Below are 288,358 nucleotides of genomic sequence, written 5' to 3'. Positions count from 1 at the left end.
TGGAATGGTTCAAAAATAAACATATCCAGGTGTTAGAATGGCCAAGTCAAAGTCCAGACCTGAATCCAATCGAGAATCTGTGGAAAGAACTGAAAACTGCTGTTCACAAATGCTCTCCATCCAACCTCACTGAGCTTGAGCTGTTTTGCAAGGAGGAATGGGAAAAAAATTCAGTCTCTCGATGTGCAAAACTGATAGTGACATACCCCAAGCGACTTACAGCTGTAATCGCAGCAAAAGGTGGCGCAACAAAGTATTAACTTAAGGGGGCTGAATAATTTTGCACGCCCAATTTTTCAGTTTTTGATTTGTTAAAAAAGTTTGAAATATCCAATAAATGTCGTTCCACTTCATGATTGTGTCCCACTTGTTGTTGATTCTTCACAAAAAATACAGTTTTATATCTTTATGTTTGAAGACTGAAATGTGGCAAAAGGTCGCAAAGTTCAAGGGGGCCGAATACTTTCGCAAGGCACTGTATATACACTGCTCAAAAAATAAAGGGAACACTTAAACAACACAATGTAACTCCTAGTCAATTACACTTCTGTGAATTCAAACTGTCCACTTACGAAGCAACACTGATTGACAATAAATGTCACATGCTGTTGTGCAAATGGAATAGACAACAGGTGGAAATTATAGGCAATTAGCAAGACAGGAGTGGTTCTGCAGGTGGTGACCACAGGCCACTTCTCAGTTCCCATGCCTCCTGGCTGATGTTTTGGTCACTTTTGAATGCAGGCGGTGCTTTCACTCTAGTGGTAGCATGAAATGGAGTCTACAACCCACACAAGTGGCTCAGGTAGTGCAGCTCATCCAGGATGGTACATCAATGCGAGCTGTGGCAAGAAGGTTTGCTGTGTCTGTCAGCGTAGTGTCCAGAGCATGGAGGCGCTACCAGGAGACAGGCCAGTACATCAGGAGACGTGGAGGAGGCCGTAGGAGGGCAACAACCCAGCAGCAGGACCGCTACCTCCGCCTTTGTGGAAGGAGGAGCAGGAGGAGCACTGCCAGAGCCCTGCAAAATTACCTCCAGCAGGCCACAAATGTGCATGTGTCTGCTCAAACGAAAACAGACTCCATGAGGGTGGTATGAGGGCCCGACGTCCACAGGTGGGGGTTGTGCTTACAGCCCAACACCGTGCAGGACGTTTGGCATTTGCCAGAGAACACCAAGATTCGCAAATTCGCCACTGGTGCCCTGTGCTCTTCACAGATGAAAGCAGGTTCACACTGAGCACATGTGACAGACGTGACAGAGTCTGGAGACGCCGTGGAGAACGTTCTGCTGCCTGCAACATCCTCCAGCATGACCGGTTTTGCGGTGGGTCAGTCATGGAGTGGGGTGGCATTTCTTTGGGGGGCCGCACAGCACTCCATGTGCTCGCCAGAGGTAGCCTGACTGCCATTAGGTGCCGTGATGAGATCCTCAGACCTCTTGTGAGTCCATATGCTGGTGTGGTTGGCCCTGGGTTCCTCCTAATGCAAGACAATGCTAGACCTCATGTGGCTGGAGTGTGTCAGCAGTTCCTGCAAGAGGAAGGCATTGATGCTATGGACTGGCCCGCCCGTTCCCCAGGCCTGAATCCAATTGAGCACATCTGGGACATTATGTCTCGCTCCATCCACCAATGCCACGTTGCACCACAGACTGTCCAGGAGTTGGCGGATGATTTATTCCAGGTCAGGGAGGAGATCCCCCAGGAGACCATCCGCCACCTCATCAGGAGCATGCCCAGGCATTGTAGGGAGGTCATATAGGCACGTGGAGGCCACAGACACTACTGAGCCTCATTTTGACTTGTTTTAAGGACATTACATCAAAGTTGGATAAGCCTGTAGTGTGGTTTTCCACTTTAATTTTGAGTGTGACTCCAAATCCAGACCTCCATGGGTTGATAAATTTGATTTCCATTGGTCATTTTTGTGTGATTTTGTTGTCAGCACATTCAACTATGTAAAGAAAAAAGTAGTTAATAAGAATATTTCATTCATTCAGATCTAGTATGTTATTTTAGTGTTCCCTATATTTTTTTGCGCAGTGTATATATATACAACATCTTAAATTGTATTTATTTAATTTTTTTAATCTTAAAAAGGAAAAAATATATATATTTTTTTTTCATTTCTTTTTTGATTGGAGGTTTAATTTAGCAAATTAAGCAAAATCCTTGTTCCGATTTCCTGACCCACAATATGTAAAGGTACTGCTGTCTATGTCGGTTGCGGATGGTTTATGTTTAGACCGGCATTGCTTAGCAATATAATCTTGTGATGCTATATCTTGCTTATCTCAGGGATTGACCCAGGAAGACGCTTTAGTGCGCAATATGTTTAAGTTGCAACTTATTATGTTTAGGTTTATTAGATGCTAATTGAACACTTTATTCGCTGGAGTCTCCTCAGTTCATACCTGTATGTTAATAGAAGTTCTAGGATAGTGAGAGGTGAACGTATAGTTGGGATTTTATTTTTGTTTTACCTCTTGTTCGAGGTCGCCCCGTGCTTTTTTGACATCGGCCAGACAATGTGTTTATTATTTTCATTTTTTTTCTCCTATTTGTGCATGCCTGTTAAATGGGGGTTGATGGGGGGGGAGTAAAGTGTTGGGGAAATTAGGGGAACAGGGTGGGAAGTAAAGGTGCTTGCAGGGGGAGGGGTGTGTTGGATACTGCTCGGGTGTAGGTGCTACATATGCTGATCGTGATGGTTTGGTGCGCTTTCTTATCCTTTTTATCAAGTTACATGTTATGCAGGCCACCATAGGAACTACAAACGAAAGGAGGGCGGGGCTTACATTGACTTCCTGGAATGTCAAGGGTTTAAACGAACCAATTAAGAGAGGCAAGGTCCTAGCCCACTTGAAAGCACTCGCTTCGGATATTATATTTTTTGCAAGAAACCCATCTGAAAAATAACTCTCATAGCAGACTTAATTGTAGGTGTGTGGGGGAAGTGTATCACTCTAACTTATCTGCTAAAACGAGAGGCACAGCGATTCTGGTACGGAAAGGAATTCCCTTTCTACATAAAACCACTATTGCGGATAAAGAGGGTCATTATATGATCGTAATGAGAGAAATCCACTCTACTTCAGTAACTCTACTAAATATCTATGGGCCAAACTTTGATAACCCCTCTTTTTTCAAGAGTCCTTGCCCTGATTCCAGATATCTCCCATACTAACCTGGTCATTGGAGGGGACCTTAACTGTGTGCTAGACCAATATTTGGATATGTCCTATACCCGCCAAACCCCTACCTCCTATTCAAGCGAATTCTTGAATACCTACATAAAAAATAAAAACTTATTTGATATATGGAGGCTCGCTAAACCTATGGGTAGGGAATACTCCTTTTACTCTTATGTTCACAATGTTTACACTCGAAATGAATACTTTTTGGTTGATGCTAAACTACTCCCCTATACCTGTAATGTGAGGTATCATGATATTATAATCTCGGACCACAGTCCACTCACCTTCTCCCTGAGATTGGGTGACATTGTACCAAACGAGAGGGTCAGCTCCTCACAGAACCAACATTCTGTGAATATCTTAAAGACCAAATTACTTTTTTTTATACCAACGACAACACAGAGACTTCCTCAGCATTATTGTGGGAAACACTGAAGGCTTATCTGAGAGGCTGTATCATCTCCTTTCAGGCTGCCAGGAGTAGGCAAAACAGAGGAAAACTGGAAGAACTGGAGGGACAAATTAACCTACTGGATAGGGAGAATGCTAGCCATCGATCTATGGAGAAACATAAAAAACTACCTCTTTGAAATGTTAATATCATCCGTTTATTTTAGCTAAAATTGCTCAATCTTTTCTCTATGCCAAGCAAAAATATTTTGGGTAGGGTGACAAACCACACAAATTACTCGCCAGACAACTTCGACAAAATGTGAGTGACCGAATGATTCACAAAGTTAAATCTGCATCTGGGGAATTACTCTCTTCCCTCAAAGACATCAATGACAGATTCCGTCAGTTTTATGAGACTCTATATACATCTAAAGCGGATCCTAACCCCTTAATTATGCAAAACGTAGAATGTATGCACACATGACTGTAAGTCGCTTTGGATAAAAGCGTCTGCTAAATGGCATATATTATTATTATTATTATTATTATTATAAAACTTTTTGGAGGACTGTAATATTCCTGCCCTGAACCAGGAAGATTCTAACTTCCTGAATAAGGAAATATCTCTTGAAGAAATTCGAGAAACAATGAAATCTCTAAAGAGTGGCAAGACCCCGGGCCCAGATGGATACCCTGGTGAATTCTATAAAATATTCAGCAACATGCTCTCTCCCTACCTGCACAAAATGTTGGTTCAGGCCAATGAGGATGGAGCTCTCCCATCTATTTTGGATGAAGCGTTCATTACAGTTATACATAAGAAGGGTAAAGATCCGGAAGAGGTAGGGTCATACAGACCAATATCTCTCCTTAATACAGACCAAAAGATTTTAGCAAAAACTCTGGCTAACAGGCTTAGCACTTTAATTGGCAAATTGGTCCATTCGGACCAGACCGGCTTTATCCCTAACAGAAACTCTTTCTTCAATCTCAGGCGCCTCTTCAACATTATGTATTCTCAGAGGTTACCCAACGTGGACCTTGCCGTTATATCTCTTGATGCCGAAAAAGGCCTTTAACCAAGTTGAGTGGCCCTATCTATTCAAGGTCCTACAGAAATTTAATATTGGAGATGGGTTCATAAATTGGAACCAGCTTTTATATAGGAACCCCTGTGCGAGAATACTCACTAACCAATCATTGTCGCCCCGATTTAACCTTTACAGGGGGACAAGGCAAGGTAGTGCGCTGTTGCCTATGCTCTTCGCCCTAATTATCAAACCTCTCGCCCAGGCGATTAGATCTCATGCAGCAATACACGGCTATAATACTAAAGATACTCTAAATAAGATTTCCCTATACGCAGATGACATCCACTTCTATGTAACAGAACCCCAGGCTAGTATTCCAGAAATTCTTGATCAATTTGTTTGGTACCTTCTCAGGATACAGAATAAATTGGAACAAGATACGGTTGCAAAACACCTCCTGGCTCGAACATCTCCCAGTTAAGTTATCTTCAGAAAAATGTACCTGCCTAGGAATTGTAGTTACCAAACAATACTCCTTACTATTTAAAGAGAATTTCCCCTCTCTGTGTCATGTTTGTCATTTATTATCATGTCTTGTCCCTGTGCTCCCCATTCTATTCGTTTCCCTCTGCTGGTCTTATTTGGTTCTTTCCCTCCTTCTATCCCTCTCTCTCCCCCTCCCTCTCTCACTCTCTCGCTCTCTCTTCTCTCTATCGTTCCGTTCCTGCTCCCAGCTGTTCCTATTCCCCTAATCATCATTTAGTCTTCCCACACCTGTTCCCGATCCTTTCCCCTGATTAGAGTCCCTATTTATTCCTTTGTGTTCCGTTCCTGTCCCGTCGGTTCCTTGTTTAGTATTCACCATGCTGTGATTGCGTTTCGCCCTGTCCTGTCGTGTTTTTGCTGTGATTGTGTATCGCCCTGTCCTGTCGTGTTTTTGCCTTCATCAGATGCTGCGTGTGAGCAGGTGTCTCTGTCAACTACGGCCTGCGCCTACCCGGCGACCTGCAGTCTGTGGCCGCTTCTCCAGTTATTCCCCTCTACAGACTAGAGGATTTCTGTTATTCCCTGTTTGGACTTAAATAAACTCTGTTTCTGTTAAGTCGCTTTTGGGTCCTCTTTCACCTGCATGACAGAAGGAACCGACCAAGGAATGGACCCAGCGACTTCAGACGCTCGTTACACTGCCGTCGAGATCCAAGGAGCCATGCTCGGCAGACACGAGCAGGAATTGTCTGCTGCTCGCCATGCCGTGGAGAACCTGGCCGCTCAGGTTTCCGACCTCTCTGGACAGTTCCAGAGTCTACGTCTCGTGCCACCTGTTACTTCCTGGCCTGCCGAGCCTCCAGAACCTAGGGTTAATAACCCACCTTGCTACTCCGGGCAGCCCACTGAGTGCCGCTCCTTTCTCACGCAGTGTGAGATTGTGTTCTCTCTCAACCCAACACATACTCTAGAGAGAGAGCTCGGGTTGCTTACGTCATTTCACTCCTTACTGGCCGGGCTCGAGAATGGGGCACAGCTATCTGGGAGGCAAGGGCTGATTGCTCTAACAAATTCCAGAACTTTAAAGAGGAGATGATTCGGGTTTTTGACCGTTCAGTTTTTGGTGGGGAGGCTTCTAGGGCCCTGGCTTCCTTATGCCAAGGTGAACGGTCCATAACGGATTATTCTATTGAGTTTCGCACTCTTGCTGCCTCTAGTGAGTGGAACGAGCCGGCGCTGCTCGCTCGTTTTCTGGAGGGACTCCACGCAGTGGTTAAGGATGAGATTCTCTCCCGGGAGGTTCCTTCAGATGTGGACTCTTTGATTGCTCTCGCCATCCGCATAGAACGACGGGTAGATCTTCGTCACCGGGCTCGTGGAAGAGAGCTCGCATCAACGGTGTTTCCCTGCTCCGCATCGCAACCATCTCCCTCCTCTGGCTTTGAGACTGAGCCCATGCAGCTGGGAGGGATTCGCATCTCTCGAATAAGGAGAGGGAACGGAGGATCACCAACCGCCTGTGCCTCTATTGCGGAGTTGCTGGACATTTTGTTAATTCATGTCCAGTAAAAGCCAGAGCTCATCTGTAAGCGGAGGGCTACAGGTGAGCGCAACTACTCAAGTCTCTCCATCAAAGTCCTGTACTACTTTGTCGGTCCACCTACGCTGGACCGGTTCGGGTGCTACATGTAGTGCCTTGATAGACTCTGGGGCTGAGGGTTGTTTCATGGACGAAGCATGGGTTCGGAAACATGACATTCCTTTCAGAGAGTTAGAGAAGCCTACGCCCATGTTCGCCTTAGATGGTAGTCATCTTCCCAGTATCAGATTTGAGACACTACCTTTAACCCTCACAGTATCTGGTAACCACAGTGAGACTATTTCTTTTTTGATTTTCCGTTCACCGTTTACACCTGTTGTTTTGGGTCATCCCTGGCTAGTATGTCATAATCCTTCTATTAATTGGTCTAGTAATTCTATCCTATCCTGGAACGTTTCTTGTCATGTGAAGTGTTTAATGTCTGCCATCCCTCCCGTTTCTTCTGTCCCTACTTCTCAGGAGGAACCTGGCGATTTGACAGGAGTGCCGGAGGAATATCATGATCTGCGCACGGTCTTCAGTCGGTCCCGAGCCAACTCTCTTCCTCCTCACCGGTCGTATGATTGTAGTATTGATCTCCTTCCGGGGACCACTCCTCCTCGAGGTAGACTATACTCTCTGTCGGCTCCCGAACGTAAGGCTCTCGAGGATTATTTGTCTGTGTCTCTTGACGCCGGTACCATAGTGCCTTCTTCTTCTCCGGCCGGGCGGGGTTCTTTTTGTTAAGAAGAAGGACGGTACTCTGCGCCCCTGCGTGGATTATCGAGGGCTGAATGACATAACGGTTAAGAATCGTTATCCGCTTCCCCTTATGTCATCAGCCTTCGAGATTCTGCAGGGAGCCAGGTGCTTTACTAAGTTGGACCTTCGTAACGCTTACCATCTCGTGCGCATCAGAGAGGGGGGACGAGTGGAAAACGGCGTTTAACACTCCGTTAGGGCATTTTGAGTACCGGGTTCTGCCGTTCGGTCTCGCCAATGCGCCAGCTGTTTTTCAGGCATTAGTTAATGATGTTCTGAGAGACATGCTGAACATTTTTGTTTTTGTCTATCTTGACGATATCCTGATTTTTTCTCCGTCACTCGAGATTCATGTTCAGCACGTTCGACGTGTTCTACAGCGCCTTTTAGAGAATTGTCTCTACGTAAAGGCTGAGAAGTGCTCTTTTCATGTCTCCTCCGTTACTTTTCTCGGTTCCGTTATTTCCGCTGAAGGCATTCAGATGGATTCCGCTAAGGTCCAAGCTGTCAGTGATTGGCCCGTTCCAAGGTCACGTGTCGAGTTGCAGCGCTTTTTAGGTTTCGCTAATTTCTATCGGCGTTTCATTCGTAATTTCGGTCAAGTTGCTGCCCCTCTCACAGCTCTTACTTCTGTCAAGACGTGTTTTAAGTGGTCCGGTTCCGCCCAGGAGCTTTTGATCTTCTAAAAGAACGTTTTACGTCCGCTCCTATCCTCGTTACTCCTGACGTCACTAGACAATTCATTGTCGAGGTTGACGCTTCAGAGGTAGGCGTGGGAGCCATTCTATCCCAGCGCTTCCAGTCTGACGATAAGGTTCATCCTTGCGCTTATTTTTCTCATCGCCTGTCGCCATCTGAGCGCAACTATGATGTGGGTAACCGTGAACTGCTCGCCATCCGCTTAGCCCTAGGCGAATGGCGACAGTGGTTGGAGGGGGCGACCGTTCCTTTTGTCGTTTGGACAGACCATAAGAACCTTGAGTACATCCGTTCTGCCAAACGACTTAATGCCCGTCAAGCTCGTTGGGCGTTGTTTTTCGCTCGTTTCGAGTTTGTGATTTCTTACCGTCCGGGTAGCAAGAACACCAAGCCTGATGCCTTATCCCGTCTGTTTAGTTCTTCTGTGGCTTCTACTGATCCCGAGGGATTCTTCCTTATGGGCGTGTTGTCGGGTTAACAGTCTGGGGAATTGAAAGACAGGTTAAGCAAGCACTCACGCACACTGCGTCGCCGCGCGCTTGTCCTAGTAACCTCCTTTTCGTTCCTGTTTCCACTCGTCTGGCTGTTCTTCAGTGGGCTCACTCTGCCAAGTTAGCTGGTCATCCCGGTGTTCGAGGCACTCTTGCGTCTATTCGCCAGCGCTTTTGGTGGCCGACTCAGGAGCGTGACACGCGCCGTTTCGTGGCTGCTTGTTCGGACTGCGCGCAGACTAAGTCGGGTAACTCTCCTCCTGCTGGTCGTCTCAGACCGCTCCCCATTCCTTCTCGACCATGGTCTCACATTGCCTTAGACTTCATTACCGGTCTGCCTTTGTCTGCGGGGAAGACTGTGATTCTGACGGTTGTCGATAGGTTCTCTAAGGCGGCACATTTCATTCCCCTCGCTAAACTTCCTTCCGCTAAGGAGACGGCACAAATCATTATTGAGAATGTATTCAGAATTCATGGCCTCCCGTTAGACGCCGTTTCAGACAGAGGCCCGCAATTCACGTCACAGTTTTGGAGGGAGTTCTGTCGTTTGATTGGTGCGTCCGTCAGTCTCTCTTCCGGGTTTCATCCCCAGTCTAACGGTCAAGCAGAGAGGGCCAATCAGACGATTGGTCGCATACTACGCAGCCTTTCTTTCAGAAACCCTGCGTCTTGGGCAGAACAGCTCCCCTGGGCAGAATACGCTCACAATTCGCTTCCTTCGTCTGCTACCGGGTTATCTCCGTTTCAGAGTAGTCTGGGTTACCAGCCTCCTCTGTTCTCATCCCAGCTTGCCGAGTCCAGCGTTCCCTCCGCTCAAGCGTTTGTCCAACGTTGTGAGCGCACCTGGAGGAGGGTGAGGTCTGCACTTTGCCGTTACAGGGCACAGACGGTGAGAGCCGCCAATAAACGCAGGATTAAGAGTCCAAGGTATTGTTGCGGCCAGAGAGTGTGGCTTTCCACTCGCAACCTTCCTCTTACGACAGCTTCTCGTAAGTTGACTCCGCGGTTCATTGGTCCGTTCCGCGTCTCCCAGGTCGTCAATCCTGTCGCTGTGCGACTGCTTCTTCCGCGACATCTTCGTCGCGTCCATCCTGTCTTCCATGTCTCCTGTGTTAAGCCCTTTCTTCGCACCCCCGTTCGTCTTCCCTCCCCCCTCCCGTCCTTGTCGAGAGCGCACCTATTTACAAGGTACATAAGATCATGGACATGCGTTCTCGGGGACGGGGTCACCAATACTTAGTGGATTGGGAGGGTTACGGTCCTGAGGAGAGGAGTTGGGTTCCGTCTCGGGACGTGCTGGACCGTTCACTCATCGATGATTTCCTCCGTTGCCGCCAGGATTCCTCCTCGAGTGCGCCAGGAGGCGCTCGGTGAGTGGGGGGTACTGTCATGTTTGTCATTTATTATCATGTCTTGTCCCTGTGCTCCCCATTCTATTCGTTTCCCTCTGCTGGTCTTATTTGGTTCTTTCCCTCCTTCTATCCCTCTCTCTCCCCCTCCCTCTCTCACTCTCTCGCTCTCTCTTCTCTCTATCGTTCCGTTCCTGCTCCCAGCTGTTCCTATTCCCCTAATCATCATTTAGTCTTCCCACACCTGTTCCCGATCCTTTCCCCTGATTAGAGTCCCTATTTATTCCTTTGTGTTCCGTTCCTGTCCCGTCGGTTCCTTGTTTAGTATTCACCATGCTGTGATTGCGTTTCGCCCTGTCCTGTCGTGTTTTTGCTGTGATTGTGTATCGCCCTGTCCTGTCGTGTTTTTTTGCCTTCATCAGATGCTGCGTGTGAGCAGGTGTCTCTGTCAACTACGGCCTGCGCCTACCCGAAGCGACCTGCAGTCTGTGGCCGCTTCTCCAGTTATTCCCCTCTACAGACTAGAGGATTTCTGTTATTCCCTGTTTGGACTTAAATAAACTCTGTTTCTGTTAAGTCGCTTTTGGGTCCTCTTTCACCTGCATGACACTCTGATGCAAAAACTCAAAGGCAAACATACAATTTTGGAGAACTCTCCCAATTTCTCTGCTCGGAAGAATTAATGCCATTAAAATGGTCTTCCTCCCACAACTGCTCTACCTATACCAGAACATCCCAGTATTCATACCTAAATCCTTTCATAAACAACTGGACTCAATTATCAATTCTTTCATCTGGGATTATAAAACACACAGGATAGGTAAAAAACACCTCTGTAAATCCAAGATGGAAGGAGGACTGTCTCTCCCAAATTTTATATTTTATAACTGGGCCGCTAACCTCCGTGCTGTTACGTTTCTGCTGGATGACGCACCTACATCATGCAGCTGGCTTCGTATAGAGCGTGAGAAGTGTCACCCCTTCTCTAATGGGGCTGTCAATCTGGAGATGTCAATTTATTGTAACAATCCTATTATACATAGCACAGTCCGAATCGGGAAGCAAATTAAAGTCCACTTTGAGCTTAGACCAATGTCATTCATGTTCCCTGTCGCCAGGAATCCCTCCTTTGCCCCCTCTAACCTTGATTAACACCTTTGAGCGATGGGGAGAGTTGGGGATAAGTACCATAGGGGATTTATATATAGAAGGGACCTTTGCTTCCTTTGTGTTGCTGAGGGAAATTTATAATCTTCCCAGAAGTCATTTTTTTAGATACCTACAAATTAGAGACTATGTTATAAAACACCTCCCAACATTTGGGAATGCTAAACCTTCCATGTCTGATGGATGCATAAAAATATGCCCCACCTCAGACAAATTGATATCGCTTCTATATGATGCTTTTCAATCTGTTAGCACACCTTCTACAGATGCCATTAAGGAAAAATGGGAGGAAGAACTAGGAACTGACATTTCAGTGGCAGACTGGGAAGAGAGCTTGGAGTATATCCACACATGCTCCATTAATTCCAGACATCGTCTCATACAATTCAAGGTATTACACAGATGACACTATTCCAAAACTAAACTGCATAGAATATTTCCTGATACATCCCCTATGTGTGATAAATGTCAGGCTGCGCGGGGTACACTACTCCACTGCTTTGCCCTATGCTCTAGCTTGCATGGTTATTGGTGTGGAATTTTTGGGATCCTCTCTGAAGTTTTGGAGACTTCAATAGATCCAGACCCGCTTCTAATAATCCTGGGAGTATCTGAGTCCCTAAACGGATTAACCAACTCTCCAAAACAACTAATCTCTTACGGTCTCATTTCGGCAAAATAAATAATCTTGTTGTTTTGGAAAAGGAGGGAAGCGCCCTCTAGCAAATTAAGGCTCAGTGAATTGGCAAACACTGTACACTTAGAAAGAATTAGATATATTCTGAACAATAAATGATCAACATTTGATCCAAACTGGCAGCCTCTCTTCTCCTTCTCCTACCTGGACGAGTCAGCGCTGTGAATTTGTACTTATTAACGCACTCTCAATTGTAATATTTTAATCTACCTTTGGGCAGCATGTGCTGGCCCCACCACCCGAGCAGTTGGGGGGGGGGGGGGGTGACATCTACCCTCTTTCTTTCAACATGTTCTTGTTTTGTAATATTTGTTTTGTACCCAAAACTCTGGGTCTTGTTGTTCCTGTCTGCTCTTTTATGTTTAGATAATAATTGTATACCTGTCTTTTATACCTATACATCATTCTTGTGTGTCTTCAATAAAAATATTTGAAACAAAGACAGATACTCAAATTGCTTAGGTTTAGTAACAGAAGTCAGAACGACCACCGATAACTTGTCTTTTACGCATACAGCAACACCATCACCCATAGATTTACGATCTGTACGAAAAACATTGTAACCATTTATGCCAATATTTTTGTGTATGAAAGATTTTTTTAAACCAGGTTTCAGAAAGCATAAATACATCAGCGTTGGCAGTTTTTATCCATATATTCACACTTTCATATTTCAAACACTTTTGATAAACAGGGCAAAATAGAAAGGCCTATAACAGTTAGGATCAGCTTGATCTCTCCTTTAAATAAAGGTTGAACCATGGCTGCCTTCCAAGCAATGGGAACCTCCCCCTTAAGGAGAGACAGGTTAAAAAGGTAGGTGATAGGCTTGGCGATGATAGGGGCAGCATCCTTAAAGAAGAAAGGGTCTAAAACATCTGATCCAGATGTTTTTTGGTTGTCAAGTATCAGGAGCTCCTTTAGCACCTCGGACTCAGTTACTGCCTGCAGGGAGAAACTTTGTAGAGGGGCAGGGGAAAAAGAGGGAGAAGCATCGGGGATAGTCAAATTAGAAGGGGTGGGAGATAAGGAAATGTTGGATGGGCAAAGAGGCATGGCTGAGTTAAATAGGAATCCTGACTTAATGAAGTGGTGATTAAATAGCTCAGCCATGTGCTTCTTGTCAGTAACAGCCACATCATCAACTTTAAGGGACATGGGCAGCTATGAAGAGGAGGGTTTATTCTCCAGGTCTTTAACCATTTTCCAGAACTTCTTGGGGTTAGAGCCACAGAGAGAGTGGTCCTTAAAGTAACTAACTTTGGCCTTCCGGATAGCCTGAGTGCACTTATTTCTCATTTGCCTGAACGAGAGCCAGTCAGCCTGAGTATGCTTGTGCCGAGCCTTTCGCCAAATGCAATTCTTGAGTTGGAGTAACTCTGCAAGATCATGGTCGAAACCAGGGGCTGAACCTGTTTTTAATTCTCATTTTCTATATGCGGGCGTGTTTGTTTACAATACCTTTGAAAACCTCAAAAAATAAGTTCCAACTGTCTTCGACAGAGGGGATTCCATACCATTTTACAGAATGATGGAGGTCACTGTGTTCTTGGGAACCTTCAATGTTGCAGAAGGTTTTTGGTAGCCTTCTCCAGATCTGTGCCATGACACAATCCTGTCTCTGAGCTCTACGGGTAATTATTTCGACCTCATGGCTTGGTTTTTTTATTTGACATGCACTGTCAACTGTGGGACGTTATATAGACAGGTGTGTATCTTTCCAAATCATGTCCAATCAATTGAATTTACCACAGCTGGACTCCAATCAAGTTGTAGAAACATCTCAAGGGTGATCAATGGAAATAGTATGCAACTGAGCTCAATTTTTCATAGCAAAGAGTCTGAATACTTATGTAAATAAGATACTTATGTTTTTGATTTGTAATAAATTGGCTATAATTTATAAATACTTGTTTTCGCTTTGTAATTATGGGCTATTGTGTGTAGATTAATGAGTAACAAAAACTATTCTATCAATTTTAGAATAAGGCTGTAACTTAACAAAAATGTGGATAAAGTCAAGAGGTCTGAATACTTTACAAATTCACTATAAATACTGTGGCATTCACTTTAGTGTTTTTGCTGACTTTACTGTAGTATTTACTGTAGTATTTACAGTTAACTATAGTATAATACTGTAGTAAAATACAATTTTGTTATATTCTATCATTTTTAATGTAGGGTTTTTGCAGATTGTAGTATATGGTAATATTTACTGTAGTGTTTTTTGCGGAATTTACTGTAGTATTTACTCAAATGTTTTTTTTTATTTTTTACATACAATAGAAGTAGAGGCATTCTCCTTCAGAAATACGAAAAGATAACATTTTCCATTACCTGTAGGTAGGACTGGGGTATGAACGGACAGTTCAGAGCTTCTGCTCTTTTCTATAACCTGTAGGGAACACAATATATGCTGTATACTGGGCATGTAGGTTTCTCACTTATGGGTGGCACAAATTCCGATATGGGGGAGATGAATGGGCAGGGTATATGCTAATTAAATACTGTAGTTTTTACTATAGTCAAAGAAGTTTACTGTTTTTGCGAACTGTAGTGTTTTTGCGGACTTTGCTGTAGTATGTATTACAGTGTTTTTTGGGGGATAATACTGTAGCACACTCTATAGTAATTACTACACATGATCGAGGGATACTACAGTGTGTAGTATAGTATTCTACAGTATGCTACAGTTTACTACAGAATTCTATAGTAAGTACTGTAGTATTCTATAGTAAACTGTATTATTTTTTCATGTGTGTGTGTCCATATAGTGGTATGCCTGTGGTATGCCAGAGAGATACTGAATTTGTCCTTTTTCACTAAGCTAACACGATCCAGGAAATGTTGTTATTGAACCCTCTGGTCCAATGTATGACGTGGTATTTCCAAAGTATTTCTTCTCCTGCCAAATATTCCCTGACTGTGTTTTTTCAAGCTTTCAATATTCCTTGCCCAAGCCAACCTGAGCAAATATAGGGAGCACAGTATACACTCAAAGCCAAATTGAGAAAGTATAAGGACTAGCAGCATGGCCTGCCTGAATCTTAACTATAGGAAGCATGGTACATATCAATGAATAAGAACCCAGAGAAAGTTAACACATTCCAATGGAGTGTCATAATCTCCCAGAATACATAGCTAGGTATTCTAATTAGCCATGAAAGTACAAACAGCATTCTTCTTAGAACCGTTCTGAGAAACCGCCTCACCGTTTTGTCTTTTTACAGGATTAATAAAACGAGATAACAAGCATGTTAAAATACTCTCCAGCTCTGGTATCTAATGCAATAAAGCAGGGATCATCAACTAGATTCAGCCGCAGGCCGTCTTTTTTCTTGAGCGATTGGTCGGGGGGCCAGAACATAATTAAGCAATCAGGCCCGAGGGGGTGGGATATTTAGTCAATATTACACGACTAAGGGCTGTTCTCTGTACGACGCAATGCAGAGTGCCTGGATACAGCCCTTAGCCGTGGTATATTGGCCATATACCACAAACCCCCAAGGTGCCTTATTGCTATTATAAACTGGTTACCGACGTAATTACAGCAGTAAAAATACATGTTTTGTCATACCTGTGATATACAGACTGATATACCACAGTGGTCAGCCAATCAGCATTCAGAGTTCAAACCACCCAGTTTATAATTACAAATCATTTGTAGACTGCATATTGACTGTAAGAAGCCCAAACAGATATACTGTAATGTTTGACTAAAACATAATTTTAAACCTTGCTTACCTTGCTTTTAAACAATCACATCTCTCTATTATGTGTTGGAATACTTGGGAAGAGATTTATTAAACTAAAATCACTTGGAGCTCGTTTTGGTGTTTTTACAGTCTTTTATGTCCCCCCAAAATATATATTATAATACTTTTAAAAATAATAATAATAAATGTTTTATCATTTTATTTGCTCAGAAATCTTGGCGGGCCTGTCACGTTCTGACCTTTATTTCCTTTGTTTTGTATTTATTTAGTATGGTCAGGGCGTGAGTTGGGTGGGCAGTCTGTTTGATTTTCTATGATTTGGGATTTCTATGTTTCGGCCTAGTATGGTTCTCAATCAGAGGCAGGTGTCATTAGTTGTCTCTGATTGAGAATCATACTTAGGTAGCCTGGGTTGCACTGTTTGTTTGTGGGTGATTGTCTATGTTAGTGGCTTGTGTCAGCACAGTTCTCATTTGTAGCTTCACGGTCGTCATTGGTTTATTGTTTTTGTTACTCTTTTGTATAGTGTTGCAATGTTCAGTGTTCTCTTTATTAAAATTCACTATGAACACATACCACGCCGCATTTTGGTCCTCTGATCCTTCTCGCCTCTCCTCTTCAGATGAAGAGGAGGAAGACCATGACAGGGCCAAATAAAACCACTGCAGGCCAAATACGGCCCATTTAGGCCGCCAGTTGGGGAGTCCTGCACTAAAGGCTAAATATAAGCCAGAATAATAAAGGAGGTCATGCCACGGCTTGTCACGTAAAGGTAGCAGGTGAGCATAATAGAGAAGCAGGCATTCCCTTAGGCCACCCACTCTGCTTTTAAATGCAAGTAAAACTAAATGCATGCTCTTCAACCGATCACTGCCCGCACCTGCCTGCCGTCCAGCATCACTACTCTGGACGGTTCTGACTTAGAATATGTGGACAACTACATATACCTAGGTGTCTGGTAAGACTGTAAACTCTCCTTCCAGACTCACATTAAGCATCTCCAATCCAAAAGCATCTCCAATCTAGAATCGGCTTCCTATTTCGCAACAAAGCCTCCTTCACTCATGCTGCCAAACATACCCTCGTAAAACTGACCATCCTACCAATCCTCGACTTCGGCGATGTCATTTATAAAATAGACTCCAACACTCTCCTCAACAAATTGGATGCAGTCTATCACAGTGCCATGCGTTTTGTCACCAAAGCCCCATATACTACCCACCACTGCGACCTGTATGCTCTCGTTGGCTGGCCCTCGCTTCATACTCGTCGCCAAACCCACTGGCTCCAGGTCATCTACAAGTCTCTGCTAGGTAAAGCCCCGCCATATCTAAGCTCACTGGTCACCATAGCAGCACCCGCCCATAGCACGTGCTCGAGCAGGTATATCTCACTGGTCACTCCCAAAGCCAATTGCTTCTTTGGCCACCTTTCCTTCCAGTTCTCTGCTGCCAATGACTGGAATGAACTGCAAAAATCACTGAAGCTGGAGACTCATATCTCCCTCACTAGCTTTAAGCACCAGCTGTCAGAGCAGCTCACAGATCACTGCACCTGTACATAGCTCATCTGTAAGCAGCCCATCCAACTATCTCATCCCCATACTGTATGTATTTATTTATTTTGCTCCTTTGCACCCCAGTATCTCTACATGCACATTCATCTTCTGCACATCTACCGTGTTTAATTACTATATTCTAATTACTTCGCCAATGTATTCTACTGTTTTATTGACTGTATGTTTGTTTATTCCATGTGTAACTCTGTTGTTGTATGTGTCAAACTGCTGTGTTTTATCTTGGCCAGGTCGCAGTTGTAAATGAGAACTTGTTCTCAACTGGCCTACCTGGTTACATAAAGGTGAAATAAAATGTAAAAATCCTTAGACCTCATGGCTTGTTTTTTTTCTCTGACATGCTCTCTCAGCTCTGGGACCTTATATAGACAGGTGTGTGCCTTTCCAAATCATGTCCAATCAATGGAATTTCCCACAGGTGGACTCTAATCAAGTTGTAGAAACATCTCAAGGATGATCAATGGAAAAAGGATGCACCTGAGCTCAATTTCGAGTCACATAGCAAAGGGTTTGAATACTTACATAAATAAGGTATTTATTTGTATATTTATATATACTGTATACATTAGCAAAAATTTCTAAAAACCCGTTTTTGCTTTGTCATTATGGGGTATTGTGTGTAGATTGTCATTTTAGTTTAGCCTGCAACGTAACAAAATGTGTAAAAAGTCAAGGGGTCTGAATACTTCCCGAAGGCACTGTAGGTGACAATAAAGAAAAACAGTACATGTATAGCAAACATCTCTTTGGTCATGCTATGAATACATCTTGCAAGAATGTTGCCTGTTACCCTATAGATCAGAGTCGTCCTTTTCACAACCAGGGGCAATAATAGTGTGCAAACACAGGATATATATATTTTTATATACCCTGAAGTATATTTTGTAACTTTCTTGTTCACTTTCAGATGTACTTTGTATTTTAGCCAACATCATCATCCTGTCAAGCCAACTTTGAATCTACTTGATGTTATTTGGGTGGTACACACACGCACACCAAGCCATCCAGAGTAATTTAATGTAAGTAGTACTCAATGTCACTTTACACAATTGGTCTCCAAACACACACTATATAAGGCTTACCTTGTCCGTGAGGTTATGTAAGCCAAGTACGGAGCCAGTCTGACAAAATCACCCCAGTCTCCTCTATATGACATGTTATTACAGTACCCCAGAACAGCAAGCTTTTCATGTGGATGTTATGTATGTGGATCATTTGACTACATTATGTTTGCTCTCCCGCAATAATTCACTGGTTCCCTATGACGTTAATCGATCAATATTATTACTGCTGTCTGCCAGTATTATTACCATTACTCTGCATGTTTCCCAACACAAATCTAATGAAAACATTTGGAAAGAATAACAGACATCCCACCACAGCCAAGATGGAGGTATACACTCCCCTGCGCTTTCCCTCATAGGGCAGAAAAAAACATATTTTTTTCTTCTTATTTTTCTTATTTCTTATTTATTATTTTTTCTTCTTTTCTTCCTTACTGTTTTGTGGGGGGGGGCAATACAGATGTAGGATCTTAATTTGAGCCAGTTTTTTACAGCAGGAAAATAATCCTGCAGCCACAGGAAATGTGAAATATTATGTGGATTATAATTAATGGAAACTTTTTGTATGCGTGGATACTTTTTTCGTTAGGGCTAATCAAGTCCGACATTTGAAAGTGAAAATTACAAACTTTAGAAGCCTTTTTAAACCTTGAATACACCACAAGTTTATATTTTCCAAAGTTCTCAGCAACAGAAGTGATCAAATTAAGATCCTACATCTATATTCTATGCTCTCACCCCAGTTCTAAAGGGGACGGGGCGTTCCAAAGAGCATGGCGGCCATCTTGTGTCAAGCCTGACATGACAGTTTCTTCTTTCGCCTTAATAAACATCAGACCGGCGTGCTTGGCTCGGCCCCACAGGATCCACATAGCGCTGTAAAACAACAGAGCAGGAGGAGATGAAAAGAGCAACACCACCACGGGCACAGGCAGTTGGAAGAGGATCTGAGGGCCATCCATTCCAAACCCCATTCTCTACGATATTTCCCAATAATTAGCGCTGCGCCACAGATGTGCATTTCCCCCCTCTTTCCTCCCTCTCTCCCCCCCTGTTTGTTTTGTGAAGTGAGCATCGTGGAGTATTAGGCCGAGGAGTAAAGGGGAGCATCATGTGCTTTTAATTGCATAAAGTCATTAAAAAGAGGACAAAGATAAAAGCGGAAAGGCCTACGTGAAAAATAAAAAATCTGTAAATAATTACACGAGAACCTACAGTATCGCTGCAAAGAAGGAATTCAGAACGGAGCGGTTGGATGTTGGGTGAACCCAAATGTGGATGTCACCCAGAACGCAGAGTTCCTTTTGAATTTGGAAATTGTCCCTCTGTTATTCTGACTCAATAAACCTGAGGGGAAAGGGATAAATGAGTCAACTAAGGATAAACATTTCAAAAGACACCTGACATCTTTACTTGATGGAATTATGGGAACGACCCATTGATAATTGTCTTAGGTTGAAACCCATGATATTTACATATATGACTAGTATACTGCACCACTGAAGCATCTCCTCCCTAAGCTAAAAAAATATTCACATAAAACTTGCACAAAAGATGAATCCTAGTCTGAACACACGCTGGGTTAATGGTGATGTAATGACAGCTCTATACGGGGGAATGTTTCTGTCACAGGAGGTTTGTGGCACCTTAATTGGGGAGGACGGGCTCGTGATAATGGCTAGTGTTTGATGCCATTCCATTTGCTCCGTTCCAGACGTTATGAGCCGTCCTCCTCTCAGCAGCCACCACTGGTTTCTGTTGACAAGTCTCTCTCTTCCAGCATTCCGATCCATCTTCAGAGTATCTGATTCCCTAATACAGCAAAAGGAATGAGGAATGAGTCCACTGGGCACACTAGTTGAAACAACATTGTTTCCACGTCACTTCAACGTGAACCGACGTGGAATAAATATTGAATGGACATCCGTGGCAAGTCATACATCCAGTGAAATATCGGTCTCATTGTTCTATCTGTGGTACCACTAGCAAATAGCTGAACTGAATGACACTCGATTATTGATGAGATTCCGGATACAGCCATCCTGGATTTACACTGAGCCGCAAAGATCCATTAACTGCTACATCCAACACATAATCCTTCCACTTTACTCCTGCTACTCACTGACCTCCGCTCTCCCTCCTGGACTCTTTCCCCGCCTGTTTCTTTCAGCAGGGGCCCTGGATATGGGGCCCCCTGGGGACTGTTACAGCTGGGGTGCAGTAATTGCAGAGTGCAAGCAGCCGCAGTGAGAGCGGGGAGTCTCTGCAGAATCAAAATCAGGCCAATTGACTTGAGTCTTTTCAATAGTCCTGGTGGACACATGCTGTTTGAGAGGCTCCATCACCGGGTGTGTGCTGCTTCAATGTTGTTAAACCTAAAAGAGCATTTAGATCAAATCAGGGCTGCTGTCTCGCTGTGTGAAAAGGCTTCACAACTTATTTTGAACCTTTATTTAACTAGGCAAGTCAGTTAAGAACAAATTATTATTTACAATGACAGCCTACCCCGGCCAAACCCGCCCCTAACCCGGACGACGCTGGGACAATTGTGCTCCACCCTATAGGACTCCAGATCACAGCCAGTTGTGATGCAGCCCGGAATGGACCCCGGGTCTGTAGTGACGCCTCTAGCACGGCGATGAAGTGCCTTAAACCGCTGCGCCACTCAGGATCCCAGGGAGGGAGGGAGAGAGAGAGATGTGGAGGCTTTTTTTGGTTTCAACAAGGCTACATCTAAGTTTGTCTCCATCTAATGGTCAGGTGATACAATGTCATTCAGGAAGTAGAATCCTGTAGTTAGGCTGTGTTTAGACTGGCAACCCAATACTGATCTTATACTGATTTTTTTCTTTTCACTAATTAGTCTGTGACCAATCAGATCAGCTCTGAATAGAGCTGATGTGATTGGTCAAAAGACAAACACAGACCAATTAGTGAAAGAGAGATCAGAATTGAAGAGAGGAAGTCACATTGGGCCAGTGTCACCTCACCAACGTGGCAAGCTGTGCTGGTTCTTCATAGTGCCAACACTGGATTGACAGGTTTATCACAAAGAACTCCCCAGTAGAAATGTGTATCACAGCTGTTGCACTGGAGAAACACAGCAGTGTGTTCATTGTTGTCCAAAGTTCATTTAGCTGAAGCGTGGAACAGACTGAGCTAGTAAAATAATGCACTAGGGTAGTGTGCTATATTGCTCCCGTCTAACGTGTCAGCGATACAGGGCTGACAACTATGACTACTTTATTGCCGAGCTAGAAGGGTTTTAGAGTGAGGAATGTAGTCTATTTTCCATGGCTAAAAACACCAAAGCCCGATCATAAAATATTCCAAAGTAGCTCTCAAGTAAGCACTTCTTAGGGCCTTTGAAAATGCGTATTCGGTTTGATCAGCATTTTCATTTGGCCACCAAATTGTTTTTTACTTGGTTTGATCCAGTCTCGGCCCAGGTCATATCACGTGGATGGTCGTGGTGTTGTCTCTGCTGCGTATACTCTAGTGCAGGGTTATTCAACTCTAACCCTACGAGGTCCTGAGCCTGCTGATTCTCTGTTCTACCTGATAATTAATTGCACCCACCTGGTGTCCCAGATCTAAAAATCGATCCCTGGTTAGAGGGGAATAGTAAAAGCATTGGAACTGGCTTCAAGGTCCAGAGTTGAATTTGAGGCCTCAAGTGATTTGGAGCTATTGTGTTCTCTGTTTTCCTAAATGCATTCTTCTCTGCTTTGGTAATCAAGGGCCCATCAAGGCAAAGGATGGGATAGCTTACAGCAGCATATGATGGAAAATGCTCCAGTAAATAGGGTATTGTCATGCAAGCCACACCAAAATGAGTCGTTCTCATGCATGCATCTACTTGAATCCGCTCTACCAGGAAAACATGAAATTATGAGTTATATAGTATTTTGCAATGATGGCCATAAAATACAGTATATTTTAGCATGTTTACAAGGTAATTGATTTGACTGAAATCACGGAGAAAATAGCAAAGACATGAAATGGAGACATAGAATATCTTTAGATATTCTATCTTGATATAGTTCAACTGGGGTTTCTTTGTGGAGAGAAAAAAATATATACTGTGTATCATTATACAGCAACCTATAAAAATGAGCCATGAACCAAAACAAGGTTAACATCTTAGCCATTTATTGTTTAACACAAGAAAGAGTCGACTTTTCAAGGTAAGAAAAAATAACATTACAATTTAAAACCAAGTGCACTTCAACAAACAGCGTCATCTCCGTCTGCAAGGGAGCCGTCCTTCCATACTGTGTGAAGTAAGTACACAGAACTAAAATATAGAGGTTGATTCTATCTTCAGTGTAAGGCTTTTGGGTGGGATTCTGTGTCATTAATGTCATAATGCATTTCCTGTGATGCGTATCCTGTTCCATCTCCAGGCAGTGCCCACTACTGTTCGTATGAAAAGGGACAGATCGGAATGAACCCAACACAAAACAACCAAATATTGTTGATAGTGGAAATCCTCAGTGACATTAATAAAACATGAATGCAACATTGTGAGAACGTGCGAGGATAACTGGGCTGTGGAAGCCAGGCAGTGTGGGGTAATTTGTGCTAAATCTCATGCTACTCTTTAACGCCTGTAGGGAACGTAATGGAGGGGGCCACAGTGGCAACGAAGTAGGAAAAATATATCAGTGACCTTTAACCTTAAGATATCAATCACTTTTATGTCTATCTGAAGGTAAATCAGATGGGGCTGGAAACATGGAAGACATTTCAGTGAAAGTGAAGGGAGACTTGGGGAAGGCGGCGTCGGCATATTAACTGTTGAGTGTTTATAACAATAATAAAAAGAGCAGCATTTATTAGTACAGCAAAAGAATCAAGGTATGAGACAAGAAACTACCCACTGGGCAAAAACTGGTTGGATAAATTCTCCCAAAATCTGTGATGACGTGGAAAACTGATTGGATTTTAAAATAAATAAATAAACCTAAGGGAATTTAATTTTGTTTCCACTCGACTTTTAACCTAAATCCAATGACATGGTGACATTTGTTGTTGAATTCACGTTCGTTGACAACTCAACCAAATGGAAATCAAAACTAGACGTTAAACTGACGTCTGTGCCCAGTGGGTAACACCACACACACACACACACACACACACACACACACACACACACACACACACACACACACACACACACACACACACACACACACACACACACACACACACACACACACACACACACACACACACACAGATCATTGAAATGCACATTAACAATAAAATCATACCCATTATTTCATTTTCTCTTTACAAACAGCATACTTGAACACACAAGGATATTACATTACTATAGGGCTGATTAAATACCTTTCGTTATGGTAAAATACAGTGACTCACAATGGCCAGAGTGCCGTTACTGTAACACACCTCCAAACTTATTAGCACCAGTGATAAAGATGAGCAACAAAAAAAAAGATATCAAATACTGATATTTATTGTATGCTCAAAACATCAGGGAAATTATATTATACTAACAATTGGTCAGAGAAAGAGATTTTGTTTATTAACAAGTAATCTAAAAGATATGTCAAAATGATTAGCGCCCCGGTTTTCAGTACTCCAGCACCCTCCCCTTGCGAGGATTACAACACTTAAGTTTTTTTCTAACATGTTTTATGACATTGGAGAACACATGTTGGGAGGGATCTGAGACCATTCCTCCATACAGAGTCTTTCCAGATCCTTGATATCCTTCCCCTGCTCTTATGGACGGCCCTCCTCAATTCAAACCACAGGTTTCAATGGGGTTCAAGTCTGGAGACAGATGGCCATTGCAGAATGTTGATATTGTGGTCAATTAACTATTTTGATGTGTGCTTGGGGTTATTGTCTTGGGGTTATTGTCTTGCTGGAAGATCCACAGCCTTCTGATAGAAGCAACAATATTGTGGGCTAAAATGTCCTGGTAATGGGTAAGGTTCATGATGACCCAGGACCAGTGGAAGCAAAATAGCCCCATAACATCAAAGATCCACCACCATATTTTACACTAGGTACAGTATAAGCTTGCTAAACGGAATTGGCATGTAGATTAAAACCGGTTCTATGGTCAGATGGCTCTTTTAAAAAAAATACTTTTTGTTGTAATTATTTTTGTTAAAAATTACTCTTACTTACTCAGATCATACAATCATTTCAAAATGTTTGAGCATCTTTATCAAGGGTGCCAATCATTTGAGGTGACTGGAAATATCCCTCATATAGATGAGGAATATCACATTTCCCATTCCTGACATTACAACACATAGCAAAACCATAAGCACAGAAATGTTGTAACATTAATACATTGACAATTCAATAGTATATTATATTCAAGAGTGAATATACAGTACATCAGGGTTAGGCAACCCTGATCTTGGAGGGCCGCAGGTACTGCAGGATTTTGTTCCAACAAGGCACCACACCTGGCCAACAGGCCTAATTGATCAGTTCAGTGATTACCTAAATTCAACACACCTGGTCTCTCAGGTTGGTAAATCCAACACATAACGTGCCTGCAGCACTCGAGGACCAGGGCTGCCTCCCCCTGCAGTACATCAATGACATATCATTCAAAAATAGACAAGAAAAATTGTCCCACTTCAGTCCATGTTTTACAATAATCTCAACTGTATAATAGGCACAGCAGAAACTAGGAGTAACGATAATTGGCAAATAAAGTGTCAGCTTAACGGCATTACCATTATTTAATAAATTGTGCAAAAACATTTGAAACAGCAGGGGACACTGTTTCCCCTATCCTTCAACACATTAACAGATGGGTGTGTTTGATGCTGATCTATGGATCTGGTTCAATGTATTTTACAACCCCTTATGCATGTTATAAAGTTAACCCTTTAACCTAATTTGTGGTAAAGCAAATACAAAAAAAGGACTATCGCTAAGCTGTAGGCAGTTAAAATGTTGAAACAAATAAATAACCCTCATCTTAGAACAATACACCAAAATTCTCCAAATGGGTTAAATAGCTGAACCTTTCATTTGTAATCAATGAATGACCCCCTCCCATTTAAAAAAAAAATGCCACCAACAGTGTCTTGTTGTCTATTGTTGGGCAGTAGGAAAACAGCCTCATGGTATATTGGCCTGATAGAACGACAGAGAAAACAAAGCCAGTCATGAACAGCTACTATAGGCTGCTTGGCGCAGGAAATCTAGGAAATACGTCCGCGTTGACAGCACTAAAGGTTCTCAGTAACTACAGTGGGTTAGGTTGGTCTCCAGATCATACAGGAATGTTATAGAGATCCTACCGGAATATCGTTCTGTTTTTAAAATGGATTAACTAGGGGGGGGATGCTCGTGATGGTGCTTATAAATAGTAGTGTGACAGAGGAGGCTGGTGCTATAAGAGGGCGGGCTCATTGTAGTGGCTGGAATGGAACCAATGGACCTCCATATGTTTGATACCATTCCATTCCAGCCATTACAATGAGCCCGTGCTCGTAGTGCTCCTCCCACCAGCCTCCTCGTTGACTTGTCAATAATAAGTTAAGTTGGGGTCAGAGCATAGAGCATCCGAGTCAGAGAGAACATCCCATCAGTCATCAGCATGAGTCACAGAATCAATAGATTTGAATAAAAATAGATCTACAATCCCTCCATTGATCTCCATGTATATCCCCAACAGAACGCAGAGGGAAAAGCATGAAGGCATCTTTAAATACAGATATTGGAATATAGGAGGAATGTAGAAGAGTTAGTAGAGGACTGAGTGATCTAATGTTGACATAAGAACTACAGTATAAGTGCTACAGTGATATACACATGTACTAACGATACTTACATATTATAGACACATTGCTCTACATTCATATATGTCAATGCTTAAATATGTATATACATGTATAATATTTCTATGTATATAGATGTATAAAATGAGGAATAGATGGTGCCGTATGACATAACGTAACCTCGTTTTCAGAGTTCAATTTCTCAGACAGAGATAACTATTTCCACTTCTATTCATTCCACCCATGGATGCACCAATAAGCCCGTAGGCCTCTATGCTGAGCGACTGAGCTCTATCGGATTTGACACATGGGAAGAACCGGGTGAACTAACCGTGGCTGTGCTAGACCCCTCTTTAGTACATCGTTTCCAAAATGGAGTGATGATGGTTCGTTAGGACTCGCTGTCCCTGCTAGTGGGGCTGGATCCAGTGACTGTCTATCACACTTGACCATGAAGTTAAGTCAAAGACAACTCCGGATGCAACAGGGACATTTGAGGGGTTAAACCCCCCCCCCCCACCAGGGTTAGATGTCTTGTGAGCTTGCCTGGAGCCTTTGGTCTTTCCATTGATTCGAATGTCATTTAAAGACAGAAATTGTTTCAGAAAGCTGTAGAGCCTTCCACAATTCATCTCAATTCATGTGCAACTGTATGTGCAACACCGGTTATAATCATTTCTGAGACGTTTCTCTCTTGGTTGTGATCATATATTATAAACTGGCTGGTTTGATCCCTGAATGCTGATTGGCTGAAATATGTGGTATATTAGACCATATACCACATTTATTTTGACTGATCTAATTATGTTTGTAACCAGTTTATAATAGCAATAAAGCACCTAGGGGGTTTGTGTTATATGGCCAATATACCACGGCTAAGGGCTTTATCCAGGCACTCTGGGTTGCGTTGTGCGAAAGAACATCCCGTAGCCGTGGTATATTGGCCATATACCACACCCCCTCATGCATTATTGCTTAAATATCTACTTCAATAGGATGGCAGGGCATTGAGACATACAGTATCCTGCAATGTACTAATACAGACAAACAGAAAAGCCTTAGGTGTTCACCTCCAAATTGGCATAACATTAGTATGCACATATTGGTTCAAGGCAGTTGACATAACGGCCAATTCTGGCATTGATTGACAGTGGAGCTGTATATCTATGGGATGGACACAACGACGGATGTACGACGGATGTGCACTTTGGAATTGGCAGTGGGTACCTGTCTGGCATGGTAAGTGCGTTTTCCTTTGTAAATAGGTTCCATCCCTGTAAATGCACATAAAGTGTGCTGCTGCTTGCTTCTACATAGACATGATGTGTGTGTGTTGCTGCTTGCTTCTACTTAGACATGAGGTGTGTGTGTGTGTGTGTTGCTGCTTGCTTCTACCTAGACATGATGTGTGTGTGTTGCTTGCTTCTACTTAGACATGATGGGTGTGTGTGTGTGTGTGAGTATGACATCTTGGGGAGCCAGTCTCTATGGAATGTTTTTTAAATTTTTTTTATACACCAAATTAGCCCACCCAACACTACCCACAACACTTCCTTGTGTGATGTCAGGGTGCTTCATTGTCACACCCAATCAGGAATAGTCTAAATGTCCCAAAACATTCCAGACTGGTCAGAGATCATTTTGTTGGGGTCATGACATCATTGTAGTCCGACAGTCCCGGCAGTGGGATTCTGTTTAATGATTGTGCTATAATATATTATTTGTACTCTTCCGACTCTCTTCCGACCTCAGAGCTCCAAGTGGAACACGGAGAGAAATGTTCAGTGTTTTAAACATATGATCTACGGAATGCTTCATTGGTCAAGTCAAAACTTTGGGGCTGTGTGTGCCAGCAGTGGGACGTATGCTTATGGAATCTACAGAGAGAAGATGGGTGACAGAGTAAACTGGAAAGCACTAAGCCATGGTTAGATGGATGCCTGCATGCCCCAGGTACCCTCTTTTCCACACCCCTTGGCCTAACATACTTCCCCCACTATCGGAACAGGCTGGGGTTTAGACAAATGTACCCAAGGAGACCAGCAGAGCGAGAGACAGAGAGCGAGAGACAGAGAGAAGGTGAGAAAGAGGACGGCAGCATGACAGATAGGAGAGTTTGTGTGAGAGAGTTATTGTGTGACTGTCACTATGTATGTACAGTGCATGCATGTTACATGTATGTGCATGTGTGTGAGACGTTTGGCGGTCAGGGTGGATTGAGTCAGGTTGTCTCCTATGGAACGCAGAATAGGAGGGTTTGGGTCTCTCTCCCTCTCTTACTTTGTCTTTAACCTGGCAGCCACGACTGGCATCACCCCATTCAACTTGCCCTCTTTTGCCAGCTTCTCGTTGAGTTGGCACAGCTGGCGCAGAAAGCCGTCATTGGGGCCGATCTCTCTCTTCAGCCTCACCGTGGCAACCGCCACCCGGGCGTCCAGGTTGTGGCGCAGCATGAGGTAAGCGATGACAATGGTGGGCGAGCGGCTGTAGCCCTCTCGGCAGTGGACGTACACCTTCCCTGATGGACACAGACAGACACTTAGGGCCACATCCCAATTCTCCTCAATGGCCCCCTTGACTCAACTCCTTCATGAACACTAATAGTTGAGAGGACTGGATAGTGTTCCACTATACTGCTTCCACTAAACCCATCAAATGCTTTCAGATCAGTGGTCTTGAAGGAATGGACACAATGGATATGTAAACTACGCATGCATTTGTGTGTGCATAAATACACTCAACATCCCACTCCTCAACTCATGTATTTATTATCGACCTCCCTACTCCCCAGGAGGAATACAGTGCCAACTTCACTGAGAAGCCAATCTGCTCGTGCTCAATTCCGATATGCCGACTCTGCAGTGTTTGAAACCTGACATCGCTCCCAGCTCTTACCATTTAAGTGACCTCTGTCCAATCCCCAATCACCCTGCCTCCCGCCAATCAATCCAGGGCTGACTGTAGACGCTCAGAACATACACACGGAATCAGCTGCTCATCACTTCACACACACACACACACACACACACACACACACACACACACACACACACACACACACACACACACACACACACACACACACACACACACACACACACACACACACACACACACACACACACACACACTCCGTCCCTGACCTTTCCACAGCTCGGCAGGGGGTCACAAAATGTCACTGATCAAGGTTACAGCAAGACACTATATCCACCAGAGTGAGCTGGTGTTCCGGCTTGTTGTAAAGATAAGTGTCCTCCTCCTCTCCTACTGTAGCCACTGTGATTGACTGGGGTGTAGACGCTGCTGCTGCCAAATTGCTCGGGAATTAAGACGCTTTATAATTGTTCCGCTGTGTCAAAGATTACATTAAATCAATGCCATAAAACACAGGGTTCAGGGCTCCAATTAAATAGGCCCTGAGGGTATGTCAACACCCCAGTAATGTTTTGGGAGAGAGGAGCCAGAGTTGTAGTCAGAGATAGATGGCTGTTCTTGTTCTTTCGGTCTACAGAGGCTGGTATGAGTTAGAGGGGTTTGGTTGAAGTGAATGGCACTCCCTTTATCTTTTGTTGTTTGGCTTCCCTGCTAGATTTCCCTTTGTTTTGTCTTGGTTGGTGCTCTGTTACAAATCTCCGACACATATTTTAAATAGTACTGTCAAACGCATTCAATGTGCTGTTCAATGCAAGGTTTCAAACAGTGTCATGGTAATTTATCACATCAAAATGGCCCTCTTGAAGTGACATCTTCTAAGCATATTTTACTGGAACACAGCGCAAAGGAAAAATGATGTGTGCCAAACCGGTGTCTGTGCTTGCTCTCTCTGGAAAAATGTGGAGTGTCTGGTTTGGTACAATAGATCCATCTATGATCACCGCAAATGTTCTCACCACATTTAGCCAATCGAAACATCCGATGATATAGCAATGTGCAATAGGACTAGCCTGAGAAACCGTTTACAGCAATCTCTCTTACCGGGTGACAGAGAATGCATCATTAAACATGTTATACCCTGAAGGACCGTTTCTGTTACTCCTCTTCTCATAACAGACTTGGAGCAACAAGCGGTTTAACCAGGGGAACAAATATTTTGAAATGAGAAAAAATAAATAAACTGAGGGGAAACACCATACTGCTCTTTGACCAATAAGGGGCGATTGGCGCTCTATTTTACAGTACAGAAATAAATCAGGTATTTGGCTTCTAAATTACATGGTGAAATAGTAAATACACAATAACGTATACAAAGTATATACCTGTAGAAACAGTACCATAAAATAAAGCTCCCCCAATTCTTTACATCAGACAACCTACTGTAGAAGAGAGACAGAGCCCGTAATGGAGACCAATGCTAAAGGCATATCAATTCACCTCAGTCAACCATGTCCTGAAGTCAATTGAACTGGGCCTCTTCAATGTACATCACTATGGAATGCCAAACGGATTATCACTTAGTCGAACAAACAGCTCAGTAACAGCAGGCGGTAATGGCTGGAACGGAACATGGTTTCCATCCGTTTGATACCCTTCCATTCCATCATTTACTATGAGCCATCCTCCCCTCGCCAGCCTCCTGTGGTAAAAGAGAACCCAGAGTAATCAGTCTCACCTTTGCCATTGTTGTGTGCCAGAGCCTTCTCAATGAAGTCTGCCCCCTCCTCAAAAAATGTACTGAGGTTGAACTGAGGCTTGTCGTTGGCCTGGATGCCGTGGTAGGTGATGCCCGAGCCAGCATAGAACTCTGCGTTGGTGTTGACGTGCATGAAGGAGTTGCCCTCCGCCGCGTTCAGGATGTGGGTCACGCCCAGCTTCTGCAGACGCATTAGATTCTGGCCCACAAACCTGGGGAGGTAGACCATAGAAATAGATATTTCTATGAGGTAGACATCAGACATTGATTACGAATGGGCCACATCTGAGAACAGTGGCTTCCAGAGTCACTATTATCAGCTTTGTAGAGTAGCTACTCAAGACAAGTTAGAGTAAATAAGCAATGGCTGTCAAACTAAACATCACAATGTACAAGGTTCCACAAAACCAAGTTTTAGCAGCTGACTGTTTTAAAACTACAGTCCAAAGTTGTCCCAAACCTGCTATTCAAGCCATTGTCCTAACACCATCTCAACGCCTCTCCAGCTCGTCACCCTAAATGTTCAGAGCTGCCACAGCACTCTTAGCTCATTGTTGTGAAAATTGTGTTGAATGGGTTTTACTGCATGTCGATTTTCGCACCCAACACAGGCCACCCCATCTAGCCCGGTCTCAGACCTAGCTGTCGACGTGGCCTTGCTCTGCCATGGCTGGTTGGAGCTTGAACGGAATAAATGGTGGAGCCGCTTTTAGACAGTGGAGATGTCTGCCTATGTTAGTGCCCCCCCAGGGGACAGGGGAATGTCCGGAGCAATGGAGACATGCCAAGGAAAAGGATATCTTGGGTGCTGCCCAGGGGAAGACAGAAAGCCATGGGCATCCTGAGCACTGGCCGAAATAGGGCTACGCAAACCCAGGGAGGTGGAAAGAAAAGAGAGAGAAAGAAAAAAAGAAAGAAAAGATAAATGAAAAAAAGATCAAAGAAGAAGAAAGAAAAAAGAAAAATAAATTGTAAAAATTTAAATAAAATAAAAAATAAATAAAAGATGAAAAGATAAATAAAAAGAAAACGAAAGAAAAGAAAGAAAGGAAATAAAATAAAAACTATATGGGGAGAGGAATGCAGAGGGGGAGAGGAGAGAGAAAGAGATACAGATAGGGCCAGAGAGACAGAATGAAGGATAGAGGGGTCGTGTCCAAAATGCCAGGATGTCATACTCATTTCGGCTTTTCATCAAGTAGAATTCACAGCACACTATTAAGGAAGACAATCGTCTTTTTACACTCCAGTGTGTTTGACAACAGCTGATAATCAGAATAGGGGACGTGCTCTACAAAAAGAAACAAAATTGTGGGGAATTGCACATTAGATGACGTCTTCTCAGCATGTTTGAGTAGCATGTTTGTTGCTTACTACATACGTTTTTACTAAACAGTACATTCTAAATAGAATGTAGTATGAATAGTACACAGCATGTCATTTTAGTAAGTAATAGGAAAGACAGATTTCAGACAAGGCCAGGAAGAGAAGAGGGGCTAGAGCACTCCATACTCAGCCAGCTCCACTCCAGTGACTGCATCTCCATCTACTCAACTTCCAGACAACTATACATCTCTTTCTGCTCTCCTCCATCTCTGCTCCCTTCCTTCTCCAGTTTTATTCATGCGTTTCCCTATTGCAGTTTAGTTTCAACTCATGGCCACTATGGGGCACAGATTTATCACATGATCAAGGGTACAAATTCAACCCTGACAGAAAATACCCCCCCCCCCCCCCCCCCCCAAACAAAACAAAAAATATTGGGTAGGACAGGATGGTAGCTATAACCTGAAACCATTCTCTCTCCAGTTGCCAGTTCAGACACCCTACCTGGTTTTAAACTAGCCACCTTCCAGATACTCATATCACTGGGTATATACAGTGCCTTCAGAAAGTATTCTCACCTCAATACTTTTTCCACACTTTGTTGTGTAAAAGCTGGAATTTAAAATTGAGTGTTTTTGGTCTCTGGTCTACACACACAATACTCCATAATGTCAAAGTGGAATTATGTTTTATTACATTTTTTTACAAATTAATAAAAATGAAAAGCTGAAATGTCTTGAGTCAATAAGTATTCTAAGCCCTTTGTAATGGCAAGCCTAAATAAGTTCAGGAGTAAACATGTGCTTAACAAGTCACATAATAAGTTGCATAGACTCTGTGTGCCATAAATAATGTTACTTCATCTCTGTACCCAACACGTACAGATAAGGTCCCTTAGTCGAGCAATGAATTTCAAAAACAGATTGAACTACAAAGACCAGAGTTTTTCCCAATGCCTTGCAAAGATGAGCGCCTATTGGCAGATGGGTTTTAAAAAAAGCAGACATTGAATATCCCTTTGAGCATGGTGTAGTTATTAATTACACTTTGGATGGTGTATCAGTATACCCAGTCACCGCTAAGATATTGGTGTCCTTCCTAACTCAGTTGCCAAAGAGGAAGGAAACCACTCAGGGATTTCACCATGAGGTCAATGATTACTTCAAAACAGTTACAGAGCTTAATAGCTACAATAGGACAAAACTGAGGATGGATCAACAACACCAGCCTAATTAACAGAGTGAAAATAAGGAAGCTTGTATAGAAATTCATAGAGGAAAATCTGGTTCGGTCTGTTTTCCTCTAAGACACTGGGAGATTAATTTACCTTCAGTAGGACAATAACCGAAGATAGTGAGAAGATAGTGAATGTTCCTAAGTGGCCGAGTGACCGTTTTTTTATCCATATATATTTTTGATATTGCCGATAGATTGTGGCTACCCTCAATGTAATTGTCAGCATCATTTCCAATCCCCCATATATTTGTAGGTATACAGTGCCTTATTAGACACACACACACACACACACACACACACACACACACACACACACACAACGGTTTTTCTTTATTTTTTTTACATTGTAGAATAATATTGAAGATATAAAAACTATGAAATAACACATATGGAAGTAGTAACCAAAAATGGGTTATAAAATATATTTGGATTTGTGTATTTGAGATTCCTCAAAGGAGTCCCCCTTTGCTTTGATGACAGCTTTGCAGACTCTTGGCATTCTCTGAACCAGCTTCATGAGGTAGTCACCTGGAATGCATTTAAATTAAACAGATGTGCCTTTAAAAAAAGTTAATTTGTGGAATTTATTTTCTTCTTAATACATTTGAGCCAATCAGTTGTGTTGTGACAAAGTAGGGGTGTATTACAGAAGATCATATTAGGATAAGAACAGCTCAGATAATTCTTAGAGACATGAAGGTCAGTCAATCTGGAAAATGTCAAGAACTTTGAATGTTTCTTCAAGTGCAGTCGGAAAAACCATCAAGCGCTATGATGTAACTGGTTCTTATGAGGAGCACCACATGAAAGGAAGACCCAGTTACCTCTGCTGCAGAGGATAAGTTCATTAGTTACCAGCCTCAGAAATTGAAGCCCAAATAAATGCTTCAGAGTTAAAGTAACAGACATCTCAACATCAATTGTTCAGAGGAGACTGTGTGAATCAGGCCTTGCGTCGAATTGCTGAAAAGAAACCACTCCTAAAGAACACCAATAATAAGAAGAGCCTTGCTTGGTCCAAGAAATACAAGCAATTGATATTAGACCGGTTGAAATCTGTCCTTAGGTCTGATGAGTCCAAATTTGAGATTTTTGGTTTCAACCGGTGTCTTTGTGAGATGCAGAGTAGGTGAACGGAGGACCTCAGCATGTGTGGCTCCCACTGTGAAGCATGGAGGAGGTGTGATGGTGCTTTGCTGGTGACACAGTCTGTGATTTATTTAGAATTCAAGGCACACTTAATCAGCATGGCTACCACAGCATTCTGCAGCGATACACCATCCCACCTGAGTGGCACTTAGTGGGACTATCATTTGTTTTTCAACAGGACAATGACCCAACACACCTTCAGGCTGTGTAAGGACTATTTGACCAAGAAGGAGAGTTTTTTTTATTTTACCTTTATTTAACCAGGTAGGCTAGTTGAGAACAAGTTCTCATTTACAACTGCGACCTGGCCAAGATAAAGCAAAGCAGTGCGACACAAACGACAAACATAAACAGTCAATAATACAATAGAGAAAGTCTATATACAGTGTGTGCAAATAAGGTAGGATAAGGGGGGGTGAGGCAATAAATAGGCCAGAGTGGCAAAATTATTACAGTATGGCAAATTAAACACTGGGTGATAGATGTGCAGAAGATGAGTGTGCAAGTAGCAGTACCGGGGAGCAAAGGCACAAAAATAAATAATATGTTGATGAGGTAGTTGGGTGGGCTATTTACAGATTGGCTACGTACAGGTGCAGTGATCTGTGAGCTGCTCTGAGAGCTGATGCTTAAAGAGTGATGGAGTGCTGCATCAGATAACCTGGCAATCCACAAATCACCCAACCTCAATCCAATTGAGATGGTTTGGGATGAGTTGGACTGCAGGAAATGCAGCCAACAAGTGCTCAGCATATGTGGGAACTCCTTCAAGACTGTTGGAAAAGCATTCCAGGTGAAGCTGGTTGAGAGAATGCCAAGCATGTGCAAAGCTGTCATCAAGGCCAGGGGTGGCTATTTGAAGAATCTCAAATATATTTTGATTTGTTTAACACTTTTTTGGTTACTACATGATTCCATATGTGGTATTTCATAGTTTTGATGTCTTCACTATTATTCTACAATGTAGAAAATTGTAAAAAATAAAGAAAAACCCTTGAATGAGTAGGTGTGTCCAAACTTTTGACTGGTACTGTATATGTATATTTTTTACCAACGTTCACATTTTTCTTACACTTTCAGAGTATTTTGTGTAGATCGCTGACAAAAAAATGACAAATAAATCAATTTTAATCCCACTTTGTAACACAACAAAATGTAGAAAAAGTCAAGGGCTGTGAATACTCTCTGAAGGCACTGTACCTACCTACCTACCTACCTACCTACCTACCTACCTACCTACCTACCTACCTACCTAATTGAATACAGTTTCTGTTAATTGTACTTACTCTGCTCTACATCATCTCGCCCCCGAGTGCTCTACAGTTGGATAAGCATATCATCCGGCTCCAGGCAGGGGTGTGGAGAGGCTGAGTGACCCTGGATGGGTCCCCTGAGGCAGGGGGTCAACACACCCACGCTGCCTCACGCTGCCGGGCTGACTAATAAAGATCCAGTCTGCCACCATCTTTCTTTATGACTGGGGATGAGGCAGCCCATCTGTCTGCCTGCCTGTAGGCCAAGGCTCCTCCGAGGTGCTGGAGCGATGGCTTCTGTACATGGGGCTCAGCCGCTCAGATCTGCCCACAGAGACCCATAACTCACACACACACCCTCTCGCTCTCCCCCTTGCGCTCTCTCGCTTTCTCTCTCCCCACTGTGTCTATCCATCTCTCTCCCTACTGTGTCTACCCTTTTTTCTTCTCTCTCTCGCTCTTCCTGCTGTGAGGCTTTGTCTATCTTGGTGGAGCCATGGAAGATTGCGGTCATATTTCTCCTGTAATGACGATGACTGTGTGAGAGGAAGGTGTGTGTGTGTCACATTGAGCATGTGTAAAGTGCATGTATGCGTTTCAGAGTATGTACATATAAGCTCCTGAGTCTACAGATATAGCCAATATTACTTGAGCATCTATGCGTACGTGCGTCTGAATGTGAGTGTGTACACCAGTGCCTGCCCGCATGTGTGCATACCTGCTTGTGTGTGTGTGTATGTGTATATGTCCTCCACTCATACTCCTCCTCTCTGCAGTCCCAGTCTATCCATTATTAATAGAAGCCTTTACAAAGAGCCAAAGTGTGCCATCAACCAGGGGCTGCCCAGCGCTTTTATATTAAAGCCTGAGTGGGCGTCGACGAAAGCATTTTAGCACACCTTACATCATGGCTCCCGTCGACGTCCGGGTTCCATGGATGGTGGTTTTTTTTCAGAGAGCAACTCACTACTCAAGTTTGTGTTACAAGCCTACTAGACTTTTCAAGCAGGGAGTGTTTTAACATGATAGTTTTAGAAGCTAACAGAGATCTGTTGGCAAATATTACGAGCATTTGTGTCAAGATCCCACATGTACAATGAAACTTAACTCATAATTAAATCATGACAATTATAGGTTAAACATCAACTCATAATTAAATAATGACAATTATAGGTTAAAATAAACAATATCTTCTATAATATATATATATATTGTTTTTTTTGTGTGAAAATTGATCAATCTGCCCCCTCAGACTTAATGGGCATGACAGTGTGTGTGTGTGTGTGTGTGTGTGTGTGTGTTGTCTGTTCATTGTTATAAATTAACAGCAGCCAGCTACTTATTAGCTTGAGCTATGTGGCAACAGTGGTCTAATCATCACACAGATTCTGTTGCAAAATGTGTAGTCTGTTTCCATTGGACAAATTCAGTTTCGTTACATTATGTTTGCCCTGTTTGATTCCGCTTGGTTCTTAGAAACGGTAAACGGTTTCTGTAATGAATACACCCCTTCTCTGGCTGACCTTCAACATAGAACATGTGAGAAGCCACTGGTTCCTGTGGAACAGACAGTGGTGTGAGTGGTCAGTGTGTCGACCCTAATCAATAGGCAATCCATACATCTTCCTGGTACCTCTGCCATAAACCCTTTACTCTACTTTGGACGATGATGCACTTCAAGACATGAGGTCTATTTTAAACATCGGTTGTTCTCTCACAAATACAATGAATATGGCAGTGAAATATCTTGTCATGAAATGTACTGTAAGCAGAAAGGATATACAGTGCCTTGCGAAAGTATTCGGCCCCCTTGAACTTTGCGAACTTTTGCCACATTTCAGGCTTCAAACATAAAGATATAAAACTATATGTTTTTGTGAAGAATTAACAACAAGTGGGACACAATAATGAAGTGGAACGACATTTATTGGATATTTCAAACTTTTTTAACAAATCAAAAACTGAAAAATTGGGCGTGCAAAATTATTCAGCCCCTTTACTTTCAGTGCAGCAAACTCTCTCCAGAAGTTCAGTGAGGATCTCTGAATGATCCAATGTTGACCTAAATGACTAATGATGATAAATACAATCCACCTGTGTGTAATCAAGTCTCCGTATAAATGCACCTGCACTGTGATAGTCTCTGAGGTCCGTTAAAAGCGCAGAGAGCATCATGAAGAACAAGGAACACACCAGGCAGGTCCGAGATACTGTTGTGAAGAAGTTTAAAGCCGGATTTGGATACAAAAAGATTTCCCAAGCTTTAAACATCCCAAAGAGCACTGTGCAAGCGATAATATTGAAATGGAAGGAGTATCAGACCACTGCAAATCTACCAAGACCTGGCCGTCCCTCTAAACCTTTAGCTCATACAAGGAGAAGACTGATCAGAGATGCAGCCAAGAGGCCCATGATCACTCTGGATGAACTGCAGAGATCTACAGCTGAGGTGGGAGACTCTGTCCATAGGACAACAATCAGTCGTATATTGCACAAATCTGGCCTTTATGGAAGAGTGGCAAGAAGAAAGCCATTTCTTAAAGATATCCATAAAAAGTTTTGTTTAAAGTTTGCCACAAGCCACCTGGGAGACACACCAAACATGTGGAAGAAGGTGCTCTGGTCAGATGAAACCAAAATTGAACTTTTTGGCAACAATGCAAAACGTTATGTTTGGCGTAAAAGCAACACAGCTCATCACCCTGAACACACCATCCCCACTGACAAACATGGTGGTGGCAGCATCATGGTTTGGGCCTGCTTTTCTTCAGCAGGGACAGGGAAGATGGATGGAGCCAAATACAGGACCATTCTGGAAGAACCTGATGGAGTCTGCAAAAGACCTGAGACTGGGACGGAGATTTGTCTTCCAACAAGACAATGATCCAAAACATAAAGCAAAATCTACAATGGAATGGTTCAAAAATAAACATATCCAGGTGTTAGAATGGCCAAGTCAAAGTCCAGACATGAATCCAATCGAGAATCTGTGGAAAGAACTGAAAACCTCTGTTCACAAATGCTCTCCATCCAACCTCACTGAGCTCAAGCTGTTTTGCAAGGAGGAATGGGAAAAAAATTCAGTCTCTCGATGTGCAAAACTGATAGTGACATACCCCAAGCGACTTACAGCTGTAATCGCAGCAAAAGGTGGCGCTACAAAGTATTAACTTAAGGGGGCTGAATAATTTTGCACGCCCAATTTTCCAGTTTTTGATTTGTTAAAAAGGTTTGAAATATCCAATAAATGTCGTTCCACTTCATGGTTGTGTCCCACTTGTTGTTGATTCTTCACAAAAAAAATACAGTTTTATATCTTTGTTTGAAGCCTGAAATGTGGCAAAAGGTCGCAAAGTTCAAGGGGGCCGAATACTTTCGCAAGGCACTGTACACATTCTATTTACTGTGCGGTCTCCAATATCTAAGGGTCTTCTTCACGCGTATCAAAATAAAGGTAAAAAACCCAGACGACATTTAACCACTTAGAACATGACCATTGTGTAAACTTTAGTCGAAGACAAGAAGGTCTTGTCAATGTGTCAGTTGTCTCTTGGCCCGAGAGAGTGGCACATTCAAATTGATTTTGTTGTAACACTGAGATAATGTGCTTGCTTTCTGTCCAAGCTCACCCTCTTAATGCTCTCTTAGCAATGACTGCAGCCAAGTGATGGATATCATTAGACAAGAGGGAGAGACTTAGGAGTTTCCTGTACATGGGTAAAGGAAAACTATACAATCTATTATTGATTGTCAAATTCTGTATATTAAAGTTGCACTATTCAGAAATTGCTCCTCCATGTCCTGGTTACTAAAACTCAAATAGTTTGCCTAATTTCAGTTTATGTGGCAAAATAAGCTGGTATAGTGTAGAGAATCATTGTACAATCTAAAACGCAGTGAAATATATTTTCCATAAGCAAATATATTGTTGTTTCAGCTGTTTGAAGCTGGTGTACATTTTGGTCAGGTCACCCAAAAAGTGACATATTGCCACTAAGACCGAGCTATTTCACGTTACTGTGCATGTCCTCAATGTGGATTTCTTTCACCCAAGTACATGTAAAACACACGCCATGCATGGACTTCATTCATGACATCTTATTCATAGTGTGTGTGCTGGACTTTACATATACATTGGGGCTGACACATCTCCTACATGCGCACAGCATAAGGGATTACTAGGAACTGACCTCACTGGAATGGTGGGCTGTAAATTGTGGGGAAGACACGGCACCCTCCTTACATAGTACACAGTCAACCAACCACACAGTCAACCAACCACATAGCATTTATAGCTGGGTCGTTCCACAAAATGAGTGCATTTTGCCTGCCTTGGATATTGTAGCCCTTTACACTCGTACCTGTATAAGGGTCGAAAATGGCAGAGTAGTGGCTGTACAGTAACATGCTATTCATGATGTCAGAGCTCTGGCTCTGCGCTTCAAAGCGCTGTATGGGTTTTGACTGACAGCCATTCTGAATTTGAGCACCGCACGCAACAAGAATTTGTCCCCATCCCCCTGAGGGAAATTCTGTACATTAAGAGGACTATGTATTTTTAAAGATGAAACTTTGGGGATTATAATATATACCGCTTTGACGTCATACAAGCAAGCCAAACACAGAGAGTCCAAAATGTGCACTTCACATTTCCAAATCATAAAACTCATGGCATAATGTGTCAACATTTTTGATCACTATGCTTGATGTACAGTTACAAGATGACATGGCGTCACACCCTGGGTTGTTCGGAACAGAATGAGCCTGTTCGTTTATTGGGAAGAAAAGTCAACCCGGCATAATGCACCTGAATGCACTCATGACTTTCTATGCGCACCAAAATTACGATCTGTTTCTCTGATTTGCGTTGTGAAAGCCTAACACTGTAAGATCGTATACAGTGCATTCGGAAAGTATTCAGACCCCTTGACTTTTTCCACATTTTGTTACATCCTCATTCTAAAATGGATTAACTTGTTTTTCCCCCCTCATCAATCTACACACAATAACCCATAATGAGAAATAAACAGGTTCAGCATTGTATTATAAAGGCCTGATTGGTGGAGTGCTGCAGAGATGGTTGTCCTTCTGGAAGGTTCTACCATCTCCACAGAGGAACACCAGAGCTCTGTCAGAGTGACCATCAGGTTCTTGGTCACCTCCCTGACCAAGGCCCTTATCGCCCAATTGCTAAGTTTGGGCGGGTGGCCAGCTCTAGGAAGAGCCTTGGTTGTTCCAAACTTCTTCTATTTAAGGATGATGGAGGCCACTGTGTTCTTGGGGACCTTCAGTGCTGCAGAAACGTTTTGGTACCCTTTCCTAGATCTGTGCCTTGACACAATCCTGTCTCGGCGCTCCACGGACAACTCCTTCGACCTCATGGCTTGGTTTTTGCTCTGACATGCACGGTCAACTGTGGGACCTTATATAGACAGGTGTGTGCCTTTCCAAATCATGTCCAATCAATTGAATTTACAACAGGTGAACTCAAACCAAGATGTAGAAACATCTCAATAATGATCAATGGGAAACCGGATGCACCTGAGCTCAATTTCGAGTCACATAGCAAAGGGTCTGAATACTTGTGTAAATGTCATATTTCAGTTTTTCCATTTTAGAATAAGGCTGAAAAAGACAAGGGTTCTGAATACCTTATGCACTGTAGAACACTTTGAAAATTCTATATTTTCAATCAGATTTTTATTTTAAAAAAGACTTTCTGCAAAAATTCTGCATTTTGACAAATCCCTCTATGCACCCTCTGACTTCTAAGAAGATTTTAACCCACTTAACCCCAACATTTCTCCAAATGTTTAACATTATTTTAAATACCAAGCCATTTTGTTACTTTGACAAAGTTATTCCTGAAAGTTATTATTTATTTCATGTGATTAGCAATTCATTTTATGGTCAACCCTGTTACGTGATGATTTTTTTTTATAAAAAAATATAAAACAATTCAGTCAAATCATAATGTAAAAGCAGGGGGGGCTGGTTCTACTCTTTTTGGCAATTTTCTGTGGTTTGTGGTGGAAATCTTAGCAGGTTGAGCTTAACACATCAACCCTGTTACCCATACTGTAGATAGACAGACTAGAATTGTTTTAACAAATGCAATTTTCTTGTTAAGCTTGCATTACATTGCCCCTCCCTGTTGCACACAAGCTTCCTGTCCCAAGAGAAGTGATGGCTGATTATGCATGATTCTGACACTACTCAAAAGACACCTAATGGGTGGTACTACCAGTTAAGGGAATAGCATGAGAGACTGGTCTAGCCCTCCACTCCCCTTTGAGAGTGAGTGAGTGAGTGAGTGAGTGAGTGAGTGAGTGAGTGAGTGAGTGAGTGAGTGAGTGAGTGAGTGAGTGAGTGAGTGAGTGAGTGAGTGAGTGAGTGACGAAGGTGTGTAGAGGGGTGTTATCAATTAAAAGGTGTTTCAATATCGGAAACAATATTGAAAACCCAATTAGAGCCTTGGGGACCCGTGTGCATACATAAGCATTATTTACACAGGTGGAACTAAACTGATTGAAGAGCGAGTGCATTCGTTAAAAAAATATATAATAATTAAAATGTTTTTGTCTCGTCTGCTTCATTCATTTAGGCTGCACAATGTCTAGTTCCCTCATCAATATAGCCTACATTGACAGTCACAATCCAACAGTTTGAGAAAATTGTGTGTATGAATTCCATATCCGATTATTTGTTTCGTACGAACATTTAAACCCAGATTATTTCAGCACTGCTGTATATGTAAATGTCTAATAGAATGGGGGCGTTGAATGAAACCGCGGGAGATCATCCACGGACTAGATGGTACCGATAATATAATGGAGTCGTTTCAAATAAAATCGGGCGTTTTGTACCGCCCTTCAAATACGAACGTTCGAGAGGGAACATGTGCCTCTAGAATATTCACTTTTTCCGTTATCTACTCAGAGCAATGTGCCTCTAGAAAATGCACTATTTCCTTAATCTATTCTGAGCGAGAGAACAGCCTCCTTCCATGCTCGTGACAAATATTATGAATGAAGATATTGCATATCAACACCAATCCCCTTCATACTGTTAGTTGTCAAATCCATTTGAATCCTAAAACACTTTTTATTGATGGTAGGTTGCTATAGCCTTTGTTTCTGGAATTTTGCAATTTGTTAAATTGGAAAATATTCGTTTACAATAGGGTTTTAATTAATGGGTGTCAACAATGACATTCTATAGCCTGCAAATATTGATATACATTATTCTGACATTTTCTGTGCTCAATATTGCCATGAACGTGTATGTCTGAACAGATAGGGATGCGTTGCTAGGGACGATGAAGCAATAGGCTACCTGTCGGTGTCATCTGATAAATATAGTAGGTTACGGTTTGTTTAAAGGGGGAAAAAATAAACTATCGTGCATAGATTCCTCAGAATTTTGGTCAAATAAAAATGACTTACGCGTTACCAACGTATATTCTAGGGAAGACCTCGTTGAAATGCTGTGTTGGTAAACTGTAAAATCCGCTGCTGTTTGACAACAGCTCGTTCAGTTGTTGCACAGTAACCTCGTTATCTGGCACTGTGACTTCAGCCGGAGGTGGTGGTTGTTGCTTTGCCGGGCTCGATTTCTTCATGGTTCCAGGCAGTCTCTCCCCGAACTGGCGAACAAAAAAAGTGTCAGATTGCTGCTAGACTCTGAGTCGTGTCAATTTCAGATTTTGCAGCATTTTATTCTCACTCGAGTCGTGTTGTGTACAAGGAGTCTGAATCGCACGCTCTCTCCGCTTGCAGACACACCCCACTCGCCCACCCGCGGTCAGACACTCCAGACAGGAATTGGTTGACGACAGCGGCACGCGCGCGCAAGGGTGGTAAACGAAGACGCTATAAACAAGGCAGAGAGGGCGCCATTGGAGAGACCACTCAATTACATTTGTTTTGCTTTTCGAATGGCATCTCTTATGCTCTTGCTGAAGCTGGGAAGAGGGAACGCCGGAGAAACTACTGGAAAATACTGGTGACCATAATGAATGAAGATGATATTAAAGCATCCCACCACAGCATCACCGTCATTCAGTTACAGTAGACTCATCCACGATGCAGTTTTAAAAAATCATCTTGATTGAGTCAATTAGCTAATTAGGGCTGCTACTGATGTCTAAGGGATATTTCTGCATGCATACATTTTGATAAGCCTAGTAACATTTGGTCAGTATTCAGCAGTTATATAGGCCTAATGCAAAAGCTATCTATAGATTATATTGGTTGTTAGTGGAGAGGTCCATTGTATTTCCATTGCTTATCCAACAAGTAGCAATAACCAACAGGATAATGAACATAGCATATTCTCTCTAAAACAATATTTGACATCTTTGGAATATAGCCCTTTGTCTACTTTTTTCAAATAATATAATTTTCTTATGATTCCACGGAAAGGTTGCGGTTGATCATTGACTTTGCAGAAGAAGTATATTAAGACTTAAATAGCACCTTCATAAGCAATGAATAACCCAACAGTCGACACAGTAACACTGTTGCAAAATGTGCAGACCTGCTGCTGTTGTAACTTTTAATGAATCATTGCACCTATAGCCTGTCGTGCATTCACCTATTCAGTCATGATAACCCATGTCCATGCATTTTTACTTAAAGGTCCAATGCAGCCATTTTTTTTTGTTATTTAACTAAATACCCCACTGTGATTGTTTTCAATTAACATGGTCAAAAACAAACAAAAATAGCTTCTCAGCTAAGTTCAATTTCACAAAGCAATAATTTAGCTTGGACTGTCTGCGAGTGGTCTGAGTGGGGAGTGGAAAACTGGAAATGAGCTGGTGTTGGCAGAGAAATTTGGAACTCTTTCTTATTGGTCTATTAACTAATTTACCACCTGGTGATGTCACCATGGAGCGCCAAATCTGTCCCACCAAAACAGGCAGTCTTTTCAAACAGCTCTTACACTAAAAGGGCATTATCATAATTTTCACAATTTCAGAGCATAATTCCAACCTCAGTGTGCAAATATATACGTGGAAATATGTACCCCCCACAAAACACAGGCAAATCTAGTTTGACTGCACTGGGCCTTAAAGTTGGGACATTGGGTCTTATGGGTCTTTAAGTAAGACATTAGGTCTTATGACTACAGTATAATGTAATTGGTGCCCTGAAGATTTTGCCAAGTTACACAACCCTATTGCATCACAGCCAGTCTTGCATGTCTAGGTCTTATGGGCTTGTCAGTCTCCACGAATAGTGACCAAAACTACATTGATCGCACCCGACACAGTGAGGTCACACTAGAGCTATAGTTATAGTTATATAGACATATTGGCCTTTCTATGGCTCTGCATCACACAGCGTGGATAAGCACGCTGCCAATGGATGGGGAAAACAGAATGTGATTGATATTTCCAGATTATGTAAATGCCAAGATAGATACAAGGAATTGCAAAAATAAAGGAAACACCAACATAAAGTGTCTTAATAGGACGTTGGGCCACCACGAGCCGTCTGAACAGCTTCAATGCGCCTTGTCATAGATTCTACAAGTGTCTGGCACACTATTAGAGGGATGGATGTGTTTTGTTGATGGTGGTTGAAAACGTCGTCTCAGGCGCCGCTACAGAGTCTCCCATAAGCGTTCAGTTGGGTTGAGAGCCCAGTTTTTCACAAGTTATCTGGATTTTGCCTGTCGGATAGGATTAAATACATAAAAATAGAATGAATAGAACGGACAGGTCACTGACTTGAATGGGGAGTCAAGTTCTATTCATTCAATTTCTATCCATTTAATCTTATCCGATAGCCAGAATCCAGATAACTTTTGAAAAGCTGGACTGAGACAGCTCTCTGATTTTTGAGTCCATATTCTTCCCCACAAGGGGTCAGTGTACCCCATCCTTTGCATACTGAAACCTCCAGAAATGTAATTTACCCCTACAACAAGATATTGCATCTAAATATTGCGTCTATTACATCATAACTTTCTCTTTCCACTTTGGCCCATCAATTTGCTTTAGTGATATTTCAACTTAATTAACATAGTAGACTGTAACGAAGTACTTTCGATAAATAAATTATTAGTGACGATATAGTATACAGTAGGTCAAAATATATATATATATATATTTTTTTTTTTTTTTGTGGTCGGTATCATGGCTTCCAGTCTTTTCTGGATCTGGCTGTTGTCATGACTTTTGGCCAGTCTATGCATCTTCCCATATCACCACTAGATGGAGTTGCAACATCATTTTTCCATGAAATGCTATCATCTCTCTCTCTCTCACTCCAACACTAACATACAGGGCTCATACTGATTAAGCTCTAGCTGTATCAGCTGTTTACCATACATCCGAAACACCAGTAAGATAAGCTTTCAATCTTATTGTGTAATAATGGTCCATTTACACTGAGTGTACAAAACATTAGGAACTTCCTAATATTGAGTTGCACTCCCACCCAGAAAGCATTCCACAGGGCTGCTGGCCCACATTGACTCCAATGCTTCCCACAGTTATGTCAAGTTAGCTGGATGTCCTTTGGGTGGTGGACCATTCTTGATACACATGGGAAACTGTTGAGAGTGAAAAACCCAGCAGCATTGTAATCCTTGACACAAACTGGTGCACCTTGCACCTACTACCATACCCTGTTCAAAGACATTTAAATAGTTTGGCTTGCCCATTCCCCTCTGAATGGCACATATACAGAATCCATGTCTCAATTGTCTCAAGGCTTAAAAATCCTTATTTAACCTGTCTCCTCTCCTTCATCTACACTGATTGAAGTGGACTTAACAAGTGACATCAATAAGGGATCGTAGCTTTCACCTGGATTTACCTGGTCAGTTTATGTCATGGAATGAGCCGGTGTTCCTAATGTTTTGTACACTCAGTGTATGCTATTGGGCATAAGCTATCAGGTAAATTAATCTTTGACTTCGTTCTTTAAGTGAGTTCATCTAATATGACATTTCTAGATGAGTGATATTTCTAGCTGAGAGGGAAGGGTCCATAGAATAATGAATTAGAATACTCAATACTCATTTAATAGGATCTATATGGAAGAGCCCATCTGGCTGATAGGATACTGGCAGGGCATTGATTTAATAGCATCTCTATTGACAGTTTCCTCCGGGTCATTCCTCATACTGACCAGCTGATTGGAACGTTCACCACCTGGGTCCAAGCTGTAAATCTGAGAGCCCATCCAAATTCTATTCAGGGTAAATCATGTTAGCTGCTGCATGAGTTTGATAAGTTGACATGAAATGTGAACAGTACATTTACAGGTGCCATCCATTAGATTCCCCAATCATGTCACATAGGCCTTTGTCTCTCCACCTTGCCCTCTGATCGGCTGGATGGAATATGCGCATACCAGTCCAATCCTTTCAGAGCTGCAGTACACAGGTGCCTAGGGGATCGGTAGGGGCTAGGGATAGTTTCTGTTCCGGGGCATACTCTTGCCCTTCATTGTCCTTGACTTGGTCCCAGGCAGGGGCAGTACATGTCAGTTAACCATGAATAAAGACCTTTCCCACAGAGGGATATAATCTCAGCACACACCAGCAGGGTCTCTGCCTGACTTTGGAGGAGGGGTTGGGCTTGATTGATAGGAAACGTTTTAGTGACAGCAAAAGGAGTATCTCTTGTAATGTTCATACTGCTTTATTCAACAATACCATTCAAGGATATAGTAAATGTGGCATAGTTGTGTCTGTCTTATACTGTTTTTGCCTTTGAATGCATGTGCATTCCGGACTAAATTCTCAACACTTCAGCACCTGACATTGACTAACCAGTAGGGGTCTCTCTTACTTATGAAGAAAATTACTCATTCAAGGGTTTTTCTTTATTTTTTATTTTTATTTTCTACATTGTAGTATACTAGCAAATACATGAAAACACTCATATGGAATCATGTAGTAACCAAAAAAGTGTTTTATATTTCAGAATCTTCAAAGTAGCCACCTATTGCCTTGATGATAGCTTTGCACACTCTTGGCATTCTCTCAACCAACTTCACGAGGAATGCTTTTCCAACAGTCTTGAAAAAGTACCCACATATGCTCAGCACTTGTTGGCTGTTTTTCCTTCACTCTCCGGTCCAACTCATCCCAAACCATCTCAATTGGGTTGAGGTTTTAAGTTCCTCGGCGTACACATCACGGACAAAATGAATTGGTCCACCCACACAGACAGCGTGGTGAAGAAGGCGCAGCAGCGCCTCTTCAACCTCAGGAGGCTGAAGAAATTTGTCTTGTCACCAAAAGCACTCACAAACTTTTACAGATGCACAATCGAGAGCATCCTGTCGGGCTGTATCACCGCCTGGTACGGCAACTGCTCCGTCCAGAACAGTAAGGCTCCCAAAACATCACTGCTCTAGAGGAGATCTGCATGGAGGAATGGGCCAAAATACCAGCAGCAGTGTGTGAAAACCTTGTAAAAACTTACAGAAAACGTTTGACCTCTGTCATTGCCAACAAAGGGTATATAACAAAGTATTGAGAATCTTTTGTTATTGACCAAATACTTATTTTCCACCACAATTTGCAAATAAATTCATGAAAAATCCTACAATGTGATTTTCTGGATTTTTTTTCTCATTTTGTTTGTCATAGTTGAAGTGTACCTATGATGAAAATTACAGGCCTCTCATATTTCTAAGTGGGAGAACTTGCACAATTGGTGGCTGACTAAATACCTTTTTGCCCCACTGTATGTCTGTAGTCTATCAGTTCATTCCTCTTTTTTTATCTCTGAGAGAAAGGGTCCCCAATGGCCCAAAAGGCTATCAAATTTACCATTAATATTACAAGTCAATCTTTCATATGAAACTGTTTCTGCCAGGGCTATGTACCATTCCTTTATATGAGGGAGGGTCCTTCTCCCTCCAGTATCTCAATGTGAATAATTTGGCTGTAGTTAGAGCAACTTGGAGCCGGTTTAAACATGAGCTTCTCAGTCTATCACAATCCTTAGTGATATTCAGTAATAGACAAGCAGGATTTGGGGTATCCCCAATCTTTTCCATTACCCTCTGCCAAAAGGTACCCAAATTTGGACAGTTACCAAACATATGGATCATGTCACCTGTACTCTCCAGCATGGATTGGATTCTATCAAACCTATTCTGTTCAGCCTCAGAGGAGTCCAATAAATCCTATTGAACACTTTAAATTGAATCAGCTTGGATCGGGCATCTCTCATAGAGGAGCATCTGTTGTACTATTTTGTTCCATTCCTCCTCTCTCCTCAGTGTTGTCAATAGCAGTGAGGCATGTGTGCAGCCACTGGACCTGCTCGTACCTTGCTTTGCCCAGTGGCTCATACCAGTTCACCACAAGTGGCTGCTAGATGCATAGGGGGTAATCAATGTTGTCTTGTACTACAGACGCAGGAAGGATTGGACTCCAGTTAATGGCTTTTGATTCTATGAGAGAGGAATTATTCCGGCTGTATATAGCCACCCACACGACTCGGTTGACTGAGAATAATATTATTCCTTGCCTTATTCCCCGCAATAAAGCGAAATTAATTAAAACCATTATTAGTCATACACAGCATATTCTTTTGTCTGCCTCTCTTTTTTATAGGCTAGATTTTTATAATTGTATAATACGGAACAAGGTTTTTGTGTCATATGAGCTAATATCTAGCTAGTGCCTAAAAGGAAAAGATGACTCATTTTGGGCTTTTGACATTGACATTTGTGTGGAATTACAGTGTTCGCTAGGCAACCAAGCGAATAAATGGCATCAGCAAACGGGCTTGTTTGTGGAAAGGATGTCTAGCACTATCTGCAATCTAATTTACAACCCCTGTGTCAACGTGGCTGAACAAAGGCCCTGTTTTCAACCCGATTCATTCTAATCCTATTTCAACTATCAGGTGATTTTCAAAGCAACCCAGTGTTGAGCCAAGTCATATCTGTGTTTGTGGGTAATCAAATATTGACCGCAGCAAAAGTGTTTGTGGGAGTGTGGGTAGTAACAAGGCAGGCCGTCATTGTAAATAAGAATTTGTTCTTAACTGACTTGGCTAGTTAAATAAAAGTTCAATAAAACAGGCCGACAATGGGATGCTGTCAGATCATAGTGGAGTCAGTGCTCGACTCGGGCAGAAGTAAACCGCAGCTGAATACAGGCACCTCAAATGTTCTACTGCTTGAGCTCCTGTTCCTCTTATAGAATATTAGCTCAAAACTATTGTGGAGCTCCAGCACCTAAATATAAACAGTACCCCCACCCAAAATGAGTCCTGGAACCTTTTTCAGTCCAGGTCAAGCACTGCATGGAGTAGACTTAACTAACATCATGCAGGCATGTATTTTTCCACATTATCAATCCACTGTACGGACTGGTCAATATGTACAATTTTGCCTCCTACACATGCTAATAGCCTCTTGTTGTTTTCCAGAATTGTATAATGTATGTAACTGGATTTTTACATAGAATGGATGAGTGCATTGTTTTCACTCAACATCTACTGGGTAATTTATTTTCTATGTTTAGACATCCTAATCTACAGCTGAGCATGAACATTTGTCATTGCTTTTATAAGAGCCTAATGCTGTATTTGCGTGTTGTTCTATTTGTTGCATGGCTTTAAATAAAAAAGGCATTGCATGGTGTCCCAATAGCTTTTCTAACTTCCATAGCATTTTATCTTGGACTGGCTGATTACGTCCCAGCCCAATATTTAATTGGATTCAGTTATATTTTTCTCTTTCCGTACGGGTTTCTTGATTGTCAGTCATTATGAAAATGAGCCGGCCATGTTCCAATGTTCTGTGATCCACTCTACGTAAAGATAAATGTATTTATTTTTAACACTGGACCGACTTTGAGCAAATCACTGTGGAGCCATTTGCAAGGGTAGCTGGAATACATTGTGTTAGTTTATTTTTTCATTTGTGACCTCTATGCATCTATTTCACGGTACCTCTAGTCTATGCAATAGGATCCCATTTGTTTAAATATAGGCCATCCCACCAGAGCCGGTCCTGACCTCCCTGGGGCCCTAAGCAAAATTCTGCTAAGGGGCCCTCCTACCTGACCCGTGAGCCATGTAAACCATTTGCAATTGCCCCACACTCACACCTGACACCCCAGTGCTCCCACTACAATCCTCCCTTCTTTAAAACAGTTTGCTCCAGCTGTCGGTCTAAGAATAAGTAGACCAGTACAGAACAGACTGAGGTATAAACAAATTATTTATTTAATAGAATATTTTATATCAAATCTTAAGATAAGTGAGTATTAACATTAACATAAATAAGAAATTGTAGAAAATATAAAATGTAGAAAATAAAAAATATAACACTGAGCTTTGGCTCTGCTGCCTGGTAATTAGTCCAGTCCTCACAATAGTATACAATTAGCTTTGTCTATACAATGTAAACATAAGCCAGTACAGAACTGCTATGGGTGTAGCTATATGTCTTAAAATAGTCAAATGAAACCTATACAGCTGTGTGTTTAACTTTGGTTCCCTCTACAGCCTGGGCATTTTCAGCATCAGCCTGGACACCTGTCTATCTGAACAGTCTGGAAGAAATTAAGAAAGTATGTCACATAGTTAGTTAAGCAGTCATTTACACAAATGCACTTCTGTCATACAATCTTAAATTTATTCTAAACATTTGATTGTTTGAATTAAAATCTTATCAAAATGTTCCTCTTCTGCACTTTCTTGAGGCAAAATCATCAATGATGTCATCATAGGACATGTGTTTCCCTACATCATGATTTATGCTCATGATGGCCGGACCACTCAAACCTTCCTGTGACATGGAAGACCCCAGGCAGCTTTTGATTAACTTTCATTTTGAAAAGCTCCTCTCTGACAATGCTACTGTTACTGGTAGGGGGACTGCATTTCTTACGGCTATCCAAAAGGTTAGGAGAGAGTTCCTCCAGGTTGTTCTCACAGAGATAGGAAAGCAGCTCAAAGGCAGTCATCTTATCTGATGGCAGATCAGGTCAATTCTGAATGTCGTGTGCCAGATCCATTCCACTGATGGCACGGTCATCTCTGAAGGTTAGAGTGTTTTCAACTTCCATGCAGTGAGTCTTTAAAGATTCACTGGACATCTGAGAGGACGTGCTGACGTTCAGCAGCACTCCATATTTGGTTTTCACCTGGTTGAGTGTTTCAAATCTCTCATCCGTGGATGTCACAGCAGAGTCGACCACACTGTTGAAGTAGTTGACTTCATGGTTTTTCTGTGCATCAGTCACTGGTTCATCAGGAGACTCATAGCTGCAATGCCTTTCGCTGTTGCTCAGTCTCTTCTCTTTCAGAACAGCCTCCACATTCATTTCTTCACAATTCCTTTTGGCTGTTGTCTGGGCCACAGAGAATCCACTTTTCCGGAATGTAGTGAGGGAGGCCTTTGCATTTGAGATTAAATTCACTGCATTGAGGCAGATTGGAGGAGCTTGTTCACCTTGTTTGTCATTGCCAGTATCTCACACCATACGACACAGCAAATCAAGAAGCGGTAGGACCCAACTTCCTCTGCAAGTGCTTGTGCCTCCACTTTGGCCACAGGATCGTTGATCATCTGTCTAGCTTCCAGTAATACCTCCCGAACCTCAGAAGCCTGATACCTGATTGCACGAACACTTTGGAACCTACTCTCCCATCTTGTGTCACTCCATGACTTCACAGTTATGTTCACGTGTTGAAAAGCTGAAAAGAAGGTGAAGAGCTTTGGCACATGCCCAAAAAACCCAACTGCATCTTTTGAAGATTTGGCAGCATCTGCAATGACAAGGTTTAGAGTATGTGCTCCACATGGGACGAACACGGCTCAGGGATTTTTTTGGGAGCAGTCTGCCTTGTACTCCTTGGTGCTTGCCCTCGGCAATATTCAAATGGAATCTTCAGCTCGTTCAGCTTATCTAAGATGACAGTGGACAGATTCAAGCCTGTTGTAACCTCAACATTCACAAAGCTGAGGAAGTGCTCCTTGATCTCTGGCTATCCCTTTAAAGCCACGCTTCTCAGAATAATGAACATTTGCTCCTGGCGACTAATGTCAGACTTTGAGTCTCTTACTTGAGTCACTATTGCGTCCAGAATCTTGTCATTCACAATCTGTATCAGCTCATGCTGTGTGCGCCTCCCAAGGTAATGAGCAGGTGTCTCTCCATCTTTCATTTTGCTGAGATGATTTTCCATAACGGGGTCAAATTTTGCCCTTAATTCAACCTCTTTTAGGAAGTTTCCATTATCTGGTTGGAAGAGTTTGTCTGCTGAACCCCTGAATGCTGCGTTTCTTTCAGCCAGGGACTGGGTGATACTTATTAAACGTGCAAGGACATCCCGCCATCTCTTTCTTTCAGCTTCCAAAATTGTCATATGAAACCTGGTCAAGAGTCTGTCCCCGACTTTGGCGCAGATCGAGTTCTCTCCGCTTAATCATATTGTTTGTGTGTTCAGGACGACCCTCATGGTGTTTCAGAATGGCATTGATATTTGACTAGTCATTGACACCTTTATTCTTTTGTAGTCTTTTGTAGAAAAGAGCTTACAGCAAAAACAATGCACAGCGTTGTTTTTTAGTTGAGTATGAAAGCCAGCTCCTGGTAATCTTTTCCCCATTTGACAGCTGTCTCTGTAATAAGCCTGAATGGAAACCTCTTCCAGTGTCACGGATCCCTCTGGAACTTTCATTGTGCACACCTGGCCACTATTCCCACTGATTGTATTTGTATATATGTGCCCTTTGTTCACCGTGGTGCTGGCGATTATTGTTACAATGTCCGTTGGTGCGTGTGAGTACCTGTGCTGTGTGTTTTGGGCTTTGGTGCCCTTGTGGACTGCGCAGATGATTACGGGACTCGTCCCCTGTGATAATCATTGTACGCGTGTGTTATTCATTCGAGGTACTCCTCACTCTTTTGTTTGGGTTTCAACCCTGTGTTTTGTTAAGTGTTTGTTTGGTCTTCGTCCCCGTGCCTTTACACGGCACGCCGTCATTTGGGTGAAATAAAAAATTATTACGCATTCCTGCATCTGTCTCCCCATTTATTCATACCAACGTGACATCTAGACTTGTCTTTAGGGTAAGAAAAATCCAGTCCTGGTTTGAATGGACCTCTGCGCACTAACTCAGTCCTCATAAAGTCTGTTAAGACTGGGGGCCGGTCTGCTGGGTCATTTGGTGGAGCAGCAACTGCTCTATTTGGGTCTGAGCTGCTTGTATCTGATGCTGGCTGTACACCTCTGGTTGTGCTAGTTCTGGCTGAGGCTGCCTGTACTTTACCTGGGTCTGTGTTAGTACCTGCTGAAGATGGCTGCATTGTGTCTGTGTTAGTATTTGCTGAAGCCAGCTGTACTGAGTCTGTGTTAGTACTGGCTGATTATAGATAACAATACTATTATTAATTTTATTAGCTGCATCAGGCACATTCAATCTGGCTCCCCCAGATTTCCTTTTCTACATTTTCAAATCTAAAATATTATTTATACTATGGTTTGTCTGAATACTTGATGGTTATTATGTACTGAGAGATGTGCATCCATATTGCCCAGTATGCCCAGCTAATAAATATTTGAAATTCAATATATAAATCAATAGTCAATGTCAATCCATTGCTTTCCATCTTGCATTAGTCCAGAGTTGTAAGGTAACCTTGACTGGGAGACTTGATCATCATTGTGTTGTTTAAAAATTATGTGCGCCTATGTGGAGTGTCACCACGCCCATATATTGTCTGGACTGGTCCCCACAGAGGTTGCTGCTGGAAAGCGCGAGTTTCATTTCGTGCACGCGCTTATGAACGCATGTTCACGCGTGACGCGGTTATCCTTTCCGAGCTGCAGTTTACAAACACCGTTGCCTGTTGATCAAACGTAATAAATAGTTTAATTTCACTCTCACTTTTGTCAGGCACAAAGTCACAGAACACAGCCCTGGAAGTGGCTGGCAAGCAAGGAAGACACAGACTGACCAAGAGATGCACTGCCCAGCTAGGTTAGCCAGACAGCACATCAACTTAACGTTACTGTTATTTGCTGAGAGGAGATAACTTGGAGAGGAGATAACACAAGTTTACCTGATTGCTGTTCCCGCAATTAACTATCATGGTGTTTTTTTCTTCTCTCTTTAGTGACCAGAAGGATAGTTCCGCTTCATCCTCTCATCGAAGTTGTAAACATTGGCACCCGCTTTGACACGAGGGGGAGGCGGGGCCTTTGCGTAATTTGTGGGGCCCTACGCAACTGGCGTTGTGAGCGGATTGGGCCGCCCGGCTCTGGCGGTAACTGATAATAAGCCTGGAGTGGGTCAAAGGTGAGGAGCGACTGCTAGACGGCTAGCTAAAACAAGGTGTCTGAGGGGTCTTAAATAAATATTAGACTACCCAGCCAACACATTACACCACCATGCACCTCAGAGGTACCCACATTATCAACAGCAGCCACAGGGCCAGACATGTGTCTCAGGCCGATTATCAAAGGTTTACTACCATAGCTCTATTTTGGAGTTGTTCAGTGCTAGTTCAGTTCTATAGCTCCACCAGATAATCAGAAAAAAGATTTCGTAATATTCCTCACAGCCAGTATCAGTCAACCATGTATCCAGTACATTCCTGAATTTTATACTGTAAGCCCACCATTAATTCTGTGAAGCCTACTCTCCGACCTGCAGTAGTTCTACATCAGCAATTCAATGAGGGCCCTCAATGTAGAAACCGTGTGTGCGTGTGTGTGCTGTAACCTTGAGAGAGCCTATGGTCAGAGTGACTGGGAGCGCATGTGCTATCTTTAGCTTTTGTAGATTGTTTTTCTACCGGCCTCTTCCTCCTCTACTCCTCCTCCATCTCTTTCCACTTTAGCCTACATCACTCACTCGCTGCGAACAAGACTGAACTGTTATTAGCAGAAAGAAACACACTATGCGGGAAACACGTGCCACATTATTATTATTTTCTTCAGAGTGAATGACTCAGCACTTGCACTCACTGGCCTTGATTCCTGCCAGCAGGCATCTGTCAGGCCTGGCCAGAAGATCCTCCTATATACAGTAGGGTCCAAAATTATTGACACCTTTGATAGAGATGAGCAAAAATGTTTTTCATATACTGACATATATTGTATAAAAAAACTGAAATTAGATTATTTTATACTAATACAATTGTTCAGAGAAAGTCATCTTTTTTTCTGAAAAAGGTAGGGTTAAAAAATATTGACACCCCTGTTTTCAATACCTTTCAATACCTTACCTTGATCTTAGGCCATTCCTCCATACAGAATCCTTCCAGATCCTTGATATTCGTAGTCTGCACTTATGGACTGCCCTCTTCAATTCAAACCACAGGTTTTCAAAGGGTTTTAGATCCTGGAGACTGAGATGGCCATTGCAAAATGTTGATTTTGATGTGTGCTTGGGGTTATTGTCTTGCTGGAAGATCCACTTGCGGCCAAAATGTATGCACACATGACTGTAAGTCGCTTTGGATAAAAGCGTCTGCTAAATGGCATATATTATTATTATTATTATTAAGTGTCGGCCTCCTGGCAGAAGCAACCAGGTTTTTGGCTAAAATGTCCTGGTTCTGGGTATAGTGAATGATGCCGTTGACCTTAGCAAGATCCCAGGACCAGTGGAAGCAAAATAGCCCCATAACATCAAAGATCATGAATTATTGTGCATTTTCATTTCAATGCTAAACCCACCACCGGTGTGTGGCCACAGATCTCTATTTTAATGTCATCTGACCGAACGCACGGGTTCCAGTCCAAGTGCCAATGCATTTTTACAAACTCAGTGGTTTGGATGACATGAAAATACAGCTCTTTGGCCACGTACACCGGTAGTGGGTTTGGCATCGAAATGAGAATGCATGAACAGAAAACCACATACCTACTGTGAAATATGGTGATGTATTTTTAATGAATGAGAAAGGGAGACATGGGGAAATGTCCAGCATCTCAAGGGGTACACATTTTTTTTTACACTAGCACAACACAGCTGTTCCAAATATTTAAAGCTTGATGAGTTGATCATTTAAATCAGCTGTCTAGTTCTTGGGCAAAAAAAACAAATTGTGTACCCCTTGGGGTCCACAGGACCGAGTTTAGAAAATGCTGGGCTAGAGACTGATTCATTTCCCATGCCCCCTTTTCTCTTTTCAGACCTGCCTGTCTGATATAAGTACTGCATTTCAAATGGTTATCAGAATGTGTGTTACGAGAGCTTGACATTCCCCTGAGCTACATAACTTTTTTTCATGTAATGTCAATCTGACTTTGACATCCTTTCGGATATACAGTGCATTCAGAAAGTATTTAGACCCCTTGACTTTTTCCACATTTTGTTTCGTTACAGCCATGTTTTTTTCCTCATCAATATACACACACAAAACCCCATAATGACAAAGCAAAAACAGGTTTTTAGAAATGTATTTTTTTTTTAAAGTATGACATTTATATAAGTATTCAGACTCTTTACTCAGTACTTTATTGAAGCACCTATGGCAGCGATTACAGCCTTGAGTCTTCTTGGGTATGACACTACAAGCTTGGCACACCTGTATTTGGAGAGATTCTCCCATTATTCTCTGCAGATCCTATCAAGCTCTCTCAGGTTGGATGGGGAGCATTGCTGCACAGCTATTTTCAGGTCTCTCCAGAGATGTTTGATCGGGTTCAAGTCCGGGCTCTGGCTGAGTTACTCAAGGAAATTCAGAGACTTGTCCCTAAGCCACAACTGCGTTATCTTGGTTGTGAGCTTAGGGTTGTTGTTCTGTTGGAAGGTGAACCTTCGCACCACTTGGAGGTCCTGAGCGCTCTGGAGCAGGTTTTCATCAAGGATCTCATTTGACTTTGCTCCGTTCATCTTTCCCTCGATCCTGACTAGGCTCCAAGTCCCTGTTGTTGAAAAACATCCCCACAGCATGATGCTGCCACCACCATGCAGCACTATAGGGATGTTGTCAGGTTTCCTCCAGAAGTGATTATTAGCATTCAGGCCAAAGACTTCAATCTTGGTTTCATCAGACCAGAGAATCGTGTTTCTCGTGGTCTGAGTTCTTTAGGTGCCTTTTGGCAAACTCCAAGCTGGCCGTCTTGCCTTTCACTGAGGAGTGGCTTCCGTCTGGCCCCTCTACCATACAGGCCTGATTGGTGGAGTGCTGCAGAGATGGTTGTCCTTCTGGAAGGTTCTCCCATCTCCACAAAGGAAGGTGTGCCTTTCCAAATCATGTCCAATCAATTTAATTTACCACAGGTGGACTCCAATCAAGTTGTAGAAAGATTTCAAGGATAATAAATAAATGGAAACAGGATGCACCTGAGCTCAATTTCGAGTCTCATAGTAAAAGGTCTGAATACTTATGCAAATAAGGTATTTCTGTTTTTATTTTTAATAAATGAGCAAAAATATATGTTTTAACTTTGTCATTATGTGGTATTGTGTGAAGATTGATGAGGGGAAAAATTATTCAATCCATTTTAGAATAAGGCTGTAACGTATCCAAATGTGTAAAAAGTCAAGGGGTCTGAATACTTTCCGAATGCACTGTAACTCGTCGCAAACAGCTGAGCACGATATCCATTCCTGACCTAGAAATGACCCAAGCTCTATTTCAAGCACCTTGGTTAAGTGTCAATCATGTCTGTGTAGAATTGCATATCAGAGTTCACAGAACAGAATAAGACCCTGTAGGTGTTCCGTATCAATTGGTAATACCTGTGATAATGTGTTCCACTTCCTGTCTCTCTTATCTCTCCTCTGCACTGCAGTAGAGTGTGGAGCTGTCAAGAGAGCATATGCGCCGGCTGTATCTGTGGCCTCTGCCTGTCATCTCTGCCCTAGCCACAGACAGCACATCAGTAATATGATACACAGACTCTTTCCTTTGTCCTTTCGCTTCACCTTTTGAGCAGTGCTCCCCTGGCACGTATCTGAACTGAATTGTGAGCAGTACTACTTGCCGCAGTAGAGAAGAGAAAAGAGAGAGAGTCTTGTTTTGTTGTTTAGCCAATCAAATCAAATCAAATGAATGGTACAGTGTAGACCAGCTATTATTTGAGCTATTATCACAGTGATATTATTCATGTTATGTTGAATGTCACGAAAATGAGTTTGTGTCAGGGCAAAGCAGGTCATGTATTTCAGAGCACTCCACACCAGTCATTTACAGAGCTGTAGTCTGCCATTGACAGTGTCTCTGGGTACTAACTGACTTTCAATGGTTGCTAAGGGGGACTATTTTATATCCTTTCCACTTTCCACTCAGGCTTATAATGAGAAAGAGAAGGGAAAAGTTCAGACTGACCATGTCACTAACAATTACAGCTCATTGGGCCTTACATGTGAGTGTGCAGGAGGACACGCTCAGGACATTCACTCAGAATAACTTTCTGTTCTGTTACAGTAATAGGGAAATGGCTGCAATAGACAACATGGTGGTGCATTTTGTCTCAGGAAATGGCATATTGTAGTGATCTTAACCCAACACCTAGCAACACTATTGACAATCGCTGGTTTGGGCTTTGAGTCCAAGGAGGGGCTACCTCTTTTTTTATTTACAATATGATCAGTGTCTACAAATGGCTGTCCCAGCATCATTCCCTACCACTAACAAATACTGTGGATCCATGACATTTCTCACATTTTCCTTGTACTACGATATCTTTCTGATGTTTGCCAGAGCTTTGGACTGCCTTGCATAGAGTCTCGGAGAGTTCACAATCCATTGGTTCCCCGGTCTGATTCATGGTCATTTTTTGACCCCTGGCCCCTGACTCCCTGCTCTGAAATCAGTGATGCCTGGCAACACTCATCTATGTAATATAATAGGATTAAAGGAGGATGGGAGTGCTCTGTACATGTCACACATGGACACAGAGGTCAAATACCAGCCATACCCAGAATGCTAATGTATAGTATAACCGTGTAAAGACAAGATGGATGAGGCCATAGTACTAGCCTAATGAGTGCTTTTATAATATCTCTTGATGCTCTGATGAAGGCGTAACTGCCAAAACGCATCAGCCTGCCCAGCGGAAAATAAAAAGGTGAAATGAGGTGACGTCTTGTCTTTAAAAAAATAAATAATCTTGGAGTTTCATTCGAAATCTTTTATAATACATTTAGCCCATTATACCTTTACCTCGGCAATGTCTCCTTTGGCCCATTATAATACTGTGCGTACTTATACGATACCTTTGGCCTGTGTTCTTATGGGCCAACTGTATATTATACGTTTAGCTCATGTACTTATGTGCTTACATGTAGAGGAATATGTTGTTAGCCAACCACAGCCAAAGCCCTTTTCTTTGTTAGAATAACTTCTCTCTGTTGTACCATAGGGCTGGGAATTGCCAGGGACCTCACGATACGATTTTATCACGATACTCTTGTCATGATACGATATGTATTGCGATTCTCACGATTCTATATGTATTGTAATTCGATACCCGGGATTTGATTGTGTTTTGATGTTCCAAACACATTGTTCACTTCTGCAGAGAGCGAGAGAGAGCACATGGAAAACTAGTTTTAATCAGTCATGGAAATAGAAGAGCTGAGAACAAATTGGCTCCCTAATTAAAAGAAGATGGAGAACAAGCTAGGAAGGAGTTTTACAGCTAACTCGTGCAAAAATAATATGGCGATATTGTCAAAACGATACGATTATCCTAAAAAAATCATATCTCGATATGTAACTGTAGTGTCCCCGTCTAGCCTCTCACTGTCACGTCCTGACCACAGAGAGCTTTTATTTTCTATGGTGGAGTAGGTCAGGGCGTGACTGGGGGGTTAGTCTAGTTTATATTTTCTATGTGGAGTTAGTTCTAGGTTGTTTTTTCTATGTTGGGGTTTTAGTATGATTCCCAATTAGAGGCAGCTGGGTATCGTTGTCTCTAATTGGGGATTCATACTGAAGTAGCATTTTTTCCACCTGTGGGTTATGGGATATTGTTTTGTTTTGAGTGAGTTGCCAGTCACGGTTCGTTGTTTGTTAGTTTATTGTTTATTGTTTTGTCTTTGGCTAAATTTTAACTTCTTTATTAAACATGTGGAACTCTACGCACGCTGAACCTTGGTACGTTAATTCTACAAACGATTGTGACAGAATATCCCATCATAACAGGACCAAGCAGCGTGCCCAGGTGGAGAAAGTATCCTGGACTTGGGAAGAAATCCTGGCAGGACAGGATCGCCTTCCTCGGTGGGAGAAGCAAGGAGAGAAGGGAGAACAGCGAGGACGCGGCCACAGAGTAAGCTCAAAAGACAGCCCAAACCTTTTTTGGGGGGGCACACGGGGTGGTTGGCGGAGCCGAGGTGTGAACCGGTGACAACATGGGAGGAGGTAGAAAGGTGGTCGGTCGATCCAGGGAGAGTGCAACAGTGCGAGGAGTGATACCGGAGAATGGAGTTGGCGAGGAGTATGCGGCAACGCAGGCAGTTGGAGGAGCGTGTTAACAGTCCAGTGCAATCTGTGCTGGTCCCACACATCAGGCCTCCAGTGTGCCTCCCCAGTCCAGTACGTCCTGTGCCTGCTCCTCGCACTCGCCTTGATGTACGCCTTCACAGCCAAGTACGTTCTGTGCTAGCTCCTCGCACTCGCCATGCGAAGTGTGTCATCGAATTGGTACCATTGATGCAAGCTATACGCACCAGCTCTCCGGTGCGCCTTCACATCCCAGTTCGTCCTGTTCCTTCTCCCCGCACTCACCCTGAAGTGCATGTCACCAGTCCGGTGCCACCTGTACCGGCCCCACGGACGATCTCCAGTCCAGAGCTTCCAGCGACAGTTCCCAGTCCAGAGCTTCCAACGACTGTCCACAGTCCCGAACCTCCTGAGACGGTCCGGAACCTCCTGAGACGGTCCACGGTCCGGAACCTCCTGAGACGGTCCACGGTCCGGAACCTCCTGAGACGGTCCACGGTCCGGAACCTCCTGCGACGGTCAATGGTCTGGAACCACCAGCTCCGTGGCCGTAGCCTTCTCCTGCGCCGATGCCAAGGCCAGGCACACGGGGGAGTCGGCAGAGCCGAGGTGCGATCCAGTGACAACATGGCAGGAGGTAGAAAGGTGGTAGTCTAGTTTATACTGTATTTTTTTTCTCTCCTGCCTTTATTTTCTATGGTGGAGTAGGTCAGGGCGTGGCAGCTTGCTATCATTGTCTCTAATTGGGGATCATACTTAATTAAGTTATGGCATATTGTTTTGAGTTAGTGTTGTAGTTACGGTTCGTTGTTTGTTAGTTTATTGTTTTGTCTTTGGATAAAGTTTCACTTTTTATTTTTTTTTATTTTACCCCCCTTTTTTCTCCCCAATTTCGTGGTATCCAATTGTTAGTAATTACTATCTTGTTTCATCGCTACAACTCCTGTACGGGCTCAGGAGAGACGACGGTCGAAACACAACCCAACCAAGCTGCACTGCTTCTTAACACAGTGTGCATCCAACCCCAATGTGGCGACCTTGGTTAGTGCACACTGCGCCCGGCCCGCCACAGGAGTAGCTGGTGCGCGATGAGACAAGGATATCCCTACCGGTCAAACCCTCCCTAACCCGGATGACGCTAGGCCAATTGTGCGTCACCCCACTGACCTCCCGGTCATCGACCGGCTTTGACAGAGCCTAGGCGCGAACCCAGACTCTCTGGTGGCACAGCTAGACCACTGCGCCATCCGGGAGGCCCTTAAAGTTTCACTTTTTTTAAAGTGAAACTTTATGTGGAACTCTACGCACGCTGCGCCTTGGTCCGTTAATTCTACAAACGATCGTGACACTCACGCGTTCTGTCACTAACACTAAAACTAGAACTGAAACTAAATAATGTAAAAACCAAACAGAAACTTTGGCTATTAGACCGGTGGAAAACTGTCCTTTGGTCTGATGAGTGCAAATTTGAGATTTTTGATTCCAACCGCTGTGTCTTTGTAAGACGCAGAGTAGGTGAACGGATGATGTCTGCATGTATGGTTACCAACCAGCGTGGCAACCACAGCATTCTGCAGCGATACGCCATCCCATCTGGTTTTCACTTAGTGGGATTATCATTTGTTTTTCAACAGGACAATGACCCAAAACACACATCCAGGCTGTCTAAGGGCTATTTCACTAAGGAGAGTGATGGAGTGCTGTATAATATGACCTGGCCTCCGCAATCACCTGACCTCAACCCAATTGAGATGGCTTGGGATGAGCTGGACCGCAGGAAAAGCAGCCAACAAGTGCTCAGCATATGTGGGAACTCCTTCAAGACTGTTGGAAAAGCATTCCAGGTGAAGCTGGTTGAGAGAATGCCAAGCATGTGCAAAGCTATCATCAAGGCCTGGGGTGGCTATTTGAAGAATCTCAAATATAAAATATATTTTGATTTGTTTAACACTTTTTTGGTTTCTACATGATTCCATATGTGTTATTTCATAGTTTTGATGTCTTCACTATTTTTCTACAATGTGGAAAATAGTCCAAATAAAGAAAAACCCTTGAATGAGTAGGTGTGTCAAACCTTTTGATTGGTACTGTAGATCACAGTCAACAGGAGCCCAAAAAACAGTAGAGTGTGGTCCTTATCCAGTCTAGGGTAAAACGTGATGTCCAGTCTCTGAACCGAACCAGCTGGCAGTCTGTTCCAAAACCCTCCAACAGTAAAATAATTGACTGAACAATCAAAAAGGAGACCAAAACAGAGCTTAATGGCCTCTAAAAGACTGGAACGCAACTGTGATGAACAAAGGAAGCACTATTAATGTCTCCTTTGAGAGACAAGGGGAGACAAGGGCCCAAATACCAGATCTTCTCCGCATGGATTCCCCTTCACAGTCCGGGCCAGAAACCCTGGGTCTCGCCACAAAGTCTAATCCAGTCCTGACACGCTACACTCACAGGATGTAGAGCTACTGTACCTGAACGGTTGGTTTGTCACTTGACTCAAACACTCAGTTACTCAAGGATGTGAAGGAGCAGGACTATTGTCAAATGATGAAAAGCTCATTCCAAAGAGGATCAAACAGGACAGCATTATTCTTTGCTTATCAGCTTAAGTTAAAATGTGGTAAGAATTCTAACGTGCTTTTACTAGAAGTTCTGAATGATCTCCTAGCGTGTTTGCACTTGGAGCTACAGTATTTGTTTATATCGCAACAGATCCATAAGGCTGGTTTCCCCCATGTCAGGGCCCAAATATTACCAATAGTACATGTAAAAGCTGCTAGTTTACAAAACACCCCGATCGCTACTGCTACCATCCTCTGCATTTAGCTTTCATCTACAGAACACAGTGGGAGGAGAGTTAAGGTCAGAAATAGATCTAGTCCTGGGCAATGGGAGATGTTTAAGTAACAGCGAGGCGGTATTTCTAATCTAACCAGGAAAGGGTGAGAGGTTCCCTCCAAAGTTGCTGACAGCCAGAGTTGTCCTGTGAGCTCCTCGGCTCACGTGGGCGCTCCTTCACACGTGCACTCCCTTTTTCAACAAGGTCTCGCTCACCCACCAGTATTCACGGCTGACGGAGCATGCAGCGGCGGAGTGTGCACTTTGTACTACAGTGTGCATGGCTAGCAAGGCTGTAGCACTAATTGAAGTGACAGGATCCTGGGGGAAATGAGAGAGGTCACATATTTCTTCAGTCGGGGACGGTCGACACAGTACTGGAGGGATGGAGGGATCACACACGGGAGGCTGCGGTGAGCCTGATCTCTGTGAAAAGTGGAGAGGCACTGGATAGAGCCCAATGCAGGTGCATTAATTTGGATTACATTCATTTGTCTCTGTGCAAGTTATTATGTGACTTCATTCATCGTTGTTATGCACATACAGTGCTTACCAGTATATTATATGAGTAAAATATGTGTATGTATATTCTACATTCATTTCAGTACAAATCCATGAAGTGGATTAAAAGTGATTACAGTAATGCATACTTTCCCCACATATTCAGCAGATTTCCAAACCTGCCTGTTCCAATAACACAATAACAACCAGATGAAAATACCAACAGATCACATCCAGTCCAGAGCAATCCTCTTGTGAATCAGCCCCTACAGTTCCTCCGGTCTGCATATAATTAATAGCAGAGATTAACAGTTGTGGTGTCTCTGCCAGGCAGCAGCAGTCCCACACACACCACTGTGGTAGCCAGGCAGGGTGGCCATGCTCCAGATGGGTTGTCTGTAGCCCAGTCGTGGGGAGATGAGAACTCTGGGGGGCTGGCTGGGTCTCAGCTGAATTTGGATTCATCAAAAAATATAATTTCATAAACCTCCCCAAAACCATTATTCTAGGTAGCCTCAACCAGACAAAGATACATGTAAGTCCCAGGCTAACAGTGTCTGAGTAAGAAAGCCTCCCCTGAGCGATGAATCACACCCAGCCAACAGTACGCAGAGGTACAAGTTGTGATTATGAATATGAATGTCTGTGCCTTGACTTCCCGTAGCAATATCAATTATTCACGTGAAAATATTTTGTGTCAGTTACCTGTGGCCAAAGACATGGAGAAGGAGACAGCTGAATCCATGTGTTGTGGCTCTGGGTAACCTATTTTCTTCTGCCACAGGCAAAGGCCATGGGTTGACGCAAACATTCAATCTCTCGTGGAACATTGAAGTACCAACATTGTGTTAAAGCTCGTTTTTCAAGACCAATAAATATAGGCTTGGGTGCTTTCTCTTGCCTTCCTCAATAGACACTGAGGCAAAACAAGTCATACGGAACCTATAGTGAATACGCTCATGGTGAATGTATGACCCAAGCACCTTTGGGACTCTTTTTTTCCCCCATCACTCCTTCCCGTACTGGCTATAGTCCCTACACTCTTAGAAAAAAGTCCCCGTAGTAGAACCCTTTTTTTGGTTCCAGGTAGAACTCTTTTGGGTTCCATGTACAGTAGAACCCTTGTGGAGAGGGTTCTATATGGAACCCAAAACGATTTTACCTGGAACCAGAAGGGGTTCTTCAAAGGGTTATCCTATGGGGACAGCTTGAATAACCCTTTTTAGGTTCTAGGTAGCACCTTTTTTTACATGGGTGTACTCTCATTGAGCCCAGAGTGGCACTTTTATGGGCCTTTGGGGAAAGAAAATAGGATTAATCCAACCTTCTAACATCAGCCAATGAGTGATGTACCTCAGTGTCCCCCTCTCACCCTAAAAACCCTTCACTACACACAAGCTGTCATACAAGACCACTTTCACCACCAGCTCTATGTCAGCATGCTTTCTTCAATTCAAATATCAGTGAAATCCAAGATATTTTCGCATAGATTTAGACCAATATTACCACAAGATGGAGGAGTAGGGGTTTGCGTATTGATTGGAGCTCCTTTGATATTCTGGCGGTCCCTTGGTAACCCTGCTGAAATGGACCATTTTGAAATCCAACCACAAAATCAATTCAACTCTTGCCTCTGCCACGCAGATCACCGATTGGTGAGTGACTCACGGTTGCCGTGGTAAATTAGAATGATGTCTAGGCCAGTTGTAGTTTTTTTGCCGTTCCAAAGAGGGGTTCCTCTGAAACTTAGCAGTCTTTGTGTGATAAAACACTCTGGATAAAACACGGCATACCATTGAGGTGCTCAAGTTTACATGGTATTGTCTCCAAATGCACACTGCTGTCTGGAAACTTAGAAGCTGGACTTGCTGCACTGAGTAACTGTATATCCTTATAGAGCTTTTGTGCCAGAAAATGTATTTAATCTTAATTATTTTCTATTCGTTATTTATCCAGGTGAGTCCCATTTCAGATTCTGATACTGCATCTTGGACAGGCTTGTAGAAGACAGCATCACAACACAATGCAGTGAACTAAACCTGAGGAGAGAATACAGTCAGACAGAGGTAGGCGATAGATGGGGAATACCAAGGTGAACCCTTTGGATATTGGATAAGCCGGTCTTCAAAGAGTACAAAATTATGTTAGGGATCCACCTGTCAGCTCGTGATTCCTCTGCTTAATCTCCCATAATCCCGCAAACACTTGTGTTTGTTCTAGCAAATGAGCCAGCATTGGAAAATGAAGGAGGTTGAAGGAGAGAGAACATATTTACATCCGCCGCAGGATCCCTTTCTCATTAGAGGCATTAACTAAGCCAGCCATGCGTATAATATTGAAATGATGCTACCTTTTTGAAGAGGCATTCACTTCTCCTGGTTTTATATTAAAACGAGTCATATCCATACATTCAAAATGCTAATATTTGCCATTTGAAGTCATTGAAGTTTCCATAGTCGAGAAATACTCTGTGTCAGTTTAGCAACTTCCTTTCTGAGGTTAGGCTAATGAATTCCAGTAACCAGCTGTTGTGTCAGGATGACTCCACAAATACCGCTCAGAAGTTTTAATGAACAGATTGTTGTGAATAACTTGGTGTGTAAGATCATGCAGGTCACAGTCATGGTTTGTGTCAATGTGCAGAGGCCCAGACTCTAGAGAATGTTGTTTGGCAGCCAACAGACTTTTGCGTTGCAAATCAGCGTCAGCTAAGGTTGTTATAAGGTTGTGGTACGGTTGAAATAAGGTTGTGGTACGGTTGAAATAAGGTTGTGGTAAGGTTGTTATAAGGTTGGGGTAAGGTTGCTGTAGCTTACTGCATATCAACGGGTGCTACATACTCTAACTCCTTATCAGTCGTTATCAGAGACAAATGTACAGTGTTCTATAGAAGCTGGAACACTTAGTTGGCAGAATGCACATTATCATTGCATGGGAATGTAGATTGTAGATTGGTTCATTGTTCACTGCATAACTTCATATCTGGAAATTGGCCAATGGGCTTGCAGTACATTATGGAATCTGGGACAGACCCAAATGGATTTAAAAAAAGAAACCCTTTAGGAGAAAACAGTGATAGAAAAGTTCAAAAATAGCAAACATTTTCAATTGGGAGTATTGTTGAGTTTGCTGAATTTCCCTCTAGAATCTCTATCTTCAGAAAACCTTCTTTAATTTTATCAGGAAATCAACAGCTTCAACCAATGTTCCATCTGCCAAATATTTCTCTATAGTTGAGTGCACTCAAACAAAACAACATCTTCGCCAATAATTTGGACTGAATAATATGAAATATTATTGTTGTTTCTTCATTAAGGACTATTTCCAAAATTGTAGTTGGATTTAGAATAAAACATATCTATTTGGCAGCCAGTATGTCTCTATATCTAGCATGGAAGGGGAGGGAGAGTGCACGTTTGTTTGCTCCAGGCCTTAGAGACAGTAGTGTCTCTTCTTAATTGGACTTTCTCAGCATGTGGCTTGTGTCTTATCCGCTATAAGATAACATTCAATTAGCTGGTCAATTTAATTTTACCCCTAGTTTTAAAGGTAATTATCTGCTATTCCACACATTCTGCCATGAGGCTGAGAGAACATTTAGCTGTTTTAAAACTAATTTCCTGCAATTCTACACATTTTGCCATGGGGCTGAGAGAACATTTAGCCGTTTTAAAACGAATTTCCTGCAATTCTACACATTTTGCCATGAGGCTGAGAGAACATTTAGCCGTTTTAAAACTAATTTCCTGCAATTCTACACATTTTGCCATGAGGCTGAGAGAATATTTAGCCATTTTAAAACTAATTTCCTGCAATTCTACACATTTTGCCATGAGGCTGAGAGGACATTTAACTGTTTTAAAGCTAATTTCCTGCAATTCTACACATTTTGCCATGAGGCTGAGAGAACATGTATCTGTTTTAAAGCTAATCTACAATTATACACATTTTGCCAGGAGGCTGAGAGAACATTTAGACTTTTCAAAGCAAAGTTCTTGCTATTCTACAAAAAAAATTATGAGGCTGAGAGAATATTTAGCCTTTGTAAAACTAATTTCTTGCAATTATACACATTTTGCCATGAGTCTGAGAGAATATGTAGCTGTTTTAAAGCTAATTTCCTGCAATTATACACATGTGCCCTGTGTGCCCCTTTCAGTAATCTGCCCCTGTCCTTAAAGTCCTCCTTTAATTAATTTTCACTATTGTATTTATAATTAAGTATACACAAGATCTAAAGTGTACACTTTCGTCTGATTAAATCCAAAGCCTCTACTTGAAATATGCAATCTTGCATTCTATGCATATTGGTGAGTCAGATTTATAGAATGACCAATCACATTCATTACTGACTCAAGAGGTTCCCTATTTGTCACGACTTCCGCCGAGGTCGGTCCCTCTCCTAGTCCGGGCGGCGTTCGGCGGTCGACGTCACCGGTCTTCTAGCCATCGCTGATCCATCTTTCATTTTCCATTGGTTTTGTCTTTATTTTCTACACACCTGGTTTTCATTATCCAATTACATGTTCATGTATTTAACCCTCTGTTTCCCCCATGTTTGTTGTGCGTGATTATTTCTATGTCCAGTTCGGTTCACGATGGCTGGTTTTTTTTTTCGAAGGGTGCTGTGTTCACCCGTTCGTAATATTTACCGTGGGTTATTGGTCAAGTGTATTTGTTTAACTTGTGCCTTTATTTTTTGAGTAAAGTACGTTGCTCGCTCATTTTGCTCTCCTGCGCCTGACTTCATGCACCAGCTACACTCACCTTCTGACACTATTGTAGCTCTGCCATAGTCACCAAAGCCCACTGCTATCCATCTTTATTATTCCCCGAAGCTGTTTGATTCTGCCCACAAGTTTCCACAACCACACTCCTAAATGATTTAATTACAATGTAAGCAGCTGTCAGCCTAGCTGAGTGGAAATCAAAGTAAATGGATTTGGACTGGGGGTGGGTGCTGCTCTCCATAGCCCACTTTCTGACTCAGCCATTAATAGAGGAGAAGAGATACTTGAGGTAAAGAGCCCTTCATATCATTATTACCGGTGTCTTTATGCCAAGGAATATAATGCAAATAGTGGAGAACATACTGGAGAGCAGTAGGAATGCATATGTAACAGTAAACAACAGTAGCGCTTGTTATTTTATGCAATATTACTTATTCTTTCTGTGGGATTATGGTGAACTTTGCTCTTTCAGTGCTGGCTGATTTGCAGTAGGACATTCCCTTTGCTCAGGCACTGGCAGTGAGACTATCATAAAGAGAAGCTATATGATGATTACCTGTAGTACAGAAGTGAAAACTAGTCAAGTTCTGTACATCACCTCAGGGCAGGATTTGAGTTTTGAATAACCTTTCCATCATACAGCTCTCAGCACTGTGCATAAACCAAAGTACAATCATACACAACATAGAAAAAAGAACATAGACTACCCACCACAACTCACGCCCTGACCAAACTAAAACAAAGACATAACAAAGGAACTAAGGTCAGAACATTTTCAGTTAGGATAAATCCAGTCTGACAATAAATGTGGCAATTACAAACTTCCAAAGCATTCTACACCTCAAAAACACTACAATTCGCATTTCCTAATGCGTGATCAAATGAAGATAACTAAATGTCTTCTATGCTCTCTTCGAGGCAAGTGACACTGAACCATGCGTGAGAGCACAAGCTGTTCCAGACGTGCAATCACGCTCTCCGGAGCCGATGTGACCAAGACCTTTAAACAGGTTCACCTTCAACAGACGGATTACCAGGAGGCGTACTCAGAGCATGCACTGACCAGTTGGCAGTGTCTTCACTGACATTTCATTTTTAACCACTCCCTGACCCAATCTGTATTACCTACATATTTCAAGCAGACCACCATAGTCCCTGTGTCCAAGAACGCCAAGGTAACATTTCTGAATGACTATCGCACTCACATCATTTGCATTGAAAGGCCTTGAAAGGCTGGTCATGGCTCACATCAACACCATCATCCCAGAAACAATTATCCCAGACACAACTCCAATTCACATACCGCCCAAACAGATCCACAGATGACAAAATCTCTATTGCATTCCACACTGCTCTTTCCCATTTGGACAAAAGGAACACCTACGTAAGAACGCTTTTCATCGACAACAGCAAAGCGTTCAACACCAGTGCCCTCCAAGTTCATCACTAAGCTTAGGACTGAACACCTCCCTCTGCAACGTGATCCTGGATTTCCTGACGGAACACCTCCAGGTGGTGAGGGTGGGCAACAATGCATCCGCCACGCTGGCCCTCAACACGGGGGCCCCTCAGGGGTGTGTAGTTAGTCCCCTCCTGTACTCCCTGTTCACCCACGACTGCATGGCTGTACACGACTCCAACACCATAATTAAGTTTGTTGACCACACGACGGTGGTAGGCCTGATCACCGACGATGATGAAACAGCCTATAGGGAGCAGGTCAGAGACCTCCCTCAACTTAAGCAAGACAAAGGAGCTGATGGTGGACTACAGGAAAGGGAGGGCAGAGCACACACACACACATTTACATCTACAGGGCTGTAGTGGAGCTTTGTGTTCCTTTGTGTCACATCACTAAGGATCTGTCATGGTCCAAACACACCAACACATTTGTGAAGAGGGCTCGACAATGCCTCTTCCCCCTCAGGAGGCTGAAAATATTTGGCATGGGTCCTCAAAAATATCTACTGCTGCACCATTGAAAGCATCTTGACTGGTTGCATCATCGCCTGGTATGGCAACTGCTTGGCATCTGACAGCAAGGCGCTAAAGAGTGTAGTGCTTACAGCCCAGCACATCAGTAGGGCCGAGCGCTCTGCCATCCAGGACCTCTATACCAGGCAGTGTCAGAGGAAGCCCTAAAAATGGTCAAAGACTCCAGCCATAGACTGTTAGCCATAGCCATAGACCGCACAGCATGTGGTACAGATTAACCAAGTCTGGAACCAACAGGACCATGAACAGCTTTTATCCCCAAGCCATAAGAGTGCTACATACTTACATACCAGTCAAAAGTTTGGGCACACCTACTCATTACAGGGGTTTTCTATATTTTTCTATATTTTTACAATTTTCTACATTATAGAACAATAGTGAAGACATCAAAACGATGTAATAACACATATGGAATCATCTAGTAACCAAAAAAGTGTTACACAAATCAAAATATATTTTATATTTGAGATTCTTCAATTTGCCTTTGTACACTCTTGGCATTCTCTCAACCAGCTTCATGAGGTATTCACCTGGAATGTTTTTCAATTAACAGGTGTGCCTTGTCAAAAGTTAATTGGTGGAATTTCTTTCCTTCTTAATTCGTTTGAGCCAATCAGTTGTGTTGTGACAAGGTACGGTTGGAATACAGAAGATATCCCTATTCGGTAAAAGACCAAGTCCATATTACAGCAAGAACAGCTCATATAAGAAACTAGAGGGCACGTTACTTCATTACGTTAAGACATGAAGGTCAGTCAATCCGTAAAATGTCAAGAATTTGAAAAACCATCAAGCGCTATGATGAAACTGGCTCTCATGAGGACCGCCACGGGAAGGAAGACCCAGAGTTACCTCTGCTGCAGAGGATAGATTAATTTAGAGTTAACGGCATCTCAGATTGCAGCCCAAATAAATTCCTCACAGAGTTCAAGTAATAGACACATCTCAACATCAACTGTTCAGATGAGACTGCGTGAATCAGGCCTTCATGGTCAAATTTCTGCAAAGAAACGACTACTAAAGGGCACCAATAATAAGAATAGACTCGCTTCAGCCAAGGATCATGAGCAATGGACATTAGACCGGTGGACATGATGAGTCCAAATTTGAGATTTTTGGTTCCAACCGCCGAGTCTTTGTGAGACAGAGTAGATTAACAGATGTTCTCTGCATGTGTAGTTCCAACGTGAAGCATAGAGGAGGAGGTGTGATGGTGTGGGGGCTCTTTGCTGGTGACACTGTCAGTGATTGATTTAGAATTCAAGGCACACTTAACCAGCAAGGCTACAACAGCATTCTGCAGTGATATGCTATCCCATCTGGTCAACTGTTTTTCAACAGGACAATAACACAAAGCTCACCTCCAGGGTGTGTAAGGGCTATTTGACCAATAGGAGAGTGATGGAGAGCTGCATCAGTTGACCTGTCCTCCACAATCACCCGACCTCAACTCAATTGAGATGGTTTGGGATGAGCTGGACTGCAGAGTGAAGGAAAAGATCGAACAAGTGCTCAGCATATGTGGGAACTCCTTTAAGACTGTTGGAAAAGCATTCCAGGTGAAGCTGGTTGAAAGAATGCTAAGAGTGTGCAAAGCTGTCATCAAGGAAATGGGTGGCTATTTTGAAGAATCTAATATCTAAAATATATCTTGTTTGTTTAACACTTTGTTGGTTAATACATGATTCCATATGTGTTATTTCATAGGTTTGATGTCTTCACTATTATTCTGTAGAAAATAGTCCAAATAAAGAAACACCATTGAATGAGTAGGTTTTCTCCAAACTTTTGACTGGTACTGTATGTAGTTAAATAGTTAACCAAATAGCTACCTGGACTATGTGAATTGAGCCTTTTTGCACTAACTTTTTTTGACTCATCACATACGCTGCTGCTACTGTTATATGTGCACATCTACCTCAAATACCTTCTACGCCTGCACATCAACTCGACACTGGTACCCCTTGTAGATAACCAAGTTATTGTTACTCATTGTATATCTATTATTACTTTCATTATCACGTATTATTACTTTGCTATTATTTATTTATTTTCTCTCTGCCTTGTAAGTAAGCATTTCACTGTTAGTCATCATCTGTTGTTTACAAAGCATTTGACGAATACAATTTGATTTGAAGATGGCTTCCTTTTGCCATCCTTTAACAACATACAGCTAAATGCATTTAGTCCCAAGCCCCATTAACATGCATGCTGTGTTAGCTTTACACTATGATATTGTCTCAATAGATATCAACATATATTTAACACAGTGTGCTGATTTATTGATTAATCAGTGTTACAAACAGTTTACAACTTCTGAAAACAGTGTGAATCCAACTGAAACTTAACCTCTGTGGCATAAGTGCAATGCACTTGGAATAAAAAATAATTAATAATAATAATAATAATAATAATAATGTAATAGCCTTAGTGTCCCATTTGATATCTATACCATTTAGCTTCATATCATGTAAATGTGTCATGTAAATCCAGAGTACAGAGTTCAAAGTTCAGTATCATATTCATAATGTGTTGTGGTGCAAACAAGTAAGTCTAACTTTGTGTGATAAAATATGTCATAGGCAGCTACATCCTGTTGTGGCTATTACATATTTCTTGCATCCAAATGGCAGCTGCGTGGCTAATACAAGGTATGAAAGACACAGTGTATCAATACTGCATGTCACATAAAGGCCAAATCCATTTCTCCTGTCCCCTGGGCCATCTTTGTTGGCCAAAAAGCCCTCCTTTTTATTTAAAGGGGCAGGACTTCTGCTCAAAGAGTCACATAGTCAGTACATAAATATCCCTGTAACTCAGGACAACCAAAGGCTTATCTCTTTCTATGTTTGTTGTGTTTCACCATCTTCTTCCTCATCAGGATCATCTCGTAGAGTTTCTCTAGGCCTGGTTGTAAGCCCTGTCCATCCACGGCGCTGCAGCTCTGTACATGGTGCAGTGTGGAGGCATTCAGTTCATGGACAGCCAGGGCCTTCTCCACCTCATTCACAGACAGAGCCGAGGCCAGGTCCTGCTTGTTGGCCAGCACCAGCACGGGCACCCCCTGGTTCTCCGAGGTACGGGTGATCTTGTGAAGCTCCACCTTGGCCTCCTCCATACGTTCGGTCTCGGTGGAGTCCACCACGAACACCATGCCATCGGTCCGCCTCGTGTACGACTTCCAGAGGGGCCGTAGCTTCTCCTGGCCCCCTACGTCCCAGACCTGGAAGGTGATGGCCCGCGAGCTGCCCACCGCTACCTTGATCTTCTCCGTGTTAAAGCCCTTGGTCGGGATGGTCTTGACAAACTCCTTGAGTTTCAGTCTGTAGAGCAGAGAGGTTTTGCCAGCCGCATCCAGGCCAATCACCACAACATGTAAGGACTGGAAGTTTTGCAGGAAAGGGGTGTTGGGGGCTATCTCGGTCAGCTGGTTCCCCATGGCAATGGGATGTTCTCACCTCTTTATGTGAGGTGGCAAATTCTGGTTAATCCTTTCTAATATGTTGGCATTGGCACCGTCTTCAAAGGTGAAGGTGGCAGACTGGATGGCCGCAGGACTGTGGACCTTATCAAAACACAAACACAAAAATGAGTTACTATTTAAAGACTAGACAATGAGATTGACAGGTATCACAACAATTGATGTGTGCGATTACACAATAATAAACAATGACACAGACAGGAAATGTCATTAGACACTGTAATGCAACACATTAATGATTGCTTCTATGGTTAGTTGATATGTCTGCAAATAATGAGACTGATCAATGACTAATGCCATTGGTATTCAATTGAATTGCAACTAGCCAAGCAACAATTGAGACCAATTGTGTATCCTTTGTTGGAAGAAAACCACAACCATAACAGCCATAGCCCAAGACAAGGTCAATTTTATTGTTGGTCATAGGAAATGTCCAGATAGCACAATTTCATTCTGAATTGATCAGGATAAATTATGGTTTGGGTTTAAAATTGTAAGGAGCGGTAAGGGCTGACAATATTTAATTGGTGGCTGGTTGTTATAGTTGTATTTTTTGCCACTATTCTAATCCTCATAATACAGTCAAATCCCAATGGCTCTCTTGGGGCACATTGCTTACAAGTTTCATATGAATGAGGGAATATCTATGCATTTGCACACTGAATGCAGTTAATGCTGGGATATGATTGCGATTATAATCCAATTGTTTTTATGAGGATTTGGTTTCTAAAAAGAAACACACAACTTCAATAAATACAACCCATATTTTCTCCATAGGCTTCCATCCCAACTCCTTAATTGTGAGAAAATAGCCTGACTGTAATTCTGGCACCAATCTGAGGAATGAAATATGTGATAAAACTGCAGATTTGCCTTCTATGAGTGAGACATTTTATTGGAATGAAACCGCTCTCACCAACCATGTGCATAGCATTACAACTCAGACGGCATTGCAGTAAGATACCCTATCTCTATCTGTACACAATCGTATAATAAATAACCTGATAAAAACTATTGTCAAATATATTTACCTTCTAGACCTCTTGAATGTACAAATATGGCATAATCCTAGCGCAGCGACCACATCCATATATTCATACATCCAAATATAGTTTATCTCTGCGCGCTCATATTTGTCCGTCTGCTCCCTGCACTGGTGGAGCAATAAACAGTGGAGTGGAATAGCGCGCACAACTGCTAGAACGACAACCCGAGGTGACGTCACTCAATAATATATTCCCCTGCTGAGTGTATGGACCACAGAGATCCTATCAATTTGTCTAATTCCTAATTCTATGGTATGGACAGACTTTGGCGCCACCTTGTGTCAAACATAACCACTACCCACACACTGGGTAAAAATGGGATAGAATTCATTGAACAAAACAGTTTTGTTTTATCTTGCATTGTCATTATCATGTCATGATGCCACAACCAGAAGCACAGTCAGATCTGTCTTCAGTAAGGGCAGTTGATGTTGTCCTGTTGTTGCTGTCTGGAGAGCTCATCGGCAAGTGCATTTTTGTCTATTTAGGAAAGTAATCAATTATAATTTATGTTTTAGTATAAACATAATCAATGCAGTTTGTGAATTGATCGTATGTATTATTGCGCAAACAGTAATTCTATTATATTCAACTCGATTCTGTGATTAGATGTAGCTAGTCGGTGCATGCAGTTTTTATGCCTCTTCAAAGGATTGCATCATAGGGGGCGCGTTCGAGTGGATCACCTGTGTGAAGTTCACGGCCTTTCAAAGTGTATTACATTACTAGGATAAAAAATTGCCTGACTTGCACCTACATGTTGACTGCTGATCAAAGGTCATTAAGTATTTTTACCATAAAAACTGTGAATGGAAACGTGGTTACTGGCAACACTGCCATGTTGCACTAAGCCTTGCTGCTGGAAAACCACATCAGTAACTAGGTTTGCGTTCCATTGGCGACAGATGTTTATGTGAATATTCGAAAATCTGCATAAAAACAGTATGTGCATTTTCCTACCAGAGATGTGTTTCCATCAAATTGATTTGTTGCAGAAAAAAGGCTGTGCATGATGACGTAGCGCACAGAAACATAACTTTTGCAGTAAAATGTCAATGTAACGGATAAAAAAATACAAGTTAAATGGCCATTTCTCACATAATTAATTTTACAGGCGAAAACTGATCCCACCATGTTAAAGGAACAAATTATCTGTAGGCATTGCCCATAGCTTCTACATCATTTGAACCAACGTGTTGAATTGAGGTCTGTGTCCAGTGGGTAGTGTCCGACTTTTGACAGTCGGTTACGTTCGCCTTACCACTCAAACGAGCCCAGGTTCTTGAGTGCTCATCAATCAGGGTAATTACAAGGCGCAGATTACGCTGTGGTCCAACACTGTAAACGTCCTCCTTCTTCACAGCGTGGGAAGCACGGCGCAGGCAGAACGCCGCGTGACTATCACTCATAAGGCAGGGAGGGCCATTGTTCCTATAATTAGCGATGACATTAAAGTAGGAGACATATAGGACAGTAGGACATTGTTGATACCGTAGCTATTTCAGTCAAGGTCACAATGTTATTCCAGTGGTAGACTAAATCTCAGAGCCTTAGCAATGTGTATAAAGAGATGATTTCTCTCTTGGATGTATAGGATGTGAAGTGACCTGTTCTGATGGTAGAGAGCCAGCCTGAGGCGCCAAACATGCCAGTCCTACCCATTGTGCTGGATGTGCCGCTGGGTTAAGGTATTCTCATCCCTTGCTAGAGGTTATACATGTCTATGCAATTAACTGAATCTAACTTCTTTATAACCCTCTCTCTATATGCTTTTCTCTTTACAGCAGGTGAAACTGTGCACTGCACGTGTACACACTAACAAAGACAGCTACAGTGCCCAGATTGACGACAGATAGTGAGTTCCGTTCTTGCATCACACACTGTTGAGTTATGGGGACAACCTTAGCCAAACATGTCCATTATACTACCATAGGACCTCTAGTTACCAGGGGTGCAGGTTTCATGGTTTCAATCTAAGAAATTGAGAGTAGAATATGGCCTATTTATGTTACTAATCATGTTGTGACGATAGACAGGGAAATTCAATAATATTCTAGAAATTTGATTTAACCTCAAATTAGGATTCTTTCTAAAAGGACAAATCCGAAACTCTGCATTGATGACATCAGATTCATGAAGATTGTTGTTTGAGGTGTTTCAGTCCAGTGTTTCAGTCCATCCAGTACTCACAGCAGTGGTTGCTAGGGACAGCACCACCTTATTGTTAGAGGCTCTCAACGGCAACAATAACCGCTCCTACAGTACATCAACGTCTGTAGCTGTAGCTGTAACCACCATGCACTACTTTTTAAAGTATTTCTTTGAAGACACTGACATGGGGAGGGGGGGGGGGGGCATGTCAGTGTCTTCAAATAAATCTTTTTAAAAGTGGTAAAGGTGCTAGGTATTTCAGCCAAGTCCCTCAAAAGTTCCAAGTGTGCAAATAGTCAGAGTCCACACCCTGTCCAGGAAAGTTGTTGTCACTTCACTGCACCATTCCTCTCACAGTCAAATCATGGCAACACTTAGGAAACGTTATTTACCTTGTTATATTGTTATATACTGTAAGGTTAATGGAGGTTAGTGGAATTACAAGCATGCTGAATATCAATGCAGTAAACTTTAAAGTACACATCACATGTCTTGTGGAATGTAATTTGTATTCTGAATCATTATCACACATCTCATGTGAATATAGAATATGTTCTAAATCCCTACAATTATGTTAAAACAACCAACGTGTACTTTCACAGTTCATAAATCATTCAGAAAACTACTTTAGAAGAATATTGCACAGCAAATAATGTGGGCAGAGCAGAGGACAATACTAGAATTATTAATATTGTCTACTACAATACGTATACATTTCCCTTTGATGAGTCTATCTTGTTTATAATACATATTTTCACTTTGGGAATCCCTCGTTGCCAGGCTTTCATCGTTCAAAAATCATTTGCCCCGATAGGGTGGGGAATGGTGGTGTTGGCTCCACAGTCAATGTACTCAAATGTGTCTTTGGACAACTGCTCTGAGTGAGCCAGATAGGACACATTCATTGTCATTCTGTGAAAGACAAAGAGGGAATATTAAGGTGGACATTTTGAAATCTTCAACTGCAAGTGCCCAGTCTCCTGTTTCAAAATGTGAGAAATGGTCAAAGTTCAAACATTTGTTATTCCCAACTACCTTTTTCGGTAATAACAAATGCAATGACTGAACATTGGATTGGTTTATGAGCTAAAAGGAATGGCAATAGTTACACTGTTACTAGTTTTTACAGACGGATTAATCCCAAGCGGACATGAAACAAATGTGTGGCTTAAAAAGGGGAATTCATCCACGTTTTGAAAAGCCTGAAAGCATTCCTATTTTGGCTCCCGTAGTATTAGTGTTGGGTCTTGAAAAGCAATATTCAGATTTTGTCTAGGTGAAAAGAAGTTGGTCAAAACATGTTTACTTCGCCGAAGGTCTTCAAGGCCACTGACAAGAATAGTCAGCAAAATGACTTTGTAAATCATTCTTAGAAGTACAGGATATGTATGTTTGAGTGTCTGGGCAGTTCCAGTCGAGATGTGCTACATGACCAAAAGTATGTGGACACCTGCTCATCAAATATCTCATTGCAAAATCATGGGCATTAAAACGGAGTCGTCCCCCCTTTCTTGCTATAACAGCCTCCACTCATCTGGGAAGGCTTTCCACTAGATGTTGGAACATTTCTGTGGGGACTTACATCCTTTCAGCCACAAGAGCATTTTTGAGGCAGGGAACTGATGTTGGACAATTAGGCCTGGATCGCAGTCGGCGTTCCAATTCATCCCACAGGTATTTGATGGGAGTTCAGGTCAGGGCTCTGTGCAGGCCAGTCAAGTTCTTCCACACCGATCTCGACAAACCATTTCTGAATGTACCTCGCTTTGTGCACGGGGGCATTGTAATGCTGAAACAGGAAAGGGCCTTCCTCAAACTGTTGCCACAAAGTTTAAGCACAGAATTGTCTAGAATGTCATTGTATGCTGTAGCACTAAGATTTCCCTTCACTGGAACTAATGGGCCTAGCCCGAACCATGAAAAACAGCCCCAGACCATTATTCTTCCTCCACCAAACTTTACAGTTGGCACTATGCATTCAGGCAGGTTGCTTTCTCCTGGCATCCGTCGGACTGTCAGAGGGGGAAGCGTGATTCATCACTCCAGAAAACGTTTCCACTGCTCCAGAGTCCAATGGCGGCGAGCTTTACACCACTCCAGCCGACGCTTGGCATTGTGCATAGTGATCTTAGCCATGTGTGCGGCTGCTCGGCCACGGAAACCCATTTCATGAAGTTCCCGACAAACAGTTCCTGTGCGGACGTTGCTTCCAGAGGCAGTTTGGAACTTGTAGTAAGTGTTGCAACTGAGGAAAGACCGTTTTTACCCGGTACGTGCTTCAGCACTCGACAGTCCCGTTCTGTGAGCTTGTGTGGCCTACCACTTCGAGGCTGAGCCGTTGTTGCTCCTAGATGTTTCCACTTCACAATAACAGCACTGAGCAGGGCAGAAATTTGACTAACTGGAATGCTGGCATCCTATGACGGTGCCACGTTGAAAGTCACTGAGCACTTCAGTAAAGCCATTCTACTGCCAATGTTTCTCAATGGAGATCGCACGGCTGTGTGCTCAATTTTCTTCACCTGTCAGTAACGAGTGTGGCTGAAATAGCCGAATCCACTAATTTGAAGGGGTGTCCACATTCTTGTGTATATATTGTAATGAAACAGGCAGGGAGCAGGTCTCGAACCCTCAACCTTCTAGCCCGAAGTCCGGCGCGCAATCGACTGTGCCCAAAAGCATGCTCAAGCGGCAGAGTCGATATCCGCACTTATAAACCCCGGGTCGTTACACTATAGTGTATGTTGAAATAGGAAGTCAATGGGGCATACTATAGACGAGCACTGAAGCTAGGCATGCTACAGCCTAGTAGTCAGATGCTGAAGTGTCTTGAAGTGTATGTAGTGAGACGGATGTGTTTATAGTTGGTCCCTTAATTAACATATCTTAAAATAAATGTGTGATACCCACTGCAAAAGTAAGAACAAGGTGTGAATCCTTATGGAGGTTGACTTGCAGTAATTACTGAAACAGAAGAGTTACGAAGACATTTATTAGCATAAATATATATATAAATATATATTATTCAGACCCCTTGACTTTTTCCACGTTTTTTTTGCAAACATTTCTAAAAACATGTTTTTTTAGCTTTGTCATTATGGGGTAGTGTGTGTAGATTGATGAGGGGAAAACACAATGTAATCAATTCTAGAATAAGGCTGTAACGTAACAAAATGTGAAAAAAATCAAGGGGTCTGAATAGTTTCCGAATGCACTGTAAGTCCTAGCCAAGAGTAGGTAATGTACCATAATGTACACAGATAATACTATATTTCCATCCTAATTTAGAAGTAGTGATGGTAATGATATTGAACATATAAGTGATAATAAACATCATGCTTACTTCAGGCCTGGGTCCTCAATTATTATGGGTATGACAACAGTATACTGTACGAACATAAAAAAGGAGACCGGAAAAGATTGGGAATTAAAGGTCAAATTGTTTCATATAGGACCTTAAATGAAAGTGCTTTGCACGACAATTGTGTAATTTTACATTTTAGTCATTTAGTAGACGCTCTTATCCAGAGCGACTGACAGGAGCAAATAGGGTTAAGTGCCTTACTCTAGGGCACATCAACATATTTCTCACCTAGAAGGCATGGGATTCAAACCAGCGACCTCTCAATTACTGGCCCAACGCTTTTAACCGCTAGGCTACTTGATCCATTATGATTTATATTAAAACAACAGTATCAAACTCACCAATTTCTCTGAACGTGATTTGACCGAGGTCATATTAGATATCTTGATTCTGCCCATCACGGTTTCATCGATCAGGACTTGCATATCAAAGTCCAAGACTTCCATCTCCGCAAAATTGTCATTGGTGAAGTTGAAAACATTCTAGAAGAGGAAACGCACAGTTTGATCACACTGACCTCATGCAATAGACCAAACGATGAGCGATCATCTGTTGTCTTTGATGTCTAAGGGAGTGTGGCATGTATACTTACAGTGACTTGCATTTCAACTTTGTTTGGGGTGAAGAAGACCATCACTGATTGGACGGTGACAGGGGATAGTGAGATACTCCGTGGGAAGAGGAAGAAGAGGATCAGAAAGCAGATCAGGAGACACAGCACCACCGAGATACACACGTAGAGTTTCCTGGGAAATTTGAGTTAACAACTATGAAGCGAAATATTATATTTTGATTAAATTCACAAAGAGTCTTACTGTATACAGTGTCATGTATGGGCAAAACACATCACACAGTCACGCACTCAAACATACACAATCAGATGCACAAAAACAGACACACACACACACACACTTACGTGCGGCTGGGCCTCAGTCTTTTGTCTGAACATGAGATGACTGCCATTAGCTGATCATGTTCTGTACAGAGAACAGTAAGAAGAGTTACTATTTCACAGTTAGAGATATGGCTCTATTGGTATGTCAGCCTTCCTGCACACAACACACAACATCACATCTCTTAAATCAAGTGTGGGTTATCAATAGTTTAAAGAAGACACTTCCCGAATCCCATCAGCAAGTCTTAGAATACCAACATGGAAATAGCCACATTATTGAAATGTAAGCTAATCACAGGAACAACTGGCAGAAGTCAGTCTGGCAGAAGTGGGCCACCTACTTCTTGGAATACGCCCTATTCCCCGACAAGTCGGGCAGTTATCTCCTACATTGCCTATGCTGTCCCCGATGGCTCCATATAGTTGGGAGTGGGACCGAAATCTTCTCTTCTCTGGATCTTGTTCCTGAGGCACGATGGCCTCTGTGCCCTCCTTGGAGGCACTGGGGTGTCCGACAGTGACCATGGTCTGAAACACCGTCCTACCTGCTGGGAGCGAAGGAAACACAACCCCGTCTGCTGTTAAAAAGGTGGCATCAGCCATGCATTCTTTCACATGAACAAGTAGGACTGATATTGTCTAAAGCTGTATTGCTCTTTCTATAAAGCACCTTGGTGTTGGACCTCTTTGTGAAACCTGAAAGAATATTGATTTGCTCTTTATAGTGCAACACTATAAACCTTCAACCGGCCTCTATAAAATAATGTCCCTGCATTTGATACACACGAGGAGAGAAAGACATAGGAGGCTAAAGTCCTCAACATTGCTGTAAAGACAAGACCGTAGCATCACTGTCTCTTATCTCGGACTGATTCCACGTCTATGATTGCCTGCTGCTAGATTAGATAAAGCGATACCTTATTTTTAATACGTTCTCTTAGATGAGATGTTTAGATGAATTCGCTTTTTTTTGCCACAATATCGCTAAGGGTGTAGGCCATTGTAATTGAATGTAACACTTTCTCCTTTATATAGATTTGGAGTACAAACCAGGAATGCCACTTGATAACCGCATTTACGCATTGTATCTCTCATCCATACATTCCTTACATAAATGTTGTTTCAAATGACAAATCTTCATAATTTTGAAAATATATAATATAACTCTAATTAAAATGGGCTACCTGAATTAGACAATGACATACACATTAGATGACCTATCAATTATTTAAGCATTGAAAACATGACATTATTAAATGATGAATTTATGGAAAATGACAACGCATTAGTTCAGCTGACTGTGTGGAAAGTTGATATGCTTCTGCGCACTTACCTTATAACCTGATGTCCGTCAGATTTTCAGTGCTGCTAATTGTTATATGGTAAGTACTCACAGCCAAACATGTTTTATACCAGTCAACGACTAATGAATATTGGATTTTCTCCAACATAGTTTGTCTGACGAAGTGACGAATTCACTTCCTACTTGAAACATTTGAAAAGCAGACGTCGTGTCTGAATGATGTATGCTGCCACTTGGTGGTAAATTACTGGCATTACCCACAACAACGCTTATTATATGTACCTAGATCTTGATTTTGATTATGACTTGGGCAAAGCAAAGCAATACATGGCAGTCGGTAGGCCTATGTTCAATTTCTAAAGATACTGAGTGAACATAACTCTTTTTTTCCGTGCAACCAACGGGCAGAATTTAAAGGGATAGTCCACCAAAATTACATGTTGGTTTCCTTACCCTGTAAGCAGTCTATGGACAAGGAATGACAGCAATCCATGCTTTGGTTTTGTTTACCAGGCCACTGTTTCAAATGTTAACTTTGAAGTCAATTGTACCTAAACTCAGCAAAAAAAAGAAATGTCCCCTTTTCAGGACCCTGTCTTTCAAAGATAATTCGTAAAAATCCATATAACTTCACAGATATTCATTGTAAAGGGTTTAAACACCGTTTCCCATGCTTGTTCAATGACCCATAAACAATTAATGAACATGCACCTGTGGAACAGTCATTAATACACTAACAGCTTACAGACAGTGGACAAATAAGGTCACAGTTATCAAAACTTAGGACACTAAAGAGGCCTTTCTACTGACTCTGAAAAACACCAAAAGAAAGATGCCCAGGATCCCTGCCCATCTGCGTGAATGTGCCTTAGGCATGCTGCAAGGAGGCATGAGGACAGCAGATGTGGCCAGGGCAATAAATTGCAATGTCCGTACTGTGAAAACAAAGCTACAGGGAGACAGGACAGACAGCTGATCGTCCTCGCAGTGGCAGACCACGTGTAACAACAACTGCACAGGATCGGTACACCCGAACATCACACCTGCGGGACAGGTACAGGATGGCAACAACAACTGCCCGAGTTACACCAGGAACGCACAATCCCTCCATCAGTACTTAGACTTTCCACAATAGGCTGAGAGAGGCTGGACTAAGGGCTTGTAGGCCTGTTGTAAGGCAGGTCCTCACCAGACATCACCGGCAACATCGTCGCCTACTGGCACAAACCCACTGTCGCTGGACCAGAGTGGACTGGCAAAAAGTGCTCTTCACTGACGAGTCGCAGTTTTGTCTCAGCAGGGGTGATGGTTGGATTTGCGTTTTATCGTCAAGGGAATGAGTGTTACACCAAGGCCTGTACTCTGGAGCGGGATCGATTTGGAGGTGGAGGGTCCGTCATGGTCTGGGGCGGTGGGTCACAGCATCATCGGACTGAGCTTGTTGTCATTGCAGGCAATCTCAACACTGTGCGTTACAGGGAAGACATCCTCCTCCCTAATGTGTTACCCTTCATGCAGGCTCATCCTGGCATGACCCTCCAGCATGACAATGCCACAAGCCATACTGCTCGTTCTGTGCATGATTTCCTGCAAAACAGGCATGTCAGTGTTCTGCCATGGCCAGCGAAGAGCCCGGATCTCAATCCCATTGGGACTTGTTGGACAGGAAGGGTGAGGGCTTGGGCTATTCCCCCCAGAAATGTCCGGGTACATGCAGGTGGTGCTTTTGTGGAAGAGTGGGGTAACATCTCACAGCAAGAACTGGCTAATCTGGTGCAGTCCACGAGGAGATGCACTGCAGTACTTAATGCAGCTGGTGGCCACACCAGATACTGACTGTTTTGATTTTGACCCCCCCTTTGTTCAGGGACACATTATTCCATTTCTGTTAGTCACATGTCTGTGGAACAGTTTATGTCTCAGTTGTTGAATCTTATGTTCATACACATATTTACACATTACACAGTTGACAGTGAGAGGACGTTTCTTTTTTTGCTGGGTTTATATTAGCATTTTCGTTCATGTCCAACTCATCCTAAAGTATCTTAAAGGTATTGTGAAGTTAATGAAGATTACCTCCAGAACAAGACTCATTACAAAAAAATGCTGACCTGCCATTCAAACAGCCATGTTGAAAATACAACATTTCAGCCACTTAAGGAGAATTGTGAAAGTGTTGTTTATTGGCTAACTGACAATTGCATGGTACTTACTTACATGCTGAATGAAAGGGAAGCCCTTAACCAAGCACAGGAAAAATATTCAGCATTTCTTCCAAAGCATGCTCCTTTAAAGGGTGAGTATTTGAACAAATATCACAATCAAACATAATGTGTCCAGTTACAAATCAAATGTTTCTTTAAATGAAAAAAATACAGAGCAAAAACTAACATAACGGGATTATACAGTGATTAAAACCTACACACTCACATGACCATTCATGTAAAATCACCATAGTAACACAGGAACCAGTCACTACTGATATGCATAAAAATACAATAAAAACTATGAGAAACTCAGTTCCATGAACAAACTTAGGAATGTCTCTTATAGATGTTAACGGTTGGATATACGTAGTGTTGTAGGATGTAAATATATGAACAAGGTTGATTCTTACAGGGTGAAAGTTTGAACATGAGGATGTGTGGGACGCACACATGGTACAACTACATGACTAATATATACTTAAACCTGACATGCAGGCGCCTCTTAAAAAGAAACAGCTTATTTCCTTAATATGCAGTGGCTGTTCATAACACAATCCACAGGTCAAATGTTGCGTAACATTAAAATAACAGTACTTTTGATACATACAAGATTGCATTGTTTAGACCGATTCACTACTATATCTAACAGAAATCAAAAGGAATCTGACATCTGCCTTCTTTAGCATTCCTATGTAATTGAATTCCCCTGTGAATCAACCCTGTATGTCCTTCAAAATAACAATAGTCCCAATACCATCCGCAAAGGATAAAAGTGGACTTTTAATTCTGGTTACATTCAATACCAACACCCTCCATTCTCTTTGGACAGAGAACCTACCCTAGCCCTGTCAATATGTCGCATTCAGCAGCTAGTTAGAACTAGGTATCTGACATTTCCGACTGTTCAACGAATCAGGAAGTTGGAAATCTCAGAGTTTCCTAGTTCCAAGTAGCATATGAACGCGGCAATAGGTAGGGCCCATTACCTAACATGTCAGTGACATCAGTGGCATAATGAAAACCCCTCTCTCTCATTGGGTGTCACAGAGGTCAGGGGTTGCGTAGAGGCCCAGCTTATTGGCCCATCAGTAGCGTGTGGCGGCGCCCCATTCATAATCAGCCTTTGCGACCAGCTCATTGACAGTGTGCAGCAGGTTGTGTTTGTGCTTCCTCAGAAGCTGCTGATTGAGCCGCTGGTCCCCGAAGCCCATCTCCAGCAGTACAGCCATCATGGAGGCGTCCTGGCTGGCCGGATCCACACCACGCTGCAGGGGTGAAGGGGATAGGGGAGTCAGGTCAAAGGTTAGTTCTGGTTTGTCATTTTAAAAGTGCACAGGAGTCAAGAAGATATGCCAAAATGTAAAGACGCTTTAAAACGGATAAATAACTCACAAATGTAATAATCACTTCATGATATTATAACCATTTATCATACAGCATATTCACAGCTGAGTCTAGTTTCTCATGGCAGTGTGCGACAAGGTGTTTGACTGTGCTGTATGTGGGACATACCTTTGTGGAGCAGCTCTGTCCAGTGAAGAGAGCCTTGTAGGCAGACGCTGCCACTGACAAAGCCCCCTTGACAAGTCCCTCTGTCATACCGCCTTGGCCCCTATGGAAGAGGAAGAATGTGGTCAGCCACTATACTTAAAGGGAACTATCTGTTCCAGGGCCAGTTAGCTTTCACAAAATTTGTATCAACAATTATATCACCGATGAGATCACTCAAAAGGTCTTTAAATATCTTCTATTTAAAGCGGTTTTAAAATGTAGTGTTGTATCATACTGTAGGGCCTATTACCAATGAACGAACAGTAGATTTTAAAACGTTGCATTCAAATAGTAATTTGTTGGTAGAAAACCAAGCATCCCATCTAGCACAAATGAGGAACATTTTTTTAGATATATTTTTTTTATGGCAATAGATGTGCAGATCATTTCTAAAACTAAACTAGTCTTAATATTGTGTAGGAAGGTGTTTCACCTTCGGTGGGGGTAGCTGCGGGGTCTGGAGTTGTACGTCTCCAAGACACTGTTGGAGCCTGCCAGTCTGGTTTGACTAGATACTGAAATATAGATTGGGGGGGGGGTGGGGCACACACACACATACTGGATGAGAGAGCTATACATTAACACAGTCAGATGTTTTGCTGAAGTAAGAAGCCTTGAAATAACATCTAGTTCCCCTTTCTCCAAAGAGAGACAGATGTTTCCTTTCTGGCCAGTGGCCACAGACAGTGAAGTGGTCCACAAGACCAGCTAAAAAGCTGCCAAGACTCATGCATGTCAAATGAGTCCTTCGTGTGATCAGAGCTTCCAAAACATTGTGTGTCTGCTTCATGCAAGGAAAAGGCTGTATTTTGCAGACACTTCCCAGCCCGCCATGTCTAGCACTCACCATTTAAATGGACCGCTGGTTCGCATGGTTCTACTGGTCCAGAAGCGTGTTGACTCGTTGGCTCTGCAACATGGACCGCTTCAGACCTGGGAAACAGAACAAAAACATCCTAATATACTAATCGAAGAGAAGGGAGAGTGGACAACAGTATAGTATAATTCCAATAGACCTACTAGATACTGAACAATTTGCACACTTCAAAATAAAAACACATTGCAAACATGTGATAGAACAGTAACATATCATCTGTTGTAATATCATGGTCCCCTGTTCACCTATGTGTGTGTTGAGTCCTGTAATATCTAAGCTAATAGACTACTGTTGCGTCAGAGAGCCCTCTCACCTGTGTGTGTACAGGGCCTGTGGGGACAGGAGAGGGATGGGTGGGGGCACCACCTCGGGGGTGAGGGGCACGGCGTCCAGTGTCTGGGAGGCACACAGCATCTGGTTGACACTGCTGTGGATTGGAGCCTCCGTGACTAAGGCTGCAGCCCCGGACCCTTCTTGCCTCTCCCCCTCTGGGGTGGCCCTGTCCAGTTCCTCACGCTCCGAGTCCGAATCCTCCTCCTGCTCCGCGGCTGCAGTAGTGACGGGCTCAGAGAGGGCGGAGCTGTACATGGACTCGCCCAGCGGCCGACTGGTGTCGAAGCAGTCGGGCATGACGATGACGTAGTCCTCGCAGGAGGACGAGGACAAGGTGGATATCTGGCTGCTCACCTCGTCCCAGTCTGCTGTCTCGTCTTCTTCCATCTCATCGTAGTTCACATTCTTTTCATCTTCTTCATCCTCCTCGTTCACATAATTTCTGGCTTTTTTGTCTTCCTTGTCCTCCTCCTTCAGTGCATGCAGCTCCATGTACACATTTTCAACCTCTGGGGCCAGAAGCACCTCTGAGGACAATGCAATGAGGAAGAAAATATGGATTAACCAAAACAAATTCTGATTATGTCTCGTGATAATTTACAATTGCCGATGTGTAATTGGTGCATTTTGACTTGAGAGTTACCACTAGTTACTTGAGTGTAAACAAAAGCAGACTGACTGTATTGAGAGTTGTTTCTTACCTGTGACGGTCTCCTCCTCTGACAGTGTGATCTGGGGAAGGCCTGGAGGTGAACCTTGACCTCTCATAACCCCCATCAGCACATCTGGTCCTGCCACTCTTACTGCAGTGTCAAGTCCTTTCCTCTCATAGTCAAAGACAGGTCCCGGGGCTACAGCTGGGAGTGCTTCAAACATTTAAAAAAAAACAACTGGTGTTACTTTAGTTTTTAACTTGCACCATTTACACAGTCAGATAACAAGACCAAAAACACAGCTAGTAAGTGGACAGAACAGCCATACTTTATCGTTCAGTCTCATATCATGGTCACTCAGTCATGCTTTCCCATTTTGCTGGGAAATTCAACCAAACCAGATGGCCGCCTCACCTTTGGGCTTGCAGTAGCTGGGTTGATGTCTGCGCGGGGGCTTGTGGTCGGGAGCCTCCTCCAAGGCGAGAGAGCGGATCACCGTCTCACACACAAACTGGGACCCGCTGATATCCCCCTCATCCCCATCCTCGAGGCCAAGGGGGTCAGAGTTCTCCCTCTTCACACCTGACCACGACACACACAATACAAAGGTTAGGGCTGTGTATGATATGTGGTCAACACTGATCAAATACTTTTTTCTCAACTTCTTTTACTCAAGCTGACACCTGCCTTAGAGCCTGTCATAAAGCCTCAGGTTTAGCATATTTCTATTCTTAAATCCATAGTTGTTAACCATAAACAAAACTCACAATTTGATATAAACTTGTCACTTATTTCCTGGATAAAAGAGTCAAGTGAAAGACCACAACATTGGCCTCTGCCCTCTGTCTTACCCAGCAGGTTATTGACCCTGTTCGTCTCAGTGATGTCTTGGAACAGAGCAGGGCCTGGGTTCTCCAGTAGAGGGCCGTCGTGGGGCAGAGGGGACATACAGGGGGTCAGATCTACCAATGGAACAAAAACAAACTCATCTCAGTCATCAACACACAAGCATTATGTCTTCAAATTTTCGGGAATATCTGAAAAAAGACCCACAAAAATATATCTTTCCATGCGTTGCGGTGGCATCATATCATTTCTTACCAACAGGAGTGTTGTTTGGAACTTTCTCCAACTCTTGTACAATGTTCATATCCAGCAATTCAAAGGACAACAGATCCTAAAAAAACACAAATAATACAAATATTGTTGAGTCATTGAATAAAGCAGGGAGTTGCCCCGTGGTGTATGGTGATATCATACTGAGTCTACCTTTGTGGCAAAGCCAACATGCCTTGACCTTAGTCTTTCCCCACCTGTGCAGTGAGCAGGTCTACAGAGGGTAAGTAGTAGTCTCTGTGGCAGTAGTCTACAGACATGGTCAGGCCATTGTCCCTGGAGCTGGACCATCCCTCCACCTTCTCCACAACCACAGGCCTGGGCTCGTCCTTCTGAAGCACCGTGGGAGAACGTAAATCGCATGATATAATGACACTAATAGCGGTGGAAATTGGCTGGATGTTGATGTTTTATTCCTGTAACTTTTACCTGATGCTTAGTAAATCCATCCCTGTATCAGGGTCTGCAATCTCAAAATATTCTTGCTTTGTACCGGATGTCAAATATGCTTAGTAGATCTGGCCCTGTACTAGTGTGTATCTTGGCTAAAGAAATGTGAATGGGACAGAGCTGGTTGACTTGCCAGGCATTTGCTCTGAGGACAGTTGGTGTTTCGGCTGGTGCTGGGGGCCACCACGATGCTGCACCACACGCGGGGGCCAAACTGCTCTCCGCAGTGCACCAGACGCCAGTGGGAGGTGTAGGGGCCCTCCATCACCGGGGCAACGAAGGCCACACTGACCACGCCCACCTGGCCCGGCTGCAGCAGGGGCACGGCCACCTCGCGCTTTTCCTCCGACGCCAGGGCCAGGTTACCCCACATGCACTTCAGCTAGAGACCCACACACACACACACACACACACACACACAAACACCCAGACAAAAACAATTCAACAGAAAACTTAACACTGTATTCACACAGGGAATCTACACTGAATTCAAAGGGCTGTAGCACTGGTTGGGTTAATCAGACAGTAAGTATGAATTACATGTAATTAATAGTTACAATTAGGTGTAGCTAGTTCTAGTATTCAGGTTAGGGATTGAGATCGTTCTAGTATGCAGGTTAGGGACTGAGATGGGTCCTATTGGCGGGGGTACCTTGGTCTCTGAGGTCCAGTTGATGGTGCCCGAGTTCCTCATCTTCCAGTACTTGATGAACTTGGTGCCGGGCTCTAGGAAGGTCCCATCAGGCAGATTTTCATCCAGAAACAAGGCAGCCATAGTGGGCACCAAGGTGGTGTGGGAGACCTCGGGACCCCTAGTGTTTCAAGTGTACAGAGCATTGTTGAAAACAGCCCCGGCTTCAGACCCATCCCTCTTTTTCCCCCTATGAATCATAAAAGCAGCAGGATCCTTTTTGCAGCTCAAAGCTATTTATTGTTTAGAAATCTATGAAGCAGCAGCAGCAGTTTCACACGTGGGGTAGTTCCATCATCCACCAGCGATAAACTCTATTACAACTATTACAAAGATGGCCTATTTCTTGAGAAAATATTTGATTTTTTTCTCCATGCTGGGCCTAGAGACACCCAGCACTCTGACGCCCTCCCAGGGTGGCGCTTACTCTGGACTGGAGGCCTGGGGGTCTGGGGCAGGACCTGGGGATGGTTCTGGGGCCTGGGTAGCAGCAGGATCAGGGGCCAGGGCTGGAGCCTGGGTGGTGGCCATATTGGATCTGGCAAAGGTAGTGCCAAGGCCACTCCATTGCAGGCCCCTCTTTTCCAGCCTCAGCTTCTTCTTGATCTCCTTCACCTCGGCCTTGAGCTGCCTACTCTCAGCTTTGAGGCGCTGACGCTCAACCTTGCGCACCGTCCTGTCTCCTCGCCTTGGGAACCTGAGTACAAACAAAATACAGAAGTTGAATTTTTTTTTTTTTAATACAGTGGAAGGTGTGAAAGCTGAACATCTCCTCTCCTAACAATAAAAGTAACACAGACAACATCACAGTAAGGGCAGACTTCTACATCCAGCAGACTAACCTTAATTCTCCTGACATGCCGTGCTCAGTGATGGAGAGGGGCGTCTTAGTTCTCACCAGGTTGTGGCTGGGGTCGTGGCTGTGTCGACACAGCTCACATAAGACGCAGGATGGACACACACTGGAGAAAAACAGGACACCAAAAAGAAGGCAAGAACAATGCTATTTATATTACTAATTGAAAGTGACATTTCATGAGAAATCAGCTAAATAAACCTTTTATTTTATTTCCACTCATGAGATTATTAATAACGTAATAATATTGCTAAAGTATTGTTGTGATGGGTCTACCTGCACTGATACGCTCCATCAGAGGCTGGTCTCTTGCATTTGCTGCAGTCAGGAGTATAGCCCAATGAAGTGTAGGCAGGGGGCCCCGTGGAGGACGAGCTGATCTTTTTCCCCTTGACATTGACTCCACCTACAGCTCCAAGGGCCTCGTCGTGGTCAGGAGCCTTGTGGGTGCAGCACTGGCCAGAGAAGTCGTTACACATTTTCTCCACTACCTCCTTTACCACCTCATCCTTGAACTGACAAGAGAGAGGGATCCCGTTAAAACGAGTTCTACATTTAAAAAAAAATGTAAGTCGATTTTGGGGTTTATTATTCTGAAATATAAAGAAACAATGAAGAATCTCATTTCAATATGGACTTACTTTTTCCATGTAAGATCTGAACCAAGCTGGGGGAGGTTTATCCTCTGGCTTGGTCAATTTGTTGTCCTTCACAACCACCTATAAAATCAATTGATAGTTTTGCACGAGTGATACAATACCAACCTGACAATGATATAACTTCTCTTACATTCAGACAACATTGAAAGCCGTGTGTGGTGCTCTTACAACATCTCGCTCAGGGGTGACCTGTGTGCCTTTGTCCACAGTCTTGACCCTGGAGGGGTACGGAGGGGCCGGCCGGAGGTCACCCTTCAGCTCCTTCACATCCTGGGCCTTGACCGGCCCAGCGCCAGCCTGACCCTGCTTTGCCTTGTAAACGTTCATGTGCAACTGGTTCCCCTGCTTCTCTGCACTCTGGAGGAAATAGCACTTTTAGCAATTCCATATAGCATTTTACTGACTGGAAGAACTAGTTCACAGAATGTGTTTTTGCCTTTGAAATAAAACATGTAAAAACATGTAAGTTTGAATACCTTCACCGCCTCCTCATATTCCCCTGAAAAATATAGACAAACAAAAGAGATCAGAGAATACGTTTGTGTTGGTGTGATCTCTCAATTATGAATGGGAAAGCTAAAAACGAATAACCATCACATTAAAGATGGAGAAAAGTAATGGCATATCATTGTGATTTAGCGGAGAATAAATTTCCCACCTATATTAAGACTATCACTTCATTTACCTTGACTGTTAACGGAAACCTGAAACAAAGAGAGTGATTAGTGTTACAGAATGCCTTCTGAAAAAACATACTTTGAATCTGCTAATGTATCGCTTGTCCCATACTATTGTTGCTGTAACGTTACATCAGAAATGTTGGCACCATGTGAATGATCGAGCAGAGTGAGGACTTTGCCCTACATTCGAAATAATACACAATAGAATAAAATACTTTTAAACTCACCTCCTCATTGTCTTCATCAAAATATTTCACTTGGAAATGGCTTATGCCAAACGATGATTTTATCTGCAGATTCAATTCAAAGAACATAGCATGATGATTCAGGATCAGCATAACAGGATCACATCACATATAATAATAATACTCAAATGTATTGCTAGAGAGATAATTTGCAGACAAATGTCTAAATGGTCCAACGTTTGTGTTAACTAGGCCATGGCTAGGCCTGCTAGGCTCGAATAATGCAGCTAACTTGTCTTTAGCTAAACTGCGCCAGCGCTAGATAGCTAAACGAACGTTAGCTACTTGCCCAGGCTTCAACCGACTCCCATTCCGATTTATCCAAATCTGGAGCCACAAATTTCTTTACATTCCCCCTGAAATTCACTTTAATCGTAACAGGTAGCCCCATGGCTGCTTTTTGTGATTAAATAAGGAGAATCATTGAAGATTATAGTGGACAAAACGAGTTCTCGCATTCGCCAATCCTCTTGTTTACATCGTCAGCTGAAAAATACTGTTTCGCGTTCAGTGCATAAATATGCCGCGTTCAAAACAACTGGGAACTCTGAAATATCTTCAGTACGTTCACGATAACCGGGAACTCGGAAAAAACGACTGGGAACAGGTGTTTGAACGGTCGTCTAACTCGGAATTCCAAGTCGAGAACGGGGGAATCTTTCTAGAAATCGATCACCGACGTCACGATCTGACTTAGTTTTTTTCCTTGTTCCCATTTGTCTTGAAAGCACCATTACTGTGCATGCGTGTTCGTATGTCATGTTGTCTCATGTTGAATACCTCATTTTTAGGCAACAATTGTGGCTGACACGTTTAGTCCCAAATTGAGGACAATCGTATTTCTGCCATTTGTGGTTAAAGAAGATGAATTCACTCCTCAAGGTGGACAATGAACTTAATCTTAAGGTAAAACGTAATTTACGTCCACAATTCATTCGACATTTTAGGAGAAGATGCTTGTAATGTTAGCTAGACAGCAATTATTAGTCAGTGAGGCAAAGTGCTGAAGCTAACTTGCTTTCTTCCCGTGCCTGGCATAACGGACCAGGGAAACCGTCTAACAGGTGCACTTCCTTACATAAAAGGGTTATTGCTTGTGCCGCATGTTTCATAAGGGGCGAGTATTGGTAGCTAGTTAGTTAATAACTAACGGTGTCAAGGTAACCCGGTAACTCAATTTAACACCATTTTTAGACGTGGACCGATAGCATATTGAATTGACGTTGACTGATGATTAGCAATGTCTTGCAGACAGTATCCTAATCGAATCCCAATCACATGTTGTATTCAAACATGCCTGCTGGTTATTGAAAATGTAATTACTTTCCTGTAATATGACAGTTGTTGTTTTTGTACAGGTCGATGTTTTCAGACAACGAATTACTGGGGAGGTGAGTTTCCTTTCGGGTGTTTACTGTATTCAGTGGGGGAACAAAGTATCTAGATATTATAGCTTTGAATGTCATATTCCAACTATACTCCTTGTTTCACAGGCGGAGAACCTAGTTGCAAGTTTTTTCCCAAATAAGTTATTGGAACTTGACCATTTTCTCAAGGTAAGCTTATTTATGTAATCACAATGTAAGTGATTAGTCAAATTATCTCCAATTTCCCTTTTAGAGTGTATATGTTGTGGGCCATCGTTTGCAGGATCCCATTTTAAACATCTGTGAACTTAAAGAGATACACTCAGAAATCAACTTGACAATGCCAGGCCCCATTCTACTCTCAAACCTCCACGATGGACTTGAAGCGGTGAGACTTGGAATGGAATTAAACCCTGTGATGACCAAATGCAATCTGTAATTGTAACAGATGTAAGCAACTTGATATCCTCTTCGCAGCAAAGTGCCAAAAAGAGGAAAATGGAAGATGGTACTGGGGAGGACAAGGGTGAGTAACACTACATGCATATTTTGAGTGTTTTCTTTATTTTCTGGTGTTTACTTCTGGTCAAGCCTACAGTGGTAAGAGGTATGTTCTCTTGTTCATATTACACTTACATTGTAGTCATTTAGCAGACGCTCTTATCCGGAGAGAATTACAGTAGCGAGTGCATCCTTTCTTGTACTGGTCCCCGTGGGAATGGAACCAACAACCCTGGCGCTGTAAGTGCCATGCTCTACCAACTGAGTCACACGGGAACAATTTTCTCTTCCTGTCCTACAGTGGCTGGCACCAAGGTCTTTATCATGCCTAGTGGGATGATGAAGAGCAACACCAAGCTGGTGGACTTGATCGAGAAGGTCAAGCCAGAGATCAGGACACTCATAGAGAAATGTAACACGGTACATCTCGCTTTCCCACAGTCTCTTCCATAGTCTATCCCACAGGCTTTGCCTTAATCTATACCATACATTTAGGTGAGTACATATTACCCATTATCTGCAGTCCCTTTCCATTTGTCTGTCTTGTTCTTCAGGTAAAAATGTGGGTTCAGTTGCTTATCCCAAGAATAGAAGATGGCAACAACTTTGGGGTTTCAATTCAGGTGCCACGTTTACTTTATGTGTATTAAAGAAGATAAGTAGACGGCCAGTACGTTGCAGCACACTTCAGTGAACTATTAACAGAGTACATTTGACAAAATAATATATGCAGGAGCAGTCTGCATAGTACATCAGGACTAGAGGTCGACCGATTATGATTTTTCAACGTCGATACCGATACCAATTATTGGAGGACCAAAAAAAGCCGATACCGATTAATCAGCCGATTTTGTTTTTTGAATGTAAAAAATATATATATTTAATTTTTTAAAATAATAATGACAATTACAACAATACTGAATGAACACTTTTAGTTTAACTTATATATAATGTTTAACTTATAGTTTAACTTATATATATAAATATAATGCATCAATAAAATACATTTGGCCTCAAATAAATAATCAAACATGTTCAATTTGGTTTAAATAATGCAAAAACAAAGTGTTGGAGAAGAAAGTAAAAATGCAATATGTGCCATGTAAAAAAGCTAACGTTTAAGTTCCTTGCTCAGAACATGAGAACATATGAAAGCTGGTGGTTCCTTTTACAAGAGTCTTCAATATTCCCAGGTAAGAAGTTTTAGGTTGTAGTTATTATAGGACTATTTCTCTATACCATTTGTATTTCATATACCTTTTGACTATTGGATGTTCTTATAGGCACTTTAGTTTTGCCAGTATAACAGTATAGCTTCCGTCCCTCTCCTCGCCCCTACCTGGGCTCGAACCAGGAACACATCAACAACAGCTACCCTCGAAGCATCGTTACCCATGGCTCCACAAAACCCGCGGCCCTTGCAGAGCAAGGGGAACAACTACTTCCAAGGTCTCAGAGCGAGTGACGTCACCGATTGAAACGCTATTAGCGCGCACCCCGCTAACTAGCTCGGGAGTTGATAGGCTTGAAGTCATAAACAGCTCAATGCTTGAAGCACAGCGAAGAGCTGCTGGTAAACGCACAAAAATGCTGTTTGAATGAATGCTTACGAGCCTGCTGCTGCCTACCACCGCTCAGTCAGACTGCTCTATCAAATATCAAATCATATACTTAATTATAATATAATAACAAACACAAATACTATCCTTAGGTCATTAATATGGTCAAATCCGGAAATGATCATTTCGAAAACAAAACGTTTATTCTTTCAGTGAAATACGGAACTGTATTACATTGCACAAACTTCAATGTTATGCCATAATTACGTACAGTTCTGGCAAATTAGTTGGCAACGAGCCAGGCGGCCCAAACTGTTGCATTTTCCCTGACTCGGCGTGCAATGAACGCAAGAGAAGTGACACAATTTTCCCAGTTTAATATTGCCTGCTAAACTGGATTTCTTTTAACGAAATATGCAGGTTTAATAAAATATACTTCTGTGTATTTTAAGGAAGGCATTGATGTTTATGGTTAGGTACATTCGTGCAACCATTGTGCTTTTTTCGCAAATGCGCTTTTGTTAAATCATCCCCCGTTTGGCAAAGTTGGCTGTTTTTGTTAGGAATAAATAGTCTTCACACAGTTCGCAACGAGCCAGGCAGCCCAAACTGCTGCATATACCTTGACTCTGTTGCACAGAACGCAAGAGAAGTGACACAATTTCTCTAGTTAAAATAAATTCATGTTAGCAGGCAATATGAACTAAATATGCAGGTTTAAAAATATATACTTGTGTATTGATTTTAAGAAAGGTGTTGATGTTTATGGTTAGGTACACATTGGTGCAACGACAGCTTTTTTTTCGCAAAGCGCTTGTTAAATCACCCGTTTGACGAAGTAGGCTATGATTCAAGGATAAATTAACAGGCACCGCTTCGATTATATGCACGCAGGACAAGCTAGATAAACTAGTAATATCATCAACCATGTGTAGTTAACTAGTGATTATGTTAAGATTGATTGTTTTTTACAAGATATGTTTAATGCTAGCTAGCACCTTACCTTGGCTCCTTGCTGCACTCGCATAACAGGTAGTCAGCCTGCCACTCAGTCTCCTCATGGAGTGCAATGTAATTGTCCATGATCGGTGTCCAAAATTACCGATTGTAATAAACTTGAAATCGGCCCTAATTAATCCTTCATTCCGATTAATTGGTCTACCTCTAATCAGGACGCACAGCTGCAATGGATTTAGACTAGAGTCTATATGTATGAAAAGGTACACCATTTTTATTGTTGTCTGTACCTAAGGTCTCATCTAAGTGTATGCTACATTGAACCATGGCTCCACCACTGATTTGGTGTCTGCAGGAGGAGACCGTAGCTGAACTCCGAACAGTGGAGGGGGAAGCAGCGTCGTACCTCGACCAGATATCTGGGTACTAACCTCAACCCGGTCTTTACAATTAGTCTTACTGTGGTAGGCTATGTAACCATCTTGTATCCTGTCTGCCCATAGATACTACATCACAAGAGCAAAGCTAGTGTCCAAAATAGCAAAATACCCACATGTGGTAAGTGTGATTGCTAACTGCAGGTCTGGTTGGCAAGCTTCTTCCAGACAGAAACCTGTCACTACACTGTGCGTTTACTGAGGGCAAAGCAGCATAATGAAAATGTGGATATTGTCCAACCCTAGTATGCATTATTTACATGCACCTGCATTACTATTTACCTTAAGTCTCTTTCTTTCTCTAAACAGGAGGACTACCGGCGCACAGTGACGGAGATTGATGAGAAGAAATACATCAGCCTCAAGGTCATAGTTTCAGAGCTGAGAAATCAATACGTGAGTGAAATATCCTGTTATGTACAGGAATAGTTTTCCTCACCATCCATTTCTACCCACAAGATAACACATTGTGTTTTTTAATCCTGAATCTGCTCTGCTACAGGTAACGCTATACGACATGATCTTGAAGAACATTGACAAGATCAAGAAGCCTAGGAGCAGCAATGCTGAAGCATTGTACTGAGACTGACTCAGCCACACTTCCCGTTCCCTTCTTCTGCCAGCTGCCAAAGTAGCGGAAGGACTAGAGCTCGACCATCACTACCAGATCAGTACAATCCAGGAAACCATGGTCCCGGTATATTTTCGTTTGATTGGTAAAATATGGTCATTGTTTTAAAATCCTTAGAGTATGTTATGAGGTCTCTCGACGAACCGTGAGCGAGCAATGGCTCTGGGAAAAGAACGCTATGTATTTTTTTTATTAAATTAAAACCATTTTGTCCATGCATCTCGCTGTCTTTTCTGAAACTTTTGAAATGGTCCAAGACCACTTTTACTGTTTTGTCTACTGCTTTATTGAATGTTCTATGGCGCGATGGGAGACCGTCCTATGTAGGTCACTGCAGAAGTGCTTTTTAGCGGCTGGGTTTTCAATTACCCTGGTGATGGTGTTAACGGCTGACTGACTTTATGCTGAATATTATGGACTCGAATCAGAACAGTTATTTCAGACTGTCTGTAAAATTGTTTAGATTGTTCAATGATAATGAGACATGACATTTTAATGCTGCCAACTCTGAAAAGTGTTTCTTCAACTCATTTAACTGAATAATAAAAAATCTATTTTGGAATGGTTTACTTCTAAACACTAATGTTTCATCATGCTTTATATTCTTCAGAGGTAAGAAATGCCAAGTAATACAGACATCGTTACACTCATATCTGCTCACACAAACCATTGATGTAACCTTTTGGTGTGATTGTGCCGACAGATATGGCAGCTTTGCTTCTAGTTCCTAAGCAATTGAAATATTTTTTTGTGTGTGTTATTTCTTACATTATTAGCCCAGAATTTTTCTGTGTTATTACGTACAGCTGGAAATAACTTTTGTATATAGGAGTAGCGGTAACTCACCAGCATTATGACCAGGAACACGACTTTCCTGAATTGGATCCTTTGTTCGTACCCCCCCCCAGGGCAATTTAACTTCCAGAGTCTGTTCCAAAACACCGCCGGCGGAGAAGAGGTATTCGGTGTGGATTTCTAGTCTGACTCATGAGGCATGCACACCATCCACCACTTCTGTGTATATTACTCACTGATGTCCAGTCTCTGGACAACAAAGTAGATGAGCTCAGAGCTCAATCAGGGATTGCAACATACTGTGTTTCACGGAAATATGACTCAGGATATACTGTCCCCATCCATACAGCCAGGTGGGTTCTCGGTACATTGTGCAGACAGGAATAAAGAACTGGGATGAAAGGCAGGCGGTTATGTTTCATGATTTATTACTCGTGGTGTGATTGTGATAACATACAGGAACTCAAGTCCTTTTGTTCACCCAGCCTAGAATTCTTCACAATCAAATACCGACCGTATTACCTCTAAAGAGAATTCTCTTCGGTTATAGTCACATCCGTGTATATTCCCCCTCAAGCTGATACCATGACAGCCCTCAAAGAACTACACTGGACTTTATACAAATTGGAAACCACATATCCTGACGCTGCATTTATTGTAGCTGGGGATTTTAACAAAGCAAATTTGAGGAAAACTCTACTGAAGTTCTATCAACACATTGACTATAGTACTTGAGCTGGAAAAACATTGGACCACTGTTACTCAACTTTTCAAAATGCCTAAAAGGCCCTTCCTTTGGCAAATTTGATCACGACTCCATTTTGCTCCTCCGTTCCTATAGGCAGAAACTCAAACAGGAAGTACCCACACTAAGGTCTATTCAACGCTGGTCTGACCAATCGAAATCCATGCTTCAAGATTGTTTTGATCACGCGGACTGGGATATGACTCTCTATGTCCCCTATCTTCCAGGCCGGCTCGGTCCTCCCCTCCCGCTCCGTGGCTTGACGACTCAATGCGAGCTCACAGAACAGGGCTCCGGAAGGCCGAGCGGAAATGGAGGAAAACTCGCCTCCCTGCGGACCTGGCATCCTTTCACTCCCTCCTCTCTACATTTTCCTCCTCTGTCTCTGCTGCTAAAGCCACTTTCTACCACTCTAAATTCCAAGCATCTGCCTCTAACCCTAGGAAGCTCTTTGCCACATTCTCCTCCCTCCTGAATCCTCCTCCCCCTCCCCCCTCCTCCCTCTCTGCAGATGACTTCGTCAACCATTTTGAAAAGAAGATCGACGACATCCGATCCTCGTTTGCTAAGTCAAACAACACCGCTGGTTCTGCTCACACTGCCCTACCCTGTGCTCTGACCTCTTTCTCCCCTCTCTCTCCAGATGAAATCTCGCGTCTTGTGACGGCCGGCCGCCCAACAACCTGCCCGCTCGACCCTATCCCCTCCTCTCTTCTCCAGACCATTTCCGGAGACCTTCTCCCTTACCTCACCTCGCTCATCAACTTATCCCTGACCGCTGGCTACGTCCCTTCCGTCTTCAAGAGAGCGAGAGTTGCACCCCTTCTGAAAAAACCTACACTCGATCCCTCCGATGTCAACAACTACAGACCAGTATACCTTCTTTCTTTTCTCTCCAAAACTCTTGAACGTGCCGTCCTTGGTCAGCTCTCCCGCTATCTCTCTCAGAATGACCTTCTTGATCCAAATCAGTCAGGTTTCAAGACTAGTCATTCAACTGAGACTGCTCTTCTCTGTATCATGGAGGCGCTCCGCACCGCTAAAGCTAACTCTCTCTCCTCTGTTCTCATCCTTCTAGACCTATCGGCTGCCTTCGATACTGTGAACCATCAGATCCTCCTCTCCACCCTCTCCGAGTTGGGCATCTCCGGCGCGGCCCACGCTTGGATTGCGTCCTACCTGACAGGTCGCTCCTACCAGGTGGCGTGGCGAGAATCTGTCTCCTCACCACGCGCTCTCACCACTGGTGTCCCCCAGGGCTCTGTTCTAGGCCCTCTCCTATTCTCGCTATACACCAAGTCACTTGGCTCTGTCATAACCTCACATGGTCTCTCCTATCATTGCTATGCAGACGACACACAATTAATCTTCTCCTTTCCCCCTTCTGATGACCAGGTGGCGAATCGCATCTCTGCATGTCTGGCAGACATATCAGTGTGGATGACGGATCACCACCTCAAGCTGAACTTCGGCAAGACGGAGCTGCTCTTCCTCCCGGGGAAGGACTGCCCGTTCCATGATCTCGCCATCACGGTTGACAACTCCATTGTGTCCTCCTCCCAGAGCGCTAAGAACCTTGGCGTGATCCTGGACAACAAACTGTCGTTCTCAACTAACATCAAGGCGGTGGCCCGTTCCTGTAGGTTCATGCTCTACAACATCCGCAGAGTACGACCCTGCCTCACACAGGAAGCGGCGCAGGTCCTAATCCAGGCACTTGTCATCTCCCGTCTGGATTACTGCAACTCGCTGTTGGCTGGGCTCCCTGCCTGTGCCATTAAACCCCTACAACTCATCCAGAACGCCGCAGCCCGTCTAGTGTTCAACCTTCCCAAGTTCTCTCACGTCACCCCGCTCCTCCGCTCTCTCCACTGGCTTCCAGTTGAAGCTCGCATCCGCTACAAGACCATGGTGCTTGCCTACGGAGCTGTGAGGGGAACGGCACCTCAGTACCTCCAGGCTCTGATCAGGCCCTACACCCAAATAAGGGCACTGCGTTCATCCACCTCTGGCCTGCTCGCCTCCCTACCACTGAGGAAGTACAGTTCCCGCTCAGCTCAGTCAAAACTGTTCGCTGCTCTGGCTCCCCAATGGTGGAACAAACTCCCTCACGACGCCAGGATAGCGGAGTCAATCACCACCTTCCGGAGACACCTGAAACCCCACCTCTTTAAGGAATACCTAGGATAGGATAAAGTAATCCTTCTCACCCCCCCCCCCCTTAAAATATTTAGATGCACTATTGTAAAGTGGTTGTTCCACTGGATGTCATAAGGTGAATGCACCAATTTGTAAGTCGCTCTGGATAAGAGCGTCTGCTAAATGACTTAAATGTAAATGTAAATGTAAATATGTTCCGGGTAGCCTCTGAGAATAACATTGACGAATACACGGATACGGTGACTTGAGTTCATCAGGAAGTGTATATGAGATGTCGTACTCACTGTGACTATTAAAACCTACCCAAATCAGAAACTGTGGACAGATGGCAGCATTCGCGCAAAACTGAAAGCGCGAACCACCGCATTTAACCATGGCAAGATGACTAAATATGGCTGAATACAAACAGTGTAGTTATTCCCTCCGTAAGACAATCAAACAGGCAAAACGTCAGTCCAGAGACAAAGTGTAGTCGCAATTCAATGGATCAGACACGAGACGTATGTGGCAGGGTCTACAGACCATCACGGACTACAAAGGGAAAACCAACATCTTGCTTCCTGACAAGCTAAACACCTTCGCCCGCTTTGAGGATAACATAGTGCCACCGATGCGGCCCGCTACCAGGGATTGTGGGCTCTCCTTCTCCATGGTGGATGTGATTAAGACATTTAAGCGTGTTAACCCTTGCAAGGTTGCCATAGATAGATCCACACACGATGCAATTGCCATCGTACTGCACACTGCCCTATCCCATCTGGACAAGAGAAATACCTTTGTAAGAATGCTGTTCATTGGCTATAGCTCAGCATTCAACACCATAGTATGCTCCAAGCTCATCATTAAGCTTGGGGCCCCGGGTCTGAACCCTGCCCTGTGCAGCTGGGTCCTAGACTTCCTGACGGGCAGCCCCCAGGTGGTGAAGGTAGGAAACAACACCTCCACTTCCGCTCAGCCCCCTCCTGTACTCCCTGTTCATGACTGCATGGCCACGCATGCCTCCAACTCAATCATTAAGTTCGCAGATGACACAACAGTAGTAGGCCTGATTACAAACAATTCCCGGGGAAGGACTGCCCGTTCCATGATCTCGCCATCACGGTTGACAACTCCATTGTGTCCTCCTCCCAGAGCGCCAAGAACCTTGGCGTGATCCTGGACAACACCCTGTCGTTCTCAACTAACATCAAGGCGGTGGCCCGTTCCTGTAGGTTCATGCTCTACAACATCCGCAGAGTACGACCCTGCCTCACACAGGAAGCGGCGCAGGTCCTAATCCAGGCACTTGTCATCTCCCGTCTGGATTACTGCAACTCGCTGTTGGCTGGGCTCCCTGCCTGTGCCATTAAACCCCTTCAACTCATCCAGAACGCCGCAGCCCGTCTGGTGTTCAACCTTCCCAAGTTCTCTCACGTCACCCCGCTCCTCCGTTCTCTCCACTGGCTTCCAGTTGAAGCTCGCATCCGCTACAAGACCATGGTGCTTGCCTACGGAGCTGTGAGGGGAACGGCACCTCAGTACCTCCAGGCTCTGATCAGGCCCTACACCCAAACAAGGGCACTGCGTTCATCCACCTCTGGCCTGCTCGCCTCCCTACCACTGAGGAAGTACAGCTCCCGCTCAGCCCAGTCAAAACTGTTCGCTGCCCTGGCCCCCCAATGGTGGAACAAACTCCCTCACGACGCCAGGACAGCGGAGTCAATCACCACCTTCCGGAGACACCTGAAACCCCACCTCTTTAAGGAATACCTAGGATAGGTTAAGTAATCCCTCTCACCCCACCCCCCCCCTAAGTTTTAGATGCACTATTGTTAAGTGACTGTCCCACTGGATGTCATAAGGTGAATGCACCAATTTGTAAGTCGCTCTGGATAAGAGCGTCTGCTAAATGACTTAAATGTAAATGTAAATGTAATGAGACAGCCTACAGGGAGGAGGTGAGGGCCCTGGGAGAGTGGTGCTAGGAAAATAACCTCTCACTCAACGTCAACATAACAAAGGAGCTAATCGTGGACTTCAGGAAACAGCAGAGGGAGCACTGGAGGCTGAAGAAATTTGGTTTGGCCCCTAAAACCCTCACAAACCTTTACAGATGCATAATTGAGAGCCTGTCGGGCTCTCTAGACGCATCACAGGGGGCAAACTACCAGCCCTACAGGACACCTACAGCATCCGATGTCACAGGAAGGCCAAAAATATTCTCAAAGTCATCAACCACCCGAGCCACGGCCTGTTCACCCCGGCTATCATCCAGATGGCGAGGTCAGTACAGGTGCATCAAAGCTGGGGCCGGGCCGAAAGACTGAAAAACAGCTTCTATCTCAAGGCCATCAGACTGTTAAATAGCTGGCTTCCACCCAGTTACGCAAACCTGCACCTTAGTGGCTGCTGCCCTATATACATAGACTTGGAATCACTGGCCACTTGAATAATGTTTACATACTGCTTTACTCATCTCATATGTATATTCTGTATTCTATTCTACTGTATTTTAGTCAATGCCGCTCCGACATTTCGCAAAATAATATTTATATATTTCTTAATTCCATTCTTTTGCTTTTATATTTGTGTGTATTGTTGTGAATTGTTAGATACTACTGCACTGTTGGAGCTAGGAGCACCAGCATTTCGCTACACCCACAATAACATCTGCTAAATATGTGTATGTGACCAAAAATGTATTTGATATTGAAACTGATGTAAAGCTGTTTCAGCAATGCCCTTGTCACCCAGTAGATGGAGCTAAATGGTACATGTAAGGCTGATGTTCATGGAAGGTCACACATCTGATTCCACTGAACTGCATCTTGATCACTTAACATAATAAACTATGCAACTGACACATCATTTTCAAGGAAGTAGCCTTGACGTTTTTAAACTTTTGTAGGCTTTTTGAAAGGTATTCAATGGACAAAAACGTAGCGCAATGTTATTCAGCGCAAAAAAAATAATAATAAAAGGCATTTCTCTGGTAGAAGTAAATTAATTCACAAACAAATAGAATTTCATACATTAAATGACCCCATTTTCACAAAATGTATGATATAGTCATGAAGCTCATCAAAAGATTAGGGTACATGATACGGAAGTCAAGCGGAAAGGGTGGCTACTTTCACAGGGTATGTTATGTTTCACAGACTGTATTCGATTGGAAAACATCCCTTTACATCAGCTCGTAGTACAAATGTGCCTCATTAGTTTACATGACAAACATACATTTGCCAAGATAGATTTTGAAACCAATCACAGTAAGGTACTTAATAATCGACCAGAAATTATTTGATATTGAGCCAAAAATGGCTGCATTGGACCTTTAACTCTATTTTGAACATCTACAGTATGTTGGAGTCTGTAGTGTGTGTGTTTCCCAACAGGTCCTATCCTGACGTAGTCAATGTGCAGGCAGGGGGTGACCTCTGGATGAGTTGGTGGTGGTGGAGCTGACACACCTTCAGTCACTCTCTGTCCATGCACTGGCAGAATGTAAGTCAGCCCTTCAGGAACACTCCCTCACAGACTGGTGGCATTCCCTTCCACACATGCACACACATGTTAGGTGAACTCAGGGTTGCAAAGGGAGGGAATGTTACCGGTAACTTATTAAGAAATGTAAGTAAACTACCAACATTTTGGAAACTTAAGGATTTTAGGTCATTTTAATAAAATGCAAAATAGGCCTATAGAAAATAATAAAATAAGATGTTTTAAATATGAAAAATATAATGACAAAGCTGTAAAACATATATACTCAATAGGTCAATAGTAAAAATAAAGAAAAACCCCTGAATGAGTAGGTGTGCCCAAACTTTTGACTCGTTCAGTATATATATATATTATTTCATATCTACAGGAGTGCAAGTTTCACCATGGCACCGACCGTGCTGATGCGTTGAAACATGATCATTATTAGAATATGGCAAGTATTCGTCAATTATTGCATTCTATTCATGCTGGCTTTCACGGGCTACCTAAGACTTGAAACAGATAGGTGGGAGGGCATAGCCTACAGGCTGTCTGCAACTTCTTTATGCGTAATTTGCCTAAATGGGTAATGGAAACACTTCAACCAGAACATTTTTATCCGACACTAGGTATTTACGACAATTTCTGTTGTTATTGGTGTGACTTCATTATGTCCAGCTGTTTTGATCGACACAAGATAATTCAATGGAAGGGTAGAGCTGCCGCTTTCTAGGAGCGACACTCTAACCCGGAAGCTTATAAGAAATCCATCAAACAGGCAAAGCGTCAATACAGGACCAAGATTGAGTTGTACTACACTGGCTCCGATGCTCGTCAGATGTGGTAGGGCTTGCAAAATATTACAGACTACAAAGGGAAGCACAGCCGAGAGCTGCCCAGTGACACGAGCCTACCAGACGAGCTAAATAACTTCTATGCTCGCTTCGAGGCAAGTAACACTGAAACATGCATGAGAGCATCAGCAGTTCCGGATGACTGTGTGATCACGCTCTCCGCAGCCGATGTGAGTAAGACCTTTAAATAGGTCAACATTCACAAGGCCGCAGGGCCAGACGGATTACCCGGACGTGTACTCCGAGCATGGGCTGACCAACTGGCAGGTGTCTTCGCTGACATTTTCAACCTCTCCCTGTCTGAGTCTGTAACACCAACATGTTTCAAGTAGACCACCATAGTCCCTGTGTCCAAGAACGCTAAGGTAACCTGCCTAAATGACAACCGACCCGACCCGTAGCACTCACATCTATAACCATGAAATGCATTGAAAGGCTGGTAATGGCTCACATCAACATCATTATCCCAGAAACCCTAGATCCACTCCAATTTGCATACCACACCAACAGATCCACAGATGATGCCATCTCTATTGCACTCGACACTGCCCTTTCCCACCTGGCCAAAAGGAACACCTATGTGAGAATGCTATTCATTGACTACAGCTCAGCGTTCAACACCATAGTGCCGTCAAAGCTCATCACTAAGCTAAGGACCCTGGGACTAAACACCTCCCTCTGCAACTGGATCCTAGACTTCCTGACGGGCCACCCCCAGGTGGTATAAAGGTAGGTAATAACACATCCGCCACGCTGCTCTTCAACATGGGGGCCCTTCAGGGGTGCATGCTCAGTGCCCTCCTGTACTCCCTGTTCATTCATGACTGCATGGCCAGGCACAACTCCAACACCATCATTAAGTTTGCTGATGGCACAACAGTGGTAGACCTGATCACCAACAACGATGAGACAGCCTATAGGGAGGAGGTCAGAGACCTGGCTGGGTGGTGCAAGGACAACAACCTCTCCCTCAACGTGATCAAGACTAAGGAGATGATTGTGGACTACAGGAAAAGGAGGGCCGAGCACGCCCCCATTCTCATTGACGGGGCTGTATTGGAGTGGGTTGAGAGCTTCAAGTTCCTTGACGTCCACCAACAAACTAACATGGTCCAAGCACACCAAGACAGTCGTGAAGAGGGCATGACAAAACCTATCCCCCCTCAGGAGACTGAAAAGATTTGGCATGGGTCCTCAGATCCTCTAAAGGTTTTACAGCTGCACCATCGAGAGCATCCTTGACGGGTTGCATCACTGCCTGGTATGGCAATTGCTCAGCCTCCGACCGCAAGGCACTACATAGGGTAGTGCGTACGGCCCAGTACATCACCGGGGCCAAGCTTCCTGCCATCCAGGACCTCTTTACCAGGCGGTGTCAGAGGAAAGCCCAAAAATGGTCAAAGACTCCAGCCACCCTAGTCATAGACTGTTCTCTCTGCTACTGCACGGCAAGCGGTACCAGAGCACCAAGTCTAGGTCCACAAAAGGCTTCTAAACAGCTTCTACCCCCAAGCCATAAGGCTCCTGAACAGCAAATCAAATGGCTGCCCAGACTATTTGCACCCCCCCCCCCACTCTGCTGCTACTCTGTTATTATGCCACTTTAATAACCCTACCTGCATGTACATAATTACCTCAAATACTTCGACACCGGTGCCCCCGCACATTGACACATTGACTCTGTGCCGGTTCCCCCTGTATATAGCCCTGCTATTGTTATTTACTGCTGTTCTTTAATTATTTGTTTTTCTTATCTCTTACCTTTTTTGGGGGGGGGTGTATTTTCTTAAAACTACATTGTTGGTTAAGGGCTTGTAAGTAAGCATTTCACTGTAAGGTCTACCTACACCTGTCGTACTCGGCACATGTGACAAATACAATTTGATTTGATTTGAAACGCACCCTAGCAGTTGCAGCTATTTTCTATGCAAACTTTCTAAATGTCGACAAAAAATCACTCCACAAGTGAATGGAAACATAGCTACTCACTGATAGATCTTTAAAGGCCGACTGCACTTCCTAATTTGGTTCGTTAAGAAATTATGGCTACCATGACAGAATTCAAACCTGAGTTGGGGTATGATTTGATGTGGGGGTCTCGTGCGTGTTTGGTGGTGGGAAGAGTTATTTTTTATTATTTCGCCAAATAGCTTCAGCCGACTGGTGTGCGACCATGGTAAGTTGGTTTAACTTTGGATAGCATATCTCCGTGCTAGATAGGGACCGTCAATCAATTACACAATGCAAATAAGACAATATTTTCATGATGCGCACCTTTAGATTTAAAAAAATGCTTTCAACATTTGTATATGAATTTCAACAATTTATATTAAGTGATTGAAATTTTGAGCTATTGAAATGTTTACATATTGTCCCATGTACATTGTGCAATTTACCGATGGTCCCTAACTAGCCTCATAGAGATGTCCAAAGTAAACCAAAAATATCTTGTGCAGCTGCACCCAGAATTGATAATTACTTGTGTGCTGCCAGCTGTGGTTATGTGGGCAGGATTGAAACAAACCCAACCTTCATTTACATTGTAAAACAGTCATGACCACAGTTGTGAAAAAAGTAAATAGTTGGAAGAGTTGCAGGGTTAATTGCTAATTATGTCATTGTTCATTAGATGCTTTTTTCATTGATTAAGCAATTTTCTCTCCAACCATATGGTCTATCCACTATAAGGACAAGAACATGTATATCTTATGTGTTATGTTATTCTAGTATACATTACCAAGGTATTTTTAATAGATTACCAACATTTCTGAAAATTATGGTAATTTACTAGGAGATTTGCAAATCGAGCTGTACTGTATAGATATACTATATTGTTTTATGAGGTGAGCATAGGAAGAAAACCCACGATACACTTGAAGATAAGAGCTGAAAGAGAGAAACAACACGAGGTTGGATGGATGTACAATGTTAAGTCACCATAGGAAATATGCATGTCCGTCACAATACTTGGCAATGATAGGATGGATTGTCACTGACTTGATATCAGGGTCAAGTTAAGTAGACTATTGTACAGTAGTGTTAACATGTGACAATGTACAGTCAAGTATTTATTGATTATTGCTGGTATGTTTGATTGAAGCAGTATACTTGGTATGTATCACTAACGTACAGATACACATAGTCATCGTTCTGTACACAAAAAGTGCTGCTCGTTGAGCCTCCATGCCCAAAACTCCCAACCTCAGTGGGCATGAGGTAAAGAGTGTTGCTATGTATTGAGCTGAGGGTCGGTCGTCTAGTAGTAAATGTTTAAAATCCCTAGTAATAATTAATGAATCAGTATTGGCATTTTGGGTCATTTTCTCTGAAAAACTAACTCAAAGTAAAAAAATATATCTTTGTGTACACCAAGCAAAGGTGCTTTTGCTCATTAATCAAGGCAACCTTGTTCACAACATCATCTAGTAAATAAAATGCAAACACTTATTGTACATTATAGTACAACCAGTCTTGATTCTCACCGCTCAGGGTCCAGAGTCCAGGGCCTGATAATCACCCTTTGTCCTCTTGTTGTCATCGAAGGAGCCACACCAGCACAGTGTCATTCACTAACATCAAGTTGAACCCAAGAGACATAACCACCACAAAGAAATAGAGAAACTCCGGACTTTTTCACAAAGCTGAAGATAGCCTAGTCTTCTAGCATTGCTTACTGTAACAGAAGATTCAGCTGCTCACTGTCCTTCAAACTTTCCTACTGAATCACACGTTTTCACTTGTCTCCCCAGAAATGATATGTTGCTATACACTGGATTGCATATACTGTATGTAACATTTACATTTAATTAGGAACAAACAGAGCAATCTATTTGAAGAAACAAGTCTAGAGCTTCTATCTGCATTTTTGTAAACATGTTGTTATTGACATACCCTTGTTCTGGTCAATGTTCTCTACCTACATAGGACTCCAAATACCCCAATTCATGTTGTTAAGTTCAAAAGAATACAAGATTTAAAAAATAGCTGACACCATTCAAACCAATGAGGGTTCAAAACTTTAAAGCCAATTGTCTCAGAATATTTTTTTTGCAGATAGAACCTTATATTCCCAAGATCTTGAGGTGTTCTTGCTTCCCATACCCATTCCCACTCTCTGCTCATGAGCTTTACACACCTCCAGGTGACAACTACACTCAACTTCCACCATAGTCCTTGGTTTGTACAATAGTGTTGCCAAAGCAACTGAAATTACTTCAGTATACATTTTTCTACCTCTGCACTTTTTTCACAAAGTGAACGATTGTTATGACAATTTCAGCTTAGCCGCCCCACTTGGGAAGATCCAGGAGAGTCCTCCGGGAACCAGAGCTGTGGGGATGAATAGAGCAGCAGCACACTGACTGACGGACAACACGTAGAACGTTGCCTGGTTCCTGGAGGGGAGCATCAAGCCATCCAAGATCTGTAGCAGCAATAAGGAGACAGTGATACATCCCACCCTGAAGGGCTGGCTGCTGTTCTTCTTGCTCTCGGTGTAGAGGAGCGAGTGCAGGCCCAGACCCAGGCCCAGGCTCACGCCCAGACCCAGACCCAGACCCAGACCCAGACCCAGGCCCAGACCCAGGCCCAGACCCAGACCCAGGCCCAGGCCCAGGCCAAACAGGGTGTCCATGTGGACCCATTCAGCCCTCACACACCACTTCTGGGCTTTCTCCAGGGTCCACAGCAGGTCCACGCCCAGAGCCTTCAGCAGCACGTAGAAACCCACAGCGAAGGAGAGCCGGAAGATGGTGGTGTTGAAATACTTCTTCAGACTGGCTCTGCAGATCCACTGCACTCTGGAGAAGAACTCAGCCACCATGATACCTGCCATGGATAGACACCAGGGAGTTTGTCATCAAGCTACAAAATCATTGAAATAAGATACAATAACTTTTACACTACACTACATGCTAGGCCTGGTTGCACATTTCACCAGAGTTCCTGGAAAGGACGACAACATGAAAAGAAAATAACCAACCCAGCGCAGTAGCATTCATGTTAGCAGGACCTGCTGGGTACAAGTGTCTTCATCTTGAAATCTAGACATCTAGAGTCCTGGTTCTCTGACCCATGATGACCCCACTGATGACGTGGTGGGGAAAGTGGGCAGCCATGTAGACTCTGGACATGCACACCAGCAGCTCCACTGTACACAGCAGCATCCACAGCCCCACCTGCAAGAACCTGGAGATGAACAAGACACAAGGCCCTGCTCCAAAACAAGCCTAGACCCTTTTGGGCTTGAGGGCCACATTAGGATTTTGAAATTCAATGGAGTGCAGCACAATTTTTTGTCGTTGTACTGATTTGTTTGTCAAAACCTATTTGAAGGCCAGGGAAAAAAGGGGAGTTATTTGCAAATATATAGATCCATGATAGTTTTTCCATACTTTCTATCTAGTTTTAAATGTTTAAGTATGGCCTGGAACATTTAATAATGATCTCCCAGTAACAATTCGTTACTTGCTGAACATATCGAACTTTCTACTGTCTTTTCTGGGATGTCGAAATCAATTCCGAATGATTTGATAGTTTCATTGCATCATCCATTAACAGTTAGATTAAAGAAAGAGGTTGACGCAGCGCATTTTTTCCCCCCGCGTGCGCTCAAGTAGGCATTCCACTTTCCTCCGGCTTTTATTAAGCAAAGAGGAAAATACATACTCACTCCTGACAGACACAAGCAAAAACGCACAATATAGATGTTGCATCAGCCTAGGCTGCACCTTAACATTAGAGATCTGACATGCTGTATGGGATGAAAACTAGACCATTGTTCAGTCTAATCAACTGTAGGCTGCTAATAAGAGCATTTGCATACAGCCTATGTGAGCTGTCCAGTTGGTCAGGGTAAACTAATTGGTAACGTTATGTATTTATAGTCCATTTGTGTGTCAGGAGAAAATGTGAATGTGATCAAATGTAGTTTATATTCAAAACTGGGTTGACTAGGCTGTCAATACGTTTTCAATCCAAAATGATTAACTGGAATGAATCAATCAATAGTGATGACAGATGTGAGTTATTTTTTTTTAGAAGGCCTACAGTTGCATAGAACTGTATGATGCAAACATTCATAAAGCTCAACCCTGTGAGTTCTGTTGTCTATCAGTTGTTGTCTGTGTTTAAGTAGAGGAAATCCCCTTCCTAATCTAGTCTAAATATAATGAATATGAACAAGTTTAAAGTTGCTGCAGTTTAACAAGGTTTTCATCGACTTCAGGGCCAGGAGTTTTTTTTTCTCCAGTTTAAAAAAAAAACATGTGACTTGATTAGGAAAAACTGGTCTCATCATAGACCATATCAAATATTTTTGCAACTGATGAATCACTGTCATACCTTATAGGGTCCAGCGTTTTCCTGGTTAGGTTAACAGATAAGGAAAAACTCCAGTCCCCAGGGTGTAACAATTTCCCCCGCTCTGAGACCTATGGTGCCACCAGTCTGCTTGCAGTTGTCAGTTATCGTCAGGTATGTGGATGATCAGGGCTTTATTCAGGAACATTTCTTGGGCTACTTTGATGTGTCAAGTGGGCGAGATGTGAACTCTGTGTTTAACTTCAGGGAGAAACTTGTTCAAACCTTCGATGGCGCAGCTGTAATGGAATGTATCTGCTATTTGTATTTCGAGCTAAGTCCCCTCCTGTTCCCTGATTAAGAGGTGATGACCAGTCCACTCTACTACCATTGTCAACTCTCTCCTGACATGAACTGAAGCCACGTCTCATGTACCCACTCATCCACTGGCACATTGAATGTTTCCCCTTCAAGCACAGTGAGTACCTCCATCAGTTTTCTCTCATTAATGTATGTAGAGTCAATCACATTATTACACAACAATGATTTGACTCCTTGCTTGGACTAACTCATTCTTCTTTTGTCTAACTGTGTAGTGTATTGTGTTATTGTTTTTTGTCTTCCCAGACAAATCCGGTCCTGCACTGAAGTCAAGCCTCCGAACACCTCAACTCATGCCTCATACCCTCATTCAATCACTGCTGTGATCCCTTTCCAACACTGTGTAAGTAGCCCTCTCGTTCTCATTCCCTATATTGTAATATAAATGTCTTTATTCAATGATTTAGGTGAAAATTATTACTCTTGACGATTTTTGAAACACACTTTGACATCTACGTGGGTCTCCCATCCTCCTCAATTTTCCAAGTCACCAGCCTCCACTGGAATTCACTGTACACTTCCAACTGAATTCCTTTTCCAGATAAGATTATTCTCTATGTATTTACCCTGGGAATCAATACTAAAGTGCAAAGGTTGTTATGGCCCTATGATCATTCATTTATTACATACTAAGACAATAATGCTTCCACTTCCCAATACTACTATATTCTTAAGGTATGTTGAGTGATACGCATTGCTATACTCTGGCACACATCGGTCTATCTATGGCATTGCCGACCTGGTCCAGTTTCACAGGTGATGTGGAATTGTTTTAAGCAGGGGCTGTGTCTGTCCCATAGAAGTGGGTATCATGGACCCACAAATAGTGTCTATCTCCAAATAGAACCCTGTCATAGAGAGAGGACTCCATTCAACTCCTTGAAATGTTACAACTTTGTAAGGTTAATATAATGACAATGCCAAATCTAAAGTGTATTTTTATGAAAAATGTGTATTTTATACGATTTATCTTCAAGACAACGCAAGTTCTCGTTCATGTGTATTTATTCCAAATTTGTAGTAAAAATCCATGACCTACAAAATGACAGAAACCTGATTTAACCCGTTCCTTACCACTTCAGGACCAGGTTGAGCCAGTCCCCGATGGCAGCCACCCAGATGAGCTTGACCCCCACGTCCCTGCGCAGATAGAACCAGCTTGGGAAGAAACAGAAGAAGGTGGTATGTAGGTCTGCCACTGTAGAGGCTAAACCATCCCTCATAATGCCCATACTGGATCTGCAGATGGATGGCCACCTCCACCCTCAGCTGTGGAAAAGATCCATGACTACAGTGTGGATCCAGATCAGCAACCCAGGGACGGTGCACCAAAGCTGGTAGAGCTCCTCTGGAGCTCCAGGACTGTCTGTTCCCATCAGACTATTCAAGGTTAGGGCATTTGTTTGCCTTCAAGTGAACGTTGTCGACAGGCTCCCTGACCTTTAGCCTACAACCCAACATGGAGCTCCTGTTTCCCAAACCGGTAAACAGAAGTTCTCTGCTCTGGAGTGATAAGCTTGCCCCTGAAACAGGATGTCTGTGTGATAGTGGGTGAATGTTTTTCCACTCCAGGACTGTACGTCTCTTGGCAAAGATCGTGGCAAGAAGACGTTAAGCAGGCCAATGAAAATTGATTGACCTATTGATTGACCTTTTCATGTCATTACCACTTCAACCACATCCATCGTTATCATGTGAAACGAAATGCACGAAATCAATCAAAAATGCACTGATCCTCTGTGACCTGCTGTAATGATAAGTTCATTTACTATTTCTTTCCAATAAAGCTACAGTCTAAGGTGAGTCCTGGCTTGGGGGTTGTCTAATCAGACTTGTTTACAGCACGGTAAGTACCATATCCAGGACCTAGTTTTATTGCTCAGTTATCTTTTCAGCTTCTCTGGAGTAAGTCCCACACTTTTTAATGATTGATTCCCTTATGTAACTGACAGGTGGGCTAGCCACAGGACACTGACCACAATTTTCCCAAAATCATCAGAAATTCATTGTGTAACTGGCAGATTATCTGCAGGTCGTTGAGGAATGGGAGGATTTTGCACATCGTCAACATTGATTTCGTCTTTCATAATATGAAATACATTTTGTTTTGCGTTCAAGCCTCAGTTTTGGATTTATTCATTTTTTTCGACAGTGTGCTGGTCTCGATCTCTTCCAGCCTTTCATAATATGACATTTTTTAAATGTGTTTTTTGAAGCTGGCCAAAAAGGGGGCTTAGTAAGTTGGTACACGTGACTCTTTTAGTTCCTATCTTATCCATTGCATGGTCTTACAATGACAACTTACTGTATTACAAGAAAAACACTGGATTTTGCATTTCAATAGAGAAAAGCAAAAGCAATGCCGTTGTCCACACATCCCCTTGGTTGGCTTGTTTTGCCACAAACGATTGTGTAGGCTATTTGTTAGGTTTTATTGTGAATTCGACTGGTCAATCATAAATGTTGCTTTTTTGTCTCCATGCTGTTTCAGGGTGAGCGACACAGAGACACTGATTGACTTTTGTTTTTACCCCTCCTTTGTACTTGTTTGTATGGTCTCTCCTGTTAGTACTGTACAACCCTCACAAACTCCCCTGTCCTGTTGTGTTTTATTACACATGTGCAAGGTTCAAAGATCAGGTTGTGCATGCCTTTGGGTGGTGGGTCCCTCTGGTATAAAAACAACCAGCAGACTCTTACATAGCTACAGTGCTCTCCTTCTGCAACACCTCTCACGTTGCCTTCCTAGACGGACAGTTCACTAGGGACAGTTGGAAAATGGAGGCAGTCACGGATGCCTTTCAGAGCTATGGGGTGAGCACCACTAATTACCTCCAGACCAACTATAAGGATGCACAGGGTTTGTTCCTGTGGGTGTCCTGGGCTGCTGACCTCAGGAACACCTTCTTCATCTTCTTCCCCCTCTGGTTCCACCTGCGGGAGTCGGTGGGTATCAAACTCATCTGGGTGGCAGTGATCGGAGACTGGCTCAACCTGGTCTTCAAGTGGTGAGTCCAGCTGAGCTTATGTACTGCTGTTATGTACGGTTTGAGTGTGTTATGAAGTCATTATATAGGTACCCTTCAAATAAATGCTTACTGGGATACCAATTTAGAACTTGATCAAGTGTGTCCCTTCGGCTACATCTGGACACATTGAAATGTAGGTGTGAATGTCTGTGTGTGTGCACTGTCCCTGTCAATTTAATCAAATAAAATGTGATAATTAAATTCCCTGCATTTCTCTAAGTGGCTTGTGCTTTCCTTCCAGGATTCTGTTTGGCGAGAGGCCGTATTGGTGGGTTCATGAAACACCTTACTACAGCAATACCACTGCACCTCACATTGAACAATACCCCATGACCTGTGAGACTGGCCCAGGTAAGAAGCATCACTTTACTTCCATTTATTTTTACCCATAGTGCCTTATGATATGAACTGTATATGCTGCGATTCTGTGAATATAGCCAAAGCTTTATCATTTTCATGATGTTGATAATATTCATGTTTTAGAATCCTCTACAGTATTGTTGGGTTTTCATTTTACTTGAATAAAGTGCTATGATCATGGACTGAAGTATGCCTTTCTCTGGTAGGCAGTCCCTCTGGCCACGCTATGGGAGCCGCCAGCATCTACTACACACTGGTCACCTCCATCCTAGCCATCATGCTGACCAAGAAGAAGACGAGAGCTTCCACCAAGGGCATGTAAGAGCATTCAACCCCTCCTTCTCTTGTCCTCAATTATCTTATCCTTGTTTACCATTTTCAGTTCAGTGCTAATCAATGTTCTCTGTGCGGCACCGTAGCTGATGATTTACCATGAAAACTAACTTTAGTTGTCGAAGGGAACGGGATGTGCCAGAGTGCATTCGAGTTGTTTTGTTGTGAAACCGTAGCCAAATTGACATGGGAAATTGATAAAGAAAGCAACAGTCTATTTAAACTGATTACATGTGCAGTGGTAGAAGCCTAGTCACCTGTAGTGTCACACACGTTTAGTTGTAGTCGAGGTTTCTTGTACACTATTGTAGCAGCCAGACAGATTTCAAAACGCCTATGACGTATTTGCTGACGATTCCTCGCCCTCTCGCCCTTGTCTGGGCAGGTATCTGCGGGGCACTTTGTGGGCATTCTTCTGGGCAGTCCAGGTGTGTGTCTGTCTCTCCAGAGTCTTCATTGCTGCCCACTTCCCCCACCAAGTCATCTGTGGAGTCATCACAGGTCAGTATAAAGCCCTTATAACAACCCTCATAACTATGGCACAAAATGTGCAGATTGTTCAACTACACGATGCTAATATGCCGTCTATTTGATTTCCAGGTATTGTTGTGGCCGAGGCCTTCAACAGAACCCAGTGGATCTACGGAGCCAGTCTGAAGAAGTACTTCTACACCACCGTTTTCCTGCTCTCCTTCGCTGTGGGTTTCTACGTGCTGCTGAAGGCTCTAGGCGTGGACCTGCTATGGACCCTGGAGAAAGCCCAGAAGTGGTGTGTGAGGGCTGAATGGGTCCACATGGACTCCACTCCCTTCGCCAGCCTCCTGCGCAACATGGGCACCCTGTTTGGCCTGGGCCTGGGCGTGCACTCGCCCCTCTACACCGAGAGCAAGAAGAACAGCAGCACCCCCTTCAGGGTGGGATGTATCGTTACCTCGCTGCTCCTGCTGCACCTCTTTGACTCCTTCAAGCCCCCCACGCACACCGCCGCCCTCTTCTACCTTCTGTCTTTCTGTAAGAGCGCCACTGTCCCCTTGGCAACCGTGAGCATCATCCCCTACTGCATGTCAGGAGCATTGAGCAGCGTACAGAGCAAGAAGCATCTGTGAGGTCGTTGACGGCTGACGCACAGACTTATATGGAGCTCACTCCAGAATTGAACAGTGTTCACTAGTGCTTCAATCCTTAATCATTCCATATATTGACCTTCTTCCCAAATAGCCAAAGAGATGAACAATCTATTGTGGTCTTTGTCTACCATACATCCAGTCAGTCACTGTAAATGTCTTATTTTCCTATATACGCATAGTGTGGACACTGAGATGAAAGAACTATCCAGCGTATTACTCAAGAGGCCATTAAGACACTGATTTAATTGTATTAAAAAAAAATCTAATTTAGAAGTAGTTCAGTGCGAACTCAGGAGCCCAGTAAGTGAATGTTTCCTTGCAGTTGCTTTGACTAAACCTCATTTTGAAAAAAAGATAAAGCAAACTAAAGTCCAGGAGAATATGAGCCCAAAACTTTAGTGGCCTGCTTTACAGTGTGTTCTAAGAAAGTAATATATAACAATGTTCATATTTGTTTTGTAACTGTGTTTTTCCTGTTAAATATTTTTGGAAATTGTCAGATATTTATAATAAAAACCTTTCAAATACATCCCTTACCATGTGCTATTTATCTAACACTACTAAACATACTGTTAGGTATCGGTTCAGACACATTCTACATTGTTTGTTTCCTATCATTAATGACACAAATTACTGATAAACCATAAGCAAGTCCACAAAAACTTAGAAAATGCAGCCATGGTAAAATTACCATTTTTATTTAACTAGGCAAGTCGGTTAAGAACAAATGGTTGTTTTCAATGACAGCCTAGGAAGAGTGGGTTAACTGCCTTATTCAGGGGCAGAATAACAGATTTTTACCTTGTCAGCTCGGGGATTCGATCTAGCAATCTTTCGGTTACTGGCCCAACACTAACCACTAGGCTACCTGCTGCACAATCATGACATGGTTTTCAAACCCCAAAATCAGTAGCTAACAATATGAGCCAAACCAGTTGGAAATGTGAAATAAGTTTGTAGGGGTTGATTCATTTTTTTTGTTAGGGCAAATCAATTCTGACATTTCAAAGTGGAATTTACAAGGTTTAGAAGCCTTTGTAAAGCTCAAATACACTATAAGTTTGCATTCCTGCAACAGGGTGATCAAATGAAGAGCCTACATCTGTATATGGAACCCTGGACTTTGGTCTCACGCACACTGATTACACAGGTTCACACGTCACACAGCCGTTACTCCCTGCAAATACGTAGAACTGACAGCCTTGGCCGAACCATCAATATTTGACTGGCAAGTTAATTGACAAGGTTGGTTCTTCTTTTGGTTATGCAACTGCAGACCAAATGAAAATGACTGTGTCCAAATGTATATACTTTCCTTTAATTTACTGAAGGTGAAATATACAAAATAATCAAAAAAAGACTGATAAGCACAGAACAAATACAATTTAAAAGGATAACTTCAAACATTCAAAATTAAAGCAATGTTAATCATGAATTACATGGGTGTGCTTCCTTAGTCCAACATGTTAATTTTTACATTTTCCATAACTTGTATTCATGAATATATCTAGTATTCTTATTCATAATATTTACAGCTCCTTGATTTAGACTGTACACTGTGGTCATCTCTGAGGTCAGAATTATTGTTACTTAGCAAAGCACAGGATGACTTTTACTGAAATGAATCTTGTCGTGAATGCAGCTCTGCAGTGGTCACTAGCTGGCACAGCCAAAGCCATAACATTTTATTTGAACCTTAATGCCTAACCCTTGCCTAAAATTAAGACCATTTAGCCCATTTTTGTTTTCATTCATTTATACAATATAGTAACAATGTACACCGAGTGTACAAAACATTAGGAACACATGTTCTTCCCATGACAGACTGACCAGGTGATTCGAATCAAATTTGACTTGTCACATAAAAACAAAATACTGCAAAGTTGCAGAAGCACGGCAGCCCCATCTGTCGGCGCCATTTTCAGGTGAAAGCCTTATTGATTCCTCCTGTTAAATCCACTTCAATCAGTGTAGATGAAGAGCAGGAGACATGTTTAAGAAGTATGTTTAAGCCTTGAGACATGGATTGTGTACGTGTGCCATTCAGAGGATGAATTGACAGGACAAAACGATTTAAGCGTCTTTGAACGGGATATGGTAGTAGGTCCCAATGCAGAGCCTCTTCAGTGGGTCAAGAACTGCAATGCTGCTGGGTTTTTCCACAAGCAACAGTTTCCTGTGTGCATCCACCACCCAAAGGACATCCAGACAACTTGACAACTGTGGGAAGCATTGGAGTCAACATGGGCAGGCATCTCTGTGGAACGCTTTCAACACCTTGTAGAGGCTAGTCTGAGGGCAAAGGGGGGGGGGTGCAACTGATTAGCAAGGTGTTCTTAATGTTTTGTACACTCTATGTAGACTGTACACCGAGGTCAGAAGTATCATTACTTAGCAAAGCACATGTTGGAATTTATTGTGATGTATTTTGCATAGTTCTAGAGTGGTCACTAGCAGGCACAGCCACAAAGTCATCAAACCTGATTTTAAACCTAACCACACCGCTAACCCAAACCTTAAATTAAGACCAAAAAAGCTCATTTTTCTTTTTATTAATTTTACAATATAGCCTATTTTGACTATTCAGCTGGCCTATCTAGCGGAATAAATGTCAACCTACTAGGAAAGCTGGTCGAGAACTGCAGTGGGTCACCTATGTTGTCTGTATGTAGTTGTGGTCATCATGTGCTTGAGTTTCCAGTCATCCATTACTGCTCATTCTTGCAGTGTTCCTGTATTAGGGTCTCCACCTCCCCTCGGCGTGCCATGCTGTTTACTTTGCCCTGGAAGCGCCCGTTCTTCCCAGCCCCTTTGCCCTGGAGCATCTCCAGCACTCTGAAATACAGACACAGCACGAAGTTGTTAAACATTTCAGACAAAGTCTTTGTTTGAGTCTGAAATACTGACTATTTAGTTTATCCTGCAGAATAAGAGACCACTTTACATCAAGTCGAAACTCAAAACATCCGAGCTCCTGAACAGGAGCCAATCAATGCCGAGCCCAATCAGTTCTTACCGTGGTCCCAGTTCAGACACTTTCCCACTGGGTCCTGCCAGCAGGAACAGCCCTGGTCCTTTCTCCTCTCCAACAGTCAGGAAAACCAACGTCTCCTACAAGACAAAAAAAAAAAGAGGGATAATGGTATTTTAGGTATTCATAACACAACTACTCTTAATTTCATGGTACATGAATCATGGTACAACACTACTTACAGTAAACCTTAGATGCATTTCACTAAAGCATATTAGACACGGAACATAAAGAGTAATAATCTTACCTCAGTGCCTATTTCATTGGCTATGATGCTCATGAACTCGTTGTCACCCTCCTTCCTAAACAGAGAAAAAAGGATCTTGAATATTTTAATAAACTGATGAAAATTGTCAATGACAGACTATTAGCCAAGTCATATCATCTGTCCATCAAAAAATAGAAGTCAGAAAAAGAAGATGTTTTTATTGTTACATACACTGGATAGGTGCAGTGAAATGTGTTGTTATTGCAGTCAGCCATAGAAGCACAGCGACCCTGAAGCAAATGAGTGTCAAGTGCCTTTCACATCGACAGATTTTTCACCTTGTTGGCTCGGGAATTCGAACCAGCTAACATTCGGTTACTGGCCCAATGCTCTAACTGCTAGGCTACCTGCCGCACTCTATGTGGAGAGACCCTCACTTGTGTAAGGTAAAGAAGTTGCCCCTCTCTGGGTTGGACTTGAAGTTCTGGGCTATTAGAACAGCCACGTCTCTCAGTAGGCCCAGGTTACTCTGTCAAATGAAAACAGAGTTTGTTTAATGATTAAATTGAAGGCAGAATAGGGGGATTTCAGAGCAACAGGTTTTCAATAGCTCACTTTCTGTAGACCCTTAACAGTCTTCTGGATCTTGTCCACTGTATCAACATGATCATCTGGGCCCGTTCTGTCAAACACAGTCCAATCAAGTGTTAGAGACTTTATTTCTTAACATCTATTGCATTTTTAAATCACTATATATCATTTATAGCACATTAGGTTCTTGCCACATTCAGCATTGCCTCACAGAACTCACTTGAGGAGGGATACCAGTGAGCGTTCTGTGCTGTAGCTTTTCTCAGCATACTTCAGGACCCGGTTTCCCACTAGAAATAACAGATTAGTTTTGTTCTTCTTTCCTTTCTCAGTCGCCAGGAGTTTTATGACCTAAAACACAGATTCAAATCTGTCAAAAGTGAGAGGAGCGTTACATCCATAAAGCCATATTAAGCCACATTAAAAATACAAGAGGTGAGCTACATAGTAAACCTATCAGCAAAGTAGGAGGGGAGGCGGTGTGGTTAGGACATAAACATAACCCCATAATGTAACGGTGACTGTGTTTGAGAGATGTGTATGGTCTGGAGGTTCCACCTGTAAGTGACTGAGGTTGGACACGTGGGTCCCACAGCACATGTTGACGTCAATGCCCTCGATGTCGATGATCCGGATAGGCCCCGCTGCGTCGTCCGGGAGACCGCGACTCCTCACCTAGTAGATATACAACACGACGAGTTAAAATATACAGTAGTCATTCCACACAGCTCATGGGTTAATACGTCACAAGTCAACGCAGCTTTGGCAAGACTGGAAACCTTGGGACAATAAGGTTCTATCTGCGCAAAGCATAGTTCTGAGATATTGAGCATCGAAGTTTTCACATCCCAGAACTGTTTTGTAGTGAATTCTTTCATAAACCATTAAGGTCGTTATCTTAAATAAAAAAAATAAAAAGACTATAAAAATCCTAAAAACATTTTTAGGGGGGTGCAATCGCAGATAGAACGTTTTGGCTCTCAAATGTCAATCTGGGTTCAACCATAAGGTCACAGAATGTTTAAATTATTTAAATAAAAACTAGACATTTAATGATTAAATAATGAGAATAACTTTGTCTTTCTAAAAACATCAAATATATGAATTAATGTTCATCACACATTTGTTGAAGCGATAAAGTTACCGAAAATGACAAATACACTATGTCCAACGGATAACTTGCAACATTGCTAAAGCTTAGCTCGGGATGAGTAAACATATATCATTTTCTGGTCTCTGACACCAAAAGTAAACTATACTTGCTAGTTATCAATAAAATGTGGTAAGTTTGTACATTCTGTGAAATACCCCTTCCATTGAGGTTTTCATATTGACATAGAACAAGACAAAAACAGCAATGCCTCTCCCAAGGGTCTTAAGCATGTTTAATGCACCAGTATTTGTTTTTACCATAGAGCTTCTTCCCAAAAAGTGGTGGGAAAAAATCTAAGTAACAGAAAAAGAGGACCAGAACCTATGATATGAATAATCAAGGACTTGGGACTACATGTTTATATCTGCAAAAGGTACAGTCCATTCAGAAAGTATTCAGACCCCTTGACTTTCCACTTTGTTACATTAGTCTTATTCTAAAATGGAGTAAATAGTTTTCCCCCTCACCCCACACCATAATGACAAAGAAAAAAACAATCAGACCCTTTACTCAGTACTTTGTTGAAGCACCTTTGGCAGCGATTACAGGGTATGACACTACAGGCACACATTTATTTGGGGAGTTTCTCCCCAAGCTCAGTCAGGTTGAATGGGGAACGTCACTGCACAGCTATTTTCAAGTCTCTCCAGAGATGTTCGATCAGCAAGCCATTCCTGCATTATCTTGGCTGTGTGCTTAGGGTCGTTGTCCTGTTAGAAGGTGAACCTTCGCCCCAGTCTGAGGTCCTGAGCGCTCTGGAGCAGGTTTTCATTAAGGATCTCGCTGTACTTTGCTCCGTTCATCTTTCCCTCACCCCTGACTAGTCTCCCAGTCCCTGCCTCTGAAAAACATCCCCTCAGCATGATGCTGCCACCACACTTCACCGTAGGGATGGTGCCAGGTTTCCTCCAGACGTGACGCTTGGCATTCTGGCCCAAGAGTTCAATCTTGGTTTCAGACCAGAGAATCTTGTTTCTCATGGTCAGAGTCCTTTAGGTGCCTTTTGGCAAACTCCAAGCGGACTGTCATGTGCCTTTTACTGAAGAGTGGCTTCTGTCTGGCAACCCTACCATAAAAGGCCTGATTGGTGGAGTGTTGCAGAGATGGTTGTCTGGAAGGTTCTCCCATCTCCACAGAGGAACTCTGGAGCTCTGTCAGAGTGACCACCGGGTTCTTGATCACCTCACTAACCAAGCTCCTTCTCCCTCGATTACTCAGTTTGGCCGGGCGGCCAGCTCCAGGAAGAGTCTTGGTGATTCCAAACCTCTTCCATTTAAGAATGATGGAGGCCACTGTTCTTGCAGACCTTCAATGCTGCAAACATTTTTTGGTACCCTTCCACAGATCTGTGGCAACACAATCCTGTATTGGCGCTCCACGGACAATTCCTTCAACCTCATTGCTTGGTTTTTGCTCTGATATCAAATCAAACTATTTATAACAGGTGCCGAATACAACAACCTTATCGTGAAATGCTTATTGTGAAACAATAACAATAACGAGACTACATACAGGAGGTACCGGAACAGAGTCAGTGAGCGGGGGTACAGGTTAGTTAAGGTAATTTGTACATGTAGGTAGGGGTGAAGTGACTACGCATGGATAATAAACAACGAGTAGCAGCAGTGGACAAAAGGGGGGTTAATGCAAGTTGTCCAGTGGTGATTTGATTAATATTTCAGCAGCCTTATGGCTTGGGGGCAGAAGTTGTTGAGGAGCCTTTTGGTCCTAGACTTGGTGCTCCGGTACCAATTGCCGTGCGGTAGCAGAGAGAACAGTCTAGGACTTGGATGACTGGAGTCTTTGGCCATTTTTTGGGCATTCCTCTGACACTGCCTAGTACATAGGTCCTGGGTGTCAGGAAGCTTGGCTCCAGTGATGTACTGGGTCGTACACACAACCCTCTGTAGCGCCTTACGGTCAGATGTCGAGTAGTTGCCATACCAGGCGGTGATGCAACCAGTCAGGATGCTCGACTGTGCAGCTGATGAACGTTTTGAGGATCTGGGGACCCATGCCAAATATTTTCAGTCTCCTGAGTAGGAAAGGGTTTTGTTGTGCCCTCTTCACAACTGTCTTGGTATGGTTGGACCATGATAGTTTGTTGGTGATGGGGACAACAAGTAACTTGAAACTCTCGACCCTCTCCACTCCAGTCCTGTCGATGTTAAATGGGGGCCTGTTCGTCCCTCCTATTCCTGTATTCCACGATGAGCTCCTATGTCTTGCTCACATTGAGGGAGAGGTTGTTGTCGTCTCTGACCACCTCCCTATAGGCTGTCTCATTGTCGGTGATCAAGCCTACCACTGTTGTGTCGTCAGCAAACTTAATGGAGTTGGAGTCGTGCTTAGCCACACAGTCATGGGTGAACAAGGAATACAGGAGGGGACTAAGTACACACCTGAGGGGCCCCAGTGTTAAGGATCAGCGTGGCAGAAGTTTTGTTGCCTACTCTTACCACCTGGGGGCGGCCCATCATGATGTCCAGGATCCAGTTGCAGAGGGAGGTGTTTAGTCCCAGGATCCTTAGCTTACTGGTGAGCTTTGAGGGCACTATGGTGTTGAACGCTGAGCTGTAGTCAATGAACAGCATTCTCAAATAGGTGTTCCTTTTGTCCAAGTGGGAAAGGGCAGTGTGGAGCATGACTGAGATTGCATCATCTGTGGATCTGTTGGGGCGGAATGCAAACTGGAGTGGATCTAGGGTGTCTGGGAGGATGGGGTTGATGTGAGCCATGACCAGCCTTTCAACTCACTCATGGCTACCGACGTGAGTGATATGGGGCGGTAATCATTTAGGCAGGTAACTTTCGATTCCTTGGGCACAGGGACTATGGTGGTCTGTTTGAAACATGTAGGTATTACAGACTCGGTCAGGGAGAGGTTGAAGATGTCAGTGTTGACACTTGCCAGTTGGTCCGTACATGTTTTGAGTACACGTCCTGGTAATCCGTCTGACCCCGTGGCTTTGTGAATATTGACCTGTTTAACCTGTTTGGGGTAGGGGGCAGCATTTTCACTTTTGGATGAATAGCATGCGCAAACTGAACTGCCTCCTCTGTCCCAGATCCTAATATTTGCATATTATTATTAGTATTGGATAGAAAACACTGAAGTTTCTAAAACTGTTTGAATCATGTCTGTGAGTATAACATAACTTATTTAGCAGGCGAAACCCCAAGGACAGACCATTCAGATTTTTTGTTTGTTTTGAGGTCACTGTCTTTTCAATAGGTTTTCATGGGGAATCCAGAACTCTAAATCAACTTTCCTGCAGTTCCTACCGCTTCCACTGGATGTCACCAGTTTGTAGAAATTGGTTGAGGTTTTTCCTTTGTGTAATGAAGAAGTACCACAGCTCAGAACGAGAGTCACTTCATGTGTACCTTTTGATAAAGGCGCATAACCAGAAAAGTAGCGTCAGTTTGTTTTGCTCCTGTATTGAACACAGATCATCCCGTCTTCAATTTGATCGATTATATACGTTTAGAAATACAAAAAGTTGTATTACAAAAGTAGTTTGAAATGTTTTGGCAAAGTTTACAGGTAACTTTTGAGATATTTTGTAGCGACGTTGCGTAAGTTGGAAGCAGTGTTTTTCTGGATCAAACGCGCTAAATAAATAGACATTTTGGATATATATCGATGGAATTAATCGAACAAAAGGACCATTAGTGATGTTTATGGGACATATAGGAGTGCCAACAAAAGAAGCTAGTCAAAGGTAAGGCATTGTTTATATTTTATTTCTGTGTTTTGTGTCGCGCCTGCAGAGTTGAAATACGCTACTCTCTCATTGTTTACGGTTGTGCTATCATCAGATAAGCATAAGATGCTATTCCACCGAAAATACTTTTTGAAATCGGACATGTTGGCTGGATTCACAACGAGTGTAACTTTAATTTGCTTTCTTGCATGTGTAATTTAATGAAAGTTAGATTTTTATAGAAATGTATTTGAATTTGGCACTCTGCATTTTCCCTGGCTATTGGCCAACCCTGGCTATTGGCCTACCCCAGAGAGCTTAAAAGCTTTTGTTCACATCGGCCACTGAGAGCATTATCACACAGACATCCAGAACAGCTGGTGCTCTCACGCATGATTCAGTGTTGCTTGCCTCAAAGAGAGCATAAAAGGCATTTAGCTCATCTGGTAGGCTCGCGTCACTGGGCAGCTCGCGGCTGGGTTTCCCTTTGTAGTCCGTAATCGTTTTCAAACCCTGTCACATTCGACGAGTGTCAGAGCCGGTGTAGTATGATTCAATATTAATCCTGTATTGAAGCTTTGGTTGTTTGATGTTGGGTCTGAGGGCATAGCAGGATTTCTTATAAGCGTCCGGATTAGTCTCCCGCTCCTTGAAAGTGGCAGCTCTAGCCATTAGTTCGATGCAGATGTTGCCTGTAATCCATGGCTTGTAGTTGGGATATGTACGTACCGTCACTGTGGGGACGACGTCATTGATGCACTTATTGATGAAGCCGATGACTGAGGTGGTGTACTCCTCAATGCTATTGGATGAATCACGGAAAATATTCCAGTCTGTGCTAGCAAAACAATCCTGTAGTGTAGCATCCACGTAATCTGACTGCTTCCGTATTGAGCGCGCCACTGGTACTACCTGCTTCAGTTTTTGCTTGTAAGCAGGGATCAGAAGGATAGGATTATGGTCAGATTTGCCAAATGGAGGTCAGGGGAGAGCTTTGTATGCATCTCTGTATGTGGAATAAAGGTGGTCTAGGATTTTTTCCCCTCTGGTTCGATATGCACTGTCAACTGTGGGCCCTTATAGACAGGTGTGTGCCTTTCTAAATCATGTCCAATCAATTAAATTTACCACAGGTGGAATCCAAGTTGTAGAAACATCAAGGATGTTCAATGAAAACAGGATGCACCGGAGCTGAATTTAGAGTCTCATAACAAAGGGTCTGAATACTTATATAAATAAGGTATCTGTTTTTTATTTTTAATAAATTTGCAAACATTTCTAAAAACCTGCTTTCACTATCATTATGGGGTATTGTGGGTAGATTGATGAGGGGGAAAAAACGATTTAATCCATTTTAGAATAAGGCTGTAACGTAACAAAATGTGGAAAAAGTCTAGGGGTCTGAATACTTTCCGAATGCACTGTATAGTTTTGAAATAAGTATTTTTCAAGTCCCAGATCTCAGAACTGATTTGTGATGTCTTGGTATTTTATGATTCAACAAGTATATCACCTTACATACATTATTTTGATTGACAACCCAGCATTGTGTGATTGGAACAGATAGAACCTCATAGCACCAAGTTAAAAGGTGTTTGCGCAGATAGAACTTTGAGGTTGTTTTCATCGTAATTTCCCCCTCCCCCAAAGAAATCTGACATACACTACATGACCAAATGTATGTAGACGCCTGCTCGTCGAACATCTCATTCCAAAATCATGGGCATTAATATTGAGTAGGTCCCCCTTTTCTGCAGTAACAGCCTCCACTCTTCTGGGAAGGCTTTCCACTAGATGTTGAAACATTGCTGTGGGGACTTGCTTCCAGTAAGCCACAAAAGCATTTGTGAGGTCGAGTAGTGATTAGGCCTGGATTGCAGTCGGCATTCCAATTCATCCCAAAGGTGTTCAATGGGGTTGAGGTCAGGGCTCTGTGCAGGCCAGTCAAGTTCTTCCACGCCAATCTTGACAAACCATTTCTGTATGGACCTCGTTTTGTGCACGGGGGCATTGCCATTAGGATTTCACCTTTCCCCATCTGTGCCACAAAGTTGGAAGCACATAATTGTTTAGAATGTCATTGTATGCTGTAGTGTTAAGATTTCCCTAAGGGAAACTAAGGGGCCAGCTTTAGCTGGGCAGAAATTTGAGGAACTGACTTGTTAGAAAGGTGGAATCCTATGACGGTGCCACGCTGAAAGTCACTGAGCTCTTCAGTCTACTGCCAATTTTTGTCTATGGAAATTGCATGACTGTGTGCTCTATTTTTACACGTCAACAACGGGTGTAGCTGAAATAGAAGAATCCACTCATTTGAAGGGGTGTCCACATACTTTTGTATATATAGTGTACCTCCATGTAAAGGACCACCTATAGAGCAACTACGCAATAACACATTTTTACCAAAATGTCAGAGAAACGTATAGTCCCAAAATCGACGTGAAATATGGAGAAATTGTGCATAGTGAAATAGCTGCCTGTATTGTATTATACTGACAACCTTTTCTCTGGTGCATTTTTTTGTGTTTTCTCAATATGAATGATGCCCACCTGTTCCAATGCAGGGTCATCTAAGGAGAGGACCTGAACAGCGACGGGAACATGAGCACGTATCTTCTCATTGACTGCTGCCTCGAGGGCCTCCATCTGGGCAGGCTTCATGGAGGGAGTGTCCAGCTCTATGGTGCTGCGCTGACGCCCCAACTCCCTGGAACATGCCAATTTAAGAGAAAGATTGATGCAAAAATGCTAACTTCAATTAATAGTCATGTTAAAAATGAAATTATGTAGCAAGTGCCTACAAGTGCAGGCACTGAAATCAATGCATGTTTACCAGGATGTGGTCTTGTACCCAAACATGGATTCTGCAATAGCTGTGATTAGATGTTGCCCTAAGGACCAAGTAAAAACAAGTCAGGATTTATGCAACTGTACCTTCAAGTAGGCTATACTGAACGCACCATTTAATCGTACTGCATAAATACATGTCATTGTTTCTGAGAAGCTGAATTGTACAGTTTTTCACTGCACATATGGTAAATCCTGTCTGTGCTCTTACCTGAGTGTTGCTGCATGTGGTCAAACCTCCGCTCCCAGTCCACCTTCAGCTGCACCTCCTGGCCCACCTCTAGAGCTGAACTCACAAAGTGCACAGCCTCAGCTCCCTGCCTCGTCACCCGCAGCACCGGCACATCTCCAATCAGCCCGTGGTCATCTGGCTGGTGATCGAAGATACTAGTTGTAAGCCTGTGTCCTACCACTTACAGCACACCACAACACCCCATCCTTATCTCACCAGAAAGAGGGGTAGTTCAGTGAACATTTGGACTTTCCTGTACTTACCTGACCACCTCCCTCAGGAAACAATATGGTGTCTTGGAGCTTGACATTGAAGCCTTTAACGGTTTCTTTCTTGCCATTGATTTCTTGTTTCATTTCACCAGGTGAGCAAGCCACCACTGAGGTGACAAACTGCAGAGAGAAAGACAATTTGCAACATTATGATGACAGTCAGTTGAAAACACCTAATTTATGCCAAGGAAAAATGTACCCAGTCAGGCCCTTAACCAACAATGCAGTTCAAGAAATAGAGTTAAGAAAATATTTACTAAATAAACTAAAGTAAAACACAAAACAAGTAACAATATATTTACATAACAATAACGAAGCTATATACAGGGGTCACCGGTACCGAGTGAATGTGCGGGGTACAGGTTAGTCGAGGTAATTTGTAAAGTGACTATGCATAGATAATAAACATGACTTGGGTGACTGGAGTCTTTGGCCATTTTTTGGGCCTTCCTCTGACACCACCAAGTACATAGGTCATGGATATCAGGAAGCTTGGCTCCAGTGATGTACTGGGCCAAACGCACGACCCTCTGTAGCGCCTTAGTCAGATGCCAAGCAGTTGCTCTCAATTGTGCAGCTGTAGAACCTTTTGACGATCTGGGGACACATGCCAAATCTTTTCAGTCTCCGGATGGGAAAAGGTGTTGTCGTGCCCTCTTCACAACTGTCTTGGTGTGTTTTGACCATGATAGTTCGTTGGCGATGTTGACACCAAGGAACTCTCAACCCGCTCCACTTCCGTCCTGTCAATGGGGGCCTGTTCGGCCCTCCTTTTCCTGTATTCCACGATGAGCTCCTTTGTCTTGCTCACATTAAGAGAGAGGTTGTTGTCCTGGCACCACACTGCCAGGTCTCTGACCACCTCCCTATAGGCTGTCTCATCATTGTCGATGATCAGGCCTACGACTGTTGTGTCATCAGCAAACTTAATGAAGTTGGAGTCATGCTTGGCCACACAGCTGTGGGTGAACAAGGAGTACAGGAGGGGACTAAGCACGCACCCCTGAGGGGCCCCATTGTTGAGGATCAGCATTGCAGATGTGTTGTTGCCTTGGTGGGCACCATGGTGTTGAACGCTGAACTGAAGTAAATGGACAGCATTCTCACATAGGTGTTCCTTTTGTCCAGGTGGGAAAGGGCAGTGTGGAGCGCAATTGAGATTGCGTCATCTGTGGCTCTGTTGGGGCGGTGCGCGAATTGGAGTGGGTGGGTCTATGTCCTGGTAATTTGTCTTGCCCCGCGGCTTTGTGAATGTTCACCTGTTTAAAAGGTCTTGTGCACCACCCTATGGGACTTCCAATCACGCCCGGTTATGATACAGCCTTGAATCGAACCTGGGTCTCTAGTGCCACCTCTGGCGCTGAGAAGCAGTGCAAGACCACTGCGCCACTCGGGAGCCTGAGAACTCTCTTGGTAGATAGTGTGGTCTACAGCTTATCATGAGGTATTCTATCTCAGGCGAGCAAAACCTCGAGACTTCTTTAATATTGGACATCACGCACCAGCAGTTATTGACAAATAGACACACACCCCTCCCCTCGTCTTACCAGAAGTAGCTGCTCGGTCCTGCCGAAACATAAGAGAAACAAGCCAGCTCTATATTATCCATGTCATCGTTTAGCCAAGTGTTGGTGAAACATAAAGTATTTAAGCAGTAAGGCCCGAGGGGGTGGTATATGGCCAATATACCACGGCAAAGGGATGTTGCACGACTCAATGTGGAGTGCTGGACACAGCCCTTAGCAGTGGTATATTGGTCATAGATCACTAACCCCAGAGGTGCCCTATTGCTATTATAAACTGGTTACCAACGTAATTAGAGGAGTAAAAATACCACCCAGTTTATAATAGTTATTAATGGTCGTACAGTTTGTTTCCCAATGATTGCACGTTGGCCAATAATACGAGGGTAGTGGTGGTTTATCTACTTGTTGGGGGCATTTTTACAAGGCACCCCTCCCCGAACTTTTCTTCAAGCTGATGGGGATTTGGGCCTTGTCTCGACAAATCAGTATATCCTTCGTGACTCATTAAATAAATATAATATTCGTCCTGTTCGTGGTGAGTAATCGATGTTCTGATGTCCAGAGGCTCTTTTCAGTCATAAGAGACGATAACAGCCACATTACGTACTAAATTAGTCACAAACAATGCGAAAAAAACAAATAGCAGAGTTGGTTAGGAGCCCGTAAACCGGCAGCGGTCCCCCATTATTGTGTGACTAACGTGCTTTTTGACTGACATTTCATCATGGCATTGGAAGACTAGATATACTGTAAACAATATTTCACTCTGCCTGTCAACTACTAACGTTAACTAAAGTAGGCTACACACACAAAGAGATTACAAGTTACTGTAGGAACGTTAACTAGCTAGCTGTAACCAGCTAACAGTAGCAAGCTCCCGATTGTACCTGCTCTTTAAAAAAAGCACAAGGTAGACAAATGTTACTCTCTCCCTCATACCTCTTGCATGTAACAGTCCCTTTGACACTGAAACGCCATTTAAATAAATATAATGTAATAAATCCACGGTACACTATGCAGAAGCTCACTAGCCAGAACTTAATGAAATCACAAGTTGAACGGTGCAGCCCAATATGGCGACCCGACGGGAGTATGTGCAGCGATATTGGAGAAAGGAAGAGATAGGAATCCCTTTAGGCAATCAATGGAGGACCTTATAAGGCCCCATACAGCAATGTCCACAAAAAGCGTTCACGTTGTCATGCTGCGTCACGCGGTTGCTATTTGGTATTACAGATAAATGAGTCAACTTGCATCTCGGAAAATAGTGATATTTGTCATTTGTAAGAAATATAGTTTATGCGAATGTTCTTTTTTTTGAGCTAGCGCCCAATTGACTCCCATTCACTTCTTGAAGGAGTGCTCTCCTTGTCTCAATATACCAGAATGCACCGCGAGGCCCTTTGACGACGCATAGTCAACGTACACAATGGGCGTTAATACGATCTCAATTGAGTTTCCCCATCTCCTCAAATGTGTCTCTGGTATCAGTGAGTGGGTGTGTTGAAAGGAGTGGATCAGCTAATTGGGTAGATTTGTCATTCAATATCGTTTTTCGTTGCTGATTGAGCTATACCACGATACGATACATCTGCGACCAGTGCACTGGTGTTATCTGGTGTTATCGATGTGTCTGAAAGTAGGCATTGCAAAATAAGTGGGTGGCTCACCAGCGATGGGTTTAAAACATCCGTGGATGAACAGTGACGGGTGTAACATCAGCGCTCTGTTATTGTTCCGCCCGGCCATAGCCAGGTGCACCGCGGGTCAGTTTAATGTTTACATAGCAGTTTGAGAGAAATAACGTGGCAGGTTAGGAGAATGGCTTAGCGAAAATGCGACAGTTGTCAAGAATAAACAGTCACAGTAAACACGCACATACAACCCATGAAGCAACAGTACACCCATTACCAATCATTTTAATAAAAATTAAAAACAACCGTCAGTTTTACAACTGTAAATCTACAATTACGAAAACAGAAAAGTCCAACCTCTCGCGGGAAGTTAGCATGAGGTAGTTACTTGCTAAGAAACTGAAGGAAAAAAAACACAGCTCAATCAAAACCGTCTAACCAGCAGTGCTTTCGACACCCACTGCTTTCCACAAGCCCCAATAGTACACAACTGCAGCCTGCAATTCGGGGCGTTCCTTTCTCTAGCATCCCAGTAGTTATTTTATGAGCACCCCCTCCCCTCGAGCACCACATCATGCTTGTGTGACACTTTGGAATGTGGGTCAAAAGGGAAATAAAAGTATTTTAGTTTTTTCGCACCTGCTTACAGAAGACCTTGCTAGCTAGCTCCTGCCTGCCCTCACTGTTATTCGAATAACTGCAGGTAAAAAGTGAATGAAAGGTGTGAACGAAGGACTACGGTCGCCCCCACCTCACTCATGCTCTGTAGCTAACTATCTAGCTTGCTAGTTAGTGCCACTGTGTGCTAGTTAGTTGCTCCCGCCTGCTGCATACCGGAGAAAACCATTGCCGACAGGCACGGTCTCCGGGTAGTCCCGCCCCCCGCTAGCACAGCAGGCGGGAGGCTGGGACAACACTGTGTACGTACTTGTTAGTGTAATAGTATAGCTTCCGGCCCTCTCCTCACCCCTATCTAGCTCGAACCAGGGTTCCTCTGCACACATAGACAATAGTCACCCTTGAAGCATCGTTACCCATCACTCCACAAAAGCTGCAGAGCAAGGGAAACAACTACTTCGAGGTCTCAGAGCGAGCGACATCACTGATTGACACTCTGTAAGCGCACACCCCGCCAACTAGCTAGCCTTTTCACACCGGTTACACTCACCCCCTTTTGACTTCCTCCTTTTCTGCAGCAACCAGTGATACAGGTCAACAGCACCAATGTAACATTTTTGCTTCCGTTCCTCTCCCCTACCTGGCTTCGAACCAGGGACCCTCTGTACACATTGACAACAGTCACCCTTGAAGCATCTTTACCTATCGCTCCACAAAATCTGCAAGGGAAACAACTACTTCAAGGTCTCAGAGCGAGTGACATCACTGATTGAAATGCTATTAGCGCACACCCCACTAACTAGCTAGCCATTTCACACCGGTTACACTAGCTTGATAGTTAGTGACACCATGTGCTAGCTAGCACACAGTGTCGCCCCTGTCTGCTGTGTACCGGAGTCCTCCTTAGGACTAGCTGGCTAAGTTGCACACAGTGTCCTTCACTCCTGTCTGCCGAACACCTGCCCTTAGCATCATTAACAGAAAACAGTTTCCGACAGGCCACAGTCTAACGGTGTATGGCTAGCTACCGTTGTGGCCCCGCCCATTAACGTCCCCTACTGTACTGGACCGTCCCCGCTTCCCGCTTGTCCTATCTTATAAATTTACCAAAATATGTATGAAGAGAGGTTGCTGCAGATGCAGGAATGCCCACATGCAAGAACGCCCCGAATTGCGGGTCGCAGTTGCACCCTTCTCGCAAGCCCACTACTTTCCTTTCGACACACCCACTTGCCCATACTCCAGTTGCCATATTGGGATGCAGCTACCCCCTTCTCGTTCTTTTGGCAGCAAAGAAACAGGCCTGCGTGCAGTACATAAACATTTAATAGAACGTTCAATTGAACGGCAACAGTGCTGTACTGAACGACCATTTAAAAAACTGAGAGGGTTTGGGTTGTGGCTTCAAAATGCACCTCTGCGCTTTAAATAAATCAGTCATTGCCTCAAGCCACACCCTCGCACACCCACCGAACAGAGCAGACATGCCTCAAAGTCTGTTCGAAAGAATGTACAAGGACATTTTGGGGAAACATGACGTTCAAAATGAACGCACTCCAGTAGCTAGCTAGGTTGTCAAATTAATGTGATGGAAAATGTTGTCTGAAGAGAAAGCCTTGAATTGTACATCTTGTCTCATACAATCATTGATTCCTGTAGGTGCTGGGTAGAGATGATCATGGCCCCCTCCTCAGACCTTTTGGCAGAACGCCCAGAATATATTCTATAAGTTAAGATAGGAGACGGTGCCAGTCACATGCAGGAGCCAAATGTTAATTATGAATTCATTATGAATAATGAATAAGCTAAATCATGCAAATATAACTTGTCTGTGAAAGCAGTATATAAGAGAACTAACAGGACTGCCCCGGGAGAGCTCCAGACTGACGTGTACTATGGTGCATTAAGTTTGTTGGAACCTCTCCAGCTTGCTGATAATAAAGAATGATTCATTTAATATTGACTTCAGGTGTCCTTGATGGTAATTTCCATGACATTAACATACATTGTTGCATTTTAGATAACCCTAACCCTTTTCCTAACCTTAACCTAATTCTCCTAACCTGCTACATTAATGCTCCTAACCTGCTGCTCAAGTTCTACTAACTTGCGACGAAAAGTTAATTCTGCCGTTAATTTGACAAAAGCTGGATCCCTTCTAGCCATGACCAACTAAGTTAGCAACTGTAGTATTTCCAATTTTCAGCTTCTGCATTCAAAATAAAAGCTGCCAAAATACTTTTCCCTCAAAAATGGGTTCTTGCATTTATTGAGACAACTTATGGAAATGCAATGAAATTACAAGTATCCATGTAATACTATTTTCATCCACTTACCTATTGAAATAATAGTAATATGTAGCAATGTCCCACATTTTGTAGGCATCTGGTGTGTGACTGTTGTGTGACTTCCTTCCACAACTTTGAGTCTATTTGTATTCCAATTCTGACCAATAATAAGCATATTGACAATAAGTTCTTCAATCCTATTTAAAAATGGCAAATGAGGCAGCTATCAGTTTCCGTCTGTCTTCTGGCAAGTTTTTCATTTTCCTCCCCCATCTTCTTGAGTTCACAGAAGGTGGGGTGGTCCTGGAGTGAAAACTGAAAATGCCCCTTCTTTCCAGAGAGTTCCACTACAGCCTATAGGGATAGGGAAGTGGAGGGGGGAGGGGATATGTACCCTTAGCAGCTGATACCAGCTGATCTAAAAATAGTGCAGGTCCTAGTAGATAGACTGCTAACTATTCTGAGTAGGCTACTTGCTTTCTCAGTCAACTTCAAAAGAACCATAAACGTCCAGGAGCATATTATCTCCCTAGAATCAACAAAGTACCAACAAGATGGCCATGTTACCAAAAAACCTTCCCAGACCAGAGGAGTGGTATGTATTGCTAAGAAGCAGTATTCTAATTTGACAGACTAGGTTTATACACTAGCGCTGTAAAATGAAGTTTCCAGGTCTCTTACCCCATGTGCTTTTAGTCAGTCGGTAGATCCCTTTGTAAATTGGGCATATAATGCAAATGAAAATACATTTTGTTACATTATAATAAAATTGTATTTAGTGATTACAATATTAACAATATTTTAATGATGATTTGTTTGTTTTTATCGATAGTCAAGGAGCACAGACTCTATGGTATGACAAGAAGAAATATGTGGCCATCAACTTCATGGTGCAAAACCCCAAGGATGTTGAGGTTGATATTCAGGATACCTATATAGTTTTAAGGTGAGTTTGATCAATTTGTAAACCTAAAGTGTGTGATCTAGCAAGTTATGTTAGTCTAAATAGTGTCTAAATTGTGTGTGTGTGTGTGTGTGTGTGTGTGTGTGTGTGTGTGTGTGTGTGTGTGTGTGTGTGTGTGTGTGTGTGTGTGTGTGTGTGTGTGTGTGTGTGTGTGTGTGTGTGTGTGTGTGTGTGTGTGTGTGTGTGTGTGTGTGTGCGTGTGCGTGCGTGCATGTGATTTCACAAACAGGCCTGTGTTATCACTCTATAATGACTTGTACATTGCTCTTATAAATAGTATATGTTATTATTGTAAAGTGTTGTGTTATAGCCTACGTTTAATGACATTGTATGTCTCTGTGGATTTGTGTCTATGACAGTTGCAAAGACGTTGATGACAACAACATGTACAATCACATTTACTTCTACGACAAAGTAATGAAATTCGTAAGGACTTTTTTTTTCGTATAAAAGTTAATTTGCTCCTCACAACTAACATAGAAAACACTATGCTTCAGTATTCAGCACTGTAATGTATTAAAAACCAGATATAAGTTACAGAGCATTATGGATACTGTAGTACATCACTGTGTATTTCTCTAACAGGACTCTCAAGTGAAAATCTATGATCGCAGTATCCACATCTTGATCAGGAAGGTTAAAGAAAATGTAGCATGGCCTCGCCTTCAGAAAGATGCCAATCTCAAGGTACTGGAACATTTGGTCTTCCGCTGAGAATAGTTAAGAGCAATGTAAGGGTGGACAAATGCTTCATGTGTTGAAGGTAGACTCAGCAATATGACATCATCATTAACAGTGGGGCGACAAAGACAATTTGTGCCCAACCCTTGGGGCATGCTCACACTGGAAAGAGACAATTGTCTTTGCTGATTCAAATGATTTTATTGCTGACTTCTGAAAACAGAAAGTCACCATGCGATGCTATGAAGCCGTCATATTACAGAGTCTCTCTTCGACCAGAAAGAATGTCTATCAACATGTTCCCTCTCTTCCATCATTATTATGCCCCTTGTAGCCAAATTGGATGGCTGTAGACTTCGAAAACTGGAGAGACTGGGCGAACGAAGAGGATGAGGGAATGGCGGAGTACGAACAATATGTGGAAGTAAGTGTAACTCTGCCAAATAGGCTTATGTCTATGTTTGAAGGTTTGCACATCTTACGGAGTGTGACTTTAATTCATGGTTTTCCATTTCAGATGATTCAGGATATAGGGAGCAAGAAAGGAGCGCCACCTGCGATGGATGATCTTGATGATCTGGTTAGTACAGCAAGAATATACCTCCAACTCACCTAAAAGCATTTTCCAACAGTCCTTATTAGGGGCATATTTATTAGCCTACCTCTCACTTGTCTTTGTCAGCAAGTAAAGCGAGTTGATAAAATGAGTTGAATCTTTTCACAGAGTGATTGAACATTTCTGAAGAGAGCCTTTCTCTGCATTGGACGTGATGGACGTGGATTGAGTCGTCCAAGCCATGTCGATGGACTTTGTGTATTTCCTGATGATGGTTTGCTATGGATGTGATGTGAATGAATGCTGTGTATTGCTAAATGTGTTTTCACTGGTGATGTTTTCTGTGTAATTTATCATGTTTTATTGAATGTATTATTTATTAAATCAACTGAAGCAGGGGCATCATGCAACCCCAAAATCTGAGGGGGTACAAAGACAAAGAACAGGATGGCTGGGGGGTGGTGGCCATATGTTGGAGAATTGTGCATATTTCAAACATCTGAAATAGATTTTCCCTGCTATCTAGAGCCATATTCATTTTTCTTAATTCTTTGTAAAAAAACATGTCTATTTTTCCTGCATATCTAAGCTCAAATCTGGGTAAAAGATTGAAAGGAATGAGAGTCTTATTCAGTATATTTACAGTTATTTTTTTTTTTTATAGTCTACCAACTTTTCCTGCAGGCATGTCTATAGTCATGCAGATAGTTAGACAAGCTAGCTACTTGATTGATAGCCTGAAATGGCCTCTTGGTAGTTAGTTGGGAGATTGGGAACCTATCTGGGCTAGCTAAAGCCAACTCTATAATATTGCTTAGTGATTACCTTTTACTGCAGTGGGCTAAATCAGGGTCACACAGAGTATTTCTGGGTAGTCTTAAACAAATCTACTTTGAAATAAAAGTATACACCTCACACACATGGTTATGAGCTTAAAAAATGAAGACACCTGTTCCATGTCAAATATTGAGTTGACATGTGTAAAAATGTTAGTTTGCATCCCAATATTGCACATTATATACATCACAGAAGACGGAAATATAACAAAATGGTTTGACATAGAAACACCAGATTTTTGGTATTATTTAAGGTTTAGTAATTATGAAATTAAAAAAAATATTAACATTCCACCCATGTGGCCACTAGAGGGCGGTTTAGTCATTCAACTGCAGAAAAGGGTCGACAAACAGGGCAGATCTAAGGGCACGTGCCCCTGTGCCCCCTATGGGCATGACGCCTCTGAACTGAAGTCTTTTTTATACTTAACTGTTATGTAATAATCTAGTATATTGAAGCTTGAAATGTAACAGCCAGATCACACCCTATAGGCCAAACAGTACATTAATGAATTGACTTAATCAATTAAATCTATATTTGAAAGGCAAACCTTTTGGATAAAAGCTGTGCACTATGAACTTTTGTATACTGCTAATACTGCTTTTATTATTTTTTTTGCTCAAAACAACGTTTTTCTGTACATAAGTTACAAAATAATTCTCTAAAGAGGGTGAATTCTCATTGCAGAAACAATAAATATTGGGGCAGCACATCAATCTGGTCCACACTGATTTATTTCAGTGTGTAAAAAAAATACTGGTCACCAAACAATTTGGCCAGGTAAAACATTTTTGAACACACATTTCATGATATGACGGTAGCCTACCTTTTGGGCTTTACATGGGAGATTTGTCATTTATTTCACGAGTCTAGGTCGATTTTCAAGCATTTGCAACGAAGAGTCATTTGAGAGCCAAATGAGCCTCTCTTTTATGTGAATGGAGCCAAAACAGCCAGCTCACCGAAAAGACTTGGAATGCCCATCACACCTAATACCAGTAGGGGGCATCGTGGCACCCTTATGGTGTGCACTCTGAAAATGTTATTTTATGGACATGGCCTGTGTGTACAACAGGGCTAATAACACATCCAATGCTAATTGTATTAATAGCCAGATATTGTTGGGTAAGTCATCTGTTTTACATATTGTAACGCTATATGGGCCACCATGTTTGAGTGTATATACACTTTTAAACTAAAGACACTTGACAAGCGAGAACAAATCAATCATTCTTGTGATTGAAAAGCAGCCCATTCCATAACAGACATTTAGATTGCAGTTTGAATTTTGTATTCATTTTCGATACATTCAGAGCCTTGTTTTGAAAAAGCTCAATCGTTTAATCTGTGTCTCATTAGGACACCATCTAAACTGATTTTACAGTCCCTTATTGCATAGCTTTGAGTGGGATCAAAAACAAGTAATAATAATAATAATATATGCCATTTAGCAGACGCTTTTATCCAAAGCGACTTACAGTCATGTGTGCATACATTCTACAAGTATTAGTGAGGTACTCAAAGTCAAACTTTATTTGTCACATGCGCCGAATACAACAGGTGAAATGCTTACTTGCAAGCCCTTAACCAACAATGAAGCTCAATAGGGTTCAGAAAGAATGACCAAATAAACTACAGTAATAAATCAAATGTAACACAATAACATAACAATAACGAGGCTATATACATTGTGTACCGAGTCAATGTGAGGGGTACAGGTTAGTCAAGGAAATGTGTACATGTAGGTAGGTATGGGTAAAGTGACTAATTGTAGATAATAAACAACGAGTGGCAGCATACTTTGAAAAAGGGACAACACTTTCGGAGTCTCTCTTTTCCCAATTTGCCGAGAACGACTGTTCAGAATCCATGGCTACATTGCACGAATCTTACGGACATACAGGTCATTCATTGTGGCTGTTAAAGAATGGTAAAAAAACAGTGGGTTAACTGCCTTGTTCAGGGGCAGAATGACAGATTTTTACCTTGTCTGCTCGGGGATTCAATCTTGCAACATTTCGGTTACTAGTTCAATGCTCTAACCACTAGGCTACCTGCCGCCCCACCTATGCTGTTTGGTCAAAAAGAGTATGACATTGTTGCCGCCCGTAGCATTGAATGTATGGGAAGCCAGCCAGCAATTGGCCTCCCTTGATATTTAAAAATAGATAAATAATAGCCAATCAGTGTCGAGCAAAACTGAGCGAGCTCAGCTGTGAATGGTCCTGGCACACCAAAAAAAAAGTGGAAAGGAAAGTCAGCTTGGATTTGGCTTCACACCAATCACACTAGTCACCTACCTACTCCACCACTACTAGTCACCTACCTGCTCCCTCCTCCCCCCTGCTACTCCCCCTATGAACATTCCCTCCAGTCTTTTTTCTGCCTACACCCCAATGGACATGTATTTATTAATTACTGCTACAGTTGTTATGATGTATATATTTCTATTTCTATTGTTTTTTTTAATGAGCCTGCAACCGTGTACATGTGACTGTTAAACACTGAATCCCTGAATTGACAGAAAACTAGAATTGTTGCATCTCGTTGTGCTGTTATCCTCCGGTGGCAATCTTGTAAAATCGTCCCTGTTCTAAATCAGCCATGGATGGAGATAGGGATTCATTCTGGCATGTGGTTTGACTTAATTCTCAGTACTGGCCAATGATTATAACGGAGATTCTGATCCAACCATAAATGCATACACTGTGCTCCTTGCCTGAGAAGATGGACTTTCGATATGTAGCTAGATGTAGTAGGCTAATGTTAAGTAGCTGGCTTATCGTTGCCCATGAGAGGAAGTTAGGCTAGAGAGCAAGTATTTTAGCCAGGTATCATAGGAAAACTAAAACTACAAGTGTGTACTTTATGACGGAGCCATAGTCTGTTAAAAGCAACATGAAGGAGGCGGATGGCATTGGCGTTTCTCTACAAGTAGGGTGAGTGAACATGTCTCTTTTGCACCTACGGACGCACACACACAACACACACACACACACACACACACACACACACACACACACACACACACACACACACACACACACACACACACACACACACACACACACACACACACACACACACACACACACACACACACACACGCACACGCACACGCACACACACACACACACACACACACACACACAGAGAGAGAGAAATCAGTACCATGGACAGCCTCATCATATTTAGCTTACATTGATTGATTGGACTAAATTGTTTTTTGGTATATTTTAGTTGTCACTGTATTAGACTACGCATAGGTGATTAAAACAATGCAATTGTCACCACACATAGGTTGTAATTTGGCTTTTTATCCCTTGCTTTGCTTTCCCAGTGATTTTATCAATAATATAACACTCATTAAAGCTTTACTACTACTTTACTAACTATTACTTTACATTACTATTACTTATTATTACAGGCATCAATATAACACTCAATACTCATTAAAGCTTTACTACTACTTTACATTACTATTACTTTACATTACTATTACTTTACATTACTATTACAGGCATCAATATAACACTCATTAAAGCTTTACTACTACTTTACTTACTATTACTTTACATTACTATGACTTATTATTACAGGTATCAATAAAACACTCAATACTCATTAAAGCTTTACTACTACTTTACATTACTATTACTTTACATTACTATTACTTATTATTACAGGCATCAATATAACACTCATTAAAGCTTTACTACTACTTTACTTACTATTACTTTACATTACTATGACTTATTATTACAGGTATCAATAAAACACTCAATACTCATTAAAGCTTTACTACTACTTTACATACTACTACTTTACTATTACTTATTATTACAGGTATCAATATAACACTCATTAAAGCTTTACTACTACTTTACATACTACTACTTTACTATTACTTATTATTACAGGTATCAATATAACACACATTAAAGCTTTACTACTACTTTACTTACTATACTATTACTCATTATTACAGGTATCAATATAACACTCATTAAAGCTTTACTACTACTTTACTTACTACTACTTTACATTACTATTACTTATTATTACAGGTATCAATATAACACTCAATACTCATTAAAGCTTTACTACTACTTTACTTACTATTACTTTACATTACTATTACAGGTATCAATATAACACTCAATACTCATTAAAGCTTTTCTACTACTTTACTTACTATTACTTTACTTATTATTACAGGTATTGTTACGCACGCCTCTATGAAGAGGGAACGCAACACCCTGCTACAACTAAACTCTCCGTGAAGTGAACAAGGTATGGACTGTAGGTGCAAGTAAGGATGACAACAGGCAGAATGTGGTACTGTTTACAAGGACTTTATTCCTTTACACGGTAATATGGGGAAAAGGGGCTGGATGGAACCAAAGCAAAGAAAGTAAATCTCAATGCCCCCTCTCCTATCTTACCTGCCTACCCACTACTTACCTAATTTAGCACCACCTGGTGCCCTAACCAAAATACAGGGGGTGGTCCGCCCAGGTCTTACCTAGTGTGCCTAGACAGCGAATATGCTACGGTATATGTATGCCCGCGGGCCTCTTGCCTAGGCACTCCCTAGGTGCCTTCCCCTTCTCCCCTGGGAACAAATGAAACAGAATATTAAACAATTTCACAAACAAACTAAGAAACAAAGGACATCAAATAAGCTCTAGCTGAGCAACAAACTCACAAAACATACCAACTCTCAGCAATGAACTCCCAGCAAAATCAACCTCTATCAAAATCTCTCTAGCAAAATCTCTGCAATGACCTCCCAGCAAAATCTCTAGCAAATCTACTTCCAGCAAAATCTATAGCAAATCTACCTCCAGCAAAATCTCTAGCAAATCTGCCTTCAGCAAAATCTCTCTCTCCTGAACAGAACACTGGCTTTTATATAGCTTCAGATTGAATGGGTATTTGCAACGAAGAGTCATTTGAGAGCCAAATGAGCCTCTCTTTTATGTGAATGGAGCCAAAACAGCCAGCTCACCGAAAAGACTTGGAATGCCCATCACACCTAATACCAGTAGGGGGCATCGTGGCACCCTTATGGTGTGCACTCTGAAAATGTTATTTTATGGACATGGCCTGTGTGTACAACAGGGCTAATAACACATCCAATGCTAATTGTATTAATAGCCAGATATTGTTGGGTAAGTCATCTGTTTTACATATTGTAACGCTATATGGGCCACCATGTTTGAGTGTATATACACTTTTAAACTAAAGACACTTGACAAGCGAGAACAAATCAATCATTCTTGTGATTGAAAAGCAGCCCATTCCATAACAGACATTTAGATTGCAGTTTGAATTTTGTATTCATTTTCGATACATTCAGAGCCTTGTTTTGAAAAAGCTCAATCGTTTAATCTGTGTCTCATTAGGACACCATCTAAACTGATTTTACAGTCCCTTATTGCATAGCTTTGAGTGGGATCAAAAACAAGTAATAATAATAATAATATATGCCATTTAGCAGACGCTTTTATCCAAAGCGACTTACAGTCATGTGTGCATACATTCTACAAGTATTAGTGAGGTACTCAAAGTCAAACTTTATTTGTCACATGCGCCGAATACAACAGGTGAAATGCTTACTTGCAAGCCCTTAACCAACAATGAAGCTCAATAGGGTTCAGAAAGAATGACCAAATAAACTACAGTAATAAATCAAATGTAACACAATAACATAACAATAACGAGGCTATATACATTGTGTACCGAGTCAATGTGAGGGGTACAGGTTAGTCAAGGAAATGTGTACATGTAGGTAGGTATGGGTAAAGTGACTAATTGTAGATAATAAACAACGAGTGGCAGCATACTTTGAAAAAGGGACAACACTTTCGGAGTCTCTCTTTTCCCAATTTGCCGAGAACGACTGTTCAGAATCCATGGCTACATTGCACGAATCTTACGGACATACAGGTCATTCATTGTGGCTGTTAAAGAATGGTAAAAAAACAGTGGGTTAACTGCCTTGTTCAGGGGCAGAATGACAGATTTTTACCTTGTCTGCTCGGGATTCAATCTTGCAACATTTCGGTTACTAGTTCAATGCTCTAACCACTAGGCTACCTGCCGCCCCACCTATGCTGTTTGGTCAAAAAGAGTATGACATTGTTGCCGCCCGTAGCATTGAATGTATGGGAAGCCAGCCAGCAATTGGCCTCCCTTGATATTTAAAAATAGATAAATAATAGCCAATCAGTGTCGAGCAAAACTGAGCGAGCTCAGCTGTGAATGGTCCTGGCACACCAAAAAAAAGTGGAAAGGAAAGTCAGCTTGGATTTGGCTTCACACCAATCACACTAGTCACCTACCTACTCCACCACTACTAGTCACCTACCTGCTCCCTCCTCCCCCCTGCTACTCCCCCTATGAACATTCCCTCCAGTCTTTTTTCTGCCTACACCCCAATGGACATGTATTTATTAATTACTGCTACAGTTGTTATGATGTATATATTTCTATTTCTATTGTTTTTTTTAATGAGCCTGCAACCGTGTACATGTGACTGTTAAACACTGAATCCCTGAATTGACAGAAAACTAGAATTGTTGCATCTCGTTGTGCTGTTATCCTCCGGTGGCAATCTTGTAAAATCGTCCCTGTTCTAAATCAGCCATGGATGGAGATAGGGATTCATTCTGGCATGTGGTTTGACTTAATTCTCAGTACTGGCCAATGATTATAACGGAGATTCTGATCCAACCATAAATGCATACACTGTGCTCCTTGCCTGAGAAGATGGACTTTCGATATGTAGCTAGATGTAGTAGGCTAATGTTAAGTAGCTGGCTTATCGTTGCCCATGAGAGGAAGTTAGGCTAGAGAGCAAGTATTTTAGCCAGGTATCATAGGAAAACTAAAACTACAAGTGTGTACTTTATGACGGAGCCATAGTCTGTTAAAAGCAACATGAAGGAGGCGGATGGCATTGGCGTTTCTCTACAAGTAGGGTGAGTGAACATGTCTCTTTTGCACCTACGGACGCATGAACACACACACACACACACACACACACACACACACACACACACACACACACACACACACACACACACACACACACACACACACACACACACACACACACACACACACACACACACACACACACACACACACACACACGCACACACACACACACACACACACACAGAGAGAGAGAAATCAGTACCATGGACAGCCTCATCATATTTAGCTTACATTGATTGATTGGACTAAATTGTTTTTTGGTATATTTTAGTTGTCACTGTATTAGACTACGCATAGGTGATTAAAACAATGCAATTGTCACCACACATAGGTTGTAATTTGGCTTTTTATCCCTTGCTTTGCTTTCCCAGTGATTTTATCAATAATATAACACTCATTAAAGCTTTACTACTACTTTACTAACTATTACTTTACATTACTATTACTTATTATTACAGGCATCAATATAACACTCAATACTCATTAAAGCTTTACTACTACTTTACATTACTATTACTTTACATTACTATTACTTTACATTACTATTACAGGCATCAATATAACACTCATTAAAGCTTTACTACTACTTTACTTACTATTACTTTACATTACTATGACTTATTATTACAGGTATCAATAAAACACTCAATACTCATTAAAGCTTTACTACTACTTTACATTACTATTACTTTACATTACTATTACTTATTATTACAGGCATCAATATAACACTCATTAAAGCTTTACTACTACTTTACTTACTATTACTTTACATTACTATGACTTATTATTACAGGTATCAATAAAACACTCAATACTCATTAAAGCTTTACTACTACTTTACATACTACTACTTTACTATTACTTATTATTACAGGTATCAATATAACACTCATTAAAGCTTTACTACTACTTTACATACTACTACTTTACTATTACTTATTATTACAGGTATCAATATAACACACATTAAAGCTTTACTACTACTTTACTTACTATACTATTACTCATTATTACAGGTATCAATATAACACTCATTAAAGCTTTACTACTACTTTACTTACTACTACTTTACATTACTATTACTTATTATTACAGGTATCAATATAACACTCAATACTCATTAAAGCTTTACTACTACTTTACTTACTATTACTTTACATTACTATTACAGGTATCAATATAACACTCAATACTCATTAAAGCTTTTCTACTACTTTACTTACTATTACTTTACTTATTATTACAGGTATTGTTACGCACGCCTCTATGAAGAGGGAACGCAACACCCTGCTACAACTAAACTCTCCGTGAAGTGAACAAGGTATGGACTGTAGGTGCAAGTAAGGATGACAACAGGCAGAATGTGGTACTGTTTACAAGGACTTTATTCCTTTACACGGTAATATGGGGAAAAGGGGCTGGATGGAACCAAAGCAAAGAAAGTAAATCTCAATGCCCCCCCTCTCCTATCTTACCTGCCTACCCACTACTTACCTAATTTAGCACCACCTGGTGCCCTAACCAAAATACAGGGGGTGGTCCGCCCAGGTCTTACCTAGTGTGCCTAGACAGCGAATATGCTACGGTATATGTATGCCCGCGGGCCTCTTGCCTAGGCACTCCCTAGGTGCCTTCCCCTTCTCCCCTGGGAACAAATGAAACAGAATATTAAACAATTTCACAAACAAACTAAGAAACAAAGGACATCAAATAAGCTCTAGCTGAGCAACAAACTCACAAAACATACCAACTCTCAGCAATGAACTCCCAGCAAAATCAACCTCTATCAAAATCTCTCTAGCAAAATCTCTGCAATGACCTCCCAGCAAAATCTCTAGCAAATCTACTTCCAGCAAAATCTATAGCAAATCTACCTCCAGCAAAATCTCTAGCAAATCTGCCTTCAGCAAAATCTCTCTCTCCTGAACAGAACACTGGCTTTTATATAGCTTCAGATTGAATGGGTAATTGGAGACAGCTGTCTTGACGAGGGGGTGGGGTCAGCTCTCCAATTAGCCCTGGAGTCGACCAATCAGCTGCTTGAGGGATTTCAGGAAGCCATTTCCTGAAATAAACAAATGCAAACATACAAACTACAACACATAAACTGGGGAACCTAACAGTATCAATAAAACACTCATTAAAGCTTTACTACTACTTTACTTACTATTACTTTACTATTACTTATTATTACAGGTATCAATATAACACTCATTAAAGCTTTACTACTACTTTACTTACTATTACTTTACATTACTATTACTTATTATTCCAGGTATCAATATAACACTCATTAAAGCTTTACTACTACTTTACTTACTATTACTTTACATTACTATGACTTATTATTACAGGTATCAATATAACACTCATTAAAGCTTTACTACTACTTTACTTACTATTACTTTACTTTACTATTACTTATTATTACAGGTATCAATATAACACTCATTAAAGCTTTACTACTACTTTACTTACTATAACTTTACATTACTATTACTTATTATTACAGGTATCAATATAACACTCAATACTCATTAAAGCTTTACTACTACTTTACTTACTATTACTTTACATTACTATTACTCATTATTACAGGTACCAATATAACACTCATTAAAGCTTTACTACTACTTTACTTACTATTACTTTACATTACTATTACTTGTTATTACAGGTATCAATATAACACTCATTAAAGCTTTACTACTACTTTACTTACTATTACTTTACATTACTATTACTCATTATTACAGGTATCAATATAACACTCATTAAAGCTTTACTACTACTTTACTTACTATTACTTTACATTACTATTACTTATTATTACAGGTATCAATATAACACTCATTAAAGCTTTACTACTACTTTACTTACTATTACTTTACATTACTATTACTTATTATTACAGGTATCAATATAACACTCATTAAAGCTTTACTACTACTTTACATTACTATTACTTTACATTACTATTACTTATTATTACAGGTATCAATATAACACTCAATACTCATTAAAGCTTTACTACTACTTTACTTACTATTACTTTACATTACTATTACTTATTATTACAGGTATCAATATAACACTCATTAAAGCTTTACTACTACTTTACATTACTATTACTTTACTTTACTATGACTTATTATTACAGGTGTCAATATAACACTCGATACTCATTAAAGCTTTACTACTACTTTACTTACTATTACTTTACATTACTATTACTTATTATTACAGGTATCAATATAACAGTCATTAAAGCTTTACTACTACTTTACATTACTATTACTTTACTTTACTATTACTTATTATTACAGGTATCAATATAACACTCATTAAAGCTTTACTACTACTTTACTTACTATTACTTTACATTACTATTACTTATTATTACAGGTATCAATATAACACTCATTAAAGCTTTACTACTACTTTACTTACTATTACTTTACATTACTATTACTTATTATTACAGGTATCAATATAACACTCATTAAAGCTTTACTACTACTTTACATTACTATTACTTTACTTTACTATGACTTATTATTACAGGTGTCAATATAACCCTCAATACTCATTAAAGCTTTACTACTACTTTACTTACTATTACTTTACATTACTATTACTTATTATTACAGGTATCAATATAACACTCATTAAAGCTTTACTACTACTTTACTTACTATTACTTTACATTACTATTACTTATTATTACAGGTATCAATATAACACTCAATACTCATTAAAGCTTTACTACTACTTTACTTACTATTACTTTACATACTATTACTTATTATTACAGGTATCAATATAACACTCATTAAAGCTTTACTACTACTTTACTTACTATTACTTTACATTACTATTACTTATTATTACAGGTATCAATATAACACTCAATACTCATTAAAGCTTTACTACTACTTTACTTACTATTACTTTACTATTACTTTACTTACTATTACTTTACATTACTATTACTCATTATTACAGGTATCAATATAACACTCATTAAAGCTTTACTACTACTTTACTTACTATTACTTTACATTACTATTACTTATTATTACAGGTATCAATATAACACTCATTAAAGCTTTACTACTACTTTACTTACTATTACTTTACATTACTATTACTTATTATTACAGGTATCAATATAACACTCAATACTCATTAAAGCTTTACTACTACTTTACTTACTATTACTTTACATTACTACTACTTTACTTACTATTACTTTACATTACTATTACTTATTATTACAGGTATCAATATAACACTCATTAAAGCTTTACTTTACTATTACAGGTATCAATATAGCATTTATTAAATCCTTGCTTCCAGGTAATAAGCCTTTCAGTAACACACCAGTCACTCTAGTGGTAAGCCTGGATCATTAGCTGCCCTGTCCCTACCATGAGCGACACCTAGTACAGGTATCAACAGTTATGTCACTGCTATAGAACTTATGACTCTGACTTGATCCTGTTTTGAGTTATGCATTAGCTAACCTCACATCATGGGGCTGTTTTTATAGACTTTGGGCATTATGAGATTTCCAATGATGTAATACACTAGTCTAAATAAGGCTTTGATCTGCATTAGATCATGTTCAACAAGCTTACATTTTAGTCATTTAGCAGATTCACTTATCCAGAGCGACTTACAGTGAGTGCATACTTTTTCATACTCGTCCCCCGTGGGAATCAAACCCACAACCCTGGCGTTACAAACACCACAATCTGCCAGCTGAGCCACATGGGACCTGTAGAAGCTGTAGAAGTTATGCAGTACCTCCACTGTACCTCTGGCAAGGCAGGCTTCAACGTATTACTGCAACAGAACATTCCCTTGTTATTTTATTCAGCTCACACGTAGGATAAAAATCTCAAAAGAAATGGAATAGAAGATTATACAGGACTGTAACCTTTTGATGATGTTAAAGAGTCAATGCTGGACTTGTAGCACCCACTGTAAGACATTTGCATTGAAGACAACTGTTTGTCATCTAAGAGAAGGATGTTCTCTCCATCTCATGGTGTCCTTCTTCCCTCGGTCTCTGTAATAAAACACACCACAGAGTCTCTGGTTTTGAGAAGTCCCCTTCAACTGTACATGGAGGCACTAGGACCAAGGAAACACTATCACTCTCCTTTTCCTCTCTCTCTCTCTCTCTCTCTCTCTCTCTCTCTCTCTCTCTCTCTCTCTCTCTCTCTCTCTCTCTCTCTCTCTCTCTCTCTCTCTCTCTCTCTCTCTCTCTCTCTCGCTCTCGCTCTCGCTCTCGCTCTCTCTCTGGAAGAGCTGCCTATGCTGCTGTTGCCTCCCCTCTCTGTCTGTCCCTGCTTCGGAAGGTAGAGTAGTTGGCTGTGGACCTCTGCCTCCTTGTCCTCTTCTCTCCTCCTTTTTGACTACCAGGACACCAGTTAGCCCCAACGTCGTGTGTGGGCACCAGTCAGAAGAGAGTGGCTCCTACCTGTAAGTCCCCAAGGGTCTCTTTGCCAGCTACTGCTGCCACTCAGGAACAAGGGTACTTTTTTCCTTCTCACTTTTCATCCTTTCTTTTTCTGTTCAAGGCTTCTCTGCAGCTGTGGTAGGACTAGGAGTGTCACGCTCAAACTCTCCTGTGTCCTTCCTCTTTCTTGTTTGCTATCTCTCAATCTCTTGAAGGTTGTTCATGGTGCACAGGGACATTACTGACAGGTCTGAGTCATTTTGCATGATCACTTCCCCTGTCTGAGAGAATGAAGGAATAGGAACATTGGAGAAGATGATTCTTTGGGCTGGCCTGCTTCTCCTGGATTTTTGGAAATTCTCAACGGTCGCCAGTCAATGCCACATGGAGTCTCATCTCAACAGGAAAAGTAGTGGAAGGACACATTTTGTTCAGCACAAATTTTGAGTTCCAGTGCTGTGGAGTCGGACTGGACTCCTGTTTGGATTACTAGGGTTCGTGTCTGTGTGGAAGTAGCTGTAGAGTACCTGGCTCTGTGTAGTCATGGGCAATGCGGCTGGGAGTATGGAGTTTCCAATGGGGAAGGAGGGGAAGACAGTGTCGTTCCCCCCAGGCTCAGAAACCCCCCAGAAACAGGCGGCGGGGCCCAAAATTCCCATGCCGGCCGAAGAGGAGTTAGAGGAGCGCTTCAATGTGGTGCTGGTAAGTCGTCGTCACCCACACACAGACACACACGGCCCAGTTTATGGAGCCTGTGAGGGCACACATTCTCTTTTACACAGTCCCATACAGAAACTACAAACAACACAATACAAAGAAACAAAGAATGCTGAACATTTTGAAAATGTGCACATCCCCAGGACAGGCTTATCAACGAGCAGGGTACATAAAGTGACTGTGGAAAGATAAATAAGAATTCCTTTATTGTCTGGTTTCCAGAAGTATTGAGTTCATTGTAAGGTCAGTTGGGAATGGATAAAGAGGAAGCTCTAATCCATATTTGCAGTGGAGACGGCGTAATAAAAGGTTGCCACATACAAATATTACACTGCATTAACAGTGAGCCTGTGACATACGGTTTCTTTTTGTCATTCAAGTTTGCAGTGCAAAGATATTTGTGAATCCCCTAATCCCAATTAGTTGTACAATTTCACATTCATAACTTGAGTTTTGGTTTGTTATATCTACTACTGCAGTAGTACATCGTTGGACGATCCACTTTTGAAAAGATGGGATCCATCAACACCACTGCAGTAATATTAACAGTAAATCCAGCCATTCACCCCCTGACCATCTAACACTAACAATCCCTATTACTCGATGATAATTCCATAACCGAATTGATGACAAGTTGGACATTGCTCGACTCCATAACTTGATTTTCGTGTTACTCCCTTCACTGGGCCTATTGGTCCTTGTCTGCAAAAATATCTAATAAGGGCAGGCTATGACTGAACAACTGGTGTTGAAAGCCCAAAACCAATTAGGTCAACATATTTCTCCCTGATATCTCAGCTATGCTTGATATGTTGCTCAGTGTGATCAGTGCCATGATAGGCCTATAACATTTCATGCATTCTTGTCTTGAACTCGCACATCTATTTCCTTTACAGGTGCATTAGAGTGCGGTAAGTTCTAGAATGACGATGAATGCCGCATCCTCATTCCAGACCTACAGTACCAGTCAGAAGTTAGGACACAGCTACTCATTCAAGGGTTTTTCTTTATTTGGACTATTTTCTATTTTCTACTGAAGACATCGAAACTGTGGACTAACACATATGGAATCATGTAGTAACCAAAAAAGTGTTAAACAAATCCAAATATATTTTAGATTTTAGATTCTTCAATGCTGCCACCCTTTATTCTACAATGCAGAAAATAGTCAAATTAAAGAAAAACCTTTGAATGAGAAGGTGTCCAAATTTTTGACTGGTGCTGTATGTATTTGTCCTGTAGATTTGCATCATAGATATGGTAACAAATAGATGGTGAAAGAGAAGAAAGCTGCCTAACTTTGTGTCCATAGAAAACCTACCCACATTGTCAGTTTAACATTCTGACATAGGCTAACTTGGTTAAGTAGACTTATTCAAGGGCCTCCCAAGTGGCACAGTGGTCTGAGCCACTGCATCGCAGTGCTAGCTGTGCCACTAGAGATTCTGGGTTCGAGTTCAGGCTCTGTCGCAGTTGGCCGTGACCGGGAGACCCTTGGGGCGACGCACAATTGGCTCAGTGTCGTCCGGGATAAGGGAGGGTTTGGCCGGCAGGGATGTCCTAGTCCCATAGCGCACAAGCGACTCCTGTGGCGGGCCGGACTCATCATCATGCTGACACGATCGCCAGCTCTATGGTGTTTCCTCCGACCCATTGGTGTGTATGGCTTCCGGGTTAAGTGGGCATTGTATCAAGAAGCAGTGCGGCTTGGGTGGGTTGTGTTTCAGAGGACGCACTCTGTTACCGGGTGAGGGGGGGGGGCATTATGGGGGGCCAGCTAGGAATAAACGTCTAGAAACCAGAGTTGTTAATGTAATGAATCAACTTGGCAGGTGTCGAGGATCAAGAGCTTTGCATACAGCCAGTGCCAGCTGATGTGCTGTCAAACCAGGGTGGACTTCCCTGTGTGTATGTGTGTGCATGTGTGCATGCGCACGTGCGTGCGTCCAATGTGTTATAACATACGTATCAGCATGTCCGTGTGTGTTACATCTGCTGTACGATCCAACATTGTCTTAGTACGCATAAGCACACATGTTCCTCTGTACGACAATTTGCTACATCACTCTATTGCGGAGAGAACACTAAAGACAGATCATCCCCTACATCACACCCCCCCCCCTCCACACACACCCTTACCCGACGCCCACGGATCCACCCCCTCTTCATCTAATGCTGAGTGTGCATAGCAAATCTCTGCTGTGCCAAACGTCCTACTCTGGCTGCATTCCAAGCAGGCTGGCTGGGGTGCAGCAAAACGCCTAGATCTACAGATGAAGATGTGAAGTGCGGCTGTAGAACCATCACGGCCAGCCTGTCCCAGTGTTAATACATTAGAGACTATTAAACTATACCAGAGTGTCAGATGCCAATCACCCACAAGGGTGGCACTGCGGGTGTGTGTGTGTGTGTGTGTGTGTGTGTGTGTGTGTGTGTGTGTGTGTGTGTGTGTGTGTGTGTGTGTGTGTGTGTGTGTGTGTGTGTGTGTGTGTGTGTGTGTGTGTGTGTGTGTGTGTGTGTGTGTGTGTGTGTGTGTGTGTGTGTGTGTGTGTTCCTGTGTGCGCCTGCATGCGTGTGCTCGCTCGGGATTAGTATTCCATGAACAACCCATATGTTACATAATGATCGGGTTAAGTGCTGAAACTGAAGCAGTTTAGAATCTTAACTGCAGACATCAGGATGATGTCCTGTAAGTGGTCCAATAACAAGGTGCTTAAAGGGAAGCCTTGGCTCAACTCTGCTCACTCTCCCTATTCAAATTTACATTGAGCAGATCTCCTCTGCACTTTGCATACTCCTTTGCATATTTCCCAGTGGCCAATGGGTTAGTGGGTGGATGTGTAAATGTGGATCTGTGGATTTGTGTTCAGTAGATGAGCGTGTGTACGTGTGTGTGTGCCTGCGTATTCATGCCAGTCTGTATATGAGTGCATGAAAACATGTATTCCTTATTAGGATGCAGACTACCTGTGTGTTTGGAGTTTCTCACAAGTGTGTGAATTTACTTTGAGCATGTTTGTGTACACATGCGTGTATGAAAGTATGAAATGATAGGGTACCTCTGAGAAACTGACGGCGATTTTCTTTTCTGCTCCACTGAGGAGACAGGTGATAGGCTATCAGATAGCCAAGATGGCTCCCTAGACTGCACATTGGTGGGAGCCAACTCAGGTTTCCATTACAGAACCTCATACAAAGGACCTTTGTCAATAAAGACCCCTAAAGTCAGTTTGGTTGCCAGGTACAGCACATCAAGACTCTGAGTGAGACAGTAATGATTACAAAGTCTCAGCTCCTCCACCTGAATTGAAGGCTGGAATTTGACAGGATATTAATTTCCATGGTCAGTATAGACACTGTACATACTGTATGTAAATTCAATTTGCTATTAGTTTTATTAGGTCTAGTTTAACAAATAGCATGCAATGCAGTTTCTCATTCTCACCTTTGACCTCCCTTTCTCTAGTACACTCTTAGAGCCTCTTCACACTTTTGGTAAAGATACCATCGTCTACACATATTTCTCAAATATAATTTTGCGTACTCGCTACGTCTGGACCGCCCGCTATCAGCGGAGGTACCGCTCTACACTTGTCTGACAGTTACATCCCTTGATGCAGGGTTGTATGAACAGAATTGTCTCATTGAGCTAACACTCCTACCAGTATTCCAGTATTTCAATATTCAGACCCCAGTATTCAGACCTTTTACTCAGTATTTAGTTGAAGCACATTTGGCAGCGATTACAGCCTCAAGTCTTCTTGGCTATGATGCTACAAGCTTGGCACACCTGTATTTGGGGAGTTTCTCCCATTATTATCTGCAGATCCTCTCAAGCTCTGTCAGGTTGGATGAGGAGCGTTGCTGCACAGCTATTTTCTGGTCTCTCCAGAGATGTTCGATTGGGTTCAAGTCCAGGTTCTGGCTGGGCCACTCAAGGACATTCAGAGACTTGTCCCGAAGCCACTCCTGTGTTGTCTTGGCTGTGTGCATAGGGTCATTGTTCTGTTGGAAGGTGAACCTTCGCTCCATTCTGAGAGCCTGAGCGTTCTGGAGCAGGTTTTCATCAAGGATCTCTGTACTTTGCTCTGTTCATCTTTGCCTCGATCCTGACTAGTCTCCCAGTCCCTGCCGCTGAAAAATATCCCACAGCATGATGCTGCCACCACCATGCGTCAACGTAGGGATGGTGCCAGGCCTCCTCAAGACGTGACGCTTGGCATTCAGGCCAGTTCAATCTTGGTTTCATCAGACCAGAGAATCTAGTTTCTCATGGTCTGAGAGTCTTTAGGTGCCTTTAGGCAAGGGGCTGTCATGTGCCTTTTACTGAGGAGTGGTGTCCGTCTGGCCACTCCACCAAACAGGCCTGACTGGTGAAGTGCTGCAGAGATTGTTGTCCTTCTGGAAGGTTCTACCATCTCCACATAGAAACTCTAGAACACTGTCAGAGTGACCATCGGGTTCTTGGTCACCTCCCAGACCAAGGCCCTTCTCCCCCGATTGCTCAGTTTGGCTGGGCGGACAGCCCAGTCTTGGTGGTTCCAAATTTCTTCCATTTAAGAATGATGGAGGCCATGGAATTCTTGGGGACCCTCAATGCTGCATACATTTTTTGGTACCCTTCCCCAGATCTGTGCCTCGACACAATACTGTCTCGGAGCTCTAAGGACAATTCCTTCGAACTCATGGTTTGGTTTTTGCTCTGACATGCACTGTCAATTGTGGGACCTTATATAGACAGGTGTGTCCCTTTCCAAATCATGGCCAATCAATTGAATTTACTACAGGTGGACACTAATCAAGTTGTAGAAACCTCAAGGATGATCAATGGAAACAGGATGCACCTGAGCTCAATTTCGCGTCTCATAGTAAAGGGTCTGAATACTTGTGTAAATAAGGTATTTTTGTTTTTTATTTTTAATACATTTGCAAAAATGTCTTAAAACCTGTTTTCACTTTGTCATTATTGGGTATTTTTACTTAATCCATTTTAGAATAAGGCTGTAACATAACAAAATGTAGAAAAGGTCAAGGGGGCTGAATACTTTCTGAAGGCACTGTAAATGTTTTTGAAACAGGTGAAATGTACAGACATTTTACTAATATTTGATACTTTCTTTATTGAGTTTTTACCAGAAATTGGGGGAAACAACCTGTTACACTCTGAAATCATCACTGTAGCTGCCGGCTGTACTGAGCCATGTAAAACTATGGAAGCCCATCCCCACCATCCATTTTAGTTCATACAAATATGAGATGTTTTTTCATTTGTAGGTGGCACCATAGGTCCCATAGTGCTGCGGGGGGGGGGGGTTGTTTTCCTTCCTGACCTTGTAGTAGACTAACCTAACCAACTCCGGACACTAGTAGTAATTTATCAGATGTAAAAAACGGTTTTATATGGGCTATGATGGGACCAGATTATTTTTCTAATCAAGTCATATGGTAAAAAAACACCTGGAAAAACTCCTAGGGACGAAAACCTTAAAACCCTCTACACAGACAAAGAGACAACAACTCCGATTGGACAAAAACTATGCTCGCTGTATGAAGGGTTGCAGACAAATCCGTAGCCGATGTGAGCAAGACCTTTAAACAGGTCAACATTCACAAAGCCGCGGCGCAAGACGGATTACCATGACGTGTACTCGAAGCATGCCCGGACCAACTGGTAAGTGTCTTCAATGACATTTTCAATCTCTCCGTGACGAAGTCAGTAATACCTTTATCTTTAAGATAATAAGATAAGATAATACCTTTATCTTTAAAATAGACCACCATAGTCCCTGTGCCCAAGAAAGAGAAGGTAATCTGCCTCAATGATTACCACACCCTAGTACTCACGTCTGTAGCCATGAAGTGCTTTGTAAGGCTGGTCAATGGCTCTCATCAACACCATCATACTGGAAACCCTAGACCCACTCAAATTTGCATACCGCCCAACAGATCCACAGATGACTCAATTTCAATCGCACTCCACACTTCTCTCTCCCACTTCGACAAAAGGAACACCTATGTGAGAATGCTGTTCATTGACTACAGCTCAGCGTTCCACACCATAGTGCCCACAAAGCTCATCACTAAGCTAAGGACACTGGGACTGGGCACCTCAATCTGCAACTGGATCCTGGACTTCTTGATGGGCCGCCCCAGGTGGTAAAGATAGGCAACAACACATCTGTCATGCTGATCCTCAACACTGGGGCCCCTCAGGGGTGCGTGCTTAGTCCCCTCCTGTACTCCTTGTTCACCCACGACTGTGTGGCCAAGCACGACTCCAACTTCATTAAGTTTGCTGATGACACAACAGTGCTTGGCCTGATCACCGACAACGATGAGACAGCCTATAGGAAGGAGGTCAGAGACCTGGCAGTGTGGTGCCAGGAGTACAACCTATCCCTCAATGTGAGCAAGACATAGAAAGTGATTGTGTCCTATAGGAAAAGGAGGGCCGAACAAGTCCTCATTAATTAACATTGACAGGTCTGAAGTAGAGCGGGTTGAGAGTTTCAAGTTCCTTGGTGTCCACATCGCCAACGAACTATCATGATGACAACACCTTTTCCCCTCAATGAGACTGAAAAGATTTCGCCTGGGTCCCCAGATCCTCCTTAAGTTACACAGCTGCACATTTGAGAGCATCCTGATCGGTTGCATCACTGCCTGGTATCGCAACTGCTCGGCCAAACAACCGCAAGGCACCTCAGAGGGTAGTGTGTACGGCCCAGTACATCACTGGGGCTAAGCTGCCTGCCATCCAGGACCTCTACACCAGCGGTGTCAGAGGAAGGCCCTAAAAATTGTCAAAGACCCCAGCCACCCCAGTCATAGACTGTTCTCTCTACTACCGCATGGCAAGTGGTACCGGAGTGCCAAGTCTAGGACCAAAAGGCTTCTCAACAGGTTTTACCCCCAAGCCATAAGACTCCTGAACAGGTAATCAAATGTCTACCCAGACTATTTGCATTGTCTGTCCCCCAAACCCCTCTTTTACGCTGCTGCTACTCTGTTTATCATATATGCATAGTCATATATGCATAGTCACTTTAACCGTACCTACATGTACATACTACCTCAAATCAGCCCGACTAACCGGTGCCTCTATGTAGCCTCACTACTGTATATAGCCTCGCTACTGTATATAGCCTTGCTACTGTATATAGCCTCGCTACTGTATATAGCCTCTCTACTGTTATATTTCACTGTCTTTTTACTGTTGTTTTTATTTCTTTACTTACCTATTGTTCACCTGATACCATTTTTACTTTAAAATTGCACTGTTGGTTAGTAAGCATTTTCACTGTTGTTTTCGGCGCATGTGACAAATAAACTTTGATTTATTTGATTTGACAGAACAGATCAGAATGTTTAGCTTAAAATGTTAATAAACTTGTATTTCTTATTTTAAGTTCAGCATTGTGCACATGGCGATATGGCCTACGTGCAAATGTTCCAAAATAAAATTTACGGGAAAACATGTTTTAAAATCTGCACCGCACATGCAACCAGTTTAATGACAGAGATGGAAAATGGCAAAGTGGGGAGATCTAAAGATGCAACAACTATCATGGATTACTAATATGACTTCCCACAGGGCACACACTGGTTGAATCAACATTGTTTACATGCCATTGCAGTTAAACGACATTGAACCAACTTGCAACAAACGTTGAATTGATGTCTGTGCCCAGTGGGTAGGATAATGCCTTTGGCTGCTAGATAATGAATGAAGGTTGATTTGAAAACCAAAAGAACAGTCAGGAGAGTGCATATGAGGAAGTGTTTAGAAAATATTTCCTTCAACATTTCTATGGTCGGATTTTGGCTCCGCATGCCTCATAATATGAAGCAAAACATCCAGGTTTCAAGCAATTAAGGAACAGGAAATATATAGCTAGATGTTGATAGGCCAAACCGTCTTGTGGTAGCTGGAAAGGCTTTCCCAAAAAACCTTAACGTTATGTTAACTAGCAACAATGTAGCCTATGTAGGCAGAATGATATCATAATTATTTGTATCAATCCAGTAGCCATTTGCTTTTGCAAACTCCATTTCATGTGTGCTACAAAAACACTGATAACCAAACAAGTGCTAGGTGTCTGCACACTTGAATGACATTTTCTTCGATTTTTCCCAGACCTCAAAGGTGGTCTCATGATGTGGTTTAAGCATTGTTGTGGACATAGAACATCCAGTTGACAGTCTCATTTATCTGTCTCAATAGTAGGCCTATTATTAGTCTACTTGCACTGTACAGCTTGGGTTGGCCTGACTGTGAAAGACCAATATGGGATTTATCATTTTAGGTCATTCCGAGTACAGAGTACGTTTCAGCAAAATCTGAGTATACCCTCTTCTCCAGGTACCACTACATCACTGGGTATGGGCCATATAAAACAGCTTATTGCACTGAATTCACCCAGATTTTACCCAGATTTTCAGTCACAATTTGCTTTTACCACATGCAATGATTTGCATGATCTTGATCAAAATGAAGCCTGGCTTGTTCTAATGTTGTAAGGAAGGCCTACTGTACTTTAATATTCATATGAGAGGGTCAATGGCTCATTTTGATAGGCTAATGTTACTTGTTGAAGACATGCTGTTATAGCAACAAACTCTGGGCTTTTGCCTTGATGCTGAAACGTAATCAGTGTAGCCCACAGATGAGAAAATAAACCTTTTAATTGTCTGCATATACATGCTTGTGAATTGCTTTTTTAGTTCAAGAGTGTAATATGGTTTGGTTGCATTATTGAATAGTGTAACATGTTTTAGAAGAAAAGTTTTTCATTGTTGAACAGTTTGTGCTTACTCTACTGGCTACTCTGATGTTTCATTTGAACTGCAGACTAAAAATGTCACATCGCCAGCCACAATATTGTTTTTAACCTTTAACTAGGCAAGTCAGTAAAGAACAAATTCTTATTTACAATAATGGCCTACCCAAACCCGGATGACGTTGGGCCAATTGTGCACCGCCTTATGGGACTCCCAATCACGGCCGGATGTGATACAGCCGGATGTGATACAGCCTGGATTTGAACCAGGGGCTGTAGTGACGCATCTTCTCAGACAGATGCGGTTCTGACTTAGAATAGGTTCTGACTTAGAATATGTGGACAATTACAAATACCTAGGTGTCTGGTTAGACTGTAAACTCTCCTTCCAGACTCACATTAACCTCCTTATCACATTAATCTCCCATCCAAAATTAAATCTAGAATCGGCTTCCTATTTTGCAACAAAGCATCCTTCACTCATGCTGCCAAATATACCCTTGTTACACTGACTATCCTACCGATCCTTGACTTCGGCGATGTCATTTACAAAATAGCCTCCAACACTCTACTCAGCAAATTGGATGCACAGTGCCATCCCATATACTACCCACCACTGCGACCTGTATGCTCTCGTTGGCTGGTCCTTGCTTCATATTCTTCGCCAAGCCCACTGGCTACAGGTCATCTATAAGTCTTTGCTAGTTAAAGCCCCACCTTATCTCAGATCACTCATCACCATATCAGCACGCGCTCCAGCAGGTATATTTCACTGGTCACCCCCAAAGTATTTTCCTCCTTTGGCCGCCTTTCCTTCCAGATCTCTACCAGCTGCCATTGACTGGAACGAACTGCAAAAATCACTGAAGCTGGAGACTCATATCTCCCGCACTAACTTTAAGCATCAGTTTTCAGAGCAGCTCACATATCATTGCACCTGTACATAGCCCAACTGTAAATAGCCCATCCAACTACCTCATCCCCATATTTATATATATATATATATATTTTCTCATTTGCACCCAAGTATCTCTACTTGCACATTCATCTTCTGCACATCTATTTGTCCAGTGTTTAATTGCTCAATTGTAATCACTTCGCCACTATGGCCTATTTATTGCCTTACCTCCCTAATCTTACCTCATTTGCACACACTGTATATAGATTTTTTTCTATTGTGTTATTGACTGTACGTTTGTTTATTCCATGTGTAACTCTGTGTTGTTGTTTGTGTCACACTGCTTTGCTTTATCTTGGCCAGGTCGCAGTTGTAAATGAGAACTTGTTCTCAACTGGCCTATCTGGTTAAATAAAAAAATAAAAAATTCTTGCCCTGAGATGTAGTACCTTAGACCGCTGCACCCCTCGAGAGCAAAGTAATGCAAGGATGTAATGTGAATTGAAAAGAACAATTCTCTTTCGCCACCCCGTTCCTCAGACTCTCCTTTGTAACTCGTAGTGGGAATAGAGCCTTAGGAAAAAACAATGCTATCTGGACCTTAAAAGGGTTCTTCGGCTGTCCACATCAGATAACCCTTTGAAGATCCATTTTTAGTTCCTGGTAGAACCCTTTTGGTTCCAGGTAGAACCATTTTGGGTTCAATATTACAAATAGAACGCTTTCAACATAGGTGACATCCGAGGAACACTTTCCACATATGGGGACATCCAAATAACCATTTTGGAACCCTTTTCTCTGCGAGTGTATATCCCGAAGTGGAGGAAAAATTGTCATTCTTGAGTAAAAGTAAAGATACCTTCAAAGAAAATGACTCAAGTAAAAGTGAAAGTCACCCAGTAAAATATTACTTGAGTAAAAGTCTAAAAGTATTTGGTTTCGAATATACGTAAGTATCAAAAGTAAATGTAGTTGCTAAAATATACTTAAATGTCAAAAGTAAAAGTACAAATAATATATATATATAGTTGAAGTCGGAAGTTTACATACACCTTAGCCAAATACATTTAAACTCAGTTTTTCACAATTCCTGACATTTAATCCTAGTAAAAATTCCCTGCCTTAGATCAGTTAGGATCACCACTTTATTTTACGAATGTGAGATGTCAGAATAATAGTAGAGAGAATGATTTAACTTTTATTTCTTTCATCACAATCCCAGTGGGTCAAAAGTTTACATACACTCAATTAGTATTTGGTAGCATTTCCTTTAAATTGTTTAACTTGGGTCAAACATTTCGGGTAGCCTTCCACAAGCTTCCCACAATAATTTGGGTGAATTTTGGCCCATTCCTCCTGACAGAGCTGGTTTAACTGAGTCAGGTTTGTAGGCCTCCTTGCTCGCACACACTTTTTCAGTTCTGCCCACAAATTTTCTATTGGATTGAGGTCAGGGCTTTGTGATGGCCACTCCAATACCTTGACTTTGTTGTCCTTAAGCCATTTTGCCACAACTTTGGAAGTATGCTTGGGGTCATTGTCCATTTGGAAGACCCATTTGCGACCAAGCTTTAACTTCCTGACTGATGTCTTGAGCTGTTGCTTCAATATATCCACATAATTTTCCTACCTCATGATTACATCTATTTTGTGAAGTTCACCAGTCCCTCCTGCAGCAAAGCACCCCCACAACATGATGCTGCCACCCTCGTGCTTCACGGTTGGGATGATGTTCTTCAGCTTGAAAGCCTCCCCCTTTTTCCTCCAAACATAACAATGGTCATTATGGCCAAACAGTTATATTTTGTTTCATCAGACCAGATGACATTTCTCCAAAAAGTACGATCTTTGTCCCCATGTGCAGTTGCAAACCGTAGTCTGTTTTTTTATGGAGGTTTTGGAGCAGTGGCTTTTCCTTGCTGACTGGTCATTCAGGTTATGTCAATATAGGTTTCTGGGATTGATTGGCACTTTTCGCACCAAATATGTTAATCTCTAGGAGATAACACTCGTCTCCTTCCTGAGCGGTATGACAGCTGCGTGGTCCCATGGTGTTTATACTTGCGTACTATTGTTTGTACAGATGAACGTGGTACCTTCAGGCATTTGGAAACTGCTCCCAAGGTTGAACCAGACTTGTGGAGGTCTACAATTTTCTTTCTGAGGTCTTCAAATCAAATGTATTTATATAGCCCTTCTTACATCAGCTGATATCTCAAAGTGCTGTTCAGAAACCCAGCCTAAAACCCCAAACAGCAAGTAATGCAGGTGTAGAAGCACGGTGGCTAGGAAAAACTCCCTAGAAAGGCCCAAACCTAGGAAGAAACCTAGAGAGGAACCAGGCTATGAGGGGTGGCCAGTCCTCTTCTGGCTGTGCCGGGTGGAAAATAATAATAATCACAGTAGTCAGTTGGCTTTTCATAGCCGATCATTAAGAGTATCTTTACTTCTTCTGCTGTCTCTAAAGAGTTGAAAACAGCAGGTCTGTGACAGGTAGCACGTCCGGTAAACAGGTCAGGGCTCCATAGCCGCAGGCAGAACAGTTGAAACTGGAGCAGCAGCACGGCCAGGTGGACTGGGGATAGCAAGGAGTCATCATGCCAGGTAGCCCTGAGGCATGGTCCTAAGTCTTGGCTGATTTCGTTTGATTTTCCCATGATGTCAAGCAAAGAGGCACTGAGTTTGAAGGTAGGCCTTGAAATACATCCACAGGTACCTCTCTAATCGACTCAAATTATGTAAATTAGCCTATCAGAAGCTTCTAAAGCCATGACATCATTTTCTGGAATTTTCCAAGCTGTTTAAAGGCACAGTCAACTTAGTGTATGTAAACTTCTGACCCACTGGAATTGTGATACAGTGAATTATAAGTGAAATAATCTGTCTGTAAACAATTGTTGGAAAAAATACTTGTGTCATGCACAAAGTAGATGTCCTAACCGACTTGCCAAAACTATAGTTTGTTAACAAGAAATTTGTGGAGTGGTTGAAAAACAAGTTTTAATGAGTGTATGTAAACTTCGGACCTCAACTGTATATATACAGAGATTTTTTTGTAATTATTTGTATTTGTATTTTTTTGTAATCTTTACGAATAGCCAGGGTCACACTCAAACACTCAGACATAATTTAAAAACAAAGCATTTGTATTTAGTGAGTCCACCAGATCAGAGGCAGTAGGGATGACTAGGGATGTTCTCTTGATAAGTGTGCGAATTGGACCATTTTCTGTCCTGCTAAGCATTCAAAATGTAATGTACTTTTGGGTGTCAGGGAAAATGTAAAAAGTGCATACATTTCTTTAGGGATGTAGGGAAGTAAAAGTAAAAGTAGTCAAAAATAGTAAGTACAGTACAGATACCCCAATACAGTACTTAATTAGTACATTAAATTATTGTTACTTAAGTACTTTACATCACTGTATATCTCTTTGGGGGGAATTTCAACTCTCACACACTGACTGTTCCCCTTTCCCCAACTGCCAAACTGATCAGAGACAGATAAGAGCTAACTGCCCTGACTGATCCTCCTGAGTGGGCCTCTGTTAAACAGAAGGACGCATCATGCTCCCAGGATACTTGACATGGCAGCCTGGACCACACTTCTTGAGGCCTCCTGATACCCGAGATAGACAGTGTCCTTAGAGAGTTACGGATCTAGAGCTGATAAGTCTATTTAAAGGGAATGATACAATTGGAAGTGTAGCCTAATGTCTGAGTGCCCCATTTACTTGGTTATGACAATGAGAGCAATTTGATACTATATGCAATCACACCAGTAAAACAAGAGGGTGTTTCAATGGCAAGGGTACTTTGTGGGGCATGGCTGTGCATGTTTTTGTCCCCGTGTCGGAGTGTGTACTGTATGTGAGGGAGGAGAGTAGGGTGGAGGTCTAATCGATAGAATATAATTAGAGATCCGTGCAATTTGTCCCATCACTACTGTCTTTGAAGATAGAACTCTTAAAGTGACAGGTGGCCCAATCAATGTCACGGTAACAAATTGGTCTACAGTACTGTACTAAGCACATGTATGCATATATATATACATATATACATATATATATACATATATATATATATATATATTTTTTTTTTTTTTTAGATAATTACTTTGTGTATTTTCCAGATTTTGACCACATACATCTATCATATGTAAATGTAGTTTCATGATGTCAATGAGAAAAAAAGAACATGTGACTTTGATATCATAATGCCCCTACTGTACAGATAAACTACAGTAAAACTCTAGTAGGTTATTCCTCTGCATGACCCTGTACAGGACTAGCCACCAGGCAACTCTAATCCCAGTTTATTGATCCAACATAATTTATCAAGCCTGATTTATCAGTGCGCTGGCTGTACCATTGATTTAGGATGTTGTTCGCTATTAATTGTGCATCCCTTCCCCCCATCCCCTGTGTGCGACACAAATTACTTTTAACTGACTGAGCTAATGTGTATAGATAGTGGTTACAAAACTTGGGCCCACTTCAAGACACCAAGTAGCTACCTAGAAACAATTAAAAAATGTATTAATCAAAACCAAAAGGCCAATAGCTTTCAGCATTAGCTCATGTCTGACTTCTCATGTGAGTTGTGCCACTGAGACCACAGGCTTTCATGACCACAGGCTTTCATGACCAGGAGAAGAGGGGGAGGAGGAAGAGGAGGAAGAGGAGGAGGAGTGCGTTGGTGAGGTAAAGATATAGATATGTGAGTCTCTTGTCGGCTAGCCCAGTTTTCCTGGGTGGCAGGGCTGTGTTGGGCTATAATTAGTAGTGCAGGATGTGCGTGTGTGAGTAGGGAGGTGTTTTGGTTGGGGCGGGCAGCTGAAGCCAGAGGCCCAACAATAATACATGACAGTGTGGGTGCGTTAATGAACATGGAGTCTAAGGGGAGGCGTGCGTGTGTCTCGGGGTGAAGGATCCCGTCTGCCTCGCCTCTCCTTCATAACTCTCACTGTCACCAGAGGTAAAGTTGGGAGGGAGTTGGAACGAGTCCGCAAGAGGCTGTGGCCTGTCAGCTGACAGTCCCACCGTCTGCAATTCACTATCATGCACATAACTTGACTTGCCATGGCAGGTGCCAACCTCACGCTGACGAAGGCTGCCGCCAAAACGTTGTTTGTTCTGACCTCTGCTGTTGAAAAAATACAATAAAACATAACGAATATGTCAGTGAATGCAGGTTCTTCCTTTCTTCAAGTAGATGCCAACCTCACCAACGACAATCGGTTGGCTCTGCTCGGAGAAGGATAAAGTGTGGTCCCAGATCTGTTTGGTCACTCTGTGGTCATTGTGACTAAGAGCATAAACTGATCTGGGACCAGGCTAGAAGTGGTGGTAGTGGTATTCCTGGTAACCTGCTATTGTGACTGCAAAGTAAAGGCTTAGTCTAGGTAGCGTGAAATAGGGTGATTGTGCAAGAGTAGAGGTAATGTGTTGAGATGGAGAACCAGTTTACAGTAAGTACTGTTTAATAATGCATATGACATAGTTAAACACCAATGTAACCGCAATGAACAATGATTCCTAACCGTTAAAAGTAAAGCTTTGTATTGACACTGTTTTGTACTGTAGGCAGTAAAGCAACAAGACAGTAAGTCATGGCTTTTGAGGTTCGATATCAGTGTGAATGGGGACTGTTTCACGTCTGACTTCATTCTAATAGTCGGCTTACAATCTTTTTATAAACACCTATAATGTAAACCGTTTTTACGTTTAAATACACTATTTTCATCCTTTTACGTGAGTGAATACATACAGTAAACCATATGCCTTGTTCATGTAGTATACGTCATGGTGAACAATGTAATAATGTTTACATGCAGACCGTCTCCACAGCTCTGTAGCTACCTGATTCTCCAGCAGCTTTAAAAAAATAAAATGTGTTTGAGTGAAAGTACTGACTATGACAGAAGGATGTAACCTATTGTCACTGTCTGATGAAAACCGTGTAACTTCATTTTTGCCATTTTTATTGAAATGAGTAACTTCCCTCAATGTACTCTGAAAATGTCATGGCTCTCGGACCAATTCTTATTATTTTTAAATAGCGTCTAAAGTTTCCTAAATGAATGTTTGTTAATAATAGGAAAATATTACATTTTTTTTACATTTCCTGAAAAGTTTCTGTTTTGGAGATGAGAGGTTTTCATCAGTCATGCACTCTCTCCATTCTACACTTCCGCGGTCTCTCCATACCTCCCTCTTTTAAAAAATCCAGTTAGACATATAAGCAAGTCTGTTCAGCAAAACACACTCTCCCGTGTTGTGGCAACAGCACCAGTCTCCCAGGTGAAACAGGAACACTATCTGGCAGCAGTTCGGGTCGCCTGTCGACTGTATAGTGGCAGGGTTGTCCCCGCTGAGTGATGCTTCATGAAATCATTGAGGTGCTGCGTTATTGACGAGCTTGTCATAGCAACCGGCTGCACTGTGCATTCAAGGGACATTGTGTGCCTGCCTATTCACATGGCCTATTCATATGGTCAGGAGTTTCAGGTGACTCATACCGTCTATGATTTGCAGTGTTCACAAATACATACAGGTAACTACCAAAATAATGGAAACACTTGAGTAAATGAGGGATACAAAGTATATTGAAAGCAGGTGCTTCCACACAGGTATGGTTCCTGAGTTAATTAAGCTGTAAACATCCCATCATGCTTAGGCTCATGTATAAAAATGCTGGGTAGGCCATTATCTTTGCCATTATTTTGACGACTTTGGCTATGTCCTCATAGGATGACAATGCCCCCATCCACAGGGCACGAGTGGTCACTGAATGTTTTAATGAGCATGAAAAATATGTAAACCATATGTGTCACGCCCTGACCTTAGATCCTTTTTATTCTCTATTTTGGTTAGGTCAGGGTGTGACTAGGGTGGGTACTCTAGTTTTTGCATTTCTATGTTGGCCTGGTATGGTTCCCAATCAGAGGCAGCTGTCTATCGTTGTCTCTGATTGGAGATCATATTTAGGCAGCCTTTTTCCACCTGTTTTGTGTGGGATCTTGTTTTTGTATTGTTGCTGTTGAGCCCTAACAAGGCTGTACGTTTTGTTGGTTTTCTCTTTCTTGTTTTGTTGCTGGTTATCATTAATAAATATGATTAACCTACCCCACGCTGCATCTTGGTCCGACCATTCTTACAACGACGAGCGTAACAAAATGCCATGACTGTTTCAGTCACATTTCACATTTACATAATTTAGTAGATGCTCTTATTCAGAGTAACTTACAGTTAGTGCATTCATCTTGATATACCTAGGTGAGACAACCACATATGAAGGGTATAGTACAGTGTTACTCACACTTTTTTGTAAGGGGGTCACTTTGGGTTGAGACAATCATTCAGAGGGCTGCACAGATCATTCATTTATTGTACTTTTTCTTCCAATATTATCAATTATCAATTGAGAGCAAATTCAGAGCAATAGAGCACATACAATTGATTTGATGTACAGCAAATCACACGTATATATACACATACACAATTGGCCCAGCGTCATCCGGGTTTGGCCAGGCTAGGCCATCATTGTAAATAAGAATTTGTTCTTAACTGACTTGCCTAGTTAAATAAACGTGAAATAAAATACAATTTCAAAAAAGTGGCTTTGAGGTAGCTTGTTTGTGAAATCAGCATACGATATTTCGGCTGAGTCCAAAAAAAACATTATTTGACAATCTCTGCGTCTGTGAAGGCCTTCTTGTCTTCTTGTCAATAGATTTAAGTTTATTTTTTACAATAAATCGATCCATGTCTACCAGACTTCAAAATTTGTCGGTCGCTGTAGCTGAGCAGTTGCGTTCTATTTCGGGAAAGGTTCTATTTCGGACTTTCTGTCATCCAGGGACCAATAGATATATTCAAAGAAGTGATTCAGGCCTGCATTAAACATATTAAATTGAATCATTGTTATGTATTAAGAATGGAAAATAGGAAAATCACAGCGATGGTTGTGAATGGTTCCACCATTGGGGTGCCAGGACAGGGAAGAGCTTTGACAATGGCTGAGCAGGAGTGGCCCTCCTCTAGAGGTGGGAGGGCCAAGAGACCAGAGGTGGCAGAACGGAGTGCTCGGGTTGGGGTGTAGGGTTTGAGCATAGTCTGAAGATAGGGTAGTGTAGTGGATAGGAGCTTCAACTGGAAGCCTGTGGAGTTTGCAGACGAGCAGGGTGACATGTGAGAACTTGGGAAGGCTGAAAACCAGGTGAGCTGCAGCCTTCTGGATAAGTTGCAGGGGTTTGTTGGCACAAGTGGGGAGCCTAGCCAACATCGAGTACAGTAGTCCAGACGGGAGATGGCAAATGCCTGGATTAGGACCTGCGCTGCTTCCTCTGTGAGGAAAGGTCGTACTCTATGGATGTTGTAGAGAATGAACCTGCAGGAGCGAGTCACTGCTTTGATGTTTGCAATGAATGACAGGGTGTTGTCCAGGGTTACATCAAGATTCTTTGCACTCTGGGAGGGCGACACTAGAGTTGTCAACCGTGATGGAGATGTCTTTGAGCGGGCAGCCCTCCCCTGGGAGGAAGAGCAGCTCTGTCTTGTTAAGCTTGAGGTGGTGAGCCGAAAACATAATTGAGATATCTGCCAGGCACGCAGAGATGCGTGTTGCCACTAGAGGAAGGATAACTTTTGTTGAGTGTCATTCGCATGGCAATGATAGGAGACCTTGTGAGGATATGGCAGTGCCAAGTGACTTGGTGTATAGAGAGAAGAGGAGAGGGCCTAGAACAGAGCCCTGGGGGACACCAGTAGTGAGAGTATATGGTGCAGACACAGATCCTCTCCTCGTCAACTGGTAGGAGAGGCCTGCCAGGTAGGATGCAATCCAAGAGTGGGCAGAGCCTTAGCAGTGTGGAGTGCCTCCGTGACACAAAGAAGAGCAGTCTCGGTTAAATTACCCATCTTGAAGCCTGACTGGTTGGTGTCAAGAAGATCGTTCTGAGAGAGATAACAAGAGAGTTGATCAGAGACAGCATGCTTAAGTGTTTTGGAATGAAAAGAAAGAAGGGATACAGGTCTTTAGTCTGACGTCAGATGAGTTGAGTGTTAGTTTCTTGAGGAGGGGAGCAACTCGGGCCATTTTGAAGTCAGAGGGGACGCAACCAGTGATCAGGGATGAGTTGATGATGGAAAGGGAGAAGGTCTCCAGCGATGGTCTAGAGAAGGGAGGAGGGGATGGGGTCGAATGGGCGGGTTGTCGAGCGGCCAGACCTCACTAGTTACATGATTTTATCTAGAGAGAGATGGAAGGAAGAGGTCAAGGCGTAGGGTAGTTCTGCATGAATGGGACCAGTGAACTCAATATTCTGAGTGAATGTAGTCAAAGTCCTCCACAGAGAGGGAGGAGGAGTGAAGGATTAAGGAGGGAAGAGAAGGTGGAAAAGAGTTTCCTAGGGTTTGAGGCAGAAGCTTGACATTTAGAGAGATAGAATGTTGCTTTAGCAGCAGATACAGAGGAAGATAAGGTAGAGATGACGGAGTGAAAGGATGATATGTCATCTGGAAGTTTTACTTGAATCTATTTTTTCTCAGCTCCCCGCAGCCCTGCTCTGGTAGCTCATCATGGAGCAGGAGAGGAGGGCGACCCGGCCAGGAGGAAAGGGGACAGTGCAACTCAAAAAATATGGAAAGAGAGCAGAGTATGGTCGAAGAGGCAGATTCAGGAGACGAGTGAGAAGGATTTAGCAGAAGGGAGAGATGATAGGATAGAAGAGGAGAGAGCAGTAAGAGAGAGAGTGAAGACTGCGACAGCACATGACCATCTAGGTAGGGGCTGAGTGGCTGGGGTTGGAGGAAAGGGAGACAGAAAAGGAAACAAAGTAGTGATCAGAGACCTGAAAGGGTTTCCAGTGATAATATTAGGCGAACAGCCTCTAGTAAAGATGAGGTCAAGCGTATTGCCTGTCTTGTGAGTGGGAGGGGACTGGGAAAGGGTGAGGTCAAAAGAGGAGAGGAGGGGAAAGGCAACTGTTGAGAGGTTGAAGTCGCCAAGTACGAAAAGCTGTGAGCCATCGTCAGGAACTGAGTTTATCAAGGTGTTAAGCTCATTGAGGAACTCTCCAGGGGCACTTGGTGGGCGATCGATGACAACAATGCAAAGCTTGAGTGGACAAGTGACGGTGACAGCATGGAATTCAAATGAGGAAATGGACAGGTGAGGGAGGGGGGGAAACAGAAAATCTCCAGTTCGGAGAAACGAGTAGCCCTGTGCCACCACTGCGACGACCAGATGCTCTTGGACTATGAGAGAAAACGTAATCAGATGATGAGAGCAGCTAGGGTAGCAGCGTTCTCTAGGGAACTCCATGTCTCCATCAGGGCCTAAATGTCAAGGTCCTGAAATGAACTCGGCGTTCTTGACTGAAAATCGGCACTTCCAAACATTGCCAGAGACCCGGAATTCCACATTGTTTATGTGACACTAAATTAGAAGTGTTGCAGCCAATGGGTGGGGAGCATCTGTAAAGCCTACAGGGAGAGGAGCAAACAGGTATAGAAAACACACATGGTTGCCAAAGCTACAAAAGAGCAAAACGAGAGTCATTAAATAACTAGGCAAGATACTCAAGTGAGAGAGTGGTGTGGAGCCTTACTCTTTTACTTTCCTCGAACAACTCCACAGAACAACTCGGTAGAACCATCTTAGTTTACAGGAGGGAGATGGTTGCGAGCAGGGAACACCGTTGTGACGAGCCCGGTGACGAAGATCTACCCGTCGTTCTATGCGGATGGCGAGAGCAATCAAAGAGTCCACATCTGAAGGAACCTCCCGGGAGGAATCTCATCCTTAACCACTGCGTGGAGTCCCTCCAGAAAACGAGCGAGCAGCGCCGGCTGCTCCACTCACTAGAGGCAGCAAGAGTGCGAAACTCAATAGAATAATCCGTTATGGACCGTTCACCTGGCATAAGGAAGCCAGGGCCCTAGAAGCTACAGTCTTAGTTTTTCCGACGAGGCCGCCAATGGCACGACCGCCGCTTACAGCTGCTGCTGAGAAACCAGGGGAGACTGAAGTACTAACACTAAATTGCCTAGCAGAGGTGAAGAACCCACTCCCCCTCCAATACAGCCACAAAACAAGTTACAAAATGCCCTGCCCCTGCTGACTGTTATGGGCAGTTCTGCTGACTGTTATGGGCAGTCAGCAGTTCATATATCAACTAGGCTACTGGGAAGACAGGCAGCACTTGAAGTAGATGGCCCCAGCTACTAAAACACAGTAATAGACAACATATAAAGACAAAAAATGATACTTAATCACTCCTGGAGATATCAGGAGTCCTCTGGCTATAGACTGAAGTCACCCAATTGAACACTTATGGGAGATTCTGAAGCTGCGCCTGAGACTTTTATTTTGGCAATCAGTTACCTGTATATCTGCAGCATATCTGCAGGCTAAATGCCACCCAGTAATTTGTTACTAGTTTTCACTTTTCAACAAGAGAAGGTGATAAGATAAGTGTGATGTTTTGAAGCACATCAAGTAAATTTATCATAATTGCTCCGACGGAACCTGTTGCGACAAAACATCATTTGCCATCATTGCTTCTCAAAGTTCATATTTTGATCGACACCACACAGTATATAGTAAAACATTATCTCTATAAATCATTCTCTCTCTCTCTCTCTCTCTCTCTCTCTCTCTCTCTCTCTCTCTCTCTCTCTCTCTCTCTTACTCTCTATCTCTCTCTCTCTCTCTCTCCCCCCTCTCTCTCTCTCTCTCTCTCTCTCTCTCAGACTCTCTCTCTCTCTCTCTCTCTCTCTCTCTCTCTCTCTCTCTCTCTCTCTCTCTCTCTCTCTCTCTCTCTCTCAGACTCCCTCTCTCTCTCTCTCTCTCTCTCTCTCTCTCTCTCTCTCTCTCTCTCTCTCTCTCTCTCTCTCTCTCTCTCTCTCTCTCTCTCTCTCTCTCTCTCCCTCTCTCTCTCTCTCTCTCTCTCTCTCTCTCTCTCTCTCTCTCTCTCTCTCTCTCTCTCTCTCTCTCTCTCTCTCTCTCTCTCTCTCTCTCTCTCTCTCTCTCTCACACACACTCTCTCACACTCTCTCTGTTTTTTCCCCCGTAGAACTCCATGAATCTGCCTCCAGACAAGGTGAAGATCCTGTGTCAGTATGACAGCGAGAAGAAGTGGGAGCTGGTCTGTGATCAGGTGGGACCTCAACTCCACGGCACCATACAACACTACTGTGCTGTGTCAATAACACTACAGTAACAGGATGTAATCATAGTTCCTAGAGGAACTTCAGAGCAGTGGTTTGTCATTTTTTTATTGAAAATTACTCACCTAAAAGTGAAAGTCATCCACTCAAATATTACTTGAGTAGAAGTCTAAAAGTATTTGATTTTAAATATTCTTATGTATCATAAGTACATGTAATTGTTCAAATATACTTAAGTATCAAATGTATAAATTATTTTCAAATTCCTTATATTTAGCAAACCATGTATATTTAGCACTGTTTTTTAATTTATGCATATCCAGGGCACACTCCAACACTAATCGACAAACAAAGCATTTGTGTTTAGTGAGTCCACCAGATCAGAGGCAGCAGGGATGACCAAGGATGTTCTCTTGATAAATGCGTGAATTTGACCATTTTAAATGTAACAAGTACCTTTGGGTGTTAGGGAAAATGTATGGAGTGAAATGTACAGTACATTATTTTCTTTGTGAATGTAGTGAAGTAAAAGTAGTCAAAAATATAAATAGTAAAGTAAAGTACAGATAACCCAAAAACAACTTAAGTAGTACTTAAATGTATTTTTTACTTTAATTAAGTATTTTACACCACTGCTTCAGAGTGTGGTTACATGATAACCATGACATTTCTTTAGAGAATACTACGTTATAATGATTGAATCCCTGATTTGCAGACCTTCGTAGAGTAGAATTGAGTTTTTCTTTTCATGTTTGTTTTTGTCAGTGTGTCCTTGTTTCTAGGAAAGCACCCCATTGACACACTAACACAATGAGAGTGGTCGTTCACACACACACACACACACACACACACACACACACACACACACACACACACACACACACACACACACACACACACACACACACACACACACACACACACACACACACACACACACACACACACACACACACACACACACACACACACACACACACACACACACACACACACACACACACACACACACACACAATGTGTCCTGCTGGCAACCTCATCAATATTGTAGGTTGCTGTGGCAACGGTGAGGATGCAGATAACTTCCTGAGGCTCGGAGTGGAGTGACATACAGGACACCTGTCACTGTTACTGTCACCGCAGCACAGACCTGCAATGGTTCAATGTTGTCCCTTCTCTTATTTTATCAGAGTTAAAGCCATTGTTATCAAAGGCCCTCTGCCTCCTCTGACCTGGCATCGATTGATAGATTGGCCTCCCGACAAGCAGTGTCCCAACATTGGTTCTGCCTCATCAACAGTTATATCATTGGTTATGTTAGCATAAATGAAGCAGTGTCAGCATCAAGGCTGTGAAGACAAAACTGTCTTTGCCCTCTTTCTCCCACAGTGCACCCATGCAATCAACACAATTAGATACATCTCTCTCTCTCTCTCTCTCTCTCTCTCTCTCTCTCTCTCTCTCTCTCTCTCTCTCTCTCTCTCTCTCTCTCTCTCTCTCTCTCTCTCTCTCTCTCTCTCTCTCTCTCTCTCTCTCTCTCAGGAACGGTTCCAAGTGAAGAATCCACCCTCTGCTTACTTGCTGAAGCTCAGAAGTTATCTTGACCAGGGAGGGATTAGTCATAAGGTACTGTACCATTATAGTCCAATACCAGGCCCGTCTGGGCTATAGCTATTTTCAAAAATATAATTCCTTGAATTAATCACTGATATCCTATGAATTTGCAAAAGCTACTGTATGTTTAAAAAACAAACATCTGGTTGCAACCATAGCTACGTAGGTCACTGCTTGTTTAGTTCTCTATACACCATCAAACATTTCTCCACAACGATAACGACCTTGTTGTGACAGTTCAAGAGGCGTGTCCAGGAGTCCACACAGGTCTTGAGAGAGCTGGAAATTTCCCTGAGGACCAATCATATTGGGTGAGACCTGGCCCCCTTACCCAACTTTTCCACTTACTCAAATCTGTTGGTTGCTTTTATATCTTTTTTAACAAATTTACCAGGTAATTTGACTGTGAACACATGGTCATCTACAGCAACGACTTAGGGAATATAGTTACAGGGGAGAGGAGGTGGGACGAATTAGCTCATTGATAATTATAAAACCGCTCTAAAGGAACCCTGTAAAAGAGCATTGGGTGAGATCACTGAAATATGATACAATGATTTGATGTTCATATGCAAACCACAAGATGCTGGATTTAGGCTGCTATTTGGCAGTTCGTGTCAGATGTAATTGCTTTTGTAAACTATGCACCACAATTGCTTGTTGTCAAGTGTGGGAATGAAGTCGTAGTGCTTGTGAGATTCTTTCAGCGTTTCGTCGAGTGGGATTGATGTTTTAATGCTGTGGTTACTGTTCCAGTTGTGTACTTACTTATTTTTGTGTGATATTTAATATTTTTTCATTTTCACACAGCACAAAAAAAATGACAATGACAAACAACAACGGACACAGTCAACACCACACAACGTAACACAGTGCACTGTAAACAAATCAGTTGTGAACTTCTGAATACTGTGGTTATGTTGAATTGTTGTACAGTATGTACTAAATTGTTCATTGTTTTAAGGTGTGCCAATTGGGTCTTTATTATCCTTTCCCCCTCCTGTTTCCCATCCTATCCTGTTCCCCTTCGCTCCAGCTGGGCTCAGGAGTTCCTCAGTGAGGAGAACCGGGGCCTGGACTTCCTGGTTGACTATATGTCCTTCGCCCAATGTGCCGTCACGTGAGTACCAGTCCTTCACGTCTATGTATGGATAAGACAATCTGAGAGGAAAAGGCAAGGTTTTGACCTTGAGTGTCCATCCTGATGTGGTTCTTTATGGGGGGCTATGGGTCTTCTTTTTTGGGGATACTTTAGTAGTGAAAAATATCAGAGGGCTTTAGATCGAACATTTAACATTACTTTCACCTATACCATTCATGTCCAAATCCCTTCTACAGATACAGGATCTTAATTTGACCTATATTGTCACAGCAAAATAATCCTGCAGCAACAGAATTTGAATTTTTAGTCCATAATGTTACTTGATTGGTGGTTAAGCTATTGCATTTTTTCAGTGAATGTATGTAAATCACAAAGTTAATCTGCATTTCCTGCTGTGCAGGAAAATTCTCAGCAACAAAAAAGTTATCAAATTAAGATCCTACACCTGTACTTTGGACCCTCAGCTATGACATGGACAGTTTGGATAACGGGACAGCCACACCGGACAAATCTGTGGAGGACTTGACGAGGAGTGCCGGTAACTCTCCAATCCATAGTGCTTCTAAAGCTGCTCGTTCCCTTACTGTGAGGTGAGTGTCACCAGGAACTGGGGAGAAGTACGGTGCCGCAATGAACGCATAAAAGTCTGTCTGTTGGATGGGACTGAGGTTGGACTACACTTGTAGTTCTTGCACCCTGGATTCATGGGCGTTACTTGTAGGGAAAGAACCATGACTCACAGTCCTCCGGTACCCATACACACACACACACACACTGTGACACACACACACACACACACACACACACACACACACACACACACACACACACACACACACACACACACACACACACACACACACACACACACACACACACACACACACACACACACACACACACACACACACACACACACACACACACACACACACACACACACACACAACGTGCACACTGCCCCTAACCCCCATGGGAGTTGATGTGTCTGTAGATTGATCTCTGTGGATGTCTGTGATTGATGTTACTGCATGGTTGGATCAACGCAGCGGGTGTCAGGGTGACACACACACACACACACTTTTATAACAACATTACAGTATCATGAGATACAGAGGCAGGACAGCACTGTGATCTAAAAGAGGTCTGACAGATTCATTGGATCCGATTCAGGGGATATGGTCCACGTTCTGTATATCTCTGTTTCTCTGTCCCACCATCCATTTCACGCTACTGTGGACAAAAAGATTACATCTCATTCAAATGATAGGGTGGTGTCCCTGTTGAAATGTTCAATGAAAACAAGTGGTCCATGGGGATTGACAACCTGATACAATTTGAAGTAATATTATAGCACGGTTCAATGACATTCCTTGCCATGGGACAAATCAAACCTAGGACAATGTTCCTTCTTATGTAATATATCTATCCTCTGTACTCTTTTTCATCTGGAGGAGCCTCGTTCCTGTCACACCAACTGTTTGGTAGGGTAAACGTTGGAAGCAGCCTTCCTCCCTCTCAGCATTCTCATCTATGTTGTAAATATGGCGCAGACGGGAATGTGAGCAATGTCTGCCCAGGGCAAAACCCTCAGACCTTCCACCGACCAACAGGCATCTGAGAGGGTTCATGTTGGGGCCCTGCCTGCCTGTCATTGATGCATCCAAGAGGGGTGTGTGAGAACGTATCTCGTTTATCGCCTCTGTCCTCTTCTCTTTCTACCCGTTTTTTCCTCTGTTTCTCCCAAAACATTTTGTCCCTCTTTCGCTGGTGTCTTGTATATATATTTTTCCCCCTCCTTTCAATCACTCAGATGTCATTTAACCAAAATATTTCAAAGTGAATATTAGCATGACTATTGACATGTGGATGTGGCAATGAAAGCTTCATTGTGTCCTTCTTTGATTGCATCATCTGAGACAAAAATGAGTCCCATTCAGCCTTAAAACACATGACATTGTAGGGTTGGGATTTTATAGTTGTTCAAACTGCGAGGGCTTTGAAGGAGGCGTGTCACTACAACCATGATGCTATGTAATAACCTCTTTATGTAATAACCTCTTTATGTAATAACCTCTCTATGTAATAACCTCTTTATGTAATAATCTCTTTATGTAATAACCTCTTTATGTAATAACCTCTCTATGTAATAACATCTTTATGTAATAACCTCTTTATGTAATAACATCTTTATGTAATAACCTCTTTATGTAATAACCTCTTTATGTAATAACCTCTTTATGTAATAACCTCTTGTTATAACCTCTCATAACGCTGCATTAGTAATAACATGTCAATAACAGCTACGTTTCTCACCGGGCAGATTCAACGCTCTCCACAGCAGGAAAGCGATGAGGAACTCACGCCTCGTCAGTCAGAAAGACGACGTTCACCTCTGCATCATGTGCCTCCGTGCAATCATGAACTACCAGGTACAATTCAACCTATAACACTTAGCCAGGCAGGCCCATCCACCTTCATCTCTACTGTTAAACAGAGTGACTCAATAGCATTAGCTTGGAGAAGTAACATTTATTTCAGCGTCATGGCTTGGTAGTTTTACACACCAATAACTTTGGCTCCCTCCGACGCTGTAAATTCACTGTCCATCAAAAAAAAAGCGACAGTTGCCAGGCTTTGCGGCGGTATGGATCTTGTCCACACTGCATTGTGTGAAATACGACTGAAGGTGGCGATGACTGACAACTGTGTGTACGTGTGTGTTTTAGTCTGGGTTTAACCTGGTGATGACCCACCCGTGTTGTGTGAACGAGATCACCCTCAGCCTCAACAACAGGAACCCCAGGTGAGGACCAGTGTTATTAGTGTGTGTGTGTGCGTGCGTGTGTACGTGTGTGTGTGTGTGTGTGTGTGTGTGTGTGTGTGTGTGTGTGTGTGTGTGTGTGTGTGTGTGTGTGTGTGTGTGTGTGTGTGTGTGTGTGTGTGTGTGTGTGTGTGTGTGTGTGTGTGTGTGTGTGTGTGCGTGCGTGTGTGCGTGTGTGTACGTGTGTGTACGTGTGTGTGTGTGTGTGTGTGTGTGTGTGTGTGTGTGTGTGTGTGTGTGTGTGTGTGTGTGTGTGTGTGTGTGTGTGTGTGTGTGTGTGTGTGTGTGTGTGTGTGTGTGTGTGTGTGTGTGTGTGTGTGTGTGTGTGTGTGTGATGTACACTTGTACCCCTCAGGACCAAAGCTCTAGTGCTGGAGCTGCTGGCTGCTGTATGTCTAGTGAGGGGCGGTCATGACATCATCCTCTCCGCTTTTGACAACTTCAAAGAGGTAAGAGGGGTTTCCATGAAGACAGTCTTTTCACCAACACTTCCTGTCAATCCCCCCACACCCCTCTGAAGTCTCCCATCATCATATTGCACGTCATGCAGCAGAAGTATTCAACTCTTACCCTACGTGGTCCGGAGCCTGCTGGTTTTTGGTTCTACCTGATAATTAATTGCACCCACCTGTCTAAATCAGTCCCTGATTAGAGGGGAACAATGAAAAAATGAAGTGGAACTGCCTTTGAGGTCCAGAGTTGAGTTTGCGGGTCATGGAGGCTCCCAGTTTCCCAAATCTCCCATTGACAACAACACACAATTTACGCAAAGCTCACATGACTTACATGCAGAGATCTGAAAAAGTCAGGATGTGGCCATCAGTCGTCTTGATTTCCTTGTGAGCACTGCTCATGCCAAATCAACCTATTCAAACCCCATCCAAAGATATCACCCAATGACCCCTCCTGGCAGCTGTCATGACAGTTGTCCACTATAAGCAGGAGGGGGTGAAGGTGCCGGAGGGGGTAGGGGCACAAAAATTCTTAACAGTTGTTGGCGACGTGACAGCTAAACCTTTCCTTGGACTTCTCCCCACTGTCTGTCAAGGGAGCAACTGTTGCCAACAGAGGAAGACCCCTGTGGATAGGGCTAGCCAGACATTGTGATGTAGACCTGGGTATTATTAGCAATGGGCAAGGACCAGAGAAGCCAGGTCTTAGCATGAGATGCCCTACTGCAACCTGTGGTATTTACGGATAGTTGCCCCTGAGCACTGATCGGTGGTCAGTTTTGTCTTTGAAGTCCTGATTGGTATAATTATCCCAGTCCAGTAGTTATGAGAAACCTCTCCCTAGAGCGGTTAATTACATGGACATTGACCAGAGCAGACAACTTTTTCAGTAGCAAAAGGTGTTCTATCGAAATGTCTGACATTCACTCGTTTTCTCTGACACATGTCTGGCGGCATGTGGAAGTATCAGAACACATGATATATCAGCATTGGTTATTTACAGTCAGTGGCGATTTTAGCATGTAAATCTTGGTGGGGGAAATTCAAAAACTTGTTTTTGGATGCATGGCAGCAAAGCCACTACACAACACAACACAATACTAAACAATAGATGAATTGCACCGTAATGGTGACAAACTGTTAGGGCCTACATAAAGCTGTCCCAACAGCAGAGCTTTCTTTACAGCACAATGGAGTGAATCCTTACCACCGCTACACCTGCCTATCAGCGGAGCCTTGTCTGGCAGCGAAACAGTTCATTCAGCCTCATTTACTGCATTTTTAAAAAAACAATAGCAGACAGCTGACTTTTTTGTCGGGCAGAAGTGGGCATCCAGCCAGGACGGGTTGTGCCAGCCCTACGCTCGAGACCTCCAGTGTGCCTCCACGGCCCAGTGTATCCGGTGCCTGCTCCACGCACCAGGCCTCTAGTATGTCTCCCCAGCCTGGTAAGCCCTGTGGCAGCTCCACGCACCAGGCTTCTAGTACGTCTCCTCAGTCCGGTGAGACCTATTCCGGCTCCACGTAGGAAGCCTCCAGTGATGATCCATGGTCCGAAGCCTCCAGTGATGATCCATGGCAAGAAACCTACAATGATGATCCATGGCACAAAGCCTCCAGTGATGATCCATGGCACGGAGCCTCCAGTGATGATCCATGGCCTGGAGCCTGCAGTGAGGATCCATGGCACAAAGCCTCCAGTGATGATCCATGGCACGGAGCCTCCAGTGATGATCCATGGCCTGGAGCCTGCAGTGAGGATCCATGGCACAAAGCCTCCAGCGTTGATCCGCTGTCTGGAGCCTCCAGCAACGGTCTCCAGTCCGGAGCCTCAAGCGATTGCCTCCAGCGACGGTCCCCAGTCTGGAGCCTCCAGCGACGGTTCCCAGTCCGGAGCCTCCAGCGAGTGTCACGCCCTGACGTTAGAGAGCCATTTTATTTCTCTATTTGGTGAGGTCAGGGTGAGATGTGGTGTGGGCATTCTATGTTTTGTATTTCTTTGTGTTTGACCGAGTGTGGTTCCCAATCAGAGGCAGCTGTCTATCGTTCTCTCCGATTGGGAATCATACTTAGGTAGCCTTTTTCCCACCTATGTTGTGGGATCTTGTTTTTGTACAGCTCTTGTAGCCTATGGAACGGTACGTTCGTTTTGGTTTCACTATGTTATTTTTTTGCTGGTTCTCATTGAATAAATATGATGACCACACATTATGCTGCACCTTGGTCTCCTTCAAACAACGCACGTTACAGAGAGGTTACAATTTGAAGTATTTTGTTAGGCCTATTGGGAAACAAACAAACAAACAAAAGAACCCTCGCAATATCAACTGGAAATACAAGGGTCTATTCCTGAGCTTTTCTGTTGAAAACAAATATTTGAATGGGAAGCATGGTTACAGACCCAACAACATTATATAATATCCCCTCCTCGTGAAGGAAAACACACAAGCTAATTATAATACACAAAGTAAGCAAAACAATGAAATCATTCCAACATTGCCTAAAATTATGAATAAAATACTAATAAGGTAGACCTATATAAGCAATAGGCCTATAATAATTGAGCTGTACAAACTATGGCATAAGGGATGGATGAGCGGATAAGAGGCCAGCCGTAATTTCGATGAAGACATTAATGAGCGAGCTAAGATGGACGTAGTCAATATAACTATTTGTTCAGCACTTTTGAAAAGTAAAGCGACAGAATTCAGGACATTAGCCGTTCTTACAGTGTTCTCCCTGTATACCAAGTCAGAACCGTAGGATAAATAAAGGGGGCATATAAGCAGACAATGAAAGGTTTTACAATATTCGATGATGACATTTCTCTAAAACAGGCTATAGGCTACATGTGCACCAGCAATTCAGAACAGTAGGCTGAGGGGGAAAGGTACCAAATTATTAAGGTGAGGCACATGGGCTACGGACAGCTTACTACACAATATAGTATTACTTTCTTAGCTACAGTATACATATCTCCCTGGCATATTACATAATTTATGCAGCAGTATACATTACATTTTTGGACTCGTTGTGGTGGTGCTGTGCTCACTTGAACAGGAAGGTGGCACGGCGGTTCTTCTTGTGGGCAGATTTTGTCATAAAAATGTCTTATCAAAGTCTGGCATTCTCTGGATTTATGGTGCTTTCAAGACAACTGGGAACTCTGAAAAAACAAGGCATTGACCCATGGCCAATGTCTTCAACCTTTTCTGGCCCATGGACAATGTTTATCCTTTTAAACTTGGAAAAGAGACCCTTTCAGACAGATGTTTTAAATCCTTAAACCCAGACGTGGGCCACAGACCCTCTCCACCAGCAGGCAGGGGAAGCAAAATAGTGATTGCTTTGCAACGCTTGCAGTTAGCCACTGATTCCTTTCAAACCACTCATTATTGAATTTGCAATTCCGACTTGTTATGTAATGTTTGTGTCCAATGGCCGATGAGCACCGATACGCTTTATCGATAATTTCTCTTCATATGACAAGGTTTGAAAAGGATTTGCCAGTAGATTGTCGACGTGATTCATGACGATGACTGCTTGTCTAGCTTGCTAGCTAAGATTGTGAAAGTATGACGTTGACAAGATCAGTCCAATCAAAGCCATGGTAGATATAACGTGATTTGAAGCCATTGTATCTGTGGCCAATGACCTTGAGCCTTCTTGGATGGGCACTTCCAATGTAAATCTATGGCAGCACCCAAGGGGGATTGAACTGCCTAGCTTCTGCGGTGACGTAGTTTCCCCTTGAGTGGCAGAACACCGAGCCAATCAATGCACACGCTCTGTATTTTCCATTGACTGCCCCTCCTCCACAGAAAGCACTGAGCTAGGCTGAAACACCTGCATTTTGGAGCTACCTTAATACAATGTTTGTATGCAGCTTTATTCACTCAACAAATGTGTTTTTACATTGTTTGCAAACTGATATGTGACACGAATTAATGCCAAAATAACATTCAAAACAGGCAACAGCTACTGCTCCGCCTCCCCTGAATGATGGGTCGCCACTGCTTACAGTCCATCTATTTAAAACCCTATAATGTGCCACTCAGCGAAAGGCATCGCTCAAACAATGCTCACAAAGTTGTGACATATTGATTGACCTTTCAACACTTTCAAACGAGCCTGATAAAAGTCCATAACTGTAGTATCCAGAGCTTTCGCCTTCTCATATCCCAATAACGCACACTGCTTAAGCAATACCTTAGAGTAGTGACCTTGCATCAGCTGCAGTTCTGGCATCAAAAGTGACAGTCATTTTGGTATCGCACGGACAAACCGCGTGGGTGAGAGATAGATGGAGGGAGGGCGCGAGAGATGATAGATAGCACATGGTGGAGGAGTGTAGAAGTGGAGGCGGAAAGACGGAGTACCAGGCTGGCTCCTGTTGCCCACAGTGGCAGAGCGTGGGCATTGTTTGGGTACAGGCTGGCAGGTTGAAGAGCAGGCTTGTATTATTTAGTGGACATGAGTGGGCTGGGGGGGAGGCGCTTTAACCCTTAAAGACATATCACGGCATGTTCTAAACAGCTATTGGATATCACAGGACAGAACAGTCTAACTGATGCATTTGACTGTTCATGAGAGTGTTCTGAACCCACCTTTGTATGGCAGAGTGATGCTGATATTATAGCTTTCATTATTGAAGTAAGTTAACTTCCCTTTTAGAAGTTATTTGCGATAGCCTGGGGTAAAGAGGAAGGGAGAAAGGCATACAAAGTGAAATGTGGGTTGCGTGGGGTACAGGAAGCTGTATTTAAGGATACACTGCCACCCTATGCATATTTGTGGTGTTGCAGTGCAGAATTATGTGCATAGTGGAAAACCTTTTCCCCTTCAATCCATGTCGTTCACAAGGTATGTGGAGAGAGGAGCCGATTCGAGAAGCTCATGGAGTATTTCTCCAATGAAGACAGCAACATTGACTTCATGGTGAGTCTAACTCCGAATTGCACAATTCATGTTTATTAGGTCCATCTCCTTCTCTGATGCACAGATGAAAAAATGCTGATGGGGGTGGGGGCCACAAAAAAAATTGAATTCATCATGAGGGCCCGCATCACGGGTCTGCTCTATGTATTTTGCCATTGGGCGGAGAGAAAAATGTGCAGTTTTACAACACATTTCTTGCCATTCTACATAATTTTCTGTAAGATGGAGGAAAATGTTTGCCATTTTTAACATGATAACTGATGATCAATGGGCCCCACCCCGGTCGGTAATTTGACCATGCTTACTATAAGTATGGATAGCTCGCCGCTCGACTAACTTACCAATCTAAAAACATTTAGCGGACATTTTGAAATTCTATTGTATATTCTATTATTATCAACAGTAAGTTGAGACCCCGACTGAGTTCCTAATTTATCTATATATTTGTTGTGAAATTGGTCTGCGGGCCTACAAGAGGAGGGGGGAGAGTGTACCACGCTGTCTCCTACTGTTTTTGTCCACCAGGTGGCGTGCATGCAGTTCATCAACATCATGGTCCACTCCGTTGAGAACATGAACTTCAGGGTCCATCTGCAGTATGAGTTTAGCCACCATGGCCTGGATGACTACCTCCAGGTGAGTGATACTGAATCACGGAGAGAAGTTGCCCCTTACCACTGATACGTCAAATCAAATTGTATATGTCACATGCGCCGGCTGAATTACAACAGGTGTAGACTTTTACCGTGAATTATGGTCAGATGTTTTCAGAAAATATCCAAATTTACTCACTGATTTGTGAATAATGTGTCTTATAATACCTTATAATACCTCATAAATACCTTATGAGATTGCATTAGTACAACTGTATTTCCTTATCAGAACCAAAAACCAAAAGACACATCATTCTGTTGTTTTATGGTTCTGTTGTCATGGGAGACTTGAAGAGATTTGAAGGTTAACAAATGGTGCATGTGTGAACACATAATTACATAGAAAAATAGTAATGTATCCCTGTGTTTGTCTATGTATATGTGTGTCTGTGTTCCTCTGTCATGTGCAGAGGTTAAAGTTCACGGAGAGTGACAGGCTGCTGGTGCAGATCCAGGCCTACCTGGACAACGTGTTTGATGTGGGGGCTCTGCTGGAGGATGCGGAGACCAAGAACGCCCTGTTGGAGCACATGGAGGAGCTGCAGGACCACAATGCACAGGTGATCATGTGGCAATTATGTACAAACAAGAATGTGTACAAGAGCACACATCCGCTATGTCAACTTTATATTTATGTGTTGCACCTGGGCGTCACTTGTTCATGCTTTTGTTGTGTTTGAATGACATTGTGTTTGAAGGTTTATAATAAGAAGATTGTATGTACTGTGTTTTTTTACCCATCTGTACAATTCTATATAAATGTGTGTGTGTGTGTGTGTGTGTGTGTGTGTGTGTGTGTGTGTGTGTGTGTGTGTGTGTGTGTGTGTGTGTGTGTGTGTGTGTGTGTGTGTGTGTGTGTGTGTGTGTGTGTGTGTGTGTGTGTGTGTGTGTGTGTGTGTGTGTGTGTGTGTGTGTGTGTGTGTGTGTGTGTGTGTGTGTGTTATAGATAAGCAGCAGATTGCAAGAGAGTGAGAGGGAGGCGTTGGAGACAGTGTCAGAGTTGGAGAAACATCTCATCCAGACCACCAAAGAGGTTGAGCTCCTAAAGGTATCATCTAACTAATCAAATCAAATGTATTTATATAGCCCTTCGTACATCAGTTGATATCTCAAAGTGCTGTACAGAAACCCAGCTTAAAACCCCAAATAGCAAGCAATGCAGGTGTAGAAGCACGGTGGCCAGGAAAAACTCCCTAGAAAGGCCAGAACCTAGGAAGAAACCTAGAGAGGAACCAGGCTATGAGGGGTGGCCAGTCCTCTTCTGGCTGTGCCGGGTGGAGATTATAACAGAACATGGCCAAGATGTTCAAATGTGCATAAATGACCAGCATGGTCAAATAAAAATAATCACAGTAGTTGTCGAGGGTGCAGCAAGTCAGCACCTCAGGAGTAAATGTCAGTTGGCTTTTCATAGCCGATCATTAAGAGTATCTCTACCACTCCTGCTGTCTCTAGAGAGTTGAAAACAGCAGGTCTGGGACAGGTAGCACGCCTGGTGAACAGGTCAGGATTCCATAGCTGCAGGCAGAACAGTTGAAACTGGAGCAGCAGCACGGCCAGGTGGACTGGGGACAGCAAGGAGTCATCATGCCAGGTAGTCCTGAGGCATGGTCCTAGGGCTCAGGTCCTCAGAGAGAAAGAAAGAAAGAAAGAAAGAAAGAAAGAAAGAAAGAAAGAAAGAAAGAAAGAAAGAAAGAAAGAAAGAAAGAAAGAAAGAAAGAAAGAAAGAGAGAAAGAAAGAAAGAAAGAGAGAATTAGAGAGAGCATACTAAGACAGGAGAAGTACTCCATATATAACAAACTGACCCTAGCCCCCCGACACATAAACTACTGCAGCATAAATACTGGAGGCTGAGACAGGAGGGGTCAGGAGACACTGTGGCCCCATCCGATGATAACCCCACCCACTTTGCCAAAGCAAGCCCCCACACCGCTAGAGGGATATCTTCAACCACCAACCTACCATCCTGAGACAAGGCCGAGTATAGCCCACAAAGATCTCCGCCACGGCACAACCCAAGGGGGGGCACCAACCCAGACAGGAAGATCACATCAGTGACTCAACCCACTCAAGTGACGCACCCCTCCTAGGGACGGCATGAAAGAGCACCAGTAAGCCAGTGACTCAGCCCCTGTAATAGGGTTAGAGGCAGAGAATCCCAGTGGAAAGAGGGGAACCGGCCAGGCAGTGACAGCAAGGGCGGTTCGTTGCTCCAGAGCCTTTCCGTTCACCTTCACACTCCTGGGCCAGACTACACTCAATCATATGACCCACTGAAGAGATGAGTCTTCAGTAAAGACTTAAAGTTTGAGACAGAGTCTGGGTCTCTCACATGGTTAGGCAGACCATTCCATAAAAATGGAGCTCTATAGGAGAAAGCCCTACCTCCAGCTGTTTGCTTAGAAATTCTAGGGACAATTAGGAGGCCTGCGTCTTGTGACCATAGCGTACGTGTAGGTATGTACGGCAGGACCAAATCAGAGCGATAGGTAGGAGCAAGCCCATGTAATGCTTTGTAGGTTAGCAGTAAAACCTTGAAATCAGCCCTTGTCTTAACAGGAAGCCAGTGTAGGGAGGCTAGCACAGGAGTAATATGATCATATTTTTTGGTTCTTGTCAGGATTCTAGCAGCCGTATTTAGCACTAACTGAAGTTTATTTAGTGTTTTATCCAGGTAGCCGGAAATTAGAGCACCTCAGTAGTCTAACCTAGAAGTAACAAAAGCATGGATTAATTTTTCTGCATCATTTTTGGACAGAAAGTTTCAGATTTTTGCAATGTTACGTAGATGGAAAAAACCTGTCCTTCAAACAGTCTTGATATGTTCGTCAAAAGAGAGATCAGGGTCCAGAGTAACGCCGAGGTCCTTCACAGTTTTATTTGAGACGGCTGAACAACCATTAAGATTAATTGTCAGATTCAACAGAAGATCTCTTTGTTTCTTGGGATTTAGAACAAGCATTTCTGTTTTGGCCGAGTTTAAAAGTAGAAAGTTTGCAGCCATCCACTTCCTTATGTCTGAAACACAGGCTTCTAGCGAGGACAATTTTGGGCAATTTTCACCATGTTACATTGAAATGTACAGCTGTGTGTCATCCACATAGCAGTGAAAGTTAACATTATGTTTTCGAATGACATCCCCAAGAGGTAAAATATATAGTGAAAACAATAGCTGTCCTAAAACGGAACCTTGAGGAACAACGAAATTTACAGTTGATTTGTCAGAGGACAAACCATTCACAGAGACAAACTGATATCTTTCCAACAGATAAGATCTAAACCAGGCCAGAACTTGTCTGTGTAGACCAATTTGGGTTTCCAATTTCTCCAAAAGAATGTGGTGATCGATGGTATCAAAAGCAGCACTTAGTGCTAGGAGCACGAGGACAGATGCAGAGCCTCGGTCTGATGCCATTAAAGGGTAATTGACCACCTTCACAAGTGCCGTCTCAGTGCTCTGATGGGGTCCAAAACCAGACTGAAGCATTTTGTATACATTGTTTGTCTTCAGGAAGGCAGTGAGTTACAGCTTTTCCTCACATTTTTGAGAGGAATGGAAGACTCGATATAGGCCGATAGTTTTTCATATTTTCTGGGTCAATGTTTGGCTTTTTCAAGAGAGGCTTTATTACTGCCACTTTTAGTGAGTTTGGTACACATCCGGTGGATAGAGAGCCATTTATTATGTTCAACATAGGAGGGCCAAGCACAGGAAGCAGCTCTTTCAGTAGTTTAGTTGGAATAGGGTCCAGTATGCAGCTTGAAGGTTTAGAGGCCATGATTATTTTCATCATTGTGTCAAGAGATATAATACTAAAACACGTGAGTGTCTCTCTTGGTCCTGGCAGAGATGTGCAGACTCAGGACCACTGAGCTTTGAAGGAATACGCAGATTTAATGAGGAGTCCGTCATTTTCTTTCTAATAATCATGATCTTTTCCTCACTTGGGGAATGCTGCTTTTTAGTTAGCTTTGCGACAGTATCAACTACAGTCCATGACATCCATGACATTCACAAAGAAGACTTGCGTTAGTTTCTGAGCTAATGCCTAGGCTGTAGCTCAGAGGGCTAATACATGGACATGTGTGTCTGTGTAACAGGGGAGTCTGCGGGAGTCCTGTTCCCAAGTGACCATTCTACAACAGAGGGAGATAGAGAGAGAGATAGAACGAGAGAGGGAAAGAGAGAGGCAGAGGGATAGAGATCGTTCGGCCCAGGCCTTGGCGGAGCTGGAGGAGAAAGTTCAGGGGCTTGTGGACCAGCAGCTGATTCGAATGGAGCGCTCGTCATCGGGACACCTGGACCTCCATGTCGTCCCTTTCATCCTTCCTGTTTCCATCCATGCTGAAACAGGTGGGCTGCAAGCCACACACATGGGCTCAGAAACCATGTCAGAAATATACATTTATTTTGGTTTATGGAATCAAATTCATCACCAAAAATGTTACCTTTTTTATATTTCCCTGCTTCCACAGAACAAATCACGACTGTCGATGGCCCTGTTGCCCCTCCCACATCATTAGTCCCACCCCCACCCCCACCCCCTGCTCCTCCTTTACCTGGTGCAACAGAGGTCACGGCACAAGCTCCTCCTCCTCCTCCTCCTCCTCCTCCTCCTCCTCCTCCTCCTCCTCCTCCTCCTCCTCCTCCACCTCCACCTCCTCCTCCTCCTCCATGCTCGATGGCAACACCACCTCTGCCCCCCTCTTCCAGGGCGTGGTATAGCCCTCCCCCCACCACCTCCAAGCATTGGAATGGCCCCACCATTTGGGGGTAAGCATGATGGACACACTGGTAAGCTAACACGCGATATAGGTCAAGATAGTTCTGTCAGTCGTGGCTCTAAAGACGAAACGTTCACTTCATTGATCCCCACCAAAACTAATGTGTCCCTCTTCTGGACAGGTAACAGAAACAAGAAGGCCATTCAGACTAAGTACCGTATGCCTTCATTCAACTGGCAGGCCCTCAAACCCAACCAGGTGGCTGGAACCATCTTCAATGAGCTGGATGATGAGAATGTTTTGGGGGTGAGACCCCAGTACCCTGCTAGCTATCTTCTTACAATCTGTATTCTTGTCCAACTCAATATGTCCTCATCTGTCTGCAGCTGCTGTTTCTGTTTCTACTCATTCCAGTCGTCCAATCCCTCTTCCTCTCTGTTTCAGCCGCTCTCTAGTTTCTCTTTCTTCTGTAATCCTGAAATCCTATGTAGTTCTCTCTCTCTCGCCTATCTGATCTGTCTCCCGACATATGACAAAATAGCCTGCGGTATCAACGGCCAGTCTCGCTGATGTTTAACTGTAAATCGTTCTCACTGAGTTTGTCCATTACCAAAAGCTCATGAATTAGTTATCCACCTCTCCCCTCCATGCCCTAGGAGTTGAACATGGACGCCTTTGAGGAGCAGTTTAAGACCAAGGCCCAGACAGCCCCGGCTGACGTGGGGACTCTGAGAGCGAAGGTGGCCCAGAAGACCCACAGCAAAGTGTCCCTACTGGAGTCCAACAGGGCCAAGAACCTGGCCATCACCCTGCGTAAGGGAGGCATGGCAACCTCGGACATCTGCACCGCTATAGAGACGTATGTGTCTGTTATCAAGTTGTTATAAGAAAAATACCACGTCATTTGTGCATAAGATTAGATATACGGTAGTAAGAGGGTTGGTTGAATGCCCTGACTGTAAGTTGCTATGGATGACCAAATGTGATATGTAATACTTTTTGTATTGTGACTGTCTATACACAAAGAGAGAAACATATGGTTGTCTATGGTTTTCCTAAGCATTTGATAGTAACTGATCAACTTATAACCAATGTGAAATGTGTGAAGACTCATTACACTCATAACTCACTTCTGTTGTCAGTATACAGTAATCTCAGAATATGAACAGTCTCTGTAGTAAGTAGTAGTTGTACATCAGTGGTGGTCAGTGTTGTTAAAGATGAGGGAGGACATTTTTTTTTCTTTGTGAGCACGGCCTTATTTCTATTAGAGCATATCGGATGACTGTCATTCATATTCCATTCACCCAGTTCAATCTAACAGCGATAGGTGTAGGCTATTACATGATACTCAAATTTCCCCTATACCCATCATGAGGTTGCTACAACCTAGCTTATGAATGAAAGTTTACAACGTAGATGCAGAGAGAAAAATTTGAGGAGACAGACAGTGACACATGGACAGACAGTGATACCTTCAATACCGTCTTGCACACTCTTGTCTGCATTTAGCTGATATGGGATGTAGTCATTAGTCCAACAGTTGCAAACAAAAGTTTCTATTGGACAAATTCAGATATGTTTATCCCCGTTTTGTTCCGTGTAGGAAACATTTTGAACATAAATCGGCGGAATGAATCCACCCCTGATCACGCATAAACAGAATCCTAAGCCTCCTAGGTTTTGTATTGAAATCAATGTACCCAGAGGAGGACGGAAGCTAGCTGTCCTCCGGCTACACCATGGTGATACCCTACAGAGTGCTGTTGAGGCTACTGTAGACCTTCATTGCTAAAAAATGTGTTTCAATAAATTATTTGGTGATTATATTTAGTTTAGTTTTATCTATTTTTTTTACATTTTCCCTTTTTTTTCCCTCCTGAAAGTCAATGAGGAGGATGGTCCTCCCCTTCCTTCTCTGAGAAACCTCCACTGTTGTACATAACCCTTGACCCCCCCCCCCCACTCACACACACACAGGTATAACCAGGAAGCTCTGAGCCTGGACTTCCTGGAGCTGCTGGAGCGTTTCATCCCCTCAGAGTACGAAGTGAAGCTCATCCAGAACTACGAGCGAGACGGGAGGCCCCTGGACGAGCTCCCCGAGGAGGACCGCTTTATGGTGCGCTTTGGCAAGATCCCACGGCTAGCCCAGCGCATCAGCACACTCACCTTCATGGGCAATTTCCCCGAGAGCATCCAGCTCATCCAGCCGGTCAGTAGAAAACACTAAAAACAATGTTATTTCAAAATGATTTCAATGTTATTTCAATGTTTTTGTCATGGACAGTAGTTGGGTGCGCAAAGCTTCTCCATAATATCATAATTCACCATAAAAATGTACGTTCCCATCTCTCCAATAGCAACTCAACGCAATCATCGCTGCCTCAATGTCAATCAAGTCCTCTAGCAAGCTGAAGAAGATCCTTGAGGTACTGTAGGAGACAGCGCTTTTGATATACTGCATGGATGGTTCGTGTTCAATTGGTTAGTTTTGTATGGTTACACAGCATTGGTGTGACCGTTTGGTGTGCCTCTTCTGTCCCTAAGATCATCCTAGCCTTTGGAAACTACATGAACAGCAGCAAGAGAGGAGCAGCCTACGGGTTCCGCCTGCAGAGTCTCGACTTGGTGGGAAAGACTTCAAGCAGACATACTGTATTTATCAACCAAATCTTAGAGGCTCATTTTGTGTTCCTTTTCCCACGACAAGGCACATTGCTCTGGTACTCCAACCCAAGTCCATAAAATTCACTTGGGTTAGCAGAATGTCGTTTTAGCACAGCTTCACATTTATTATCTACAGTAATTATTCAAATGAGACTCCACCTCAGTGAGAGATCCAGAGATAACCGATTTTGACAGGCCTTCTCTGAATCAGCCACAGTGACTGAATGACTAGAACACTAAGGTGGAGCTGGGGAGTGTGCCTCTTAACTCAAATTATTACTGAAGATAATTAATGACAGGCAGAGTTACCCAAATCATCAATTAACTTCAAAATTGATTCCATTGGCGACTGCATCATCCGGATGGGTCACATCTTATTTCGAATTTGTATGGAGTACTGTATCCCTTGATTTTCATTATCTGATCCCAGATCTGTATGTGCTTTTGCCAACTACCTCTGACTACTACTGTCACAAAGCTAATACAGGTCTGGGATCAGGCTAACCTTTTCACATTGTATCCTTTTCTCCATTGGTTGCCTCTAAATATATGGCTCTGGTTCAATCTAGCTCTTAGACACTAAGTCCACAGACCGGAAACAGACTCTGCTGCACTTCATAGTGAGCATCATCCAGGAGAAATACCCTGAGCTCCAAGCCTTCCACAGCGAGCTGCACTTCATGGACAAGGCTGCTCTGGTGTCCCTGGATAGCATTCTGCAGGACGTGTGTGCCCTGGAGAGGGGCATGGAGGTAACCAGGAAAGAGTTTGCCGTACAGGAAGACAACCCTGTGCTGCAAGATTTCCTCACCAGCAACAATGACCTGCTGGACTCTGTAGTAGAAGATGGCAAGACTGCCCAGGTCAATTCTCCCTACTAAATATAGAATATTGTAGAATGAAAAAATGTCAAAATGTACAGCCTACTAAATGGGTCTAACTTAGTAATGGTTTAATGACGCTAGAATAAATGAATTTAGGACAGGGTGATAATATTTGTATAACATGAGTACTACTGCTACAGAAAACAATGATGTACAGTATAATGAAGGTCTGATAATTTTTTCTCTCCTGTTAGGATGTGTATGAATCAACAGTGGAGTACTTTGGAGAGAACCCTAAAACCACACCTCCCTCCATGTTCTTCCCTGTCTTCGTGAGGTTCATCAAGGCCTATAAGGTTAGCCACCACATTGATTAATTACATTTATTGATTGATTAAATGTATTCATATAGCCGACATTTTTTAAAAAAAAACGTACGTTCATGTATCGACATAGTAGACGGTGCTGACAGTAACTGTTCATCAAACAGTAACTGTTGTAGTAATGTGACAGTGTACCATACATAAATGTTATTTTTCTGGTCCCGGCAGCAAGCAGAGCAGGAGAATGAGCAGAGGAAAAAGCAGGATGTGTTGTCCAGAGAAGGGAGAACGGGGCCACCGTCGACATCAGCGAAGCCTGAAATACCTCAGAAGGTAGTCGGTGACACATTAGCAACGACACAATAGAACACAAAGAGAGTTGACCTACTCTGTTTACCCTCAAAACATGTATCATTTTGATTTTGACCCCCAACTCCTTTTGGCTGCCCTTTGACCCCAGCAGGTACCTATGATGCCCAAGCTGCCCCAGATGGACCTGATAGCAGAGCTGAAGAGGCGGCAGGTGATCCCCCTGGTCCGGGAGGGCAAGGATGGAGCCATCGAGGACATCATCACAGGTGGGCCTTGTGGGGTCAGGGGTCAAGGTCTCCCATACAGTGTATGTCTGCTGTGTATGTGTAATATAATGAATATACAATTCTGAAATTAAACTAAAGCAGTAGCTGTGATATACACTTGTAGAAATGTACAGTATGACAATGCTTGTTTTTCTGCACAATTTTTCTGCAATTTTTCACCATCCTCCATTTTCACAAATACATTATAACTATCATCATGCAATGTCCACTACCACGTCTAATCATACCCTTTCACCTTATCCGTTGATTCCCTTTTCACTCCTTTTTTTCATGTCGTTCCCACTCATTCCCATGGGCATATGTCTCTCCTTCACCCTCTTCTCTCTTTCTTTATCTCTCTCTCTCTCTGGGGTTTTCAGCTCTAAAGGCTGTGCCCTTCACGGCTCGCTCTGGCAAGCGCTCCTCTCGCCTCTTCTGCGACTCTGGCTTCAGTGATGAGAGCCCGACATAATCCCCTCGAAAGTGTGTAGGTCTGTCTTTCGCTCTCTATGGAGGTGTCTATGACTCCTGTGCAGCACTTTCCCTGTCTGTGGATATCTCTGTTTCTCTCAGTCTCTTGGTGCAGTTGTCGGTCTGTGTTGGTCTGTCTGTGTCAGTCTGTTTGTGGTTGTGGGCAGGTGTCAGTACCAAAGCATGCTTAGACCAGTCCTGTTCCAGGTTGTGGTCTCACAATGTTGTTGCCATCCATCATCTCTCATGCTAGACCTGAGGAACCAGCCGTACAGGCGGACAGACGGCTCCCGAGTCAGCGCCAAGTGGAAGCCCGGGCAAAAGCTCCAAGTCTCCTCCGATATTTCCCTGTGAAAGCACACACACTCGCGCTCCATTCAAACAATCACTCTCATTTCCTTTCATGGATATAGAGTGCACACAAACTTGAAATATCTCCCCTAGACTTAACCCAGCACTGCAGGTGATTGGTTCTACCTGTGGTTCAGCCCACAACAAACCTCACTGTTGACTGCCTGCTCTCTAAATACAGCTTCAGGTATATTAGATTGTGAGGTGCTGTTTCCTAATACTTCTCTGATCCCCAACAAAACACCTACAGTAAACACACTCTATTTCCCTGTAAAAACATCCTCTTTCTACATACTGCTAAAGGAGTAAGGGCTTGGCCATGAATGGACTACAGTTCAACGGCACGATTTCAATGAGAATCACCCTCATTCTCGACTATCATTAGAGGTTCATCATTAGAGGTTTTGGACATGTTTTGGACATGTTTAAAGCAGATTGAACACTGGGACTGTGTATATAACCATTAGTAAAAGCTAGACAAGACCCGACATTTGTTTGTCATATTAATAGCTTATTCTATTTGTGGTACTCAGACGGCTGCAAACTGTCAATCCCAATAACTGCCGCATCTGGTGTAAAAGCATGATGACCTGTCCTTTTGTCCTAGCGCTAGTAGGATTACAACAGCTCAGGACGGAGCTTAGAACAAGATTTGTACTATATTTAACTTATTTTTTAATATAGAAGTGTGTGGATAACCTTTTTCTTTGTTTCACTATTTTGGGTTTGAACTAATAAATATTTTATACGGCGATTGTCTGCTACTTTATTCGTGACGTCAGAAGTCATGAGACATGAACTGGGTTTAGAGTTCTACAGAGACTGAATGAATTTGAATCGAGTCCTTTCGTGTACAAGAGGATCACTTTTATTCTCACAAAAACACAACAGGAAGGTACAAAAGCAGCGGTCTGTTAAGTACCATAGTTGACTTTCTCACAACAAGCAGCAATGGTTCTTTGAATTACATAGAATTGGCATAGCATTTGCACTGTTAGTTGGTCTTTAACATTCATACTATGTTACTTCACCATTCTTCTTCAGTACTCACAAACAACACTAATCTCACACAGCAAGCGTCACTCTCAGAATAACAGTAGTTTTGCGCTTCAATATTTGACCATCTTTTTCTTTACATTAACGTTGACAGTAAAATGGGTCTTGACCGTCCTTGTTGCACATGATACAAAATCTATTGTCCTGTACCGTGTTTGATCTAACATACACTGAGAGTTATACAGTAGAGTTATTCACAGAAGTAACAGAACCTTTCGTCATCCCAGCGTGCAAATTCCAGGAATGTACAGTACGTGCATGCTGTTTGGATTACATTCCTCTAAAAATAAAAAAATGTACAAAAAAAAAATCACATCCAAATCCATAGAGGTAACATATTTTCTGTCTATGTACATGATTTATAACACCCACAGACGACCTCCAACAACCATACATTCATCATGAAACCATATTGGACGTAGTATTTTTTGAAACCTTTAATTACAATAGAAGAAGAGAGTTGTGGGTAGTCGTCAGTGAGTACTTGTAAAGAGGGATGAGGAAATGTGCTCTCTATTTCTTTCTTCCCCTCTCCCTCTATCCGTGCCAGTTGGGTGAAATGCTACTGTGAGTAGATGACAACCCTTCCTCATTTATTACTATCGGGAGAGTCTGTCGTTTCCTAAACAAGACTCCCAAAAGTTTCCGATGTTTTTTTTTCACTGCATGTAGTTCTTTGTAATCCTGCCATGAATCAAATGAATCTATGACAAGAAATTATAGTAACAATGTGTTCAATGGTCTAAGTAGTTAGTCAGGAACCAAAACAATGACAAGAAAAAAATAAACACACATTCATAAACTCATTTACAGAATACATGTATCTAAAATGTGGTTATGAAGCCTCTTTTCAAGTATAAAAATACAAAAATTCTTGATTATATAAAACATAGACGACGATTTGATTTTGTACATGATATGATCTCTGCAAACAATAGCTATCAGGTAGTGTACTATCTTCTCACAATATAATGTATATCTGATATGATTTAGATTATTCTGAGGTTAATTACATGGTCTTCATTTTCATTAGCTCTCATTTCTATATTTAAGATAAATAATACATTATATTAATGTCTATGATTTAACATTGTATCATGTCCAGTAATGTATATGTTTTGTGCCAGTGCTATATATTAGTGCACAGAGTCTTTCCGTGGCAAAACGTCGACACTTTCCTCAAGCAATACGTCAGACAGCAGAGTAACCCTTCATTGTTTTTTGTGTAAATCTTCATAATGCAGTGACAATGATGACAAGCTGGCTAGTGTATAAAACTGTGCTAATGTTTACTGTGACATTCCAGGATAAATATGTATTCAATTTACAACATTTGGGTGTCAGAAGTGAGATCCTGTGCTGAATCTTGTTGTCACCCATATTAACTTCAGTGTTTATCCCAGTACTTAAACTGACCATGATAGCAAAGGATAAAAGCAGTTCCCCTCAGGAACTGGAAAAAGACCAAATTTGACTCAAATGATCTCCATCTCAGCTCCAAACCTAGCCTAATGCAATAGGGAGGCTGTGAAAGGCAGTCGGCAGGTTATTCCTTTGTATTCTCTCATTTGTAAAGGGTTCTAACAGTGTTTTAAGATCACATTTAGTTTCCCAGTTCTTTGCACTTATCTGGTGACCCCTTTCAGATACAGACAGACAAGTCAAGAGCTACTGTCTTAGTCATGAATTATCTTCCAGCTTCCATATGCATCTATTTGGCCACATGGGGTGCTATGCTACAGCCAGTGCTGCGGCCCTCTGTATTTCCCCCGATTGGCCACAGGGGACGCTGTGTTCAGCGCATCAGTCGTCAGGCTCGTGTCGAGATCAGAGCATTGTGGCTGTCACTAAGCTGAGCGTAGGCAGAGCTGGAGAAGTGATGCTGTGATCAGTACGGCACTGCTGTCAGAGCTTGAGGACGGGCAATCTGTCTTGATTTAGCTTCCTCACAGTGGGGATGAGAGGAAAGGGAGTTGGGAGGGGAGAGGAAAGGAAAGGAAGGGGTGAAGTGAGAAGAGGAAAGGAAATAAGGATTGAGAGATGAGAAGAAGAGAGGAAGACGTAGAGGAGGATAGGAATATGGACTATGCAACGGGGGAGCTATAATGGAGAACTATGTAATAGAGTGCATGCTATACCTATAAAAATTTTTTAGCAGAGGATAATAGGCGTTCCAATATTATATGATCTTTATAAGTGAAGGTTGAACTCTACTTTCACCATGGTTAACCCTAGGCATACTTTCTTACTCTGCGATTGGTCGATTACGTTTTTGTTTGTACTTCTGCCCTCGGCTGCTGGCTAGTTGGGATACATAAAGGGGGCTAAAATCAAAAGCTATGATTGTCCATTAGCATCAACCAAGCAATGCTCACTCCGAAACAACACACATTTTCAATGAATTCGTCCTGTCTGAAACAGTTAAGATGCTTTCTTTGTCCAGACAGTGGGCTGCCTGCCAGACTAAATGGACTGATCTGAATGGCACCTACAGGGGTTTCTCCATAGAGCCATGGAGACCCAAACAAACCCCAGGAAAGGGAAGATGGCGCTGAGCCTGTCTCGCTGACTCATCAAGCTTGATTTGATGCCAACACTAATGAATTACCATTACCTTTAGCGAACAAGAGATTTCCCCCTCCGGTTAGATGTCTATGGGCCCCCACACAGCTGCCACATTCGTTTACACATCCAACCATTCAACGGGGCAAAAGGATTAGGGGGACAAACAAGACAAACGCCCAAGATGAACAACGAAGACCTCCTATTAAGCCGAGACCATGTACAAAGGGAGGTAGGAGAAGAGAGAAGAGGAGAGGAGAGGGGAGGCATGCCTTTAAAGATGCCAAGAGAGCTGGTTGCGTTGATGTCGATTTAGATCAATGTCAGCCCTGTCTGGCTATGTTTTCCTCATGTGTCCTTGGGAGGTCCACTTCTCACAGTGAGATAGACTGGGTGGGATGAAGAGCAGTGGAAGACTACATCAGCTTTGGTCTACATGGAGGATGGAATTTCATAGATACAGGCTGTATCGTCAGGTGGGGAAAGGGAGGGGCAATTGGTAATTGTGAAAGGAGAGATAGAGACAAAAATTGGTACAGCAATTTTGGCAATCTTTGTAGTCTGAAAAAGGTATGGGAATGTATCGTTGACATCAGCTTGTGTCAAATCAATAGGGACATGATCCTCATCTTTGCCTCAAGGGACACCAGGACATCTGTGGCTCTTGGGGGCTGTATCGTGAATAGCCTGTACAAGGACAGGAAGAGACAGGTGTGCCATCGCTCTCAAGAGATTGAGGGAATCTCCCACGAGAGCCTCCATTCCCCAGATAATGCACATTAACGCCAAAATCATCCATTCAGGGACACACAAAAAGTCCACCTGTTCAAGCTAGATAAAGAGGATAGTCATTGCCTGTTGGCAGTCTTTCTGGACAGCTATTGGAACAGTGAATGTAGCTAGCGCTGTGTAGTGTGCATGTCCACACAATGTCCTGATGTATCAAATAGTATAATGCCAACTAAGCCTTTTTGATCAGATAACCCTAGGCATTCATATGTTGTGCACACACAAACTTCACTTCTGTTGATTTTAACATTGCCAATTTTTCAGCTTGTGCATATTCTCCCCTCAGGATAAAATGAAGGGAAAAAACATGTTTACATTGTGGTACAGTCTTGGTTAAATCCTATTGGTTCAAAATGACCTCGTTTGTTCATGTCTGAAGCAGTCATGTATTGTTGAAAGAATGAACCTAACATGATGCATTACAGTACACAAAATGGCCTACGCATGTGGTTTTATTTTACCCACACTGTACATACAGGTCACATATAGTAGATGCATGTTTGTCCAATATATTCAGCTGACTCCAACATATATTTATTCATATTATTTGCATGTTAAACATACAGTTGAACAGGTCTTTTGTTTGTTTGATCACAGACAGTTCACTACATTTCACTGAACTAGTTGCCTATTTATATATATATACCTAGTTGCCTATTTATATATATATATATATATATATATATATATATATATATATATATATATATATATATATATATATATATATATATATATATATATTATATATATTTATATTTATTTATTTATTTATATATATATTTATTTATATATATACAGTGGGGCAAAAAAGTATTTCGTCAGCCACCAATTGTGCAAGTTCTCCCACTTAAAAAGATGAGAGGCCTGTAATTTTCATCATAGGTACACTTCAACTATGACAGACAAAATGAGAAGAAAAAAATTCCAGAAAATCACATTGTAGGATTTGTTATTAATTTATTTGAAAATTATGGTGGAAAATAAGTATTTGGTCACCTACAAACAAGCAAGATTTCTGGCTCTCACAGACCTGTAACTTCTTCTTCAAGGGGCTCCTCTGTCCTCCACTCATTACCTGTATTAATGGCACGTGTTTGAACTTGTTATCAGTATAAAAGACACCTGTCCACAACCTCAAACATTCACACTCCAAACTGTCTTCCATTTCCTAATAATTGCTCCCACAGTTGATTTCTTCAAACCAATCTGCTTACCTATTGCAGATTCAGTCTTCCCAGCCTGGTGCAGGTCTACAATTTTGTTTCTGGTGTCCTTTGACAGCTCTTTGGTCTTGTCCATAGTGGAGTTTGGAGTGTGACTGTTTGAGGTTGTGCGTCTTTTATACTGATAACAAGTTCAAACAGGTGCCATTAATACAAGTAACAAGTGGAGGACAGAGGGGCCTCTTGAAGAAGAAGTTACAGGTCTGTGAGAGCCAGAAATCTTGCTTGTTTGTAGGTGACCAAATACTTTTTTCCCACCATAATTTGCAAATAAATAAATAAAAAATCCTACAATGTGATTTTCTGGATTTTTTTTCTCCATTTTGTCTGTCATAGTTGAAGTGTACCTATGATGAAAATTACAGGCCTCTCTTGTCTTTTTAAGTGGGAGGACTTGCACAATTGATGGCTGACTAAATGCTTTTTTGCCACACTGTATATACTACCGTTCAAAAGTTTGGGGTCACTTATAAATGTCCTTGTTTTTTAAAGAAAAACACATATTTTGCCCATTAAAATAACATCAGATTGATCAGAAATACAGTGTAGACATTGATAATGTTGTAAATGACTATTGTAACTGGAAACGGAATGTTTTTTATGGAATATCTACATAGGCGTACAGAGGCCCATTATCAGCAACCATCACTCCTGCGTTCCAATTGCACGTTGTGTTAGCTAATACAAGTTTATCATTTTAAAAGGCTAATTGATCAGTAGAAATTCCATTTGCATTTATGTTAGCACAGCTGAAAACTGTTGGTCTGATTAAAGAAGCAATAAAACTGGCCTTCTTTAGACTATATGATTATCTGGAGCATCAGCATTTGTGGGTTCGATTACAGGCTCCAAACGGCCAGAAACAAAGAACTTTCTTCTGAAACTCGTCAGTCTATTCTTGTTCTGAGACATTAAGGATATTCCATGCGAGAAATTGCTGAGAAACTGAAGATCTCGTACAACGCTGTGTACTACTCCCTTCACAGAACAGCGGAAACTGTCTCTAACCAGAATAGAAAGAGTGGGAGGCCTCGGTGCACAACTGAGCAAGAGGACAAGTACATTAGAGAAATTGCCAAGAAACTGAAGTGTCTAGTTTGAGAAACAGACGCCTCACAAGTCCTCAACTGGCAGCTTCATTAAATAGTACCCGCAAAACACCAGTCTCAATGTCAACAGTGAAGAGGCAACTCTGGGATGCTGGCCTTCTAGGCAGAGCTCCTCTGTCCAGTGTCTGTGTTCTTTTGCCCATCTGAATCTTTTCTTTTTATTGGTCAGTCTGAGATATGGCTTTTTCTTTACAACTCAGAGTCCCGGAGTCGCCTCTTCACTGTTGACGTTGAGACTGATGTTTTGCGGGTACTATTTAATGAAGCTGCCAGTTGAGGACTTGTGAGGCGTCTGTTTCTCAAACTAGACACTTCAGTTTCTTGGCAATTTCTCGCATGGAATAGCCTTCATTTCTCAGAACAAGAATAGACTGATGAGTTTCAGAAGGAAGTTATTTGTTTCTGGCCATTTGGAGCCTGTAATCGAACCCACAAATGCTGATGCTCCAGATACTCAACTAGTCTAAAGAAGGCCAGTTTTATTGCTTCTTTAATCAGAACAACAGTGTTCAGCTGTGCAAACATAATTGCAAAATGGTTTTCTAATGATGAATTAGCCTTTTAAAATTATAAACTTGGATTAGCTAACACAACGTGCCATTGGAACACAGGAGTGATGGTTGCTGACAATGGGCCTCTGTAAACCTATGAAGATATTCCATTTTTTAAAATTTGCCGTTTCCAGCTACAATAGTCATTTACAACATTAACCATGTCTACATTGTGTCTGATCAATTTTATGTTATTTAAATGGAAAAGAAATGTGCTTTTCTTTCAAAAACAAGGACATTTCTAAGTGACCCCAAACTTTTGAATGGTAGTATATATATATATATATATATATATATATATAAACTATATATATATAGAGTGAGAGAGCGAAAGGGAGAGAGAGAGTACCAGTCAAAAGTTTGGACACACCCACTAATCCAAGGGTTTTTCTATATTTTTACCATTGTGATTGTGGATTGTGGAGACCAGGTCATCTGATGCAGCACCATCACTCTCCTTCTTGGTCAAATAGCCCTTACACAGCCTGGAGGTGTGTTTTGGGTCATTGTCCTGTTGAAAAACAAATGATAGTCCCACTAAGTGCAAACTAGATGGGATGGCATATCGCTGCAGAATACTGTGGAAGCCATGCTCTTTAAGTGTGCCTTGAATTCTAAATAAATCACTGACAGTGTCACCAGCGAAGCACCCCACACCATCACACCTCCTCCTCCATGCTTCACAGTGGGAATCACACATGCAGAGATCATCCATTCACCTACGTCTCATACATTCATCTGCGTCTCACAAAGACACGGCGGTTGGAACTAAAAATCTCAAATTTGGACTCATCAGACCAAAGGACAGATTTCCACCAGTCTAATGTCTATTGCTCGTGTTTCTTGGCTCAAGCAAGTCTCTTCTTATTATTGGTGTCCTTTAGTAGTGGTTTTTTGCAGCAATTCAAACATGGGGCGGCAGGGTAGCCTAGTGGTTAGAGCGTTGGACTAGTAACCGGAAGGTTGCAAGTTCAACCCCCCGAGCTGACAAGGTACAAATCTGTCATTCTGCCCCTGAACAGGCAGTTAACCCACTGTTCCCAGGCTGTCATTGAAAATAAGAATTTGTTCTTAACTGACTTGCCTGGTTAAATAAATGTAAAATAAAGTTTAAAAATGAATGCCTGATTCACAGTCTTCTCTGAACAGTTGATGTTGAGATGTGTCTGTTACTTGAACTCTGTGAAGCATTTATTTGGGCTTCAGTCTGATGTGCAGTTAACTCTAGTGAACGTATCCTCTGGTCTTCATGAGAGCCAGTTTCATCATAGCGCTTGATGTTTTTTGCGACTGCACTTGAAGAAACTTTAAAAGTTCTTGACATTTTCCATATTGACTGACCTTCATGTCTTAAAGTAATGATGGACTGTTGTTTCTCTTTGCTTGTTTGAGCTGTTCTTGTCATAATTTATAATTAGTCTTTTACCAAATAACGGCTATCTTCTGTATACCACCCCTACCTTGTCACTACACAAATTATTGGCTCAAATGCATTTAGAAAGAAAGAAATTACACAAATAAACTTGTAACAAGGCACACCTGTTAATTTAAATGCATTCCAGTTGACTAACTCATGAAGCTGGTTGACAGAATGCCAAGAGTGTGCAAAGCTTTCATCGAGGCAAAGGGTGGCTACTTTGAAGAATCTCAAATGTAAAATATATTATTTTGGTTACAACATGATTCCATATGTGTTATTTCATAGTTTTGATGTCTTTACTATTATTCTACAATGTAGTAAAACATTTAAATTAAGAAAAACCCTTGATTGAGTAGGTGTGTCCAAACTTTTAACTGGTACTGTAAATATATATATGTTTTACTGTATGCTACAAACCCAATACATTGAATTAAATGTCAGGTCAGACATATAATATAATACATCATCAGCACCATGAGAGGACTCACTCTTGTAATGAGCGTAATCTGTAAAAAAAAAAAAAAAAAAAACATAAAGTTAACTGTGAGGATTTGAATGCATAGTGTAATGATACTAATTAACGGCATCCGCAGACTCAGAGGGCGTATCTGGTCATCACAAAAGGCAGATGCGGAAGAAAGGCGCATTTGGAGGCAAACGCAATCTCACACAATTTAGTGGTTTCCAGCAAACAGCAAAACTAGACATGAATACTTGGGTTGTATTTCTCCAGGAAGTACCATACACTGCCCAGATTGCTCCACTGTGTCAAATAGAGGTTGACATTAGAGTGACCACATAACCCGGATTGTGCGGGACAGTCCCGCATTTTGGCGATTTGCTCATTCAACATATTTGCTGCAATTCCACTCAATCTCGTTTTAAAAGTCTCCCATCCTAACTGTTTTACATTCCCTGAGACCAACCAGAAATGTTTCCATGGACAAATATTTGCAGATTTTGTGGTCTCTCGTTTCTGCATCACAAAATGTTGAGCAGGCAATTGAGTAGGCTAGGTACGTTTCAATTGAGGACTGCATGAGGGGGGTAGTGTTACTAAAACTTCCCACATTAGTGCCTGTTTAGTTAAGTGATAATGCCAGAGAAGCCGATGTCTGGTGGATATATTGGCACAGATGTTGTAACCAGTGCCAATATAACCTCCAAACACGGGCTTTGAAATATTGCAACTTTTATACAACCAGATTACCAACTAATTCAAATAATGATTCACATATATTCATTAAAAACTTTATTTTGAAAAATGTATTCATACTATTTCATCCTTCCACGAGATATAGTTCCGGACACAAATCTAGGATTGGTACCCAAGCCAGCTGGTTGTTCATTCTATCATTTATCACTCATGGGGTGGCAGGGTAGCCTAGTGGTTAGAGTGTTGGACTAGTAACCAGAAGGTTTTAAGTTCAAATACCCGAGCTGACAAGGTACAAATCTGTCGTTCTGCCCCTGAAAAGGCAGTTAACCCGCTGTCATTGAAAATAAGAATTTGTTCTTAACTGACTTGCCTAGTTAAAAAATAGACATTTGTGTTGCCAGTCGACCTAGTCATTAAATATTTTTGTTCTATGGACGCGACCCAGGTCTTCCATTCTAAATGTTCTGTTGCCATGATGGCTAGCAATGTTCTTATCCCTTGCTTGCTAGCTAGTCAACTTTGGCTAACACAGCCACGTCAAACAGTGCAGCCAGGATAACAGCAATTGTTTCAATATTGAAATTCGATCTCCAGCTGTCCTATGGCAATGAACGTGTCGGGAGTTGGGACAAGACAGATAGGCTAGCACCTTTTCTCAGCCAGTCGAAATCATGAATCAGCATAATAATTCAAAGAAATGTCAATAGAAAAACATGAAATAAAGATAGTTTGCTGTCATTCCAGCTTCGGTTTTAAGTGATTGTGTTAGTGATTGAGTTAGCTGTGTAATTGGATGAAATAGTATGAATAAATAACGTTTTTAATGAAAATATGTCAATCATTATTTTAATATGTTGGTAACCTGTTATAGAAAAGTGATAATGCTCTTGAAGTCGGTGTTTGGAGTACATATCACTTTAATAATGTTTACATACTGCTTTACTCATCTCATATGTATATACTGTATTCTATTCTACTGTAATTTAGTCAATGCCACTTCGACATTGCTCGTCCTAATATCTAAATATGTCTTAATTCCATTATTTTACTTTTAGATTTGTGTGTATTGTTGTGAATAGTTAGATATGATTAGATATATCTAATCTAGCTCAATAGCAAAACAAATGTTATCACACCAAAAACACCACCTCATTTCTTATGAGATTTTAGGATGGCTAGCTCAATAACAAAACAAATGTTATCACGCGGTCAAAACTCAACAGCGATCGCCACTAGGCAGAATGTGCTTTGATTGAAACAAAATACAGGAATGCTATATAGTTTGTTACCACCTTCTGCTCTAATCTGCTCATTAAACAGTAATTCAAGAAGATCGAAATGCATATTCCCATTAAACTGATTGAGATCAAATGATTGGCATGCAGACACAGTCGGAACATTTCAATAGTGAAACGTGAAGAATTATCATTCATGATTGACAGTGATGATGCCATGGCCTATTTTGAAAGTAGGCATGTCTAAATTAGTGTTTGAGGGTTTTAAAAATATAAAATATTCTTGTGGCAATATTTGTTTTAAAAAATGTGAACTACAGCATGAGCGGGAAGGGGATTTCTGTGGGGGGGGCTACACTGTCCCGCAAATGTCCCACAAAATAGTCTTGTTGTCCCACATTTTGGGTATTTTAAATGTGGTCACCCCTGTTAGCCGTGTGCTAACTACTCTATTCGCTAATGGGCCTTGTTGTGAAGAGCACTGACCTCTCTGGGATGTCATCTTCTGTACTTGTATGATAACCAAATGGTGTCTGACTCCTTTCGCTTTCACCCCAAACAGTGAGGTATGGTTTGTGCTCTGGCTAAAACATTGTGCTTCACCAAAATGGATGCCATTACAGCTTTGGTGGTGGATGAGATGCATTCTCCCCACATAAGGTACAAAACTTTAAGATCTGATCAAAGATGCATGTACAGGTGCATCAATCCAGCCCAGTTGAACCATGGCAAAATCTGGGTGTTTTTCACTCTGAAAGTCAGCCTTTTGAACTTCAATAACCTGTGAATAGACCCCCTAAGGCCTAAAGAGCACCACATGGAGGGCCCTGTTTCTTAGAGTTAATGAAGTAGCCTCTATCTTGGAGTTAGCTAATGGAGTGTGGATTATCACCGTTAGGGTAATGAGAGGATTGGGGTGACTGGCTCAGGACGGGTGCGAGCTGGGACGAAGTGGCTGGCTGTGTTATCTCTACCTGACTTTGAGAGCTGCCTGAAGGTCCTTTGAGAGGGGCAGTGTGGGCTGAGGTGGGACAGGGCCACTCAGCTTAGCCTACTGGGTTGGAGTGCCTGCTGAACCAGATATGACTGGGGCTTCAGAAAGGAGTGCTTCAGTCTTATTTGCTCCAGAGAAGCATTGGCGGTGTGTTCTACTTTGCTTCGTCGCTCTGTCCGTCTTTCTCTTTCCATTCGTCTTTCTTTCTCTCTGTCTTTCTTTCTTTTCTTATCCTACCTTTTCCACATTCTCATCTCCACTGAGAAACAAATATTCTGACAATAACTACTTTTTCATCTCCTGACCCTCTCACTTTTGGACTGTGGTTTTAAATAACTCAGCTGGAGCCAGAATGATTCAGTGATTTGAGGAAAGGAAGCAGCGCTAGAGAACAGTGATACTGTAGGATCATAATGTGCTCGGAGAAAGGTCAGTGGTTCGACGTCAGGGTTAACTTCTTCAGCAATAAACAACGATGACAAAAAATGTGAGTCAACAACCTATTTTTCCGGACGAAAAACCAATGACGATGACGAAAGGAGATGTCCTGGAAAAACCCAGATAACTGTCACAAATGACTTTTCATATAGGTTGAAGATAAGGTAACGAGATGAGAATTCCACATCAGACTAATGGACTTTCAATTTGACATTGAAGGCTTCTTTTGATCTCCCTGTAATCTGCTTTGTCCAATAATAAGCATGCATGTCTTTGCAGAATTGAATGCAATCCTCTCATTGATCTTTCAGTTGTGCTGGCTGGTTGAGTTGATCTGCCCTGCTCTTCCACACACACAGCTACCAGGCGGTCACTTCAGTCACGCATCTATCTTTTGAACTGATGCATAGCCAGAACACTTCAATTGCACCCAGAATGCTTACTCTCTCTTACTTTCATATAGGATATGTTTGCTTTGATCACATCAGAAGCTCTAGTACCATGTGATCTGTTATTCAGCTATGTTGCCGCCCCCGCGATCGGCAAATGCCATTGCTCTTTCCCAACTGGAACTACTAATGCGATTTTCTGAATATTAGGAGCCCAGTAATAATTCTGGCATTGTCGGAAAGTTCAGATTCCTGTTTTACAAGAATCACTGTTATTTCCCCATGAAAACATTTTGACGGGGAGAAAATTAGAGTTGTAGGTCTAAATTGTTTAACCTGAAGCCAAGACTTTGTTGCCTATATGGTACAATCTGCCACAATAGCAATGTTGCCAGCAGTATGAGGGGACAATAAGTCTAGTTGGACAAGGCTATCTGAATGTGGACATGAATGTTGGAGGTAAATATGAATGATTTAACGGAGAGAAAAAAAATCACAGATTAAAATGTGACTAAAATGACAGTGACTAGACAAAAAATGTCCAGAGTTTTTGTCGACTGTTAGTAACTAAAACTACGAAGGATGAAATAACTAAAATGGGACTGTAAATAAAAAGTATTTTAGTCAAAAGACTAAGATGAAAACTACATCTAAAATAGCTGACAAAATTAACACTGTTCAACATTGAGATGTAAAACTATTCCGTGGCATTATCAAGGAGTACAGTTTTAGGTGTCACTCAGCTCATTTAGGGTACAATATCTCCACTACCTTAGTCTCCTCAAAAACATCAATGTCAGCCAAAGGGAAAGAGCACGCTCTGTACACAATCCACTTAGAATCCAACCACTTGGCATAGCTCAAAGTCAAAACATTTCAGATGAGCCCACCCCTTTTTTCATCACCTTACAGTGTCCACTGATAACATATAGTATCCCAGTATAGTCTTGAAATAGCCCAGTAGTTGCCCCAGACAGCTGTGAGAGGGGGTAGTTGTCAATGTCACAGGAGGCCACCAGAGCTGTTCTGAGGAGGAAAATTCCTCTGAGGAGGGGCCATCTAGAAGTGGAATACCTGCTGTTGGCCCTGGATCTTGGGGAAGTCCTCTCTCTGCTTCCTGGTCTTGGGCCTCTCCAGGCTGCCCTGCTGGAGGTGCTTCAGTCTGGCCGCTACAGTCGACTGAGGTCCCTTGGATGCCCCTGGTGAGTTGCTGGCATTCTATGGGAAGACAAAAGCATGAAGTCTTATTTGCGCCGTGGTAAATTCTGAGATGACACGCAATTCCCAATATAGTGCAGTTATTTTTGGTTAGAGCCTTAAGCAGTGCACAATATAGGAAATAGGATGGACATTTTGGGTGCAGACAGTCTCACTAGAGCTATCCCTACGTCCTGATCAGTTTTGTCATTTCTGTCAGTAGTGCAGAGTTGTTAACCTGAAACCGGCTCTACCACAGCTCTTTTGACAGCTTCCCTAGTGAGCTGAGACTTGTTTTGATTTGGGAGCAATAAAACAAGACCTTTGACAGAGCTAAATGTGTCACTTGAGCAGTAAGAGTGTTCTGACATTTTTCTTAGTCTGTCAGCGAACCTTGAATTGAAGTACAGATGTCGGATCTTAATTTGACCCGTTTCGTCGCAGGATGAAAATAATCCAGCAGGAAGATTTGTTTGTATACAATGCAGTACTGTGCCTACATTGTACCTTAGACTGCAGGTCCACTGGATACCAGTTCAAGTAGCCTATGTAGGCTATGTGCAGGTTGCATTGCGTCTCGTGTGAATTTTTATTTGGATTATAATAAATGGACATAAGTGTTGGGTATTGTCATTTATTATCAAGATCAGGGGATAAAATATCCCTGGACTGTCCATATTTTAAATGTGTAACTAAATCAAGTCAATTGGGTGATTTAGTTATTTGTACCGAAGGGCTTGGGCCAGAATTGAACCCACAATGAAACGGTAGGCCTATATGTGCACGCAGAAGGCAACTGCCCTAACCACTAGACCACCCCAAGCCACGATTGAACTAAATTTTGACAGTTAATTCTTAATCTCAGGTTTGCTAGAAACCTTAAGATGCCGTCTTTTTGATAATATACACTGTAGATTAAAAAAAGAATGGGCTGGTTTTCTACCTCACTATTCTCAATGTCACCTTGTCTTTACATCTGATATTATAGGCCTTAGTTTTGATAGGCTACACGTTTAGTAAAAAGGGTTCACTTTTTGGTTCTAGGCAGAAGCCTTTTTGGTCCCATGAAGAACCACCTGTGTAAAGGGTTCTACATTGAACTCAAAATGGTTCTACTTGGAACCAAAAAGGGTTATTCAAAGGGTTCTCATATAGGGACAGCTGAATAACCCTTTTAGGCATCGCCAAGGAGTCAAGGTTCAGTAGGATAGTCAGTTTTACGAGGGTATGTTTGGCAGCATGAGTGAAGGATGCTTTGTTGCAAAATAGGAAGCTGATTCTAGATTTAATTTTCGATGGGAGATGCTTAATGTGAGTCTGGAAGGAGAGTTTACAGTCTAACCAGACACCTAGGTATTTGTAGTTGTCCACATATTCTAAGTCAGAACCGTCCAGAGTAGTGATGCTGGGCGGGCGGGCAGGTGCAGGCAGTGATCAGTTAAAACCTCTTAGAGCAAGATGAGACGCTAGCGTCTCACTTAGCCAACAGGAAATGGAAATGCGCAACGCCAAATGCTAATAGTACTCGATAAAACTCAAACTTTCATTAAAACACACATGCAGGGTACTCAAATAAAGCTACACTCGTTGTGAATCTATCCAACATGTCAGATTTTTAAAATGCTTTTCGGCGAAAGCATGAGAAGCTATTATCTGATAGCATGCAACCCCCCGAAATACCTGAAGGCGACGTAAACAAAATAATTAGCGTAGCCGGCGCTACACAAAACGCAGAAATAAAATATTAAACATTCATTACCTTTGACGAGCTTCTTTGACGAGCACTCCAATATGTCCCATAAACATCACAATTGGGTCTTTTTTTCGATTAAATCCGTCCATGTATACCCAAAATGTCCATTTGTGAAGCCCGTCTGATCCAGGAAAAAACAGCTTTCCAAAACGCAATGTCATTTTTTTTTTTTTTAATTTGCCTATAAACTTTGACAAAACACTTCAAACTACTTTTGTAATCCAACTTTAGGTATTAGTAAACGTTAATAATCGATCAAATTGATCACGGGGCGATCTGTATTCAACAGCAGCATGACTTGAAATCATGGTCGATATTCTCGCTTTCATAACTTCCCCCGGTGTACCCGATGACAGGAAGTGCCTATTCTTCATTTCACCAAGGATTAACTTCAACCCAATTGCCAAGACTTATGACATCGTGTGGAAGCCATAGACAATACAGAGAACTGGCGGAGGGATATTATTTAATTTTTTTGTGAACAGTTTTCCTTAGGGTTTTGCCTGCTACACACGTTCTGTTATAGTCACAGACATGATTTAACCAGTTTTCAAAACGCCAGAGTGTTTTCTATCCACACATACTAATCATATGCATATACTATATTCCTGGCATGAGTAGGAGGACGTTGAAATTCTGCGCGATTTTTAACAAAAAGTTGAAAAAATTCACCCGATCTTTAAGAGGTTTTAAAGAGCATGCATTTAGTTTTACTTGCATTTAACAGCAGTTGGAGGCCATGGAAGGAGAGTTGTATGTCATTGAAGCTCGTCTGGAGGTTAGTTATTAACACAGTGTCCAAAGAAGGGCAAGAAGTATACAGAATGGTTTCGTCTGCGAGAGGTGGATCAGAGAATCACCAGCAGCAAGATCGACATCATTGATGTATACAGATAAAAGAGATGTCCAAAAAATGTAACCCTGTGGCACCCCCATAGAGACTGCCAGAGGTCCAGACAACAGGCCCTCTGATTTGACATACTGAACTCTGTCTGAGAAGTAGTTGGTGAACCAGGCGGGGCAGTCATTTGAGAAACAAAGGCTGTTGAGTCTGCTGATAAGAATGTGGTGATTGACAGAATCGAAAGCCTTGGCTAGTTCGATGAATACAGCTGCACAGTACTATCTTTTATTGATGGCGGTTATGATATTGTTTACCTTGAGCATGGCTGAGGTGCACCCATGACCAGCTCGGAAACCAGATTGCATAGTGGAGGAGGTACAATGGGATTTGAAATGGACGGTGATCTGTTTGTTAACTTGGCTTTCGAAGACCTTAGAAAGGCAGGGTAGGATAAATCTAGGTCTGCAACAGTTTGGGTCTAGAGTGTCTCCCCCTTTGAAGAGGGGGATGACCGCAGCAACTTTCCAATCTTTGGGGATCTCAGACAATACGAAAGAGAGGTTGAACAGGCTAATAATAGGGGTTGCAACAATTGCGGTGGATAGTTTTAGAAAGAGAGGGTCCAGATTGTCTAGCCCAGCTGATTTGTAGGGGTCCAGATTTTGCAACTCTTTCAGAACATCAACTATCTGGGTTTGGGTGGAGGAGAAATGGGGAGGCTTGGGCAAGTTGCTGTGGGGGGTGCACAGCTGTTGAACGGCGTAGGGGAAGCCAGGTGGAAAGCATGGCCAGCCGTAGAAAAATGCTTATTTAAATTCTCAATTGTTGTGGATTTATCGGTGGTGACAGTGTTTCCTAGCCTCCATGCAGTGGGCAGCTGGGAGGTGGTGCTCTTATTATCCATGGACTTTACAATATCCCAAAACTTTTTGGAGTTTGTGCTACAGGATGCAAGTTTCTGTTTGAAAAATCTAGCCTATGCTTTCCTAACTGCCTGTGTATTCTGGTTCCTAACAAAAGTTGCATATCGCAGGGGCTATTCAATGCTAATACTGTACGCCACAGGATGTTTTTGTGCTGGGAAAGGGCAGTCATGTCTGGAGTGAACGAAGGGCTATATCTATTCCTGGTTCTACATTTTTTGAATGGGCATGCTTATTTAAGATGGTGAGGAAATTACTTTTAAAGAACAACCAGGCATCCTCTACTGACGGAATGAGGTCAATATCCTTCCAGGACAAACAGGCCAGGTCGATTAAAAGGCCTGCTCGTTGAAGTGTTTAAGGGAGCTTGACAGTGATGAGGAGTGGTTGCTTGACCACAGACCCATTACGGATGCAGGCAATGAGGCAGAGATCCTGAGATCCTGGTTGAAGACACCAGAGGTGTATTTAGAGGGCAGGTTGGTCAGGATGATATCTATGAGGGTGCCCGTGTTTACGGATTTGTGTTTGTACCTGGTAGGTTCATTGATAATTATGTGCGATTGAGGGCATCTAGCTTAGATTGTAGATTGTAGGACGGGTGTTAAGCATGTCCCAGTTTAGGTCACCTAACAGTACGAGCTCTGAAGATAGATGGGGGGACAATCAATTCACATATTGTGTCAAGGGCAGAGCTGTGGGCCGAAGGTGCTCTATAACAAGTGGCAATGGTGAGAGACTTGTTTCTGCAAAGGTGTATTTTTAGAAGTAGAAGCTCGAATTGTTTGGGTACAGACCTGGATAATATGACAGAACTCTGCAGGCTATCTCTGCAGTAGATTGCAACTCCGCCCCCTTTGGCAGTTCTATCTTGACGGAAAATGTTATAGTTAGGGATGGAAATTTCAGGATTTTTGGTGGCCTTCTTAATCCAGGATTCAGACACGGCTAGGACATCTGGGTTGGCAGAGTGTGCTAAAACAGTGAATAAAACAAACTTAGGGAGGAGGCTTCTAATGTTAACATGTATGAAACCAAGGCTTTTACGGTTACAGAAGTCAACAAATGAGAGCGCCTGGGGAATGGGAGTGAAGCTTGGCACTGCAGGGCCTGGATTAACCTCTACATCACCAGAGGAACAGAGGAGGAGTAGGATAAGGGTACGGCTAAAGGCTATAAGAACTGGTCGGTCGTATAGTGCATTTGGAACAGAGAGTAAAGGGACCAGGTTTCTGGGCGCGGAAGAATAGATTCAAGGCATAATGTACAGACAAGGATATGGTAGAATGTGAATACAGTGGTGGTAAACCTAGGCATTGAGTGACGATGAGAGAGGTTTTGTCTCTAAGAGACACCATTTAAATCAGGTGAAGTCACCGCATGTGTGGGAGGTGGAACAAAAAAGCTAGCTTAAGGCATATTGAGCAGGGCTGGAGGCTAGACAGTGAGATAAGACAATAATCACTAACCAAAACAGTAAAGGACAAGGCATATTGACATTAGGGAGAGGCATGCGTCGCCGAGTGATCATAGGGACCAGTGAGTAGCTAGGCAAGCTGGAGACACGGTGATTCCGACAGCTAGCGGGCCGGGGATAGCAGGCTAGCAGAAGGGCCTTAGGGGGATGTCGCGATGGAAGAGTCTGTTTTAGCCCCCTCGGACGGTTACATTGGCAGACCAGTCCAGGCCAATTGGCAAAATAGGTATTGTAGCCCAAGAAAATGGCTGATGAACCTCTTCAGCTAACAGCTAACATATGCTCTAGACAGCTAGCGGGCCGCGGCTAGCAGGCTAGTGGATGGGCCTTCAGGGGACGTCGTGACGGAGGAACCTGTTGAAACCCCCTCGGGCGGATTATGTCGGTAGACCAGTCGTGATGGATTGGCGGGGCTCCGTGTCGGCAGTAAAATGGGTCCACAATACCTATTTGGCAAAATAGGTATTGTAGCCCAAGGAGTGACTGGTGGACCTCTCCAGCTAGCCAGGAGATGGGCCTAGCACGAGGCTAGTGCCAGGCTAACTGGTGCTTGCTTCGGTACAGAGATGTTAGCCAGGAGTAGCCACTTGGATAGCAGCTAGCTAGCTGCGATGATCCAGGTGAAAAGGTTCAGAGCTTGCGATAGGAATCTGGAGATGTGTAGATTTGGTGGAGGAAAAGCAGTATGCTCTGGGTTGAATCGCGCTGTTCAGACTGGCAGGAGTTGACCAGGCTAAAGTTAGCTGATGACCGCTAGCAGTGGCTAACTAAATACTAGCTAGTAGCTAGTTAGCTGGCTAGCTTCTGTTAGGGGTTCGGGTTCTAAAGTATAGAAAATAGTAGATCCATACCACATTGAGTGAGGCGGATTGCAGGAGAGTATGGTGAAATTTAGGTTAAAAATATAATAAAATATACATTAAATATATGCTGTGCCATCTTGGATTTACGGGATGCAGATCAGAGTGTAGAATGCAGTCAGTGGAATTAGCAAGGGAAGAAGTAATTAGCTAAATCAAACAGGGGAGTTAGATTGAATGGTATTAGACATTACTGTAGATGGTTGATGGTTGAATTCGACAAGAGAAGCACTCCGTTCTGTCATGTTTTCAGTTCAAAGAATTGCTGTATCAAGCAGAATTAGAGGGGACTCTCCATGATGAACAGGGATGTTAGTGGCCCTCTAGGAAACATCAGTGACTGAAGGAGGGGGACCGGACAGGAGGCAGAGAGGGCCTTATGGGGGGGCTTAAGGTTTCCCTTTCTTCCCAACGAGCCTGAGGTGCAAGGAAGGGTACGGGCTGCAGGGGTTGGCCTCGGTAGTTTGCTGGGCAGGGGACACGTTGACAGGGTTTCGCTGAAATATCTGAGCTGAAATATCTCGCAGGTGATGTGTGGTGGAAGGCGGTGGTGAGGGGTGTGGTGTGGGAGAGTGTCGCAGAGACAATGTTATCATTTTGCTAAGGCACACCGAACATCGATTGCAATGAACACCATAAATACGGCATGTCATATTCTCATTTCGCACGTACTGTATGCAGCTGCTCAAGGTAAACCATTTTGCAGCAGTGTAACACACTGCAAATGAAAGGACTCCTACCTCTAGTTCCGCAATGATCCGCTCGTCATAGTCTTCATCTTTAATCGCTGAGGCGGCGATGACGGGGGGAGTGGAGGCGGGGCGAGGCGTGTCAGACGGTGTCCTTCTCAGCTTGACTAGAGTCTTCGGGGCCTCTCCGTCTTCTGGCTCCAGCTTCTTAGAAAAACAAAACAGGGTTGGCGTCTTATGTGACGCATCTTCACAACATCCGTACAGTACATCCAATAGCCTAACTCAAAGTATCTTCAGAAACATTCAGAATGTGCATTTTCATACTTTGAACCACAGGTGGCTCATAGTAATGGCTGGAACAGAATACATGGAATGTATGTGTTTGATAAAATTCCGTTTACTTCATTCCAGCCATTATCATGAGCCGTCCTCCCCTCAGCACCCTCCTGCGGTTTGCAGGTATATCTTTCCCAGCCATCTCTCTGTTACTGTACCTTCTTGGTGGTGACGGTCACTTCTCCAGTGCGATTGGTGGTGAGCCCATGGGCTGATGGGAAGCTTCGGCGAGGAGGGGGTGGAGGCGGCGACTTAGAGGGTTTCTCAGTGCGATACCTGGTTACGGTCATCTCCGCTACAACACACAATGGCATCATATCTTTATAGGACAGCTCAGTCATAACTCAATCGCAAATATAACAACGTTGATGTGGTATTCAGTCTCACCAGATCCGCGACGTGAGCCCCCATCCAGCTTCAGGGCAGTGATCTGGACCTTGTTGGGCTGGTGCTCAGTACTGGTAGTAGTGAGGGTACTAGAGGTGGTGAAGGCGCTGGTGGAGGTAGTGACAGGGGTGGTAAACTGAGGTTTGGGGTGGGGTTTGGGGGGCACCACGGGCTTGTTGATCTGCCTGGCAGCGAAGTCCAGGTCTGGGATGGCCTTCATCAGCTCAGCTTGCGTCTCCTCCAGCAGACGGTTGATGTCCTGGGCACTGAACTGGGTCAGACTGGCCCGCTTCTCCTCCCAGTCCCGCTCTGCAGCCTATGCCAACACACATATTTGTCAACCCAAATATCATTGTATATTGGAAATATATTGCGGCTTTCATGTACACAGATATACTATACATATACTATACATCTATATATTTTCCAAAAAATGGTCACACTGGTAACTGTACAGATCCCCCTGTAAATGTGTACATTTAGCAGTGTGAGGAGGAGTTTATATGAATAAACCCCAGGAGGAATGTTCCGCACCAGTCTGACCTCCACGGACACTGATTTGTCAGCACCGCGGCGGCTCGGCAGCTCATCCAGGACCCGGCTTCTGTAGCTGGCTGTAGGGTGGGGATCCTGCTCAGGCCCCGAGGTGTCCGGGTCACTGCCTGATATGGGCATCCAGTTGGAAAGGCTGGCACTGCCACCCAGGTCATTGAGGCTGAGCGGTGGACTGGTCAGGATGTCGAGGTCCGAGTTCTTTCCTGTGTCTTCAGTTTGCTTGGCTGACTGGCTGCAGATGTCGTCCTGGCCCTTCCACAGGCCCTCGGTCACTTTTCTGTACGTACAGGTGGTATACAATACACTAACAACACACACAGCATTGTCAGGGCCCTATTGCATCAAAGCTAGTGACCAGCTTTCTGGGATGAGTCCAAAATATATATTTTTCATCTGCCACTAAAAGGTTTGTGTTATGAACTGTTCTTTCTCCTTGTACTGAAAGAGTATAATTTTTTACTTATCTTGAAAACCAAGTCACCAGTTGAATGGAACCCTCGTAACAATGATGTTACAACAACATGTTAATGTAACACAGTTGTTGAACTGTACCTCCGTAGTGTGGTCAGTGTGTCGGTCATGGTGTTACAGCGTTTCAGCAGTGTGTCCAGTCTGTGTGGTTCCTCCTTCAGGAACTTGACAGCCTCCACCTCCACCCTCAACACCACCCGCATCTTACTCTGCAGACTGGGGAACTGGTCTGGAGGGAGGGAGGAAGAGACAGAGAAAGACAGATACAGAGACTGAAGCACCATTAACTCAATGAGAGAGGGAAGGTGTATATTGTATATCTATGCTTGTGTGTAAAACATGCATGCAGTGTCTTTGTGTCTCGTTCCCTGCCGGGGCTTACTGTACTTTCTGTCCCCTGTGGTTCTGCTACCACATGGAGAAAGATTTCAGGGTATTTAGGCGCATAACCAGTCTGGTATCACAAGTTGGTTAACAAGCCTCTCGTTCCACTGTGTGATTTTGTGCTATGATGCCAGACGGGACAACATATGCATGTTTAGCACCTCTTCCTTAATCATTTTTTGATTTTATTTTTGATTGAACCTTAATTTAACTAGGCAAGTCAGTTAAGAACAAGTGCTTATTTACAATGACGGCCTACCGGGGAACAGTGGATTAACTGCATTCTTCAGAGGCAGAACGACAAATTTTTACCTTGTCAGCTCGGGGATTCGATCCAGCAGCCTTTCGGTTACTGGCCCAACGCTCTAACCACTAGGCTACCTGCTGCGATACATACGAATATTAGGCACGTACACCTGACTAATCACTGTCAATGCAACAGATTTGGTCATTGTGGTAATTTTCTAGTAAGGTAATTATATGAGGGGTTAATTTTATTCCATCCAAACATTGCCTTACTGTTGTATCTTCCTGTATCATTATCCCCTATTGATATCCTTACTCTTGAGCTCTGTGAGGGTCTCTCCCAAAGACCTGAGCTCCATGCTCTTCTGCTCCACGTCCTTCTCTGTCACCAGGCCATGGTTGACTGACGAGTTCCTCTGGAGTTCCTCCACTGACTTCTCCAGATCACTGTGAAGACCAAAATCAGTTGCCACTTGTCTTATAGCCATGTTATGCAGGCACTGCATGGTTCCAGATCAACACTAAATGTACCATTCAGCTTTCTACTATCTGAATCAGTCTGCATTATTTCTCCATTCACACAGACCCTAGCTTGAGCCTGACTTAAAGGCTGAACTCACTGCAGCTGCTGGATGAGCAGCTCTTCCTGGTTGAGGTACTTGAGTCTCTCCTCCTCCACTAAGAGACGCTGCCTCTGCAGAGGGTCCTCCTGGGTCCGCATGGCATCCAGCATCATCAGGCTCAGCTCCGACTCCGTCTGCCTCAGCAGGGACTGCACTGAGTCCTGGTTCTCCAACTGAGAGGCGAGGCATGGACAGACACAAAGGCATGTTATTTGGACGCACACACAATACGTCAAACAAGCATAAGTCAACACACACACAACGACAAGTCAACACACACACAACGACAAGTCAACACACACACAACGACAAGTCAACACACACACAACGACAAGTCAACACACACACAACGACAAGTCAACACACACACAACGACAAGTCAACACACACACAACGACAAGTCAACACACACACACAACGACAAGTCAACACACACACAACGACAAGTCAACACACACACAACGACAAGTCAACACACACACAACGACAAGTCAACACACACACACAACGACAAGTCAACACACACACAACGACAAGTCAACACACACACAACGACAAGTCAACACACACACAACGACAAGTCAACACACACACAACGACAAGTCAACACACACACAACGACAAGTCAACACACACACAACATGAGACACACACACACACAGACCAAAAGGCAGGCCGAATGCAAAATTACACACACACACAGTTTGTATTGCTATCATTGTGGGGACCAAAGAATTGATTCCCATACAAAATCTTATTTTCCCTAACCCTTAACCCTAAATCAAACCCTAACCCTAACCTTAACCCTTATCCATAACCCTAAACCTAAACCTAACCTTAACCCCAAACCCCTAACCTTAACCCTAAACTTAACCTTAACCCCAAACCCTTAACCTTAACCCTAAAACTACACCTAACCCTAACTCCTAACCCTAAACCTAACCTAACCCTTAAGCCAAAAATATAATTTTTCCTTGTGGCAACCGGCAACATGTCCCCACTTGTCCGAATAGTCCTTGTTCTACAATCCTTGTGAGGTACCCGCAAGGAGAGTTAAACAAAAACACACACAATCTACACATTGATATATAAACACATGTAAAAACAACTAGAGCCTCGAGGAATGTGTGTGTGTGTGTGTGTGTGTGTGTGTGTGTGTGTGTGTGTGTGTGTGTGTGTGTGTGTGTGTGTGTGTGTGTGTGTGTGTGTGTGTGTGTGTGTGTGCGTGTGCGTGTGCGTGTGCGTGTGCGTGTGTGTGTGTGTGTGTGTGTGTGTGTGTGTGTGTGTGTGTGTGTGTGTGTGTGTGTGTGTGTGTGTGTGTGTGTGCGTGTGTACGGCCATACCGTTCTCTGGAGCTCACCTGGATGTCGCGCAGCTGGGACAGCTGTATGCGCAGCTTGCTGGTGTTCTGCTGCAGGCCATGCAGGTGGTTCTGCATCTGCAGCCGCGACACCGTCAGTGACTGGGCGGATCCTGTGGGCGGGGGCGGCATCAGGGCCAACGGAGCCGATGGCGTCAGAGCTGGCCAATCAGAAAGCAGGATTAGGGTCTCGTGAATGTGCATTCAGCTCTCACGGAAGCCAATTATATCATCCATCGTAAAAGGGGGGAGGATTTACAGGATTATACATAGGTGTAATGATGATTGACAGAGTGGGGAAGGTTTTCAGGACACGAAGCTGGATTTCTTTGCAGATTTCAGGGGGAACAACAGCAAGCCGGAGCAAGCAAGTCCTTGACGCTTAAGTTGAAATGACACAAGGGGCCATTGAAATGACAATGAATAAATGGCTTTGTTTATATGCCATTTTCTCAGGCATATTTTCTCAGGCCTAACAAAACAAAGGGACTGGTTTGATAAGACTAAGGTACACACAAACTTAGAGTTCACCCAAACTACAAAATCACATATTGCTTTACATAGCAAATAATCAAATTGCTTTGTAAATAGTCCAAATAAGACCATTAGCATTGATAACTTCCCAGGCAAATAGATTTAGTAAATCAACTAATTCTTGAAGAACGCCTTGTTTTGGGGGAGGGCTTTGTCACAGTTCCAGTGTGTGTCTAAGTGCATTGTCTAACTAAAAGCTTGCCTTTTAATACTTGTCTGGATCAAAAAGGTAAAGGCCTACGTTCATCCGACAACACAAAATCCCCTTTACACAGACGACTTCCAGCAATTAACCATCTTTTTGCCGGTCTGTGTGAATGGTATCAGGAGTAGAAATACATATTGATCTACCCAAAGCACCAACTATGCATACAAAGAAACCTGACCACACCACTACTGATGATGACAAGTCAATCTAATTGACACTCCAGCAGGAACAGTAGTGAGTGGGAAACCAGTTCTGAATCCAGACACTGAACACTGAACACAGACATAAAGAATAAGAGAATCAAAACAGAATCCTCACAATGCATCACACGAGAGACATCAACTGTAAAGGGAGGAATTTGTCAGAGAGACACAGAGGGAGGGGAAAAGACAAGGACTTTGGACAAGAAGTTGTCAGAGAGACACAGAGGGAGGGGAAAAGACAAGGACTTTGGACAAGAAGATACCTTTCTTTTTTTTTAACCGTCCAGCTAAAATAAGGCACAAGAAGCACGGCACACATTACTAACCAAAACCAATACACACTAGTCACATGAGCAGTTCAGCTACAGAACATTTACGATGCTCTGCAACCCTTACCCTTTATATTGCCACGTCAATGGGACACAGGGAAAGTATATTTGTTCTGTTTTCAGTTGATACTTACTGTCTGTTCCCGAGCAGTCACTGGACGTCTCGATCTTATCCCTGAAAAAGACTAAATAAGTTAAAGGTTCCCACTCTGTGTGTATATTGTGTGTGTGTTTGTGTGTGTGTGTGTGTGTGCCTTACAGGCTATCTGCCTCTGGTCCCCTGGTCAGAACTGTCTGCAGTAGACCAGTCAGACTGGCTATCTGTTTCTCCATGACCTCCATGCGCCCCCTTAGCAGTGAAACACATAGGGTATGAGTAAGTTCAGAAACACACAACATAACCATCACAGACACACGAAACACACACACACACACACACACACACACACACACACAACACACACACACACACACACACACACACACACACACACACACACACACACACACACACACACACACACACACACACACACACACACACACACACACACACACACACACACACACACACACACTCTCTCTCTCACCTGGTCTCGGTCTCGTTGCCTAGTAGAGGTGAACTAAAACCTGGTGCTGAACTGAAACCACCGCCCTCCCCTCCAGGTCCAGCCATCAGACACAGCTGATCTGACCCCAACCCTGACCCCTGACCCCTAGCTTTGGCACTTTCCCCAAACACGGAGGAGGACACAGAGTCCCTTCGCAGGGTCTGCCTCCCAGGGGAGCCCCGGCCGGGCAAGGTGCCCGAATACGAGTCCCTCATGTCAGGGATCTTCTGCGGGGACGAAGGGGGTGGCACCCGGAAACCCATGGCCAACATGGAAGCGGCGTAGGCAGCATCATTATACAGCGGGCCTCCAGGCCTGTATAGGATGCCGCTGTCCATCAGCTCTCCCTGCAGAGCCGCCGCCGAGTAGGAAGTGAGGGAGCGCACAGAGCCGGGTCCCAACCCTCCACCACCACCTCCTCCTCGCCGGTAGAGAGAGCCATAGGGATCCCCCCCTCGGGGGTAGGGGAGAGTGGGGGCCAGCCAGACTAAGCCGACCCCCTTCCTGGCCCAGGGAATAGGGGTCGGCATAGATCCCCCCTCCATCGCCCCGCAGGAGCACCATGCTTCTGGAGCCAATACCGTGGACCTCCTCATCGGGCTTCACGTCCCTCCGCTCCAGGATGGCACTGGGGGAGAAGCTAGCCTGGGCATGGTGCTGGAGATGGTGGTGCTGGGGTTGGAGCTGCTGGGGGTGATGCTGCTGTGGGTGGTGGTGGGCCGCCATCTGGCCCCCGGGCGAGAGGTGGTGGGGGTGGGGGAGGGAGTGGGTGTGGGGGTGATGCTGGAGGTGAGGTTGCCCGGCATAGGAGGATGGACGGCCACCGCCACTGTAGAGGAGACGGACGCGGGACGGGGAGCTGGAGGGGGTCGAGGCGGAGGATGAGGCGGGGGCATTGCTGAGGCGACGGTTGGACGGAGAATCTTGCTGGGGCGTGTACACCATCTCCCTCTGTCATTAGAGGAAGAGAGGAACGATAGACATACTCAGAATAGAAGAGTGAGTTGAATAAAATACCTTACAATACAATATTACTGGTGATTCAAAAGAAAATTGCACATAATTGGATGCAGCTTGAAAACCAACCTGAGTTAATGACCCCCTGGGCTCTTAAGTATAATAGCCTTCCTGACAAGACAATAGCAGCCCCCCATGGATGCTACGCCACAGGAGGTCAGTGGCACCTTAGAGCCCCCTGTGCTCTACACACACTGGAGAAATGACTGGGGCACCTTTGTTCTTAACTGACTTGCCTAGTTAAATGAACACTTATTTATTTTTTAAATCTCCACCATCTACATTACCGCCTGTAGATGCAATTGCCTCCATACGTACAAAAAATAATCCCACTAGCTGTGACTGACTAGCGTGGGGCGAACCACGACTTCTCGGACAGGATCCCTGAGCCCCACTGTCACACAATCCCCGTCATAGACCACAGCAGAGCACAGCTTCACTGTATCCCCTCACACTACTCTAACCCCTCTCCTCAGCGCCCAACCAACCTGCCAATCAATCTCCGGTAAGCCCTGTCATCCAATCCATTTTGTCCCTCTATATCCTCCCTGTCTCTGTGCAGCGCTACTCGGTGGTACCGTCATGGTTTACAGTCTGTAATCTGCTCTGCTGGCTCATGTATGGCCCACTTCACCTTGGGTTTATTTGCTGGGGGATAAGAGGGATCCTATGTAATATCCTATGTTTCGCAGAGTTGTGGCTGAAGAGGACATAAATATACATCCTTCTAGTTTTTCTAAGTGCCGTCAAGAACGGGAGGGAGGAGGGGCGTGTCTCTTTGTTTACAACAGCTGCGGAGTGAGCTCTAATGTTAAGGACGTTTCGAGTTTTTGCTCTCCTGAGACTACCTCATGATAAGCTGCAGACCATACTGTCATTGACCAAAAGACTTAACAGAAACAGTTTTCAAACAGGGAATCTATATTTTTCGTAGCTGTTATTTACAAAAAACACGACAGGACAGGGCGAACTGAAAAACACGACAGGACAGGGCGAAACGCAATCCTGGTGAATACAAACAAGGAACCGACGGGACAGGAACGGAACACAAAGGAATAACTACCTCAGCTGGGAGCAGGAACGGAACGATGATAGAAAGAGCTAAGACCAGCAGACAAACATACTATTTATTTACCAAGAGAGTTTTCATCTATATTTTTCGTAGCTGTCTATTTACCACCGCAAACTGATACTGGCAATAAGGCCGCACTCAACGAGCTGTATAGGGCCATACGCAATCAAGAAAATGCACAATTCAGGGTGAAACTGAAATCCATTTGACCTCATTTTTTCCATCATGTCACCTGTGCAACTAGAGGAAACAAAACCTTAAATCACATTTACTCCACACAGAGAAATACATTCAAGGTCCTCCCTCGCCCTCCCTTTGGCAAATCAGACCATAAGTCTATCCTCCTGCTTACAAGCAGAAATTCAAACAGGAAGTACCAGTGACACGCCCAATACGGAAGTGGTCTAATGAAGCGGATGCTAAGCTACAGGACTGTTTCGATTAATCCGATAACATGGAGGAGTTTACTACATCAGTCACCAGCTTAATAAATAAGTGCATCGACAAAGTCGTCCCCACAGTGACCGTACATACCCCAACCAGAAGCCATGGACCCGGTGTGTAATAACAACTTGTTTTATGCAGACCAACACAGTCCTCGTGCTGAATACCGCCAAGGTAACCTGTCTAAATGACTATTGTCCCACAGCACTAGCCATGAAATGATTTGAGAGGCTGGTCATGGCTCTCATCAACAGCATCATCACAAACACCCTGGACCCACTCCAATTCACATACCGCCTCAACAGATCCACAGATGATGCCATATCTATTGCACTCAACACCGCCCTCACCCACCTGGACAAAATAAATACCTATGTAAGAATGCTGTTTATAGATTACAGTTCAGGATTCAACACCATAGTCCTCTCTAAACCCATGACTAAGCTTGGGACCCTGGGACTGAACACCTCCTTCTGCAACTGGATCCGGGACTTCCTGACAGGCCACTTCCAGGTGGTGAGGGTAGGCAACAACACATATGGGCTGTTTTGCTTAGTCGCCTCCTTGTACTCCCTATCCACCCACGACCATGTGGCCACACACGACTCCAACACCATCATCAAGTTTGCTGACGACACGGCGGTGGTAGGACTGATCACCGACGATGACGAGGCAGCCCACAGGGAGGAGGTCAGAGACCTGGCAGTGTGGTGCCAGGACAGCAACCTCTCCCTCAACGTCAGCAAGACAAAGGAGCTGATCGTGGACGACAGGAAACAGAGGCGTGAGCACGCCCCCGTACACATCAAAGGGGCTGTAGTGGAGCAGGTCAAGAGCTTCAAGTTCCATACTCACTTTTGATCGCATTCTTTTCTGCTTATGTCTAGTGACAACGCCAATTCGCCATGGTGTATTCAAGCGTTTCCCAAACTGTTTGAGTTGTCGTCTAAATCACTTTTTAGTGTCTGATGAAATACACAAAGCCATGTCTCTAGCTGACACACCATTTGAGAACAACTGTGTATGTACAATATTATACAACATTATCAGTCAGCAAATAGCCTTTTTTGCCTTGGAGGGAAACAGGTCAGTGTGGATTCAAAAACAGTGCTACTGTTGTAGTATCATATTACTCATTCGTGCAGACTTATTTAATAGAGACTGGCTGAGTTTCATCTGTGCTCCAGTAGGTTGATTAATAGCTACTCATTTTTCCATTACTAAACAACATAATATCACTGTCAGAACAGCATGAGTAGCTGCAAATATGTTATTTGGGGTGAAGGAGTACTTGGGCTCAGTGTTTGCTTTCAATTCGGTAGAGAGCTTGCTGAGGTCGGTTAAACCTTTAGGGATCACGATTCCTCATGGCGAGCAAGGCCCACACATACAGATAGAGAGAGAGAGAGAGAGAGAGAGAGAGAGAGAGAGAGAGAGAGAGAGAGAGAGAGAGAGAGAGAGAGAGAGAGAGAGAGAGAGAGAGAGAGAGAGAGAGAGAGAGAGAGAGAGAGAGAGAGAAAGAGAGAGACAAATAACTCCCACTCACAAACACACACACACCTCCCCCTTTACACTCACCCTTAGGTCTCCGTTGGCCAGATGTGGGTTGTGGTGTCCGGGGTAGGTGCCGTAGACAGGCTCCTTACAGTAGATCTTGATGACACAGCGGTCCTGTACGTCTCGTGGGTCCTCCAGCTCATAGAATACGTTGCGGGCCTCATCCTTAATCAGCAGGGCCGTGCTGGGGCACCTGAACATGGGCATTGACACCTGAGCATTTACAATTCAACAGGCCACTTATTGTTTGGTAATGACCTAATAAGGATTGTTTTTGTTTCATTTCATTGAATGAATCTTTAGCTTGCCAGCTGATTAATCAGATGTTATCTTAGCTAAAAGTTAGCTATCATAAGGTGACACCAGTTGTCTTGATTGTTTATTACACCGTCTATGTCATTGTTATGTCATTCTTATGACAGCATTATGTAGCCTTTATAACAAAGCGTTCTACTAAAGTGTGATAAAGCCACCTTAGCATTGCCATGGTCAGCCTCTGGGGAAACATGTGGACAATGAGGGCTCTCAGGGTCTCCAGACTGGTCAGCTCGTGGGTCAGGTGCACCCGCCTCGTCTCCTCGCCCAGCTGGAGGAAGAGAATGCCTGAGGGGAAGGAGGGAGGAAGGAGGAGAGGAGAGGAGAGGAGAGGAGAGGAGAGGAGAGGAGAGGAGAGGAGAGGAGAGGAGAGGAGAGGAGAGGAGAGGAGAGGAGAGGAGAGGAGAGGAGAGGAGAGGAGAGGAGAGGAGAGGAGAGGAGAGGAGAGGAGAGGAGAGGATTGAGATTCATTTGACTATAATACCTCAACAAACACACGCACGACAGAGGGCAGAGAGGGCACAATCAAAATAATCTCATCTGTCTACTGAGGCATTTTCTAAATTAATTCTAGACAATCAGTGACGAATTCGAAATAGAATCAAGTATAAACTTGAGAAACCTCCTCATGAATGTGATCCTCATTCTCCTTACGAATATGAATAAAACTTCCTTTAGAGTGAACCTGCCTGCAACCCCAAAGATGGTACAGATGACTTGTTGTTATGATTGTGGTCAATAAGACTGATATGAGCGTGACATGACCATTATGTTCTGACCTGGCGCACGGAGCTTGGCCTGGCTGGATGAGCGTGCCAGGGGGAGGCTCTGGCGGAGGCGGTTCATGCGGTTGAACCCGAGGGGAACGTCGGCCTCAGACATGGTTTCCAGACTCTCAGCCGAGGCAAAGGACACCCTGCTGGCCTGGTCAGCTAGAGCCGGCTGGTCGGGGTTGCGTCGGATCACACGGGGGGTACGGGCCTATGGGATAGAGGGAGAGACAGTTTGTATCAATCAACACTTAAAACCCCCTGACCACCACAGCAAAAACACATAGCTGCTGTGACAATGAACACAGACAAACATAGTCAACCACCAAAGCAAAAAGACAACCACAAACTCAGACAAAACAAGTCAACCACTCCAAAAAGACAACCACAAACTCAGACAAAACAAGTCAACCACTGCAAAAAGACAACCACAAACTCAGACAAAACAAGTCAACCACTGCAAAAAGACAACCACAAACTCAGACAAGACAAGTCAACCACTGGAAAAAGACAACCACAAACTCAGACAGGACAAGTCAACCACTGCAAAAAGACAACCACAAACTCAGACAGGACAAGTCAACCACTGGAAAAAGACAACCACAAACTCAGACAACACAAGTCAACCACTGGGAAAAGACAACCACAAACTCAGACAAGACAAGTCAACCACTGCAAAAAGACAACCACAAACTCAGACAAGACAAGTCAACCACTGGAAAAAGACAACCACAAACTCAGACAAGACAAGTCAACCACTGGAAAAAGACAACTACAATAACAGACAAGACAAGTCAACCACTGGGAAAAGACAACCACAAACTCAGACAAGACAAGTCAACCACTGGAAAAAGACAACCACAAACTCAGACAAGACAAGTCAACCACTGGAAAAAGACAACCACAAACTCAGACAAGACAAGTCAACCACTGCAAAAAGACAACCACAAATTCAGACAAGACAAGTCAACCACTGGAAAAAGACAACCACAAACTCAGACAAGACAAGTCAACCACTGGAAAAAGACAACTACAATAATAGCCAAAACAAGAGAATTGCATAAAACAAGATAAAACCAGAAGACAACAAAATCAAATCAAAGTTTGTTGATCGCGTACAGAGTTTATCTACTACTGCAGTGTGCAGTAGTAGATACTGTATCTTAGAATGAGCTTAATAAAGAATACAGCTTTGTGAAGATTACAGTAGAAGTATACACCGTGGGAAAAAAACAGTATAAAATAAATGATCCAGTGTTAAATTGTCTCTTAAAACAATCCCAGACAAAGATACAACAGCACAGCTGTTTCCTCGGGATGAGTCAACTGCATAAAACATAATGACGACACAGCCACCAAAACTGTTGTAATAAACATATTTTACAAAGCTTCAAACAAATGTATTTAAGTGTGAGCTAAGGAGTTAAACTTGTTGAATTCATTTTGAGTGCACACTAGTCAAGAAACAATTTACATTAAGAAATGGAGCGATATAAATAGGCCTATCTAATATTAATGCTATGTAAATGATGTGGTCTTAGGTGGTTAAGTGCTAGATTCACCAGTATCCACTCTACAGAGAATTAGAGGAACCAACACAACTCTAGTTATGCTAATGCTAACAAACGAAGCTAGCAGAACACTAGCTAGACAGACTTCCATTGAAATGCAGGTGACTACTGAGCCTTCAGACTTCACCCAATTTAAACCACAGAGAGAAGATATGATGAAGAGGTGAGGAAAAGTGGGGATGAGGAAGAGGACCTCTTGTTACAGCTGTGCGCGGCATGGGCTGCTAGAGCAGATTGTTTATAATGAATCCCTACCGACAGATATTTTCCAGCCCAAAGACTACAGTAATGAGCTCCCACAGTGCTCTGTGAACACTGCTCACATTCAGTTATGCATCTGTTGTCTCCCCAAACGCCACCGTTGCTTTGATTTGTTGTTCGTGCAATAGGCACACCCAAACTGCACATGGGGGTATGCTCAAACACACACACACACACACACACACACACACACACACACACACACACACACACACACACACACACACACACACACACACACACACACACACACACACACACACACACACACACACACACACACACACACACACACACACACTTATCCCCATCCATCCACACACACACACACATACATTCACACAAAGACACACACTTAACCCCATCTCTCCACACCCACACAAATCGTCACGAATTGAGCAGGATGACGGATTGCGAGTGGTGCCCCTCATTTGTGTTGAGATTTATGGACTGTGTGTCAACCAGAAGCAGTGCACCTTCTGCTTCTAACATCCCACAAGCATCAAGCTGTTGAGAAGAGAAGTTGGTGGCATGAGGGAATTACAAAGTTTGTGGTTAGTCAGCTGTAGAGCGAGGATGGAGGGAGCAGGAGAGAAGGTGTGTGAGAGAGAAAGAGAGAGAGATAACGAGAGAGCGAGAGAGAGAGAGAAAGAGAGAGAGAGAGAGAGAGGGTGAGAAAGAAAGAAAGAAAAAAGGAAGATAGAAAGAGAGAAATAGAGAAATAGAGAAAGAGAGAGATGAGATCGAGAGAAAGAAAGAGAGAGAAAGCGAGAGGAGAGACAGAGAGAGGCAAAAGGAGGAAGACAGATTCTGAGACCAAGCGAGAGAGACTTAAGCAGAGAATGAGAGGAAAAGTCGTAAAGTGCAACATGATGGTTGACTTCCTGTCGGCTCTTTCCTAATTAGTTCTCATTTCAGTGTGCAGGCAGCAGCTGTGGAGAGGCTCTTAGGGCAGGGCTCAGAGGGCAGGGCTCAGAGGGCAGGGCTCAGAGGGCAGGGCTCCTCTCCGTGCGCTCCTGGGAACCAGAAGACAAGCTTGACTGCGCTCTGTATGCCCACGTTTTATTCCCGCTGTGTCTGTCTACATTACGAGCTGTCATTTTCTCTAGGGTAACGCCCAATAAACTCCCCCACCTCCCTCTTCTTCAATAGCACAATCCAAGGGAGGAGATGGTGGAATTGGCGAAGAACGCCTGGGAATGTGGTTTCCAAAGTGAAAATCTCTGGGGGGAATATAAATACATATTTTTTTGCAGAATGCCTGGACATTTCACAGGAGTGCATATTTTTCCAATTCCACCTATGCCCTCGATAATCATGACCATGTTTCTGCCTGTGCAATTAAACTTGGATAGATACTGTAATAAAGTTCTCCATCCAATGAGGATAATTGGACCCCGGCAAAAAAAAAAAATCTATAACTTCTTCTGAGCCTGTCACGCTGTTATAAGTCCGTTTGGTTGTCGTCAATTCTTCTGACCCGTTATAACAGTGTTTTGTCATCATGTCAACAGCCTTAGGAAGGCTTAGGAAGGCATTATTTTCTGCTGCAGAATAACTCATTACCTCCTTTATGTCTCGGAAGGCCATTCTGTCTCATGGATTCTCTCTTGGTTTATGACAGTGCTTCTCTCACCTGACTCTCGCTAAGGCTGGGTAATCTTTACTGGAGATCTCATGGTCTTTTGCGTAAAACATCAGTCATGGTGCAGTGTTATTTGTGTCAACGAGAGGAACTATGCAGACAATAGACACAGCTTCCATTACAAAGAGAAAATACCCAAACGATCAAATGTATGACACTGGACAACCATATAAACAATATAACTGGGAGTCAATCATTTGTCCAATAACAGGCAACACGTTTAGTGATCAGTTTAGAAGCAGTGAGAAAGTGTCACTCATGTGCACATTCATTTCTTACCTCTGTGTCCCTTACTGGGGGTAAGGGACACTGGTGACTACAGGTCTCAAACTACTTCTTCACAATCCTACGTCTCTATCAATCTCTGTACTGTATCTCTACTGCCCCAAGTCTCTATCATAATGGAGGTTCTCTCTCTCTCTCTCACATACTGCTGTGTAGTTCTTTTGAGGGTCTGTTTGATCATCCTTCACCTCGCTATCTTACTGCTCCCCTAAGTGCTGTCTGTCCAACCATCACTACTCCATCAATTTCATGGGCATTGCTACCCTGCAGTCCTGGCATACTTTTCCAGTGAGCTCTGTAATTGGGGTACCTTTGACCTCAAGGATGTGAGCATGGGAGTAGCAGTGGGAGAACTTTTCTAAGGATTTTAATTTAGCTTCTCCAGTTTAAAAGAAAGTCCTTAATAAGTCTTCATTAAATTATTATTAATTTATGCACCAAACATCCTCTCTGTCTTGGCAGATCATAGCGAAGTGTGCATATAAGTGATTCTGGCCACGTGCCACAGCATACAGATGTAGGATCCTAATTTGTGCCAGTTTGCTACAGCAGGAAAATAATCCTGCAGCAACATGAGATGTGAGTTATTATGTGGATTATAATTAATGGACATTTTTGTCAAGATTTATATATTTTTTGTTTGGGCAAATGAAGTCTGAAATGTAAAAGTGCAAATTACACATTTTAGAAGCCATTTATGCACCAAACATCCTCTCTCTGTCTTGGCAGATCGTAGCAAAGCATGATCAGCAGTGGGCCAATTTCTTCTTGAGCGGATGGTCGGGGGGCCGAAACATAACTACAAATAATGTGTTGACGGCAAATTGTCTGCAAGAAGCACCAACAGATATGTTTGACTAAAACATAATAATTTCAAACCTGGCTTACATTTGTGTACGATCACATGTTTCTCTCTATTACGCGTGGGAACAGATTTCTTAAATTAAATTCACTTGGAGCTGATTTCCTTGTGTTTTTACAGCCTTTTATGTCCAACAATAAAAAAATATTTAATTTTAAAAAATGTACATTTTTTTGTTCAGAAAACTTGGGGGACCATATATAACCATATGCGGAGCATATCGGCCCGCGGACCGCCAGTTGGGGAGCCCTGCACTACACGTTTGCATTTCCTGCAGGTGGTCGCAAGGGGAAACATGGCCGCCATAGGCATCCTAAGCCTTTTAGGGCTGCAAAACACAGGCCATTCTAAGAGTCAGATCAGGGAATAGTGATTTTCCACCCAACACCATATCAACACTCAGACAGCCAAGGACAACAATAGCAGCTGTTCAAATGCTGTAGCTACTGAGCCTGCTAGCTGGGACCCCAAGTGTCATGGCAAGTCCAGGGATGTCCTCTATTGTAAACAATGTTGTGTGTGTGTGTGTGTGTGTGTGTGTGTGTGTGTGTGTGTGTGTGTGTGTGTGTGTGTGTGTGTGTGTGTGTGTGTGTGTGTGTGTGTGTGTGTGTGTGTGTGTGTGTGTGTGTGTGTGTGTGTGTGTGTGTGTGTGTGTGTGTGTGTGTGTGTGTAGAGAAAAGTATGTACTATCTACTACTGTGAGTCACTCTGGATAAGAACGTCTGCTAAGTGACAAAAATATATCGCAGATATTCCCCACTTAGACATCGAGGGTTTCTGAAACGCCTCAATGTCTTGTCAAAATACTATATACTAACTATGCTGCTTCTACATTTCAGTCCTTTGGCAGTAACACTTACCAGTGCATTCAACCAGGACACTGAACAACAGCATAGTGATTTTAGCTTTGTTTATTGTAGAATATACTATTTATGGTGCCATTGTCCTCTACAGTATATCAACAGTCTCTGTCACATACAGGTAACTGCCAAAATAAAGGAAACACTTGAGTAAATGAGGGACACAAAGTGTAATGAAAGCAGGTGGTGCCACATGTGGCTCCTGAGTTGATTAAGAAATTAAAACATCCCATCACGCTTAGGGTCATGCCCAGTTGACCAGAATTTTGGCTCCCATAACTAGAAGAGGTCTCAGTGACTTGGAAAGACGGATCTCAGTGGAGCATAGGGGGTTTAAAGGGGGGGCGGGGTGTCTGTCACTAGATCTCAACCCAATTTAACACTTTTGGGAGATTCTGGAGCGGTGTGTGAGACATTGTTTTCAAAACACCAAATGTGGAATTTCTCATAGAAGAAGGTTGTCACATCCCTCCAGACACTTGCATCATTGCAAAGGCACATTGAATCTGTTCCTGGCGACTTTGGCCACTCGTGGTGGCCCAATGCCCTATTGTCACATTCGTCATATTGATGAGACCAAGACGCAGTGTGATATGAATACATACTTCTTCTAATAAAGAAAGAACACTAAACAAACTACCAAAACAACCGTGAAACTATATAAACCAAGTACTGACAGGCAACTACACAGACCATAACAAACTGGAAAATGACAGCCTAAATAGGATCCCCAATCAGAGACAACAATAAACAGCTGCCTCTGATTGGGAACCAATTCAGGCCACCATAGACCTACAAAATAGACATACAAAAAAACATAGATTTAAACAAAAACCCTAGACAGGACAAAAACACACATACCCACCCTCGTCACACCCTGACCTGACCAAAATAATACATAAAACATAGATAACTAAGGTCAGGGTGTGACACCTATTGACACTTTATGTTGGTGCTTCCTTTATTTTAGCAGTTACCTGTATGTCGCCTCTGTTCACCTCCTATCATGTGCAATAATCAATCACTCACTCAATCTACCAATCAATCATCCAACCAATCAATCAAAGAACATTCAAGCTGCACTTTTTTTGCTACACCACTTACAGAACACCTAACAAGAGCCCCTGCATGAAATCCATTTTCTGTTGTGAGTAGCTCTGAATAAAAGGAGTCAAGCCCAAGGATTCCATGCACTGTAGGAGACATGATGACTTCACCTGGATCGGATGAATGACTCATTGTACATGTGAATACGGCTAGCGCCTTTACATGGCTCTAATCGACGTTCCAAATGGCACCCTATTCCCTTCCTAGTACACTACTTTTGACCGGGCCCATTGGACTCTGGTTACAAGTCGTGCACTATGTAAGGAATAGGGTGCCATTTGGAACACACTTTAACTATTGTATAGACTTTCTGGCCTGATTCAACAGTAAGGCGGCGAAGAGGAGACAATGGACTCTGATTACTTTCCCACTCCAGATAGACAGACAGACCGAGGCCTATGAGGGACAGACAGTGGTATTAATGTTTGTATTAGTGGGGCTGGGATCCGCAAAAGGGAGGGAATTATACAGCAGAGGTCCTCGGTTCCTCTGTTGTTGCCTAGCAGTCTTTGCAGTCAGAAAGAGAGAAGAGATAGCACTGCAAGCATATTAATCCATGTTATGGCCTCCCCACGGAGAGTAGTTTAAACAGACAGACAATCCCTCCGTTTTGTCAGAGGATCTGAGAGAATGTGAGAAGGAGGCGAGTCTTCAAAATGATTTTGTGATTTTGCTGGTGCGGATGTGTGTGTGTGTGTGTGTGTTTTCTGTATGTGCATAGCTTGTGACTGTGTGCATGCATTTACATTTACATCAACGACCTTCTGTGTAAATGCAGACGTTCTTGTATGCGAATCTACAGTGTGCACGTGTGCATGCACGTGCACTTGTGAAGTGCTAGCAAGCCAATGAAACATCAAAAGAAACTAGCAAGGGGCCGTTACAGACACACACACCGACACCAACACACACTAAGAGCACTGCTGAAGGGATTTCTCTTGCATCAGAATAGTGAGAACAGCAGCCTCCCTGAGAGGAAGAGAGGGCGAGCGATAAGCAATCCCGTTAGAACTGGGAGCCAACAGCGAACGGGGGAGTCAATAAAGCTTGTGTGTGTGACATTGAACGAGATAAGAGGGAAATGGACTGCTGGCATATGAGGAAACCACCAGTTATGTAATTAGTAGGGAGGTATTATATGACATACAAATTAGGAATGCAGGGATTGGAAATCCAAATAGGAAATAGTACATTTGTGACTAAATGATGAAATATTCTGTATATTTACTGTGGAAATGTAGCGGAGAGATTACTACACTAATGGAATGCCTCTGTGTGTAGGATGCTTCTGTCTAGATGCTACAAAGATACCTAACACTGCCATTCTACACCGCCATCATACACTGTAGACTTTTGTTGGCCATCTATTCATTCTGAAAGCATCAACTCTCTCCTGATGCAAATGTTGAAATTTGAGCTTCAAACACCCTTCCATCCTTAGTTCCTTCCTCTGTTCTCCTCTCCAGCCTTGTTCTTTGGTCAGCAACACACAACAGTCAGATCTCTGTCATTTTAATTTCGGGGGGGGGGGGTAAATGAGCTTAATATGTTTAAAGAAATGATGAAAGAGATTGGTGTGTTTCAGAGATATAAGTAGCACTGCTAGGTTTTACACGGTCAAATGTGAAGAAATGTACAAATTCTACATTTGTGACATCAATGTTTAGAAAACAAAATTCCACAGAGTAATATGAGATCTGTATGTGAACATTTAGCAGATTTCCTTATCCAGAGTGACTTAGTGCATTCATATTAAGATAAGTGATACAAACACATATCACAGGCAATTATAAAGGACGCAAACATTCCATTGCAGCTAAACAATGCATATAAAGCATTTTGCAAAAAAAAAAAACACATCTCAACTGAATCAGTAGCCCTTCCATTCTACATTCTCTGTACCAACTTTACATAGTGGCATTACAGAATATGTGGGAACCAATATGTAGCGCGCACATGGGTGATGCACAGCCGCCATATTGAGCCAGAATGCTTACTTTGTCCACTAAGAGTACCTAAACCTTGCAGACAGAACTGTTCTACAGTCGTGTTGGTTCATGTACACGGAATGTAAACCACAACTGTTGCGAATCAGAATAATGATTTACATGTTACAGATATTTCAAGTCTCTTTGGCCCAAATCCTAACCTGAGATCCAGGCAAAGTATGTTCTCGCACAAATCTCCCATTGACATCAAGGCATAACTTAGGTGTGTCCAATTTCAGCACACAGATCTCAACTTGGGACTTGGCCCCACTATGAGGGACTCAAAATACAGCAGCAGATGCATTCCTACACCAGTAACAAGTCTCAGAGGTGTGTGCCAACACTGCAACACTCACAATGAGGAGTAGAGAAGCACACAGATGCACACACAGACACTATGAATGTTTATCCCATTACAGACAAATCCACAGAGACAGAGACACATATTCACACTAAAACACAAACAGTCTTAGCACTGACCTTGAAGCTCCAGTAGTTTGGCTGTTGCTAGGGGGAGAATGAGAGAGGGAAAAGGGAGAGAGAGAGAGAGAGAGAGAGAGAGAGAGAAAGGGAGAGAGAGAGAGAGAGAGAGGGAAAAGGGAGAGAGAGAGAGAGAGAGAGGGAAAAGGGAGAGAGAGAGAGAGAGGAAAAGGGAGAGAGAGAGAGAGGGAAAAGGGAGAGAGAGAGAGAGAGAGGGAAAAGGGAGAGAGAGAGAGAGAGAGAGAGAGAGAAAAGGACAGGGAGTTAGATATGTTCCCATCCCTTAAGCAGGACAACTGTCTTCTCCCTGCCAACCGTTGCTAGTCAGAGAGAGAGATGGATGGAGAGACGTGTGGGGAACGGAGAAAAGGGGATGTGAGTGAGAAAGATCCATCTATCCGCTTCCAGTCAGACGTTTGTAAGATAATGCAGACGTGACGAATAAAGTTGGGAAGATCTGAATACTTTATCTGAGGAGAGAGAGAGGAGTTGAAGACTTTCCCAAGACAAAAAAAAGGAGGGGTATAAGACCATCATCTTTCCCTCTCCGTCAGATCCAATGAGGGGCTAATTATTGTGATGATAGACCAGATTAACTTCCGATGTCCTTCAGTGCCATCATAATAGCCTTTTAATTGCCTGTAATTGCTTCCCAACAATGAATCAAATGTTTACAGACACTACATCCATACTAATGACAAACACACACCAGCTAGCTAGCGATCCAACTGAACACCTACTGTTCACACAATTAGCTGGCTCAAATTCAAGAGTGGATTAAAGCAATACACAGACACTGGATTAAAGAAGCTTGGCTTTTTAAGGGAATTTGGGCAGCCTCCAACGGAGAGGACAAAGTTCATTAAATCTATTTGGTTGTGTTAGGCTATTGTGACTGTGTGTAGTGTCCTTGAGTCACAGTGACAACGGTAGGCTATAACCAAGACGCTGTTGCAAGATTATGTAGGACTTGTGCCAGGGGTGTCAAGTGCACAGTTCAATTTTGGTTCCATCTAAATTAAGGATGATACCTGACTATCTTATCACTCCTCTAAACATTTACATATGAGTGATTTAACAGACGCTATTATCCAGAGCGATTTCCAGGAGAAATTAGGGTAAAGTGCCTTGCTCAAGGGCACATTGACAGATTATTCACAAAGTCGGCTCAGGGATTTTTGAACCAGTGACCTTTTGAATACTGGCCCAATATTCTTAACCCCAAGTCTATGTGACGCCTAAAAAGCTTGGTCGATCTTGAATTGTGGTGGCATTTGGGCATGGCATTTTGGAGAAAATGAACAACATTTTATATATTTTTGGGTACGTCTTCCCATTCTAAATGAACTTGAAATCCTTTTTAACATGATTATAACATTGTGCCACCAGTAGGAGAAGTAACACCAATGACAGTAACACCAATGACAGTAACACCAATGACAGTAACACCAATGACAAATTGAAGGTGTTATTGTTGAAAGAACATTTTATTTTAATAGCCTTCTTTGTTTTTATTGATCGATACAATATATGAAATACTTTTTTTACTTTCTAGCTTTCAAAATAATAGGTAGACATCCCTAAATCCCCAAAACATCATCGCTACTGGGATAACCCAATGGTTTTATTTGGTTTTATTTGGCCCCCCCTTCGGAAAGTATTCAGACCCCTTGACTTTTTCCACATTCCGTTACGTTTCAGCCTTCAACAACACTCCATAATGACAAAGTGAAAAGAGATTTTTAGACATTTTTGCAAATGTATTGAAAATGTCAAACTGAAATACATTATTTACATAACTATTCAGAACCTTTGCTCTGAGACTCAAAATTAAGCTCAGGTGCATCCTGTTTCCATTGATCATCCTTGAGATGTTTCTACAACTTTATTGGAGTTCATCTGTGTTAAATTCAATTGATTGAACAAAATTTGCAAAGGCACACACCTGTCTATACAAGGTTCCACAGTTGACATGGCATGTCAGAGCAAAAAACCAAGCCATGAGGTCGAAGGAATTGTCCATAGAGCTCCGAGACAGGGTTGTGTCGAGGTCCAGATCTGGGGAGGGGTACCAAAACAGGGACTGGGAGACTAGTCAGGATCGAGGGAAAGATGAACTGAGCAAAGTACAGAAAAGTCCTTGATGAAAACCTGCTCCAGAGCACTGAGGACCTCAGACTGGCGCGAAGATTCACCTTCCAACAGGACAACGACCCTAAGTACACAGCCAAGACAACACAGGAGTGGCTTTAGGACAAGTCTCTGAATGTCCTTGAGTGGCCCAGCCAGAGCCCAGATTTGAACCCGATCAAACTGGAGAGAATGTGCAGCAACGCTCCCCATCCAACCTGACAGAGCTTGAGAGGATCTGGAGAGAAGAATGGGAGTAACTCCCCAAATACAAGTGTGCCACGCTTCTAGCGTCATACCCAAGAAGACTTGAGGCTGTAATCGCTTCCAAAGGTGCTTCAACAAAGTACTGAGTGAAGGGTCTGAATACCTATGTAAATGTGATATTTTTTTATTTTATTTTATTTTTTTATTTACATTTTACAAAAATGTCTAAAAACCTGCATTTGCTTTGTCATTATGCAGTATTGTATGCAGATTTATAAGGAAATAAAACAATTTAATACATTTTGGAATAAGCCTGTAATGTGAAAGAAGTAAAGGGGCCTGAATACTTTAGATGTATTATCATTTTTAAAGTTTCATTGTTGGACATAAAAGACAATGAAAACACCAGGAAATCAGTTCCAAATTATTTTAATGAAGGAAATCTGTTCCCAAGTCTTCCCACCCATAATACAGAGGCATATGATTGTATACAAACGTAAGCAAGGTGTGAAATGATTACGTTTGAGTCAAATATTATATCTGTTTGGGCTTCTTACAGTCAATTTACAGTCTACAAATTATTAGCAATTGTGTTTTGACCATCCGGTCAAGGAATGAAATCAGCCCGCGGTTGAGTCTAGTTGATGATCCCTGCCACAAAGTGTTGCAGTAATGAAGGACTTACATTATGTTTTGTGATTAATAACCATTTCAGTATAAACAAATGATGAATATCTATTTTCATTTTAAAGTGTTTTTCATGGTTGCCATGGCACGGGACACAAATGCAAGAGTGACCCAGCAACATTCAGATAGTATATTCTATTCCATTAGCTCAGAGCTAGACCTTTTAACTCCCACACTCTCAATTCCTACCCTCTTTCGAGACAGAAGGTTTAGTCCTACCCTCTGTTAAGAAAGAACCTTCCATTCCTACCCTGGTTTGAAAGGAAATATTCAATGAGTTCCTACTCTCTGTTGAGAGAGTATGTGGAGGAGAGAAGCTGGATGAAGAACGACAGAGCAGAGGCAGGAGAGGAAGAGAACAGAGGCCTGTGGGCTCCTGTGACCCAGATACAGAGAGCTTTGTGCGTCCTGCAGGCTACTGTCCGAGTCAGCGCTAGTGATCATGTGTCTGCCTGCATGGCCATATTACCACCAATCAGACCCATTGCAATATCACCACCAATCAGACCCAATGCCATATTACCACCAATCAGCACCATGACATATCACCACCAATCAGATCCAATGCCATATTACCACCAATCAGACACCATGACATATCACCACCAATCAGACCCAATGCCATATTACCACCAATCAGACACCATGACATATCACCACCAATCAGACCCAATGCCATATTACCACCAATCAGACGCCATGACATATTACCTCCATTCAGACCCCATTTTACTGGCCAGGCCTCTACACAGTCCCAAGACTGTTATTGCTCACTATAACTAGGACTTGACTACTGATACTATGGTTGGATGGTTGGCCCTGTCCGGGGGTATAGTTGGATGGGGCCACAGTGTCTCAGGACCCCTCCTGTCCCAGTGTCCAGTAATTATGCTGCAATCGTTCATGTGTCGGGGGGCTAGGGTCAGTCTGTTATATCCGGAGTATTTCTCCTGTCATATCCGGTGTCCTGTGTGAATTTATGTATGCTCCCTCTAATCCCCCCCCCTCTCTCTTCTCTTCTCTTCTCTTCTCTTCTCTTCTCTTCTCTTCTCTTCTCTTCTCTTCTCTTCTCTTCTCTTCTCTTCTCTTCTCTTCTCTTCTCTTCTCTTCTCTTCTCTTCTCTTCTCTTCTCTTCTCTTCTCTCAGAGGACCTGAGCCCTAGGACCATGCCTCAGGACCTGGCCTGATGACTCCTAGCTCTCCCCAGTCCACCTGGTCGTGCTGCTGCTCCAGTTTCAACTGTTCTGCCTGCAGCTATGTAACCCTGACCTGTTCACCAGACATGCTACCTTGTCCCGGACCTGCTGTTTTCAACTCTCTCTCTCTCTCTACCACACCTGCTGTCTCTAACTCTGAATAATCAACGATGAAAAGCCAACTGACATTTACTCCTGAGGTGCTGACCTGTTGCACCCTCTACAACCACTGTGATTATTATTAGTTGACCCTGCTGGTCATCTATGAACGTTTGAACATCTTGGCCATGTACTGTAATAATCTCCAGCCGGCACAGCCAGAAGTGGACTGACCACCCCTCAGAGCCTTGTTCCTCTCTAGGTTTCGTCCTAGGTTCCTGCCTTTCAAGGGAGTTTTTCCTAGCCATTTTTCCTAGCCATTTATTGCTGTTAGCCTATACCTACAGTGTGTAAAGTACACCAGTGTCTAAGAACGCCATATGGGTATAATCAAATGTGTTAACTTGAACTTTAAATTGAAATATGACGTTGAGAATGGTTGCACATATTATTTGTATTAAATGTCATGTATGTCTTCTACTGTCTATATCGACCCTAATAGAATCCGGAAGCAGATATACACTATCTTGTACACCCATGATCCTATGATGAATACCAAATCAACCCCTACCCCCTAGGCAAGGTTGAGGCTGGCTTAAATATATTCAGTTACTTAAGATACAAAGAAGTGCCTAGGAGAAGTTGCTATGGTCGGATTTGGAATTCAGCAAACGTGCCTAAGTCAACACAACATATTAGTATTTGGTATTTATCGGTGCTTATTAGAATCCATGAAAAAGCATCAGCTGCTCTTCCAGGGGTCCACATGAAATATGACATAATACATATTACAGAACATTAAAAGTCAAGGACTGAAATGCATACATTTAAAATGTCACACATAGCCTACATATCAGTGTATACTGTACACACAATATCTAGATCTAATACTGAACCAGTCAAAACATTGGACACACCTTCTCATTCCAGGGGTTTCCTTTATTTTATTTTTGTACTATTTTCTACATTGTAGAATAATAGTGAAGACATCAAAACTATGAAATAACACAACAAAGTGTTAAACAAAAGGTGTCAAAGTAGGCACCCTTTAACTTGACAGCTTTGCACACTCTTGGCATTCTCTCAACCAGCTTCATGAGGTAGTCATCTGGAATGCATTGAGACTGTGCCTTGATGAAAGTTCATTTGTGCAATTTCTGTCCTTCTTAATGTGTTTGAGCCAATCAGTTGTGTAGTGACAAGGTAGGGGTGGTATACAGAAGTTTTGGTGGAAGATCAAGTCTATATTATGTCAAGAACAACTCAAAAAAAAGCAAAGAGAAACGACTGTCCATCATTATTTTAAGACATGAAGGTCAGTCAATACGCACATCTCAAGACCTTTGAAAGTTTCTTCAAATGCAGTTGCAAAAACCGTCGAGCGCTATGATGAAACTGGCTCTCATGAGGACCGCCACAGGAAAGGAAGCCCCAGAGTTATCTCTGCTGCAGAGGATAAGTTCATTAGAGTTACCATCCTCAGTAATTGAAGCCCAAATAAATGCTTCACAGAGTTCAAGTAACAGATACATCTCAACATCAACTGTTCAGAGGAGACTGCGTGAATCAGGCCTACATGGTCAAATTACTGTGAAGAAACCACTACTAAAGGACACCAATAATAAGAAGAGACATGGTTGGCCCAAGAAACACAAGCAATGGACATTAGACTGGTGGAAATCTGTCCTTTGGTCTGATGAGTCCAAATTTGAGATTTCTGGTTCCAGCCGCCGTGTCTTTGTGAGATGCAGAGTAGGTGAACGGAGGATCTCTGCATATGTGGTTCCCACCGTGAAGCACGGAGGAGGAGGTGTGATGGTGCTTTGCTGGTGACACTGTCAGTGATATATTTAGAATTCAAGGAACACTTAAACAGCATGGTTACCACAGCATTCTGCAGCGATACGCCATCCCACCTGGTTTGCGCTTAGTGGGACTATCATTTGTTTTTCAACAGGACAATGACCCAACACACCTCCAGGCTGTGTAAGGACTATTTGACCAAGAAGGAGAGTGATGGAGTGTTGCATCAGATGACCTGGCCTCCACAATCACCCAACGTCAACCCAATTGAGATGACTTGGGATGAGTTGCACCGCAGAGATAAGGAAAAGCAGCCAACAAGTGCTCAGCATATGTGGGAACTCTTACAAGACTGTTGGAAAAGCATTCCAGGTGAAGCTGGTTGAGAGAATTCCAAGAGTGTGCAAAGCTGTCATCAAGGCAAAGGGTGGTTACTTTGAAGAATCTAAAATATATGTAACGATGTGCACTGAGAGTCGGGAAGCAAGTTCAGGGAGCAGAGTGTTTTCATAAAGAAATGGAACATAACACAAAACAAGAAACTAAAACAGCACACAGACAAGAAACAGAAACAATGACGTCTGCGGAAGGAACCAAAGGGAGTGACATATATAAGGAAGGTAATCAGGGAGGTGATGAAGTCCAGGTGAGTCTGACGACTCGCAGGTGCGCGTAACGATGGTGACAGGTGTGTGCCATATTGAGCAGCCTGGTGACTTAGAGGCCGGAGAGGGAGCACACGTGACAATATAAAATATATTTTGTTTAACTGTTTTTTGCATCCTTCATGATTCCATATGTGTTATTTCATAGTTGTGATGTCTTCACTATTATTGAACCGCTGTAGGTGTGTCCAAACTTTTTACTGGTACTCTACATAGCACCGTTGAAGTGACAATACAATACATATAAAATGGCTGTGTCTCTTCACAGTTCCCGTTGTGCAGTAAGGTGTTCTTTTACCTGTTTTTTTAAACTGGTTTTATTCCTAACTTGAGTGACCTGGAGTGGTATTTAATACAGTGCCTTTCCCAGACTCTGTTCTGTTCTAGACCTGGGGGCTGTGCAGAGACCTCTGGTAGCATGTCTTGTGTTGTACCAATGAGTGTCCAAACTGTGTGCCAACTGCTTAAATATAAAAGTCGGTACCTTCAACACATCAACACCTCGCACAAAGAGCAATGGTGATGCAGTCAATCTCTCCTCAAATTTGAGCCAGGAGAGACTGACATGCATGTCCTAGCACCTGCCTCTACACATCCATTTTGTACTCGCATAACTCCACCCACTAACATACCAGTAGACTTATGCATATGCATATGCATTAAACACGTTCCCACGTCCCCCCGCTCTCTATTCATGTATTCATCCACCTTTCCCTCTTCATTCCGCTTACTTCAGATTCCCCTGCCCACCTCTCCTCCAATGTGCACTAACAAGAGGGCGTTTCAGAACATAAAACCTGCCCCACACAAAATAAACCGTCCCCCTATGCACCATGAAGGAATTCAATGCCCTGCCATATATCTCAATTACACAAGCTGAAAATCCCACGATGGACCTATGTGTACAGAGAGAGGAAGAGGGAGAGTTAGAGAGAGAGAGAGAGAGAGAGAGAGAGAGAGAGAGAGAGAGAGAGAGAGAGAGAGAGAGAGAGAGAGAGAGAGAGAGAGAGAGAGAGAGAGAGAGAGAGAGAGAGAGAGAGAGAGAGAGAGAGAGAGGAGTGGAGCAACGGATGCCTGACCTGCATGCCAAGTAGTCATCCCTGTACCCACCCTCTCTCTCACACACACACACACACACACACACACACACACACACACACACACACACACACACACACACACACACACACACACACACACACACACACACACACACACACACACACACACACACACACACACACACACACACACAGCCCCCTCCTGTTCTTTCAGACACTGCGGCACCACAACCACACCTGGCCAACACCTGCACACTGGTAAAACCTGGCATGAGCCAGCCCAGACACACAGATCATACACACATACACTCACACACCCCTCCTCTTATGCCTGCAGAAAGGAGGGAGTAGAAGAGAGGCATACCCATTGCATCTTGTCTTACCTGCACTGGTCTCAGCTACACACTCACACACACTCACACAAATGAGCACACACTGGCTGGTCATAGTCACATGCACACACGCAGTCAGGTACAGAAACAGCTCTCTTCCATACATGCATACATCACTCTCTTTCTCGCTCTCCCTTTCTCCTCTCTCTCTGCCCCACATGCAGCGGCAGAAACACGTCTATTCCACAGTAGCACCAGAACACACAGGATTCTGCACGTCTCCATTGATTAATGAATGAAAAGGAGAACTGGTACCGTTGCTGCTACTCAACGAGCCTGCTGCTGTCGCTGGCTGACTGGTGGTGTGCTGGTTCACATGATGCTCCACATGCCTCCCTCCCCTTCCTCCTCCCCCCTCTCCATTTTCTGACTGCGGTGGCTCTGTCCTCTCGCTCTCCCGCGAGCCCAGAGGAATCAGTAAATCCCAGGCGGTGTTGGTCTGGATATCTGAAGTAGAACCAGTGGAACTTCCTCTCTCTCTCTCTCTCTCTCTGCCCCTATACCGTTACAGCCCAATCGCAGTTTCAGTCATTCTCTCACTCCTCATCTCTCCCTCTTTGTTTCTCTCTCTCGCTGCTGCTACTGCTGCCATCCGCCCTCTCCACTCTCTCTCTTTGCCTAGGCATTGCCAGCCATATGATATCATTGACTGCCTTATATGGGAATGGGGGGGGGGGCAGCGCGGGGGTTGCCGTGGCAACCGTGGACTCCACCTGTTTCTCCCTCTATCTGCCCCTCCGTCTCTCCCTCTTTTTCTCTCTCTCGCACACTTCTGTGTGCAGAAATAGATGGCTGTGCCAGGGTAAATACACGGAAAATAAAAGCAAAAGGGAGGAAACAGAGGAGGGGATGGAGTGATACTTGGCCGATGCAGGAGAGAGTGTGGAGAGACGGGAGTCTATGATGAATGGTGGTATTCACAGGCAGGTGATTGGGGTAGAGGGACGGAGGGATCAGGATAGAGGGATGAGGGTAGGGGAGAATAAACAGTCTACACAGCAAAGTCCTGGTGCTTTGCATCTCTTACGGCTTTGGCATGCAACCATTGACTGCAAAGCATGTGGTGGATGAGAGGAAAAAGAGAGAGATAGAGAGGGGGATTTGATGGGTGGAAGAGGTCAACCTTTCATGTATGGATCAATGTGTCTATTTCCTTCCTATCTCAAATCTCTGTTTCCATCTTCCTCTAACACCTTCTGATAACTATCAGCCAACGATGTCATAATAAACTGATTCATTGACATGTAGCCTGGATACTCCTGAGGTTCTCAACTGTTTTTGTACCAGGGATGGGTAATTGAGGGTATTAAGATGTTACCTGCTGTTGGCGGCCAAAGTTAGGTGATCTCTGGCCCTGAGACATACAGGGGCTGGCCGGATACTTCTGATTTTTCTGGAGGTCCATAAAGGCTTCGTGCTGGCGCTTTATGTCAGCCTTGTGAAGGTTCATAAGGGCCTCCAGGCTCTTGGCAGCGAGGGTGTTGTGGCGTTGGCGGTTCCCAGAGGTTGGCGCCAGCCCGCCGTTGTTGTTGTTGTTGTGAGGGAAACAGCGCGTGCCGCCGTGGCCCAGGGTGTGGTACTCACACGGGAACTCTGCATCCCCAGTGGAGATCATGTGACCCTTTCTTCTCTCCCGACCTGGAAGGGTCAAAGATGAGGGAACGTGGGGTCAGGGGTCAAGATAAGAACATTTGCTGTGAAGGTTATACGGGGGAATTAATCAAAAATACTAGATCTCTGACTTTAACATTAGATTTCCCTAAAGTTAAACAACCTCCTGACAATATTGGTGGATGTTACAGTATGTGTTCATGGAAGGAGATGGTGAAACAGGAATATCTTAATACTATGACCTGAGTACATGATCCTGTGCTATATAATGACAATCCAGAGGCAAAGTAAGTCTCACTCTCCCTAAGATATGCGCGCACACACACACTTAACCCCATCCATCCACACACACACACATACATTCACACAGACACACACTTAACCCCATCCCTCCACACACACACACACACACACACACACACACACACACACACACACACACACACACACACACACACACACACACACACACACACACACACACACACACACACACACACACACACACACACACACACACACACACACACACACACACACACACACACACACTTATTCCCATCCCTCCACACACACACCCATCAATTTATATAAATGGCCTCAAACAGCTGCAGCATTTTCTAAATCCCACAACAGTTAAGGCGACACTATTGTCACAGGGTGAAGTCCCAAATCTTGGAGATGACAGCACTCCTGAATGTCAGGACCATTCTGTGTCAGAAGCCAAGATTGGATGTGAGCTGTTCCCCCTTTAGGGAGTATGTCATAGCGCAAGCTTGTGGCCATGGAGATAACTTGAATAAATTGACCAAGGACTGACACTAAAGGAGCTAAATAAACTCCCTGGAAAAACCCCTTTTCAGAAAGTTGATAGTGACTAGATCTCCAAGCTAGGCATTACCAGACTGTAGCAAACAGTTTTACTGGGGTCTTCTGAGAATGCAATGGGCAGATCGTGAGAGAGGAAGAGAGAGAGAGAGAGAGAGAGAGAGAGAGAGAGAGAGAGAGAGAGAGAGAGAGAGAGAGAGAGAGAGAGAGAGAGAGAGAGAGAGAGAGAGAGAGAGAGAGAGAGAAAGAGAGAGAGAGAGAAGAGCCTGTGTATCAAGTTTCAGGAGAAGACCCAGACCCAGATGTCGAAGTAACAAAAGTTTATTACTAGAACAGGGGGTAGGCAAAACGACAATTCAAGGGCAGACAGAGGTCAATAATCCAGGGTGGTGTGGCAAGGTACAGAACAGCAGGCAGGCTCAGGGTCAGGACAGGCAGCATGGTCAAAACCGGGAAACTAGAAAACAGGAACTTTAGAAAAGACAGGAGTAAGGGGGAAAACGCTGGTAGACTTGACGAACGAAACGAACAGGCGTCAGACAAACAGACATACCCCCCCCCCCCGGGCGCCAGGGCGCATACCTGGTTGACCGGGGTGCCGGCGTTGGAACTCAGCGATGAGGCCTAGGTCCAGGATGTCCCTAGCGGGAACTCAGCACCTCTCCTCCGGGCCATAACCCTCCCAGTCAACCAGGTATTGGAATCCCCTGCCCGAGGTCGAACCTTCAGGAGACGCCTCACCGTGTATGCCGGTTGTACGTTGATGAGACGGGGGAGAGAGGTGGGCCTGGAAACAGGAGTCAACGGGCTGTGAGACATGGGTTTGATTCTAGACACATGAAAAAGGGGATGTATACGGAGGGTACGGGGCTACAGAAGACGAACATCAGAGGGGCTAATGATTTTAAAGATGGGGAAAGGGCCGATAAACCGGGGGGACGGGTCAGGATGAATCTGAGATGGGAGCAGTGGTGAAACGGTGTCTGAGGCCCCGGAACGCCCGGTCTGCAGCTGGGGACCATGTGAACGGAACCTTGGGAGAGGTGAGCGCAGACAGGGGGAAGCCAAGGGCCTGTGACTCCGGATGAAGCGGCGATTGAAGTTGGCGAAAGGGTGAGGTCAAAAGAGACAAGGATGGGAAAGAGAGAGTTGGAAAGAAATGAATCGGAGGCAAACGTCGGGAGGTTGAAGTCGCCAAGTACAGTCCAACAGCAAACTAATAAATAAAGGAGAGAATGGTCAGCATCATATACGATAGTGAACCATAAGCGTGCAAGCATCAATGCATTATTAAAAAATTATCTATAGAGGTCCATACATTACGCCTAATGCAACATCAGCTGTTGACCATTCACTGTTGCACTCCATTTCTGTTTCCGTAAGTAGGTCTTACAGAAGTTAAACAGCTGACGGTATTGAATCCATACAGTAAATCACGTCTTATGGCTGCACTGATAGAGGGATCCATATTGATTTTCTGCAGTTTAGGCCCATTACTTAGTTTGTGGATGGGCTGCTCTATGTGTGATTATCTCGAGGTTAGAAAGCCACAGCCACACAGTTGTTAAAGCTCTCTGACCGACACAGATGTTCTCAAGGTAATACAGTCACTGTTACTGCATTGTCTGGGCAGGATAAGTGCCCTGCACCCAGTTTAAAGGGATAGTTCACTTAAAAACGCTATTTTAGAATTTTGTTCATTAATCCACAAATCTACAAAAAATTGTACATGTCAGAGGTCAAGTTTCCAGATTGAGCTCTTTCAGTACAGAGCAAAAACAGTGATAATGCGTTTGATATCACTTCAGAGTTGGGGAGGGATGCAGGGATTCCATGATGCAGCCATGACAGCAGAGATCTGTTAGAGGAGACAGGGAAAATCTGTCGGGGGCTGAAGGTTTTATAATGGAACATTTGCGAAGCCAAAGGCGTGTTTACACATCGATTGAACAGTATAGTATGTTATATTCTAAAGTGATGACATCATGTAAATAGATGACGTATCACTTGAATTTGATATTCAATGATATCACTGTAACAATGACATTTTCAATGAAACCAGTTGAATCCATCTATACACAAGGAACCCTGTAGTATTTCCCAATGCTTTTCTACCCTGGCAGTATAACTAACAGCAGTAGGATTCTTAATGATCCGTCACCTCTAACACAGGTCCCATTATTAGAAACGTTATGGGAGAGTTAATTACACTATTAATGCTGGTGACGAACATCCTTTTAATTTTTTCCTATTCACACTGCAGAGTCTTTTACGTAAACTTTGTCTCTGTAGGAGGAGGCCATTTCTCACCCTCATCCCTCCCTTCTCCCTCCTCCTTTGCGAAGGCGGCCGAGGATTCATCATCGGCGGATGTGTTCGTTCGAGTTTAAGCGGAACTTAAAAACCTGTGAGTGACAGACATTTCCCGGCGGAATTGAATTTCAGCCTACCTGGAGCATGGATACATTCCAAATGTACTGTCTCAAGGCTGTGGCCAAACATCTCTCCTTGTGGGGCGAACACGCCGGTGACACGGGGGTGTGACAGAGGCCGTTTTTTCATTTTAATTTTATGGTTTCATCTCTGACACCTGATTATTTCTGTTCAGCTCTGGGAATGGCAAGTTTGTGCTCTGGTCAATTTCTACTAAAATGATTTCCTGGCTTCTTCCTTCCTTAACTTCATAACTTATTTCCTTCCTTTCCTCCTAACCACCTTCCTCCCTATCCTTCCTTTACTCCCTCTCTCAGTCGGTCACTGATGTGAGTCATATTACTTTCACAACTCGAAAATGGCCTTACTGAACCATGGACAAGCTAGCCTGGTCCCAGATCTGTCTGCGCTGTCCTGACAACTCTTATAGTATGATCACTGTCATCCCAAACGTTTGCAAGACAGCACAAACAGATCTTGGACAGGGCTAAGGAAACACTGCTTCCTTCCACCCAACAGTTAGCTCTTCTCATCCGGTTTGTGAAGAGCTTGGCTACTGGCCGATGGAAGAGCATGAGAGACAGCTCTGTTAAGCATCGGAACACAAAGTGACTTGAACTCTACTGTCTCCATTGGTTCATTCTAGTCAATGGGAATGAAGGGTTTGACATGCTAACCATTAGACGATAAATGCTTTGGGTGCTGGGATATTGCACAAGATATTGAGACAAATCTGTCATTAATTATTCAGCATAATGAAGATGACAAAATATTGAAATATATTGGTGCTTTAAGATGAATCTATTATTGGAGTGGGTCCCTGTGCTCCAAGCAGGGGGAATTGGTTCTGCCAGAGATAAACATCTCACCATGAAAACCCAATGTCCTCCACACACACATAAACTCGCACACGTCAAACGCATGCGCACACAGATATATGCCCGCACACACACACAAACATACACATACAAACACACACACACACACACACGACTGATTCTCATTACTGTGCTCTCTCCTCCTCTCTATTCCTTCTCTCCACACAATCTCTTTACCACCCAGCTCCCTTCCATTCCCCTCTATTGTCTTCTCTCACACACTAAGCCACCATCCACTCACTATGCTGTTAAGACACATCTCAATACAACCTTCCCATATGAATTGAATTCCCTTATCATACATCTTCCAATGGCCTCTGGCCCAAACGGTACATTCATAGCGTATACCGCTTTTTTGACTAAATACCCCACCCACATCTCACAGTACAGTACCACAGTTTACCACGGTCCATCAGCTGACAGCCAGCCTGTCACGGAGCTAAGCACACGACACTCTGGAATTAAAGTCGAGAACAGCTTGTTCCCTCCACCGGTGGAGTCCCAATGGGAGGGCCTGAGGCATTAGTTGTGACAGTGTTTGCATGTCAAAGGAAAGTGTACATCCTAACGCAGAAAACACAGTTAACAGTCAAGATAGAGATGAAATGTTGAAATGGTAATTACGTAATAATGCCCTTAATAATTACCATTTTGTATCGAGGGATTCATTCCATTGGATATTGCATGGCGCTCAAGTCAGTTTATGGTTATACCTTGGAATATGTTTTTTAAAATATATTTTTGGGTATACATTAGTACATGCCTACTATGACAGCTGGTGCCTGTAACTTTTTGACAATGCACACTATGCTTAGCATGACCACAGTCATATGTTAATTCAAACGTTGTCCCCGGCCAGGATCTATGCTTGGAGCTGAGGAGACATTCTCTCCCTCTGGATTCAGACATTGACTGAATGCCGGGGCTGGATGAGTCAGAGTCTATGATCTAAAAATCTAATCAGTGACCAAGATTGGGCTTGGGATTCAGCCAGGCAGCTCCATGTCACTGACCAAGACTGGGCTTGGGATTCAGCCAGGCAGCTCCATGTCAGTGACCAAGACTGGGCTTGGGATTCAGCCAGGCAGCTCCATGTTACTGACCAAGACTGGGCTTGGGATTCAGCCAGGCAGCTCCATGTTACTGACCAAGACTGGGCTTGGGATTCAGCCAGGCAACTCCATGAATGAGAGGCAACCAAGCGTCATTAGGATGGAACAATGTCACAAATATAGGGTTTACTATAGGTTGGAGAGCATAGCGAGGGCACAATAACACACACATGAGGACTAGGTGTGATGAAAGAGGCTGATGAGAGGGGCCTCCTTAGGGAATATAGTATCTTATGGTTCACACATTACATAGTGTCTATACCATAATTGTCACGCCCTGGCCATAGAGAGGCTTTTGTTCTCTATTTTGGGTAGGCCAGGGTGTGACTAGGGTGGGCATTCTAGTTTCTTTATTTCTATGTTTACTGTTTCTATGTTTTGGCCGGGTATGGTTCTCAATCAGGGACAGCTGTCTATCATTGTCTCTGATTGGGAATCATACTTAGGCAGCCTTTTTTCCTTTGTATTTTGTGGGTAGTGGACTTTGTTAGTGGCACTATAGCCCTAGTAAGCCTCACGGTCGTGTCTTTGTTTCTTGTTTTGTTGGCGACATTTACATACATAAAGGAAAATGTCATGTTTTGTCTTAGATTGTCTTGTCATTATGCTTTCCCTTCTGTTCGTTTCCCCCTGCTGGTCTTATTAGGTTCGTTCCCTTTTTCTATCCCTCTCTCTCTCTCCCCCTCCCTCTCTCTCCTCTCTCTATCGTTCCGTTCCTGCTCCCAGCTGTTCCTATTCCCCTAATCATCATTTAGTCTTCCCACACCTGTTCCTTATCTTTTCCCCTGATTAGAGTCCCTATTTCTTCCCTTGTTTTCCGTTCCTGTCCTGTCGGATCCTTGTCTATTATTCACCGTGCTGTGTCTATGTATTGCCCTGTCGTGTCGTGTTTCCCTCAGATGCTGCGTGGTGAGCAGGTGTCTGAGTCTGCTACGTTCAAGTGCCTTCCCGAGGCAACCTGCAGTTCTTGATCAAGTCTCCAGTCTGTTCTCGTCATTACGAGTAGTATTATGCCTTTTGTTTGTAAGTAACTTTACTGGATTAAAAACTCTGTTTTCGCCAAGTCGCTTTTGGGTCCTCATTCACCTGCATAACAGAAGGATCCGACCAAGGAATGGACCCAGCGACTACAGATGCTCGTAACACTGCCGTCGAGATCCAAGGAGCCATGCTCGGCAGACACGAGCAGGAATTGTCTGCTGCTCGCCATGCCGTGGAGAACCTGGCCGCTCAGGTTTCCGACCTCTCTGGACAGTTCCAGAGTCTTCGTCTCGTGCCACCTGTTACTTCCTGGCCTGCCGAGCCTCCGGAACCTAGGGTTAATAACCCACCTTGCTACTCCGGGCAGCCCACGGAGTGCCGCTCCTTTCTCACCCAGTGTGATATTGTGTTCTCTCTCCAACCCAACACATACTCTAGCGAGAGAGCGCGGGTTGCTTACGTCATTTCACTCCTTACTGGCCGGGCTCGAGAGTGGGGCACAGCTATCTGGGAGGCAAGGGCTGATTGTTCTAACAATTACCAGAACTTTAAAGAGGAGATGATTCGGGTTTTTGACCGTTCAGTTTTTGGTAGGGAGGCTTCTAGGGCCCTGGCTTCCCTATGCCAAGGTGATCGATCCATAACGGATTACTCTATAGAGTTTCGCACTCTTGCTGCCTCTAGTGACTGGAACGAGCCGGCGCTGCTCGCTCGTTTTCTGGAGGGACTCCACGCAGTGGTCAAAGATGAGATTCTCTCTCGGGAGGTTCCTTCCAGTGTGGACTCTTTGATTGCTCTCGCCATCCGCATAGAACGACGGGTAGATCTTCGTCACCAAGCTCGTGGAAGAGAGCTCGCGTCAACGGTGTTTCCCTGCTCCGCATCGCAACCATCTCCCTCCTCTGGCTCAGAGACTGAGCCCATGCAGCTGGGAGGTATTCGCATCTCGACCAAGGAGAGGGAACGGAGGATCACCAACCGCCTGTGCCTCTATTGCGGATTTGATGGACATTTTGTCAATTCATGTCCAGTAAAGGCCAGAGCTCATCAGTAAGCGGAGGGCTACTGGTGAGCGCTACTACTCAGGTCTCTTCATCTAGATCCTGTACTACTATGTCGGTCCATCTACGCTGGACCGGTTCGGGTGCTACATGCAGCGCCTTGATTGACTCTGGGGCTGAGGGTTGTTTCATGGACGAAGCATGGGCTCGGAAACATGACATTCCTTTCAGACAGTTAGACAAGCCTACGCCCATGTTTGCCTTAGATGGTAGTCATCTTCCCAGTATCAGATTTGAGACACTACCTTTAACTCTCACAGTATCTGGTAACCACAGTGAGACTATTTCTTTTTTGATTTTTCGTTCACCTTTTACACCTGTTGTTTTGGGTCATCCCTGGCTAGTATGTCATAATCCTTCTATTAATTGGTCTAGTAATTCTATCTTATCCTGGAACGTTTCTTGTCATGTGAAGTGTTTAATGTCTGCCATCCCTCCCATTTCTTCTGTCCCCACTTCTCAGGAGGAACCTGGCGATTTGACAGGAGTGCCGGAGGAATATCATGATCTGCGCACGGTCTTCAGTCGGTCCCGAGCCAACTCCCTTCCTCCTCACCGGTCGTATGATTGTAGTATTGATCTCCTTCCGGGGACCACTCCTCCTCGGGGTAGACTATACTCTCTGTCGGCTCCCGAACGTAAGGCTCTCGAGGATTATTTATCTGTGTCTCTTGACGCCGGTACCATAGTGCCTTCTTCCTCTCCGGCCGGGGCGGGGTTCTTTTTTGTTAAGAAGAAGGACGGTACTCTGCGCCCCTGCGTGGATTATCGAGGGCTGAATGACATAACGGTTAAGAATCGTTATCCGCTTCCCCTTATGTCATCAGCCTTCGAGATTCTGCAGGGAGCCAGGTGCTTTACTAAGTTGGACCTTCGTAACGCTTACCATCTCGTGCGCATCAGAGAGGGGGACGAGTGGAAAACGGCGTTTAACACTCCGTTAGGGCATTTTGAGTACCGGGTTCTGCCGTTTGGTCTCGCCAATGCGCCAGCTGTTTTTCAGGCATTAGTTAATGATGTTCTGAGAGACATGCTGAACATCTTTGTTTTTGTCTATCTTGACGATATCCTGATTTTTTCACCGTCACTCGAGATTCATGTTCAGCACGTTCGACGTGTTCTACAGCGCCTTTTAGAGAATTGTCTCTACGTAAAGGCTGAGAAGTGCTCTTTTCATGTCTCCTCCGTTACTTTTCTCGGTTCCGTTATTTCCGCTGAAGGCATTCAGATGGATTCCGCTAAGGTCCAAGCTGTCAGTGATTGGCCCGTTCCAAGGTCACGTGTCGAGTTGCAGCGCTTTTAGGTTTCGCTAATTTCTATCGGCGTTTCATTCGTAATTTCGGTCAAGTTGCTGCCCCTCTCACAGCTCTTACTTCTGTCAAGACGTGTTTTAAGTGGTCCGGTTCCGCCCAGGGAGCTTTTGATCTTCTAAAAGAACGTTTTACGTCCGCTCCTATCCTCGTTACTCCTGACGTCACTAGACAATTCATTGTCGAGGTTGACGCTTCAGAGGTAGGCGTGGGAGCCATTCTATCCCAGCGCTTCCAGTCTGACGATAAGGTTCATCCTTGCGCTTATTTTTCTCATCGCCTGTCGCCATCTGAGCGCAACTATGATGTGGGTAACCGTGAACTGCTCGCCATCCGCTTAGCCCTAGGCGAATGGCGACAGTGGTTGGAGGGGGCGACCGTTCCTTTTGTCGTTTGGACAGACCATAAGAACCTTGAGTACATCCGTTCTGCCAAACGACTTAATGCCCGTCAAGCTCGTTGGGCGTTGTTTTTCGCTCGTTTCGAGTTTGTGATTTCTTACCGTCCGGGTAGCAAAAACACCAAGCCTGATGCCTTATCCCGTCTGTTTAGTTCTTCTGTGGCTTCTACTGATCCCGAGGGGATTCTTCCTTATGGGCGTGTTGTCGGGTTGACAGTCTGGGGAATTGAAAGACAGGTTAAGCAAGCACTCACGCACACTGCGTCGCCGCGCGCTTGTCCTAGTAACCTCCTTTTCGTTCCTGTTTCCACTCGTCTGGCTGTTCTTCAGTGGGCTCACTCTGCCAAGTTAGCTGGTCATCCCGGTGTTCGAGGCACTCTTGCGTCTATTCGCCAGCGCTTTTGGTGGCCGACTCAGGAGCGTGACACGCGCCGTTTCGTGGCTGCTTGTTCGGACTGCGCGCAGACTAAGTCGGGTAACTCTCCTCCTGCCGGTCGTCTCAGACCGCTCCCCATTCCTTCTCGACCATGGTCTCACATCGCCCTAGACTTCATTACCGGTCTGCCTTTGTCTGCGGGGAAGACTGTGATTCTTACGGTTGTCGATAGGTTCTCTAAGGCGGCACATTTCATTCCCCTCGCTAAACTTCCTTCCGCTAAGGAGACGGCACAAATCATCATCGAGAATGTGTTCAGAATTCATGGCCTCCCGTTAGACGCCGTTTCAGACAGAGGCCCGCAATTCACGTCACAGTTTTGGAGGGAGTTCTGTCGTTTGATTGGTGCTTCCGTCAGTCTCTCTTCCGGGTTTCATCCCCAGTCTAACGGTCAAGCAGAGAGGGCCAATCAGACGATTGGTCGCATACTACGCAGCCTTTCTTTCAGAAACCCTGCGTCTTGGGCAGAACAGCTCCCCTGGGCAGAATACGCTCACAACTCGCTTCCTTCGTCTGCTACCGGGTTATCTCCGTTTCAGAGTAGTCTGGGTTACCAGCCTCCTCTGTTCTCATCCCAGCTTGCCGAGTCCAGCGTTCCCTCCGCTCAAGCGTTTGTCCAACGTTGTGAGCGCACCTGGAGGAGGGTGAGGTCTGCACTTTGCCGTTACAGGGCACAGACTGTGAGAGCCGCCAATAAACGCAGGATTAAGAGTCCAAGGTATTGTTGCGGCCAGAGAGTGTGGCTTTCCACTCGCAACCTTCCTCTTACGACAGCTTCTCGTAAGTTGACTCCGCGGTTCATTGGTCCGTTCCGTGTCTCCCAGGTCGTCAATCCTGTCGCTGTGCGACTGCTTCTTCCGCGACATCTTCGTCGCGTCCATCCTGTCTTCCATGTCTCCTGTGTCAAGCCCTTTCTTCGCACCCCGTTCGTCTTCCCTCCCCCTCCCGTCCTTGTCGAGAGCGCACCGATTTACAAGGTACGTAAGATCATGGACATGCGTTCTCGGGGACGGGGTCACCAATACTTAGTGGATTGGGAGGGTTACGGTCCTGAGGAGAGGAGTTGGGTTCCGTCTCGGGACGTGCTGGACCGTTCACTTATTGATGATTTCCTCCGTTGCCGCCAGGATTCCTCCTCGAGTGCGCCAGGAGGCGCTCGGTGAGTGGGGGGGTACTGTCATGTTTTGTCTTAGATTGTCTTGTCATTATGCTTTCCCTTCTGTTCGTTTCCCCCTGCTGGTCTTATTAGGTTCGTTCCCTTTTTCTATCCCTCTCTCTCCCCCTCCCTCTCTCTCCTCTCTCTATCGTTCCGTTCCTGCTCCCAGCTGTTCCTATTCCCCTAATCATCATTTAGTCTTCCCACACCTGTTCCTTATCTTTTCCCCTGATTAGAGTCCCTATTTCTTCCCTTGTTTTCCGTTCCTGTCCTGTCGGATCCTTGTCTATTATTCAGGTGTCTGAGTCTGCTACGTTCAAGTGCCTTCCCGAGGCAACCTGCAGTTCTTGATCAAGTCTCCAGTCTGTTCTCGTCATTACGAGTAGTATTATGCCTTTTGTTTGTAAAGTAACTTTACTGGATTAAAAACTCTGTTTTCGCCAAGTCGCTTTTGGGTCCTCATTCACCTGCATAACAGAAAATGTACACTCACCACGCTGCACCTTGGTCCGGTCATTTCCAGGAGGGCTATTTAATTACTGGCCCCGCAGAGCTGAAGTATTGCTGGCTGTCTTCTCTACTTGGCAGTTGATTGATCAACTGAATGTATTGATTAGCTACAAAATTCACTCATGTATTGATTAGATTGGATAGACTGGATAGTGACCAGAGGTGTTTCAGTCATGTAGTACCCTGATCGAATAGCGCTGTTTTGAAGTCATACGACAAGCATACTGCATCAGTACACTACACTATGCCAACTAAGGGAAACATTTTCTGTGGATAGCATATGTACTGTAGAGCTCACTGCACGACGGCACATCGTTGGTTAGTCTTTAGTAATTTGCTGAATTCACTAATTTTGCCTAAGCATCATCTCCAATCTGCCTTGACTGCAAATGTGATGCGCATGAGGCAATTCACACACCCAGCAACTCATAACTGGAAACTTTTTACAGACATATTCAACAATGGTCATAAGTCAACTGCTACATGGACAGTGAAGTAGGCTAAGCAATTAAAAAGACTGATGCTCAGAGGAAAGGAAAGGCAAATGGGAAACTGATTCAGTCGAGCAGACAGTTAAATAGAAAATTGTGTGTGTGTGTGTGTGTGTGTGTGTGTGTGTGTGTGTGTGTGTGTGTGTGTGTGTGTGTGTGTGTGTGTGCGTGCGTGCGTGCGTGCGTGCGTGCGTGCGTGCGTGCGTGTTTGCATGCGTGCGAGAGAGAGAGAGATCCAATGAGATCCAATGTATTGTGTGTCAAAATATTAAAAGCTTAGCTCATCTGATAATGAAAAATACAAACACACACACACACACACACCTCCAAGTTCAAGACAATGTGTTGCTGAGCATGAGGTCAGACAGGTGTATCGATGCATGTGCACAGCATCAACATCCTACCCGTTGCATTTATATGACACAGCCTGGCACCCCATGCTGTTGGTATCACTGATCTCTCCCTTCCATGCCCCCACAGGTCCAAATGTCTCCTTAACCCCTGCCCTCTGTAGCTGCTGGGTGCCTGGCTGGGCTGGTTGCCTGGCTGGGCTGGGGGCTGGAGGTTGGCTAGGATGGGGCCTGACTGGGCTGGAGGCTGTGAGTAATGCAGCGTGCCACTGGGTCAGCTATTCTGGGTGGCAGAGTTTCAATCACAACCAACCTGCTGTAGCATCACGGCCAGACCACAGCATGGCCCTCCCACAGCCAGACCACAGCATGGCCCTCCCACAGCCAGACCACAGCATGGCCCTCCCACAGCCAGACCACAGCATGGCCCTACCACAGCCAGACCACAGCATGGCCTTACCACAGCCAGACCACAGCATGGCCTTACCACAGCCAGACCACAGCATGGCCTTACCACAGCCAGACCACAGCATGGCCTTACCACAGCCAGACCACAGCATGGCCTTACCACAGCCAGACCACAGCATGGCCTTACCACAGCCAGACCACAGCATGGCCCTACCACAGCCAGACCACAGCATGGCCCTACCACAGCCAGACCATAACATGGCCCTACCACAGCCAGACCATAACACGGCCCTACCACAGACAGACAATAACATGGCCCTCCCACAGCCAGACCACAGCATGGCCCTCCCACAGCCAGACCACAGCATGGCCCTCCCACAGCCAGACCACAGCATGGCCCTACCACAGCCAGACCATAACATGGCCATACCACAGCCAGACCACAGCATGGCCCTACCACAGCCAGACCACAGCATGGCCTTACCACAGCCAGACCACAGCATGGCCTTACCACAGCCAGACCACAGCATGGCCTTACCACAGCCAGACCACAGCATGGCCCTACCACAGCCAGACCACAGCATGGCCCTACCACAGCCAGACCATAACATGGCCCTACCACAGCCAGACCATAACACGGCCCTACCACAGACAGACCATAACATGGCCCTCCCACAGCCAGACCACAGCATGGCCCTCCCACAGCCAGACCACAGCATGGCCCTCCCACAGCCAGACCACAGCATGGCCCTACCACAGCCAGACCACAGCATGGCCCTACCACAGCCAGACCACAGCATGGCCCTACCACAGCCAGACCATAACATGGCCCTACCACAGCCAGACCATAACACGGCCCTACCACAGACAGACCATAACATGGCCCTACAACAGCCAGACCATATCATATCATGGCCCTACCACAGCCAGACCATAACATGGCCCTACCACAGCCAGACCATAACACGGCCCTACCACAGCCAGACCATAACACGGCCCTACAACAGCCAGACCATATCATATCATGGCCCTACCACAGCCAGACCATAACATGGCTCTACCACAGCCAGACCATAACACGGCCCTACCACAGCCAGACCATAACACGGCCCTACAACAGCCAGACCATATCATATCATGGCCCTACCACAGCCAGACCATAACAAGGCCCTACCACAGCCAGACCATAACAAGGCCCAACCACAGCCAGACCAAAACATGGCCCAACCACAGCCAGACCATAACATGGCCCTACCACAGCCAGACCATAACATGGCCCAACCACAGCCAGACCATAACATGGCCCAACCACAGCCAGATCATAACACGGCCCTACCACAGCCAGACCATAACATGGCCCTACCACAGCCAGACCATAACACGGCCCAACCACAGCCAGACCAAAACATGGCCCAACCACAGCCAGACCATAACATGGCCCTACCACAGCCAGACCATAACATGGCCCAACCACAGCCAGACCATAACATGGCCCTACCACAGCCAGACCATAACATGGCCCAACCACAGCCAGACCATAACATGGCCCAACCACAGCCAGATCATAACACGGCCCTACCACAGCCAGACCATAACATGGCCCTACCACAGCCAGACCATAACACGGCCCAACCACAGCTAGACCAAAACATGGCCCAACCACAGCCAGACCATAACATGGCCCTACCACAGCCAGACCAAAACATGGCCCAACCACAGCCAGACCATAACATGGCCCTACCACAGCCAGACCATAACATGGCCCAACCACAGCCAGACCATAGACACAGATTACAGTCTGATCAAAGCAAGACCATTGAGACAGACCATGACAGACCACAACCAGAACATACAGTTAGTTAGACCTTACAGCCAATCTACAGACAAGGGCCACTGACCACAACCAGACCAGTCAGGCTACAACAAGACCATAGCTAGACCATAGAAATACCACAACTAGACCACAACCAGACCAGTCAGACTACAACCAGACCATAGCTAGACCATAGAAATACCACAACTAGACCACAACCAGACCATAGCTAGACTATAGAAATACCCCAACCAAACCACAACCAGATCAGCCCCACCTCAGCCAGATATACACTCTTCCCTCTCATCAGCTTTTAAAAAAACACAGCATCTTGTACAAGGGAAATTACAGCTTTGAGACTGTATCAAAATGTGGGTCAATGTCTGTCAAGATGACCTCAACTAAAGTGTATGATTGGGTATTCTGATGGAAAGCTGGCTATAAAAAAAATAGACGAAGACATTTCCAGAGAAATTAAGCAAGCCATCATAGTGAAAACATAATTAAGTGCTCCGGGAGATGGATGGCATTATGTCATAGAGGCAATTCTTTAAAAAAATGTAAGCTGGATATAAAAAATGACAACAAAACGGTAATTGGGGTTGGGTTAAATGCAGAAGGCACATTTCAGTTGAAGGCATTCAGTTGTACAACTGTCTAGGTACCCCCCTTTCCCCTTCCCTTTAAATTCAACCGGTGACATTCTTCCTGCAATAGTACGGTACCTCTTCGTTGAAAGACGTTTTTCAAGAAAAGAAAGCACCAGATATCCGGGGATTTACAAACTGATATCAAACGAACATCAAAGGGATCCTGAAGTTGTAGATTAGTGGAATTTGATCAACACAACTTCAAAAGCATCACATTGATTCGGAGTCAACAATCCTCTCCCGGCTGTATTAGAAAATAGCTTATGTATCACCAAAGCTGCAGCTACTTCCGATATACGACGCAAAATCTCTGACATACTCTAAACTGAAAAACAAAGTAATCATAAAGTAATCAGTGTCAAAACCCAGAGGGGTGCAAGGCATCATCCAACAGGCTTGTCCTAATTTTCCCTTTCAAATCCTCTGACATCACAACAAAATATGAGCTAATTGCACGAGATGAATATATCCTATACTATTTGCATTTTGCCCTGACATGTCTGCTAGCTTACAACCTCATCCATATTCATGGTTGCCCCAGTCACGTGAGAAATGGACTGGCAGAAGGCTAACTGTGCCACTTAAGAAGGCGAGACCTCGGCTAGTGCTCAATATGGTTTTTAATAGTCCGTTAACTACTCAAGGTCAGTCCAGGTTAAAAGGGAAGTTACTAAAGTTTTTCAATTCCCCTTTAAGGTTGATGTGCCTTGCAGCCGCATACTTCTCTCCCTGGGCGGCAGAGCAGAGGATTTGGGCTCCACTACACTCTGAGCATCCAGCCCCTCTCGCTCTCCTTGGTTATGCAAAAGAGAGATAATCTTGGTGCATGCAGCTTTGCAAGAAGGTCTGCTCCGCAGCCGAGCTGACTGCCTGGCTCATTCCAGCACCCCTCATTCAGTCCACTGATGCAGAATGTGTCAATTATAGCACAGCAGGAATGGATGGATCGTACCTGGCTGGTCCTGTGCCGGTGTGTCCTTCGCAGAGGCTCTACATTGTAGTGGAGTGTGTGTCCCAGTGTGTGTGAGGTGTGTGTGTGTAAGTGTGTGTAACGAGTGCCAGTGAAGAGCAACGGAGGAGTGCACAGTGCAGTGCCGGAGATTGGAGGCAGGCAGGGTTTCTGACTGTGCTGCTGAGACTGTGTGTGTGCGTGTGCGTGTGCACGTGCGTGCGTGCGTGCGTGCGTGCGTGCGTGCGTGCGTGCGTGCGTGCGTGTGTGTGTGTGTGTGTGTGTGTGTGTGTGTGTGTGTGTGTGTGTGTGTGTGTGTGTGTGTGTGTGTGTGTGTGTGTGTGTGTGTGTCTGAGAGTATAATCCTTTCACCGTCTTCAGGGACAAGCTGCAAATGAGCTGGTCTCCCTTTTCTCTCTTCTAGCTCTCTTCTCTCTCTCTTCTCTCACTGTATCTCAGACTCGCACATGAGCCTCCAGCACAATGATCCTCCCATGCTGCCACCTTTCGCCTGATAACACAGGATGAGGCGAGCTGTCTTTTCCTGTCTCTATTAATGACTACGACGATATCCATCATTCGCTCTCTCTCTCTCACTTTTCTCTTCATAGCAACTCGGTGGCCGCCTCGCTGTCGGTGCTGCAACGTCTTGTGTATCTGGTGTACGCCATTAGACACCCACTCTACTGTGGGATTTACACATGCATGTTGTTTACACATCCACTGATCCACTCCAAGGGGATGCGTAACACGTCCGTTTAATTGGGGATGTTTAGATATTCTAATAATTCCTGTAGTTTGTAAATTTATATTTGCGAAAGTGATGTTTACTTCCCATTCACACACTGTTGATGAGAACATATTTGGGGGGGGGGGTGTTGGTTTACTGTGAATATTGTGTTCGCCATGGTTGCAACTCAAATATAACGCTAATAGATTCAATAACGGTATTTGCTCACCCACTATTGTGGTTGGGAGGATTATTTTTTTAATAGTTGATGATACACCAGCACATCCAATTTGTGGTTCATCATGATTGTGGGGGAGTGATAGAGCCTGGAGTTCAAACATAATCAAACTGGCAGAAGGCATTAGCACCGTGCCAATCAAAAAGGCTACGTCATTTTCATCCGACGAGATCATTGGCAAGGTAGATGGAGACCATAGATAACGCTGCTCTGCTGTATTTGGCCCCACGTTCTGCTTTAAGGAGAAAGTGTGGGCAGTAATGACATCCCCCTATTGTGCTAAAACCAGATTGATGTACGGTGCAGTAAGGAGCAGCCCAACTGGGATGATTTCGTGTAGACTTAGTGGGATTCAGGCTGGAGCGGCAGAAATATGGAGGGACTGCACACTTGTCATCCCAATAAAATCACACTGGAGGCTGTGGGACTGTTGTGGATGGGCAGGGTGAAGAACGAGCTTCTGCAGTGTGTGTGTGTGTGTGTGTGTGTGTGTGTGTGTGTGTGTGTGTGTGTGTGTGTGTGTGTGTGTGTGTGTGTGTGTGTGTGTGTGTGTGTGTGTGTGTGTGTGTGTGTGTGTGTGTGTGTGTGTGTGAAAACCCAAGTCAGCACAATCTAATCAGCAAGCACTTTCTTTCTCTACTACTGTACCTTCAGGTTGTTTTTTTACCTCATGGAGAGATTCCTGATGGGAGATTGCCATTGTCAATCCGTTTAGATCCATTACATTTGAGTCATTTAGCAGACGCTCTTACTCAGAGCGACTTGCAGGCGCAAATAGGGTTAAGTGCCTTGCTCAAGGGCACAATGACATCTTTTTTGTTTGTTTGTACCTAGTCGGCTTGGGGATTCGAACCGGCGACCTTTCAGTTACTGGCCCAATGCTCTTAACTGCCATGCCACCCAATAATGAACCAATGCGTAAAGACATGAAAAGATAAGTAATTTCAATGATACATGCTATGTCCGCTTGTGGTGCAGGACAAAACAATTCATTTCACCGTCAGATATCAGGATTTCAGAGGGACAGAGTGTATAATCAAGAAATGAGCAGTTACTCATCCGCACAATGTAATTTAGTAATCAGGCTTTAGTCTCTGATTGTTTGATTTCATTCAAGACATAGTTAAATCATCAAGCTCGCGTCTGAGCAAACAAACGTGGGGAAAGCCCACATCTGTCACATACAAAATGCAGGAGAGGGAACCCTTGAAGACAGACGCCTATTTCTGAACACCAGCCTTGGCTCAATGTCCTCCTGTAAGAACACCCAGTGTGAAAACAACCCCTTGCCCCCTGTGTCATGGCTGTGAAAGGAACTGGAACTATATAGGCAATAGGCTTAACCTTCCAGTGAACTTATATTATTGGACCTTTGGCCATATAGCATTTGACCCTATAGCTTACACCTTGGGAATGGATTTGGGGGAAATCAGTATGGGAATTCCTTACTGTCGTATCCCCAGGTATTTAGCTAAGAACCTTTTTTACCAGTCAAAATGTCCCTCCTAATTGTAAAGAACCCGTTATCTCACTTGATGGCTACAGTATATCTTACTTGAAACCTGGTCACTAGGAGTAACTGGTTTTCGAGCCTGTAATTCAATCTCATCTCTCCTACAGTTGACTGGCCTAATGAGTACTCAAAGTCATCTCACCTGCTGTGTACTTGGTTTAAATAAGCTCTTTCAGGTTTCAGCCTCTATGCCTTTCCCGGTGCTCTCGGCATCTCTGTGTGTCTCCTTGCCCCTGCCGTCTCGCCCACTGTCAACACGCTAGATCAAATGACGAATGAAAACCAACATTTAGTTCAGCTCCGTTTTCCCGTTTCCAAAGACTGCTATTTCTGTGTGACAGACTCGTTCCTGTATCCCTTTTCTTCCTCAGTCAGTCACTCATACGTTCTGTGTATCTGATGTTTGTCTTCCACCCCCCCCCCCCCCCCCCCCCAAGGCTTTTTCACGTCACTGAGAAGAGTGAGCTTAACCTATTCAGTCGCTACACATGAAGATTTCAGGCTTTTAAGGCAAGTCTGAGAAAAACGAACAGTGCTGAGAAAACCTCCTTCACTCTGCAGAGCTCTAAATACAAACATACGACCCATGTCAGCCATTTATGGCACAACACAAGGCAATGTGTTCATTCAGTAAAAATATCAACTCATGTATAAAGTTTACATACACCTTAGCCAAATAGATTTAAACTCATTTTTTAACAATTGTTGACATTTAATCCAAGTAAATATTCCCTGTTTCAGGTCAGTTACGATCACCACTTTATTTTAAGAATGTGAAATGGCAGAATAATAGTAGAGAGAATGATTTATTTCAGCTTTTATTTCTTTCATCACATTCCCAGTATGTCAGACGTTTACATACACTCAATTAGTATTTGGTAGCATTGCCTTTAAATCGTTTAACTTGGGTCAAACGTTTCAGATAGCCGTCCACAAGCTTCCCACAATAAATTGGGTGAATTGTGGCCTATTCCTACTGACAGAGGTTGTGTAACTGAGTGGTGGTGTAACTGAGTGGTGGTGTAACTGAGTGGTGGTGTAACTGGAGTAACTGATTGTGATGGCCACTCCAAAAGCTTGACTTTGTTGTCCTTAAGCCATTTTGCCACAACTTTGGAAGTATGCTTGGGATCATTGTCCATTAGGAAGACATTTGCGACCAAGCTTTAACTTCCTGACTGATGTCTTGAGATGTTGCTTCAATATATCCACATAATTTTCCAACCTCATGATGCCATCTATTTTGTGAAGTGCGCTAGTCCCTCCTGCAGCAAAGCACCCCCATAACATGATGCTGCCACCCCTGTGCCTCACGGTTGGGATGGTGTTCTTCGGCTTGCAAGCCTCCCCCTTTTTCCTCCAAACATAATGATGGTCATTATGGCCAAACAGTTCTATTTTTGTTTCATCAGACCAGAGGACATTTCTCCAAAAAGTACGATCTTTGTCCCCATGTGCAGTTGAAAACCGTAGTCTGGCTTTTTTATGGAGGTTTTGGAGCAGTGGCTTCTTCCTTGCTGAGCAGCCTTTCAGGTTATGTTGATATATGACTCGTTTTACTGTGGATATAGATACTTTTGTACCTGTTTCCTCCAAGGTCCTTTGTTGTTCTTCTGGGATTGATTTGTACTTTTCGAAACAAAGTACATTCATCTCTAGGAGACAGAACAAGTCTCCTTCCTGAGCGGTATGATGGCTGCGTGGTCCCATGGTGTTTATACTTACGTACTATTGTTTGGAAATTGCTCCCAAGGATGAACAATTTAGTTTTCTGAGGTCTTGGCTGATTTCTTTTGATTTTCCCATGATGTCAAGAAAAGAGGCACTGAGTTTGACGGTAGGCCTTGAATTACATCCACAGGTACACCTCCAATTGACTCAAATGATGTGAATCAGCCTATCAGAAGCTTTTAAAGCCATGACACCATTTTCTGGAATTTTCCAAGCTGTTTAAAGGCACAGTCAACTTAGTGTATGTAAACTTCTGCCCCACTGGAATTGTGATACAGTGAATTATAAGTGAAATAATCTGTCTGTAAACATTTGTTGGTAAAATTACTTGTGTCATGCACAAAGTAGATGTCCTAACCGACTTGCCAAAACTGTAGTTTGTTAACAAGAAATGTGTGGAGTGGTTGAAAAATGTGTTTTAATGACTCCAACCTAAGTGTATTTCAACTTCAGATGTCAACTGTGTATACTCCTAAATGTACCTCAGGCCAGCCTCCAATTTATGTATCAATATCAAATTGTATATAAAGTGAGGGCCACCTTGATGTACATTAATAACAATCAGTAATAATAATAATAATATATATGTCTCTCATCACATTAACATCATTAACAAATTTTAGTCCCCATTTGCCTGTAAAATGCCCCTTCAAACCACCATAATACTATATCAGAAACCATTTTTAAAGAACACAACGGAAAGTCCAAGCCCCTGACATCCTACCTGCAACACACATGCAACAACATTTCAAATTCCACACGTCAATATTGTGCATTTAGACATTTATCAATAACCAACATATGGAGGCGAGAAAACATACTCACTGATAAGTCTTCATTCAAACCAGTCAATGAAACATTGGCATATCAACGAGAACATGAACATACCAAAGAAAACACTCCCAAATCAGCATCCATCCCCCGGGTCAAAAGATCAAAGAGAACTTCCAGCCGCAGCATTTGAGAGAAAGGCACTCAAGTAAAAATCAAAAATACCTGCAGTAACTACAGTATGCACGGTGATAGAGTTGACATGCCTGGGGATGAAGAATTTCCCATTCTGCACCACGACAGTCGCACTTCTCCACCGTCCTGTACTGTGTTAGTACTGGATCTCAGCTCCTTTCACTCTGTTTTCTGTTCTCCTCATAGTATATATTCTTCTATTAAGTCGTCTTTCTCTTCCTTCTTTCTTCTTCTGCTGCTTCTCTCTTCATTCTTCTGTTTCCTCTGCATCCATGTTTTTGTCTCCGTTCCAGTTTTTCTGGTACAACCACACTGCACGGGGGAGAGTGTTTTCGGGTTGGTGTGAGTAGGTCTGTTCTGTGGTGGGTTGGCAGGGGTCTGTCTGTCTGTCTGTCTGTCTGTCTGTCTGTCTGTCTGTCTGTCTGTCTGTCTGTCTGTCTGTCTGTCTGTCTGTCTGTCTGTCTGTCTGTCTGTCTGTCTGTCTGTCTGTCTGTCTGTCTGTCTGTCTGTCTGTCTGTCTGTCTGTCTGTCTGTCTGTCTGTCTGTCTGTCTGTCTGTCTGTCTGTCTGTCTGTCTGTCTGTCTGTCTGTCTGTCTGTCTGTCTGTCTGTCTGTCTGTCTGTCTGTCTGTCTGTCTGTCTGTCTGTCTGTCTGTCTGTCTGTCTGTGAAATCCAGCATGCTACAGTGCAGAAGAGCCTTTACCCATGTCTTTGCATGTCCACTGAATAAACTAATGTTTTATTAATGTAAACCCCTCCCCCGAAACACTCCTCTTAAAGGCACAGTGTCCTAAAAAAAATAATCTGTGGCTTTGGTCTCTGGTCCAAATGACCATGGATGCTATATTTAATCTAGGCATGTTATTTAATTGGATACTATTCAGGATGTATGACTTGTAGAGGATTCATGTCTTTGGATGCGTTCCTCTGCCCAGGCGTTGCTGACGCATGCCAGATCTGGGTAGTTATTTTAGATATCAGCTAGAGCTAGACACATCATATGTAATCTGTCAGTCGATGACACAGTCAATGACGTGGCATGCCACCATTGGTTAGGCATTCAACGTCTGAGCAGGGGAACGCAACCTTTATGTATGAGAAATGTTTTTGAACCAGTGATAAAATCCCAACTATATGTTTGTCAACTCATACTATGTTAACCATTGGTTGCAGGTGTGACGTTTGGGACAGTGTGTGGAGTTGTCTTGTACTTTTTCTAGTGTCTTTGACACTTTAACCAAACTTACTGATGGTAGATATAAATAATGGAAACTAACAAAGAATTTTCCTAAAGAGAGTCCCAGTATTTTGTATGCGTGAACTGTGATACAAAGTGGAACCAGTTGATCTATGAGCAGTGTGTGTGTGTGTGTGTGTGTGTGTGTGTGTGTGTGTGTGTGTGTGTGTGTGTGTGTGTGTGTGTGTGTGTGTGTGTGTGTGTGTGTGTGTGTGTGTGTGTGTGTGTGTGTGTGTGTGTGTGTGTGTGTGTGTGTGTGTGTGTGTGTGTGTGTGTGTGTGTGTGTGTGTGTGTGTGTGTGTGTGTGTTAGAGGACACAGGACATACTTGGTCTAAGTAAATCCTGGGTTACCGTAGGCTGTAATTCAATCCAGTATGGAAGGCCATGAATTAATGAGAAGGTAGCAGTGTGTTTTCAGGGTCAGGCCTGGGCTACATCATATGCTGTGTGACACAAAATAATGCACACAACATGGAGACTACTGTCCGTTGACCATAAAGTCCAATTTAGTTTGTTGAACAGATATCATTGCATATGGCTTTGTAGGAATTATATGCTGTGTGTGTGCCTAGGTTTATGCCTGGGTGTGTGTCGGGTAAGAGATGACATGTTTGTGTATAGCCCATGTGTGTGTAGTCATAATGTGCCACAGGCCGTTTGTTTGCTGCCTGGTAAATAAAACATGTTGATATATTAAAGATGGCCTTGAGTGTAGTAAGTGGATGAGTGACACTCACTGTGCCAGGTTGGAGTGAGGCCTTCCATTTGCCCTTGAGCGAGGTACTGTATTCACTAGGAGATCCTCTTTCTCAGCCCACCTTGCTTTCTATTGAGAGAAGGAAACAATAGGTCAAGATGGGAAACTACTGCAAGCTTCATCTTAGTTTCCACTGAATTCTATGCAGTTCAAAACTCTTGAATTCCTTCAGAGTATAATTAAAGAGAGGGAGACATGGAGTACTAGAGTTACTCACAGAGTGAGAGGTGTATGACATCTGCAGAGAGGAGGGGCAGAGTAGACGGAGAAACAGAAGGGAAAAAAGGGGAGAGTGGAGAAGGACGAAAAGGGAGAGGAGGGAGAGAGAAGAGGGAGGGAGAGGAGGGAGAGAGAGGAGGGAGGGAGAGGAGGGAGAGAGAGGGGGGGGGGAGAGGGAGGAGGGATAGAGGGAGGAGGGAGAGAGGAGGGAGAGAGAGGAGGGAGGGAGAGGAGGGAGAGAGAGAGGAGGGAGAGAGGGAGGAGGCAGGGAGAGGAGGGAGAGAGAGGAGGGCGAGAGGGAGGAGGGGCAGAGTAGACGGAGAACAGAAGGGAAAAGGGGAAAGTGGAGAAGGACGAAAAGGGAGAGGAGGGAGAGAGGGAGGAGGGAGAGAGGAGGGCAAAAGAGAGGAGGGAGAGAGAGGAGGGAGAGAGGGAGGAGGGAGAGAGAGGAGGGCGAAAGAGAGGAGGGAGAGAGAGGAGGGAGACAGAGGAGGGAGAGAGGGAGGAGGGAGAGAGGAGGAAGAGAGAGAGGAGGGGCAGAGTAGACGGAGAACAGAAGGGAAAAGGGGAAAGTGGAGAAGGACGAAAAGGGAGAGGAGGGAGAGAGGAGGGAGAGAGGGAGGAGGGAGAGAGGAGGGCGAAAGGGAGGAGGGAGAGAGGGAGGAGGGAGAGAGGAGGGTGAAATAGAGGAGGGAGAGAGAGGGGAGGGAGGGAGAGAGAGGAGGGAGGGAGAGAAGGGTGACCGTGAGAGGAGAAGGGGGAGAGAAAGGGAGGGAGAGAGAGAGGAGACTGTATAGTGACAGATTCATTACTGCCCTTTGACAGCAAGTGCAGTTCCTCTCTCACCGTCTAGGCGCAGCAGCTGAATAATGAATCTGGTTCCAGGAAACGCTTCAGAAAGATTCAGCAACATTACATTCATTAGACTGACCCAGCGACAACCACCACCTCAGAGAGAGAATGAGAGAGTAAGAGAGAGAGAGAGATGAGAAATTACAAGTTAGATAGTATATTAATACATTTTGATTGGTGAATAGATTAATGTATTTCTTTCCTCTCATGTAGGTTATTAGACAACACATTATCTTTTACGATGACAACCTGTCATCCATAGTTAATATATTTACGCTACGACATGTATAGGATACCTAACCCTGTTGACACTGTTGCAGTCTTAGTCCATGTCTCTCTTGGTCTCTAAATGTGCCAAAATGTTCTAATTGTATGCCATTCATTAGAATCTAGCCTATCAGGCTCATTTGATCCCTCAGCTACTTTAAAGCTCTCAATTTACCTGCCCATCTAAAGGCCTACTATGGGGGGGGGGACCTGTTGCCGTGGCAACCCCTGCAGGGCTGGCGAATGGATCTGAAGGTTTAAGCGAAGCTATTTAACCATACACACAAACACACACGCACACACATACACTTACACAGTTCTGTAGACCGCCAGAGAAATCAAGTCTTAAGCTGTATAGCCGACCCAAAACTAACCCTCTACTGTCAAATGGTATATAGGTAGGCTACACATTTATCAGTAACATAGAGGTCCTTTCTTGTTGTTTTTATGTTGGGGAGATATTTACTTATACTCAGATACCGTAGCCATAGTGATAAGACACCTCTATCTGGTCATGGCCATGATTACAGTACGGAAATGCAAATTAGATCCAATTTAAGAAATCACATAGTAAATACATGATTTATTTAGCAGTTATGAAAGAGATATGGACATTTGCCATGTTGTATATCACACAATACAATTTAATTAAATGAAAACAACATGACTACAAAACATTAAACTGGCCTTGTGCATGGATCAAATTGAGATGTATAATATGTTGCATATCTAGAACCACTTATTCAGATAAAAGCCTTAGATGTCATTGATAGAAATCTCATACATGTAAGTACTCAGGAATGAAGAGCCCTCATAGGTCTCTTTTTCCGTTAACTTCAAAAAGCAAGATGTCAAAAATAGATCTCCCTCAACCAACATTGTATAAAAATATGCATTTAAGAGTGCTAAGTGTTATATGGATTTATGGCACTTAGTATTGTGTCCTAGTATGAAAACCATACACAGTGAAATACACAGTGAATCATAAAACAGTCATTGTAAGTAATTCAAAAGGCATTCAGAGTAGTTACAGTATTCACAAATGTTTTATATTTTTTATTTAACCTTTATTTAACTAGGGAAGTCAGTTAAGAACAAATTCTTATTTACAATGACGGCCTACCCTACCCTGGCCAAACCCTAACCCGGACGACACGGGACCAGTTGTGCGCCGCCCTATGGGACTCCCAATCACAGCCGGTTGTGATAGTACTGAGATGCAGTGCCTTAGACCGCTGTGCCACTCGGGAGCCCAGACCTGGGCTTATTCAAGATGGTGCAATTTTACAGAACATTCGTATAGAAATGTATTTATTGCGCAGAACAGGCTTGATAATTCCTGATGTGAATAACATACAGTTGATTTCCAACTGCAACCTTCTAAACATTGTACCCTGCTGGGCAAAGCCCCAGATCCATTCCTCAAAGACAAATCAACTCTCACATCTTTGGCTCTGCTATCCCGTGTATGAAGAGGGCTCTCTAGTGGTATACTCAAGAACTTGCACAATGTACATCCCACACATTGAAAGGTTCTTGATGTGCATCAATTCCGTCTGCAAATCACCTAGCCCCTATGGATGTACGTATGACAATGTTACTTTCTAAATTGAAGAATCTGCTCAGTTGTAGCAATCCAGCCAACTATCCACAGTGATATTGCTTCACAAGGGAGTGAACAAGCCCTTAAGCAAGTCAAATCCGTTAGGTAAAGCGCAGAATCACAGCACGAATGACGGTGCTCTTTCTAAAGACCTTAAAGCTGTGCCAGCTAAAGTCAGTGCACAATGCCTAATTAAACTTAGCCTCACAGGAATTGCAAGCAATTAATTAAAACATAAAACGGGGGAAGGGGGGTATCTGAAACTACAAATTAGTTAGGTCCACTTAAAAATAAATCATATAAAAGCTACTGCTAGGGGTGTATAGCCGAGACCACCCATCCTTCTAGCCCCCATCGCACTAGTTACTGCATGGATCATTGACTTAATCACAATCTGAGCTCCACAGGCATCATTTATGTGTTCACACCAATAGCCTAATGCAGGATTAATGCAAAACTCATAGTCTACTGTATGGCTCTGGTGGCCCAGTGGTCATACAGTATGGGGTGACAGTGACCCAGTGTCATATAGGGTGTCCCTAGCTCAGTGGTCATATGGGTTGTCCCTAGCCCAGTGGTCATATGGGTTGTCCCTAGTCCAGTGGACATATGGGGTGTCCCTAGCCCAGTGGTCAGATGGGCTGTCCCTAGCCCAGTGGTCATATGGGGTGTCCCAAGGTGTAGTACTTCCTACCACCCTCACACTACACAGAGAAACAAGTTTGAAATGAGCCATGGATTACAGGCAACATTCGCATTGAGCTAAAGGGTAGAGCTGTCGCTTTCAAGGAGCGGGACTCTAACCCGGAAGCTTACAAGAAATCCCATTATTCCCTCCGACGAACCATCAAACAGGCAAAGCGTCAATACAGGACTAAGATCGAATCATACTACACCGGCTCCGACGCTCGTCGGATGTGGCAGGGCTTGCAAACTATTACAGACTACAAAGGGAAGCACAGCCGAGAGCTGCCCAGGGACACGAGCCTACCAGACGAGCTAAATAACTTCGCTTCGAGGAAAGTAACGCTGAGACATGGATGAGAGCATCAGCTGTTCCGGATGCCGATGTGAGTAAGACCTTTAAACAGGTCAACATTCACAAGGCAAGTGTCTTCACTGACATTTTCAATTTCTCCCTGTCTGAGTCTGTAATACCAACATGTTTCATGCAGACCACCATAGTCCCTGTGCCCAAGAACACTAAGGTAACCTGCGTAAATGACTACCGGCCCGTAGCACTCACGTCTGTAGCCATGAAATGCTTTGAAAGGCTGGTCATGGGTCACATCAACACCATTATCCCAGAAACTCTAGAAATTTGCATATTGCACCAACAGATCCACAGATGATGCAATCTCTATTGCACTCCACACTGCCCTTTCACACCTGGACAAAAGGAACACCTATGTGAGAATGCTATTCCTTGACTTCAGCTCAGCGTTCAACACCACAGAGCCCTCAAAGCTCATCACTAAGCTAAGGATCCTGGGACTAAACACCTCACTCTGCAACTGGATCCTGGACTTCCTGACGGGCCACCCCCAGGTGGTGAGGGTAGGTAACAACACATCCGCCATGCTGATCCTCAACACGGGGGCCCCTCAGGGGTGCGTGCTCAGTCCCCTCCTGTACTCCCTGATCACTTATGCCTGCACGGCCAGGCACGACTCCAACACCATCATCAAGTTTGCTGATGACACAACAGTGGTAGGACTGATCACTTACGGTGGTGAGGTAGCATATGTTTCTGTCAGGACCCGGTTACGAACCCGGGTCTCCGGAGTGAGAAACAGTCACTTAACCAACTGAGCCACGAATAGTCGACAGAACCCAGAAGATGAGGCAGACACAGCAGTACTTGAGACGGTGTATTTAATGAAGCAAAAAGTGAAGTTCTTCAGGAAAACATGTAACTCCACAACCTCAAAAGGAATCCTACAAGAACAAAGGTAATCCTCCAAGACAAAAAAAGGTAAATCCACAAGGTGGAAGGTAAAGCACAAAAAACCTCAAAAGATACTCAAAAAACAAACAAACAAGAACAAAAAACAGAATTCCACAAGAGAGTCCACCGGGATCAACAAGAGTTCTCAGAGTACTAGGGCTGGGTGCTAACATACAAACACAGAGCAAAGAACAGAGGAAAACAAAGGGTTTAAATACAATCAGGGGAAACGAGGCACAGTTGCAAATAATAATGGGGATCAAGGGAAAACAAAAGGTCAAAAGGCACAATGGGGGCATCTAGTGACCAAAAACCGGAACAACCCTGGCCAAATCCTGACAGAATCCCCACCCCTAGGAACGGCTCCTGACGTTCCTACCAGCTCTCTCAGGGTGGAGGGCCCTGAACTGACGAATGAGGTCAGGGTCCAGTATGTCTTTGGCAGGAACCCAGGAGCGCTCCTCGGGACCGTAGCCTTCCCAGTCCACCAGATACTGCCAGGACCGCTGCACCCGGCGGGAATCCAGTATCCGATGGACGGTATAAGCCGGCTGGCCTCCAATGACACGAGGCTGAGGGGGAGGTCTGTCTGCCGGGACAAGGGGAGAAAAAACAACAGGTTTTAATAAGTTAATGTGAAACGTGGGATTAATCTTAAGGGATCTGGGTAAGTGTAGGCGATAAGAAACTGGGTTAACTCTCCTGGCAACCTTAAAGGGACCGATGTATTTTTGGGACAGCTTGCGAGACTCCACCCGTAGTGGTAAGTCTCTTGTGGAGAGCCAGACTCTCTGGCCGGGGCGCAGGGTAGGCCCGGGACGGCGACGTCTGTTGGCTTGTTGTTGGTACCTCTGTGAGGAACGAATAAAATTAAGACGGGTCTTCCTCCACATAAGCCGACAGCATCTGACGAATTTCAAGGCTGAAGGGACTCTTACTTCTGCCTCCTGGTCCGGGAACAATGGAGGGGCATAGCCAAACTGACACTCGTGCGGGGACATACCAGTGGAGGAGGAGCGCAAGGTGTTGTGCGCGTATTCGGCCCAAACAATGAAGGACAACCATGTGGACGGGTTGTTACGAGTGTGGAGGGTGGTTTCCAGCTCTTGATTCATCCTCTCAGTTTGGCCGTTGGACTCCGGATGGTACCCTGAAGATAGACTGGCAGAAGCCCCCATGAGTTGGCAGAAGGCCTTCCAAAACCTAGAGGCGAACTGGGGACCTTTGTCAGAAACCATATCTTGAGGAATGCCGAAGACTCGGAACACATGATTAATTACCAACTCAGCCATTTCCTTGGCAGAAGGTAACTTAGTCAGAGGGACGAACCTGGCCGCCTTTGAAAACCTGTCGATAATGACTAGGATAGTAGTATTGCCATGGGATGGAGGAAGGCCAGTAATGAAGTCCAACGAGATATGGGACCAGGGTCTGTGGGGAACAGGTAAAGGGTGAAGGAGTCCTTGCGGGCGGAGGTGAGAAGATTTGCCCTGGCAGCACACGGGGCAGGCATTGACGAAAGTGGCAACGTCTTCTCTTATGGTAGGCCACCAGAACTTACGCTGGATGAACTCCAAGGTGCGACCTACGCCCGGGTGACAGGTGAGGCGAGAGGAGTGCCCCCACAGAAGGACCTGAGTCCTCACTGCCTTGGGGACAAACAACCGATTGGCAGGACCTCCTTTCGGGTCCGGTTCAATAGCTTGAGCTCGTCTCACGGTATCCTCAACTTGCCACGAGATCGGAGCCACGATCTTAGCAGCAGGAAGGACAGGCATGTCCGTGTCATCTCGAATGGCAGGAGCGTAGACTCGGGACAGGGCATCCGGTTTGAGATTCTTCGACTCGTGCCGATAGGTGAGGATAAACTGGAATCGATTGAAGAAAAGAGACCATCTAGCTTGTCTAGAGTTCAACCGCTTCGCCTGCTGGATATACTCTAGATTTTTGTGGTCCGTAAGCACTTGAAACGGGTGAAAAGCCCCCTCGAGCCAGTGTCTCCATTCCTTCAATGCCATCTTAACCGCTAGGAGTTCACGATCCCCCACATCGTAGTTCCTCTCAGCCGGGGTAAGCCAGTGTGAGAAGAAAGCGCACGGATGAAGCTTCTTGTCTTCACCCCTCTGAGACAGGACAGCTCCAACACCAACCTCTGAGGCGTCTACCTCCACCACAAACGGTTCATCCATAGTCGGTAGTATCAGGATGGGAGCAGAGAGGACGCGCTGCTTGAGTCCTTGGAAGGCCGTCTCAGCTTCTCTTCCCCACAAAAACCTTGCATTGCCACCCTTGGTTAAAGCTGAGAGAGGGGCTGCCACCAAGCTGAAGTTCTTGATGAACTTGCGGTAAAAGTTAGTGAAGCCCAGAAAACGCTGAACTTCCTTAACGGATTTGGGGGTGGGCCAATCCGCTACCGCCCCTACCTTCCTGGGGTCCATTTGGACTCGACCGGGTTCCACTACAAATCCCAGGAATTGCACTCGGGATGAATGGAATTCACATTTTTCCGGCTTAACGTACAGATGGCTGTCTAGGAGGCGTTTGAGTACTTGTCTGACATGCTTAGTGTGTTCTTGAAGAGAGCTCGAAAAGATGAGGATGTCATCCAAGTACACGAACACAAATATGTTAAGCATATCCCTAAGCACATTGTTTATGAGCGCTTGGAACACCGCTGGGGCGTTGGTCAGGCCGAAGGGCGTCACCAAGTATTCATAGTGACCAGTGTTGAAAGCGGTCTTCCACTCGTCACCAGGTCTGATCCGCAAAAGATGGTATGCGTTCCGCAGGTCAAGCTTAGTGAAAACAACTGCTTCCTGGAGCAGCTCGAAGGCTGTGGCCATAAGGGGTAGCGGGTAACGGTTACGGACGGTTATGGCATTGAGTCCCCGGTAGTCGATGGAAGGACGTAATCCACCGTCTTTCTTGGCCACAAAGAAAAACCCTGCTCCCGCCGGGGAGGTGGATGGACGCATGAGGCCTGCTTCCAGAGCGTCCTTGATGTAGGTATCCATAGCAGCTCGTTCGGGTGGAGATAGGGAAAAGATCCGACCCCTGGGAGGGCAAGTGCCCGGAAACAGTTTGATGGGGCAATCATAAGGTCTATGGGGTGGTAGCATGGTGGCCCTCTGTTTGCTAAATACCAGTTTGAGGTCATGGTAACACTCAGGAACTCGGGTCAGGTCGATGGATTCTAAAGACTCGGGAGTAGAACTCGGGGAATTCGGGAAAATACAAGTAGCTTGGCACGTAGGACCCCACTGCTTGATAGTTCGGTCCTCCCCTCCCGCTCCGTGGCTCGATGACTCATTGCGAGCTCACAGAACAGGGCTCCGGGCAGCCGAGCGGAAATGGAGGAAAACTCGCCTCCCTGCGGACCTGGCATCCTTTCACTCCCTCCTCTCTACATTTTCCTCCTCTGTCTCTGCTGCTAAAGCCACTTTCTACCACTCTAAATTCCAAGCATCTGCCTCTAACCCTAGAAAGCTCTTTGCCACCTTCTCCTCCCTCCTGAATTCCCCCCCCCCTCCTCCCTCTCTGCAGATGACTTCGTCAACCATTTTGAAAAGAAGGCCGACGACATCCGATCCTCGTTTGCTAAGTCAAACGACACCGCTGGTTCTGCTCACACTGCCCTACCCTGTGCTCTGACCTCTTTCTCCCCTCTCTCTCCAGATGAAATCTCGCGTCTTGTGACGGCCGGCCGCCCAACAACCTGCCCGCTTGACCCTATCCCCTCCTCTCTTCTCCAGACCATTTCCGGAGACCTTCTCCCTTACCTCACCTCGCTCATCAACTCATCCCTGACCGTTGGCTACGTCCCTTCCGTCTTCAAGAGAGCGAGAGTTGCACCCCTTCTGAAAAAACCTACACTCGATCCCTCCGATGTCAACAACTACAGAGCAGTATCCCTTCTTTCTTTTCTCTCCAAAACTCTTGAACGTGCCGTCCTTGGCCAGCTCTCCCGCTATCTCTCTCTGAATGACCTTCTTGATCCAAATCAGTCAGATTTCAAGACTAGTCATTCAACTGAGACTGCTCTCCTCTGTATCACGGAGGCGCTCCGCACTGCTAAAGCTAACTCTCTCTCCTCTGCTCTCATCCTTCTAGATCTATCGGCTGCCTTCGATACTGTGAACCATCAGATCCTCCTCTCCACCCTCTCCGAATTGGGCATCTCCGGCGCGGCCCACGCTTGGATTGCGTCCTACCTGACAGGTCGCTCCTACCAGGTGGCGTGGCGAGAATCTGTCTCCTCACCACGCGCTCTCACCACTGGTGTCCCCCAGGGCTCTGTTCTAGGCCCTCTCCTATTCTCGCTATACACCAAGTCACTTGGCTCTGTCATAACCTCACATGGTCTCTCCTATCATTGCTATGCAGACGACACACAATTAATCTTCTCCTTTCCCCTTCTGATGACCAGGTGGCGAATCGCATCTCTGCATGTCTGGCAGACATATCAGTGTGGATGACGGATCACCACCTCAAGCTGAACCTCGGCAAGACGGAGCTGCTCTTCCTCCCGGGGAAGGACTGCCCGTTCCATGATCTCGCCATCACGGTTGACAACTCCATTGTGTCCTCCTCCCAGAGCGCTAAGAACCTTGGCGTGATCCTGGACAACACCCTGTCGTTCTCAACCAACATCAAGGCGGTGGCCCGTTCCTGTAGGTTCATGCTCTACAACATCCGCAGAGTACGTCCCTGCCTCACACAGGAAGCGGCGCAGGTCCTAATCCAGGCACTTGTCATCTCCCGTCTGGATTACTGCAACTCGCTGTTGGCTGGGCTCCCTGCCTGTGCCATTAAACCCCTTCAACTCATCCAGAACGCCGCAGCCCGTCTGGTGTTCAACCTTCCCAAGTTCTCTCACGTCACCCCGCTCCTCCGTTCTCTCCACTGGCTTCCAGTTGAAGCTCGCATCCGCTACAAGACCATGGTGCTTGCCTACGGAGCTGTAAGGGGAACGGCACCTCAGTACCTCCAGGCTCTGATCAGGCCCTACACCCAAACAAGGGCACTGCGTTCATCCACCTCTGGCCTGCTCGCCTCCCTACCACTAAGGAAGTACAGCTCCCGCTCAGCCCAGTCAAAACTGTTCGCTGCTCTGGCCCCCCAATGGTGGAACAAACTCCCTCACGACGCCAGGACAGCGGAGTCAATCACCACCTTCCGGAGACACCTGAAACCCCACCTCTTTAAGGAATACCTAGGATAGGATAAGTATCCCTCTCACCCCCCTTTAAGATTTAGATGCACTATTGTAAAGTGACTGTTCCACTCGATGTCATAAGGTGAATGCACCAATTTGTAAGTCGCTCTGGATAAGAGCGTCTGCTAAATGACTTAAATGTAATGTAAATGAAGTGCCCACAGACCAGTCGATGTGAGGGTTATGGCTGTGAAGCCAGGGTTATCCAAGGACGAGAGGGAACTCGGAACAGGAGATCAAATGAAAGTTCATCAATTCCTGGTGTTGTGAAACTGAAAGTCGCAAGGGGGTAGTGACATGAGTGACAAGTCCAGATCCCAAAGGGCTTCCATCCAATGTAGTAACCCTCATGGGGTCACTTAGAGGTTCAGAGGGAATGCCATTCTCCTTCGCCCAGACACCATCCATGAAGTTACCTGCGGCTCCAGAGTCTACCAAGGCTTGAAGGTGAAGCTTGTGGTTGTCCCAGGAAAGGGTGACTGGAATGAGCAGACGGGAGTTGGACGGATGGGAGGAGGTTATGTTTCCCGTTACAGTTCCCCCCCGGTCTGTACGGGACAGAGCGTTTCGCTGGAGCCCGGGACACGTGGAACGGAAATGGCCGGGTTTGCCGCAATATAGACAGCGTCGCTCTCTCATCCGGCGGTCTCTCTCAGCCTGGGAGATGCGTCCAATCTGCATGGGTTCCGGTGGAGCCAGCAAGGGTAAAGGTGGGGACTCGGAGCTGGGACTGATAGGAGCTAGAGGTCTAAGGTTGAGTTCTCTCTCTCTCAGAAGCTGGTCAATGCGTGAGGCCAACTTGATCAGGGACTCGAGATTGTCCGGTGGTTCCCGAGTGGCCAGTTCATCTTGGATAGTGTCGGAAAGGCCTTTCAGAAAGCACATCGTGAGCGCCTCGTTGTTCCAGCCACTCGCTGCTGCCACCGTGCGGAACTGGATGGCATAGTCCGTCACGCTGCGCCGACCTTGGTGGAGAGTCAGGAGCTGTTTGGCTGAGTCAGGACCACTGCTTGGGCCTTGAAACACTCAGCAAATGCAGAGTAGCTGGCACAGCAGGAACTATGGGCATCCCACACAGCAGTAGCCCAGGCCAGGGCTTTTTCCGACAGCAGGGTGATGATATATGCGATCTTAGACCGGTCGGTGGGGAACGACGAGGGTTGCAGCTCGAAGGAGAGAGAACATTGGGTGAGAAACCCTTTACAAGCACTTGGATCACCTGAGAACCGTTGGGGAGGTGGAAGACGAGGTTCAGCCAGAGGGTTAACTGCCATGGGTACGTGAATCTGAGGTACTGGGACGGGGTAAGTCGATCAGATATCTGCTTTATGGAAGTCAGCATCTCCGACAGAAGATGAGAATGTCTAGCCATTAAGGCCTCTTGCTGAACCAGGGCGGCTTCGTGGCGTTGGACAGTCTCCTGGTGGTGGGACAGCATGGCAACAAGGTCCTGGGAACTGGCTGCCTCTGGGTTCATTTTTGGCTCTGTGTTTCTGTCAGGACCCGGTTACGAACCCGGGTCTCCAGAGTGAGAAACAGTCACTTAACCAACTGAGCCACAAATAGTCGGCAGAACCCAGAAGATGAGGCAGACACAGCAGTACTTGAGACGGTGTATTTAATGAAGTAAAAAGTGAAGTTCTTCAGGAAAACATGTAACTCCACAATCTCAAAAGGAATCCTACAAGAACAAAGGTAATCCTCCAAGACAAAAAAAGGTAAATCCGCAAGGTGGAAGGTAAAGCACAAAAAACCTCAAAAGATACTCAAAAAACAAACAAACAAGAACAAAAAACAGAATTCCACAAGAGAGTCCACCGGGATCAACAAGAGTTCTCAGAGTACTAGGGCTGGGTGCTAACATACAACAAACACAGAGCAAAGAACAGAGGAAAACAAAGGGTTTAAATACAATCAGGGGAAACGAGGCACAGATGCAAATAATAATGGGGATCAAGGGAAAACAAAAGGTCAAAAGGCACAATGGGGGCATCTAGTGACCAAAAACCGGAACAACCCTGGCCAAATCCTGACAGTTTCAATATAGAGAGGAGGTCAGAGACCTGTCAGTGTGGTGCCAGGACAACAATCTCTCTGTAGACGTCAGCAAGACAAAGGAGCTGATTGTGGACTACAGGAAACGAAAGGGCGAGCACAACCCATCCACATCGATGGGGCTGTAGTGGTGCGGGTCGAGAGTATCAAGGTCCTTAGCGTCTACATCACGAAGGAATTAACATGGTCCACACACACCCACACAGTTGAAAAGAGTTGTAAAGAGGGTGCGACACCGTTTCTTCCCCTTCAGGAGGCTGAAAAGATTTAGCATGGGCCCTCAGACCCTCAAAATGTTCTACAGCTGCATCGTTGACAGCATCTTGACTGGCTGCATCACCGCTTGGTATGGCAACTGCAAGGCACGCGACCACAAGGTGCTACAGAGCGGGGGGTGAGTATGGCCCAGCACATCACTGGGGCAGAGCACCCTGCCATCCAGGACCTCTATACAAGGTGGTGTCAGAGGAAGGCCCAAACAATTGTCCGAGATTCCAGCCACCCAAGCCATAGACTGTTCTCTCTGCTACCGCATGGTAAGTGGAACCAGTGCACCAAGCCTGGAACCAAAAGGACCCTGAATAGCTTCTAACCCCAAGCCATAACACTGCTAAATATATTATCAACTGGCTACGCGGACTACCTGCCTTGACCCTCTTGCACTGACTCTATGCACACACACTGGCCTCAACCCACTCAGGCACACATACTTGCACACCGACATACACACACCGACACAGACACACACACAACGCACAGCACAGAGCACACAACACACAGCACACATCACACATGCATACTGACGCTACGCACGCTTACTCACTCACACACACTTTCACCATCACCACATATGATGCTAATACGGTCTATTATCTATCCTGTTATCTAGTCACTTTACCCCTACTTATACATACAGACTCATATACAGACTCATTCGTTATTTCTTACATTAGTACCCCAGGTCATCTTAGGTTTCATTACATACAGTCGAGAAGAACTACTGAATATAAGATCAGCGTCAACTCACCATCAGTACGACCAAGAATATGTTTTCCGCGACGCGGATCCTGTGTTCTGCCTTACAAACAGGACAACGGAATGGATCGCATGCAGCGACCCAAGGAAACGACTCCGAAAAAGAGGGAAACGCGGCGGTGTTCTGGTCAGACTCCGAAAAAGGGCACATCGCGCACCACTTCCCAGTATTCTTCTTGCCAATGTCCAGTCTCTCGACAACAAGGTTGATGAAATCCGAGCAAGGGTGGCATTCCAGAGGGACATCAGAGACTGCAACGTTCTTTGCTTTACGGAGACATGGCTTACTGGGAAAACGCTATCCAGGGCGGTGCAGCCAACGGGTTTCTCCACGCATCGCGCCGACAGAAACAAACATCTCTCTGGTAAGAAGAGTGGCGGGGGCGAATGCCTCATGACTAACGGGACATGGTGTGATGAAGGAAACATACAGGAACTCAAATCCTTCTGTTCACCTGATTTAGAATTCCTCACAATCAAATGTAGACCGCATTATCTTCCAAGAGAATTCTCTTCGATTATAATCACAGCCGTATATATCCCCCCCAAGCAGACACATCGATGGCTCTGAACGAACTTTATTTAACTCTTTGCAAACTGGAAACCATTTATCCGGAGGCTGCATTCATTGTAGCTGGGGATTTTAACAAAGCCAATCTGAAAACAAGACTCCCTAAATTTTATCAGCATATCGATTGCGCAACCAGGGGTGGTAAAACCTTGGATCATTGTTACTCTAACTTCCGCGACGCATATAAGGCCCTGCCCCGCCCCCCTTTCGGAAAAGCTGACCACGACTCCATTTTGCTGATCCCTGCCTACAGGCAGAAATTAAAACAAGAGGCTCCCACGCTGAGGTCTGTCCAACGCTGGTCAGACCAAGCTGACTCTACACTACAAGACTGCTTCCATCACGTGGACTGGGACATGTTTCGTATTGCGTCAGATGGGAATATTGACGAATACGCTGATTCGGTGTGCGAGTTCATTAGAACGTGCGTCGAAGATGTCGTTCCCATAGCAACGATAAAAACATTCCCTAACCAGAAACCGTGGATTGATGGCAGCATTCGCGTGAAACTGAAAGCGCGAACCACTGCTTTTAATCAGGGCAAGGTGTCTGGCAACATGACTGAATACAAACAGTGCAGCTATTCCCTCCGTAAGGCTATTAAACAAGCTAAGCGTCAGTACAGAGACAAAGTGGAATCTCAATTCAATGGCTCAGACACAAGAGGCATGTGGCAGGGTCTACAGTCAATCACGGACTACAAGATGAAATCCAGCCCAGTCACGGACCAGGATGTCTTGCTCCCAGGCAGACTAAATAACTTTTTTGCCCGCTTTGAGGACAATACAGTGCCACTGACACGGCCTGCAACGGAAACATGCGGTCTCTCCTTCACTGCAGCCGAGGTGAGTAAGACATTTAAACGTGTTAACCCTCGCAAGGCTGCAGGCCCAGACGGCATCCCCAGCCGCGCCCTCAGAGCATGCGCAGACCAGCTGGCCGGTGTGTTTACGGACATATTCAATCAATCCCTATACCAGTCTGCTGTTCCCACATGCTTCAAGAGGGCCACCATTGTTCCTGTTCCCAAGAAAGCTAAGGTAACTGAGCTAAACGACTACCGCCCCGTAGCACTCACTTCCGTCATCATGAAGTGCTTTGAGAGACTAGTCAAGGACCATATCACCTCCACCCTACCTGACACCCTAGACCCACTCCAATTTGCTTACCGCCCAAATAGGTCCACAGACGATGCAATCTCAACCACACTGCACACTGCCCTAACCCACCTGGACAAGAGGAATACCTATGTGAGAATGCTGTTCATCGACTACAGCTCGGCATTCAACACCATAGTACCCTCCAAGCTCGTCATCAAGCTCGAGACCCTGGGTCTCGACCCCGCCCTGTGCAACTGGGTACTGGACTTCCTGACGGGCCTCCCCAGGTGGTGAGGGTAGGCAACAACATCTCCTCCCCGCTGATCCTCAACACGGGGCCCCACAAGGGTGCGTTCTGAGCCCTCTCCTGTACTCCCTGTTCACCCACGACTGCGTGGCCACGCACGCCTCCAACTCAATCATCAAGTTTGCGGACGACACAACAGTGGTAGGCTTGATTACCAACAACGACGAGACGGCCTACAGGGAGGAGGTGAGGGCCCTCGGAGTGTGGTGTCAGGAAAATAACCTCACACTCAACGTCAACAAAACTAAGGAGATGATTGTGGACTTCAGGAAACAGCAGAGGGAACACCCCCCTATCCACATCGATGGAACAGTAGTGGAGAGGGTAGCTAGTTTTAAGTTCCTCGGCATACACATCACAGACAAACTGAATTGGTCCACTCACACTGACAGCGTCGTGAAGAGAGGCTCAGGAGGCTGAAGAAATTCGGCTTGTCACCAAAAGCACTCACAAACTTCTACAGATGCACAATCGAGAGCATCCTGGCGGGCTGTATCACCGCCTGGTACGGCAACTGCTCCGCCCTCAACCGTAAGGCTCTCCAGAGGGTAGTGAGGACTGCACAACGCATCACCGGGGGCAAACTACCTGCCCTCCAGGACACCTACACCACCCGTTGTTACAGGAAGGCCATAAAGATCATCAAGGACATCAACCACCCGAACCACTGCCTGTTCACCCCGCTATCATCCAGAAGGCGAGGTCAGTACAGGTGCATCAAAGCTGGGACCGAGAGACTGAAACAGCTTCTATCTCAAGGCCATCAGACTGTTAAACAGCCACCACTAACACTGAGTGGCTGCTGCCAACACACTGTCATTGACACTGACCCAACTCCAGCCATTTTAATAATGGGAATTGATGGGAAATGATGTAAATATATCACTAGCCACTTTAAACAATGCTACCTTATATAATGTTACTTACCCTACATTATTCATCTCATATGCATATGTATATACTGTACTCTACATCATCGACTGCATCCTTATGTAACACATGTATCACTAGCCACTTTAACTATGCCACTTTGTTTACTTTGTCTACACACTCATCTCATATGTATATACTGTACTCGATACCATCTACTGTATGCTGCTCTGTACCATCACTCATTCATATATCCTTATGTACATGTTCCTTATCCCCTTACACTGTGTATAAGACAGTAGTTTTGGAATTGTTAGTTAGATTACTTGTTGGTTATCACTGCATTGTCGGAACTAGAAGCACAAGCATTTCGCTACACTCGCATTAACATCTGCTAACCATGTGTATGTGACAAATAACATTTGATTTGATTTTATTTGATTTGATACTCCCTGTATATAGTCATGTTATTACCTCGTTCCCCTGCACATCAACTTGGTACTGATACTCCCTGTATATAGCTATGTTATTACTCTGTACCCCTGCACATCAACTTGGTACTGATACTCCCTGTATATAGCTATGTTATTACTCCGTACCCCTGCACATCAACTTGGTACTGATACTCGCTGTATATAGCTATGTTATTACTCTGTACCCCTGCACATCAACTTTGTACTGATACTCCCTATATATAGCTATGTTATTACTCTGTACCCCTGCACATCAACTTGGTACTGATACTCCCTATATATAGCTATGTTATTACTCCGTACCCCTGCACATCAACTTGGTACTGATACTCCCTGTATATAGCTATGTTATTACTCTGTACCCCTGCACATCAACTTGGTACTGATACTCCCTGTATATAGCTATGTTATTACTCTGTACCCCTGCACATCAACTTGGTACTGATACTCCCTGTATATAGCTATGTTATTACTCCGTACCCCTGCACATCAACTTGGTACTGATACTCCCTGTATATAGTCATGTTATTACCTCGTTCCCCTGCACATCAACTTGGTACTGATACTCCCTGTATATAGCTATGTTATTACTCTGTACCCCTGCACATCAACTTGGTACTGATACTCCCTGTATATAGCTATGTTATTACTCCGTACCCCTGCACATCAACTTGGTACTGATACTCGCTGTATATAGCTATGTTATTACTCTGTACCCCTGCACATCAACTTTGTACTGATACTCCCTATATATAGCTATGTTATTACTCTGTACCCCTGCACATCAACTTGGTACTGATACTCCCTATATATAGCTATGTTATTACTCCGTACCCCTGCACATCAACTTGGTACTGATACTCCCTGTATATAGCTATGTTATTACTCTGTACCCCTGCACATCAACTTGGTACTGATACTCCCTGTATATAGCTATGTTATTACTCTGTACCCCTGCACATCAACTTGGTACTGATACTCCCTGTATATAGCTATGTTATTACTCCGTACCCCTGCACATCAACTTGGTACTGATACTCCCTGTATATAGCTATGTTATTACTCTGTACCCCTGCACATCAACTTGGTACTGATACTCCCTGTATATAGCTATGTTATTACTCCGTACCCCTGCACATCAACTTGGTACTGATAATCCCTGTATATAGCTATGTTATTACTCTGTAAACCTGCACATCAACTTGGTACTGATACTCCCTGTATATAGCTATGTTATTACTCCGTACCCCTGCACATCAACTTGGTACTGATAATCCCTGTATATAGCTATGTTATTACTCTGTACCCCTGCACATCAACTTGGTACTGATACTCCCTGTATATCGCCATGTTATTCCCCCCCATCAATTCTTACTGATCATAAAGCTATATTCTTATCTTTAAATATTAATGGATCTGAAGTTAATAAACCGAATCAAAGTTATTGGAAACTCAATAGTAGACTGTTTGAAGATGATAATTTCTAGATGGATGCCAAATATATTATAGAAGAGAATTTGAGGAAAGCCCAACTATTTAAATCTTATGGGAAATATTGGGAATTAATGAAGTATGAAA

The 288,358-nt window shown here is 43.6% G+C and overlaps 10 protein-coding genes, 2 long non-coding RNA genes and 1 pseudogene across 24 annotated transcripts; 5 read left to right on the top strand and 8 right to left on the bottom strand.

The window, feature by feature from the left end:
- Positions 1 to 23,334: 23,334 nt before the first annotated feature.
- LOC124048241 (dual specificity protein phosphatase 3-like) lies at positions 23,335 to 43,587 on the bottom strand. 2 transcript variants are annotated; one of them, XM_046368838.1, is made up of 4 exons: positions 43,310 to 43,587; positions 43,030 to 43,229; positions 30,600 to 30,832; positions 23,335 to 28,508 (listed from the first exon to the last, which is right to left on the bottom strand). In XM_046368838.1, exons 2-4 carry the CDS (start codon positions 43,203 to 43,205, stop codon positions 28,267 to 28,269), a joined length of 651 nt encoding a protein of 216 aa, XP_046224794.1. In that variant the 5' UTR covers positions 43,206 to 43,229; positions 43,310 to 43,587; the 3' UTR covers positions 23,335 to 28,266. The 2 variants fall into 2 exon arrangements, with proteins under 2 accessions (XP_046224794.1, XP_046224793.1); XM_046368837.1 differs by having other exon boundaries at positions 43,030 to 43,586.
- Positions 43,588 to 54,453: 10,866 nt separating this feature from the next.
- LOC124047578 lies at positions 54,454 to 67,974 on the top strand. The gene is made up of 3 exons (XR_006841111.1): positions 54,454 to 54,564; positions 54,701 to 54,882; positions 66,287 to 67,974. It is a non-coding gene; the product is annotated as an uncharacterized LOC124047578 (long non-coding RNA).
- A 5,341-nt stretch (positions 67,975 to 73,315) lies between these two features.
- On the bottom strand, positions 73,316 to 78,086 carry LOC124048240 (ADP-ribosylation factor-like protein 4D). Its single transcript, XM_046368836.1, has 2 exons — positions 75,568 to 78,086; positions 73,316 to 74,620 (listed from the first exon to the last, which is right to left on the bottom strand). Exon 2 carries the CDS (start codon positions 74,492 to 74,494, stop codon positions 73,889 to 73,891), a length of 606 nt encoding a protein of 201 aa, XP_046224792.1. The 5' UTR covers positions 74,495 to 74,620; positions 75,568 to 78,086; the 3' UTR covers positions 73,316 to 73,888.
- A 137-nt stretch (positions 78,087 to 78,223) lies between these two features.
- Positions 78,224 to 83,485, bottom strand: LOC124048239 (transmembrane protein 106B-like). Of its 8 annotated transcripts, none has more exons than XM_046368828.1 (8): positions 83,326 to 83,484; positions 82,334 to 82,537; positions 82,014 to 82,074; positions 81,690 to 81,843; positions 81,439 to 81,579; positions 81,077 to 81,120; positions 80,644 to 80,697; positions 78,224 to 78,645 (listed from the first exon to the last, which is right to left on the bottom strand). In XM_046368828.1, exons 2-8 carry the CDS (start codon positions 82,515 to 82,517, stop codon positions 78,525 to 78,527), a joined length of 759 nt encoding a protein of 252 aa, XP_046224784.1. In that variant the 5' UTR covers positions 82,518 to 82,537; positions 83,326 to 83,484; the 3' UTR covers positions 78,224 to 78,524. The 8 variants fall into 8 exon arrangements, with proteins under 8 accessions (XP_046224784.1, XP_046224785.1, XP_046224786.1 ...); XM_046368829.1 differs by having other exon boundaries at positions 82,334 to 82,540; positions 83,326 to 83,482; XM_046368830.1 differs by lacking the exon at positions 83,326 to 83,484 and adding an exon at positions 82,663 to 82,804.
- Positions 83,486 to 85,458: 1,973 nt separating this feature from the next.
- On the bottom strand, positions 85,459 to 94,296 carry LOC124048237 (next to BRCA1 gene 1 protein-like). Its single transcript, XM_046368824.1, has 21 exons — positions 93,903 to 94,296; positions 93,596 to 93,658; positions 93,374 to 93,392; positions 93,165 to 93,187; positions 92,857 to 93,045; positions 92,671 to 92,748; positions 92,306 to 92,544; positions 92,016 to 92,135; positions 91,601 to 91,870; positions 91,135 to 91,294; positions 90,616 to 90,864; positions 90,230 to 90,364; positions 90,018 to 90,093; positions 89,768 to 89,878; positions 89,331 to 89,498; positions 88,965 to 89,129; positions 88,244 to 88,790; positions 87,901 to 87,986; positions 87,487 to 87,568; positions 87,015 to 87,114; positions 85,459 to 86,767 (listed from the first exon to the last, which is right to left on the bottom strand). The coding sequence occupies exons 1-21, from the start codon at positions 94,002 to 94,004 to the stop codon at positions 86,588 to 86,590; spliced, it is 3,162 nt and encodes a 1,053-aa protein (XP_046224780.1). The 5' UTR covers positions 94,005 to 94,296; the 3' UTR covers positions 85,459 to 86,587.
- LOC124048238 (proteasome activator complex subunit 3-like) lies at positions 93,873 to 99,282 on the top strand. Of its 2 annotated transcripts, XM_046368825.1 has the most exons (11): positions 93,894 to 94,519; positions 94,972 to 95,004; positions 95,107 to 95,169; positions 95,264 to 95,368; positions 95,458 to 95,506; positions 95,783 to 95,901; positions 96,036 to 96,104; positions 98,353 to 98,420; positions 98,501 to 98,555; positions 98,744 to 98,830; positions 98,937 to 99,282. In XM_046368825.1, exons 1-11 carry the CDS (start codon positions 94,478 to 94,480, stop codon positions 99,015 to 99,017), a joined length of 771 nt encoding a protein of 256 aa, XP_046224781.1. In that variant the 5' UTR covers positions 93,894 to 94,477; the 3' UTR covers positions 99,018 to 99,282. The 2 variants fall into 2 exon arrangements, with proteins under 2 accessions (XP_046224782.1, XP_046224781.1); XM_046368826.1 differs by lacking the exon at positions 96,036 to 96,104 and having other exon boundaries at positions 93,873 to 94,519.
- Positions 99,283 to 111,084: 11,802 nt separating this feature from the next.
- LOC124047623 lies at positions 111,085 to 115,287 on the bottom strand (annotated as a pseudogene).
- On the top strand, positions 113,713 to 119,140 carry LOC124048236 (glucose-6-phosphatase catalytic subunit 1-like). The gene is made up of 7 exons (XM_046368823.1): positions 113,713 to 113,859; positions 114,009 to 114,105; positions 114,845 to 116,770; positions 117,033 to 117,142; positions 117,358 to 117,469; positions 117,870 to 117,985; positions 118,085 to 119,140. The coding sequence occupies exons 3-7, from the start codon at positions 116,541 to 116,543 to the stop codon at positions 118,588 to 118,590; spliced, it is 1,074 nt and encodes a 357-aa protein (XP_046224779.1). The 5' UTR covers positions 113,713 to 113,859; positions 114,009 to 114,105; positions 114,845 to 116,540; the 3' UTR covers positions 118,591 to 119,140.
- Positions 119,141 to 120,843: 1,703 nt separating this feature from the next.
- On the bottom strand, positions 120,844 to 135,460 carry aarsd1 (alanyl-tRNA synthetase domain containing 1). Of its 4 annotated transcripts, none has more exons than XR_006841191.1 (13): positions 133,118 to 133,591; positions 130,644 to 130,772; positions 130,360 to 130,519; positions 130,135 to 130,192; positions 129,852 to 130,008; positions 123,000 to 123,116; positions 122,662 to 122,792; positions 122,466 to 122,532; positions 122,288 to 122,379; positions 121,890 to 121,944; positions 121,628 to 121,722; positions 121,232 to 121,446; positions 120,844 to 120,903 (listed from the first exon to the last, which is right to left on the bottom strand). XR_006841191.1 is itself a non-coding variant. In XM_046368821.1 (12 exons), exons 2-12 carry the CDS (start codon positions 130,734 to 130,736, stop codon positions 121,320 to 121,322), a joined length of 1,152 nt encoding a protein of 383 aa, XP_046224777.1. In that variant the 5' UTR covers positions 130,737 to 130,772; positions 134,981 to 135,460; the 3' UTR covers positions 120,917 to 121,319. The 4 variants fall into 4 exon arrangements, 2 of the variants coding, with proteins under 2 accessions (XP_046224777.1, XP_046224776.1); XR_006841192.1 differs by having other exon boundaries at positions 120,846 to 120,903; positions 121,265 to 121,446; positions 133,118 to 133,600; XM_046368821.1 differs by lacking the exons at positions 120,844 to 120,903; positions 133,118 to 133,591 and adding an exon at positions 134,981 to 135,460 and having other exon boundaries at positions 120,917 to 121,446.
- Positions 135,461 to 137,157: 1,697 nt separating this feature from the next.
- LOC124047577 (putative protein PTGES3L) lies at positions 137,158 to 139,834 on the top strand. The gene is made up of 7 exons (XM_046367886.1): positions 137,158 to 137,313; positions 137,551 to 137,664; positions 138,042 to 138,108; positions 138,268 to 138,369; positions 138,698 to 138,787; positions 138,881 to 138,943; positions 139,088 to 139,834. The coding sequence occupies exons 1-7, from the start codon at positions 137,273 to 137,275 to the stop codon at positions 139,094 to 139,096; spliced, it is 486 nt and encodes a 161-aa protein (XP_046223842.1). The 5' UTR covers positions 137,158 to 137,272; the 3' UTR covers positions 139,097 to 139,834.
- A 12,249-nt stretch (positions 139,835 to 152,083) lies between these two features.
- Positions 152,084 to 196,359, top strand: LOC124048234 (formin-like protein 1). The gene is made up of 26 exons (XM_046368819.1): positions 152,084 to 152,933; positions 174,702 to 174,785; positions 176,338 to 176,421; positions 176,647 to 176,720; positions 177,446 to 177,529; positions 177,976 to 178,101; positions 179,835 to 179,943; positions 180,241 to 180,317; positions 180,691 to 180,784; positions 185,651 to 185,725; positions 186,251 to 186,361; positions 186,789 to 186,938; positions 187,325 to 187,426; positions 190,481 to 190,733; positions 190,856 to 191,096; positions 191,293 to 191,410; positions 191,761 to 191,963; positions 193,085 to 193,319; positions 193,468 to 193,536; positions 193,655 to 193,735; positions 194,344 to 194,637; positions 194,853 to 194,954; positions 195,150 to 195,254; positions 195,382 to 195,499; positions 195,880 to 195,990; positions 196,224 to 196,359. Exons 1-25 carry the CDS (start codon positions 152,775 to 152,777, stop codon positions 195,969 to 195,971), a joined length of 3,240 nt encoding a protein of 1,079 aa, XP_046224775.1. The 5' UTR covers positions 152,084 to 152,774; the 3' UTR covers positions 195,972 to 195,990; positions 196,224 to 196,359.
- A 4,205-nt stretch (positions 196,360 to 200,564) lies between these two features.
- On the bottom strand, positions 200,565 to 247,348 carry LOC124047622 (SRC kinase signaling inhibitor 1-like). Its single transcript, XM_046367943.1, is given in 20 exon segments — positions 200,565 to 200,626; positions 204,077 to 204,125; positions 210,324 to 210,467; positions 217,044 to 217,199; positions 217,490 to 217,626; positions 217,719 to 218,034; positions 218,253 to 218,550; positions 218,826 to 218,973; positions 219,691 to 219,821; positions 219,995 to 220,170; positions 221,358 to 221,518; positions 222,566 to 222,589; positions 222,766 to 222,806; positions 222,891 to 222,980; positions 223,222 to 223,709; positions 223,711 to 224,193; positions 227,354 to 227,525; positions 227,806 to 227,935; positions 228,427 to 228,628; positions 247,035 to 247,348. Coding segments are annotated over 20 exon segments (3,705 nt in total). The 5' UTR covers positions 247,332 to 247,348.
- An 18,360-nt stretch (positions 247,349 to 265,708) lies between these two features.
- LOC124048010 lies at positions 265,709 to 270,318 on the bottom strand. Its single transcript, XR_006841161.1, has 3 exons — positions 270,246 to 270,318; positions 268,302 to 268,583; positions 265,709 to 265,833 (listed from the first exon to the last, which is right to left on the bottom strand). It is a non-coding gene; the product is annotated as an uncharacterized LOC124048010 (long non-coding RNA).
- Between the last annotated feature and the right edge of the window lie 18,040 nt (positions 270,319 to 288,358).

Source organism: Oncorhynchus gorbuscha, linkage group LG11 (genome assembly GCF_021184085.1).
Source record: "Oncorhynchus gorbuscha isolate QuinsamMale2020 ecotype Even-year linkage group LG11, OgorEven_v1.0, whole genome shotgun sequence".
Taxonomy (NCBI): Eukaryota; Metazoa; Chordata; class Actinopteri; order Salmoniformes; family Salmonidae; genus Oncorhynchus; species Oncorhynchus gorbuscha.
This window is presented reverse-complemented; position numbering and strand designations above follow the sequence as displayed.

Excerpts from the sequence above, each read along its gene's own strand:
- LOC124048241 (XM_046368838.1), bottom strand. The coding sequence starts at position 43,205 with ATGAAGAAATCGAGCCCGGCAAAGCAACAACCACCACCTCCGGCTGAA. Across the intron at positions 30,833-43,029 it reads AGAATATACGTTGGTAACGC|GTTTGTGGGCCAGAATCTAA; the intron begins GTAAGTCATTTT and ends CTACCTCCCCAG. Across the intron at positions 28,509-30,599 it reads GGCACACAACAATGGCAAAG|GGAAGGTGTACGTCCACTGC; the intron begins GTGAGACTGATT and ends TGTGTCCATCAG.
- LOC124048240 (XM_046368836.1), bottom strand. The coding sequence starts at position 74,494 with ATGGGGAACCAGCTGACCGAGATAGCCCCCAACACCCCTTTCCTGCAA.
- LOC124048239 (XM_046368827.1), bottom strand. The coding sequence starts at position 82,595 with ATGGCTGATGCCACCTTTTTAACAGCAGACGGGGTTGTGTTTCCTTCG. Across the intron at positions 81,844-82,013 it reads AGACTGAGGCCCAGCCGCAC|GAAACTCTACGTGTGTATCT; the intron begins GTAAGTGTGTGT and ends CAAATTTCCCAG. Across the intron at positions 81,580-81,689 it reads AAGTTGAAATGCAAGTCACT|AATGTTTTCAACTTCACCAA; the intron begins GTAAGTATACAT and ends TTCCTCTTCTAG.
- LOC124048237 (XM_046368824.1), bottom strand. The coding sequence starts at position 94,004 with ATGGGGCTACCTGTTACGATTAAAGTGAATTTCAGGGGGAATGTAAAG. Across the intron at positions 89,499-89,767 it reads CAGGGTCAATAACCTGCTGG|GTGTGAAGAGGGAGAACTCT; the intron begins GTAAGACAGAGG and ends TGTCGTGGTCAG. Across the intron at positions 87,569-87,900 it reads ACCAGCGGTCCATTTAAATG|TATCTAGTCAAACCAGACTG; the intron begins GTGAGTGCTAGA and ends TCTATATTTCAG.
- LOC124048238 (XM_046368825.1), top strand. The coding sequence starts at position 94,478 with ATGAATTCACTCCTCAAGGTGGACAATGAACTTAATCTTAAG. Across the intron at positions 94,520-94,971 it reads ACAATGAACTTAATCTTAAG|GTCGATGTTTTCAGACAACG; the intron begins GTAAAACGTAAT and ends GTTTTTGTACAG. Across the intron at positions 98,556-98,743 it reads TAGCAAAATACCCACATGTG|GAGGACTACCGGCGCACAGT; the intron begins GTAAGTGTGATT and ends TTCTCTAAACAG.
- LOC124048236 (XM_046368823.1), top strand. The coding sequence starts at position 116,541 with ATGGAGGCAGTCACGGATGCCTTTCAGAGCTATGGGGTGAGCACCACT. Across the intron at positions 116,771-117,032 it reads CTCAACCTGGTCTTCAAGTG|GATTCTGTTTGGCGAGAGGC; the intron begins GTGAGTCCAGCT and ends CTTTCCTTCCAG. Across the intron at positions 117,470-117,869 it reads AGAGCTTCCACCAAGGGCAT|GTATCTGCGGGGCACTTTGT; the intron begins GTAAGAGCATTC and ends TTGTCTGGGCAG.
- aarsd1 (XM_046368820.1), bottom strand. The coding sequence starts at position 133,156 with ATGGCGTTTCAGTGTCAAAGGGACTGTTACATGCAAGAG. Across the intron at positions 130,193-130,359 it reads CCACATGCAGCAACACTCAG|GGCAACATCTAATCACAGCT; the intron begins GTAAGAGCACAG and ends CTTGGTCCTTAG. Across the intron at positions 122,380-122,465 it reads CTGTTAAGGGTCTACAGAAA|AGTAACCTGGGCCTACTGAG; the intron begins GTGAGCTATTGA and ends TTCATTTGACAG.
- LOC124047577 (XM_046367886.1), top strand. The coding sequence starts at position 137,273 with ATGGCCATGTTACCAAAAAACCTTCCCAGACCAGAGGAGTG. Across the intron at positions 137,665-138,041 it reads GATACCTATATAGTTTTAAG|TTGCAAAGACGTTGATGACA; the intron begins GTGAGTTTGATC and ends TGTCTATGACAG. Across the intron at positions 138,788-138,880 it reads AGTACGAACAATATGTGGAA|ATGATTCAGGATATAGGGAG; the intron begins GTAAGTGTAACT and ends TTTCCATTTCAG.
- LOC124048234 (XM_046368819.1), top strand. The coding sequence starts at position 152,775 with ATGGGCAATGCGGCTGGGAGTATGGAGTTTCCAATGGGGAAGGAGGGG. Across the intron at positions 178,102-179,834 it reads GCTCGTTCCCTTACTGTGAG|ATTCAACGCTCTCCACAGCA; the intron begins GTGAGTGTCACC and ends CTCACCGGGCAG. Across the intron at positions 179,944-180,240 it reads GTGCAATCATGAACTACCAG|TCTGGGTTTAACCTGGTGAT; the intron begins GTACAATTCAAC and ends TGTGTGTTTTAG.